General features: G+C 35.8%; 11 protein-coding genes, 2 long non-coding RNA genes and 1 pseudogene across 14 annotated transcripts; 5 read left to right on the top strand and 9 right to left on the bottom strand.

Moving 5' to 3' along the window:
- The first annotated feature begins 2,698 nt into the window (after positions 1-2,698).
- On the top strand, positions 2,699-26,812 carry LOC100377089 (apolipophorins-like). Its single transcript, XM_006820839.2, has 38 exons — positions 2,699-2,802; positions 3,364-3,408; positions 4,418-4,578; positions 4,798-5,037; positions 5,775-5,927; positions 6,128-6,317; positions 6,816-7,080; positions 7,274-7,439; positions 7,728-7,913; positions 8,119-8,271; positions 8,405-8,549; positions 8,716-8,874; positions 9,006-9,298; positions 9,416-9,765; positions 9,926-10,108; positions 10,385-10,541; positions 10,664-10,777; positions 10,887-12,582; positions 12,871-13,079; positions 13,433-13,594; positions 13,903-15,480; positions 15,665-16,024; positions 16,706-16,828; positions 16,983-17,188; positions 17,460-17,586; positions 18,091-18,271; positions 18,580-18,764; positions 18,888-19,109; positions 20,188-20,752; positions 21,059-21,363; positions 22,003-22,324; positions 22,695-22,909; positions 23,355-23,759; positions 24,134-24,287; positions 24,438-24,626; positions 24,775-25,146; positions 25,263-25,567; positions 26,397-26,812. The coding sequence occupies exons 1-38, from the start codon at positions 2,751-2,753 to the stop codon at positions 26,478-26,480; spliced, it is 10,977 nt and encodes a 3,658-aa protein (XP_006820902.1). The 5' UTR covers positions 2,699-2,750; the 3' UTR covers positions 26,481-26,812.
- A 1,456-nt stretch (positions 26,813-28,268) lies between these two features.
- Positions 28,269-31,101, bottom strand: LOC100376938 (peroxisome assembly protein 10-B-like). Its single transcript, XM_085503196.1, has 2 exons — positions 31,040-31,101; positions 28,269-29,791 (listed from the first exon to the last, which is right to left on the bottom strand). The coding sequence occupies exon 2, from the start codon at positions 29,681-29,683 to the stop codon at positions 28,766-28,768; it is 918 nt and encodes a 305-aa protein (XP_085359322.1). The 5' UTR covers positions 29,684-29,791; positions 31,040-31,101; the 3' UTR covers positions 28,269-28,765.
- Positions 31,102-31,728: 627 nt separating this feature from the next.
- On the top strand, positions 31,729-32,757 carry LOC100376787 (coelenterazine h 2-monooxygenase pseudogene; annotated as a pseudogene).
- An 8,768-nt stretch (positions 32,758-41,525) lies between these two features.
- Positions 41,526-49,503, bottom strand: LOC100376638 (pre-mRNA-splicing factor 38A-like). The gene is made up of 9 exons (XM_002738274.3): positions 49,358-49,503; positions 47,831-47,990; positions 46,795-46,916; positions 46,187-46,314; positions 45,179-45,241; positions 44,238-44,344; positions 43,212-43,315; positions 42,850-42,937; positions 41,526-41,799 (listed from the first exon to the last, which is right to left on the bottom strand). The coding sequence occupies exons 1-9, from the start codon at positions 49,485-49,487 to the stop codon at positions 41,661-41,663; spliced, it is 1,041 nt and encodes a 346-aa protein (XP_002738320.1). The 5' UTR covers positions 49,488-49,503; the 3' UTR covers positions 41,526-41,660.
- A 229-nt stretch (positions 49,504-49,732) lies between these two features.
- Positions 49,733-76,867, top strand: LOC100376485 (uncharacterized). Its single transcript, XM_002738273.3, has 14 exons — positions 49,733-49,897; positions 56,333-56,475; positions 59,793-59,965; positions 61,790-62,180; positions 66,583-67,430; positions 67,586-67,806; positions 68,807-68,978; positions 69,497-69,607; positions 70,290-70,439; positions 70,595-70,714; positions 74,337-74,500; positions 75,481-75,568; positions 76,216-76,252; positions 76,466-76,867. The coding sequence occupies exons 1-14, from the start codon at positions 49,794-49,796 to the stop codon at positions 76,630-76,632; spliced, it is 2,889 nt and encodes a 962-aa protein (XP_002738319.1). The 5' UTR covers positions 49,733-49,793; the 3' UTR covers positions 76,633-76,867.
- A 1,560-nt stretch (positions 76,868-78,427) lies between these two features.
- Positions 78,428-145,067, bottom strand: LOC100376333 (uncharacterized). 2 transcript variants are annotated; one of them, XM_085503186.1, is made up of 25 exons: positions 144,954-145,067; positions 123,330-123,411; positions 117,405-117,481; positions 110,608-110,838; positions 108,290-108,389; positions 107,583-107,683; positions 106,948-107,027; positions 104,953-105,085; positions 103,939-103,991; positions 103,277-103,342; positions 98,440-98,530; positions 97,412-97,492; positions 92,004-92,064; positions 90,991-91,490; positions 90,588-90,635; positions 89,711-89,747; positions 87,839-87,927; positions 86,409-86,614; positions 84,224-84,350; positions 83,705-83,839; positions 83,244-83,324; positions 82,746-82,786; positions 81,242-81,379; positions 80,516-80,718; positions 78,428-79,532 (listed from the first exon to the last, which is right to left on the bottom strand). In XM_085503186.1, exons 1-25 carry the CDS (start codon positions 145,050-145,052, stop codon positions 79,276-79,278), a joined length of 3,117 nt encoding a protein of 1,038 aa, XP_085359312.1. In that variant the 5' UTR covers positions 145,053-145,067; the 3' UTR covers positions 78,428-79,275. The 2 variants fall into 2 exon arrangements, with proteins under 2 accessions (XP_085359312.1, XP_077868393.1); XM_078012267.2 differs by having other exon boundaries at positions 97,337-97,492.
- A 2,501-nt stretch (positions 145,068-147,568) lies between these two features.
- LOC100376181 (spindle assembly abnormal protein 6 homolog) lies at positions 147,569-175,925 on the bottom strand. Its single transcript, XM_085503187.1, has 18 exons — positions 175,686-175,925; positions 173,036-173,099; positions 172,298-172,377; positions 168,309-168,413; positions 166,136-166,304; positions 165,304-165,381; positions 163,959-164,078; positions 162,351-162,467; positions 160,982-161,056; positions 160,252-160,446; positions 159,429-159,518; positions 157,376-157,429; positions 155,061-155,186; positions 153,657-153,738; positions 153,416-153,537; positions 152,325-152,465; positions 150,793-150,935; positions 147,569-149,647 (listed from the first exon to the last, which is right to left on the bottom strand). The coding sequence occupies exons 1-18, from the start codon at positions 175,748-175,750 to the stop codon at positions 149,386-149,388; spliced, it is 2,088 nt and encodes a 695-aa protein (XP_085359313.1). The 5' UTR covers positions 175,751-175,925; the 3' UTR covers positions 147,569-149,385.
- On the top strand, positions 170,046-171,964 carry LOC146738364 (uncharacterized). Its single transcript, XR_014930550.1, has 2 exons — positions 170,046-170,439; positions 171,652-171,964. It is a non-coding gene; the product is annotated as an uncharacterized LOC146738364 (long non-coding RNA).
- A 2,096-nt stretch (positions 175,926-178,021) lies between the features above and the next one.
- Positions 178,022-194,810, bottom strand: LOC102805287 (uncharacterized). The gene is made up of 10 exons (XM_085503953.1): positions 194,699-194,810; positions 193,546-193,651; positions 192,590-192,815; positions 192,287-192,419; positions 191,021-191,256; positions 184,418-184,472; positions 181,505-181,610; positions 180,018-180,243; positions 179,170-179,293; positions 178,022-178,773 (listed from the first exon to the last, which is right to left on the bottom strand). The coding sequence occupies exons 1-10, from the start codon at positions 194,721-194,723 to the stop codon at positions 178,535-178,537; spliced, it is 1,476 nt and encodes a 491-aa protein (XP_085360079.1). The 5' UTR covers positions 194,724-194,810; the 3' UTR covers positions 178,022-178,534.
- Positions 183,970-188,593, top strand: LOC102805394 (glutathione S-transferase omega-1-like). Its single transcript, XM_085503188.1, has 6 exons — positions 183,970-184,107; positions 185,546-185,684; positions 186,802-186,907; positions 187,429-187,654; positions 187,851-187,977; positions 188,274-188,593. Exons 2-6 carry the CDS (start codon positions 185,573-185,575, stop codon positions 188,525-188,527), a joined length of 825 nt encoding a protein of 274 aa, XP_085359314.1. The 5' UTR covers positions 183,970-184,107; positions 185,546-185,572; the 3' UTR covers positions 188,528-188,593.
- Positions 194,811-195,824: 1,014 nt separating the features above from the next.
- Positions 195,825-196,234, bottom strand: LOC144358856 (uncharacterized). Its single transcript, XR_013421905.1, has 2 exons — positions 196,123-196,234; positions 195,825-195,924 (listed from the first exon to the last, which is right to left on the bottom strand). It is a non-coding gene; the product is annotated as an uncharacterized LOC144358856 (long non-coding RNA).
- A 7,366-nt stretch (positions 196,235-203,600) lies between these two features.
- On the bottom strand, positions 203,601-204,728 carry LOC102805062 (heparan sulfate glucosamine 3-O-sulfotransferase 2-like). Its single transcript, XM_006820841.1, has one exon. The coding sequence runs from the start codon at positions 204,726-204,728 to the stop codon at positions 203,601-203,603; it is 1,128 nt and encodes a 375-aa protein (XP_006820904.1).
- A 4,495-nt stretch (positions 204,729-209,223) lies between these two features.
- Positions 209,224-211,382, bottom strand: LOC100375884 (heparan sulfate glucosamine 3-O-sulfotransferase 1-like). Its single transcript, XM_002738269.3, has 2 exons — positions 211,342-211,382; positions 209,224-210,310 (listed from the first exon to the last, which is right to left on the bottom strand). Exons 1-2 carry the CDS (start codon positions 211,380-211,382, stop codon positions 209,224-209,226), a joined length of 1,128 nt encoding a protein of 375 aa, XP_002738315.1.
- Positions 211,383-229,740: 18,358 nt separating this feature from the next.
- On the bottom strand, positions 229,741-234,008 carry LOC100375590 (uncharacterized). The gene is made up of 8 exons (XM_085503954.1): positions 233,925-234,008; positions 233,619-233,670; positions 233,236-233,339; positions 232,914-232,991; positions 232,518-232,662; positions 230,845-231,104; positions 230,357-230,643; positions 229,741-229,920 (listed from the first exon to the last, which is right to left on the bottom strand). The coding sequence occupies exons 1-8, from the start codon at positions 234,006-234,008 to the stop codon at positions 229,911-229,913; spliced, it is 1,020 nt and encodes a 339-aa protein (XP_085360080.1). The 3' UTR covers positions 229,741-229,910.
- Between the last annotated feature and the right edge of the window lie 54,350 nt (positions 234,009-288,358).

The raw sequence follows: 288,358 nt of genomic DNA on the forward strand, positions 1-288,358 counted from the left end.
CATAGTAGGGTTGCTGATCACTGTCAAACAGTGATGACGGAATAGGGGATTTGAACAAACATGTTCAAATGTAACGATTGGACATTCGTATGACTCTAGTATGAGAGTTTGTATATACAATACAGACCTCGCACTTCTCACCTGCATGCACGTTTACATACATTACTAGTACAGTGTCATACTAGCTCGGAAGACACTTAGGTTACGAGCATAGCAGTTTTAGAGAAATATTTCTCAGCCTATATCTTGTATCATTCATTTGATATCTTGCAATAAAGTTGTAAATATTTTTTGTTTTATTCAATGGCATACAATGGCATACAAATATTCGGAACGTTGCGCGAGACTAGTCAGGGGTGACGTCGTGATTAACTTCCAATGAATTGGTCAAACACAGCTTAACAGTTAAATTAAATGAGATTAAAAATCGAAAAAAACGGGCAATGATCGATATTGATAGAAAATTCCAGTACTAGCAGTTAATCGGCAATCTACATATGTCACGTAATGTCAACAGTTTGTGTTGGGTGTAATCTCTTATCAAACCTGCTGTCACCGGATAATGTCGATATGTGCGTCAAAAACATTGCACCCTTCGTTCAACTTTGCCCGTTTTTATCTATGTAGCGATAACATGAAATCACATCCACATCGGTGGAATGTCTGTAGCTGACTTTACCATGTCACACGTGTACATCATTGATTAGCTATGGTCATTAGTAATGTTTATTTAATTTTGGTTTTCGTATAATGGTTATGGTTTATTTCAAGTTGTTTAATGGGAAAAGTATGAATGTCAACAATAACGCCTCTCAATTAACACCGATAACACACTGACGACCAAATCATACTTAGTATTTAATCTAATTATTGGTGCGTCTCGGCAAAGGCAATTTTATGGAAATGTCGGAAATTTCATAAAATAATAACTCATAACTAACTTAAACTAACTATACTTATAGTTTTACCATAATACGTTTGTCTTTTATTTTCTGTGTCACGTAAGTTTGAAATTTAACAAAACAACGACGGGTCACAGTACTTGTTTCTGTGACTTTTTTTCTGTCTCCCCTTTATACGCGCAAAAAAATGGCGGCCATTATAGTATATCTGCGAACTCCAAACTTGAAAACATATCAGTGATGCCCACGTTGTTTAGTTATTCAAAGTATCATGGTGTGAACACTATACTAACTCTTGTTAAATTCAATACAAATCTGACAACTAGAGAAATCTGGGCAGTATACAACATGTTCGGGACACTGCCGTGGAAGAGTCAGAAAAAGTTCAAGTTCTACTTTTTCGCAGATGCCAGTCCCGCCGGGTGGGAGTACTAGTATCTGATTTAGCGTCGAATTTGGTTTTATAATTGGCATACTAACAAGATAAAATACATGTATACAATCAGTTAAACTATTGAGACAAAAATAGGCACTGTCTTACAACCAGCAATCCAATGTATATAAGGGCAATATCACCCGGGCCGTTACCCGTTTTATAAGTTACAAATGTGGCAGTTTGCCGGATACATTTATTTATTGACTTTGGCCCGATCAAATAATCGGTATATGGTTAAACTACGATATTGAATTAATATAATAAGGACAACTATACTTTATTATTCAGTGAATTATCTTTACGGTTTTATTTTTCACTTATATTTTTATGTAATGGTCATACAATTCATCGTGTGGGAATAATAGAAGTATGCCACTGAAGGAAAAAAACAATAATTGCGTAAGCATTGGAGGTAGTGGCTTATCTGGAATCGAAATGCGATTCTAATGTATTTGTTTTGACTAACTGTATTAAATTTATTTTAATCATTGTGTTTAATTGATCGCTGTACTGGATGCATTGTACGATGTACTGTGCTGTTGACAGCGTGCGATAACATACTTTTTCCGTTACTTTTGCATAATCTCCTATATTCGTTAGTTCATGGCTGTAGATGAGACATTAATGATATGTGACGTCTTTTTCCCGTGTCTTAAGTTATCCAAATCAAGAAAGACATCCGCCAAATGGAAATGACAAGATCAAGTTGCCCCCACACAACATCTGAACGACTATCCGAACATGAAGCACTGCGTAGGGTATGACCGCGGCATGATCACCAGAGTTCGAGTTGTAGTGATGTCTTATATCGACGGCTCTTTTCAAAGTTATATTATAGTTTAGGAGTCAGTAGATTTGGGAAGAAGTAATAGTATTTCTGATTTCAGTAAGAGGGTTGAATTTATCACAGCTAGGAAGCTCGTAGCTTAGAAAAGTGTGTATTTTCATATATATTCATCAATGGTAGCCATTGTTGTAAACTGCGCCTCAAATTACCATCCCAGCAAAACAACCCTCAAGGTCGGAGCGTCAAGTTTCCTTGGTAACCCGGGAGTACACTTCAAATTGATGAAGGCTGCATTCTGTCGATAATGCACATTTTCCCACACGTGCTCGTAATGGTGAAACTTATTGTGAAATTACTTAAATTTGCAAGACTGTCTATTTATTTCGACGAAGATAACACGAATATGCTAATGAATCGATTCGAGCTAACCGCGGCGTTGTGATTCGCTGATATTTCCGAAATGTCAGCACAAAATTTACATCAGGTCTATCAAAGGCACTGATTATTCCGACGACTTTTGACCTTCTATTGTCCTCCTTTGTATATAAGCAATCAATTGTATGTAGAGGAAAGCAGTTGGTAGTTTTCTCTTTGGCCGATCTGAAGTTCTGAGGCCTGAATTATCATGGAGCTTAGAACAGTCGTGATTTTAGCGGTCATCGCCGGTACCTTCGCAGGTAAGGAAATGTGCAGCTGTCTACGTATTTAAAAAATACGCATTTAGCTTTTATCCCATTTTTATCCTCACTCAACTTCGGAAGAATAGTTGACTATATTGATCATCTACGAAGGATAGCTTCCCTTTTATCCATTCTTTTGTTGCATTGTAATTCTGTTCCTCTTTAATCTTTAGTTTTTTAATGTCGACGTGTGTGAGCTGCATCGTAATTTTTTTCGAAGTGCATTTTTTCTGTTTGGTTTGTTTTGGATTTTTTGTGCTGTAAGACGATCTACTCTGCAGGTCATCAACTCCGCTGTCTGTGCGCATTAATTACCAGTGTCGATTATCAAAACAACCTCCTTGTGCATATGCTCACTGGGAACTCGCATATCTGCTGTCTTTAAGTGTCTTGCATGATTTTTTTTTATAAATGATTTTTAAACACGACCCTACTTACGGCCTTGTAATAATCTGTCAAAACACTTGTACATGTCATTTTTTATCATAAATAACCGATAATCTACTGCAAAAGAAACATTATTCTAATAATAATACAGGTAATCGTTCAATCTTTCAGGTCCGCTGCGATCAGGAACAGAGAAATGCGCAAGAGAATGCACCGGTAAGTGTATTTTGGTTGAGATTGACCATTTTCCCCCCAGGGCAATGACGGGATAGTAGCGGACTGTCAACCGAGTGGGCACTGCCAATTTATCTCAAGAACTATCTACTTCGAGCAGCTGTTTTTTAATCGCCCAGCGGGACGTTGGAGATTTGACGATGAAAGCCGTAAACAAGACGAGTTCAAAGTGTAATTTCAATCTCATTTGCATTGAATCGGTTTAACTCAAAACACTCCCATTTTACCAAAGCGCAATCACTTTATTTATAATTGAGTTGACAAAAGCCTAGCTTTTGATTGACATATCTCTTTCCTATTTGCATTGAAGTCTGTCATGTCTTTCTTTTATCGGCACTTTTATCATCAAGCATATTCTTCTCATTTGCATACAATGGGTCCATCAACAAATGGCCATCGAGCAAAGTTTGACCAAGTTATAGTCACGTGACTTGAATTGGGTCGTGCAGAGGATCTCGGGTAAATTATTCATTCAAGATGGCGGGTGTTTCAATTCGTCCCTTTGTTTTACTTGGACTAGTGTAAAAACTTATGGAAAGTTTTTCTTCTATGAAGACCGTGATAAGACTCCGCATGGACATGAAATATATAACATCCCTATACTGTTTTTTTCATCACAAACGATTTTCTCGTCGTTTGATCACATCGTTTCGTGTTGGGTTGACTGTTCTGTTGTTGGCCGTCGATGCCACTCTCGCCGGCATTTGCCATTGAATTTGTCGTCCGCTTCGCTCCGAAAATGATGAGCACCAGTTACTGCAAAAATGCGAGACGTTGGTTTAGGACAATGGCTTGTTATAATCATTGCCTTTCACTCAAACTTGAAAGAACGAGGCATTGAATAATACAAATAAAATTGACTACATGCAAAAAAATACTGGGAAAATTGCAGAAAAAAATAACATCTCATCGTGAAAACAGTAGTTTACCCACCCACGGATCTAATATTCAATCTCTTAAGGTATGTTATTTTTGTTTTTTTTCTCTCTAGAGCGTAACAATCTCAGGTATGTGCAAGACAGGACATACAAGTACAAATACAATTCCGTGACGTCAAGCTACATCAATGGCACTACTCCAGACAAGTCTGGTCTTAGAGTCAGCTGTGATGTTGAAATTGATGTTCTCAACAAATGTGAACTGAGTCTAAATGTAAGTTAATCTAATTATCAATGTGATGTAATGAAATATAGAAATAAAATCAGAAAAATGTTGACTGTGTGTACCACAATTTGATATTATTAAACTTGTTTAAGCTTCTTTGGTAATTTTGTTGAAAATGTATTTTTTGGATTCATCTGAATTTACTACCTTATAACTTAGTGAAAACTATAATTCATTTGATTAAAACTATTTTTGTTTTCTTAACAGCTTAAAAATGTTAGACTTGACCAGGACTCTCCAAGCAATGAAATGCTTCATCGTGAGAAAGTGGAACATTTTAGAGACACTCTTGAAGAGCGCCCTCTCATGTTCTCTTTCCAAGATGGTGAGATCCCAGAGTTGTGCTCGGATGTGGAAGAGCCAACATGGTCCTTGAACATCAAGCGTGCTATTCTGTCACACTTCCAAGCATCTTACTTGAAAGAAGAAAAGGAGTCTGCTTTTGAGGTAAAATAATATTAGTGTTATTTAATATGCTAAAAATAATTTTCTACATTGCTGTAGTATGAACCTCCCTACAGTACTGATAACCATTCTAGTTTCAACAGTACATTACTGTCAAAAATTACATCATTTTTTTCCCCCAAAAATTGTCTTTTATATATTTATCTTGAATTTAACGTTTTCACTCGCAGAATTTCTCGCCCTAATTTTTCTGGACTTTTTTTCTTGTATTCTTCATTAATTCTGGAAATGAACCTTAATTTTGGAGCCAACAGACAAAATTTAGGTCATTGTTCAGTTTTTACTCCAAAAATTTGGCTATTTTTTTCCCCAATCTTCTGAAGGAAAGTGCAGGCTGTAAATAGGAGTATTTTGTGAATTTGTTATGAAAATTGGAAACTGTTGGTGAAAAAGTTAAAAACAGTTATTATCATTCTTGCGATAATTAAGAATTAGCTAAGGTAGCTAATATTTTATGGATTTCCATTACTAATTATCAACTTGTTTAATCCCCAGGGTATAACAGGAAATGTTCTTTAGAGCTAATTTTGTATTTAGAATGTATCTATTAGAGATTATGTAGATTGATATCCTAGTTCTTGGGAAACAAAAGACAATCAATAACTGTAAACAACATAAACAATGGCATCTAACGATTTCCTGGTACGATCTCTAGGATTGACAGCTTCCCTCATTTTTTTTTTTTTCCAACTAATAATTTCTGACTTTTTTTTTGCCAGACTGATGTGACTGGTTCATGCCCAACTAAATATGAGGCAGAACACGATTACTACGGTAAGCTGACCATCCAGAAGACCAAGGACTTCATGGGATGTAGTGAACGTCATTATATTGAATCTTCCATCCAGAGTGACATTTATGATCCACGTGCTGTAAGTATTTAGTAATTTGCTCAGCTAGCAATTTTTCACGATTTGATCAAGCGCTGTTACTCTGTGTCTTTGAGCTCCCTGTGAATTTTTCATTGTTACAAAATTTCATGATTTTTGTACATTTTAATGCATTTGTTTCACGGAATTAAAATTGAGATTCCCAAATTACTGATTTAATTTGTATATTTTTTTTTTTACAGCCCACCGAGTCTCTCATCAATAGTGGTCAGTCATGCACACAAGAAATTCAGGATGATCTTGTCAAGCGTGTCGTTTGCAAAGAAAGACATATCAGCCGTCCATTTGCCAACCATACCAGTGGTGCTATCACTAAAGTTAGAACTTCCCTGGAGTTTGTTGATGTATCTTACAGGAGTGGTTCCTCATACAGTAAGTATGCACTTTTAAAATCACACAATTAATCACTATAGCCGTTGTATTTTTATCCCCTGAGATAAAACAAGTACAATGACACTACTCCGACGTGCATTGATTCATCAACTGTGTTTTATTAGTCTCTCAGCATACTGTGCTTATAAAATCCATGTTTGTGTCTAATGTCTAATTTTTCAGAGTGCAAAATATGTACTTTACTTGCCTCATTAGAAACAAATCTCTAATAGAACCGAATCTCTAATAGAAGCATACATAAACCGGCAATTTGCATTTAGTGTATGATATATCATATAAATATGACCTATTTTGACTGTAATGCTATAATAATAAAGCAAATACAGTACAGTTTGACAATGATGGCACTTACCCCGGTACCCATGCTGTCCATAAGTTAAGAAGTGAAATTTATGTAACCACAAATGTATGCTTTTGGAGTTTAACAGATTTTCTTTTATGAAACTTCAGTTCAATTTATCTATCTTGTTTTTTCAGAACTGGAAAGACAGGTGCGTGAAAAGAAGACTCTTGTTTTTGAGCACAAACCTAAACCACACACTGATGACATTGATCAGAGCCAAGTAAGAGATGTCTTGACTGAAATCTGCCAGAAAGTTGATAGAGACACCCGCCCAGAAGTTGCTGAGCTTTTTACCAAGCTTGTCTTCAGAATGCGTAAACTGAACTTCAATGGCCTGCGCAATGTCCACAATGACATCAAAGACAGAAAAATATGTCCAAGGAATCAAAAAAAGATTGAGTGAGTTTAATTCTGCCTTTTTGTGGATTTCTATATCTCACCTACTCTCGTCTACTGTGCTGTCATTTTGATATCTTGTGAATATAAGATTAGACAAGTTTAAGAAATTTCGTCTGTGTTGGCAAGTGGGAGATTACAGAGTCTGTTGTCCGAATATCGCTCATTATTTTATCCTCAAACTTTCTTTCTGTAGAAAATTTTTCATGGATGCCATTCCAATGATGAGTACCACCGGTGCTGTAAGCTTTATGAAGGAGAAGATCCGCTCCGAGGAGGTTAAAGACATTGATGCCGATATGTGGATGACTTCACTTTCATTCATTTCTCATCCAACAAAAGAAATGATCGGTGAAATTAAAGTGAGTATATTAAATTGAAACCCTCAAATTACCATTGAATACTGGTATCTTAGTTTTGGCATCTTTAACCAAAATTAACCTGTATAAACTTATCAATATTTTTTACAAATTCTGAAGTAGACTTATATTTGTTTGAAAATTAATAATGTAAGTATACAAAAGTACCTAAAACTGGGCAAAATATGACAGACAGCATTGGCAATAACTTTGTGGAAAAATTGAGAAATTAATGTAGCGAAAAGAGTGAATAATACTTATACTAATGTTTGATATTTTTATCCTGAATAGGAATTGGTTCAGTACAGCAAAGCTCGCCGTAGCACCTACCTATCTCTGTCTACATTGATTCACAAATACTGCAAGACTGAGAACAGAGAGTGTATTAGAGAAAGTGAAGTTGTTGAGGCTCTGAGACTGTTTGAAAACAACTTGGGATACAAGTGTTCTCCAAGTGATGAAGATGAACATAACAAGGTGACTAAAATATTTTTACTGACATTCTGTATTATGTTATAGCATGGTATATGGGTCAATATTGCCATTAAGCATATGCAGTACAGCCAACTAGGTGTAGATCTCTATCGCTGCCAGCACTTCAGAGTTTCAAATGATTACATACTAACATAGCAACTTGCAATAAAGAGACAACTGAATGCCTACTTTTTTTTTCACTCTTCAGATCATCCTGTCTCTGAAAGCACTTGCAAACAGTGGCAAAATCAGCAGTGCCACTAACACCTTGACACGCTGCTTCCAGGAAGAAGAAAACCCAATTGAGATTCGTCTCGCTGCTGTTGAGGCTTTCCGTCGCATGCCATGTGAGAAGAAAGGTGTAAGTAATCTCACGACTTATCATAATCTGTTAGTATGTATGATTTAGTAGGGATGATTAACTTGTGTGGATTGAAAATGAATCTCATCGCCATCTCTTAAAGTGTAAATTTCATGAATTTCTTATCTCACAGCGTGAAGAGCTGATCAAAACTTTCGAGAAGACAGAAGTTGACACTGAAGTACGCATTGCTACCTACCTTTCCATTGTCAAATGCCCAACTCCAGAACTGTTCGAAAGAATCTATAATGTTCTTGAGAAGGAAGACAGCAACCAGGGTAGGTACTGCTTAGAATTTGCAGGATTGGATAGCTGTACAAATATGTGCTACTTATTCAATTGTCTACTGTAATCTTTTATTATTTTATTTTCCTTACCCCAAAATAATAATAATGAAGAGATGGTGGTTGTAGTCATTTACAATTTCCATGTGTCTCTCCGTAGTTGGATCCTTTGTATGGAGCCATCTGACAAACCTGAATGAAACTGATGACCCAATGAAACAAGAACTCCGCAAGATGGTCAGAGATACAAAACTCATGAAGCATTTCAATAAGGATCCAAGGAAGTTCTCACGCGCTTTAGAGGGAACTCTCTTTTCTGGTGAGGATTTTGTTGGATAAGATTTCTCATGAAGTTTTTACGATGCTTACAGATATATCATTGGGTGGTGTGTAATTCGTACAAACTGGAAAACAGGTTCTATAAAATACTCTTGTATATTTGATTCACAGAAAAACTGAATGTTGGAGGTACCATTGAGAGCCACGTTGTCTTCTCACCAAAATCTTACGTTCCACGTTCCGGTATGCTGAACATGACCACTGATCTTTTTGGATATTCCATCAATCTGTTTGAGTTTGGTGGCCGTGTTGAAGGTCTTGATTATCTTCTGGAGAAATTCTTTGGACCCAATGGTTACTTCCCAGATAACAGCCTGTTGGATATGGTTAAACCAGCAAAGGAGAATCGCGTTGTTAAGCGTTCTGCCATCAAACCAAGCAAACTAGACAACCTGAATGATAGAGTAAGTTATCTTTATCTTCTGTGAAAACTTTGTGACATTATTGTAAACTGTGATCAATACTCAAGTTTTGTTATTATGACAATTTATGTAAATGTCATCTGATATTTTTTTTTACAGTTTAATGCTAAACGCGAGGATCAACCAAAGGGAAGTATGTATCTGAAAATGTTCGGCAATGAAATGTCCTTCATTGACTTCCAAGATATCGACTGGATGCAACCAGAGAAAGAATCCATCAATCTGTTAGAGCTTCTCATCAAGTTGTCCAATGAACAAACCAGAGAATTCACTAAGAATATGATCCTTATGGAGAGTTCTTTTGTCACTCCAACTATTTGTGGATTCCCCTTGAGTATAGCTGTCAACAGCACTGCCTCCGTCAATCTGAAACTCAGTGGTAAGGTCGATCTCCGTAAAATTGCAGTGGCGCCAAGAAGTCTGAATGTCACTGGTATGATCCGCCCAAGGTTTGTACTTTCCTTTGAAACAAACTATTTGCCATTATGCATTTTATGGTGAAATAATTATGTACATGGTTTTCTCTAATGTACGGATAAATACTCTGCAAAAACGATGAATGTTGGTGCGACTTTTGTTTCATATCTGTTGTTTATCTTTCATTCACAGTGGAGTAATTGAAGTCAGCAGCGAAATGAGCATCAACGCTTTTGTTGCACGTACTGGTCTGAGAATGCGCACTCGCATGCACTCTTCCACCGTCTTAGATGGCAGCATTTCATTGGATAGCGGTGAAAGTTTCAAGGTCAAGTTTAATGTTCCTGACAACCGTATTGATATCATTGATGTTAGGTAAGCTTAATTTAATTTTCTCTTCAAGGAATTATCACTATTCAATTAGTTAAGGGAATTAGTCAGGACAATATTTTGAGAAAGCCTCTCACTATCTGGCTCAAGATTCCAGTGGAATTCAGATCACTACTGCATAATTGCCTGATTTTTAGGTAGTTTGAAGCAGTAATACAGTTTTCACAAAATATTGTATGAATTAAATTTTGATATCATCACAAACTCATTTCAGTATGTAATAATATAAATAATTTAATATCATATTTTTTCACTGTCCAGCAACACCTTGTACTTACTGAACAGTGAGTACCCAATGGAACTGTCAGGTATCAGAGAAAACTACCGTGAACATAACAAATGCTCTGGACAGATTGTAGAGAAATGGGCTGGTGTCAAATTGTGTGGTGAACTGAGATACCCAAATGCTTCTCACAAGGTATGCATTCATTTTCCCAAGAAAACTTATTGAAAATTACTGAGCTATACAACATGTATGAAGTAGGAAAAGTTTATACGTGTATTTTTGATATTTTGGTTATAATTTTTCATTCCATACAGGTTGAAGCTCCATTCTTCCCACTGACTGGACCATTCGGTGCTAAAGTCACTCTTGAGAAGGTCGACAGAACCCTGATGTCTTACGAGATGGAAGCCAAATATCAAGTACAGAAGGTAACAGTCAAGTGTTTCTTATCATCCTGTAATTGTCTAGATTATTATCTTTGTGATTATTGATCTATTTCTCTAATTTCACTCTTTGTGTATGTGTTTTGATCTTCAGAAACGTGTCAACTTCAAGACTGAAGTAAGTGATATTATTCGCTTCATGATTGGTACCCCAGGAACTCGCATCCCACGCACTCACTCTGTAGATGTTGTGTTGAACCGTGCACAAAAGGCTGTCAACATTGATCTGGTGTCTCTCAGTAAGAAGTTAACCTTCCAAAGCAAGATTGTCAATGAGACCGACTTGAAGAGAGTTGAACTAAAACTCAACTACAATGACGAGAAAGAATACACCACTAATGCCGAGATCTCAATTGATAGAGACTCTGAGCAGACACGCTACATGCCAAGCATCGAGATCCGTATACCCTCCAGAAACGACGTCACTTTAACTGGCTCCATTACCCATAATAAGGGACGTAGTCTAGAAGCTGATCTGACTGTGGATGGATTTGGTAAGAAGACGTACATTCAAAGTAAAGTCTCCAACGAGACAAACCTGAAGAGAGTTGAAATGAACATCAATTACAACAATGAGAAACAGCTGTTCACCAATGCTGAGGTTTCTATTGAGAAGTACTATGACGAGATCCGCTACAGACCATCTGTACAGATTCGCCTCCCAAAAATGAAAGAGATAACTCTGACTGGCACCGTCACTCACCAGAAGGGTCGCAGCATAGACATTGACGTAACTGCAGAAGGTATGGAGAAGAAGATTACTCTGAAAAACAAGTTTGTCAACGAAGATGATCTGAAGAGAGTGGAGTTCAATGTCAACTATGACAAAAAAGAATACATTACAAACGCCGAAGTCAAAATTGATAAAATTGACAATCGTCTCATTTTGAAACCTACCGTTGAGATCATCTGTCCAGAGCTGAAGGACATAAAACTAACTGGTACCATCGATCACCAGAAGGACCTTAGATTAGACATTGATGCAAACATCGAAGGTATGGGCAAGTCAGTCAATCTGAAGAACAAATTGACCTATGAAAAGAGTTTGAAGAAACTTGAATTGGATCTCAACTATAACAACGAAAAACGCTACAGCACTGAAGCCGAAATTAGCTTCGAAGAACAACGAGATCAACTACGTATGAGACCATCTGTAGTGGTTCGCCTCCCAGAAAGTAAAGAAATTACTCTGAGTGGTACCATCACCCACCAAAAACAACGCAGCTTGGATATGGATCTGACCGCAGTTGGTTTCGGTAAAAGAATTACTCTGCAGAACACACTTCTCAACCGAGAGTCCTCAAAGAAGTTTGAACTAGATTTCAACTATAATAACGAGAAACGTGTCACCGGCAATGCTGAAGTTGGTATTGAAAAGGAGGAAAACTACCTTAAATTAACTCCAGATTTCTCAGTCCAGATCACAGACTTTAAGAAGATGACCCTGAGCGGTACAATCGCTCATCAAAAGCTCAAGAGCTTTGTTGTTGATATGTCCATGGAAGCTCTTGATAAGACCGCCTCTCTTCACCATAAGATTCTTAATGAGGATGCTCTGAAGAGAGCAGAATTCACTCTCAACTATAACAATGAGAAGGAATTTGTCACCAATGCTGAAGTGGCCATTGATAGCACCAGATATGAAACCAGGTACCAGCCAACCGTTGAGATCCGCGTACCCATGATGAAATATACCACCTTGAGAGGAACCGTCACACACCAACCAGAACAGATGGTAGATGTGGATATGAGTTTCGAAAGAACTGATGAACCTAAGATCACTTTGGTTGGTAAGTACAGTACAGGTCATTTTGGTCTCAATTATTTTTGTTGTTCTTATGTGAATGCACCATTTATTTAACAATATTGACATTTGTTATCCTGTGTTATCCTAGCAAAATTGTAAATGCCTTAAAAACAGAGGTGTTTCTATTGTCAAAATAAATAATATTTGAATGATTCAGTAAACAAGTATATAGGTTATATGGACTAATGGAGAAAATTCTGTGATAAATCATCACGAGATATGAATGTTGTTGATGGATAAATGGAGCTATATATGTCTTTTCTCTTTTAAGGTCGCACATCATTATCTAAAGAAGATGACAAGAAAAAGATCACTACTGATGCAACATTCAGCCATCCCAAGATTAATCTTGAAATGAGCCATGTCTTTAAGTATAACTCTCGTTACAACTCAAACGATTTTGAATTGAGATATACCCCTAGAAGTGAGAGAACTGAAACTCTGGTCTGGTCTAGTATCTTCCGTGACAGAACTGATGAGGTAAAATAACTCTGCTGCTGTGTCTCCTGACTTAATCCTAGTTTAATTTAACCTTTTCCCCATCAGCTCCCCCTTTTCATCACAAAATAGTCCTGTTTATAGTCTACACTTTGCTTCAGACGATTGGGACAAAAATATGAAAGAATACAAAAAAAAGTGCTGAAAAATTTGGGCAAGAAAGTCTGTTAGTGAAAAGGTTAAACATGAACTATCAACTCTAAAACGACAAACATCAAAGTAAATGGAAGGGTGTTCTGGGCAACGTCTGTTACATGTCATTTGTTCAAATTTTACATCCAAGTTCTTTATGTTAATGCTTTTAATTTATGAAGATTGTTTATTTTATTTAACAGCAAGTGAACCATTATGAGTACACCACAAGTATGTCCATGTCTCAATATCCAAATAACAACTACGAAGGTGAAGCAATCATCAAGGGAGCTCAACGCAAACTTGGAAGCTTGGATTTGACTTGGTGCTATGGTCCCAGAACCTGCAATGATGAATCTAAAACGGTAATTATGCAAACACTATTACAAATGCACATGAATTGGTGCTCCTGGGTAGTTGATGGTATTTGATATATTGCCAAATCTACTTAAGCCTCAAATTTTCATTTTATCGGAATATGTGTGGAACTGGATTGAGAGGGAGAGAGGTGAGGGAGAGAGAAAGGTGAGGGAAGGATGTACTAGAACTAACAAAATTGGTGATGTTAATGTCTCCATTTCTGCTAAAGCTATTGTGGCGGCATATATGTCTGCTTTTATTGTACATTTGTATAATTTACATGAAATTCACAGTTTAATTCTCATTTTTACAGATCACTTTGAACTTTGAAATGAAGAATGAAAGCAATGTTTATGTAACCAAAGGCGATTTGAATGCAGAACTTAAACATCCAGCTTACGACTTTGACGTCAAAATTACCCAGAAACATGAACATACCAAACAGTACTTGGAGTCTGAATTCAATGTTGAATACAGACAAGAAAAGAAGTTGGGCATGCTCCTTGAATTGAGAGATGAGTCCAGTTCACTGAAGAAGAAGAACGGCAAATTTGAAGTGACTATCCCATCCCGTAAAGTATCTTTGCGCCACGAGTACGAGGAGGTGAGACCACTCAACCATGTCTGCTTGACTACATTTGAATGGGAACAAAACAAGAGAGTTACTCTCCGAGGTGAATACAACAACAACTCAAACAGCAACGAGTTGAAGCATGACAGTAGAATTACGCTCAGTTATCCAGGACGTGATATTATTCTCGAAGGCAATGTGAACAAGAACAGTCGCCACGCCGATGCCAAAACAAGCTTTACCTATGCCCCCAATAGAGTCATCACATTTGAAACAGAATACAACAACCAAGGCAATAACAGAAAGTCCCAGCATGAAGGAATCGTTAAGTTCAACACACCATTCCGTCTCTTCCGTGACATGCAGCTGACTGTGAACCTTGAAAACACCACCAAGCTGTATCAGAGTGAAGTTACTGTCCAATATTCCACAGAGAAATCTTTCACAGTTGAAAGCCGTTATGAAGATGCCGGTGAAGAGAGAAATGCTCGTCATGAAGTGGAGTTTAACTTCCGCCATCCAAAACGCCAACTTCATCTGTTTAGCTTTGTTCAGAGAAAAGACAGAGAATATTCTTTTGCGACTGAATACAAATACACACCACTGATCGGAGAAAAGAAAGAGATGACTGTCGCCTTAGGCTATGGAAATTACACCACCGATGACAGCTTCCACCACGAGATCTCCATGGATATCACTACTCCAAGACGTACCATCACATCTGAATTCACAGTGGAGAAGACCAAGCAAGATTTATCATCCGAGATGTCTTTCCAGTGGAACAATGGTAAGAAGTTGAGAATGAATCTGAACCTTAACAACAAGAGCCAAAGGTATCACACCGAGATAGAAGGTACTTTCAGACTGGAGCACCCAAGTCGTCAGATGTCTGTCTTTGTACATCATGATAATACAACCAGTCGCTACAACACCAGATTTGATCTGACATGGGAGCCAACGAAGACCATGCGAACTGAAGTAGTATACGAGAAGACACCAGTTAATGCTGACAAGAACCACCATGAGATCACTTTCACTATCACTCACCCACAGAAGACTGTTGTTGTTTCCTTGAACGGTGAGAAAGGAAAACGCGACCTCAGCAGCAAGTTGGAAATTAAGCTTGATGGACATAGCGAATTCAGTGTTGATGTTGACTATGTCAACGGAACCAGTGAGCGTAGACTGCAACATGATGCCACCTTCCATCTTAACTGTGACCGACATCTGACCAGACCAGTAGACTACAAGTTCCACCTTGAACATGCTGAAAAGAACTTCAACTTAGAAAGCAAGCTTTCGTACTCTTTGGATAAGAAGGTAAACTTTGTTAATCTTGAAAATATTGCTTATATTTTTTATTTTATACCAATTTATTCTCTAAATTGTATGAGGATGTGTTGTTTTAAAGGCTTTATTTAATTAGATATTCTCAAGACCATGTGTATAATTCACAGTTTTGCTATCAATATTACAACTAATATGTGTTTATTGTACATTTCAGATTGAAATGGAAATTGTCCACACAATCCCACGTTTATCCGAGCATCACTTCCGCCGTGAACTGATCGTCAAATTGGAAAGCCCCCTGAGATCTGAACATCCTCTGAAATCTATCACGATTGATGGTAATTTGGAACGCAACAATGACGAATATAGCGGTGATGTTGAACTGCAATGGGGACGTAAAGAACGAGACCAGCGAGTATCCCTGGAAGGAAGTTGCAAACATATTACCAGCACTGATGAAAAAGAATTTGATATCACCCTGAAGCTGAAGCACCCAGTTGAACTACCTTTAATCCCACGTGAGCCAGAAATTACATTGAACTTGTTCAGATCGTCAGAAAAGAAACAAGGAAAGGTAAATATCGTGGCAGTCAATTTGTGATATTAATATAATGCAATAAACATTGTTTTTGAGAATCTGGTAGTAGCCATCAGACACCTTGCATCTTTAAGTTCCATTTTCCTATCATTAGCTGAATTAATTAAACCTATAGGAGAAGCTACTTCTTTGTATCTCCATTTCTAGTGTGTTTCTCACCAAATAATACACAAAATATGAAAAAAACTGAACTTATAATAATTACATACCATCTATTAGTAATGCATGTGTATGAATAAGGATTGAAATTTATCTATAATCAAAATAAGTCACAATAAAACAAATAAGTTCACAACAAATTCAATTTGGGGGTTTTATGCACTTCAAATAGAGCAAGTACAGTAATTTAAAAATCTGAACAGTGATATTTGACAATTGCTGTTTTAAATTTCTTACTACTGTCAGCCCCATTGACTTCATCACATAATAGTCCTGTTTATAGTATGCACTTCTTTTTGGGAATAAAAATAGTCAATTTTTTTTTAGTAAAAACTGAAAATTGACTCGCATTTTGTCTAGAGTTTATTTCCAAAAATATTGAAGAATATAATAAAAGAGTGCAAACAAATTTAGGTGAGAAAGTCCGATGGTGAAAAAGTTAAAGGTTATCGTCTGCTGTTCATATTGTGTTAATGATGTCAGTGTTTCTGTTGCTAGGTTACTTACAAATGGGATGATAAGAAGGAAACTAGCTTTGAGACTGTCTATCACAACTTCACTACTACTATCAAGAAACATCATTTGATTGACATTATCTTCAAGCATCCAAAACTGGAAGAGGTTAGTAAAATTCAAACTTATTTTTTTATTTATAAAAAAAAAAATATTTTTTTTAAAGGTATTTGTAGAAGTGTTCAATTAATCTTAATCTTATAAATGAAAAAAGAAAAAGAAAAAAATGTGTTTTTCTCAACTGTTATGGTTTTGTTAATAGGATCTCCATCTGACCACTGAAGCCAAATTCATGGATGGTGCTGACATCTTCAACATTGCTACATCTGTTGTATACAGCCCAAAGAAGGAAAAGGAAATCTATTTCCTGACCAAACTTCAAAACAAATCTTCTCTCAAAGAAATGCGCTTTGCTCTGATCACTGAGGCTCGTCATCTGTACAACAACGTTGATATTGAATTGAATAAGTGAGTAAAATCTAATCTACTGATTTATTAATGAATGCAACTCACAATCTTATTTTGTACAAACTTACCCAATCATTAAATGATTATGGAAATGATGCCTAATTTTGGAGCTAACAGACAAAATTTGTATCAGTATTCAGTTTTTACTCCAAACATTTGGCTATTTTTTCACAATGGGACTATTTTGTGAATTTGTGGTGAAAATAGGGAACTGGTAGTGAAAAGGTTACATTGAGTGCATTGAATGACTATTTTGTTAATTTGCCAACAGTGAGGTTTCCAAGTCTGAAGACATCTATGGTGCTTCCATCAATCTGGCTTACAAACAAGAGGACAAGTACAACAATGTTAAACTCAACAGCCAAGTCAACAAGAAAGACAAGACTTTCATTCTTGAGGTATGTACTGTAATGAGAATATTTAATACTGTAGAGGCACCAATGCTTCACTGGAATTTAACCCTTGGTAACGTCATTGTGAACTTTTTACACCATCTGCAAAATAATTGTGTACATTCTGTTCCTTTTCCCACATGAAACGTTGATAAAAATTTAACGTTTTGGTAAAAAAATTAAAAGCAATATCTGAAAATGTCTGTATGGACCAAAATGATGATAAAATTAACTAACAGTTTCACAAAATTTTAAAATATTCACACCTTGAATTTTGGATGGGAAGATCAAGAATCACATTGAATGGCAAATTTAATTTCAGCTAAATTTTTATAAAATTGAAACTTCATTTGTAATTTCTCTTTGAGAGGTGTACTTAGCAGCTTCATTTTGTGATCTTTTTGTTAACAAATTAACCAGGGACAGCATTCAAAAGTGATGAAAATACTGATATTTTAACAACTATTGATATTAACCAACATGTAACTTGATTGTTCACCACCCCCACAGACTGAAAATCCACTGAAGAACTTAAAAATGGAAGGAAGATTTGAAAACAGATCTACTTCTGAGCATTCCATCTATTTTATGACATTGAAAAATACCATTGATAAGACCAAGGAAATGATTAATACCATTGATATCAATACCAGAGATCGTCTTTTTGAAATTACCCTTCACCACAACCCAGGTTTGTATTTCTATTTGTATTTCTATTTTTGGTTCTCAATTGCTTCTGATACAGATTTTACAGGACTGTAAATGCATTAATTATTCACTGGGTTTTAATTTCGCTATTTTCGCTGAATTAAATCTATGTGAACTTGTTAAATAACAATAAAAAATCATTGTTTCATTGACAAATTCGTGAAATTTAAACACAGTGAATAAAAAACATTAAAATTTAATGTCAGTGAAAATAAATGATTTTACAGTACTCATTTTTAGATCCTTACAAGTTTTGTATTTCATATCTGCTATTTTCTGAATGTTCTGTAGAGAGAACCGAAGACTATGCTCGTTTCACTGCCCAGTTCTTGAACAAAACTGCTATTGAAGTGAGAGCTCACCGCAAGATTAACGGTGAAAGAATCACCGATGGCCTGATTTACACTCGCCTCAACACATCCGAATTGCTGCACACCCGTCTCTACTGGCGCCCATCAATGCCATATGAAATCAAGGTATGTTTTTATTTTAAAATAGATAAGCATAAATGCCATAATGTAGTCTCGCTCGAGAGTGAGTGTGTCTTGTGTTGAAGGTTTTCCAGCCTGATGACTGTACTTTTACCATTTATGTTTTAGGAGAGAGTCCAACGCATGGCTGAGTCTGTAAAACGTACTGTGAATGAAGAAATCGTCCAAGTCTTGAAAGAGAAATACTGGGACGTATATTTCAAGGTTAACGATGAAGTGCGTAGAATAACCTACGAGAATCAAGATAATATTGAAGAGGTGAAGCGACTGTATAGTGAAATTAACAGGAAACTCAAGGAGCTGTATGAGGAGAACAAACCAGAATACAGAGTAAGTGTTGGGCATTTAAATAGAACCAGTGTGCCAGATGTAATGTGCCAACGCCACGCAAAAGGTTCCTGTAATGCAAGTAGTTGTGCTGGCACATCATTGATGTAACAGAAAATTATACAGTGTTATGATGTTCTTAAAAAAATATCTTACTTTTGTCATGGAATTTGGCAATATGAAATTCACACTTACTTTTGTCATGGAATTTGGCAATATAAAATTCACACTTACTTTTGTCATGGAATTTGGCAATATGAAATTCACACTTACTTTTGTCATGGAATTTGGCAATATGAAATTCACACTTACTTTTGTCATGGAATTTGGCAATATGAAATTCACACTTACTTTTGTCATGGAATTTGGCAATATGAAATTCACACTTACTTTTGTCATGGAATTTGGCAATATGAAATTCACACTTACTTTTGTCATGGAATTTGGCAATATGAAATTCACACTTACTTTTGTCATGGAATTTGGCAATATGAAATTCACACTTACTTTTGTCATGGAATTTGGCGAAATGAAATTCACATTTTATATACAAAATAAATGTAATTACCCCAAAAAATCAAGGGCCACAACATTTTGTGCCTCAAGTCACCAATACAGTCGCATACAATTTCTTTTTTTGTACTTTAAGACCAACCTCCTCGGCAGTCATCAAGCTGACTCAACTTAGCATGTAGGAATTATCTACATTTTTCTAAGGCCACGAAGGCTGTTTCGGCACCAAGGCAGTTGTCTTGAATATCTCCATAGAGTTCCAGGCCTGCTTTCTGTATGGGTTTATTATCTGAATTATTCTTAAAAAGTTTAAAATTCAATATGTTATCTGGGATTTCAATTTTCAGTAACACAATGCATATGGACTACCTATTCTTTCCGCAAACCTATGTAATACCATATGTTTATAATGTTCTGTACAAATATTTATGGCTCCATGCATCAGAAAATTGATAGATTTCAAAATATTATTATGTGACTATCAACTTTTCAAATTCTTGGCATAATAAGAAGTTTTTATTACATTTTGAGTACGGCTTTATTTAAAAACTGTTTTTGCTTACTGCAGGAAGAGTTTGAGAAGATGCAGAAGACTGTCAAAGACAAGTACAACGATATCCTCTACAAAATGGAACAAAAATACGAGGATTTCCGCAGGGAATACGCAGAGGAGTTGAAAGAAACACTCAAGAAGACCTGGAGTGACATCAAGGACAATTCTGAGGAGTACTACTACGATGAAATTAGACCAGTGGTTGGGGAAGTGAAAGAGGCATGGGAAGATGTTTCCTACCTGGCTAAGAAAGACTTGGAAGACATCAGGGAGTACTGGCAAGAACAGTTGGATGAGTTGAAGGAATACTTGGATGATGTGAAGAGAGATCTGATGGAGAGATACTACAGTGATGTTAAACCAATGGTTGAGAAGATGAGACGTCAATACGAAGAAACCAAGATGGACATGAAAATCAGATACATCGAATATAAACAGAAATTGGGAGATAAATGGGACGAGCTTAGAGAAAAGATTGAAAGAAAGTGGGAAGATGTCAGACGTACACTCAAGGAGAAATACGAGGGGCTGGACAGAACCAAGTTTTATCAGATTAAAGATAAATACAATAGAATGACTAGTAAGTGCATAATCATTCTTGATATACCAGTTTAGACCAGTTTGTACCCATACAAATTTCAAGTATGTTCCCACTGTTCTTCACTGTGTAGAAGACTATAAGTGGGGCTGAAAATCATATGCATATACATGTTCCATTAGAAGCACATCTCCAACAGAGTGTAAAAGCTAAATCCCGAACGATCTGTCTTTGGGGGATTTTAATCACCCCATCCACACGAATGCATCTGTGCTACCTTTTTTAACAGTTCATTTTAGGCCTCTTTTTACCAGTGCAAACTGTCAAACTGTTGCTATGTCTTCACAGTTCGTATTGAAGAGCTCAAGCAGGAAGCCAGAGAGATTTTTGAAGAGTACAAGAGAAGCGCAAAGGTGACCTACCAATTATATAAACAGAAATGGAACTACTATATTGAGGATGCAAGAAACTCTATCGAACGTCGCTGGGAAGAAAGCACCATCAAGAGCTGGGTGGATGAATCCAAAGAAAAGTATGACGAAATCTACTACAGTGCCCTCAGAAAAATTGAGGAGATCAAGAGAATGCCAGAATATGAAGAAATTGTTTCTCTTCTGGAACTGAAGGAGGTGCCTTATATTGTTCTTGAGGAGGTATGTAAATCGTAATGAATTTGTTATATATTTGCTCACAGAAATCTTGCGTGAAACTTAGACTTCTGTACGTAAATATTTATATAGGAGCTTTCGTGTAACTGCTTAATATGCCTTTGAATATTATTATATTGGCTGTCAAAATTTGCCTTATGCATAACCCCTAAAGGTCACACATCCTGGTACTTTCAGGGGGTATTTTGTTCCTTCACAGCAACAATTTCCAATAATTTACATCAATTTTTACGATGTTTAACTGTTTTTGAATTTCAAAGATAACTGCTTGCATTTTTGTGAGAAAATAATAATTAAATTTGAACTGATAGTGAATTTGTACCCCTAGAAAGTACCAGGATGTGTGACCTTTTGGAGGTCATGCATATGGCCTATTTCAGTGCCAGATTCTTTTGTGTATTTATGAATTTTTCTAATGGCTACAAGTCCTCATCTAAATTTTGTAAAAAAAAATGATAAAAAAATGATACGCATTTATTTTGTGAATAGAATTAAAGTAAAATTTGTTGGTTCTGAGTTGAATCGTGATCTTGACATGTTGGTTATCTATCGATAACATAGATTTGATTTTTTTTTGAGAAAGAGAGCTTTGAATGAAGATTACTTTGTTTATTATTGTGGCAGGCTAAATGGGCCGTGAAATACTGGAATGTTGAGGAGAATATCAAGAGAGCAATGAATGAAACCTTGACTAAAGGTCTGGGAATGTTGACTGACATCAAGCAGTACAGACAAAAATACATCAAGTTTGAGCCAGAGAATGGTAACCTGTTTGTCACCATCCCACTGCCAGTAGAAATCCGTTCATTCGAAACCTTGCCAGAAGATTTATCCGATGCAGTCTCCTCTTGCTATTTATCTGGTCTGGGTGACATTGACTTGTATCAATTTTTCTACACTTTCAAGCCAACTTTAGATGTCTTCAACTGGATCCCACCCTTCAAAAGTAAGTTGTAATGTAAATTTTATTATAATGGCAGACCTCCCAGGCTTATAATCAAATTGTGAGTTAAATACATTCACAAAGTACACCTCAAAATTGACAACTTTATTTGCTCAATCAGAAGCACATATCTGGTAGATGCTCACATATAAAAACAAACGTAGCATTTTTTGAATACTGGTCATGAAAAAATGACTTGTTGCGATCATATATGTATTGTGTGAGCACAGGTTCTATAGCACCGTACTAATAAAATTTGGTATTTGCAGTGCAAACTTGTGTATAATTTCTTTTATATACATGCCAACTTGCCTGTCTGCGTTTGCTGTTTTAAAGTATCGTGCCTAACCAGATTATTTAATCGTTGTTACAGCTCATGCCATGATCGTTGGAAAACAACACTACATGACTTTCGACAAGAAGTTCTATGAATATGCTGGTGCTTGTAGCTACGTTTTAGCCCGTGATTTCATTGATGGTAACTTCACCGTTATTGTCAACTATGACCGCGATAGTCCAAAAGTAGTGAAGAAATCCATAACAGTCATCACCCAAGGCAAGGAAATTGAAATCTTCCCAGACTTCTCTGTAAGTATTCACAAATAATACTACATTTTCTGTTTTTTTGTATGGATGTTTCATGATAATTCAGTGGCTTTTATCAACTTAGAGACTTTTCAGAGTTGGTTCTCAGTTTGCTTGGTCATCATCCCAAGCACCAAATAACTAGCAATTTTTCTGAAATTAGCCATACTTGAAAATGGACATTACCTGTGATTTCTTGAGGTTTACAGCAGATAGATATTTGAATGATTATTTCAGTGCATTGGAGCACACATTAACTCTTTGTCCGATGATTAAATTACTTATTTTAACCATGAAAACCATATTTGATATCTACATTTACACTACACATAGAGATTATATCAATTGCTTCAAGTCCTGCTCTGTAAACTTTTTCTAAATTTTTTTGCGACACTAATTTGCTGAATCATTTCTCTTAACGAAGTCTCTGTTTTCATTCTCGTGGCAGGTGAATGTGGCAGATACCCCAGTTGAGTTGCCAATCCAACACAAGAACACAACCATCACCCGTGAAGGAAGTACCGTCCGTGTACACAACGAACATGGAGTCACTGTTGTATGCAATCTTCCCCGTGACTTCTGCACTGTGACCACCTCTGGATGGTACTACGGAAAGACAGCAGGTCTTTTCGGAACCTACAACAACGAGAAAGTGGACGACTTCCTTACCTCTTACCGCAGTATTACTGATACCGCTGAAGATCTGGCTCGTAGCTGGGAAGTCGGCAGGCAGTGCAGCAGCCACAGAAATAGGGCCAGTAAATGTGAGAACATGAGTCGTAATCCAAAGAAAGAACTGTGTGAGAATCTGTTCAAGAACCTTACCTCTCCCCTGAGATTGTGCTTCGGAATTGTAAGTATATATATATTCCACTGTACTGCCCTTACTGTAAATACAATATTCATTCATTGATCTAATTTTCATAATTTTCAATGAAAATGTAATATTACAATAAAACTCGCAAAACCGTCAAAGTAAAACATGATGAATATGCAAGAAATATCAAAATAGTGAAATTACATGAAAATTTATATCATTATTTGTAAAATATATACTAAGCCTGTCGCCCATTTTTTCAGACAATTTTCATCCTGTCATCTTTAAACTTAGATATCAAATTAGTGATTATGAAATTATCACTTTATCTCTAGATCTCTCGGTCTGTTGCTCTAGAATTTGTCTGTATTTGAAAGTATCACGTTTACCGGTAATTCAATTCTTTGCAGGTTAACCCAGAACCATTTATGGAAATGTGCATGAATGACTTGTGCGACTCTAAGAACGTTGCTGATATTGAATCTGTTCCATGTACTTCTGCTGCTGCCTACATCCACGAATGCAAGATGAACAATGTGCCTGTCTACATGCCAAAGAACTGCGGTAGGTAAACTCGCTGATCAATTGGAAAATGTAGATTTGTTACTGCATCTAACTTGAGCTCAGTTTGTTATGATCATACAGCTCCTCTTAAATTTGCAGTTGGTCCATCAATGTAGTGTGTCACTGGGTATCATTTGATTTATATTCCAGTTAGCTGCGAGAAACCTCTTGGTGATGTCTTCCACAAGAACGAAAAGATTAAGCTGACTGAGGGTGAAATGAATGTACCCAAATCTGCCGATGTCGTTTTCGTAGTTGAAGAGAAATCTTGCAACAAAGACAGCGCTGAAAATCTTCACGAGTTGGTTCGTAAGATTGAAGCTGAATTTAAGAGCCAAGGTAAGTCATGCTTGGACAAATGATATATTTAGTTTGTAATAGACTATATAGCAAAGGTCAATACATGTCTACTTGCTAGAATGTAGAAATAAATCCTCAGAGCATGATACAAATGTCAATATCATGTTATTGTTTGTTTCTATCATAGGTCTTCAAGACAACCGTTTTGGTTTAGTTGGTTATGGCGGTGATCACGTTCACTCCAAGGAACACTCTCACACCATCGATTCCAAGCTCTTCAATAAGGGACGCAAGTTCATCCTTGGAAGTGACAGTCTGGTCTTCTCCGAAAACTCCAAGAACAATGATACATTCCTTGCTCTGCGTAAAGCTGCAAGTTATCCATTCCGTACCGGCGTTGCCAAGAGTATCATCCTCCTGACTTGCTCCGACTGTAGATCATCTGCCATATCTTACGATGAGATTTCTAGCATACTCAAAAAACAAGGCATCAGTCTCCACATTTTGTCCGACAATGGCTTCAGTATCAAGAAAGCTAGCATGACCGCTATGGTTTACGGTAAGTTTGTGAATCATGTCTGCTTCAGTGTACTTAATTTACTTTCTTATACATCAAGTAATACAGGATATATTTACTGAGATTAACGTAAACTAATTTCCGGTTTTGTAATTCAGGTTATGACGTTAGAGCTGTTTTCAGCAGCAAGGACATCAACAACCCATATGGCTCCAAGGAGTTCCGCGACTTCATCCATGGCGATGAAAACCAGTGTACCAGATTGGCACAGGAAACCAATGGCACTGTCTTTGATAGCAACATGATGAAAGAGAAATCCTTCTCAGATGTTTTCTGTCCACGTATGGTGTTCACCAGCAAACCATCTCCATGCCAGATCTGTGAATGCGTTGTAGACGAACACGATATGGGTACCTCTGTATGTCGTCCATGTGAAGAACCAACACCAATCAGAATAACCAATGTAAGTCCAACTCATCAGCACACTTGAGTTTCATATCCATTCATGTCCAGTTTTGCATACTTCTACCTTTTCAATATTTCTGAAAATGAACCCTAATTTTGGAGTCAACAGACAAAATTTGAGTCAATTTTCAGTTTTTAGTCAAAAAATGTGGCTTTTTTTCCCAGTCTTCTAAAGGAAAGTGCAGACTATAAACAGGACAATTGTATGAATTTGTGATGAAAAGAGGGAACTAAGGGTGAAAAGGTTAAACTTGAAGATAGACAATAAAAATTTAAAAGCATTATTGTATTTTGCTGATTAAAAAGTTCTGTCAAATAAATTACCAGAACTTGTTGCCCTGGAAACAATAATTTTGTGATTTCCCGATAGCATTGAGTCCTACTTGTGGTAGCCATTTTGATTTTAAAATGTGTTACCATATTTGCTCTATTAGTAGCGCATACGCTTACACAAAAGTGTGTCTATGATCAAAAGATGTAATGATCCAGTTTACTGTTATATGCATTGATTATTTACGTGTGTTTTTATTGGAGATGAGCTTCTAATAGAATAAAGGTGGTAATTGTATTATTAAAAAAATCATAATTATTGTCCAAGATTGTAAATTTGTAGGTACATTTTTCAATACTAATTAGATAAATTTAATATCACTGCTATAAATGTAATGCAAAAAAATAATACTGTGGAATACTTTATTTTCGCTGGAAAGGCATTTTGAGCGTTTTGTATGGAATTTATTTTCACTGATTTTTGATGAATTTAACGTGAATTCCATAGTGATTTTCTACAGGTTATAACAGAGCTTCTATTTATTTTATTTTTTTAGTTGGGACCAAGTGAAAGGGGACCAGCCTACCAGTACGTTGGACCAGTCAAGAAATTGGACGGTATCATCAAGCAGCGTCTATAATTTCACTATAAATTAAAGAACAATACTTGGGTTTAATATCATCGCACAATGTTATACACACAAATTGAAAAAAAAAAAAATAGTTTTGAACTGAAAAAAATTTACACTGAAACTTGTTTCAGGAATTTAGTTTCTTCTGTTTAATTGGAAAAGGGTATTTTAGAGAACTTTTTTTATTCCCCCTACCCCTAAACATTAAAAAAAAAAAAAATTAGTTTAGGATTTCCTTGTACTTTCTATTCTGACAAAAGTTCTATTTCTACCTTTTGTTGATATTTGGGTGTTATGATTAAAAGCAATGCAATTATGCAACAACTATAGCATTATACTAACTGGAATTTGTGTTGTCTTCTTTAGTCTTATAAGCTTACAAGCAGGATTTTTGAACACTGTGAAAGTCATGTCTAAGTCTTACTATTTAACTTATATATTAGTTTACCTTATGTTGGAAGATCCATACAAAAAAACAACAACTTGATCTTACTTATTTATTGAAATAACAATAAATAGAATTCTGAATGTAAAATATGTCCCATTTCTAGTGCTTGTCTTTCCTTGTTGTTTAAAAGTCCTGCCATAGTTGTCAATCGTTATTATTAATTTGAAATTTGAACATGAGCATATGTGATAGCTGATGTTTGAAATCGACACTTGCTGTTGTATTGTGCATTACATTGTACATTTACATAATTTTCGAACATGCGCTGCACCAAAACAACGACACGTTAAACTAATGAATGCCAGTGAAATATCACCTGACATTGAATAAACATGTTTTTTTTCTGTTTTTTTTTTTTAATTTGACCAAGACCTGCAGCCAAAGAGATTATTTGGTTCAAAATTACCAAATAAATTATTGGAAAATACATAAAAATGCGCAATACATTGCAACAAACTTTATGCATGAAAAATTACGTCTCTCAAAAGGTTAGGCATTTTTAACAGGAATAGTTAACAATTCTATGGTAAACAGTATAATAATTCTTGTTTCCATGGAAACAAGAGTGACTCGCAACACCCTACTTTGTTGACTGAGCTATTCCCTCGCAACACCCCACTGTCATTTATACATACAGTGTATATGTACCCCACTCATATTTCCATTTGAAATGAATCGGTCAGAATACAACAAATTAATAAAAGTCATGACTTCAGTGACAAAGTATGAAAGTTCTGTCATTCGAAACAAATCTTTTCTTATTGTTATTCATTTGAATAATTTCATCAGGGGTTAAGTAAATTGTGATCAGTTTGGATTAAATATTCACCCGAAATACAAAACTACAGATATTGTTACAAAATGAAGAAATCTGATTTTGGAAGGTTTTAGAAAAGACGACAAAATAAAAATCATTGAAAGCAATATGAAAGAAGACATTTTTCATCATTTTTGGGATGTATATTTTCAGAACAGCAATACATGTATATACAGTATTATAACTGATCACGTGTAACTCTGACCTCGATCCCCAGGACAGTGTGGTGAGACCAACAAATGTATTACAAACAAATAGAATCAAACCCCCTAGGACAGTGAAAATTGAGACCGATTGGTAGCTTATTTTCATTACAGTGTGGTGAGACCAACAAATGTATTACAAACAAATAGAATCAAACCCCCTAGGACAGTGAAAATTGAGACCGATTGGTAGCTTATAGTATTCTCATTACAGTGTGGTGAGACCAACAAATGTATTACAAACAAATAGAATCAAACCCCCTAGGACAGTGAAAATTGAGACCGATTGGTAGCTTATTCTCATTACAGGAAAACAAAACCCCAGAAAGTTGAATATAAAATTGATATTTATTCATAAAAAGTACAGCGCCGAGAACTGTAGAAAATATTATATCATCATTTGTAGCTTGAGAAATTGCATAAAGTTTGATCAATACTCATTAATTTTATTTGTCTATGTAAATAAATTTCAAAAACATAATGTACTTTAAATTCTGAAATACAAAAATCTCGAATAAATCACTATCAAAAATTATAATATGATAACCACCATGCATTGTGTGTTATTACTGTTATAATAATGACCATGATTTTAAGAATTTAGTATCCCGGTTTTTAAAATACAGACTTGCCTCTCATAAGTTGACAATTTGGGCAACACAGTGACACAATATTTGCTGAGCATATTCTTACCCACAATGCTTTGCAATGCTCCCTGATCCTAATTGGAGTAAATAAATACAACTTTTTTTACTCTCAGAAATAATAACTATTTTTATGCTGGAGATCTTATGGAAAAATGTTAGCATTCTTATGTGCCTCGTAGTCATTCAAAATGTTGTAGACATACTAGTCTTGAGAGTTGGAAAGTTTCCCTACATAGTGGACATTCAGGTTTTGCCAGGCACCACTCAGTTATGCAAGTCCAACAAAACATGTGTCCACACGGCGTTGCAGTGGAACTCTTTCTGCTCTCTAGACACAAAGAACATCGTTTTGTTGGATCCAAATACACTTCCTCAGTTTCCGAGTTATCTGATGATGGGATGTTCAAATCACTGACTTTGCTTCGAAATAATACCCCTGGTTTTACGAAGTTTGTATACAGCTGCCATAGTAAAGTTAATGTTAACTGCGTTAAGGTGAGCATGCCAAGAAGGCTGTAACTGGACCTGTAGACATCGGGGGATATACCTGCACGTACTAACAGGTATCGAACAGACACAACTCTTTTTGCCACATGATAAAATAGTCCTTGCAAATAAAATAACGCTAAATGAAAGCGATGAACATATGTCACGCTGGTACGCAAGACAGGTATGCACTGTAATATCATGTTGGTGACTTTGTCTGAGAGTCCCAGCATGGTACGCACTGTATTGATGTGGTTGTGCACAAATTTCAGTGCTTGGTCAATGACATAAGGCACTCCAATTTGCAGCAGTACGTGAGCAAGTCTTCGGGAACGTGAAGGGATCGCTCTTCCGGTGTGGTCCACTTGAACGATATTACAGTACTCCTCCCCAAGAGTTTGGTACCCAGCTACTGTTGTCAGTAAGAAATAGGCCAAGTCAGCTGATACATCTATTTCTTTGCGCCACTGCATCCAGGCACGAGCACCAGCAAAAGTTTGGAAAATATTGGCCAGACTACCACGCATGTAACTGATATAAAACCCATCCTTCTGGTTAGATCGCACAATCTCAGCAGGTCCTGATGGCCTGAAGATTCTAGATTGGGCCATAGCAATGCTTTATCTATAGCAGACTAGTTACAGTTGGTGCTGACCGATAGCTTCACAATAGACCAGTTAAATCCAGTTTCATCCAGTTATATTCTCACTTATGAGCTGCTGCAAATAAAGAGAAAAATTTAGAAATAGTAAACAAATTATTATTCCTTGACAGAAATTAAAGTTACAGATTTTTTTAAAAATGAGATACATTAGAGATATGAATAATTTTGAGTAAAACATTTTATGTTGGTGCAAACAATATGATACGACTTATCATATTTAACAAAATGAAATTCTGATGGCTGTAGTCAATCTCCCAGGCAGAGTTCTATTATGAATATATCTCTGCCACCACGCGATCTTATGCTTGTCGATGCGTCACAGTGGTACTACTTTCAAAGACGCCCACCAAAACATTGCCATGCAGGTGTTTGATTTTCGAACCTGACGAATGCGTACACGTTGTTTGCATATACTGACCGTTTTCAAAGTTAGGTTTTTTTTTTCCTTTCTGTAACACAAACGATGTGACAGTGCAATCGTTTTTTTATATTTCTTTGTCTGGCAAACGACAGGACGGTCAGTTTGATGAACCGAGTAACACCTTAGTAACCGTTATTCCGAGATGAAATTATTTTCTTTTGTAAATTATAACTATTTCACCCGTGACAGTACATTTACGAAAAAATCGTTATCAGCTATTGATAAAATATTTTAAATCTTGTTTTCCAGTAGGAGTAAATCAACATGAGAGCCCTCTAAAAACAAAAATACGCAAATGACACGCTTGGTAAAAGTCTTGTGGTATTTCACCACAAAATGACGGTGTGTGGTGGCAGAGATACTTTCGGTGATTTAATCGCAAGGAACTCTGGGAATGAGAATGGGCTGTAGTATCACTAAAATAATGAAATCAAAAGATTTTGGTCAATTTGATTTCCCAAATCAATACACACATGTTTTTATTTATTTTTAAATGGTTGTTAAATATTCATATTTTTTTTAGCAGTCGACCGCAAGAGGGCGTGGTAAACGACAATGCTCAATGCACACTGAAAAGGATTGAACAGGTACCATGTTTTTCTTCTAATATCGAGATCAGATGAATATACGAATATTCCTTGCCACTGGACCATCTAAACTCAACTAACATCTGCTCCTGATATTTATTTCGCCTATCGGGGAGTCATCGGTCAGTTTTCTACATAGCTATGTACACGCACGCTGTGACATCACACAGCTGATCGGACGACGGTGTTGCAAATTGTGGCGCATTTCTCATTTCAGTCGACAATGCTGTAAATATAGTAAATTCAAGAAGAAATTTCACTGGAACAACATTAGGACGTAAAAAACCATACTTACATAATTCAACTGTGGCGATCTCAGGCGACGATGCACGAACTCGTAATACTAGTGCGCATGCGTAATGCAGTTACTCATTGGCTCACTAGTATTAGGGAGTACTCAAGTTTATATTGATAGGGGGCTGGAGCGTTCGAATGTAAAGGGGACTGTCAGTTCCAACGTCACAGAACGGAAAGAGTCAGCCCTTTCCTTTGGAGCGCCGAGTAATGTAGAATACTTTATTTTCGCTTGGAAATAATTTTCGCTATTTTCCCTGAAGGAATAGTTCAGTGAAAATAAAATCCAGCGAATATACCGTTTTTACTATATTCAACTCTTCAAAAATCAGTGAAAATAAACACCATACAAAACACCCAAAAAGTCTATTACGTCAGCGAAAATAATTTCAGCTAAAATAAAGTATTTTGCTACACTTTCTAGACCTCATTACAGTTATTATCATCGCCATCAATATCACCAAGAAACTAAAAAAATATCGGCTTATTTTTGTAACTCAGATTGCTTTTAATAATTACAAGATAATTATCGAAAAGCAACAAAACCTGTGCACAGACCTTGACTAGAACCGTATTCAACACTCAGTTTATTTCTGTTGGAGAGCTCCTTAGATGAGGGTCATGACCTAATTTTATTTTGTCACGTGACTGAGTAACCTTTTCTCCTAAGCCAGTTATACATTAATCAACATGGCTTCCATTGCGTTCAGAATCATGCATCGAGTAACAGTGCTCGCGTCCCACTTCCCGAGACCACAAGTAAATTCAGCAAAATATGTCTCGCCAGCGATGTATACGGTATCTTCGAGAAGTACGTCTTCGGCTGCTTGGGACGACTGGGTGTCCAAATGCCGTCAAGTCCAAGTGTTGGACTCGAAAATGAGCTATTATGATTCGTCTGCACATAATGGGTTCAAAACCAACACAGTCTTGTTTCTGCACGGAAACCCGACATCTTCTTTTCTGTGGCGAAATATTATTCCACACGTGCAGAAGAAAGCATGGTGTTTGGCGCCTGATCTGATTGGCATGGGGAATTCTGCAAAGCTTCCTAATCACGATTATAGCTATAAAAACCAGTACCGATATTTGAAGGCTTGGATTGAAGCTATGAATCTCCCAGAAAAACTTGTTATTGTATGCCATGACTGGGGATCCGGACTGGGGCTCCATTGGTGCAACGAACATCGCTCTAGAGTTAAAGCCATCGTTCATATGGAGAGTCTGGTGTCTGTGGCAGAATGGAAAGGATTTCCAGAAATTGCCAGGAGCTATTTTCAAGCAATGCGTTCAGACGCTGGTGAAGATATGATTTTGAAAAAAAATCTCTTCATTGAGAGGCTTCTTCCCAGTTCAATCATACGAACCTTGTCCGAAGACGAGATGAACGCTTACCGCATGCCATACGTCGAAGAGGGAGAGTCAAGGAGACCGACCCTGACTTGGCCAAGGGAGATTCCAGTACGGGAAGATGGCCCCCAAGACGTGATTGACATAACTGACGCATATGTGAAGTATCTTTCTGATTCGAAAGACATTCCAAAATTGTACATCAATGGGGACCCTGGATTTTTCAGCGATGCTATAAGACACGTGACGAAAAATTGGCCGAACCATCGTCAAGTTACTGTGAAGGGACTTCATTTCTTGCAGGAAGATTCCCCAAATGAAATCGGAAAAGCTATTGCAGACTTTCTAGACAACACGCTGAGTAACTGATAAACTTACAAAACACATACAAGATACAGTGTATTTTTCTAAAACATTGACTTGTCAAACATTAAAAAATATTTTGAGTTCGGAATTATTGATTTTATTGGCCAATTCAGATGAAGTTGTATTTTCTTCTGGACTCGAATACAGTTTGTCGAAATGCAACGCATGGGCCACGAAATAACTGTTTGTAGTTATATATTAGAGTTATATATGTTATATATATATGACAATATTCCTGATAAAAGAAATAAATGAAGTTAAAAATGGTACAGAACTCGCATATATCAGATCAACATTTACACTGGAGTAAACAACTTAAAAATCATTTTACCCGGCCTTAGTACAGAACAGCATCGTGACATTGGGAAAGTGTCAAAAATCGGCCGGCCATATGATTGATGCGCGGTCACTTCGTCGACTGGTGGGGGCAGTATGGGATTGGCCAATGAATGCAATCACAATCGTCTCGTTTGAATATGAAAACGATTGATTTCAAATAAAATATTTATGGATTTATGAATATTTTGAAATCTAAACAGGGGTTTGTTGACTCTGGTATATTCTTGATAAACTACACTTGTTAGCGTGCACGTTTGCCAAAGGTCGTGTGATCTTTTTGCTGGCCCCGATTGTGCATTTTGCTTTGGTATTTGCGCAGTGGGACGTTTTATGTAGTATGATATAAGTCCGTATAACGTGGACTGAACATTTATGACTTGAAACCGGTCGTAGGGTCGGAGCAAATCGTAGTTTCCGGCCAATCTAAAATCACAAGTTGATTACACTGCTTTACATGTAAGTTTAGAGATGTTTGTTTAGGTTGCCTTCAGTCGCGAGGAACAAATAACAATTGCTATACGATTTCCGTGAGAACGGGCACTACTATATACGTGAGTAGTATGTGAAAAAACCACGTGATGCACGAACAAGTTGATGTTAGAAAAATTAAAAACTGGTGCCTAGATATACAGCATACAACACATGTGCATAATTAGTATAGTATCAAATGTCATCTAGACATATTGAGGTCATTTAATCATTTGCAAACAAACAATTATGTCAATTTTGGACACATTTATTGTTATCATGCGTGCTTGTTAGATAACCTTACGCTGTAGAGATACCAGGTTCGACACAAAATAATACAAATAATCACAGATAGGCAACTCTCTTACTAGCCGCGATGCCGGACACCAAAGTGCCCAGCTTCCAATTCATAACTCCAAATTACAATTGCTAAGACTAGTAGCTCTGGTAAATATCTAGTCGTATGTTATATACTATCCACCAATAGCTGCAAGCCATTGATGAATAATATAGTTTTCAGGTCCCGACTCTCACGGGTATATAGCCTTGCAAACGCTTGCTGCAGTATATTTATAGACATAATGTACGTGTTTACCGTTCGCCAGCCTGAGGATATACGCTCATAATATACTTTCTGTTGACGATTCATTGCATCGTGGGAAACGGTGTGGAAAAGCAACCTGTGCGTGATTTTCTATACGGTGACAATGTCCTCTTAGCAAATCGGCCGTGACTGGCCACGTTTCCTATTTTCATTTATTTGGAAAAAAATGAACAACTGTACATTGAAATTCCTTTAACTAAGAACTTGGAAATCTGACCACGTGCTTGTAAAACCAATAAACTACCTATAAATACTGATAAAACAAATTATGGGTTTCAAAACGGTTCCGAGGAAAATAAGTATGGAGAGAGTCGTAATTATTCGTAGTTTACAATGTCATATATAGACTATCTCAGGCACACTTAACCCCCAAGCACGTGGGTATGTCAAAGAATAAGCTAGACAACTTTTATGTATTACATCACGATTTGGCTACGTCAGCCATTTATGTATTACATCACGATTTGACTACGTCAGCCATTCTTGTATTGTCTTACTAACCCATCCTTCCATGTTATGTATTGTATTCGGAGGGGGGACGTATTACACACGTACGACGCACTCCTGGACCCAATCTCAAGCTAAAGACAAAACACATATGCTGTATTGTTACTTTCACAAAACCGAAATACCGTCTTAAACATAGTGTTTAGATTAATAATTATATTTTACATTGCCTATGGTTTAATGTTGTAATTGATAATTACATGTAAAATACAGAGCCAGACAGAGACTAGATTAGTTTTTCGAGAACTGCTTCTTCGGTCATTTTCTATTTTTTTCCCGGTGAAATAATCAAATTTGTATATCTATTGAAGTACTGTGTTACCATAACGACACCACGTGTGCACATTTGATTCACACAACATTGCAGTATTATTTAGGATCAACAACGTTCATGTTTAAAGGAAACATTATTATTGCAGGTATTTTATAAATAAGTTGTTTACTAATTGTATTCAGTAGTGGCAATTTTCGCAATGCTTTTAACCGTGAAACAAATCCCTGGTAATCACGCGATCATGCCAACGGCTGCAGCGATTGGCTTATCGCATGTGTACTCAGCCACGCCTTTGAGTTTTATGGAGGAGTTTGTAAGAGAAGGGGAGACGGAGACAGCGAGGGGTTACTAGTATCACAGCTGACCGTTTGGATGATTAAAGCTGGACTATCTGTAATAAACTAATGTGTATTCATTTGGGTCGAATCTGGTATCTCTACGTCTGAATGTTAACTTCCAAGTCAAAGTTCCCTACACACTACGTTAGTTCGTATCATGGGTATTACAAATGTCCATATTATTTATAAACTAATATTAATCATATTATTATCTGTATTATACACTGTATCACCATGAATTACAGAATATTTTGCGTTATGATACACGAGGTATTTGCGTCTACCTTAATATAGCAATAATACTAATAGTAATTGGTTGACTCGAGATTTATCTGGGATTGGATCAAATATAAAATCAAGCAAACATCCATTAAATACAGCAAAGAAAAAGCTAAAAACCATTAGTCTAAAATGATTGCTAAATGAGAAAAAGAATTAAAAACTTTGTGTGAAATTAACAACCTGTTTCCAACAGATGTAGACCAGACAAAAAGAGTAAAACAACAGTTGAAGAGTATACTATAGACACAGATGACAGTATAGTGAACTATCACGATGCAATTGGTACGAGCTAGCAGAGATATGAGGTGTACTACCAAAACGTGATAGACGGTCAAAGTATATTAATAAATAAATAAAAGACCATTTATGAGCTATATTCATCCAAATTGAATGAAATAAACAATGCACAAAACAGTTTTCTTTAAAATCCTAATATACTCAAAACTACTTAGTGAATTTTCAGATATATGTGAAGGCCTCATTACACTAGAAGAATCGTATAATGTGGTAAAGTCCTTTCCTGTGAATAAACAGCAAAGAAATGATGGCTTGTCAACAAAATTCTATTGACAGTTTTGGCCTCAAATAGGTAAACTTGTAGTGAACTCTCTCATTTCTGCTTATGAAAATGAGAATTCTCTCCTTTACAAGGGATGATTACTTTATTAGAAAAAAAGACAAGGACAGGACAACTGGAGACCGATTACTTTGTTAAACGTAGACTACAAAATTGCTACAAAAACCCATAGACGAATAGAAAAAGTACTGCCAAAATAATTCATGAGTCAGCATTTGTAAAAAACAGAAATATAGGAGATGTTGTTAGGCTCAAAGAAAATATCATGGATTACAATGATGAAACAAATTTGCCTGGGGTGGTTATTAAAATTAACTTTCAAAAAGCATTTGATTTCTTGGAATGGGGGCTCCTACTCGATTCAGTGAGTGTTTTTAATTTTGGCAGCAGTTTTATTAAATGGGTTAAACTTTTCTATACAAATGTGCCATGAATAAAGGTTTCAGCACTGGATAATTTGAGTTGCATAGAGGTTTACAACAAGGAGAGTGTATGTCACTGATACATTTTGTATTAGCCTTAGCAATTCTGCTGATCACATTGCGGTCAAAATCAAGGGCATACACTTTGGGAGAATAGAAATAGGTGATTTCCCGTACAATTGCGAGATCTCGCGAGATGCATAAAAGACGCGCGTCGAACGTCTGCCGCAAAAATCGAACGATTTGATTTTGAACTAGAATTTCTTTATTTCGCAGCTTCGACAGAGGAATATTGCTTCCGAATACCCTTACTTAATCGAAATTGCCTATCATCAAATGTGGACAGCACATTATTAAGCATGGAAATGTCCCCCAGAATACTTTCGCGTTTGTCGAATCCCACGCGATGTTTGACGCGACTACGACGCTATGACCTTTGTTTGTCCTGTTTTTACGTTCGATTTCACGCATAACGCGTGATTCTCGCAGTGAACGGAAAATGGTCTATTAAATATGCAGGATTTACAAATGACCAAATACCTGCTTTGTAGAGGATGTTGAGCCAGGAGCAAATGTGTTTGTATTGATCCCAAAACCACTTAATATTAGTTAGCCTCAAAAAACAATGAACATTTTCAGAGTTTACTTTTCTTACCAACATCAGGCAGCATTGAACCTTAATGTTGGTAATGTAATGGATGCTCTGAGGAGAAATCTAAATTTTGGGAAAAAAGCCATTTACTTGACCAGAAATGGAGATATTAATTCTATATTTTGATTAAAAAAGTTTTAACTTCTGAATTGTATGAAATGTAGGATAAAATCACTATATTTAATTTTCCAATTCCATAGCAAATTGTGTATTCGTGTCCTGAAAAAAAAACATCATCTCCGAAACGTTTTCGACACAATTGTCGCAAATGAGATGATACTAAATGTCGCCTGGTGGAAAAGAAGAGTACTTGTTTCTGAGGAGTCATCGCCATTGTAGCATTCGACATGGCTGCCGAGTTTGATACAAACACCGAGAGATAAATTTTAAGATAGTATGATAAATCGGAGCCAGATAGCTCACATGATACAATGCGTTTTATTCGGACTTAAACATGTGATACAACCAAATTCACTGGGATTACACTCAGAAAATTTTGTTTTTAACTACAACTTCTAAACTTATTTAAAATTTATTTAAAATTTGTATAACGTAAGTGCAAAGTAAAAACACACTCGTGACCAATTCCATTGACATGTACATGTTATTTGTTATTTTCACACTTCCGAATGACTGATAGACACAGCACTGAAACAAAGTTTTTCCAGTCTCTCACCGCAATTTAATTGTTCAATGTTCTAATCGAGACATCTTAAGCATATGCAATAAATTTAAGCTGTTACGGGAATCGACTGACAACTGAAGGCAGAATTAAACACTTGGATTTGCATTCATATTATCACAGTCCCTCTATCATAGAGCAGGACGGTCATATTGCACACGAAATTGAAAAAAAGTGTTTCAATCAAATCTCTTTCACAGAAAGTTTTAGCTCTGCTTTGCTGGTTCTCTAAAAAAAATCAATTGCATTACAACGACCCCGTTAGACTTGCACTTTATTTATACACTCCTATAATGTTATTTTATTGAAAAGGCGCCAACAAATAAAAAAAAAAGAGACTATATGCAAGTCTAAGTCCCATGAGTCACCATGATAAATCTCTTTGAAATGTGGATATCTCGCTAGTTTTATAGACATCTCATCACTCAAAGTCGGGAGGTTATTGTCTTCCGAAAAAACACTCGACCCCACCCGCCGAAGAGAAATGTAAACAACACTAATGCAAACTTTCAAACCACTATAGTCAATCAAAACCCAAAGAATATCACTAGAGGGCTCACTTTCAGAATTTACTTGGAATTTTCCTCGCATCTGGATGACGTGCATGTTCACTGCGAATTGTAGTTTTAAAACTATTTAGTGTAAGTATCAGAAATACCCCTATTTGCTACAGGATCATTTTACCATTCCATAAAAAAAAGTTTTGTTAAAGTCTCGGCTGACATTGTTGCATACACTCATTTTGACTGCAAAAACATTGAGGATACAACTTTGGTTATTAGAAATTTATGTGCATAACTGCTATACAAACAGTCAAGTGTAGGTGTGAAAAAGGTTATTTTTCATTGCGACAACATTGTATAACAGAGAATAGACCGTTAAAGGTAGGCACAACAACGCTATAGATGCAATACTATAAAACAGTAGACTACTGCCCAGTTTGAAAATGACTAGTATGGTTCAATTAACCCTTGTATTTCCAAAAAGTTTATTTATCACTGCAGTAATTTATGCACTTGGACCAGTAGCCTATTGTGCATATCATAATTGTATATATCACTACATTATTGTAACACATTCAGTGTCAATCATGCATGATCACACACAAGAGAACCTTAAAGGACGGCAGTCGTCGTGCCGCGTCCTGTTCGATATGGGACTCATAGCGACGTATACAACGCGTGTAATATACATTGTTTATTTACATGAAATTCGAACACGTGCTGCGCAACAACCACCGCACTTTAACCAAAGTTTGTATTTATTAGTGTATTTACTTTCATCGGTGGCTTTGGCCTCTCCATAGAGTCTGGCATACTCGCCTGTTGAACTCAGGTCCCCCTGATTAGGAGACCAACAACAACCACTAATACCAAGACTAAAAAATAAAATCTCGTCCAATTACACTAGAAGTTGACCGGCTAGTCTAATTCTGAATAGCCTACTTCATCAGATACGAGAGAGCAGATTAATTAACATGTTCTGGATAAAGGTGATGACAGATAGCTCTTACAATAACAAATCGCATTTATACCAATCATACAGTCTCACCAACCAAGTTTATTTGAATTGTTTAATTGTAAAAAGGAAATAATGATCTACATCTCATAACAAAGTACTCATTGGCACATGATATCAGAAATAAATACAGTTTTGAACACCATGTGTTAGCATTCAGGCGGTAGGAATTAAGGAGTAGCAAGCAACTTACCCCCACAAAAATCAGAATTGTTCCCTATCTTGGATGTAATTATTCAAAATAAAGTTCCAATATGATGTGGAGTGTCTTTAATTCAGACAAGCCAATGTTTACTCTCCCAATGTTTCAAGAGGTGCACAAAAAAACACCATCTGTTTTACATGGTATCGGCGCAATGACTGCCAGCATATTCATTTTGGTGCCAAAAAAAGGGTAAAAATCGCATTGCATGCGTTCAGATCAAGATATAGAGTCTTTAACCTCATTTATAATTAAAAAAATCTCAATTGTGAATTAACGATGTTAAAAACAAACCTACCATGATGTTTATCACATGAATATTCTTTTCATACGTCAACAGTTTGGGAGGAATTTGAATGTGCAAATAATGCATTTCCCTCATACATTGTTGAGCTATATGTTTTTTTTTTAACAAATCTCATATTCATCAATAAATAGAATTGATGAATATGATTTTGTCTGATTTTGACCTGGTAAACAAACAGTTACAGTACGCACCAATGTGGTCGTGGTATCAAAGGACTGGCAGTGGGACAAATATACAGAAGGAGCTAATAAACAGGAATAATATCGCTTCAAATTAACATGGTTGTAGTCTGGGAGATGATAGCTTTTGAGAGGTGATAATGTAACACAAGCAAAGAAGGGATCAATCTACATTGATACACTTTTTGTCATCAGAAATATGTAATTTTTTTATCCGTAGATATTTTAGTAAATGAGCCTCAGTTTTATACTGAACATTGATTTTGTGGTGTAGGCATCCATGTTGAAAGTTTACTGTGTTTTTTTCATCCATACAAGAGGGGGGGCAAGGGTTATTTTCGTTCAACGTAATTGCAATATTTTTTTGTTCGTACAACGTAAATAGAAAAAATAAATTCCGTAATTCTGTAATCACAGGCTAGACGTACAACGCAATCAATCAAATATTTTGTTCGTACACTGTAAAAATGTGTCATTTTTCTCGTACGTACAAAAATTCACATCCAAATAAAAAATCGTAAAGAATAATCCAGGGAAATTACATTTTAGAAACTGTAAAACGACTAGATGACACAATTCACTACAAAATTGAATGTCAAGACGTAAAAGGCCCTCTAGCCGAATGAAGAGCATTACGAGGGTAATATGCGCATGCGTCTCTTCACACGGCGCAGCAATGGCGGAGAATTTGAGTCGGAGAGCTTTTCGAACCATTCAATGTTCCATTTGTTAACACTGTAAACTGTAAAAAAACGTCTTTTTTTTCTTCGTACATTGTGAAAAGCCCTTTTTATTTCCCGTAAAACCGTACCAGCTACCCCCCTTGCCTCCCCTCATACAAGTACACAGTGATAAAGTAGAACAAAATATAATATATGATTTATCTTGGTACCTACAGGAACATAGCAATACATCTCTAGGGGACAACAGATGTATATTCAACTTGATAAAAACTGACAAATCATCTTACAAACGACTGGCTCATGTTCAGTAATATAGAAACCAAGAGTGCATTCGCATCGCCACCTAGGGTGCCCCGAGTGATGTGGTCATAGTGATCCGTGGCAATGAAAAGGCTCCCCAATGACGTAGTTTACACAAACGTAATCTGGGGGAGTAGTGTCATGTGATCGTATTGGTTTCATTGCTATGCAAGCTAAACTCATGTAAAATGTATTTTAAAAATACACCCAATTGCATTTTATATGTTTGAAAAAATTACCTAAACACCTTTTTACCTATCAATTTTGTTGTTCGCTATTTGTCCCCAAACTTCCCCAGCACTGCGAGCAGTGGCAGTAAAAACTGTTTTGGAATGCCCCACTTGTGACACCACATATCAGTCAAACAAAAACTGGCACCCTGGTGAGACAACGTGGTCACAATCCTGGGAACTCAAAGTATGATGACAGATGACAGGTTGCTATACAATGTATCTTTTATATGGATGTGAGAAACAAAACATGGAGTGATTTCTACTCTTTGTAAACTGTAAAAAATAGCATTGATTGACATCCCAAAAATAAAACTGACATTCAAAGCAGTATGCATCTTTCTACTTCAGTGGCGGTAGTCCAAGAGAAGCTCTCAAAGCATTAGCCTCTGCAACATCAGGATCTTTATCGGATAGTCTTCGACTGTCTCGCTCTCTATCACGGTCTCTCTCCTTTTTCTTTTTCTTGTGTTTTCGAGGTCTGTCAAGAGAGAAAATAATTCAGAATCTGGGACAGCAGTTAAATAGATTGACATTCATTCCTTGAGAATTTGCAGCAAAAGAATAATTTGGTTCATTATTAGTATTTGGACAAAATTAAAAAACAGGTGTTCCCCTCACTTCTTGAATCTTGAAAAAAATAAATTCAAATATGAAGAAATTTTACTAACTACCTTTTATCTAAACCTCTGACACTAAAGTAGTGTCCTGAATTTTAATTTCTGTTTTAGTCGCATTGCCCCCAACTCAAACCACAACACATTGGTAAATAATCCATGAAATAGTTTGTCTGGACACATTCAAGTTCCTCTCATTGTCACCTTAAAGCTGTGAAAATTTGGTGTTAATCCGACGACAATAAGTATACGTTATTTTTTGTTAAAGACCTTGTATTTTGAAAAAAATAAACTCTTAGAAAACGTCGATGAAGTGACAGCAAAGATTTTCAAGCTTGTTTATCTGCATAAGCGACTTGTTTTCCCATCAAAGTCTGTTTTAACATGTGTAGGGGCATCCAAATGTGTAAGGCTATTGGAAACCAACAAAATAAAAGAATAGGATAGCTATAGTTCAATAAAATCAACAGATGAAAACACCAAAATCAATGATTTTTTTCAGTGGCTGTGTGACCTTGTGTCTGACACATTCATATGCAAATGACTAATCTGTGAAATAAACAGGGGCGGAGACAAACCACTCAAATGTTTGGAAACACTAATTGTGTGTCAGATAGCTACTGATAACACATCCTAACATTGCTTTGTCTTGAGTTTATCTTTGAAACTTATAGGCACACAGATTAAACCTGTGTTGTTGATTTTGGAAAACATGACTGAAGCTACATTGCTTCCCTTCAGAAAATCTATATTTTAACCAACTTACATGACATTCTAGGTTACGTTGACTTTATCAGATGAAAGTTTATAGTGCATTTCACCAAATAATAAATAAATGTGAAAATCGTAACACAAATAATAGTCTCGCTACCTTAAAAGAGTTTTGTGAGAAGTTGCGAAGTTGATAAGCATACCTGTCTTCTGGTGATGGAGAGTGGTGATGACGACTACGTTGATGACGGTCATCATCTCTATGGCGGTCTTCATCTCTATGTCTGTGGCCTGCAAGATCATAAGATACAATAACAAAATAGTTTTATATAAAAACTACAGTATTCAGTGACTTGTTAACAACTGTTGAGAACTGGCTGCAGACACATTCATGTATTAATGCAAATTTAACGAAACCTCTAGGTATCCATTTAATTAGATAACAAAGCAAAACAGTTTTCCGTTACTGCTCCTGATATTTTTGCACGGATAATGGATTTGAAATTTTGTTTGTGTTTTCGACTCGTTAAATAGGAATGAGCTGAGAAGAAGAAGAATCCGCTACCAGGTGATCTGTGTCTTCTTTCCCTTGATCTACTACGTCGTCTTCGAGGACTTCGACTACGACGACGATGACTATCTCTTCTCGGTGATAAGCTTCTGCTCTTCCTGTGATGTTACAAACATACTCAATAGTATTATTTCAGTTTCATATGATAACCCTTCAACTTCAACTTGATTAATACATACACTTGGCTACGCAAACAATTCAATTTAGCAATCCATGAAAAGCCTATAAAGACGTGTTTACAACAGTCAAGAATGGCAATGATCGTATTGACCGATGTGTAGCTTTGCTAATGTTTGGTTCAGTGACGAATTCTATTTTCATCACGCTACAGCCTTTGCGCTCCATGTGAACAAACGAAAGTGGTCGAAAGTGATGTCAATACCCCTGAGAGTGTCAATGATGGTGATGTGGATTATCTTATATAAAAGAAAATTTTAATAATTTTGAACGAAACGGCACATTTTTTCGGTACTGGATGTATAGCAGTAACTTTATAGTATGAAATTATTCACATTTAAATAATGAAACTCCAGTTAATATTAAAAAAATTATAAATTACCCTAAGACCAATGTTTCCATGAATTTTAAACAACAGATGCCACATTTGCATAACAACAGAAACAAATTTACATAATATAGTTTGGAACAATTATTACCATAATAATAACTTCTGAATATTTTCTGAAAGCTTGAGCACAGTAAAACTTCCATGTTAATAGATGTCTAGGACGAACACTGCCAGGTGATGCAGAGTTTTTACTGTCAGTAACAGAAATACTGGAAAAACTGTAGAATACTTTATTTTCGCTTGGAATTTATTTTCGCTATTTTTGCTGAAGGGATGATTCAGTGAAAATAAAATCCAGCGAATATACTTTTTTTTTCCTATGTTTCTCATCAAACCTATCAAAAATTAGTGAAAATAAATTCCATACAAAACGCCCTAAAAGCCTTTTCAGTGAAAATTAATTCCAGCGAAAATAAAGTATTCTACAGTACCACAACTATAAGAAAACAAACCTCCTGTGTGGTGATCTACTTCTTCTGTATTTAGGAGACGGACTTCTCTTCGGTTTATCTAAGTCACGATAGCTATGATGGATTTCTGGTGACGGACTTCGTTTTTCCTGCAAGTAGAAAATAGTAATGGAGGTAGAAGTTCATAACAGTGATCCAGGCCATGTCTGTTGAAAATGACCTTGGAGCTGGGAATGGCTCCTCTGAATGCAGTAAAATAAGTACCGGTAATGAGGGAAGAGCTTTTCTATTAAAATCTCTTCAAACTGATATGGATTGAGACATATTAGCTCCCCTGTGAGTTAATTTTGGCAAGTGAGAGAGTTGAATGATTAACTGCTTTACAAACTAAGGTCTTGAGATCAAGTATACATGTACAAGCAAGTTAATTAAAAAAAGATGCGTGTTTTCTTTTTTAAAATTAAAATGCTCGTTAAACTAAACCAAAATTTTATTTTAATTAGATTTGTATACAGGTAAACAATACCTGATTAATTTAATTAGTTTTGATATTTAAATGGTTTCAGTATCAGTTTTCCACTCTTAATTAGCAACTATCATCTTTATTTTTTTTTTACAACAATGGACGAGTTAACACTTAACCTAGATGGCTAGCCACACTGGAGTTGTTATAAAAATTAGTAAACTGTTTTCAAAATTATGATTTTCAATAATAAATTTACAAATAGTAGCATGAGCATTGAATCAAAACATTAAAGCAAACAACTAAGCATAAGCAGATTGTATCACATGTAAATTATGAGTGGTTCTGTGGTAAAAATTAAGTCATATTTCAATGATTTGCATTTCAGTATACAACAAATTTTATTTTTGGTCTATTTGCACTTCTAATGGAGCAAATACAGTACACATAAAGAGTTGATTTAATGCAATGCCATGGTGATGATGTGTTAGTGATGAATATAGCAAGTTGCAACACTTACATCTGCTTCTATTTCATCTTCACTTTCTTCAATGTCATCTAAGTCATCTTCCAATGCACTAATCTAAAAATTGAGTTGGATTAGGATTTATTTGGCATCACAAAATATAAACGATATTCAATTTTTATCGTGTAATAATAATATGAGTTTATTTTGAGAAAACTCAACATATACACGAACACAATACAGTGACCGCATTGACGGACGTTTGACATGATTGCATTACCATCATGCAGTAACAGTGCTTCAGTGTCTTGTGTAAAAAAAGGAAAATGTTTGAATGTAGCGTAATTGTGATGTATAATAATCAAATAAAGAAGACATTCAGACACGCACATTCAGTACTTTACAAAAGGGTTAATTTTTTTGTTTTTAATGTCCTATGTATAATAATCGGCTTTATAAGATACGGATATACAACTTAATATCCATGTAATCAAATGATTATGCAAGTTGTATTTGAAAATAAAAAAAAAATGCGCATGTGAATAAGCAACTAACTAGTTGAACAGATCCACCCATTAGCACTAGTATTTCTAGAAATCTACATTTGTCTCACGATTTTGTGGTTGTATTTTGCCATTTGCATTGACTTCTTCAGTTTGCGAGATATTTATTGTATATTACACCACTCCTATCCTTGAAAATACCTATTTCACTGCCCTATGGAATATTGTCAACATACACATGTGTAGATCATTTTATGATAAGGTCTGGTTCAATTTTAACTTGATTAGCGCTCTCACCTGCCCCGTTCAACTATTATTATATATATGATGCTTTTTGAAAGAACAAATTAATGAGCATTTGAATGACATTTTTACATATTTTTTTGTAATTTGTTAATTTTAAACCCAAAAGGTATAATTTTTATTTGGCAACAGGTCACAGTCAGAACAAAATAAATATGCAGGTTTTAATTTGTGAAAAATGACAGGAGTTGACTTCATTCAAAGAAAGAAGTCTTAGTCTCTAGCATGGCCATGTTATTGTTTCCTAAACACTTACCCTTGGTTCCAGCTGATTGGTATCTTCAAGCACGTATCTCTTTTGAATTCTTGGCAAAATGATATCACAGAGTCTTTCCTCATGAAGTAATTCATCAATAAACTCATCAACATGGGATAATTCATATTCTATTAAACAACATCAACAAATTTTTTTTTAAAATAGCATCAAACTGACCCACAAACAAAACATTATGAAGCCCTGTTTTTTTAGCAGCTACTCAGCAACCAAACAACTCCTAAGTCTACTCAAAACATTTTAATACAGCCACTACATACACTGTCACCCCTTGGTTGGCTTGAGCTTTGGGGATTAGAGAGCATCCATTTTCAGGAACAAAAATTAAAAAAATTGTCTTGGCATAATATAGGAATAATATAGGAAATATCAAGACAAACTTATTGGGCATCAAGGTTGATAACACTATGAAGTTCAAGCTCTGCCTTAGAACACACAACTGAAGGTAACTTCTGTGGAGTAATAATTATAATAGTGTATTCATAAAACAATAGATCCTCTTGCTGCTATTGACAACGTTTTATGTGTTACTAAACCAGTTCCATTCCATGTTAACATAGTGGTTGTTATGACGTTGTACATGTACTTACTTCCAGAACGATTCATGATTTTAATTTTTCTGTAGTCATTGTAAAGTGGTTCAAGATACTTAAAACAGTCTAATGCATTGCCGACTAGTCTCATGTAAAGTGCTCCAAGACATCTGACATATCTATAATGAATGAACAAACATGTAAAAAAAGTCTATTAGGGTGGCAAAAAGACACAGTTATTGTCCAGTACAAAAGTTTATGTGCAATTTGACACAAATCAGTTAATGATGAATTCCTGATGTTTAAATAGCCAAGAATGAAATCCAGTTTCTAGAGAAAATGGCCACCAAGCAGCCATACTGGAATAAATTGCCAAAAATTTGACCACCAACTGGTATATGTACATGTAGTACCAGACAACTTTAAAAGGCAGTTGGCTAAATATTTATTGTTGCAACTATCCTGTACATGTACTAACTGGAAGCATTTTTTTTTCAGAAATACGACAGTACATGCAACAAAATTTCACTTTTTTGGGTGGGGTGAGAAAACAATAGGATGTCCAATCCTACCTTTCACAAGAATTCACATTGTTTCATGCTGTATTTAGAAATAGAATTACAGTTCAATGAACCACATTCTATCGTTGATCCAAATTGAACACCTCATTTATAAGAGAATATGGCTTCCAGGTAATTAGTGTATAGACAATATTTCATTGTCAATGTCATTGATTACCTCTGGGTGTCATTCATGTGTCACACAAATAGATACAGTTTTAAATACCTGAAAGAAAATATGCTGACCACAACAGCAAAGTAGCTGCCTGGCAAATATAGTCTGTACTCTCAATTGCTCTCTTGCGGCAAAACACTTTCGTGATGTAAATGAATTCATGGGATGATGTTCACAGCATCTACTACGCATATTGTTTGTGCCAGTGAACGTCCATCAATGTTAGTTTTTTTTTTCTGTTTTCTGTATGGTGAGCTTTTCCTCAGACTAGTAAGGCCATTGAAAAACAAAAATGATGTAGGTGTTATTTTTATTTTTTACATTTATATTGAAAATAGTAATTTTAACATAAACTTACTTAAAGTCTTCATTTCTAATAAATTCTACGATAATATCTTTTTCTGGCTGAATCTGCAGCATTTTAAGAGTTAAACACAGGAATGGCGTTGGTTTGACATTGCCTCCATAAATTCCTCCAACAAAAGTGAGCGCCATCGCCTTGTCCACAAGAAGTTCGGCTGAGAACAGAATGTAGTAATACAAATCAATACAAAATGAAAATAAAAAAAATGTGATTTGTAAATATAAATATTTGTTCAATACAATGTAGCGTGGAAAAGGCATGGAAAAAATTCAACTTTCCATACTTGAACGTTAGAGTACCATTGGTCTTTCTACATTTCACAGTGTTTTTGACATGTCAAATGATATAAAATAGCTGTCTCTTTCCAGTAATATATCTAATCAATAACGCACATACTAGGTATCGTAAGTACATTAGCGACTGGCAACAGAAACATATTGCTCGTCTTTCACAGTTTTGAGGTTTTTAGCGATGGGGTGGGTGTTGGTTGCGTTGGAAAACCACCGTCAATGGCAGAAAAACAAGTGTTCACAGTGCTCAAACAGTCGCATCAGAAGCTTCAAAGTCCCTGAGTCAGAAGCCAGGCACATTTGAATAACATATATGCAAGAAAAAATTACTCCAGCGGGTGCTGGACATCTCAACCCATTTTTCATTGGACAACTCGACCCAGGACCCCTAGACATCTCGACCCACCTATTTCAGACGACCCGCCGCCTTGACCCAATCACAATAGCGTCGTACTTTTCCCAGTGCGCGTGGACCACAGTGTTTGTTTCACTGATTTATTATTTTTTGCTGCTTTTGCTGTTCATTTCACAGCATGCGACCCCTGAAAGTGACGTAATTTTTGGATTGATCCATTGCGCTTAATGGGTGATAAGTTATTCTTCAAGGAGGTGACACCGAAATGTGTTGCCACTAATATTGACACGTAACAAAGATGTCGTTCATTCAAACACAGCATTCATATACAGCATGATACACAGGATCGCGAGAATTTTATATTTTTTCGAAGGGCAACATTATCAACGTTGAACTAGATAGAGGTTCGCGCCGCCACACTTAGATAGGGTCGGGTCGATGCGGTGGGTCAAGCTGCCCAGGGTGTCTGGGTCGAGATGTCCAATTTGGGTCGAAGTGTCTTGGGTCGAGAAATTGTTGGGTCGAGATGTCTAGAAATCACTCCAGCCAAGCACCCTCTTCCTAACGTTGCATGTACGTATACAACTCCAGGTCACTGTTACTGTAATAAATTATAATTATAATTGGACATCAACTCGCTGTGATATTGAAAGGCAAACAACAATATATTTTTAGTCAGTGAAAGTTGATACAATTTCCATATCCGTATTTTTGTGACCCGGCGAAGCAGCGATACAGGCCATCATCCTCAAAACTTCAAAGCCGAGCACAACAATACAATGTAATTTATTGTAATGTTTGTGTGTATATCTTGTCCCAACCATAATAACGATAAGTGAAGTCACTTTCTGATAAACGACGGTAATATAAACTCACCACTTAGAGCAAAACATTCTTCCTTCCAGTATCTACACTCATATATTCGTGATCTGATTATCTTTTCCACTAAATATTGTGGATTCGTCCCCTTCACACTATGAGCATCTTTCACCGTGCGATTCGCCATTTTCTGACACGCCGGATATGAAACCTTTAACCCCAGCCACCGTCCTCGTACACAGCAATTTAATTGTTTGTATTCAAATGTTTGCTGCTATATACTTGTTCTACTGATTAGCCTCATTCATATGATTTTATTAACTATCATGAAATAGTAGCATTATAATCCCAATTACTCCGATAATATAAATTAATCAGACACCAATTCTTTAAAGAAGTCAGGGAATCCTTTTGTCCCACAATGCATTGTAAGAACCGCGACTCGTCAAAACTTTGTCATTCGCTCGGTTTGCACATGTGAGCCATCTGCAAGATGGTTAAAAAAGTTTACTTTCAAAAGGAGGAAACCTTCCGTGCAAAATGGATTGGTGAAGGGAAATCTTCGAAAGACCGCCGGTGTGGCAACCGTTATTATGAGTAAGTTTTGTGTGTGTTTCTAAGACAATCGAGCCTCTAGACCACTGACATTCAAATTATCATTGAATTCTATTGTGGTCACTTCAACAAGTGTGTGTGCATAGTATGAAAATAATATAATTTGCTTGAATTTAAACAAGCATGCAACAAAACTAGGATATTAAAAATAAAATATATGACATTAGCCATTTTCTTTGGCTTTGTGATTTGGCTTCATGATTGTATTTTCAGACGATGCTTGCTTGCTGAATACAAGTTTCATGAAAGTCTTTAGACATGTTTGGATATTTTGCGAATAGAATTGCGGAAAGAGTTCCTTAAGGCCTCCTCACCCTAACCTAAACCCTAACCGTAACTCCCCAGCCTGCAAAGGAGTACATACAATTAAATTGGGGGGGGGCAAGGTTAGGATTAAAGTTATGGGTGAGGGGGTCTTAAGGAACTCTTACCAGAATTGTTAATTGCTATGCATGGTTATATAAGGAAACAAGGCAGAGCTCCAGAAGGAGTACCTACACTTTATGCAAATTTTTTTAAAATTATGCTAATTTATTCATGACGTAGCAGTTTCTGTGCTCATGAATATTCATTAATTTGTGGGTCAATACATTTTAAAAGGGGCGATATATTATTTTTGGGGGAAGAGTTAGAAAGGAGGATTAGCAATCCTTAGGGGGTCAATACAAAAGAAGGGACCCATTTGGAGAGCAGCCATGCTCCTCGTGTCTGTTGTTGCACGTGACCTACAGCTGTCAACTGTGTTCGTTCTTCGACGACATCGACTGGCTTCGATGTGGGGTAGTATTCTTGTGTTCTGTTTTCCTGACTTGAGTTTTTGAATCCGCTGTTTATGTTTTTAACGTCATTCATGTCTTTTGTAGGAGTGTCCAATCCATGATTCAAACTTGCGATCTTTGAGTTCCCAGCGCACTGTCTTGTCCACTGTACCACGAGTGTCTTCACACAGGAGTTAGGATTTAAGTCCTATTTATAGGAGCACTGTCTTCACTAGCATTCAAAAATCTAACTAAACATACTGGATTTGAACCAGCGATCGCTCACATTGCTGACATAGTACAAATCAACTGAGCTATGTGGGTAGTCATACAAATTAAACAATTTGTTGTCATATTTAGCTTTATTGCCAAATGGTGTTTGCGAGAAAAAGATGGGCAGGCAAGGGAATTGAACCCAGGTCCTCCTGATCACTATGTAGAGAACTGACCCACAAGACCACAATGGATTGACTGGATGTGTTTGCATTTGATAAGACTATATAGTGTGTATATATATAGAAATACAACATATTTCTATTATTGAGTTACAATTGTCCAAAAAATTGCCAATTTTGTGTTTTTACTTGTGTAAACTATATGCATGCCATAACCCGTTAGTGTACATCTTGCCAATTGGGTGTTTGCCATTTGCGTTGCCCATACCTGACCCGACCCTAACCCTAATGCCAAGACACGTTCCTGTTAATAATTCCGTTGCCCATACCTGACCCGACCCTAACCCTAATGCCAAGACACGTTCCTGTTTATAATTGCTCAATAATGATACTCTGTTGTGCACTGTCTGCGGGTAAGTTGCATTGATGTAGAAAAGTCGCATTTAAATTACTTCCACAAATTACAAATTGTTAAATTGAGAGAATAATGTGTGTACAAATATTTTAGACTTATTTTGGTGTAGACAACTCTCATTTAATAATTTTACACCATTACAAGTTGTTAAATTGAGAGAATGAATGTATGGACAAGTATTTGAAACTTATTTTGGTGTAGACATCTCTCATTTGATTAATTCTAACAATTACAAGTTCTTAAATTGACAGAATGAATATATGGACAAATATTGACCATTATATTTGTGAGTAAATACCTGTTGTTTAATTAATTTCCACCTCTACAAGGTTGAGAGAATAAATGTGTCGACAAATATTTGATACTTATTTAGGTGTAAGAACTCGTGTTTGACCAACTTCCGCCATTGCAAGTTGTTAAAATAATGAAATAAATATACTGGTATCATTGGATATTTGATTTAATTGTGAAACTTTCTAACAAAATGTTAACTGCTGGCTTCGAACCCTCAATCAACAATTCCGCAGACACAGTATAAATTCAACAACACCACAGAAGATATTCGTCTGTTGCCTGAATTTAACAAAACTTACCTTGACTTGGGTCTTGTTTATCTCTTGTCACAATCTGGAAATTGTTGAACAAATTGCGCGTCGTCCAGTTTAAGACGTTAGTTATTTTATTATTTATTCATTCAGTTTTGTATGGTGGAGTTTTGTGAGGTTTATTATTTTTTTGCGACGTTCTTTGTTTACTTGTTTACGGTTTGAGAGATTTCAGTTTATTTGATTTACGTTTTTACGGTAGCTCTGAGCGGGACTCGACCCCACTGTCTTTTCAAGCCAATTTTGTTTTATTTTGATGGCACGCTTGTGTACCACGCCACGACGTTGGTCGTTAAGTGGTGTTCATTTTTCTAACTACTCCAGTGTTCCGATGAGTTGAACGGAAAAGCCAAAACAATTGCTGGTTTCTGATTGCTTCGGTTCTGGTGAGTGTGTATCTAGTGTGATTCGAACCCATGTCGTTTGTATTGGGCGTTTTTTTATTTCCCATGTTGGCTACGCCGTAATATGCAACCACTTCCCTGTTTTATTGTGATTTTGAGTGTTTAATGATGTCTTCCTCACCCGTCACGCCATGACCCAGTTTCAACCGCACGGCCATTTTGCAACACAGTTCGTGACCCTCGGCGTCACCCGACTGACTATATGAGCGTTCTGTTCAACTGTTAAGCTAGGATTTATTACCGTTATTATCATTATATTGTCACGTGATTTGTTTTACCTTATGTGTAATGTCTTAAGTATCTTTATTGTAATTTGTATATACCAATTCGTATATACCGAGGAAACGACCCCGATTGAAGGTCATGTATTTTATGACGTCACCAATTCGTGTGTAGGTACTGCTTCTAGATCTGTGCCGAAAACAAAAATTGTTGTCACATCACAGACCAAAACGCAGTATTATACAAATGTTTGCCCCAATTACAGACATTCTGAGAATTATTCAGCAATCAGTTAGCAATATATCTTGGGTCTTTTCCAATCTAGACTTGATGGCGCCGTTGTATCACCCACAATTGGGATCATTCCAATATTTTGCTAGATGTTATTATGTCTAGTCCATTTTTGTAATGGTTACAACTGACTAAAATGAGCGAGGGGTTGACATGTTTCAACAAATTTAAGCAACACCCAACTTGGATACTTAAAATTACGGAAAATCATTACAATATAAATATAAAAAATAAAGAATGGTTGTTTTATACGCATGCTAGATAATACTTGCAATTCACCATGCTGACAACCCCTATGAAATAGTACTGTAAAATGACTAATTTTCACTGGGTTTAAATTTCACTGATTTACCATTTCAGGCATATTCAGTGGGTTTTAAATTCACGGTTTCGTCATTAAGATAATGTGTTCTATGCTAAATTTTACATATTCACTGTGTTTTAATTTAGCGCATTTTTCCAGTCAGCGAAATAAGCTAAATTAAAACCCAGTGAATAATTACCCTCTTTACAGTAATCGAAAACCACGCACCTGTCAATCAAGTGGCACTGACAAGTCTAGATATGACAAAGACCAAAGTGTTTTGCAAAGTTGCAAGTCATTTTGCTAACTGACTGTCCAAATAATTCTCCGAACGGCTGTAATGTCAATAAAAATCCTAATGTTTGAAAATAACAAATTTAATGACTAAAATACCATCACAAAAACTAAAAACTGAAACAAGACAAGCTATGGACCCATAGCTATTCATTTCATAGATATATAGATGTACAGTACAGTTCTCGCGGAAACTTTGGCTTTTGTGGCATCATTGTCGCATACGTATGGCTTCATTGTCGCCTCAGCATCGCATCATTGTGGCATCAGCTTTGCGTCATTGAAAATTGAAGCTGTGTTCGCCTCTCTTATTTGTGGCATCATCGTGGCCTCAGCTTCGCAGTCTCATGGCATCAACATGGCATCAGCTTCAAAGTATTGTGACACGAGTATGACCTCATTATTTTCACTTGGAAAGGCAGTAGAGAAAAACATGTACAGAAGTTCGATATGTAATCGATTTGAAATTCAAAGCGGTAAGGGGAATAAAATAATATGACCAAGAGTAAAATGACATTTTAAAAAGATATCTTGTTTAATTATTTAATGTTGCGAGTATTGGGTACCAAAAACTATGTGAAGTATATTGCAATCTGCAAGGTGACGAGTGTCATATTGACTGCAAGGAAAATCGTGATAAATTTAAATCACACAATGCAATCGTCGTTCGGAAACAACACAATTTGCTATACGAAATGAAGCTGTTCTTGTTATAAAATTACCTTATTTTCGTTCATTTTATTTGCTGGTAAGAGAACAGATTCAGATTCCTCATTTTGGTGGTATTTTTCTGTGTTTTGTTTAGTTTTAGCCGAGTCCGATCCCATGCCCGGACTACTAATACATGCAAAACATGCGAACGCCACCTGGTGCGTCGGCGTTGTCGCCATCTTGATACAAAGTTCCAAAACAAGTACGTACATTTCCAACTATGATTGGATGGTTGTGGTGGCATCGGTCTGGTAAAATTTTACATCTAATTTTCAAAATTAAGTCACGATCAGTGACCTGAGCTCGATCTATATACGTACTTTAAAAGTATTCTCACAAAAAAATATTTTCGAATAAAAACGAGCCACAGGCCTGGTAAAAAATCGAATAGCACTTGACATGCAGAAATAATTTATTGGGCTTCAGAAAAAAAGTGTTCATGTAGTAAATATTTGGTGACCAGTCGATGAACAATTTGAAACTCATTATACACACGAAGTCCTTCAATACTGAATATCATTGACCCCAATGTGGTTTACCTTATTTCCAAACTTGCAAAACTGATTTGTATCTCAGCCCAGTTTTTCTTTTTTCTTTTTTTGAATTGAGGTCAAATCCCAGCCGTTTGTCAAAATATACCAAAATATGTTTTTCAGTGAATGATTGTGAAGCCTGTCACAACACAGTGAATTGACGCCGGAGATTGACAGTACGACGACCCTTCAATTAGCGTCAAATATGCTTTGTTACAACATCATTGATTTGCATGACCTGGGCCACAGAACCATATTTGTCCGTATTGTCAACGGGACTTTGCGAGAGAACCACACCCACATTTTCAACCATTTTTAGTGCGGAAGTTGCCAACAAATGTCAAAAAACTCGTGAATTTTATGGATTTGAATATAATAAAGCTAGCGATTGGTAAGACTGGTTACTAATATATCCCCCGATGCTCTTCGAATTTTTTTAATTATATTTCAAGGCGAGAAATGGATAATTGAAGTTCCAGCGATTTCAAGGCGACTGTTTCACCGCAACAACTCTACGCTGTGTTGTAGTTTCACGAGGTAAAAAAATATATTTAATAAATAGTACTTGTTTAATTATTTGGTTTTACAGCCCACAAATTACGGGACATGATCCCCATGAATTACGATAAATAAATGCTGATTGTGTTGAATAATGGACGTCGGGACCGTTTGGAGAAACCAACGGGCATCAATATTCCAAACAAATTATTGGGACACGGTCGGTAGACATTTCAATCAAATGAAATTATTAACGAAAGATGAGATTTTTCCAGGTATTTATGAACATACTGTCATACCAAATATATGCAAAATTGACAAATACACAAAGAGATATTAGGTTTTATTTTAGCCTTAGAAATATTTTCTTTCACTCAGTCCATGCGTGAGACTTCTATTTAGCTTCATGGTCCTTCGGCTTGTGTTCTCCTTGATGCCACATTGTCGCCATAATGAGGCCACAATGAAGCGAAGCGATAACCGCCTAACTTTTTAATGTCGGGACATTGATGCGATGCTGAAGCGAAGCTGAAGTGAAGCCAAAGCTTCCGCGAGAACTGTACTGTATTGGTTCAACGATCTGATTCAAAATGGCCGACCAGTGGCCATTTTGTTATAATTAATGCTGTTCCAAAGCAATATCTCTCAATATGGACAAGTACTTGTTTGACGATCAGATACAAGATGACTGAATGTCAATCATTTTAATGTTAAAAAATCGTCATAATCAAGCATCAGCTTCTGGAGCTTTGACATGTTTATGTTCCAACTATATCACTATAAACAAAACTATATATCTTAAATTTGATAACTGAGAATGTGCCATGCATGGCTTACATTAACATATCTGTTAATTAAAACAAATTTTGAGAGGATGAATTATTTGAAAAAATAAAATTTAATGAATGGTAATATTAAAAATTAATTTCAATTTAAAATTATATAGTATTCATTCATAGTCGTATTTTTTTTTACATTTATCTGCAGGAGTTTTAATTTAATTGGTAGTTATGGTACTGAACTGCGCATCAATATTGGTGACTACGTGTGTATTAGCAATATTGATGACAATGGTCTGTCGGGTAAAGATACAAGTTTTATTGCTCAAATTGAGAACCTCTATGACACAGGTAAATTGTATAGTTAAATTATTTTTATTACAAAGTAGTGTTTAATAAATTCAATTGATATACAATGATACAGATCTCATTCAATACCGGCTAGCTGTATGGATTGTTAGGTTATTGTAGACAGCTGTTAAAGTGATCATTGGTACTGCCTTTGTGCATACATGTACATGCGTTTTTCTTGTGATGACTTTATTAATTATACATTTTTTTCTGCTCATAATTATTCTCTAGTTTGGATAAGTACAAAATCAGGGACTTGTATAGATTGATCTGTGTGTGTGTGTGTGTGTGTGTGTCTGTTCGTCCGTTCGTCTTTCTGTATCTTGCCACATCTTACACATACATCTGACATTAGATTGGACATATGCACGTGCATTTGTTTCATGATCCGATTCAAGATGGCTGAAAGGCCGCCATTTTAATACCAAAAATGCATCAATATCACACATTTTCACTAATCCGGAACCAAATCTCAGTTGTGTGTAGACGGATTTTGTTTAAACTTGGTACAGAAATTACACACAAAGGAACTGTGTCAGCCATGTTTCAAAGAATGCAGTTCCAGATCCGTATATTGACGTGCCTGAACCAATCAAGTTCCAACTTCACACACAAATCAGAGATTACATGTATATTGCACATATGCATGAACTGATTCATATGCATGAAAATTTCTCAAAATCGCCATCCGCCCAATCTCAGTCGAGCATGTACAGATTTTTTTCTAGCTTGGTACATACATGTACCTTGAATATAGTAGGGCCTTGGTGTACTCCATTTAATTTTGGTGGCCATTTTGTTTCAAGAATGCAGTTCCTGATCCTTATATATGGCATACCTGGGCCGAGCAAGTTCAAACTTGACACACACATCATATTTACCAAACAAACATACATTTTTGTCACCATCAAATCCAAAATGGTTGACTGGCGGTCATCTTCTTTAAACAAATGCAGTTCTACATAGCCATATCTCATACATGCTTGGACCAATCAAGTTTAAACTTCACACATATATATTTCTGTGTCTACAAAAAGGGACTATGTCATTGACAGTGACTTGTTTAGTAAAAGATAATAACCTGAAATTCTGGTGACATTTTTTTTTTGATTCATGTTGGTGCAGTTCTTTACATTCAGTGCATAGATCGGATGTTATAGACCGGTAGTCACTGTTTAAAAAAAAAAAAATTTTCTGGTATTTTTTGTGTTGAAAGCGCCATTTTTGTTATCCCTGTATATCCCAGGTCATTGCCACAGAAAACTAGACTTAAATTATCTCGCAGTAAGTAATTGGTCTATTTGTGTCTTAAAAAAACTATTGCACAAAAATCTAATTTTAAATTAATTGGCACAAAATATATTTTTTCCAATATTAATGTAATTTGTTACACCTTGTAGAGCAGTGCAGGGTATAATTATTATTATAATTATTATTAATATAAATAATAAAAGTAATATTTTTTGTAATCTTGTATTTGTTCACTCAATTGTTTTATGGAAAATAAATTGAAGATTCACTGACTGTTGTCCATGAGCAATCAATTTGTGCAGTTAAGATAACCCTACTAAATTTTGAGCAGTGTTTATCAGGGGCTGTCCAAAATGGCAATTAGCATCATGGGACATTTCTAATTATCTGCCATATTTTGGATGTAAAACAGTAAATTGAACAGAAAACAGAGAGACTTTTTGTCTAAAATAATTGAGCAAAATTAATTGTGGGCTTTTTGAAAATCTATCAGCAAACTTCTGATATACAGTGAATGTGATTCACTGCTTATAAACAGTTCACAGAAGAAACCTACAAGTATAGGCATTGTCTCGGGATCCACCAGACTTTTGAAATTTAGTATTTTGAGGGCACCCAATTTTGAGACCAAATTTGTAAAAATGTCTTCAACTCATTGAAATTGTATAGTAAATATTGAGGGGCATTAAGGTATTCAGGTTAACCAATGAAATTGTCCTCATGACCTTTGGGAATTTTGAGTACTGTAACCGTAACGATGGCCCGTTTAGCTTTTGGCCATGCCATAATGTTTCCAACCAATCAATCCACGTCATTAGTGTTAGCTGGCTGTATTAACATCTATTGACCAGTGTAATTTATGCATTTATCGTAGCCTGTGTTTGACAAACTTCTAAAAGTTCTTCAATAGATCTCAAAATGCAAATGGCCGCAAAAGATCTCATTGACAGTGAGAGAGCTGCAAGACTTTTTTTTGCCCCTCAAATAGTGTTCCATTCCCCCCGTCATCAAATGGACTGTTCCTCTGACCTATATATCTATGGTATTTGGAACAGTGTACGAGATGACTCACTGTCGACAAAATCTTACTGGCCATTTACATCTAAAATTTTTATAGACATTCTGAAAATTTGCAAAAGTGAACACTTTTAGGATAAAGCACAGCAAAATTAATTCTTTCAAAATGTCTGCAAGTCATTGTAATATTGTCTAGATTTGATAATTATTAAAAAAAACACTTAAATTTATCAATTAATTGGACTCAATATGTAAAATATTCCCGCTTTTCAAATTTGTTTATTGTCATCTATGAATAGTTTAACCTTTGACATCTGAAAATCACCACTGTTACCTTTCACAAAATATACCTGTATGATTTTTTTAGTCCCCGTTCGGACGAAGTCCGAAAACGGGGACTTTTAATTCGGTCTCTGTCCGTGCGTCCGTCCGTCCGTCCGGAGTCATATTTCAGAATCCTGTGGACTGATTCCGTTCATTCTTTGCATGTGCCTAGTACCTTATGTGGGACATGTGCACATGCAGTGGTTTAGCGATTTGATTCAAAATGGTCGACTGGCAGCCATCTTGTTTTTTGAAGATGTTGTATTTTGGTCATGCTTTGTCAGTTGTCATTCAAACTTGGTACATAGATTATACATGTTAGGATACATGTCCATGACGATTTATTTCGCAATTGGATCAAAGATGGTCGACTGGCAGGCATCTTGTTTTTTTATATGCGGTATCTTAGACGTGCTCTGTCAGTTTTCATTCAAATTTGGCACATACATGTACTTTATACATGTTAGGATGCATGTGCATGACAATTTGTTTCAAAATCGGATCAAGGATGGCCGATTGACAGCCATCTGACGTTTTGGCCTCAACACTATATTTCCACAATTTATGTACCATTTTCATTCGTATTTGGCACATACATCATACATATCAGTGTGTTTCATAATCAGATCAAAGATGGCAGAATAACGACTGTTTTTATTTTTGGCCATATTACTACTACACAAAACACGTGTTTTGACTTAATTTAGCAATTTATTTTTCCTAAGGGGAGTCTGATGACTGTAAGAAGGCATCACTCAAGTGGTATATTAGACATCAGGAGTTACCAAAGTACAAGAAATTCCAGCAGACTGATAACAGAGAAATATACCTTTACACTCAAAAGTTGAATTCTGAAGATAAGGAAATTGACATTGAAACTATTTGCGGCAAATGTGAGGTAATTACTTATAACTTTTTCCCCCACCAGACTTTCTCACCCTAATTTTTCTGCACTTTTTTCTTGTATTCTTCAATATTTCTGGAAAAGAACCCCAATTTTGGAGCCAACAGGCAAAATTTGAGTTGAGTTTCAGTTTTTACTCAAAAAATTTGGCTATTTTTGTACCGATCTTGATTAAGGAAAGTGTATGCAGACTATAAACGGGACAATTATGTGAATTTGTGATGAAAAAGGGGGTACTGGTGGAGAAAAACTTAGTGATGCAGTTGCTGCATCGCATCCTGTTTGATATCAGACCTGTAGTGACATATACCGTTAAAGTCCTAATATAAACCGCATACGTAATAGTAACCGCACCCCCAATTCCGGCTTCGGGGTAAAAGAGTTCTTAACAAAAATTGAAAACTTGAATAGTACCTATTACTAACCGCACCCCCAATTCAACAAGACCGTGACTGACTTCATTGTTTCAACCAGCTGTTCCAAAACGGCATTGTTCCTAATCCTATTCATTTGTTTCGACAACATGGCTAAAAATATTCACACCTATTTATTGTTCAGCGATGATAAGATGTCAGACAGGCAATCAGGCAATGAAACTGCTTTTGTTCTGGCGGCGACCTCTGTCAATACTCTTTCTGAATACGTCTGTGTTTCGTAAGTTTTAGACAATGAGCTTTTATCACCGTAAAAGTGTTAAACTGAGCATTGAAGAATAATTTATCTTTCGAAAACAAATAATTTCTTGATTTAAAAAAAAATCATGCCGTTTTCCCATGGAAATCAAAGGCAAAAGATCGCACTGCATTATCGGTAAATCTCTTCCGTGTTCACCATGAGGTTGCTGAACTGTCATTAACATATTTAAATGAGCTATGTAATTTAGACACGTGGGCACCAACCAGCATTTTGATTGGTTAATTAGCGACTTGACCTATCCGATCAATAATACGTCCCGTGAGCATTCAAAAACATGGCGGATATCGTATCGGCTGTTTACATGTGACTGAAATCATTCGCTTACGGGGAAACTAAGTTGAATTTTACTTGCATTTTATAACAATTCAACGAATTTATTTTTCGTGCGTTATTGTAATCACTACTAAATAATAATCACGAATATCAACACTTCGAAAACAAGTAAGTTATTCACTTGTGACCCGCAGCATGGCCGGATCGAGCTACCGTTATGTGATCATTTGCTACTAAGCAGTGCATTCGTGTTTTTATTTGAAACTTCTGTTAGAATATACTTTTCGTTACCAAGAAAATTAAAAAAATAAATGCATATTACATTAAAAATACCGAGTATTTTTTGTATCATGTTGAATTTTTTTTTGATTGACTGTAATTTTTCAACATTTCGTAACGCCTATTTTAGAACCAAAATAAGGCCTTTCACTCTTCCCCGACGCCTATTCAAGAGATTGTACGGTGTATTGTTTGTTTTGTGCATGTGTTGTGGACAAAAAATGACCACGCCCATTTAGTGATTGCAATATGTACGTAATAGAAACCGCACCCCGAACTTGAGCTTTTGATCCTAATTTTTAAATTGATACATTGTAATATAAACCGCGGTTTATAATAGGACTTTAACGGTAGAGCACGTGTAATATACATTGTTTACTTAAATGAAATTCTAACATCCGCATTAACATTATGGCAGCTAGGAATTTGAATATTGTATGGCATGGCATTCTTGAAGTCAAAATTTTGCAAAAGTTTTTTGACACTTCAATTTTCACTGACTCACAGAATTTGGGTCATTGCTTTAGCAAAATTATAAAGTGGTTTTCAATGGAATATTTTGTTTTTCAGGTTGTCCATTTACCAAATATGGAAGATGTATTACCCAAGTATGTTGTCAGTAATGGTATGAAAACATATTATGTGCGAAAGGCATTTAATGGTATCAAGTTTGTGCCACTATATGATAAATCCACTGCTAAAACTCCATCAAAAGCGACAGCGAAGACACCATCCAAAACATCCACCAAGACACCATCAAAGTCATCTTCTAAAACGCCATCAAAGTCATCTTCTAAAACGCCGTCAAAGTCATCTTCTAAAACGCCGTCAAAGTCGTCAACTAAAACACCATCAAAATCATCTAAAACACCATCAAAGTCATCTACCAAGACCTCGGCAAAAATATCTGGTAAAACACCATCAAAAACATCTTCATTGGCTTCATCAAAAGACGAAACAGGTGTGTATGACAGTTCTCATTGTCATATTTTACTTGATCAGTTTTACAAGTCAATGTCCTCTAACATCAACTGTTGACTGCTGAAGGCTTAAATGTTATGGTTTTTGTTTTTTTTGCTTTCACATTTATTTTGTTTATATGATGTGAATTTTCTTTTACAAAATCCAAATATTTTTTCAAATATTGTAAGATGCATTTCAGGGTAAGTTTTTTTACTCCCATGTGCGAAGCACAAAATGGGAGTCTTTGCAGTTAGTGTGTCTGTATGTGTGTATGTGTGTGTGTGTGTGTGTGTATGTGTGTCCGACTGTTCCACTGCTGTCTCAAGAACCATACATCGGTTTTTGATGAAACTTGGTGCATAGATGCTCTGGGCCAATGCGCAGATTTGATTAGGTTTTGGTAAAAATCCATGCTTGTTAATTACCTAATTTGCATGATAATTAGCTAATTTTTAGCTGTTCTATGACTGTTCCACTGATATCTAAAGAACCACTCATTGGATTTTGATGAAACTTGGTACATAGATGCTCTGAACATGTGCGCAGATTTGATTAATTTTTGGTAAAAATCCGTGCATATTAATTACCTAATTTGCATGATAATTAGCTATTTTTTAGTGGTTCCATGACTGTTCCACTGATATCTAAACAACCACTCATTGGATTTTGATGAAACTTGGTACATAGATGCTCTAAACTATTGCTAGGTTTTGATTAGTTTTTAGTAATAATCCGTGGATACTAATTACCTAATTTGCATAATGATTAGTAAATTTTCGGTTTTTCCACTGATATCTCAAGTACTAATCATCGCATTTCAATGAAACTTGGTACATAGATGTCATACAACACTGCACAGACCTGATAGTTTTTATGGTAATATCAGTACATATTAATTACCTAATTTGCATAATTAATTAATTTTCAGCATTTGATATAAGTAGTTAGCATTACATTTCAATGAAACTTGGTACTTACCTACTCAAGGACTATGCAGAGATTGATTGTTTTCGATAAATATTTGTGCATATTAATCACCTAATTTGCATAATTAGTTAATTTTCAGCTTTTCCACAGGTATCTCAAGTACTAATCATCGCATTTCAATGAAACTTGGTACATAGATCCTTTAGGACTATGCAGAGACCTGATTAGTTTTAGGGTAAATAATTGTGAATATTAATTACCTAATTTGCATAATTAATTTTCAGCTTTTCTACTGATATCTAAAGTACTAATCATCACATTTCAATGAATCTAGAATTATGCAGACCCAATTAGTTTCCGGTAAATATTTGTGCGAATTAATCACCTAATTTGCATAATTAACCAACTTTCACACTGATATCTCGGGTACTATACATCACATATCAATGAATGTACATGGATGCTGTAGGACAATAGACAGACCTGAATAATTGTGGGTTAAAATCTGTACATATTAATTACCTAATTTGCATAATTAACCAATTTTAAGCTTTCGCACTGATATCTAAAGTACCGTAAAAACTCCAAAATTTCGACCGGTTTTAAATAATTGGTGTTAGAAATGTGACGTGTTTTTAGAGTCAAAATTAAGGTGCATTTTCGGACGGTCGAATTTTTCAGAATAGAAATCAGCAAAAAAAAAATGGGGATGATAGACAGTGTGCTTCATTAGTTTTTAAAAAATGCAATGTCCGTCAATTGACGTAAACTTCCTCATGTTTCACGGTAAAAGCAAAGGTCGTGGCCGAGTTGTAAATCAAAATCTAAACAAAGTCATCAATCAGTGAGTATTATGACAAGCAAAACAAAACATCAAGACGCGGAGAAGAGGTCAGCACAAAACTAATAGGTCAAAAGACAAAGCTGTCTCGCACTATCTAGGAAAACTTGCGAATGTTCGAAGTACAGGTACCCATTGGACAAAAGATACATGGAAGTTTAGCAAACGATCTCCCCGACCCAGTGCAATGTATCCGGTTAGAATCAAAGCTCACGTGTCCCTTATTTGAGGGACCAAATTCTGCCGTAAATTCGCCCTTGGATTAAAAAATAAAATGGGATTTAAGAAAATAAAATGGGACTTTTAAGGTGTATTTTGGCGTCATTTTTCGGACATTTCAATCAATCCTGCCGGCTAAAATAGAGTCTAAGTTTTACCGTAGTCATTGACGTCTGTCTATTCAAGAGTACACGTGTATGATTTTTATCGTGACTAGCGTGAGCGGGTAAGCTTCCTTTCGAGAATGAGCTGTTATCACTGTGAACAATGTTAAATTATTCTTCAGATGACCAGTTTATTTTTTAAAAACAACTAATTTTTTTATTTAAAAAAAATCGTGCCGTTTTCGCATCAAAATCCAAGCCAAAATATCGTACTACAACATCAATCTCTTCCGCATTGCGTTCAATAACATTAACATATTTAAATAAGCTATGGTAATTTGAACACGTTGGCATCATCCAGCTTTTTGATTGGTTAATTAGCGATTTGACCTAAGAGAACATGGCGGATATCCTACAGCATCAAACGTTTATACGAGACCAGAATCATTCGCTTACGATGAAACTAAGTTGACTTTTATTTGTATTTCATAACCATTCAACAAATTTATTTTGTGTACATTATTATAATCACTACTGAGTACAGTAATAATCAACAATTCAGAAACGCAGCATGCCGAGATTTTTGTGTTCGTTTTTATTTGAAACTTCGTTTATTTAGAATATATTTTCGTTACCAATAAAATAAAAATCTCTCAGTCAATCAGAAACCCGGATTCATGCCTTTGAGGAAGGTCCCGTTTGAACGCTCACATCGTTGTTTTTTTTCGTTTGGGGGAAAACTAAAACTGGTCGCAATTTTCGAATAAGAATGAGTCGGCAATTTTTAGTGGAGTCGAAAATTTGGAGGTAAATAAAACACCGAAACCCGGCAAATAAATAGGCGACCGAATTTTTAGAGGGGTCGAAATTTTGGAGTTTTCACGGTACTAATTATTCCATTTCAATGAAACTTAGTACAAAGATGCTCTAGGACAATGTACAAACCTAATTAGTTTGGGGTAAAAATCTGTTCATATTAATTCCCTAATAAGCATAATAATTCATAATTTTTTGGTTCTAATCACATTTCAATTAAACTTGGAGACATAGATTTTCTGTTACATTGCGCAGACCTCGTTAGTTTTACACTCAAATCTGGTCATATTAATTTTCTGATTTGCATAATTAGTTTTCAGCTAAGTAATTTCGAATTATATTTAATGTGTCTCCAATACTCTCAGCACATGGGAGTTCTTTCTAAGCTTTCTTTGATTTAATATATTATTTTCTATTGAGTCAACAATACAATAAGTGAAACCAGTGGCATCATGGGAAATCTTTACTTCTGTGGAGCACATGAGGCAGTGTGCATTCATTATACATGTTCTTGAAATTGTATGATCTTTACTCTAAATTTGCTTGAAAGCAACAGTGTAAGTGTAAAACAACAACTTATGTTGCCCTCAAGTCGGAAAGTTGAAAAATTGGGTCGGTCGGTAAGTCGGCCTGATATTTTTTTTTTTTTAAACTTGTGAAAACTAAGGGTATCGTAAATAGCTGAGGTATATGGGAATCAATCAAACGCATGCTAGATATTAAACACAAAAATCAAAGTGTTTCTTTCAGTCTTTTGTATTTAAACACAGATCAACCTGAGGTTCAAGGTCGCCACTTATCCTCCCGGGACCCTGGGGATCAAACAACGGTCCGGGATCGTTAAATTTTAGAGGAAACACTTTTTTACTGCTTAAAATAGTAAGTTTTTAATATTTGGGCCTAGTAAAAAAAAAACCACGACCTGGTATTTCATATTTTTCGGTCGGTCGCTGAGGGCAACAAAAACATTTTTTTTTGGCCTAATGTATCCAGGAGAGGCATTAAACAATCTAAGAATGTCCTTGTCGTTATTTGTTGGTATTTTCTGGAAATTATGATGGCTCAAATTATTGCTGCAAGGAATTTTAGGCATTTGATGGTTTAATGAAATTCAAAAAACAAAAGACAAAATTTGGTGTGAAACATTGTTTTCCTTGCACAAAACAGTTCTCATCATCTTGTGAAATATATGCAAATTTGTCCTGCAAATTGAAAGTAATTTACAGTACTTGTATAATGAAATTATGCCTGAAAAAAAAGGTTTTCCTCAACATCCTAGGAAGAATTTACATTTGTTTTGCTCTCAAATACATGCATTCAAGGTTTATTTTTCCTATTCTACAATTCGATCATGCTAACAAAATTGCTAAAAAAATGAGTTTGGTGCAGGTTTCAAACGTGACATGCACAATGACGAGAAGAAAATCTTTTTGGCCTTAGTTGGACATATTATTTTAATCAAATTGTTTTTTTGATTATTTTGTCCAAATTAGAATGTCTGATATCTCCATCCAGAAGAGGTATGTACAAAGATAAAGATGTTTTGAACTTAATTTCTGATGACGAGGATGATGTTATCTCTTTCGCGCCTTCAGTGAGTAGTAGCAAATCATCTCGCAGTTCAAGGGCCACCAAATCAAACAGTAAACGAAAGGCGAGTAGAAGTGAAATTGGTGAACTTTCGGTAAAACCCAAGAAACACTGCGGTGATGGTAGTGAGACGTCGTCATTGAGTGGATCAGAGTCTAGTTTGAAGTGCCCATCCACAGCTCCACCAAAGGAAAATCGAAGAGTTTCCAATATAAAATCTATGTCTGAAAAAAAAGTGATCAGACGTTCTACAAGGAAATCCCTGTGCTATGACATAGACATCAATAATACTACTAGAAGACGATCTACAAGACAATCCTTAAACTTTGGAGAAAAGGTTTCAAAAACTGATGCCACGTTTGATGATCTGAGTCCAGTATCGGTTGTTTTGGAAACGATTCAAACTGAGAAAAAAATTAAACTAAGTAAAAAAATGTGTATTGAACTAAATGATGATTTAGATGTGAAACCACTTACAAATAAACACTCAGGTAAAAACAAAAAATCTAAACGTGAAGCAAACAATCATAGTATATCTGTGAAAAGAACTCCATCACGATCAGCAAAGAAAAAAGTTGAAATCCCTTCATCTGAAAGCAGTGATTATGATGATAGTGATGATGATGATACTTTCAATGTTGAGAATGAAGTGGAGAGCAGTGACGATGAGAATTACGAACCTGTCAAAACTCCAAAATCTAAAAAGACTGTTGTGGCAACTCCCAAAAGTAATCAAAGGCAGAGAAGAAAGGTACAGTACATAAATATGAAATTTAATTTTTCAAATAATATTTATTTGATATTTTGAAAGTCTATCTATGTTATGTATTCATTATTTTTTCACTCATCGCAAATGTATCGTCAGTACATATAATTGTTTCATAGTCCATTTGTCCGTTTTCGCAGAGTACGATGGTAACACCGAAAAATAAAACTCCGAAACGAGGCTATTTGACACCTAGTATACCACAGCGTTATCAACCGTGTAACTTTCCAAGGAGTCCCTTGGAGGCTGCTCGAGCTAAACTACATGTGTCAGCGGTTCCTGATACACTGCCTTGCAGGGAAATGGAATTTGAGGATATCTATGCTTTTGTAGAAAGTAAAGTCCTGGATGGAAATGGAGGGTGAGTAAAACTAAAGTCATCTTACTGGTGTACATACATACGTTTAATGGTGTGATGGCCAACACTGAAAAATTATTTGTTGGTGTTAAAGTTCTTGTGCAGAACTTTATTTTATCTTTTTTTCTGGTGCTCGTGTTGAATCATGCAAGGTAACCAATGTTTGTGGATATAATGTTAATGTATATGTCTTAAAACAGGGGTGTGTCATCTGTCTTTGTTTGCGACCGAACCTATATCTTAGACATGCCTGGACCCATTACATTCAAACTTCACACATACATCATACATAATAATATTATACTTATGCACATCAATTTGTTTCACGATCTGATACAAGATGGCTGAATGACAGCCATTTTTGTACTGAAAAATCATTTCTCGGCTGTTTACAGATGGGTTTTATTCAAACTTGGTACTTACATCAGACATTGATGCACATCATTTTGTTTTTCAGAACGGATTCAAAATGACCGACTGGTGGCCATTTTGTTTTAATGAATGTGGTTCCAGAGCCATATCTCTGACATGCTTTGACTGACTATGTTCAAATTTTATATATTCGTTATACATTATAGATATTCAGATATTAAATAACAAATTTAATGACACCTAATCTATCAGAAATGACTAAAATACCATCACAAAGACTAAAAACTGACACAACAAAAGCTATGGACTCACAGCTAATCATTTCATAGATGTACAGATGTATTGGTTCAACGATTTGATTCAAAATGGCTGACCAGTGGCCATTTTGTTAAAATTATTGCTCTTCTAGAGCAATATCTCATTATGGGGCAAGTACTGTTTGACGATCAGATACAAGATTACCGAATGTCAAACATTTTAATGTTAAAAAATCATCATAATCAAGCATCAGCTTCTGGATTCATATCTCCGACATGTTTATGTTCCAACTATAATACTATAAACAAAACTATACATCTTAAATGTAATAACTAACGGGGACTGTGCCATGCATGGCTTGTTTTTGTTATAGTTGTATGTACATATCTGGTGTCCCTGGTACTGGTAAAACGGCTACTGTACATGAAGTATTGAGAACTTTAGAACAGGCTACAGAGGAAGGAATGGTGCCGTCATTTGAATTTATTGAAATAAATGGAATGAAGTTAACAGAACCACATCAGGCCTATGTACAGATATTGAAGGTGGGTAAAATTAGTTTGGCCAGGCCTATACAGATATTCAAGTAGGGCACATTTTGTGATAATGTAAGGCTACGCCTTTTTCACATATCAAATTTTGTCATTTAATCTTTGTAATTGTCATCGCTAAAAAGTTTTACAGGCATGGTTTTCTGCAAAAGTTGCGGTGACTGACCGGTCACTGGTAGCATAGTGGTTGTCGCATCAAACTTGTGATCGATAGACCCAAGTTCAAATGCCCACACAACCCTGTCATGTAGTCCCAAACATGAATATGACTTCTGTGGCAAAATGCACTATGCACATAAAAAAAAAAAAAAAAAAAAATCACCCTGCTTCACACCTTCTGTCAGTGTTCAGCATGTGTTCTAAATCTAAGGATATTGAAGCTGACAGCAGTTAGTGCCAGGTCTTTTGAAAAAAAATTATGATTTGTGCTTTGAGTTTTTCATTCAAACATATAATTTTTTCAACACTTGGTCATTCATCCATGGAGTAATGGTATTGCTGTATTCTTTTAGCAACTGACGGGCCAGAAAGCAACTCCAGAGCATGCTGGGAATTTATTGGAGAAAAGATTTAACAGACAATCGGCACCAAGACAAAAAACAGTTATACTGTTGGTGGATGAGGTAAAGTTTGCTTACCAAAAATGTGTGTTTGTGTGGTGACATTGACCATTGTCTATAAGAATACTTACTTACATACATACTTTGAGGTATTTTCGTAATAACCTTATTATTATACATCTTTTCCTTCCAAGGATACATCATAGGAATGCCGAAATCCAAAAAATTTAGAACAGAATCAGCGAACGTCTTTGTGTGGAGTCCGGTCAAACTCCGATGGCAGCCATGTTTGTTTTTATTATTAGAGGACGCTTATACATGTAATCATTCCATATTTGGAATTCGCATTTCCCTATATGGTAGGATGAAAATGTAAAATACCGCAAAATTACGCCAGCTGTAATGACGTTACGGTGACAGATGTATGGCAGTGGTGAAAAATTCTAATCAACCTAATCAATCGTTCTTTGATTTAAGAGAAACCCTAAAATATCATGGAAATTCTTCCACAATATCTTAGCTCTGTTATTGGGGATCAGCGCAGAGCTGTTCATATAGGAGATTGTCTGCCTGTTAACTATTAGTTTTTTGATTTATTCATGAAAATTGCCAGCCTGATTACGTATGGTTGACCTCTGCCTGATTTGTTCATTTCATTAGTTTTGTATTTAAAAAAAAAAAAATTGTTTTTTTGAAATTGAAAAAAATGATTCCACAACTTAGAACTTTTTTTTCTTTTCTCCAGTTGGATCTACTGTGGACACGAAAACAGAACGTCATGTATAACTTGTTTGATTGGCCGACTAGACCTCATGCCAAGTTAATTGTACTAGCGATCGCTAATACTATGGATCTACCTGAGAGAATTATGATGAACAGGGTATCCAGTAGATTGGTAAGAGTATATAGTTATCACCCCCATATATAATGGTATATTCTCATTGTATGTAGTAGTGTTTCTGATTGACATGCCGAGTTAACACATCTCTGTGGATGTATGTTGTTAGTCTTTGAGTACTTTTTCAAAAATCAAATGATTTCTATCTTTAGGGTTTGACTCGTATGACCTTCCAACCGTATACACATACACAACTACAGCAGATAGTGCTCTCACGAATTAGAGACATTGATGCGTTTGATGATGACGCTGTACAGTTCGCTGCTAGAAAGGTTAGTTCGGTTTGATTTTTGTGTTTACAAAATTACCGTATTTATCCGGGTATAAGCCTAGGGTCCTGAACATGGAAAATTGCCAAAAAATAGGGGTGGGCGTTTGCCAGGAGATCCCCGGCAAAAAAACTCGGAAATTCGCGAAAATTGACAACACACGGATCGAACTGCGGTAGGGAATAGAACTGCAAATGAAAACATGCAATGGAAATAAATGAACAATATTCAACATTAGAAGTAAAAAACATAGTTGAACTCTGGTGACCTTGTATTTTGTTATATAATATAATTCTCTTTATCATAGTTTGTTTCAATATAAATATGCATTGTCATAATTAATTTTGAATACAAACAAGTTTTGGGGTTGAACCAACAGTGGGGAATCAGTCTACCGAATGTCCTTAAAAGATGTAAATATCTTACAAAAACATTGGTTCCTTATTTGTTTAATCATTTTAAGGGACATAATTTCCAGCTTTATTCAAAGTAATTCAGATATTTTAGTATAAAAACAAATACCTCATTGCAAAAAAAAGTGCTGCATTTAGACGTGAATAGATTCATAAAACATTCAAGATAACAAAAAATCTTAGCTGGCTTTTGTCCAAGTATTTTGTACAGGTGTCTGTCAAAAATTAATGATTCTCTGAGACAAATATGAACTGCCTCATTGTGTGACTATTGTATTATATGAAAAGTAAAAAAAAACACCCTTTATGAATAGCTATCATGTTGCAAGCTCTGCTTTGTATGCAAATCAACTTAAATAGTTAGTTGGTGTACAGTGGAGGGAGAAGTCAACAGTACTGTTGCCTCCTGAGAATCTACATCTTCAAACACTGCAATCTTTGAAGTGCGTTTTTAAACCAGTATTATAAAAACTATATCATTCTGTTCTAATAGCTGAAACATATTTCTGCGAGTTTTCATTTGTCGAATGAACTGTTTGTCAAATACAGAATACATATATTTTAGAACAATTTTCTTTTTAAAATGTGGATGAAATGTTTTGCTTTTTATGTATTTTTTATGTATTGTTTTTGATTTGATACCTTTGAACTAAACAGATTTTCTATTAGCTTCAGATCTTGACCCAGTTCATAGGAGTGTTTATATTGATTTTCTGACATCTTGTTTTCTGTAAAGAATTTATTGGTAGGTTTGCAAATGTGTATCAGACTGTGCAATCTCTCCATGAGTTGGTTTTGAAACCCAGTATGGGATTCTGAGATGCATTACCAAGGATATTATTACAAGATAAATGATTTGCTTCATTGAACACATACAACAATGCATATTTCCACTGAGATCAGTGACCTTTGATGTGTATCACCAGTGATCAGTCAAGTAGAAACAGTCAAAATATTTTATCAGATTTTCTCAATTTTTGCATGATATTTTCATACAGGACATCTGTTGTTCAAACTCAGGGAAGACTTTATACTGATGAATAAGGTGACCAAGTTTGATGAAGTTTGGAATAGAATTAGTAAAGTTATTATGCACACAATAACAATTATTAACGACGATGACAACAACAACGACAACGCCGGACAAAATTTTTCCCTTAATATACCTTTCCCTTCCATCTTTGATGGTACGGGCAAGGTAACAAAATTAATGTATTGCTTATAATGTGACAAATAAACCAGAAATAATAAAAGTCGACAGGGAGGAATCATTTGAATTAGGATTTTCCCGCCGACAAACGCGCCCAATACGCGTGAACTCAAAATGAATTAAAATGTCAGGAGTTAAACTGCGTAAAATGATTTCCAGTCTCGACAAATTACGAATCAACTGTCATACAAGATCAATAATAATTTACAAATTTACACTGTAAAAATTATAAAAATTCATAGCTGTTTGAAAAAAACTTCTCAGATCTTTATTTGTACATTCATTGCCATCTTTGTCAAACTCAAAATCCTCAAATTCCAAGTCGTCGTCACTGTAGCCGTCGAACAAAATCCCTACGACTTCTTCCTGAAGTTTGTCGATATTGTCCCACACAATTTGGACTTAGCGCTTTTAATCCACGGATTTCACAGTCTGTCAGCTTGGCACTTTTCATTCATGTCTAATCACAATAAAGAGACGAGAAAAATGGGATCGCTCTGCTGCGATGGCACACGATGCTTTTGTTTACAGTCTGGCAATCATCTTTGACCTTTATGCATCTGCTTTACTGATTGGATAAGAATGACATCACGACTAGTTTTTCATCATAAAGGTCAAATCGTGACATTGCATTTTTATCAGACTCGACGCTTATTAATCGCGGTGAAAGTTATCATTCAGCAAGTTTCGGCGGTTGGAATGTCTCACTATATGGATATCGTGGTGGACTTGAAATAGGAAGTTTTTTTTATTCAACGACAGAAGAATGGTTTTCATGACAGAAATGCAATAGCGGTGATGAAAGATGGTAAAAATGTTGGCAGTCTTCGGCGTGACATTGCAAAATTGCTGGCCCCAGTTATGGATTTGCAAGCCGCTACCAAATAGTTTATAAAGCCAAAATAACATGATTTCAACCACTCTAACAGGTACGGGTTGCTACAATATTGCAACATTGGTTTCATTGTCGACGACGCTAAAGCTGAATGAGTGCGACACTTGCTTAGCGGCTCTCCTTATACGATTTGCTTGAATCGTTTCTAAGGAAGCACAAACCAATCGGCCGGCTCTTTTTAGGGCCACGACATATTTCAAAAAGAGAACTAACAATGCTGCTTTAATATATATTTTATAGACTTGCTGACTGTTATGATTCTGAAAAAAATCAGTGGTGAATGCGCTGCCCTGAAGGCAGAAAGCTGGTACAGCTATTTCGCGTTCACCCCTTGTTTTACGCAATTATCAATTACATTTAAAGAATTTTTGTAAGCATCACGACAAACTTCAAGAAAGTCAACTGTTAATACAACCACAGTCAATGAATAAAAAATATTTTTTTGTTATTTTTTGTGTAGAAAAAAGACCCCTTGGCGTGTGCCTGGATATGACCTCAACTTCTTTATTGTGTCAAAAGTGGGGGGTGGGCGTTTGCCCAGGCATGGGCTCTTACCTGGATAAGTACGGTATAGGCAGAAACAAGTAGTAGAATTTCCAACAGTTAAAAGATGGCTATGATGATGGACGCTAATAGTAGTTAACAGCCTGTTTAGAGTTGAGGTTTTAGTAAACATCAAGTATTTGCCCTAAACTCTTTTTGCAATGGGATAATTTGAGCGGATGAAATTTTGCAAAATTTTTCACTGCTACAGAATATCATGTGTCCTGAAATTCATCAAAATTTGTCCTCTGTTAAATTGCAACCGTTTATTGTATTTTTGAATTTCTTTAGTGCAATGAAAACAAAATTAACCCTTTAAGCACTGTATATTCCACACCAAAATTTTTATGAAATTGTCTATAATATATTTTCATTACTTTGAACCAAATTAGCATAACTGCTTATAAGCTACAGGTCACAATGACAATTTTTGAAAAAAATACAACAAATTTATCTGGTTGATCCATGTTTTACGTTTGTGTGAATTATAGGTGTTTCAACTGGAGTATCAATCGCACATGAATCGAACTGTACACTGTCTTCACACTCGTGTCTGTCTTACAGGTTGCTGCCGTGTCTGGAGACGCTAGACGTGCACTTGATATATGTAGAAGAGCTACCGAGATCGCTGAGTTGCAATCTAAGGATTTGAATCAATTGGTTGATATCAGTCACGTAGAGAAAGCAATTCAAGAAATGTTCTCATCACCAAAGATAGTAGCTATAAGGTAAAATATCTCAATGCCATTGGCTCAAATGCATCATGTGATCAATTTGTATCATGTCACAGTAGAGATGTAAAAATCATTTTACTAATATGGCAGAAGCCTATGGCCTTGTCGTTTGTAGAATATCAAAGTTATTTTCAAGAGTGATGAGGTGTATCCGGTGGCCATATTTTTTCGAGTGAAGCGCCACACCACATCACAAGTGAAAATAACCTTATACACACAAACGTCAGGCCAATACCATTGGAGTTAAGTTATTATTTCATGCGTTCCCAGGAATGTTGTAATCATGGCACATACAATGTTTGTGACCTACTTTAAATTTTGTGCAGTGATTGGTCAACCTGACGTTCCATCATGTTCATATTTAATAATTGCACAAGTGCGCTCACTAACAGTGTTGGCGATTAAAAAAAACAAAAACGATACGCTATAGTCCGCCATCATGTGTGCGAGACAGTGACTTTATTTAAACATGTTTTAACATTGACATTCAAAAATAAACATGTATTTCAAATACATTGAGCCCCACATCCGGAGTTTCGGCTTGTAATATTTGCATAACAGTCATTAAATAACACACTAATTTGCATATCGCCAGTGAAAATACCGGTCGGCCTGTACGTTACAGCTATCACAAACATAATCATTCACTGTTCTATAAAATTCATTATGAAGTATTTTCAATGCACATATGAAAGGTATCTCGTGGAATAGTACGTAAACGGCAAATACACAGAAGATACTGTTTTTTTGCACATTTGCATATCGACAGTGGAAATACATATATTTTCAAGAATGCAACAAAATAAACAATACAAATATGATGAGAAATCTATTAACTATTGGTATTTTTAATTGTAGTGATCAACATCTACACTGAATGGAATTGTGCAGATACCAAGTTTCCTGTGTTATGTGGCTATAATATTAACTTTTGATTATGTTATTAAAAAGTAAAATTTTTGTCTTATCAACAGAGAATGTTCACTTCAAGAACAGTTGTTTCTGCGGGCTGTAGTATCAGAATTCCGAGAGTCAGGCCTGGAAGAAGCTCCATTCTCAAAAGTATGTACAAGATTTGATCCTACCATGCTTCTTAATTGTATTTTGAAAATTAACTTGCATGTCTATGGGTAACACTTCCTTCTAGTGACGAGATGTATCTGTGATGTTCATACATGCAAGTTATGCCATTCATCGATATTTTAATCTGTTGACAGCATTGATAACACCAAACTATGTTATTTTGGGGGTTGATCTTTACTCTGGGTTAACTTGGCCTGATTGGCACTGGGATAGTGTGTTGAATTCCCATAATGCCATTTTGATAGGCTGATGGTCACATAGCCCTGTCGCATAATCCCAAATATGGAATATGTCATGTACATGAAGTTGTACAATGGTTGTACAATGCACAATATGTCAGCAATCACATTTGCAAATTGTCTTGCATGAAACGTATTATAAAATGTTTATAATTTGATTCACTGCTTCACAATAGAATATTTTTTTCCTGGTGGCAATCATGTCCCACAAGGCATCTTGTTTTGTTTTCTGCTTGGGTGAATTTTGTTTTTACCAAACCTCAACCAATTGCTTTTTAACTTAATTAGAAGAATTAAGTTCATTCTCAAGGGTGTATTGTTGATGATTTCACTCAGATAAGGATATGTTATCATTCATTATTATTGTGTCATTTATTTACTCAACAGATTTTGAAGCAGCATTCTTCCATCTGCAGACTTGAAGGTAAGTTTATGGATCTACTATCATCTGCTGTTCATTTCTCCATTGCAACCACCACTTCACTACTGTAGTTGTGAAATCCCCCCCCTCCCCACAAGTACCAGGATGGACGCCCTTTTGAGGGAGCATTGATCATGATTGTGATGATGTGACCTATAGTTGTTAAAAAGTAACTGAATGTGAAATTGATAATGTGTTCTGAACCTTAATATACAGGTGTACAGCCTCCAACAACATCAGAAGTATCTGCAGTTTGTTGTCGTCTTGGAAGTTCACGGCTGGTTTTAGTGGAAGGTGGACGTAATGATATGCACCAGAGGGTTAGATTAAACGTCAGTCAAGATGATGTCTTTTATGCATTGAAACCGAAAGGAAAAATGTAAAAATAACAGCATTGAATGCCTGCCAAAAGACAACTGCCAATATTTTATTGAAGGGAGCTCTCTATAGTTCTGGGCAACACACTTCATTTTTCTCGTGTAGATAAGGTGAATTGTAAACTTTGAGCGTTTGTTTTTTTAATTCTGAAACTGATTTTAAAGTTTCCTTACTATTTATGGCAAATCAATTTACTCTTTTAATGTATTTTTGTATTGGAATAAATATTTGTTTTTCATATACATCTCGCTTGATTTTGTAATAGCTGTGATTTTGAACATTTTTTTAGCTCCGTTGTCAATTTTGACATGTGTACCTAACTGGGGATAGAGTAGTTTGTTTGAATCTGTTGCATGAAAGGAACCATAGAACATTGTGATGCATTATGGGAAATTACACAAATGTAATATTTTGTATACCGGTACTTCCATAAATAGAACAAAACACGTACCATATTTCTAGTGAACATCACTTATACTTTGAAATTAGCTTTTGGGTAACCTTAGCAAATTTTGTGTACAGGCAGACTGAAGTTTGCTCTGTTAGAAGCGCATATTTACCAACAAATTTGTTGTATATCATTACAATTACCTAATTTTACCATAATAGAGCAAACGTGGTAGGTTGGCATTCTCCAAGCAATGACAGATTGTGTTGAGCATTGGAAATATGGCCTGACCAGTTGGTTGCTAGGTAAATCTGCAAGAATATTCTTGTATACACATATGGTGAAAAATTGAATCTCTTCAATGCTGCTCAAAACAGATTTGAAGGACCAACAAGTCATTGCTCTTAACCAGAATTGTTTATTCTGTTTGATTTATTAAGATCAGTTTGACAGAATAACATTCACACCATTCTACAGGAAGCCCCAATATGGCTCCTTCACGCCATTGTACTAAAGAGCTAATTTTTGCTTGGCATTGTTCCCGTTGCTCGTTACTAATCAAAACCAACCTACTGTACATTGCAGGACTTAGTATCCACTAAATGTTGTTTCCAAATCTATTTAGTTTTATACAGACCACATGGCGTTGATCATTACACAGATCTTCTGTTCGGGGTCCACAAATTTCAATAGAGTTGAACACGTTTACAACATTCAGGCTTTATGCAATAAATTTTGTATAGCATATTCCATTTGAAAATAAGAACCCGCTGACATCACAAAGTGCCTTCAAAAGGGTAATTTCTTTGAACAAGCAGCCTCTCAGCAATGCACATTTCAATTAGAGAAGTGAAAATATCACAGCCATCAAACTTGCAGTTTTCAAAAAGAATTAAAAAATATAATTTCACCAAAATGACACAAATATCTGAGAGAGGTCCACCTGTAATGCCTATATGTATAATATAAATTTAAAGCAATCGGACTTGAGGTTTTTAACAAGAAGTCGAAAATATCACTTTTTACCAAAAATGATAGATATGAAATAAACAAATCTGAGAGAAGTCAACCTGTAGTAACTATATGTATAATATCAAAGCAATCAGACTATCACTTTTTACCAAAAATTAGAGATATGAAATGAACAAATCTAAGTGAGGTCCACGCGAGGTACATATACACCAAGTATCAAAGCAATCAGATTTGTAGTTTTCAAGAAGAAGTTTACAATAAATCCATCGATAGTTTGGGGTGGTGGGTTTTACGTCAAATAATTCCCTCTGATTCCACTAGTCCTCCTCTGTGTGCCGCTTTGAATTTTATCCTGGACCAGACAAGTCCTAGTAAATAAGCTACATCCTTGAGATTCATGGACGACGGCAGGAATGATTGATGCATACTATTAAACAATCTTTCAGGTTTAAACAAGTAAATATTTTATTCACATTTTCAATACGTGGTACAACATAAATCATGCAATAAAAAAATTTATATTTCAACCAGTTAACTCTAGAGAGCTATTGTAGTGTAAACTCGCAAAGATCTCTTGCATTAAGTAACTTTAACTGATTTCTTAGTAGGGCATGCACTTTTGTAAATGTCACAAGAGTGTTTATGGTCAGAATACCGGTAAGTCTCATTGGAAAGATTCAGTATACAAAATCAACAATTTTTGATTTCAGTGACCTCTGAATAAATCACAGATTTATTGCAATTTACTGTACGTGTGTTATGTGTGATATTCCTTGTTTCCAAAATGAGGAGGCTTGGGGACTCTTGCAACCAATCGCAGATATAGTCCCAGTACATGGTTACATTCATTGGGTTTTTACACTTTGTGATAGGTAATAAATCCACTTTGATCTAGTGAATAGAAACGACCGACCGACATTTAATCGGAAAACAATACAACATGCAACAACAAAAATGTACAAATAATAGAAATACAATTTTTACACAATTCAGGAAGATTTTAAACAAAGAAGACGTCTTATTTTGTTGTCTTGCATCGCAGGGGAATCAAATGTATTGCACATAAATTATAGCCTGTTACCCCTTTACTTAAATGAACTGTCCTGGTTATTCCATTCCATTATCAGTAGGGGTGGGCAGGTCTTAACTGAACAAGAGTGACTATTCATTTGCTCCTCTTGAGAAAGTCAAATCAGCAGAGAGTGTTTCCTTTTCAGTTTAATGGTATGGTCTTGGTTTAACAGTGAAATTCCATGATAGCAACCACATTAGGGGTGGTAGCTAGTCACTATGCAGTACTCTGGTCAGTACTACTTTTTCTCTTGAGTGCTTCCGGTATTTGTAATTTACCTAGTTCTGCTTTCAAACAATCAACTTGTTTCTTCATTTTGGTGTCTTTGGGCGATTCTTTCACCCAACCATCTACCTCTTGGATTATTTTTTCTCGTTTCAGATAGAAATGAGTGTTGATGACTTCTTCAAAACCGGGGCAGGGTTTCTGTAGTTGTCCTATCATAGCGTACTTAATATTGTTAATCTTCACCTCTGTTGAGTAACAATACAATTATTAAAATCAGAAAGTTGTAATATTTATATTAAGATCATCGAAAATCAGAGATTTTGTTGCATTGAACATTAAATCAGGGTCCTAACGACACTGTCAACAACTTTTGCAAAATTAGTTTTTCACAAATATTATAAAAATTCAGCTGTTCACAGTATTTGCTTGATGGACAAAAGCATGTGCATATATCAGTGACCCATTACGTATGAAGGAATGACAAGCATGTAAACCAAATTGGCCAGAGTGCTTCAGAGAAATGGATCAGGATAATTAAAAAAACAATTGTCACCAGTCAGCAATTTGATTTAAAATAGAACATGTGTTTTTTGTGACAAAAAAGGCAGTTTGTCTAGTGAACTTTACTTTATCTACAAGATGCAAATAAAAGTCACGGACAACAGGCCATTCAGGATGGAATTTAATGGCATGATTAAAAAGCTGAAGATATCTTGTCACATCCTATTGGAATCATATATCTATAAACTTTATTGAAACACATAAAATGGTTACATAATGGTGATGTAACATAGTTAAATTACACATGGCTTGCAGATCATAGTATAAGATGAAAAGATGGACTACAAAAGGTAGATAAGATGACAGCATTTGGTCGAAAAAGGTCACCTAAGTTTCTAGCATGGGATTTGAATGAATAAATTTAAATTTTTTTGTTTATTTTACTGATTTCTTGGTTTAGGATTATATTCATTAAATTAAATTCTTTAAATGTGTTTGGCTTATATTAACTAGTTGTCTAGTAATAGTGTTGTATAACTTTCATGATAGTTGATCTTTCACTAGTGAGCTTATAATATAATATAATAAATGTTGTATACAATGCATGTGAAAAAAATGTTTATTTACACGAAAATGTAATGGCAACTGCAGATCTATTGGTGATGACATTAAAATGGTTCTCAATCTCAATTTTCTCACAATGCACCTCAACTTCAACAAGAATTACCTTGGTTGTATTCTTTACTGTGCTTTTTACCGGATTCAGTTCCAATTTCCTGTTCGTATCCCGGCTCATTGAAGTAAGGTTCTGGTACCAATATCAGAGACTGAATAGAGATCAACGCTTGTAACACCGTTGACGTTTCGTTCCACTGTTCTCCACCCTGACCTTCCCACGTACCAAGTAATGACAAACAGACTTTACCCGAACTAGAAACAAAAAAGACAAAATTCTTACATTCTGCAAAACTGAACTGGTTGCAAATATACCAGCTTATTTAAATATGTATTAATAATTATTCAAAGTTAAATTCTTGAAGCGTCTGAGATTGAAAAGCCTCATGCAGATTTAAAAACAAAGTAATTCGTCTGGTTTTCATCCTAGTTAAAGGATTTATCACATTTCATCCATATTTTATTCAATTTAACTGTGTATAAAGATGTATTTCAGAAAACAGACAAATCAGAGAACAGTAGATTGTGCATATGCACAGTTTAACAAAATGTCTCATTAGGGCTGCAAATTTTTAAATATATTTAAAAAAAAAAATTTTCAGTATATTTTAATTCATGTAATAACCAACCAAATTCTGTGTTATAAACTCAGTGTTAAAATAGCGTAATAGACAAAATTATGAAAACACTGATTTACCAGTTGTTGTGATGGTTTTTCACAAAGATAGAAAAAGATGAATAATAACTAATCATACTGTCATATTGAAAGAAGACTTACTTGTAGAGATTGGGATTGAATCTGACCGATCCATTACCGGTTGTTTGTAAATTGAACTGTGGAGCAATCTTAGGATAGTTATTAGGGAAGAAGATATCAAAGAGGAAACAGCCACCAGAATACGGAGTACCTTCAGGTCTGAAAAGATAATAATAACATTTTAACATCTCATGCTATATACATTTACTAATAGCTTCCTTGATGCAATACACTGGGCTTCAGAAATACATGTACTGTATTTTCTCTATTAGTAGCTCAAGTTAATACAGGTTTTAATGAGTAATATTTTAATGATTCAGTATACAAGAATTCCAATTTTTGGTTTTATTTTCACCTCTATTAGAGATGTGTTTCTAATAGAGCAAATACTGTATTTAGGGATTGTTTGTGGACTGGCCAGAAATGCTGATAATTCCAATTTTTGGTTTTATTTCACCTCTAATAGAGATGCATTTCTAATAGAGCAAACACTGTATTTAGGGATGTTTGTGGACTGGCCAGAAATACTGATAATTACTAATTTTAATATTAATGGGTAGCATAATGTTTGGAAAGCACCTACCAAAGAATAGTATTATCATGGATTTGCGCATACTAGGGTAGTCTATGTCAATTTATTTTGAGTGAAAGTAGAATACTAACCATATCAATCACAATGATTGAGTTGGGTATAATGCATCAGATTGTGGCTATACAGCCAAATACTCACTTTGGAAGGACTCAATTTTCATCAGGAAAAAAGACACACATTATTTCCCTCACAGCTAATTAATATGCGTTCACTATGTTATTATTGCCCTCACAGCAAATTAATATGCGTTCACTATGACATTATTTCCCTCACAGCTAATTATTGCCCTCACAGCTAATTAATATGCGTTCACTATGACATTATTGCCCTCACAGCTAATTAATATGCATTCACTATGACATTATTGCCCTCACAGCTAATTAATATGCATTCACTATGACATTATTTCCCTCACAGCTAATTAATATGCGTTCACTATGACATTATTGCCCTCACAGCTAATTAATATGCATTCACTATGACATTATTGCCCTCACAGCTAATTAATATGCGTTCACTATGACATTATTTCCCTCACAGCTAATTAATATGCGTTCACTATGACATTATTGCCCTCACAGCTAATTAATATGCGTTCACTATGACATTATTGCCCTCACAGCTAATTAATATGCGTTCACTATGACATTATTTCCCTCACAGCTAATTAATATGCGTTCACTATGACATTATTTCCCTCACAGCTAATTAATATGCGTTCACTATGACATTATTGCCCTCACAGCTAATTAATATGCGTTCACTATGACATTATTGCCCTCACAGCTAATTAATATGCGTTCACTATGACATTATTGCCCTCACAGCTAATTAATATGCATTCACTATGACATTATTTCCTTCACAGCTAATTAATACACGTTCACTATGACATTATTTCCTATACAAAAGGTATACTAGTAGTTAACTTACCCAGCTATCAAAGCTTGCATAAGGTTCATCTTTTCATCATCCTGGATAAAAAAATAAGAAAAATTATTCCCTCTGATTCCCTGTATTATGTTTCCATGATGTCTATCTGTTTTATTCAATTATATTTCTTTTATTATTAGTAATTTTTGCCTTTTGTTGTGCAATCTTAATCAGTTTGCAACTGAAAAAAGCACAATATACTAGGTAAATGAAATAATTCTTAAAATTTTCAAACTTTTTTTTACCAGAATACAACATTCCAAAATAGTTTTCCCGAACATCACTACCCAGGATGCATTGCATTGACCATCTGGACATGATATAACTGACTTGTGGTCTACATCACCTGATGCTCAGAAATGACAATCACATTCCTCCCACAATGCACCATAATGTCATTTCCCACTTGCAATACATCAGTCTCCTATTTATACTTTCCCAGAATGCACAACCCGACCCATAATGCATCATTGTAAAAAATAGAAAACAAAAACTTACTGTTCTTAAAAATATTGCTGAAGACAAGTCTAATGGAAGAGAGGTTGCTAAAGAGGTGAATTCTTGTGCCAGTCTGAAAACCTGTAAAATCACAATTATGCATGAATGTTAGTATATTAAGGTAAGAAATCAGACAGACGGACGGACAGACAGAGACTAACAGACAGACAGACAGAGAGGGACAGACAGACAGACAGACAGAGAGGGTCAGACAGAGAGGGAGGGACAGACAGAGACAGACATACAGTAACAGACAGAGAGGGAGGGACAGACAGAGACAGACATACAGTAACAGACAGAGAGGGAGGGACAGACAGAGACAGACATACAGTAACAGACAGAGACAGACATACAGAGACAAATAGAAAGAGACAGACATACAGTAACAGACAGAGACGGACAGACAGACAGAGGGACAGACAGACAGAGAGGGACAGACAGACAGAGAGGGACAGACATACCTGACTTGGTTGAGGTTTTGCAGCTTTATCAAATTGAGCAGTATAGTGGTGGGAATGAGCACCGGATAAATGGATACTGTAACTGTCAAACTGTAAATCTTTCAAGGCTCTTTTATACCTCACATCCAATGGTTCCTTCAAATGAAAACATGTTTACATGGTACATTAGTCAAAATATGCAAGCAGAGGAGTTCAGATAATTGAGTGCTATTAAATATTTAACACATCAGCTGTTGAAAACCTCAAGGAATATGCAAAATAAATACAGCATCAACACATGAGTTGAAAGCTGAGGGTCAGAGATGATACATGCAGGCATGAATAAAAATACTGAAAAATAATCATGAATCCTAGTAGGATTGGAGCAAAGATGATAAAGATGAGGCATCAGCTTACAAAGATGAAGAAAAAGGAGGATAATGAAGGAAAATGGAAAACAACAATAACAATGATGGACAAGGAAGGAGGAGGAGAAGAAGGAGAAGGAGGAGAATGACAATGGATTCTATGTGAACTTACCTCATCAGTGGATAACGTTATATCCATGGAGACGACCTCAGCCCCTGTAGGACTGTTATTGACCTTAGCAAGTTTACTGTGACGGGTTACAGCATCTGACACTAATTCAAATAGTGTAACAAACCCTCTACAAAATGACAAACAAAATAATAAATGAGATGACCTTGACCTTGACTGCAATACATGTTGCTAGGCAATACGGCTATGTAGTTTGATGATGCTACATAACCTGGGAAGCAGCGGTATTTCGATATTGTAGAAGAGATCGGAATAATGCGTGGTATTTTTCAGAATTCATTAGGAAGTTACAATACCGCCAGTTACTACAGTCAAACCTGTCTATAGCGGCCACCCAAGGGACTTTGAAATTTTGGCCTTTATAGACAGGTGGCCTTTCTATACAGGTTCACTAATTTATTCATGAATATTAATTAGTCACTGAATGTATTAAAACGGATCTCGCAACCCCATTTGACACACTATTACACTACTGTACACAGTATCCAAACACTTTATTACAAATAAAAATGTTGATTTTAAATTGTATTATGTAAACTAAAATCATTTCACAAAAAATCGATCATTGCACAATAATGAGTAGTATGAAAATTAAATATTTGAAGATTTGTACAGTAAAGTTGATGTTCAGCAGCAGTTTGAGTCTCATTTCCTACTAAAGAAATCACTCAGCTTGCTTTGCTTAGCTATTCTGAATTTCTTTGTTTCTTTAAATATCTATTGTGTCTGGTAACTGTTCTAATAAATCGGAATGTTTCTGGGCTATAGCAAATTCTTTCAAGGAGAAGGGAGAAGGGAGAAGGACAGTTAGCAGTGCTTTATTGATCCCTACAAAGTTACGTATACGGAAAGAACACTTATCTGTTGTAGTAATGGATCTCCTTCCAGTTACATGTACGTGACAACTTGAAAGTTTCCTCCCAAATCACAATTCCCTTAACATTTTGTTCATTTTTTTTCAAAAATCTTCTCTACCTACCTCACTTACGAAATGGTTGATCCCTAATCAAAATATTACTTTGCGCAATCAAAATCTGTGCGACTTCCATGTTATTGTACTGGTGCAACAATAGAAACATGTGAAATATGCCTGGCGGCTTTGGCCGGCGAACTGAGGTCAATTTAACATCATTGTTAAAAGCATCTATTGTTACATGTACCATGGCAGTAGCGACCGAAAAAAAAATTTTTGAACGAATTTAGTTTAGACAACGAGACGATACTGCACACACATTCCCTCGCAGTGATCAATACACACTAACGCAGGGCTAACGGAAACGACTCTACTTTTTGACCCGAGTTATCATAACCCCGGAAGAACAAGAACGCACATGCGCAAGGCTAATTAGCATAATTTATTTGGATGGATAAACAGGCATGGTCGTTGCGTTGATTTTTTCCTTTTTGCTATCAGTTCCAGTTACATGCGTATTTATCGATATTTATAGGAGTTCAAAGTGAATAAATATCGATACTAAATAACAAGTGAGCTGTTATGTTTTTTTTGTTGGTAATCAATTCGATCGAGGATTTACCGTCGGCATTCCAATTCACCCCAGCCACATGCATAGGGACCGTGACTGTGTTCCGACGACTCACACAACTTTTGTGGGTCGTCATCGTTGTGATTGCTCGATTCATTCATTGAACAAAATTGTAAGTTATTCCCATGGTATACATATTTCAACAAAACATTAATGACAGCATGTTTTTTTATCAAGACACTATCAAATTCTTTATGTTTTTGGCGTTCCATAGACATCAGTACAGTTTGCTTGCCGTGGTAAACTGAATTATAAACAAGAATAAAACATAATTGTCGAAGCCATCGGTTGAATGAAAGGTGTGAAAACGCGCTAACTTTGTCCTTTGTGAGCTTATTAGTTGTCTGAGATGGAAGGCAGTAGTCTGCAAGACGTCTGAGATGGAAGGCAGTAGTCTGCAAGACATCTGAGAACTATGTCCGTTATATGCAGTTCAACTGATCACTGCGACCGCTGAAGCGTGGCCGTTGGCCGCGTTAGGCAGGTGGCCGCTGTAAACAGGGTACTTTACATGTAAAATTCGTAGGGACTGTACGGTTGTGACCGCTATAGGCAGGTGGCCGCTATATCCAGGTGGCCGTTAACACAGGTTTGACTGTAGTATAATCCCATGTTGGACTCACCTTGCAAGTTTTTCTTCTGCTGTTTTCTCAACAACAGAACTCTTTGGTGGATCAGTCGGTACTGTTTGCACAATGTGCTCCACTGGTCCAAATAGATCATGTATCACCCATGTTTCTATCTTCTGCTCTTTGGGATGGTCTTTTTTAGGTGCCTTTGGTATGCTACCATTGGCTGCTTTACCCATGCGTTCTAGTAACATTGCGGCCTAGTGGATTTATAATAATATGGTTGAATAGTTTTTAAATGGAATTTTGTTTTGCTAAAAACATTTCAAAAACATCCATCTAAACTTTGTACAAATCTCCAGTGAACAATTGAACAAACTAACAAGCCATGCATGGCACAGTCCCTGTTAGTTATCAAATTTGAGATATATAGTTTTGTTTATAGTAATACAGTTGGAATATAAACATGTCAGAAGTATGGATCCAGAAGATGATGCTTGATTATGATGATTTTTTAACATTAAAATGATTGACATTGTATCTGATCGTCAAATGAGAAATACTATATTGCTCTGGAACAGCATTAATTAAAACAAAATGGAAATCAGTCGGCCATTTTGTAAAACGAATATATAAAATTTGAACATAATCAGTCAAAGCACATCAGAAATGTGGCTCTAGAAGCACATTCATTTAAACAAAAATAAAATGATGTGCATCAGGAATCGCTAATCTTTAATGTATGTACCAATCCATCCATAAACGCAAAGATCAAGTTCTGGAATGTCAAACCAATATATCTATGTCATGATGTACATTGTATAATGAATATATCAAATTTGATCATAATCAGTCAAAGCATGGCTGAGATATGGCACTAGAACTGCATTCATTAAAACAAAATGGTTGCCAGTCGGCTATTTTAAATTGGATCTGAAAAATATAATGATGTGCATCAAGGTCCCATAATTTCCAACTTATGTACCAAGTTTGAAAAAAATCCATCCATAAACGCCAAGATTCAGTTCTGGAATGTCAGAAATGCTTGATTTTGAAGATTTTTTATCACAAAATGGCAGCCATTCGGCCATCTTGAATCACATCTTGAAACAAATTGATGTGCATATGTATAATATTATGTATGATGTATGTGTGAAGTTTGATTGTGATTGGTCCAGGAATGTCTAAGATACAGGTCTGGACGCACACACACACAAAGGTCAAAACATATTAAGTCCCTGTTTTCGGACTGCAACCGAACGAGGACTAAAAACTAGTCTTCTAAAATGGGTAAGTCTGCGGACTAAATGGGCAAGTCTGCGGACTAAATGGGCAAGTCTGCGGACTAAATGGGCAAGTCTGCGGACTAAATGGGCAAGTCTGCGGACTAAATGGGCAAGTCTGCGGACTAAAGTCTGCGGACTAAATGGGCAAGTGTACAGCACCCTAATGCACTGCAACATAATATGTACAAGGAGACTCACCTTCATTTGTAATGTCTGTAATAATTCATATACGGATTCCCTTTGATGTGGTAAGGCACAAAGTAAAGCTACTAACTTAGGCTGAACAGCTGTGAAAAAGTGAACAAATTTAGTTAAAATCAACCCAAACACATGTCAGTTATAATCAATTACATTCAATTCAGTAGAGGAAACAAATCACTGTGGTTTCAATTGAGTTGATTTTTCCTGAGGTTTCGATATTGCTCACATTCAAAGAGACAGTTGTCTACAAAATATTTACCGGGGTAATGTGGTATTCTAAAATATCATGAATTTACATGTGACAGTTTACATACACCTCAGAATAAATTCAAATTACAGACCATTGCACTGATAACATTCCTGGGTATTTTAGTCATGATTTATAAGTCAGTGCAAAGGAAATGCCAATAAAAGTTTCACCTGAATCAATGTCAACATTTGTTTCACCTGAATCAATGTCAACATTTGTTTCACCTGAATCAATGTCAACATTTGTTTCAATAAAAGTTTCACCTGAATCAATGTCAACATTTGTTTCACCTGAATCAATGTCAACATTTGTTTCACCTGAATCAATGTCAACATTTGTTTCACCTGAATCAATGTCAATATTTGTTTCACCTGAATCAATGTCAACATTTGTTTCACCTGAATCAATGTCAACATTTGTTTCACCTGAATCAATGTCAACATTTGTTTCACCTGAATCAATGTCAACATATGTTTCACCTGAATCAATGTCAATATTTGTTTCACCTGAATCAATGTCAACATTTGTTTCACCTGAATCAATGTCAACATTTGTTTCACCTGAATTAATGTCAGCATTTGTTTCACCTGAATCAATGTCAACATTTGTTTCACCTGAATCAATGTCAACATTTGTTTCACCTGAATCAATGTCAACATTTGTTTCACCTGAATCAATGTCAACATTTGTTTCACCTGAATCAATGTCAACATTTGTTTCACCTGAATCAATGTCAACATTTGTTTCAATAAAGGTTTCACCTGAATCAATGTCAACATTTGTTTCACCTGAATCAATGTCAACATTTGTTTCACTGAATCAATGTCAACATTTGTTTCATCTGAATCAATGTCAACATTTGTTTCACCTGAATCAATGTCAACATTTGTTTCAATAAAAGTTTCACCTGAATCAATGTCAACATTTGTTTCACCTGAATCAATGTCAACATTTGTTTCACCTGAATCAATGTCAACATTTGTTTCACCTGAATCAATGTCAACATTTGTTTCACCTGAATCAATCAATGTCAACATTTGTTTCACCTGAATCAATGTCAACATTTGTTTCACCTGAATCAATGTCAACATTTGTTTCACCTGAATCAATGTCAACATTTGTTTCACCTGAATCAAAAGACAGGAACAAAAAAGAAGAGGGTTTTTAAGAAAGTGGTGGAATTTCATAATTTTCCCAGATTTCTTTTTTTTGAAAGGTTTTTCAAGGGCTGGGAAATGTGATTCTTTTGGAATTCCCATACATGTACATTCCAGGAATTTTAGGCTGCACACAGACCTTGTGTGAAGCTTAACAAAGAATATGTTGAAGTGCTTAGTTATTATAAGTGGGATAAATAATCACAAATAAAATACAATAAATTCATGGATACCGTTACCAGTCATTTTAAAATGTTTAGGATATAAACCCAGATTCATAATGATAATTCTTTCTTCCACAATTCAAAAAAAAAAAACCCAGAAGAACAAAATTTTGGAAAGTCAAAAAAACTCACAATTCTATGATTTGTTTTTCAGACAATAAATTCTGCCAAATAATTACGTGCAATACATATTACTTGATTCATTTTCACACAGAAAAGTATTATAAAAATTACTTACCTATTTCTCTAATAGTATCTAACATAACTTTATATAACTGTTTTAAAAAAAAAATAAAACATTACCAACACTGCAAGTGATCACAATTTCAAGGTATGATGTAACTATGTATATTAGCCCCCCCAAAAAGGATGTTGTCTTACTATGAACAAGTGATGAGACAGTGATGTTTTTTTATTTGTTTTCAAGTTCAAAACATAAATGAGATATTAATGATGTAACTAAAATCAACATTTAGAAGCTGCCATCAGAACAAGGACGGAGATGATATCACTATCTGACAGATTCATCAACCATGAAATATGTCATCGTCGGCAGAAGTACAGCTTCATATATTTACATTGTAAATAAAACTAAACTAAAGTTACGTCAAAAAATATATTTACATAGTGAAGGTTCAGGAATATAATTGACTGCAGAATGTGAATTTAATTGAGCCTTTTAAATTAAACTAGATTTGTAAATAAAAGACACTCACTGATTGTTAAGGCTTTGTTTATCATTGAATGCAAAAATGAGCTGTCTTCATGATTTCTGTTTTACGAAGCCAGTAATCAAGCATACTGTGGAATATTTTATTTTCGCTGGAATTAATTTTCGCTGAAAAGGTTTTTTGGGCGTTTTGTATGGAATTTATTTTCACTGATTTTTTGATGAGTTCAATGTGAAATACAGGAAAAAAAGAATATTCGCTGGATTTTATTTTCACGGAATCATCCCTTCAGCGAAAATAGCAAAAATAAATTCCAAGCGAAAATAAAGTATTCTACAGTATGTTAAAAAATACTTCACCATTTATTTGAGATCTTGCTATCAAGCGAGAATTAAAAATGATATCAACATGACAAAGCCAATGAAATCACTGGATGGAACTTACTGAAGTATGGCGGCAGATTTCTAGAAATGAAACATCTTTTAAATAAGACTGTGAAAGAAAAAAAGAAACCCATTATGAGTTATTTTAATTGAATACAAATATTAAACAACCTACTGTACTTTTTGACTGTATTATTATTTGTTATAATCACAGATTGTAAATAATTAATCAACGAGAGATTAGGGTAGCAAGGGGACCACCTCTGAGGGACATTTGAATAGTACATGTTGATCACTGCACTGCATCATACTTTTATGTGTTCCATGCAGTATACAAGATGCATAAACTACAATATTCGTTGACATGAAATTCAAACGCACATTGTTTGAATGACTGTTAGCAATTTAACTTTTGAAATCAACATTCGATTTTTTTGTGATCAAATCACAAGATCTAATCTTACCTCTAAAAAAGGCACTAAAGATGATCCTTCCAATATACTATAGACATCGGCAACAGGATCCACCGGTTCGATAACCACCTCGTCCCCACTACTATTCCCACTACTACTGCCACTACTGCTACTGCTCGTACTGGCCGTGGCACTGTTATAACCGCTGCTACACGCACTAGTCACAAACACGCATTGTGAGGTACTCGCAACACCCGCCGCAGACGATGACGCCATTGCCGTTGAGTTCAAAGTGACTTTTGTATTGTTACTTGTACATTTTGTACAAGAAGAGTCAGTATTACTTGCATAAGTTGTCGATGCCATAGAGGAATTCCGTGAGCTACTGCTGCTGTTACAACTAGTTTTGGAGCTGCTGTTAGATTTGTTTAAGTTCATTGCGCCATAGGTTTGAAATAAACATCTGAGTTCAGATAATATGCTATTCAGGACGGACTCTATTTGCTTGTCTTTCTCTTTTTGTGCTGCGATATATGCTGAGATATCCCAACCTAAAAATGAATATCAAAAAGCAAAGTTAGTGTACAATGCACTTAAAAATATTATAAAGACCATGTTGATAATCCCTGGTCTGTGTTAAACCTGGCGTAGAATCAATATCCAATGAGAAGCGTGATTAACAATTAGAGTTGTCATTATTTGGAATTGGCAGTGGTCACACGACTTGGCAGTTGTCACACGACTTGGCTGTGGTCACACGACTTGGCTGTGGTCACACGACTTGGCAGCTGGCAGCTGTGTATCAGATTTTTTGTTGATGAAACATGACATGAATTACATATTGGAATTTTGTTTTTGTTTAGTAAATTAAATTCTTTGCTGAATATTTCCCATGATGCAATTCACAGAAGGCAGAGAAAATAGTATAACACCTTGAAATCCAGTATTTACATCCCCATTTCCTGCTTCCCTTTAAATTACTTTAACTGAAGTATGCTACTTTAGATTTGAAGAAGGCTACCTGCAAAGAATTAATATGTATGAAGAGTAAAACCAAACATTACCTGGTCTATTTCGGTGTCCATATCCGACTCCTTTCTGCCAGTATTCTTTCTTTTTACCGTCCTTGACAAAGAGGAAGAAGAAAAAAGTTTTCTGAATAAATGTAATCCGTTATTATTGAGAAACTCATGCATGAGTACTATTCTTACAAATTTGAGTAACCAAAGATAAATAAAACAAGCCATGCATGGCACAGTCCTCGTTAGTTATTAAATTTAAGATATATAGTTTTGTTTATAGTAATATAGCTGGAATATAACCATGTCAGGAGTATGATTTTTTAACATTAAAATGATTGACATTTGTATCTGATCGTCAAACAAGTACTTCCATATTGAGAGATATTGCTCTGGAACAGCAATTGAAAATCAGCCATTTTGAATACATGTATATATATATAACATGATGTATAACGAATATATAAAATTTGAATATAATCAGTCAAAGCATTCAAGAGATATGGCTCTAGAAGCCCAATCATTAAAACAAAATGACCGCCAGTCAGTCATTTTGAATCCAATCTGAAAAAAAAATGCTGTGCATCAGGAACCCGTAATGTCTAATGTATGTACTAAGTTTGAATGAAACCCATCCATAAATGTTTGATATTTGATGTTTTTTTAGCACAAAAATGGCCAGCATTTGGCCATTTTGAATAGGATCGTCAAACCAATATATCTGTTTATCTATGACATGATGTATAATAATGAATATTTAAAATTTGAACATATTCAGTGAAAGCAAGTCAGAGATACGATATGACACGTCCCCGTTCCGTTCATATTTGAATGACATATACATTCAAAGCAGATCATGATCGAAAAGCACCTGCATATGTACAACACATTGTTCTAAATCTGAACAAAATCCATCCATGCATGACTGAGATCAGGTTCCGGAATTGTGAAAATACGTGATTTTGATGCATTTTCGGCCTTAAAATGGCCATCATTCAGCTATTGTTAAGCGGATCATGAAACAAATGCACATATCTATTTGTGACATGATGTACCATGTATGTGTGAAGTTTGAACTTGATCAATCCAGACATGTCTTGGATACGGATCCAGAACTGAATTTATTAAAACAAAATGGCCGCCAGTCGGCTATTTCAAACTTGATCCGGAAAAAAAAAGACGTGCATCAAGGTCCTATTATGTTTAATGTATGTACCAAATTTGAACAAAATCCGTCCATGCATAACTGAGATCCGGGTCCGGAATGGTGAAAATGTGTGATTTCAATGCATTTTCGACCTTAAAGAGGCCGCCATTTGGCTATCGTTAATGAAATCATGAAACAAATGCACATACATATTTGTGACATGATGTACCTTGTGTGTGTGAAGTTTGAACTTGATCAATCCAGACATGTCTCGGATACGGATCCAGAACTGAATTCTTTAAAACAAAATGACCGCCAGTCGGCCATTTCGAACTTGATCCGAAAAAAAAAATAACGTGCATCAAGGTCCTATTATGTTTAATGTATGTACCAAATTTGACTGAAATCCGTCCATGCATAACTGAGATCCGGTTCCGGAATGGTGAAAATGTGCGATTTCAATGCATTCTCGGCCTTAAAGCGGCCGCCATTTGGCTATCGTTAATGAGATCATGAAACAAATGCACATACATATTTGTGACATGATGTACCTTGTGTGTGTGAAGTTTGAACTCGATCAATCCAAGCATGTCTCAGATACGGATCCAGAACTGAATTCTTTAAAACAAAATGGCCGCCAGTCGGCCATTTCAAACCCGATCCCCCCCAAGAAAAATGATGTGCATCAAGGTCACATTATGTTTAATGTATGTACCAAATTTGAACGAAATCCGTCCATGCATAACTGAGATCCGGGTCCGGAATGGTGAAAATGTGTGATTTTGATGCATTTTCGGCCTTAAAATGGTCGCTATTCGGCTATCGTTAATCGGATCATGAAAAAAATGCATGTGCATATGTCCCATATAATGTGTGATGTATGAGTGAAGTTTGAACTTAATCAGTCCATGCATGTTTGAGATACAGGTGATCACGGACGCACGGACGCACGCACACACACAGGGCAAAACATAAGTCCCCGTTTTCGGACTACGTCCGAACGGGGACTAAATATTCAGTAAACATTACATACTAAGTAACATTAGATTAAATGATATACACCAGCTGTACAATGAGTAGTCAATACCAGACATGGTGTCAACTATGATTGGTCAATACCAGACACTGTGTCAATTATGATTAGCCAATACCAGACATGGTGTCCACAATGATTGACCAATACCAGACACTGTGTCCACAATGATTGGCCAATACCAGACACTGTCAGTCCACAATGATTGGCCAATACCAAACATGGTGTCCACAATGATTGGCCAATACCAGACATGGTGTCCACAATGATTGGCCAATACCAGACTTGGTGTCCACACTGATTGGCTAATACCAGATGTCAACAATTAATGGTCAATACAAGCTGACAACAATTATTGGCCAATACCAGTTTTTCGACAATGATTGGTCAATACTAGAGGTTGACAATGATTGGTCAATACCAGCTGTCGACAATGATTGGTCAATACCAGCTGTCGACAATGATTGGTCAATACCAGCTGTCGACAATGATTGGTCAATACCAGCTGTCGACAATGATTGGTCAATACCAGCTGTCGACAATGATTGGCCAATACCAGCTGTCGACAATGATTGGTCAATACTAGAGGTTGACAATGATTGGTCAATACCAGCTGTCGACAATGATTGGTCAATACCAGCTGTCGACAATGATTGGTCAATACCAGCTGTCGACAATGATTGGTCAATACCAGCTGTCGACAATGATTGGTCAATACCAGCTGTCGACAATGATTGGTCAATACCAGCTGTCAAAGTTGATTGGTCAATACCAGCTGACAACGATTTTGTAACTTTTGTGATATGAGCTACATCCTACTGATTGCAAGAAATCACATTTCGATTAAAAAAACGCAAGTGAGTTGGGGAAAGAAATGGCTTTGATTGATCTCCATTCATGTATATTTGTAGCACATATTTTTGTTATCTCGAAAAGAATCACATATCACTCATTTCTTATTTTCAAACCTTACCAATGGCTGTGGGAAAGCATCCATGGTATTCTGTGATTCTATTAGTTAGAACCAGTTTAGATAACTGCTTGGAACTATGAAATCCATATTTGAAGTGAACAATTTCAATAGGATCTTCATTTCATTATCTAACCTTGGCATATTCTTCTTAATCCATAAATGCACAGCACATACTTTAACAAGCAGCCTGTCAGCTGAGATAGCTCCGCTATTAGCAATGCACATTTCAATTAAGAACTGAAAATATCATTAAAAATTCACAATATGTATACATGTAGTATCAAAGCAATCGGACCTGTGGTTTTTAACAAGAAGTCGAAAATATCACTTTTTACCAAAAATGACAAAAATATTCATCAAAATTAGAGAATTAAAGATATCATCACAAAATGAACAAACCTGAGAGAGGTCCACATGTAGTACCTATATATGTAATATCAAAGCAATCAGACTTGCTGTTTTTAATATTACTTTTTACCAAAAATGACAAAAATATTCATCGAAACTAGAGAATTAAAGATATTGTCACGAAATGAACAAATCTGAGAGAGGTCCACATGTAGTACCTATATATACAATATCAAAGCAATCGAACTTGCCGTTTTTTTTCAAGAAGTCGAAAATATCACTTTTTACTAAAAATGACAAAAATATTCACCAAAAATAGAGAATTTGAGATTTTGACATGAAATGAACAAATCCGAGAAAGAACCATCCAAGGTACATGCATATCAAATTTGAAAACATTCGGACTTGCGGTTTTGAAGCAGAAGTTGAAATTGTAAAGTTGACGGCGACGGACGACGACGACGGACAATCAGTAATATGAACAGCTCCGCTGTGTCGACAGCGGAGCTAAAAAGCCAGATATTGTTTGCATCCGGTATTGCTTCCCTTTTTGGGGAAGATTGACCCACAATGCAATGCCAGCAATAAATATAAATGTAGCGATTAAATCACTAAGTGACGATGGTTTCTTCTGGATGTACGACAGAACATCCCAATGGCTGTATGTGATGTGATATGACCTGAGAAGCATGAATTGCGTATGAAATAGAGATTCAACATCTAAGTTCCACCACCTCTTAGTGAGAATGTTAACGTGCTGGATGATAGAGACACCCTTTGTTACTTGGAGCAAATGCATATTTCAACATAAAACACCTCAACTTTGTTGGAGAAAAAATGATTGCTTAATTTCTCGAATCGACAGAGGGCAAGTAATTGTGCATTGATTTCAAATTTCTTTTGACAGGCAATCATTTATCAAACCTTAGATGAGATGTTTAATATTCAGCAAAACACACTTGTACTACTGCTTAAATGATGAAGTAATTGTTAAATAAGAGTTAAGTCTTGATAGAAGCTTTAGGGACTGTAACCCGCAAATAACAAGATTTTCCTGTTAATCCAATCCCATTTAAAATAAGGTTTCATTCATTTTTTAAGTGCCAAAGTAAAATTTTGTTGCCGTTCACAAAAAATTCACGCTTAATTTTTTGCATATTTCTCAGAAAAAATTAACAAGACCTGTAGTCAATGCGAAATATTAGGTGTATTTGGTCAAAAATTGATAAAAAAAAACAATACTTATAAAAAAAAATGCAGAAAAATAATACAAAATGATATCAAAACGTTGGCGGGATAATTATACACTTATACAATGTTCTACCGTAAAATCTCTATTAGAAGCCGCATCCCTAATAGAAGCCGCACCCATTATTTTTGAACAATTGAGAACCAAAAATTTACCATTTCTCATATGTGTAGATGCTCTAATAAAAGCCGCATCCCCTCTGTTGCATTGTACCATTTTAATAGAAGCTGCGGCTTCTAATACAGATTTTACAGTACTCCAAAAGTCTGAATTAGAGTCATGATGATTTAATTGACTTTTCAGGGCAGGAAATTGTGTCAATCAGAAAACAATTTACACTTATTACTCTCCATGATGAAAACTAGGAAACTCTGTGTTAAGAAATCCAAATCCTAAAAAAAAAATCTGTATCTATGCATAGTCTAGAAAGGTCTTTTTAGCACAAGTGAATGTAAAATGAGTACATCACCCACTTTAACCAAGCATGCATCCCTGATAGCAAAATAGAATCACCCAATGAGAGAAGAGTGAAACCTAAATAATGATGCTTGAGAGAAAAAGAGAGAGAAAGAGAAATGGATTAATAAGCAGAGAGTAAAGATAGTGAGAGTGATTGTTATGATCTTACTGGTTTAGTGTTTTTGAGTTGTTGGAAATGCTTCTCCCAGGGCAAGCTGATAAGACTGAGGGGTTTATTACCAACCTCAGCTGCGAGTCTGATCTCTGGCGGCTTCTCAACTTCAATAGAATACTTCAAGTTAGCTCTGGGGGAAATCTCACTCACCTGTAGTGAAAAAAACAAAAACATTTTGTACATATTGTGGTGTGCTTGTTCTACACACTGGTTTGAATGGACAGGTGTGAATCTAAAGAAAACAAACTATAGATTGCTTGCAAAGTAAAATGTTTTTTCACATAAATATAAAAGACTATTGTAAAAAAGAAACTATGACTTTGTGATTTCACCATAGTGCTAAGGTTTTCACACCTGTATCTAAATTTGTGTCTGAGCATATTAAAAAAATGTATTTTCCTTTGTGAATTAATTTCTGGGGTAGCAATAATTTGTATTTTTTTTTTTTTTGCGCGCGTCCCAAAATAGATAGAGGGACAACCATATTTTGAAGTAACGATGAATTGAAACTTGACACTTTTTTTTGACCCAGTGTTGTAAATTTTACTTCATTTGTGTCAGGCTGTCAATAAAGATCCCCCCCCCCATTCCTGATATGCTCATAATTGACTAATTGTTATTGTAAAACAACTGGCTTGTACCTGATCTAATGTGGAAATCAAAAACTCTGACTATCGTTCTAGTGAGTTAATATAGCGTCAGTAATTCTTAGACATAAGATATCTAAATTATGGAATTTGTTTCGAGTAATTCATTATTTTGTGTTTCAATGAAAGCTTCAATTCAGGTGTGAGATCTGTACCCCCACTTCAGCTACCCTTTTGAATGGAAAACTGAGGTTCATATTTCTAAACTAGTTTGGGTTTTTCCTTCGACTTTAAAATAGGCAGTCATAGGAAACAACATAGCAATATCTGAGAAAATAACATGAAAATTCTACCAATTATCTCTCTCAGTAAAACATCTGGATTTGGTTCCAATTCTATGTACCTTCGCAGTTCATGAGATTACCCGGTACTCCATAGTGCAGTATTCATGCACTGTCATCCACAGAAATTTGACTTTATTGTTGTAGAAATCACTGAAATGCAACTTACCAATGCTAGTCTTAGTAAATGGTGTTCAATATCCACATAGGAGCCTTTCGGGTATCTTTTGGGGTCATTTCGACAACTGTCACATTCCAATCTATAAAATAAATGTATCCACGGTTGGTACAAATGTGTTTCACAACAAAATTTATGCACAACATACAACAGAAATTTAACAAGACATGAATGTCACAGTTATTTAATTAAAATAATACATGGAACATCTGCAAACAATTGAATTAATATGTACTCTATGTGGGTACAACTCATCATAAAGTAATTTCCCTTTAATAATCTGATAACTGAAAACTTTCATTGACCCGGGTCCAAAATCTCAGAGTACACAAGTGCAACCAAACTATGTCTCATACATGTTCAAGAAACTGCATTCATAAATCTGAGTAAACCTTGATGTACCTTTAATGACAACTTGACTTCTTTGTCAATTCAGGTCTTTGTATATTACCAGGACCTGGGTTTGTTTCATTATCACCACTATAATTAAAAATCTAGCCCTGACACCCCTCTACATTTTCCACTCAGATTGGTAATGGTACAACCCATCTGTCACTGATTCAGATCAAGGTCATGACATCACTAATCAAAGAAAGCTTAGAAAGAACTCCAGTGTGCTGAGAGTATTGAAGACACATTAAAAATTAATTCAAAATTACTTGAACTTGAGATGTTGATGGAAACGCAGAAAACTAATTATGCAAATAAGGTAACTAATATGAACAGATTTAAGTGTAAAACTAATAAGGTCTGCACAATGTACCAAGTTTCATTGAAATGTGATTAGAACCAAAAAAATATTAATTATTATGCTAATTAGAGAATTAATATGAACAGATTTTAACCCAAAATTAATAAGGCTGTCTATTGTCCTAGAGCATTTATGTACCAAGTTTTATTCAAATGTGATGATCAATACTTGAGATATCAGTATTAATTAAATATGTTAATTAGGTGATTAAGAAGCATAAATATTTATCAAAAACTAATATGGTGTATAGTCCTAGGTTCATTGAAATGTGATGATGAGTACTCTTTAAAAGTGTCATTAAAATCCAATGAGTGGTTCTTTAGACATCAGTGCAACAGCCATGGAACAGCAAAAAGTTAACTAATTATGCAAATTAAGTAATTAATAGACACAATTATTTATCCCAAAATTAATCAGGTCTCTGCATAGTCCTAAAAAATCTATGTCGCAAGTCTCATTGAAATGTGATGATTAGTACTTGAGATATCAGGTGAAAAGCTGAAAATTAACTAATTATGCTAATAAGGTGATTAATATGCACAAATATTTACCCAAAAACTAATTAGGTCTCTGCACAGTCCTCAAGTAACTATGTACCATGTTTCATTGAAATGTGATCATTACTACTCGAAATATCAAAAGCTGAAAATTAATTAATTATACAAATTAGGTAATTAATATGTACTGATATTACCCTAAAAACTATCAGGTCTGTGCAGTGTCATATGACATCTATGTACCAAGTTTTATTGAAATGTTATGATTAGTACTTGAGATATCAGTGGAAAAGCCGAAAATTGATTAATCATTATGTAAATTAGGTAAATAATAATATTAACAGATTTTTACCCAAAACTAATCAAATCTGTGCACTAGATCAGAGCATCCATGTGCCAAGTTTCATCAAAATCCAATGAGTGGTTCTTCAGGTAGCAGTGGAACAGTCTTGGAACAGCTAAAAATCAGCTAATTATTATGCAAATTAGGTAATTAACATTCATAGATTTTTACCAAAACCTAATCAACTCTGCGGATTATCCCAGAGCATCTATGTACCAAGTGTCACCAAAATCTGATTAGTGGTTTTTGAGATAACGATGGAACAAAAAAAGTGACATACATACATACATACATACATACATACATACATACATACAGACATACAGACAGGGTAACTGCAAAGACTCCCTTTTGTGCTTCGCACACGGGAGTCAAAAACCCTAGCATTACAATCTGAGCTAATTATTTATTCTGAGCACGCTCAGTTGCTCTGTCAGTGCAGTAGGGAGAGGTAATGTGATGAGGTAATGTGATGATCAATACTTGAGATATCAGTATTAATTAAATATGTTAATTAGGTGATTAAGAAGCATAAATATTTATCAAAAACTAATATGGTGTATAGTCCTAGGTTCATTGAAATGTGATGATGAGTACTCTTTAAAAGTGTCATTAAAATCCAATGAGTGGTTCTTTAGACATCAGTGCAACAGCCATGGAACAGCAAAAAGTTAACTAATTATGCAAATTAAGTAATTAATAGACACAATTATTTATCCCAAAATTAATCAGGTCTCTGCATAGTCCTAAAAAATCTATGTCGCAAGTCTCATTGAAATGTGATGATTAGTACTTGAGATATCAGGTGAAAAGCTGAAAATTAACTAATTATGCTAATAAGGTGATTAATATGCACAAATATTTACCCAAAAACTAATTAGGTCTCTGCACAGTCCTCAAGTAACTATGTACCATGTTTCATTGAAATGTGATCATTACTACTCGAAATATCAAAAGCTGAAAATTAATTAATTATACAAATTAGGTAATTAATATGTACTGATATTACCCTAAAAACTATCAGGTCTGTGCAGTGTCATATGACATCTATGTACCAAGTTTTATTGAAATGTTATGATTAGTACTTGAGATATCAGTGGAAAAGCCGAAAATTGATTAATCATTATGTAAATTAGGTAAATAATAATATTAACAGATTTTTACCCAAAACTAATCAAATCTGTGCACTAGATCAGAGCATCCATGTGCCAAGTTTCATCAAAATCCAATGAGTGGTTCTTCAGGTAGCAGTGGAACAGTCTTGGAACAGCTAAAAATCAGCTAATTATTATGCAAATTAGGTAATTAACATTCATAGATTTTTACCAAAACCTAATCAACTCTGCGGATTATCCCAGAGCATCTATGTACCAAGTGTCACCAAAATCTGATTAGTGGTTTTTGAGATAACGATGGAACAAAAAAAGTGACATACATACATACATACATACATACATACATACATACATACATACATACAGACATACAGACAGGGTAACTGCAAAGACTCCCTTTTGTGCTTCGCACACGGGAGTCAAAAACCCTAGCATTACAATCTGAGCTAATTATTTATTCTGAGCACGCTCAGTTGCTCTGTCAGTGCAGTAGGGAGAGGTAATGTGATGAGGTAATGTGATGATCAATACTTGAGATATCAGTATTAATTAAATATGTTAATTAGGTGATTAAGAAGCATAAATATTTATCAAAAACTAATATGGTGTATAGTCCTAGGTTCATTGAAATGTGATGATGAGTACTCTTTAAAAGTGTCATTAAAATCCAATGAGTGGTTCTTTAGACATCAGTGCAACAGCCATGGAACAGCAAAAAGTTAACTAATTATGCAAATTAAGTAATTAATAGACACAATTATTTATCCCAAAATTAATCAGGTCTCTGCATAGTCCTAAAAAATCTATGTCGCAAGTCTCATTGAAATGTGATGATTAGTACTTGAGATATCAGGTGAAAAGCTGAAAATTAACTAATTATGCTAATAAGGTGATTAATATGCACAAATATTTACCCAAAAACTAATTAGGTCTCTGCACAGTCCTCAAGTAACTATGTACCATGTTTCATTGAAATGTGATCATTACTACTCGAAATATCAAAAGCTGAAAATTAATTAATTATACAAATTAGGTAATTAATATGTACTGATATTACCCTAAAAACTATCAGGTCTGTGCAGTGTCATATGACATCTATGTACCAAGTTTTATTGAAATGTTATGATTAGTACTTGAGATATCAGTGGAAAAGCCGAAAATTGATTAATCATTATGTAAATTAGGTAAATAATAATATTAACAGATTTTTACCCAAAACTAATCAAATCTGTGCACTAGATCAGAGCATCCATGTGCCAAGTTTCATCAAAATCCAATGAGTGGTTCTTCAGGTAGCAGTGGAACAGTCTTGGAACAGCTAAAAATCAGCTAATTATTATGCAAATTAGGTAATTAACATTCATAGATTTTTACCAAAACCTAATCAACTCTGCGGATTATCCCAGAGCATCTATGTACCAAGTGTCACCAAAATCTGATTAGTGGTTTTTGAGATAACGATGGAACAAAAAAAGTGACATACATACATACATACATACATACATACATACATACATACAGACATACAGACAGGGTAACTGCAAAGACTCCCTTTTGTGCTTCGCACACGGGAGTCAAAAACCCTAGCATTACAATCTGAGCTAATTATTTATTCTGAGCACGCTCAGTTGCTCTGTCAGTGCAGTAGGGAGAGGTAATTTTGGATGAAAATCTTCAGTGCATATCATGTACATATTCAACAGAGACTTGTTCATCAACCTACCAAGTTTCATCGATATCTGCTGCAGAATTTCCGAGAAAATGTTAGAGATGTCACAGATGGAAAATTTAAATAAGAATTAATAGTCTGCCATTCAGGCTGCGCCTGAAACGGGGACTAACAAGTAGTGAGTTGATAATAAGTTATGGCGACAGTACAGTGATTGTATTGACTGGAGTGTAATCAAAGCAAATAAACTTCAGTGTAGTATTAGGTTCACCATAAGAAGTGCTTGGAGGGGAAACATAACTGCAAAATGATTCCCTGTTGATTACTTTTGAGCTGGATTTGAATTTTTTCTCTTTTTTTTGTTGATAATCTCAGTAGAGTTTTGTTTTCCAGACCTCCTTCCCAGAATTTCTGAAGGTCACCCCCTTAAACGAGCAAATAGTTTGAACATACCTTGCCCAATTCTGTAAATAACCCTTGATTTCTGACAATACAGACTTCATATCTTTCGTAGGATTCCTGCAATGGGTTGAAGTATTATAGTGTCAAGGCTTTTTCATTTGGTTCTGTTTTGTGGAGTGACTGCAGGCAAGAACTAGTCGTGCACATCCAAAGATGGCATTAGTCACTGCCGTTGTTATAAAATATACATGTATGTGTTTGGGTTAATCGTTTCACCACCAGTTTCCTCTTTTTATCACAAATTCACAGTTTATAGTGATAGTCCTGTTTATAGTCTGCACTTTCCTGCAGAAGATTGGGACAAAAAGAGTAAAATCTTTTGAGTAAAAACTGATTCATTCAAATTTATTCAAATAGTGCCTGTTGGCTCCAAAATTAAAGTTCATTTCCAGGAATATTGAAGAATATTGGAACAAAATGCAGAAAAATTTAGCCGAAAATGTCTGGTGGTGAAAAGGTTAATAGAAGGGTAGTGCTGATACATGTAAGTGAGTAACATTGTTGTCTGCCAAATTGGTCAGCAAGCTAACTATTTTGCTGTCTGAATAATATAAAAGATAATTTCCAATTGTTCATTTGCTGTCCGTTTTGTTGTGTATTGCTGCTTCTTCTATACAGCCCCCAAATTAATGTAAATAAAAAAAATTATTTACCAAAATGACAATTTCAACATCTCCATATTAGTTACTCTTTGCATCATGGAATCCTGCAGAGAAAATAATAATACATTTCTAAACAAGCAGCCAGTCGGCTGAGATAGCTCCGCTGTTAGCAATGCACATTTCAATTAAAGAACAGAAGATATCATTAGAAAATGAACAATATGTATAGTATCAAAGCAATGGGACTTGCTGTTTTCAACAAGAATTCAAAAATATCACTTTTTACCAAAAATTATAAAAATATTCACCAAAATTAGAGAATTGAAGATATCATTAGAAAATGAAAAATATGTATAGTATCAAAGCAATGGGACTTGCTGTTTTCAACAAGAATTCAAAAATATCACTTTTTACCAAAAATTATAAAAATATTCACCAAAATTAGAGAATTGAAGATATCATTACAAAATGAACAAATCTGAGAGAGGTCCACATGTAGTACCTATACATGTAATATCAAAGCAATTGGACTTGCAGGTTTTAACAAGAAGTTGAAAATATCACATTTTACCAAAAATTACAAAAATATTCACCAAAATCAGAGAATTGAAGATATCATCACAAAATGAACAAATCTGAGAGAGGTCCACATTTAGTACCTATATATGTAATATCAAAGCAATTGGACTTGCGGTTTTCAACAAGAAGTCGAAAATATCACTTTTTACCAAAAATGACAAAAATATTCACCAAAATTAGAGAATTAAAGATATCATCATGAAATGAACAAATCTGAGAGAAGTCTACCCAAGGTACATATACACCAAGTATCAAAGCATTCAGGCTTGTAGTTTTCAAGAAGAAGTCGAAAAAGTAAAACATTGACACGGACGACGGCGATGATGGACAATCACTCATATGATAAGCTCCGCTCGACAAAGTCGACAGCGGAGCTAATAAAAGAGTACAAACTGATTTATCAACATTTTTACAGCAGTTAAACGGATAAATACCAGTCCGAATATAAATATAATTTGATGGTACTCTTTCAAAGTGACGTCTTACCTGCAGTCGTGGCCTAATCACTTTAACTAGTGGTGGATAAAATGGAAATAAATCTATAGCAAAGTCCATCTCCAGTTGGATATAATTGTATCCAAACTTAGAATGTACAGCCTCTAGATCCTTTGAAATATTACTGGATAAATAAACATAAGAAGTTGCTAAATCAGTCTTGTTGCTTAATTATGAATATGAATAAATTATGAAATACTGCATAAGATGGTGAGATTTAATGTAATTTTGGACACCCACTTAATGTTGAACTAATTCACCTCAATCCAAGGAAGGACACATGACAACTGTTGTGAAAAAAATGGCATATTGATTCATGTAACAATTTGCCTTGGTTTTTTACAACATAAACTAATGTCATTTATGGAGGCCTATTTCATGGTCCTAGGCAGTATCTAATTGCAACAATGTATCAATAACATGTATATATGAAATGTATCAATTATTATGAAATGTATCATTTATATGAAATGTATCAATTATTATGAAATGTATCATTTATATGAAATGTATCAATTATATGAAATGTATCAATTATATGAAATGTATCAATTATATGAAATGTATCAATTATATGAAATGTATCAATTACCGTATTTATCCAGGTAAGAGCCCACGTCAGGGCAAACACACACCCCCCACTTTTGATACAATAAACAAATGTCCTGGCATATGCCCAGGGGTCTTTTACTACACTTGAAATAAAAAAATAACAAAAACCTATTTTTGTTCGTTGTATTAAGAGTTGACTTCCTTGCAGTCTGTTGTGATCCTGATAAAAATTCTTGAAAAATAATTGTCAATTGCGTAAAACGAGGGGTGAACTCAAAATAGCTGTGACAGCAAAATAGGTAATTTCGCATTCTGCATACAGAGCAGCGCGTTCGCCACTGTTCACATAATTTACATTTATTTTTCAAGAATTTTTATCTGAATCATATTAGACAGCAAGTCTACAAAAATGTATATTAAAGCAGAAACGGTAGTTCTCTTTTTAAAATTTGTCGTGCTTCCTTATAAACGATTCAAGCAAATCTTACAGTATAGATGGAGACCCGCAATGGAAGTATCACACTCGTTCGGCTTTAGCGTCATCGACAATGAAACCAATGTTGCAATATTGTAGCAACCTATACCTGGGAGAGTGGTTGAAATCACGTTATTTTGGCTTTATAAAATATTTGATAGCAGCTTGCGAATCCATAACTAGGGACAACAATTTTGCAATGTCACACCGAAGACTGTCAACTTTTTTACCATCTTTCATAACAGCTATTGCATTTCTGTCTTTTTATTGTGATTAGATGTGAATTAAAAGTGCCAAGCTGATAGACAGCGAAATCATTTGACTAAAAGTGCTAAGGCCAAATTGTGTGCGACAACATTTACGAACTTTAAGACGAAGCTGTAGGGATTTTGTTTGACGATGACAGTGACGCAGACTTGGACTTTAAGGGTTCTGACATTGAAGAAGATGGCGATTAACGTACAAATAGAGATCTGAGAATTTTTTTCTATGAACTTTCGTAATTTTTACTGTGTTTGTAAATTATTATTGTTCTTGTATGACTGTTGATCCGGTATTTAACAAAACTGGAAAAAAGTTTACGCAGTTTAACCTGACATTTTAGTTCATTTTGAGTTCACACGTATTGGACACCTATTTTTCGGAGGGGAAATCCTAAATTCGATTGAATCTTCACTGTTGATTTTTATTACTTCTGGTTTACTTGTCACATTATAAGCAATACATTAATTTTTTTTTACTTCTAATGTTGCATATTGTTCATTTATTTCTGTTGCATGTTTTTATTCGCTGTTCTATCTGCGTGTTGTCAATTTTCATGACTTTTCGTTTTTTTTTGTAAGGGATGTCCAGGCTTAGGACCACCCCTATTTTTTGGCAATTTTCCATGTTCAGGACCCTGGGCTTTTACCCGGATAAATACGGTATATGAAATGTATCAATTATATGAAATGAGATACCTGTCAGCTTCAAAATCAAATAATTTCACACTCCATTTGTAAATATTATCGTCTACAGGTTCCGCTGTCAGCCCCAGCTCCTGAAAGAATAAATAAAACACAATTCAGACTATTTCTTGTCGGATGCAATAAGCAAATCTGGCTACAAGCAACTTACATAGCACTGTGCCACACACCAACTGGCCAACAGAATTCTCCAAGCATTATTCAACTTCCAAAGCACTGTGCAAGATAATGTGTGAGATAAAGCGAAACGGAGGTTCAAATCATGAAGTGATAAAATAAAGTGGTGATGTCATAAAAAACTTCTATAGTGGCGATTTATAATATACAATGCATTTCCACAATCAGATTAAAATCCATTGTATGGCATGTATATATTTATTTTTTTAAATTCATATAATTTATATCATTTTTTTTAATATTTCAAAATTTCAGAAGTTTTTAATACACAAATTTTATTTAAATAGCAGGTTTTGCATCATTGATTTTTGATAATGCTTATCGACTTTTAAAAAATGACAAGTAACGGTATTTAGCCAATCAAATTGATTGTACATTTAACACCAGATGTGTTGTCGACTATCTCAAGCTTATTTTCATACAGCCAATTACATCTCTTCATAAGCCATTACCTGTTCAGACTCCAATATCCTAACAAGGTCATTTGTGAGGACACCTGACGCCGCTGTATTACTGAAGATCTGTTGAGCTTGTTCTTGTTCCTGGTCGGACGCTGAAAATGAAAAACCAGAGAGCATTTAAGAGATTCAAAATAGCATCCAAATGAAGTACCGGGTACAGAGCAAAGTATATAAAAAATCTGAAAACTATCCAACTTATGTGCCAGAGACCAGTTACACGAGTGTAGAGAATTTGGTAGAATAAATACAGATGGTAATTTGTTTGAGTTGCCGACATCAAGTTACAAAAATGACCACACCCATATTTTAGAAACCACGCCCAAATTGTAACTCACTGTTCAATTAGCAGTTAACAGAACCTTGAGTTACGGGTAATATATATTTTTGTTTTTGTTAAACATTGCCATTTAGTAACTTGAACTTTAAATAACAGCTAACCGAACTTCGAGTTACGAGCAACATAAATTTGTTATTTTGTTTAATGTTTCCCGTAACTCAAAGTGTGGTTAACAGTTAATTAATTAAAACTTGATGTTTGTAACTTGATGTCAATTTACAATTTAGAATCTTTGGTAGATTTTATTTTCAATTCCAATACTAACAATTGTTTATGGTTTATTCAAGACTAATTTCCCTGATCTATCTCAACTGAGGTCAAAGTGTAACAAATATTATGGAATATCAACTGTCAGACCTACCTTGCCGTACCTCCAACTCCATGGGTTCTGAACAGGCTACAATGTGTTTTCTCTTTTTCATTTCATCTCTGATTTCTGCTTCTTTCAAAGCCCATAGTTTCTGTTAAAAGCACAAATGAGCATGATAACACACATATTTAAATACTGTAAAATACTTTATTTTCGCTTGGAATTAATTTTAGCTATTTTCGCTGAAGGAATGGTTAAGTGAAAATAAAATCAAGCGAATATACTTTTTTTCCTATATTTTACATTTAACTCGTCAAAAATCAGTGAAAATAAAATCCATACAAAACCCAAAAGGTCTTTTCAGCGAAACTTAATTTCAGCTAAAATAAAGTATTTCACAGTAGTGGTTTATACACAAACAACCAGCTGCAGAATTAAAACAATTTTGTAGAGAAACTGAGTCCCACTTGAATTCTAAAATTCAAGTTAGGTCAGCTTGATGACTGCTGGGAAGAAAATGATTCAAGAATGGGAATGTCTGTACATGTACCAAAAAATGTATATGGCTGTAGGAATCTTCTGAAGGCAGAAACTAAACTGTTGTGGCACCTGATTTTCTTTCTTTGTTTATTTTGTTTCAATATACAAGGCATAAATGTCACAGTCCCCGTCATTTAATTATAAAATACTCATGTTAAAATAATACATGGAAAATCTGCAAACAGGTAAATTAATATGTACTCTATGTGGGTAAAACTCATCATAAAGTGACTTCCCTTAATCTATAGTATTGTACTGATAACTGAAAACTTCCATTGACACGAGTCCAAAATCTCAGAGTACAGAAGTGCAACTAAACTCTAGAAACTGCATTCATAAATCTGCGCAAACCTTGATGTACCTTTAATAACAAATGGACTTCTTTGTTAATTCAAGTCTTTGTATATCACCAGGACCTGGGTTTGTTTCACTATCACCATTATAATTCCCATCAAAATGTAGCCCTGACACCCCTCTACAGTTTCCACTGAGATTCGTAATGGTATGACCCACTAGCCCTGACAACTGAAGCTATATTTAGACCACATGTGTCAATGTGCCTGGCCAAGATTTATAAACAGTAACTGCAAAGTGATTTCACTGATCTTCAACTTTGTGACCAGGTATTTCAGTGATGACTCTTTAATGGAATGCAATTTTTACAGTTTAAAGATATAATATACAACAACATTCCTGACCACTTTTTTCAAGATTTCAGCGTTAATTTTTCACAAAAAACAGACTGTGGTTCATTTCTGTCACTGATTTAGATCAAGGCCATGATATCACTGAAAACTCTAGCATTACCATCTAAACCTAATTATTTATTCTGAGCATGTTCAGTTGTTTTCTCAGTGTTGTTGGGAGAGGTAATTTTGGATGAAAATCATGAAAAAGACCCACTTTTGACTTTCAGATTTAGAAAAAAATTATGTGCATGTTCAACAGAGACTTGTTCATCAACCTGCCAAAAGTTCATCGATATCTGCTGCAGAATTTCGGAAAAAATGTTAGAGACGTCACAAACGGAAACCGGAAATAAGAAACTGCGCCTGATTTTTGAATCATTTTTGAATCAATAAATCTGTATATAATCTGATGTTTAGTGAAAATATAAAATTTGAACATAATCAGTCAAAGCATTCATAAAAATAAAATGGCCTTTGTTTAACTGCAACAAGTGTGATCAGTTTACTGCCCATGTCAGTTCATAAAGTCAGCGAGAACATTTTTTGGTTAAATTTGTTAAGTCTGTGAGACTGAGTTATCAAAATACAATGAAATTAATAAATTGATAATGACAACATTGTTTTCTGTGAAAGCATCTCAAAAATAAAGTCAGCAGTAATGCTCAGACCACCATAACATTGTCAGCTGACAAAACAATTGATTTATTCAGCACTGTTTTCACTGGTATTTCGAAGAGGGGTTTATTTCGATGAGACGCACTGTAAAATGAAGCTTGCACACCAAGTCAACACATTTTAGGGACAACCACCTGGTCTTGACAAATCTACGTAAAAAAAAATCAATCCTAAAAATAAACAACAGTTTGGCGGGTGTGAATGAGAGCGTTTGAATCGGGTTTTTTATGCAAATTCATGCAGTTGTCCTGGGACACTCTATTGTCTAGACTTTGAAAATCAGGAAATTGGGTTTCATCTTCGGGCAGTTTGAGTTAACCCAGGTTTGAATATTCGAATACGTGAATATGAGATCGTCCCTTAAAACTACTTGTCGTCTCATCCTGTCTGCCAGCATTATTGAGAAGCATTGGATCAAAATTCAATTAAAGTTTGACAGACGCACAAACTAAATATATTATTAACCTTTTTCCTGGCTATATCTAATTCCCACTTGGTTGTAAATGTATTATCATCGTCGTCATCAGACATCATCATTGCCTCATGGTCTTCCTCTTCAATCTCATCTTCTTCCATTCCATCTTCTTCATCAGTTCCTTCTGGCGATGTGCCATCTCTTTTTCCGTTACCATGGAGCATAACAGCTTTATTAAGGACTTCCTTCAGAGTAAGAATCGATGGGGCATCTAAGAGATACTGGATGAAAATAAAAAAAAGAAAAAAATTATAAAATACGTTTTTGTTTCATTTCACCAATGTTATGCAAATTTCAAGTGAAAATCAGTTATTTTTTAGAATAAATAGAAGTAAGAACATTTGTTTGAGATAATGTATTAAATGTACAGAGGGAGCATCAGGTGAAATATGGGAGAACTCTGTCTGTGATCCCCTAGTTGCCAATATTTAGTCATTACAAAAAAAATCGTCTCAAATGTTCATTAAGTTCTTTAATTGGGCTCCAACTCACTTGTAAATTGTCACAAGTTTGGCAAAACAGCATATAAGCATGTTTCGTCTCCAGAAATGATGCAGATGTTTTTTCTGTTACTAGGATACCAACAAAGATGTCTGCAAATAAGACACTTCAATACAGTAATTCTCTCAAAATGCAAGACTGATCTTTATGATTGACTTTCTAAGAGACCAATTAGTATCGATTATGACCCCCTTTAAACCCACAATGGTCGTCACAAAGGTACATGTATTAACACTTGGACAAGGTATGTTTCCATAGAAACAAGCATGATGTGGAGCTCATACCTTACCTTGCTGAGCGTTTTTAGCTTTAACTCTTAATTTTTGCAAATTTTAAATTAAAATGGAAACTGACGCAATCCAGAGGCCAAAATGGCCGCATCTGTCTTAAATTACGCATTTTGATGAATTGTGTTTTAGTGTAATGTACAGCCATCATTCACACAATCTAATTTACTGTACTTGACAAACAACTAAAGAATTTATATACATTTCTTCGAGGATGACGAAGCACATACCTCATATATGCTTTTTAGGACCATGGTAAAGTATACAACAAGAGTCTGGTCGATTTACTTTGCAAAACTCAGAGTGCATTTTTTTATTTATTAGTTTATAAAATAGTGTTTTTATTTTAAATTTTCATGAAAATTGGATTCTTTTTTTTATATAATTGTGACAACAAAATAACCTACCTATAATGCATAAAAGTAACTGTGCTAGGCGTTTTCAAAAAGAAAATGAAAATATCACAAAAATATTCACTAATATTCCAAAAATCAAACAACAATCAAACACAATAGTAGTTCACCATTGATTGTACGGTATGTATATGTCAAATATCAAAGCAAAGGGAATAGCAGTATTCAGAAAAATGTTGAAAATAACATTTTTTTTTCACCAAAAATTATGACAACTTTCACTAAAATTAAGAATGGAATGTTATTGTCATGGAAAGCACAAATCTGAAGGAAAACTATCAAAGATACCTTTTTGGAATCATCTTTTTAAGAATGAGTTCAAAATGTAAAGTTTACAACAAAAGGGCTTAACTTCAGGCTAATTTCTAACTAACAGGGATGGACGAACGAGATAAGAATACTTTTTTTGGTGCACAATGGCCAACAACAAATAACTGTGTAAAAGTCAAGTAATGTGTATTCTTAATATTATCATGTGCATTTCAGCATCAGAGATACCATAATGTTGACATTGGTAAATTTATTGGAATTTTTATTTGCAAGTAACAAATTTAATGCTTGTCGATTTTTTTCTTTGAATTGATTAATTTATACAACAAAAATTGGCAAATCAAGATAATATAAAATAATAACCAAGGAATCTCATTTACTATTTACCTCGGCGATAGCTACAATAATTGTGACCCAATCAATATTGGCAAGTGAAGCCCAATATGACACAAACCTTTATAAATTTGAATGAAAGATATGAATTCAGTTTTATTTGAGACACCAGGGAAACAAATAGTCGTGATGTTATTCTCGCTGGTGAAGGAATAGTCAAGGATAAATAAACATGGCGACAATAATAAACATTTATTTCCCGTCTTTGCTAGTTTTCGGGCCCATAGGTTTTTTTTAAATTCATGCCATTGAAATTGTTTTTAATTTTTCCTTATCTACGGTATATAATTCTATCATTGAAAACATCCATAGAGAACATATTAAATAAATGTTTCGTAAATATTACAGTTAAAGTTACAGCGAAAATAAATGCATTTCAAAATTTGGATAGTGACACAGTTTGTATTATTTAATTACTGATTACTCTGGTGGGGGATTAGGATACGAATATCAAACACGAATTTGAGGGAAAACGCAATTTACGGCACTTGATTTAAAAAACACAATTTACGGTACGCGACTTAAAAAACGCAATTTATGGCAAGTGACTTAAAAAACACAATTTACGGTACATGTACGCGACTTAAAAAACAATATTTATGGTATGTGACTTAAAAAAACGCAATTTAATACATGTGAATTTCACAATGACTGTTTCAATGTTATAGTTATCTCTGGTGCAACTGCAGTTTTTGAAACAATCTTGGGAAACTCTAAAAAACGCAATTTAATGCACGTGAATTTCGATCACAACGCCCATTCAAATGTTTTAGTTACATGCATCTGTGATGTGGAAATAGTCAAAGATAGATGAAAATGGCGACAAAGGTCAAAAACATTGTTATGCTAATTACATGTCTGCCATGTTAAAAGTTGAAAACATTATAGACTTTTTGAATTTTCTCTGTGACAGCTACGGAATTGGGACGAAACATTATCAGCAAGATTCCAGGAGCGGCAGTGCCAACCACCGAAACGTAATTGAAGGCAAATAAACACGTGAAGCAACATATAGATCTCAAACATATTTTAGTGCAAAGTCTTTTTTTGTTTGATTACCTAATGCTGCAACTAAATTTGTACCTAAACAGCCATCTCTCAGCAAATGGTTCAGCAAAGGTATTTTACGTGACAAAATCGCGAAACTATCCGTTTTTACGCAATCTCGGAAGTCCGAATAACTAAACAAAGTATAGGACGACGAAGCTGAAATATCCAAGAACCAATACGCATCAACAATTATATCTCAAAAGTAAATATTTGTGGTGTATTTTAAGTTTAACTGGACCGGAAATGAGAATGTGTTACTACTCTAAGTACCCAAACATAATTTAGTTTAAGGTAGTAAAAACTAGTGTTTGTAAGATGTCTGAGAAATGATAGCAGATGCATCCATGTGTATGTACAAATCAAAGAGGTTTACACATAACATTGCCATCATTTTTGTAGATAAATGGAACATTACCCTGGCCTATACCCACTAAGCAATTATTTGCAATTACATTAACCATGATCCTGTGAAGATTATCTCCGACAAATGTGTTGTATTTTCACAAGCCTACTTAACCTGGAAATTTTCATATTACATTTATGCAAAATTAATAAAACGCTCACGATCTCAATTTGTGAGGCTCAATAGACTTAAATAATTAAAAATATAGTACACTTAAGATACACAGCTCAGTCTTTCCATTTTAATTTGCAATCAGAAAAGGTAGAACAGCTGTACACAGTAGACTGATCACATCGGCTTAGGATAATACACGTAAATGCATGTACTAACACATCATGAGGACATAGGAAACTTATACTTCCTTTCATTTTAAATGATTAGGATCATGTTTGCCGTGGAAAATCCGGTCACAATGTTGCACAAAGTGCACTTTTCTTTCAAAAGAGATTTGTTTTAAGTCATGTACTGTTTTTACAATTGTCTGGATCAGTATGCAAACAAGCATCTGTCTGACGAATTATTGACGCAAGGGATAAACATTTCAGCTCAATTGGGAGCGTCAGCGGATTATTATGCATAACCCCGACTGACAACAGCAATTTCCCTGCATTACATGCATATGATGATAAATAGGAGATGACTATGGGAATATACAACCAATGGTATGGAGGGTTTTTCTAGAAAAAAACTACAAGAGGGAGCACTGCAATTCAGAGGCACCACCAAGTGGGGGATACAGGGTTCCCTCTACCAGGGTGTGGAGTTTTTGGTAATTCTAAGTTAAAATGGAGCATTCTGTGGCTTCCTTGGGACCAAAATTACTGTCAGACAGGTCACAGTTGAAGACTGTGGCCACATGTGATCCCCGGTCAATCACAATTTTATGGTTGCCAGAGGATCTGCTCCCCAGGGTAAGAAAGCACTTGGCCATGGCATGAGGGCGCTGTGCCCCTGTTTAAAAAAATCTCTTGTATGGTGTGAAGTTCTCATGATAAAGGTTATTGTAATTTACTGAGATATTTAAAATTCCAAAAATGACAGTGAAATGCATTTTATGAGATTTGTGTCTGTGCGTTTTTCATAATTTTTTTTTTATACCGTAAAGTTGGACTAAACGAACCTAATAATAATGTCTTAACCAACATTTTAGATTCAAAGAAAGCTAAGAAAGAACAGTCATGTACTGAGAGAATTGAAATAGGGAATAAACCAAATTAGTCTTTTAAACAAGATATCATAAAATTGATCAATTTATGCAAATTTAGTTAATCATATTCATGGATTCCGACCTCAAACTAATCACATCTGTGAATTATACTAGACCACATACGTGTTAGGTTTCATTGAAATCTGATGAGTGGTTTTTGAGATATCTGTGGAAATAGGCGAATTTATGTAAATTTATGTATATTATATCTGTATGGCAACAATGACCGTAAATGACCGTGAAAAAGTGACAGTTTTTCGCATCTATCGTATCTACAGCTATTTTCTGTGAATTTGTAAAGCTAGCAAGATTAATTAGGTCACATGACAATATATATTCTTCTGATAAATGAGTTATGTTACTTATATGATAAACTTAATAAAGCATTGGCTCAGCTGCATAACTCCATCTGTAATACATGTAGTTCTCTAGATACTGTGAAATACTTTATTTTCGCTGGAATTTATTTTCGCTGAAAAGACTTTTTGGGTGTTTTGTATAGAATTTATTTTCACTGATTTTTGATGGGTTTAATGTAAAATATAGGAAAAAAGGTATATTCGCTGGATTATATTTTCACTGAATCATTCCTTCAGCGAAAATAGTGAAAATTAATTCCAAGCGAAAATAAAGTATTCTACAGTATTAAAATTATCAATACAATCAGGATGTTTTCATGTGAAATATTATTATAACATTTGTAGGGGCTTTGAAAAATACAAAACTATTGGAATTTTGGGTCAGCATGTTTTGCATCAAAAAAAACATCTGTTGTTCAAATTATCATAATTTTTACTTGTATCATACTATTTACAAGAACATTGGTGTGTTTTTAGTTTGGCTAATACAAGAATTTTCGAACTGTCTGGAGATCACCAAGACCGGAAATGGTTGACCAGACTTTCAGACTGACCAGACTGTCATTTTTTTTGCCTAATTTAGAAACTATTGTATTTTTTAGTTGAATTATGCTATTTTCAAGAAGGTTGGCAAATCACTTTTCGATAGTCATTATTCGAAATTGTCTGAAAATTCTTTTATTGTATAACCCAAGTGCCTCTGTAGGGTCAAACTGATGTCATATGTTAAAGCGCAGTGGTTGTCACGTGTGACATTTGCACGGAAATCACAAGTATGAGGTTTGACCTGGGCGCGACTTGCACTGAATAACCATTGGTGACTCCTTCGATACCTTTCAAACACCTAAAAATTACCTAATTAAGCTTGGAAACGTCTCAGTTTGTATTCGTTGATCTGCGAATCTTTGTTTATACGAGACCCATAAATCTCGCGCGTGCGTGGCGCGACGACCACCGCCCTTTAATCATTTCATCGCAGCGTTAATTATGATTTTTGATTCTCCAAATGCCGTTGTGTTTGTCACATCTCTTGTCCAATGCCTTCATTATAACATGTCCATGTCCCTGAGATAATACAGGTATGCATATTAAAGATCAAGTGATATGTTGCGTTGCGATTGCGATTCATTGCGATTTCACTGGGATATTCATTGCGATTTCACTGGGATATTCATTGCGATTTCCCTGGGATATTCATTGCGATTTTACATGGATATTCATTGCGATTTCACTGGGATATTCATTGCGATTTCACTGGGATATTCATTGCGATTTCACTGGGATATTCATTGCGATTTCATTGGGGTATTCATTGCAATTTCACTGGGATATTCATTGCGATTTGACTGAGATATTCATTGCGATTTGACCGAGATATTTATTGCGATTTGACTGAGATATTTATTGCGATTTGACTGGGATATTCATTGCGATTTCACTGGGATATTCATTGCGTTGTCCCTGGGATATTCATTGCGATTTCCCTGGGATATTCATTGCAATTTTACAGGGATATTCATTGCGATTTCACTGGGATATTCATTGCGATTTCACTGGCATATTCATTTCGATTTTACAGGGATATTCATTGTGATTTCACTGGGATATTCATTGAGATTTCACTGGGATATTCATTGCGATTTCACTGGGATATTCATTGTGAATAGGGGAGGATTTCTCAGCAGAAAGTGAGGTTTTGTTAAACGTTAAAGGGGCACCTTCCAGTTAAGCCTAATCTCACAACAAATTTACTTTCTGGATTAAAATAACAATGGATAACAAAAGATAAATTAACATTGTAAACAACATAAACAATAGTGTCCCATGATTCTTTGGTGCAATCCATGGGATTGAGTAGTTCCCCTTTAAATAGTTAGTTGATCATGATAAGGCTTGCTACCCACCTCATTGAGTGCATTGCACCACAATCTAACAGCTGGGCCTGCCTCTACAAAAAAGTTATCTTCGTGGTTTGGATAACCTGCAATAGAGGGAAAAAATATGAATTTTCAAATCTATCTATCTTAACAGCCATTGCCATCAAATTTTATAAACAAAATGAGTGTATATACATTGTATGAAGTAAATCAAGGGCCACAACACTTTGTGCCTCAAGTCACCAATACAGTTGCATACAATTTTATATAAAATTTAATTCTTTTTATATTTTCTTTCCAGCAGTCAACAAGCTGACTGAACTTGATTTTGGGGGATTCAATTTCCCTACAAAATCAGTTCTGTCAGAGTGCACAATAAAGTACAATAGATTACTATAAAAATACTTTATTTTCGCTGGAATTAATTTTCGCTGAAAAAGCTTTTTGGGTGTTTTGTATGGAATTTATTTTCATTGATTTTTGACGAGTTAAATGTGAGACATAGGAAAAAAAAGTATATTCACTGGATTTCATTTTCACTGAAGCATCCCTTCAATGAAAATAGCGAGAATAAATTCTAAGTGAAAATAAAGTATTCTACAGTACTGTAAAATCATAGTGTAGACCACTGTAGCAACTTTAAAACTATGTTTTTAAAACTGTGAACAAGTTTACTTTGATGGTTGGGCCTTTGTTAATACAAATTTGCAGCTGTTGATACATTGTAGTTGTACATACATTGTATAAGCTGTCAGAGTAGTACCATCAAATCTGTATTAGAAGCCGCATTCCTGATAGAAGACGCACCCATTCTTTTTGAATAATTGAGAACCAAAATCATAATTTCTCATATGTGTAGATGCTCTAATGGAAGCCGCATCCTTTTTGTTGTATTGTAACATTTTAATAGAAGCCGTGGTTTCTAATACAGATTTCACAGTACACTGTATAGCTGATTCATTCTTATAAATACAATATGGATGTAAACATATTTTTTTAATAATATTGATTTATCATAAAGCTAATCAAAGAAAGCTTAGAAAGAACTCTCGTGTGCTGAGAGTATTGAAGATACATTAAAAATTAATTCAAAATTACTTGTACATGAGATATTGATGGAAAAGCTGAAAACTAATTATGTAAATCAGGTAACTAATATGAACAGAACAGAACAAAAAAATTATGAATTATTATGCTAATTAAAGAATTAATATGAACAAATGTTAACCCAAAATTAATCAGGCCTGTATATTGTCCTAGAGCATTTTTGTACCAAATTTTATTCAAATGTGATGATCAGTAATTGAGATATCAGTGTTAATTAATTATGTTAATTAGGTGTTTAATAAGCATAAATATTTACCTAAAACTAATTGAGTTTCTGCATAGTTCTCTTTAAAAGTTTCATTAAAATCCAATTTGTGGTTCTTTATATATCAGTGGAACATTATGCAAATTAGGTAATTAATATCCAATTAATACTAATCAGGTAATTAATATGTACTGATATTACCCTAAAAACTATCAGGTCTGTGCAGTGTCCTGTGACATCTATGTACCAAGTGTCATTGAAATGTGATGATTACTACTTGAAATATCAAAGGCTGAAAATTAATTAATTATGCAAATTAGGTAATTAATATATACTGATATTACCCTAAAACCTATCAGGTCTGTGCAGTGTCCTATGACATCTATGTACCAAATTGCATTGAAATGTGATGATTACTACTTGAAATATCAAAAGCTGAAAATTAATTAATTATGCAAATTAGGTAATTAATATGCACTCATATTACCCTAAAAACTATCAGGTCTGTGCAGTGTCCTATGACATATATGTACCAAGTGTCATTGAAATGTGACAATTACTACTTGAAATATCAAAAGCTGAAAATTAAATAATTATGCAAATTAGGTAATTAATATCTACTGATATTACTCTAAAAACTATCAGGTCTGTGCAGTGTCCTATGACATCTATGTACCAAATTTCATTGAAATGTGATGATTAGTACTTGAGACATCAGTGGAAAAGCCGAAAATTGATTAATCATTATGCAAATTAGTTAATTAAAATTACAAAGATTTTTACCCAAAACTAATCAAATCTGCGCATTAGTTTGAAGCATCTATGTGCCAAGTTTCATCAAAATCCAATGAGTGGTTCTTTAGATATCAGTAGAACAGTCATGGAACAGCTAAAAATTAATTAGGTAATTAATATGCATGGATTTTTACCAAAACCTAATCAAATCTGCGCATTGGCCCAGAGCATCTATGCACCAAGTTTCATCAAAAATCAATGTATGGTTCTTGAGATATCAGTGGAACAGGCGGACACACACACAGACACCCCCCCCCCCCCACACACACACACAGACAGACAGACAGACACACTAACTGCAAAAACTCCCTTTTTGTGCTTCGCACACGGGAGTCAAAAATGATGTATTTGCGGCACACACATTATTCAGTAGCTAAAAAATCAAAACCAGTCATACACACGTGCATGTACTAAACAAACCAGTGCACATGTGTAATACAGAATGTCATTGTACATAGTATCATCAATGAAATACACACATGTGTGCTACAATGATAAATCACAGTCTAATAATAAATCTATAAATAATACACTATCAAACAACAATACTACAAATTACATGTTCTCATCCATAATGCATCTTTTAAGATTTTCAATTTTATTTTTACTAGTCTGATGCAAGACTACGAAATACAATATTTTTCGAAATTGTGCCACACGCAAAATTATGCAATTTCATGATTTTTATTTACTTAGAGAGCATAATTATTACAAATAAAATATATAAATTTATACTAAATATACAATTTCAAGTTTCAAGTCGGCAAAAATAAATTCCGGCTGAAACAAAATATTCCCAGTACACACACACACTTCAAGGCAACAAGGACGGAGGTTTTCCCGATTATAAAACCATTGTATAAGCAATTCCAATTTGATTTCATGATTGAAAATGGCAATTTTAAAAGTGCAGTGCATTGTAAATTACATGTATATCAAGGGATTATAAGTCAAACTAGAAGTAGACCATATTAGTTACATATCAGATCATCAGACAGCACGTTTGAATGATGTTTCAGCTCATCTGTAAAACATGGTGTCAATTATTTATTTCTATAAACAAGACTAGTCACGAATACACAAAGAATGGCCTTTCCTAGCTTAAGAACATCTGATGAATATAAAGAAGCCCCCACAAAGTCTGTGACACTGTAAAAGGCATCAGCATTCAAACTCAAGGTAAATTTTATATATGTTTGCAGTTCCATAGGCCTTGTATACATGAACCCTAAAGGTCATACATCCTGGTATTTCTGGGGGTATTATTTCCCAAAAGTAGATAATGATTTTTGCCATGTTGAACTGTTTATAGAACAAGTCATTGTCAATGACACGTCCCCGTTCCGTTCATATTTGAGTGACATATACATTCAAAGCAGATCATGACCGAAATGCACCTGCATATGTACAACACATTGTTCTAAATCTGAACAAAATCCATCCATGCATGACCGAGATCAGGTTCCGGAATTGTGAAAATACGTGATTTTGATGCATTTTCGGCCTTAAAATGGCCATCATTCAGCTATTGTTAAGCGGATCATGAAACAAATGCACATATCTATTTGTGACATGATGTACCATGTGTGTGTGAAGTTTGAACTCGATCAATCCAAGCATGTCTCAGATACGGATCCAGAACTGAATTCATTAAAACAAAATGGCCACCAGTCGGCCATTTCAAACCCGATCCAAAAAAAAAAAATGACGTGCATCAAGGTCATATTATGTTTAATGTATGTATCAAATTTGAACGAAATCCGCCCATGCATAACTGAGATCCGGGTCCGGAATGGTGAAAATGTGTGATTTTGATGCATTTTCGGCCTTAAAATGGTCGCTATTTGGCTATCGTTAATCAGATCATGAAAAAAATGCATGTGCATATGTCCCATATAATGTGTGATGTATGAGTGAAGTTTGAACTTAATCGGTCCATGCATGTTCGAGATACAGGTGATCACGGACGCACGCACGCACGGACGCACACAGGGCAAAACATAAGTCCCCGTTTTCGGACTACGTCCGAACGGGGACTAATAACTGGTTGCATTTTGTGCAGAAAATAATTGAAAACTTGTCATTGATAGTAAATTTAAAAAGAAACTGCCTCTACTCTTCTATTATTGCTCTTCTGTTTGTTTTTTTATTTCGTCTGCACCTATATTACACCCACTACACACTATGCATAGTCATTACAAATATAGAATGATTCAAAATAAAAAAAAAATAAACAAATATATAACTATAACCAGAGGTACATTACTTGGGGTTTGTAACTACGGTGACATGATACCAAGATCCCGTCACAATCTCGCTCTCGCATAAGCGTTCCAACTCAGAAAAATGCGAATGCGCATGCCCGAGGTAACTAGGATACTGGGATGTCCAGGTGGATCAAAATAGCTGCCCACGATATGATGGATTACGAGAACTATATTTTCTGTACATTTTCGATGTATTACATTTTTCACTATGATAGTGACAAGAAAAGTTTTATTTTTTCATTACAAACCTTGAACATTGATATATGTCATGTCAGAAGGACGTAGCCTCAGTCTCGCTATCTACGAGAAGAGACTTGAATGGGATCTTGACATGATGTCACCATACAGTACTATGCGAGTTGCAAACCCCAAGTAATGTACCTCTGCTATAACCAAGAATGACACATAATTTAGAATTAACTAGCTTGTCTATAAATGTACTACTGTCTTTTAGCAGATCCCTATCAATATTACTTCTTTGAATGCCATATTTTTTTTCCCGCCAAAATTTCAGAGCAACATTTTACACATTTTTGAGCATTTTCTGTAATTTCTTTGTTAGTTTTGGAACAAATGGACATAATTTTCTATTGGCTGCAGTTTTTTATCAAAATTGTTGAAAAAATTTTGATTTTCTGAAAATACAAAGTTGATTTTGGCATTCAAAGAGTAAATAAACATTTAGAGATTATAAACGGTAAGCAAGGCTGTTTGGTAGTGGATGTAAGACCTCTCTGGGAAAAATTAGCATATTTGGCGGGAGATAATAACCGAGCACATTCCAGTATTAAAATGCACTCCATAGAACGAACGTACACATAGATGAACAAGGCACATGACAAAATCAACAATAATTTAAGGATATAATCATACAAAATTTCTGCACATAAATGAAGCAAAAAAAGGAGCAAGAAATACAATGCTTTATAGTCGTGATTTGATTTACGACGGACGGGACAATGATCTCACATGTTCGATCTGAACACGAGAATGCAATGAACTCGCATGTTTTTCGCAAAATGCACAATGCATTAACATTTTTGGCAATAAAAATTTGTATTAATACTTTTACTAGGTTTCCCTGTTTTGATCAGTTGATCACACAGCGCAATCACAATACTATGTCGTGTCATCTCAATTGATCTCAATCTCTGTTTATTCAGTTTCAGGGGCAGGATTCACAGGTCTTCTTGTGCCAGATACAAGATGTTGAACAGTTGGATAGTTTCAGACTAACCATGTTATAATAGTTGCTGTATGAGCCTTCCCAATAAATATTTGAACAAGGTACTGTAGAATACTTTATTTTCGCTTGGAATTTATTTTCGCTATTTTCGCTGATGGGAGGATTCCGTGAAAATAAAATCTAGCGAATATACTTTTTTTCATATATTTCACATTAAACTCATCAAAAATCAGTGAAAATAAATTCCATACAAAACGCTCAAAATGCCTTTTCAGCGAAAATTAATTCCAGCGAAAATAAACTATTCCACAGTATATACATGATATTGGAGAACTGACATAAAGAATTATCTATTTATAAATGCGAATAAATTTAAATGACGATATTCCTACCTGAGGGGCAGAGTAATCGGAATTCATGTTCCGCGGCCAGTAACAGCTGCAATAGTACACATCCATCTTGTTGGCTACCGCTCTGATGCAGAAAAAAACAAAAACAGTAATGAACACATGATAGTGAATAAAGAACTTTTAGTAGATTTCCTTCTAAGGGAAAACTCAAACACTGTATTTGCTCTATTACAGGGGACAAGGGTTCCAGGAAATAAAAAAGGCATTTTATGTTTTTATAGGAAATAAAATAAAAGTTTACAGTGAAAAAAAAAAGGTTTTTACACTTTACAGATAAAGCAAATTCCTTTTAATGTGGAAAATGCTTTATACGCTTACAAAAAATAAGATCTTTGTACAAATTACGGGCGAATAAAATAACTGATTACATTTTACACCTTGCCCCTGTCTATGATTTTATGTTTTATATTTATTTAAATTACATTATTACGAAAATAAGAACAATTGATTACAGCTTACGAAAATACCCCTTGCCGACCCTCATTACATGTACACCTCCATTAGGCACCAAATTAATATTACATTTAGTGTGTACATAATCATTAAAATTAATAGTCCATAATTATACCAATATCATTTATATAAGTTACAATGAGTTACTAGAACAAATATGGTACTGTATTTGCTTTATAAGTAGCACTTCTGTAATAGAAGCACTATCATGTAAGCCACCAATTGCGCTCATTTTAAAACTGGATCATTAAATATGCCTTATGTCGCACACCAATATGATTTCTAAAATATACTGTGGAGTACTTTATTTTCTCTTGGAATTAATTTTCGCTATTTTCGCTGAAGGAATGATTCAGTGAAAACAAAATCCAGCGAATATACCTTTTTTCCTATCATTTACATTCATTACTAAAAATCAGTAAAAATAAATTCCATACAACACACCTAAAAAGTCTTTTCAGCGAAAATTAATTCCAGTGAAAATAAAGTATTTTACAGCAGCATAAATTGCAAATGCACTACTAATAGAACAAATATGGTATTACCCGGCACCTGCCAGCCCACTCACACATAACATTACATCTAACTCACAGTTACTGTATTTGTTCCATTAGTAGCACATGCAGTTTAATACGTAAATGCAATACACCTGTAAGTACATGTATCTCTATGCTAAAATTCACCAGGCAGTATACAATAAACGCAGTTTTTTTAGTTTATGTGCAATTCTATTGAAAATACACTTCTATTAGAGCAAATACATGTACAGTATATATAATTTCATGTAGGATAAATTTATTTACTATTAAATTAACTATAACTAAAATTATTATACATCTGTCATCTTAACGCTACAAGTTACAGCGTGGCGTAATTTTACGGGTATTTACTTCATACCATATAAGGAAATGTAAATTCCAAATATGGAATGACTATGCGCGTAAGCGTTCTCTAATAATAAAAACAAACATGGCTGCCACCATGGTTTGGCCGGACTCCACACAAAGAAGTTTGCTGATTCTGTTCAAATTTTTTTTTGAATTTAGGCATTCCAATGATGTATCCTTGGAAGGAAAATATGTACGCTATTGCATCGACCTCCTCTGCGCATCGGTCGATACTTCCGCTGTACTGTCATTGTGCATATTTTGAGGTACATGTATCTTTGTAATAACCTCATATTATTATATATCTATGCTCTTTGAGATTTTTGAGATTTCAAAGTGAATTAATAGAAATTTTATAATGGTGTATGATGCTGGATGCCATTTTTGTTTACTGTTCCCACTTATCATACATGTATTTACTAAAACTCAAAGCAATCCAGAAAGCCCCCAGTAATACAACACTTGTTTTAACAAGCAGCCTCTCGGCTGAGATAGCTTCGCTGTTAGCAATGCACATTTCAATTATAGAACTGAAAATATGATTAGAAAATGAACAATATGTATAGTATGTATAGCAATCGGACTTGCTGTTTTTTAACAAGAATTCAAAAATATCACTTTTTACCAAAAATGACATAAATATTCATCAAAATTAGATAATTGAAGATATCATCACAAAATGAACAAATCTGAGAAAGGTCCACATGTAGTATCTATATATGTAATATCAAAGCAATTGGACTTGCTGTTTTGAACAAGAATTCAAAAATATCACTTTTTACCAACAATGACATAAATATTCATCAAAATTAGATAATTAAAGATATCATCACGAAATGAACAAATCTGAGAAAGGTTCACACGTAGTATCTATATATGTAATATCAAAGCAATTGGACTTACGGTTTTTAACAAGAAGTCGAAAATATCACTTTTTACCAAAAATTACAAAAATATGCACCAAAATTAGAGAATTGAAGATATCATCATGAAATGAACAAATCTAAGAGAGATCTACCCCAGGTACATACACACCAAGTTTCAAAGCATTCAGGCTTGTAGTTTTCAAGAAGAAGTCGAAAAAGTAAAACATTGACACGGACGACGACGGACGCCGACAAACAATCACTCATATGATAAGCTCCGCTCGACAAAGTCGACAGCGGAGCTCATAAAAAAAATATCACAAAATACATGCATTCGCCCTCAGTGTGCCCTCCAATAAGACTGACTGTGTAGTAATCCTGAATCAAAATGGTAGTATAAATTCCATAACTATGTTTTTTTCAAGATCACTATATCAATGTATGATTTCCTGTTCGTAAATTAGCACAACTAGTTGCCTCACAGCAAAACCTCGAATGTCAGTGATGCGTTGTATCGACACACTGCTCCCCTCTGTATATGACTCTATTGCGACGCTAAATGTAATTCCAAGAATGCAATGCAGAAAACAACGCATACATGAAATATCAAACAATGATGCAAGAATATGAAATATTCATATACTGCATCACGACGTACAACACGAACAACCGATTGCTTCCAGCAAAACAGTGTTTTTGAGATCAGTTTACAGGATTGCAGGGGCTGCTTTGCAGCTGTACTCATAGTATGCAATTGATACCATGGATTGTGTTGAAAAATGACCAAAGTGTGAAGCAGATGACAGAATAATCTTTTAAACAAAAACAAAAACAAGCAGCCTGTCGGCTGAGATAGCTCCGCTGTTAGCAATGCACATGGCAATTAAAGAACAGAAGATATCATTAGAAAATGAACAAATCTGAGAGAGGTCCACATGTAGTACCTATATGTATAATATATCAAAGCAATTGGATTTGCGGTTTTCAACAAGAAGTCGAAAATATCACTTTTTACCAAAAATTACAAAAATATTCATCAAAATTAGAGAATTAAAGATATCATTATGAAATGAACAAATCTGAGAGAGGTCCACATGTAGTACCTATATATGTAATATCAAAGCAATTGGACTTGCGGTTTTCAACAAGAAGTCGAAAATATCACTTTTTACCAAAAATTACAAAAATATTCACCGAAATTAGAGAATTAAAGATATCATTACAAAATGAACAAATCTGAGAGAGGTCCACATGTAGTACCTATATATGTAATATCAAAGCAATTGGACTTGCGGTTTTCAACAAGAAGTCGAAAATATCACTTTTTACCAAAAATTACAAAAATATTCACCAAAATTAGAGAATTAAAGATATCATTACAAAATGAACAAATCTGAGAGTGGTCGACATGTAGTACCTATATACGTAATATCAAAGCAATTGGACTTGCGGTTTTCAACAAGAAGTCGAAAATATCACTTTTTACCAAAAATTACAAAAATATTCACCAAAATTAGAGAATTAAAGATATCATTACAAAATGAACAAATCTGAGAGAGGTCCACCTATAGTACCTATATATGTAATATCAAAGCAATTGGACTTGCAGTTTTCAACAAGAAGTCGAAAATATCACTTTTTACCAAAAATTACAAAAATATTCACCAAAATTAGAGAATTGAAGATATCATTACAAAATGAACAAATCTGAGAGAGGTCGACATGTAGTACCTATATATGTGATATCAAAGCAATTGGACTTGCGGTTTTCAACAAGAAGTCGATAATATCACTTTTTACCAAAAATGACAAAAATATTCACCAAAATTAGAGAATTAAAGATATCATTACAAAATGAACAAATCTGAGAGAGGTCCACATGTAGTACCTATATATGTAATATCAAAGCAATTGCACTTGCGGTTTTCAACAAGAAGTCGAAAATATCACTTTTTACTAAAAATGACAAAAATATTCACCAAAATTAGAGAATTGAAGATATCATCATGAAATGAACAAATCTGAGAGAGGTTTACCCAAGGTACATATACACCAAGTATCAAAGCATTCAGGCTTGTAGTTTTCAAGAAGAAGTCGAAAAAGTAAAACATTGACACGGACGACGGACGACGACGACGACGACGGACGACGACGGACAATCACTCATATGATAAGCTCCGCTCGACAAAGTCGACAGCGGAGCTAAAAACAGAGAAACTATCTAAGCCTTGCCTAAATAAGGGATTCAGATATGTGAGATGGACTATATGTTCAAATTCTTTGGTTTAACTTATTTCCTGCAAGTCCAATGTACATTCACATGACCAGACTAATTAAAAACATTTTGACCTGTATATAATGACCACCTGCCCATAGTGACCACCTCTGGGCAGTCCCAATGCAAACTACATGTAAAGTGACCTGTGTATAATGACCACCTGCCCATAGTGACCACCTCTGGGCAGTCCCAATGCAAATTACAAGTAAAGTGACCTGTATATAGTGACCACCTCTGGGCAGTCCCAATGCAAACTACATGTAAAGTGACCTGTGTATAAAGACCACTTGTCCATAGTGACCACCTCTGGGCAGTCCCAATGCAATTTACAAGTAAAGTGACCTGTGTATAAAGACCACCTGTCCATAGTGACCACCTCTGGGCAGTCCCAATGCAATTTACAAGTAAAGTGACCTGTGTATAAAGACCACCTGTCCATAGTGACCACCTCTGGGCAGTCCCAATGCAATTTACAAATAAAGTGACCTGTGTATAATGACCACCTGTCCATAGTGACCACCTCAGGGTAGTCCCAATGCAATTTACAAGTAAAGTGACCTGTGTATAAAGACCACCTGTCCATAGTAACCACCTCTGGGCAGCCCCAATGCAATTTACAAGTAAAGTAGCCTGTATATAAAGACCACCTGTCCATAGTGACCACCTCAGGGTAGTCCCAATGCAATTTACAAGTAAAGTGACCTGTGTATAAAGAGCACCTGTCCATAGTGACCACCTCTGGGCAGTCCCAATGCAATTTACAAATAAAGTGACCTGTGTATAAAAGACCACCTGTCCACAGTGACCACCTCTGGGCAGTCCCAATACAATTTACAAGTAAAGTGACCTGTGTATAAAGACCACCTGGCCATAGTGACCACCTCTGGGCAGTCGCAATGCAATTTACAAGTAAAGTGACCTGTGTATAATGACCACCTGTCCACAGTGACCACCTCTGGGCAGTCCCAATGCTATTTACAAGTAAAGTGACCTCTGTATAAAGACCAACTGTCCATAGTGACCACCTTTGTGTCGTCCCAATGCAATTTACAAGTAAAGTGGCCTGTATATAAAGACCACCTGTCCACAGTGACCACCTCTGGGCAGTCGCAATGCAATTTACAAGTAAAGTGACCTGTGTATAATGACCACCTGTCCACAGTGACCACCTATGGGCAGTCCCAATGCTATTTACAAGTAAAGTGACCTGTGTATAAAGACCACCTGCCCATAGTGACCACCTCTGGGCAGTCCCAATGCAATTTACAAGTAAAGTGACCTGTGTATAAAAGACCACCTGTCCATAGTAACCACCTCTGGGCAGCCCCAATGCAATTTACAAGTAAAGTGACCTGTGTATAAAGACCACCTGTCCATAGTGACCACCTCTGGGCAGTCCCAATGCTATTTACAAGTAAAGTGACCTGTGTATAAAGACCACCTGTCCATAGTGACCACCTCTGGGCAGTCCCAATGCAATTTACAAGTAAAGTGACCTGTGTATAAAGACCACCTGTCCATAGTGACCACCTCTGGGCAGTCCCAATGCTATTTACAAGTAAAGTGACCTGTGTATAATGACCACCTGTCCATAGTGACCACCTCTGGGCAGTCCCAATGCAATTTACAAGTAAAGTGACTTGTGTATAATGACCACCTGTCCACAGTGACCACCTCTGGGCAGTCCCAATGCAATTTACAAGTAAAGTGACCTGTGTATAAAGACCACCTGTCCATAGTGACCACCTCTGGGCAGTCCCAATGCTATTTACAAGTAAAGTGACCTGTGTATAAAGACCACCTGTCCATAGTGACCACCTCTGGGCAGTCCCAATGCAATTTACAAGTAAAGTGACCTGTGTATAAAGACCACCTGTCCATAGTGACCACCTTTGTGTTGGCACATATGCATTTCATTATACTTGATTGTTTTAGTAAATCAAGTGATAAACCAGGCAGTTTGCAGCGGAATAATGTATTTGAAAGTGTTTCTGTACAGTTCATTATATACATGTATTTGTAAAACATAATAAATTCTGGCGACAAACAATTTTCTACTTGACGCCAAAATTTGGGTCCGACATTTTGCACATTTCCATGTACTTTTCTACTTTTTTTGTATTAATTTTGAACAAAACAAATATAATAACTCATTTACAACATGACTTGAACAAAAATACGCAAAAACGTTATGCGGGTTTATTATTTTAAAAAGGTGACAAAATTTTACTTTTTCGCTCAAGGGGATCGATGATAACACTTTGTTTAATAATTAAGTGCAAATTATTTATAAACTTTTATTGTGTTTCTGCCACAAAATGCTGACTGAATCGGTGCAGACTATTAGAGTAGATTTGGCAGAATTGGAAAGTAGACTAGCTTTTAACCTGGCAAAGTGTTATAGCTCAATTTTTGTAACAAGCTTTGTGATCAAATCATGATTTCCAGTTGTTCAGCAACTTAATCCCTTGAGCAAATAAAGACATAAAATATGTAATCACATCATAATCCCAGTTCCCTGAGAACAACTTAAAGATGGAGAATTTTCCTGAAATGCAGCTAAACTATTCCCTATAACAGTGATATCTGAAAAACAAATTGTGGGTACAAGGACCACAACCAAGGCTACCACACTAAAATCATTGTTTCCATGGAACCAAGTTTAATTGATGAAACATTTGATTTCACAAGCTGTAGGCAACAACTTTAATTGCGAGCTAAACATTAATTTTGATAGCATTTTCCCCTTTAGAAATTTCCATTGAACTAACGTGCACGTGTAAGGAAAAAACAATCAGCATAAATTTTCAGAAACAAATTTTAAATTGCAAATATTAAGACAGGGACAGGGTTTACACCTCAACATAATGGTATCTTGCATGAAACATCCAACTCTGCTGATGGGAAGAACTCGCGTGGTGGTGTTCCAATTTTGAAAAGCCGGCGATGGACGCTAGTCTGAAAGCAACAGTGCTAACTGACTAGTAAATTTGCTCGCTTAACGCACTGCACTGGTATTTGAATGTTACCGGTACATGCGAAGGTTGTATAAACTGATACATGTATCCATCCTATCTACCTCTCTTGAAAGAGGGTACCACCATAATATAGCCATAACAATCTAAAACATGTACCATTAAATTTAATGATCAAGTGTATTTATGCGCGAGTAATTGCATCATACAATTCGTCTTTTACAGAATCCCTTGGCATCTACACTGTCTGGCAACCTTTAATATGACCTATTTCTTCGTTTACGATAAGAATTAAGGTTATATCCTCAAAATGCAATTTTTGGATTAAATGGCTTGTTGTATTCAGTGTAACTGACGGAAATGATAAAAACTGGGATAACGTTGGGAAATGTGTTTATTGTTTCAGAGAAGTGGTTGCTTTGTATACCTGCTCCATAATACTTCATCAACTGATGAAGGTGGTCGCACATGGTTACAAAAATAATTTCTTTATACTTTTTTCGGGAAATACTATAAACCACTTAAATTTCATGATTTGATGATTTCACGCCTTCCGTGAAGACAAAATTTTTGCGAATGCCGCTGACCATAGAGAAATTATCACTGACTCACGAGAGTGTACCTGTATATAAATTGTTCCCCCACGTACACTATTAAAATGAGTTTACGCATGGTACAACGATAACATGTTCGCCTACAGAGGTTGTGGGTTCAATTTCTAGAGCCAACTGCTTGCTTAGCAGTATAGATCAGAGTAGAGTCGTAGAGTCTGTCCTGCATTTCAAACACACTGTGTTAATAGGTTTGAAAGACTTGTTTGTACACATATGCACTTGCAATTCTCAGTACCTTGATTACAACACATCTTTTAAACTTCCAGGGGTTGATACACTTTTTGTTCTATAGTACAAACCACCCACAGTGCACAATGTGTAGTATGGCAAAAGAAAATACAATGAACTGTCTGTTCAGTTATCATAGAAGTAGAGACATAACTGCCATTCATTGTGTTGTGTATTTTCACTGACTAAAATTACAGAAATGCAGTTTTCAACATCTTTTTTGTTGCTAAATTTGTCATCTCTATTTGAATTTATTTTTTTGTTCAATTTTACACTTCACTGGAACACATCAACTCATCAAAATGTATTGAATATTGGTTGACCAATATATTTTAACTCAAAACATGTAACTAATGTTAGAAATACATCTCTTATTAGCCTCTTTTGACTGAGAATCTGAAAAGTGAACTATTTGCTCATATAATATTTATCTTTATTCAGCATCTTTTTTTATAACATGTCAAGTTCAGATATAGAACCAAGTTAAGATCATGCCCATTTATTTTTTTGTTTACTTACCCTCCGTTAAAATAATACACGAATTTTATTGTATTTTTATTAATACTAAGTGAGCTTATTTATGTTTTTTTAGCGGTTAAACCAAGACAAACTCTATCTAATTTATAACAAGATTAATATTTGCACATACTTAAAGAGGGGGAGTCGTCACATGCGCATGCGTCAGATTGGAAATAGATTTCGTTTTTTCTATGTATAACAAAAACACGTACAAATATGACATTGTTTGTTATAAATGATTTTTCAAAAAGCTGTAGTGGTTTACACCTCAAAATAATGGTATCTTCCATGAAGCATCCAACTCTGATGGGAAGAACTCGCATGATAATACACAATTTTTATTGTATTTTTATTAATACTAAGTGAGCTTATTTATGTCTTTTTAGCGGTTAAACCAAGACAAGCTCTATCTAATTTATAACAAGATCAATATTTGCACATACTTAAAGCGAGGGAGTCGTCACCTGCGCATGCGTCAGATGGCCATAGCATGTCATTATTTACAAACAAGTGTCCACCCATGAGCCTTTACGTTTTTTAGCATGTGTTGTTATCGTCGCTTGGGACTCAATTCCCACGTGTGCGTAGGTGACGACCCTTTCGCTTTAAATATTTCAACATTTTTTGGACAACAAGTTGATACGTGATAAAGCACAGTCAGTAGAACGTCAATCAGTTCACAGATTGTGAAGCAAATGTCTACTTCATTTATATCAGCCTTTTCCAGTGATACAATGTACAAAACACAGTGAAAACATGTTTGTGTTCAAGGTACTGAAAATTAGTATCTTATAGAAAAATATGAAAAGTCGGGCACGACAGCAGTGACAGTAATGTCTGTAAATGTCACCTGACAGAAAAATACTAAAAGATGACCATTTCTCAATATAGTTTGCAAAACATTGAAAGTCATATTTGTCGCTTTTTTAATGAGCAAATTGAGTTACCCAGGGTAGGCTTGACCACTTTTTTTTTGGCTGTTCGAGTACGATTTGATTTTGGGTCTACGGTTCATTTTCACAAATATATTATACTGGTTATTGCAAAAGGGTTTAAAGTTAAGCGCGAGTCTAGCTCAAGGCCTGTACAGTATAGATTATTGATAACTCCTATAAATATATAATGTATAACATTATTTTTCACTAAAATTTATCTAATCTTGAATTGGCGGTTATTTCATGCCTGTAGGACTACAGTCAAAATTCACAACTCACAAGATTATTAAAGATATGCTCCGAGAAGTTGTCATCTCAATTTTTAGACAGCTTTTGGGTTTTTTGGAGGGGTGGGGGAGGGGGGCAGGTTACCCCCAAACTAAATTTGATTGATGTGCAAGCCATGAAGCGTTCTGTGATGAGAAAACCTAATATTGTATCACTAGGTCTCAGACACGTATACTAACAAAAAGGTTAATTAGTATGGCTTGAACTGCTTCACAAATCATTATGGTTTGTAAGCAATGGAATCAGCTCAATTTTTCTTTTAATTGAAGGGCAGGGTTTGTCAGTCAATCATATCAAAGTGATTTAATATCAATTTTATTTCATTCCTAAACACAGTAAAGTAAAATTTATTTTAGCTGGAATTAATTTTCGCTGAAAAGACTTTAAAGGCCCAGGTATACTATAAATACGCTCCTAAACAATAGGGATTACTTCCTTGCTTGTCATGCTGTAGTAAACAGCTCCAGCCAAGCTCCGGTAAAAACACGTTTTCTCAAACTTACAGGTGGATTATGTCATGCCAAAGTGGATGTATGTGAATATGAATATAACAGCAGTGACTGTGAGTAGTATTTATGACAATAAATAGTGTACGAGCTGAGATTTTGGCGGATAAAAGTCAAAAACACGAACCGGGGAAAGGGACGCACTACTAATCTTGAATAATTAACTACTGTCAATCAAAGTCACATAATGATGGACTGCTGAAACAGGATGCGTCATAGGCTATGTAAGTGATTAACAACACTCATTAGCATAGCCACACCTCCAATTCACACTTGCCGGGGGCAAGTAAATTGGGCCTTTAAGTGTTTTGTATGGAATTTATTTTCACTGATTTTTGTCAAGTTGAATGTAAAATATAGGAAAAAAGGTATATTCACTGGATTTTATTCTCACTGAATCATTCCTTCAGCGAAAATAGCAAAAATTAATTTTAAGCGAAAATAAAGTATTTTACAGTATACTGTAAATGCATTAATTATTCACTAGATTTTAATTTTGCTATTTTCACTGATGAGTAAAATTTGCTAAATTAAATCTGTGTGAACAAATTCATAAAATTAAAACACAGTGAATATGCTCAAAACATCAAAATAGTGACATTATATTTAATGGTTTGACTGTAGTTTAACCAGACTATTTAAACACAATCATCCTATCGGCTGAGATAGCTTCGCTGTTAGCAATGCACATTTCAATTAAAGAACAGAAGATATCATTAGAAAATGAACAATATGCATAGTATCAAAGCAATTGGACTTGTCGTTTTTAACAAGAAGTCGAAAATATCACTTTTTACCAAAAATGACAAAAATATTCACCAAAATTAGAGAATTAAAGATATCATTACAAAATGAACAAATTTGAGAGAGATACACATGTAGTACCTATATATGTAATATCAAAGCAATTGGACTTGCGGTTTTTAACAAGAAGTTGAAAATATCACTTTTTACCAAAAATGACAAAAATATTCACCAAAATTAGAAAATTAAAGATATCATCATGAAATGAACAAATTTGAGAGTGGTCCACATGTAGTACCTATATATGTAATATCAAAGCAATCGGACTTACAGTTTTTAACAAGAAGTCGAAAATATCACTTTTTACCAAAAATGACAAAAATATTCACCAAAATTAGAGAATTAAAGATATCATTACAAAATGAACAAATCTGAGAGAGATTCACATGTAGTACCTATATATGTAATATCAAAGCAATTGGACTTGCGGTTTTTAACAAGAAGTCAAAAATATCACTTTTTACCAAAAATGACAAAAATATTCACCAAAGTTAGAGAATTGAAGATATCATTACAAAATGAACAAATCTGAGAGAGATACACATGTAGTATCTATATATGTAATATCAAAGCAATTGGACTTCGGTTTTTAACAAGAAGTCGAAATATCACTTTTTACCAAAAATGACAAAAATATTCACCAAAATTAGAGAATTGAAGATATCATTACAAAATGAACAAATTTGAGAGAGATACACATGTAGTACCTATATATGTAATATCAAAGCAATTGGACTTGCGGTTTTTAACAATAAGTCGAAAATATCACTTTTTACCAAAAATTACAAAAATATTCACCAAAATTAGAGAATTGAAGATATGATGAAATGAACAAATCTGAGAGAGGTCTACCCAAGGTACATATACACTAAGTATCAAAGCATTCAGGCTTGTAGTTTTCAAGAAGAAGTCGAAAAAGTAAAAAATTGGCACGAACACCGGACGACGCCGGACGACGCAGGACAATCACTCATATGATAAGCTCCGCTCGACAAAGTCAACAGCGGAGCTAACAAGTGTAGCACCCTCTATTGGTTTTTCGACATCCCCTAGTGGTCAAAATTATTTCTGACCTTATACATCTACCCATATGCACTTGTTCACCATCAACAGGGGAACACAATGTAGCGCCATCAATTAGTTGCTGAGCGCCCCCTAGTGGTAAAAATTAGTTCTGACCTGATACATCTCCCCACATGCACTTGTTCACCATCAACAGGGGAATACAAGTGTAGCGCCATCTATTGGTTGCTGAGCGCCCCCTAGTGGTGAAAATTATTTCTGACCTGATAATCTACCACATGCACTAGTTCACCAGCAAGTGTTGTACCATTTGATCATTTTATTTACCACATACACAAGTTAACTGAAGTGTAACATCCCTTAGTTATTGTAGAACATCTGTGCTCAACATTTATTTTTATCTGCATTCTGATTTTACAGATTCATGTATTTTCCTTGAAAATCCTACCACAGCACTGAAAACCCCAAAACAAATACAACGGACAATCAATTAATTCACACTTCAAAGCCTGTATTCAGATACAGATAGACTACCTGTCATATCGCACACTTCTACAAAGCAAGAAAGTACATGTGAACCAATGTACATGTAAAATTATGTCGTGCAGCCAAGATTAATAAAAGAAGAATAAATTGAATTAAGGTCTACACATAATCTCATTGAATTATTTTCAAATTTTTACACTGCCCCCTCAAGATTACCACCACCGGGAAAATAACTGACACTGTTATTCTGGAAAGGCTGCAAAATAATTTATCATGAAAACTGAAAATGTGGTTTAAAATAAATATATTTATTAAATGCAAAAAATAATGTGGACAGAAAAGAATGTAAAAGTTAAAGAAGTATACATAAATAAACTGTCATGCCTTTGTATTAATTACTACTCTCCCTTTAAGAAACTCTCCTCTAAGCATTTAACTTATCTCTTCGGTGATTATGTTAACTGCAAACAAACCACGCAATTCTTTTCTAGCAACTTGGACATACATACAGAATATTTTATTCAAGATGAAACGGATCATGAACAAAAAGTAAATTATTTTATTTTCAACATGAATCTGAAAAGAAAAATTAGAGTCATCGCAATGTAAAACCGTAAAATGTCAAACTAGTATATTGAAGTCCAACTAATTCCAGTCCAAAAATTATAATCATTGTAGATCTGCATACCTTATTAGCCACAAAGGTCTACAACATCTAACGCACTATTCTCTACTTTCACAGCAGAAAACACAATCAACACAAAGTAATCAATTTCCATGGTGATGGGGGACATTCAATTTCCAGCCAATTTACCCATGTTTGTAACCAATATAATCAGCTACTATTAACAATTTATTGTGAGAAATAGACAATATCAGCACATTCTAATAGTTAGGAAAATAATTTGATATGACAATCATGTAATCATTTATTCAAAATGCTTCCCAAATGTGCTGACTCATCGCTATTTGCATATGCCATGTGTATATTCTCTAATTATGCTGTCGTTGAAAAGATACAAACCCCCTACAAATCATTAAAACTAGATTTATGCCTTTCCACTCCGCTCCGCTCCACCAGTTGTGTATTTCCATTTTAATTAACACAGTATGAGTATGTGACATCAACCACAAAAGTCATTGCTTAATGTTTAATAAAATTTCCATTTTTTTTTCAACTCTTGCTCATTATAAAGGTAATTTAAACTTAATGGATTTGGGACAAACATTTCAAACCTGACCTTCAGCCATTTTATATTGAGTTTTTAATCATTTAGTGAAGTTGCTTACATTTTTAGAAGTGCTCAGCCCTCTAAATTTTTCCAAGCAACATTTTTTTAACAATTTTTTTTTTCATGTATTTTTTAATAAATTCTTTGTTGATTTGCAAATCAAATGTGTATAACTAAACACTATTCAGGGCACTTTGTGTTCAGCTCACACAGTTTCATCGTATGAACAACATCTTGATAAGTGCTATCATCTTTCCCGCTAAAATTTTGAAGCAACATTTTACACATTTGTAAGCATTTTCTGTAATTTCTTTGTTAATTTTGAACCAAATGAACATAATATCCTATTGGCTGCAGTTTTTGATCAAAATTGTTGAAAAATTATGAAAAAAAATTATGCAGGTTAAAAATTTGTGAATGGAATTAAAACTTTCGCACTTAACGAGTTAAATAAAATTACTACAAGGACAAAAGAAAACACCTAGTGAGTTTGTTTTCCCAAATAAATATAGACAAGTTTTCTTTAAACCTTATTTTAAAATTTACATATAAATTATTCATTTATTTAAATTTTTAAGGAAAATTGACCTTTTCTAAAATTCTGACAAAACGTACATTTTTCGACATGGACACCAAGTTCTCCCTTTTAGTAGCACATGTAGAGGTGTGTCTATGATCCAAAATATGTTAATAAGCCATTATATAAAATGTACGACTGATGGTTTACAATAGAGATGTACATCTAATGGAGCAAATATGGTATGCATTCTTCTGGGCTTATTATTAACCTTTTTACCACCAGACTTTCTCGCCCAAGTTTGTCTGCACTTTTTTCTTGTGTTCATCAATATTTATGGAAATGAACCCTAATTTTAGAGCCAACAGACAAAATTGAGTAAACTTTCACAGTATTTTATGGATAACTAATACTAATATTCAAAATTTTCCAATTTTTTGTAAATGCTATTAAACTACACAGCATTTTTTTAGCAGAGGTCACTGCATTTTAAGATATGGTGGAACCAGTTGTAAACTACTCAAAACTTATTTTAGAATTTTAAACATTATTTGTAACCCTATTGCTGGATTCTGAGGATTTCTTGTTAATGATCACGAACTAACTACCTTAATACCAAACCATCGTCACCGACTGTATAATGTTCATGTCTGTATTCATTTAGAACCACATGACGAATGAAACCATTATTAAATAGACAGGTACATTTCAATTTTATGTATTTACAATTATTTGCCGTATGCCACTAATACATTCTTCGGCTTTATTAAAAATCATCGTCTGCTGCCCAATTACAGGTCCGTCTGCAGGAAATCAATAAACCAGTCAGGCAGTACCCTCACAATGATGTGACTGAATATTAAACACGCTCTGATGGAAATAAATAGATGACAAGCAGCTGACAAAGTGAATGACAAGTAATCGAGACAAAACAGATACCCATCTTGATAACTTGTCAAATCACGTTTCACTTCCCAGCTTTAGAAACATCATTCGATATGTAGTTACATTCAATCTGCGACTGTTATTCATGTCTAGTACATTAAGCCATTAAAAGCCGAAGGAAGAAATTATTCAGAGAATTTATAGTAAAGGTCGGAATGACAGCGAGACATTGAAGACATTTGCCGTGATGATGTCCATGCGAGTTTGTCTTGATGGCCTACTGATATTTTAGATATACAAACGTATGCTAATGGCGATTTTATCAAATTTGGCTGTGAAACAGAGTCCTGAAGCTGTCATTTCTGAATGTTAATTCCCATAATAAGGGTTAATGATTGTACAGTTTTGCAGTACGGCCACTTTTGTCAAGAGGCATCTAAATATGAAAAAAAAAATCACCATAGAAACCAGTGCAAAAAGGCAAAAACATTTTTGACCATTTTTAAAAATTGTATAAAGCTGCGATTTCCCATTTTTGGAATGCTCTTGGCATTACCTCATATTAATGAAATCAAAAAGACTTGTAATTTTTAATTCAGTCGGAACCTCCTTGAGTCATGATCTGATTAAATTTCTTCAGTGTCATTACTCACCTACTCTACTATGTTTAGTGGTTGTTTCCAGGAAGAGGGGAGAGAGGGATATCCCACAGTTCCCAGCTTATAACATTTTCTTATAGACTTTTTATGACTTAGGATTTACGAGTTCAAAATCTGTGTCAGTGATTATCTCAAACAATAATAATATTTATCATTAACTTATTTTTTGAACAGTATTTTCCGACCTACAGTAATTTTCAATTCAATGTATAAAAATGATAAAAAATTGCTGAAAAAAAAAACCACGAAAAAATCTTTCAGTGGTGAGGTTTTTATTTTATTTTTGTATAAGGAACATTCAATATCATAAAAAAATATATAGGTTCTACAATTGTATTAAATATTGCTTTCACGTAAATATATTAAAGGTGATTTAGATTTACCATGTGACATACTTCACCGTGATACGAAATTGTGAAGGTGGGGTGGGATAGGGTAGGGTAGGGTAGGGTAGGGTAGGGTAGGGTGGGGTAGGGTAGGGTGGGGTGGCCTCAACACGAAATCATCTCCTCTGTGCTGTTGCTTCTGACAGCACTGATGAAGCCCAAAATGTATAGGACAGTGTTACCTATCTCACAGTGGACAGAAGGAGGATATATACACTTTATTTCAGTATAATGGTATTTTCAATCTACATAAAAGTAAATTAAAATTGCATTTTTTATTATTACTAGATAATTAAGACAGAAGCGAAAGTGACAGCTTTCTTATAACCTGTTACTCATAGCAACAAGAATGCCAAGATTTTGTATGTGCACTGAGAAACAGGAACTGCACACAAGGTCGACATTTTTACATACCCCCTCCGACTGAACATTATTCTCTCAAATAATGCCACATGCAAAGCATGCAGGCAAAAGAGACTTTTTCACTACTGAGTGGGCAGTTGTATGTTTTTGAAATTCTGCCTCAAGAACAGCCATCAAGAAGAAGTCAGTTAACCTTGTTTACCCGATATCATGTTCTCAAGAAAACAGACTACTCTCAGTACAACAAAGGCATTCCCTTCATCTTTATAAATATTTATGAATTTCAATGGCAGTTGAATCCACCAGCCAATCAGAGAGCAAAGTGTGCTGAAATATTTAACTGACTAACAGCCAGCAAAAAATAATAAGCTAAACACGCACACATGCATGCGAGTCTAATTCGGCGACAGTATGTCTGGTTTTGATACATTGTTATGTTGCATGTTTTACTGACTTCATACGCTTAAATTGCTGTACAATTTGCTGATTGGCAATAATAACAAGCCGGTAGGCTGGTTGGCGATCCGCTCCGCTCAAAAACAAGCACCATGTTTTTGGCTGTTTCCATGGTGTGACATAAACGTGAAGCTAACGTCGGTTTATAACTAATACGAAGTTCGCAAACACCATTCAGTTTTTGGAAGTCACTTAGTTTATTACTAGGACCACAATCACTCTCCTAGTCGAGTGACTGTGCTAGGACGTATTCTGCTGTTACATTTATTATTTCCAACCGTTTTGCGATAGCATTTTCTAGAATGAAGCGTTTCCTGTAAATGCTGGAAAGCGAAATAATGAAATAACGAGATGGTAAATATTTACCTAGAGTACAGTATGTTGACCTTCATAATAATATACTTCATAATGCAAAACATTAGTCACGGTGAGTTATTTAAATATACGACTCCTAATCGAAAAATATGACCACAGTCCAGAATTTCAGACGGATATTAAGAAACCTAAGAGCATATCAAAAGCATTTACTCTAAAATATAAAAAAGAACTGCAGTCAAAAGTCAAGAATGCCAGCAAATAAAGGACTCTGCCCCAAAATCCTTTGTGCGCCTTATTACGGACACGCGCAAAAAACTGTACCACGCTTGTCAAATCTGGGTCAAATATACAGTACGCTACTATCTTGCCACAGTGGAGTGTTAGGTGACCATTGAATTAGCCCGTGATTCATATTTTATGTGTATTAATTTATTCATCAATTTTCGTGACTGACAGTACTGCCCAAATTTTAGTCAATTTTAGAGCATTGCCAGGCGATGGACGCGGGGCTCTTTGGCGACGACCGCATAGAGGTCAAAATACGCGTTCTATTTTTACGCGTTAAATATGGCTCTTCCATTTCGCCCCCTCCGGAATGTTCTACTTTCACAGCCTAATCGCAGGTTTTTCGAAAAACGTCAAAAAAACACAAGAATTAGTAGAAATGTTCCTGTTTTGGGTGGATTATTGATGGAGAATAATGTCTTTATTACAAAAATGCTGAAAAACCGTGAGTTGTTGCCTTAGTTATTTTTTTATTGGCGAAAAACTGCGAACTTGGCAAATTTGGTTGCACAACTTCCCTTTATCATATACACTCAGCGACACCGATAAAACTGGTAGGAGGTAATACATTTGGGGCGAAAGTATTCAAAAATCAGTTTTTGGATGTTGCAATGGCAATGGTGGGCCAGGATTGTTTTCCAATTAGTGACGGCACGACCTACCTGTGAAGTATGAACAAAACCGGCCGAGCGGAAACAATCACAGAGGAGTTAAAAGCCGTTGCTGGTGAAAAGTTACCCCAACTTTAGGGTCAAATTTCTCGGTAATGAAAACAGATATAAAAAATTCAAATGGTAGCTTTGTGCCCACACTCAAGCTGAGTAGAATGAGCTATGTCTGAAGTGTTTTATCCCAAATTTGTAGGAGGAGATACATTTGGCGCGAAGCTATCCAAAAATCAGTTTTTTGGCTGTTGCTATGGCAACGGTGGGCCAAAATTTTTTGCAGATTTTTCCTAATAACTAGGGTGAAGGTGTGACCTACCTGCCAAGTTTGAACGAAATCGGCCAAGCCAAAAAAATCACAGAAGAAATCATACGTGAAAACACTGGAAATGTACACACACAGACACACACACACACACACAAAACGACAAAAGTGATTATAAGGGCAATCCTAGCGGAGCGGATCGCCAACAAATACACGTGTTCCAACATGGTAATGACAATAAGCCACACATCAATGACCATGACACCCAAAATTTCATGAAATACTCAAGTCGGAATATCTTTGAGTTTTGCCACATTTTTTTGAAGTTAAAACCTATCATTAAAACTTTTCTTGACTTGTTCGGGCTCAAATTTGGCTAATTCCAACACATTTCTAACGCATTTGAAGAAGTACTTTAAAGCTCTAATATTACACCAGGCGTCTTAATGTTTCGTAAACCTACATTGCAAAACAGTTGACGGTAAACCGTTCAGCTGTATAAATCTTCAAATTTTCATACCATTATAAACGAGGTGCAAGTTGGAATACAAACAGGAATACATGAAAAGTTTTGTGAATACGTATACAAATCATTTTAACAATGCAACTTGTGCTTATTAATGATTGTTTTATTATTTTTTAAAGTACATGAATGTTTAAAGGAGACTCTGTTGACACATTGCATTGATGAATGATTCGCAAATTCCCCTGCCATCTTATATTCTAAATCATACAACCCACAGAAATGAAAGGGATGACAAGACGTATTAGTTTCAAGTAATCTATCGTGGTAAACGATGATCGGGTAACATTATCAAATTCTGAATTTGACACGAGTCACCTGTATTGCTGTTGCTCAGCAGTTCCTGAAGCGGAATACAGATAGAGATGCTTGAAGGTGCCTCCCACGCGGACTATGAAGAATTTAAACGACCCAGGGGAAAGCACCTGTGAAAAGGGCTGGAAAGCGGAACATACCATTTCACTTGGGGGATGTGCAAGACAGCGGACATATTAATTTTGTTCACTACATACTTCAGCATTATAATTAAAAACACTGTATAACAAAAAACAATATTACAATAAGGACATAATATTTTTACAGTCTTTTGCTACAAAAAAAGACCCTTTGCTAAATCTCCAATGAGTAGTCGATGGCCCCAATGATAATGGTATGACCCGGCATATTGAATTCTGCTACAAAATTTAAAAGTACATTCAATTAGATGGTTTATAGTCGGTTTGCTTACTGTTATGCAATGTACATTTACAAAACAAAATGGCGTCTGGTGTTAGAAGTGCTCTGACGACAACATTCAATTCCACAGCATAACCCCTACAAACATGATTCTACCAAAATGTCCCGTATTTGACCTTGGTAAAAAGAGATAAATCTGATTGGACACATGCTGTAAAACATCCATCCAATCAGAGATGCCCTATCATACAGCAATAATCATCAAACAAAACTGAGGGCGCACTTTAATACACACTCGCTGAATGAAAAAGAATCTACCAAGCACTGATGTTGAGGTGATGGCGGAATAAGTTGACCTTGGTTTTAATACGGAAGATGCTGGTGCTGTACTCAACAATCAAAATTCTAACAAGAAATCATAACCTTGTCATCAGAAATGTTACCTCCCTCAGCTGATGCAGGACGTTATGAATTTTGATAGACGCATTTTAAAAATTAAACTTCAGTCACAAGTATTTAATTCACTGGACAGAAAGTGGTCAGCAAGGTCAGTAAATTTAGTTCACATTCAAAGTCAGAATCACTACTGCGAGTATATGTCAGTATTTATATTTAAAGAGTGTTGTATAAGCGGATATTACGCATACCCAGAATACTTGATAAATAGGGAAGTCTAATATTTTATATGCAGATCAATTTGTACATAGTAGATTGTATTCAACTACTAATGACTTTAAAAAACGATAAGTATGTATAAAACTCCATCCAGGACACTTTTTTTTTTTTAATAACTGGGTAACATTCAGAATTCCAACGTAAATTTGTCAACAAAATCACAACATAATCAGTATTATGTCTTGATTACCTTCTTTTATGCAAATTGAAAACACCCGTGTCCAGAAATTGGACAGAAAAGAGGATATTTGTACCAAAGGGCACTTCAGCAATTTTTAAGGACATCATCTAAGATGGCGAGTGACCTACCGTAGTGTGTTTCTGAGTGACATTAATACATGTACATGACAGACACCTTTACTTATCGTTCATATAATCAACAACAATTTACAATTCGAGGAACGATAAAAAGAATTTTGCACAAAATAATTAACGGTAGGAAAGCAAACGGCGTACAAGACACGACGTTGCGACTCAACGAAATATTAATGTGATTGAAATGACGACATGATACAAACAACTAATTTTCCATGATGCACCCGTGCACGATCACGTCTTAACAGGGAAAATTGTTCCATACGTAACTGTGGAGACGTTGCTCTAATCAGAACTGCCTCCGTTCAATACAACGTCAAAGATGCTGATCTTGGTCACAGAAAACAAAGCCAGGAAGAATTAAACATCAGCTACATGCATCTAACATCATCAGTTATTTTTTTCCCTGGCATCCGCACAGCAAAACAATGTAATGGATGGCCAACTTAAGCCACGCGCCTGGAAACGTCAACACATGGGCCTGTCAAATATGCGACGACACACGCACACAAAGCATTTACTAACCTCCAACAAGAATATGGTTTCACTATCCGTCTCATTTAACCATATTTCGAATTCTTCCAAAAGCAAAGCGCAAGAAGTCATTTCCTTGCACGCCGCCATTTTGTATGTAAATAGATCGGCGCATGAGCAGAAACGCGCACCTGGTTATGATTATTTCATTGGAGTCACTCTCAGACTTTAGCCAGATATTACACTTTTCCTATAACTTTTTTTCAGACAATTTGTATTAGACAATTTTATTTATACTTTAGAAGTTCTGTAAAAAAACAAACCGATTTTCACTTGGAATTTATTTTTGCTGAAGGGAGGATTCAGTGAGTGAAAAAAAAAAATCCAGCAAATATACCTTTTTTTGTACATTTTACACTCAACTAATTAAAATCAGTGAAGATGAATTCCATACAAAACACCAAAAAGTATTTTCAGCGAAAATTAATTCAAGGTAAAATAAAGTATTTTTCAGTATATTTTTATTAATTTATAAAGCTGAAGTAATAAATTCATATAAGAGTTGAAAGCATTATCCTTTGAATATTTTTAAATATTTTCTTTTAATAGAATAATAAGTGTTCTCTAAATGTTGAAGTTTGTATAATTGTCGTGTGGGGTTGGGGAGCAACAAAGGGCCATTTCATCAAGGTTGTGACCATTGATTTGTAATTTGTATAGATAAAAAAACGGTTTCAGCTGATCTTAAATTATCCTACTTTTATGTACACGTAGAACCTTTTATTTTTTTGCAAACTTTGCCTATTTGAGAACATCCCCCAAAGCATTGTAAATTATTAAAACAACTGTTAATTGATGCATTTAGACATACTGAAAGTCACACATTATTAAGTTAACAGGTTGCAAGTGTACAGTAAAATAAATAGGCATGAACTGAACTTTGTCCTATATCTGATATACAGGATGTTGAATAAAAAAATATTTACCCGGAAAAAACAGATTAAATGACTAAATAGTTCTCATTTCGAATTCTCATTCGAATGAGGGTAGTTAGAATTGTATTTCTACTATTATTGGTATGTTTTGGGGTTTAATATATTGGACAACCAATATTCTGTCAATTTTGAGGAGTTGATGTGTAAAAATAGAAGACATAATCAAACATCGCGTGGGATTCAACAACCGTATTTCGGGGACATTTCCATGCTTAATAATGTGCTGTCCACATTTGATGATAGGCAATTTTGATTAAGTAAGGGTATTCGGAAGCAATATTCCTCTCAGTCTGTCGAAGATCGGCCGGTCGGTGTGAGCTACGAAATAAGGAAATTCGAGTTCAAAATCAAATCGTTCGATTTTTGCGGCAGACGTTCGACGCGCGTCTTTCATGCATCTCGCGAGATCTCGCAATTGTACGGAAAATCACCTATTGTATTCCATGAAAGATACACAACACAACAGACAAGACTACTTCTTTGATGGCTGAACTGACAGTTCATTGCATTTTCTTTTGCTATTCCGCACAAAACACTGAAGATTCTACTGTAGAACGCAAACCTGTTGACCTCGGAAAATCCAGAGTCACATGGTTCGAATCGAACAGACATGCTTTATTCAAGGTACAGAGAATTAACAGTATTTAGTCAAATGTTAACAAAGAAATTATATAAAAGTGCAAAATGTGAAACCAAAGTTTTGGCAAAAAGAAATTAACATCCAGAAGGATGAAAATTAGTCTACCACACTAAGAAAAAAATCAAGGAATGTTTACACTGAACTGCTGTGTGTCGAGAAATAAAAAATTTAAGTTTAGCCTTGAGTCTGTCAGATAATATAATTCTGTCTTTGAGATTCACAATGCGAAGGTAATCTGATAGTGTATTGAAATTTATATTATCAACAGAAAACTCAAAGAAATATTAAAAACAAAATGGATTTAATTGTACCGTAAAATCTGTATTAGAAGCCGCATCCCTAATAGAAGTCACACCCATTCATTTTGAATATTTGAGAACCCAAAATTCATCATTTCTCATATGTGTAGATGCTGTAATAGAAGCCCCATTCCCTGTGTTGCATTGTATCATTTTAATAGAAGCCGCAGCTTCTAATACAGATTTTACAGTACTATGATTTCTGGTGATTTTTATGTAAATTAGATATCTACTGTAAATATGCAGTGACCCTAAAAAAATAATCACATCTTGGTTCTTGAAATGACTATGAGCTGGTTGAATAGTGGCTTATTTATGTAAATTAGGTCATTCAATATGCAAAGAAATTCAACCCAAAACTGATCATGCATGTTGAAGAGCATCTATGTACCAAGTTTCAGTGTTGGGTAGCTCTTGAAATATCATTGGAAAAAGCTGAAAATTGATTAATTGTACGGCACAAATTATATGAATTTCAACTAAAAACTAACTAGGCGTGTGCTTTATACCAGTACATGTATGTCAGGGGGTTCACAAATGCACTTAATGGCAGGCCATCATCCTGTAACAGACCAAAAAAAATAATAAAAAGGCTCTCAGCAGTGCGAAGAGCTGCAAGCGAGGCCGACGTAGTCGGTCAAGAGGGCAGAGAGTAAACGGACAATAAGGGCTTATAGCAGGCCATATGGCAGACTCCCAGTTTCAGAGAAATAATAAATTGTAAACTCAATGTTAGTTAAATGGTATATTTATTGCGTCCAAAATAAAATGATACATCAACGAAAGACAACAATTTCACAGAACAAAGATGACAGATTGATATAAGAAGAAGACTAAAAAAAAAAGTATCACATTCATACAAATATAGTTATATACATTTTTTTTTTTTTTTTAACAAATGGATTTGCCACGTGCATAATGGGAATACAAATTACTTTTATAAACAGGATGAATTAATGTGTACTTTCTGTGGAGTTCAACAAAATGACACAAAAAACCTATTTACAGAGACAGGATAGTCAGCATACTCAAAGCATATTTGTGATGTTGCACTCCAAAATAGATGCTGTCACTAGGCAACACTATTTTTCTTTTTTGATTCAGTAACCACTTTTTTCAGTAGCAATGCGTTTGAAGGTTATGGAATCACTGAAATTAATCCATAAAACTAAATGTTTGATTAGAAACCTACTTCAACATGCAGAAATAAAGTAATGCATGTGTTAAGAATACAGTTGATTTCACGCTGTACAGATATCAATCAAACAACACCACTTCTCAACACAATATAGAAATTGTTTTTTCACGGACTTTATGGTTGACCAGGTGAAGAAATGCGGGTGGAGGAAGGGTGCAGAGTTTGAAAAACAAAACAATAAAAGAACTGCAGAGAAAATTTTGAAAAAAATATGACAATAAAAAAAAAAACACATTCACATTCCTCAAACAATAAATTCATCTCAAAACTAAGAGAAGGGAAAGTACGACTGCAGCAAGAGTTGTTGTATTGGCAGCTTAAAACAGTGATACCGGTAAAACAAAAAATAAATGACAAAGAAAAGGGACAAACAATATAAAAAAATTATATTGAATAGAAACCACATATAAGTACCAAATATGAATGAGAGTAAGTTATGGCAGTAGAACATTTCAATGAGTTATTTTTCCTAACACAATATGTAAGTTAATATTATTTAAAAATTCATATATCATACAATTTACCGATATTTTGGATAGATTACTGGTAAAATATACATCACAGTGAAAAATGAAAAAAAAAAAAAAAACATCCATAAAAAAATTGTAAGAATTCTATCACCTATATAAAATAATATCCAAATACCTGAATAAGAACGTTTGCTAGTATCACCATCAAAACACACACATTATCACCCCTTAAATAGAAACGATATGTCATAGTTCATGATACTGTAGAATACTTTATTTTCGCTTGGAATTTATTTTCGCTGAAGGAATGATTCCGTGAAAATAAAATCCAGCGAATATACTGTTTTCCCTATATTTCACATTAAACTCATGAAAAATCAGTGAAAATAAATTCCAAGCAAAACACCCAAAAAGCCTTTTCAGCGAAAATTAATTCCCGCGAAAGTAAAGTATTCCACAGTATTCTAGTTATGATCGGTATTATACTCAAGTCACTTCAATTCTGTTGAATCCAGCTAAATAGAATGTTGAAAATGATAATGCTAGTAGTACTTTTGATCCGAGGTGATTGTGTAAAATAAAATACATTTTATAGTGAAATAAATATGTGAAAACAAAAAAAGATCACAACTTGAGATATCTTAGACTCATGGTGTATCACATTTATGATGGTTATATTAGTATCAAATATTTAAAAATCAATATTATACCCAAAGGCGTAGGAAACCTTACACAGCAAAGACAGGTATATATTATCACTGCCTGTGACATTTATCCAAAAACATGTCAGAGAAAACTCAATTCAACATATATCCACCATTCCAGTCATTATATATATATATAATATATGTGTATTCTATAGGAATACTCATTTTATAACATTACGACTGGGCTTGTATCTGTTGACTTGAACTACCAGGAAAATAGGCACTTGACAGAGGAGGTTGCGTTGGCATTGGTTTGTTACTTCCAAGTTTTGGTACAATACCAGCTTGACTGAGTCTTAGAGAATTATGTTGCGGCGGTGTAATGGTATGGCCAGTTGCAGCTGAGGATTGCATCTGTGTTGTGGCTTTGCTCAATCCTTTTATCGATATCACATCGTCTCTTTTCTGCAGATATTTAGCATCAATTAGGGGTTCACTGTAGAAACAAATTCAAAATATTAAGACAGTGCCAAGTACAGGATTTGTTGCATGGAGGTTGATTAATACAGATTTGTTTTTCACTTCCTCAACAGTTAGGTGCTTCAAGTAATTCACCATTTTCTATTTTAGTGTTGGAATAAAAATGAAGTATGCTTAACAGTGTCCAGGCCAATTTTCGAAATATCCATTGATGTTCAGAAACATGTAATTTTTTTATGTTAGTGTGTAAGGAATATATATCTTTATTTCTCTGGGCAATGAAAAAAAAACATTTCAAATTTTTTTTGGAGAAAAAAATACCCGAATTCGTTTTTTTTTGGCTCAAAGTTGTTTTTTTAATTTATAATTAGGTCCATGATGCCCCTTTTTCTCTTTTTTAAAAACGTAGTCCTGACATATTGTAATCTCATAATTTAACAGGTACCCACGGTAGTAATATTTTTTTCTCCATTAGTGCCATGTGTTAATTCTGTAACCAGCGTAAATTATTATAACTTTTATCTCAAAAATAGGTCCATGATCCCATTCCCCATGACCTTTGTTTTTATGTCCCTTTATGACATGTGTAAAGGGGGCTTAAATACCGTCCCGGGGAGCAATATCACCAGCAAACTTTTTTTGTAATAATTACGACAGCTTAAAAGCAGTTGTGAACACATGCTGGTGTGAGAAGACTTAAATATAGCTTACCCTTTGAAGGGGTATCACAGGCAACCATTCATAATGAACATGTATTGGTGTCTGAATTTGAATGCCTCAGTCAATTTGTATTTGTGTTTATCTTATTTCAACGTAGAAATTTAATGCAGTTTAAAGTTATTATATATTGATTTGTTTCATGGTTTCAGCTAATTTATATGTATGTACATTACTATTGCATTTTACATTAACTATTATTGCTTGATTGAAAAAGTATACAACAGACAGAAACATAAGGTCAATCAAAGCATTGCCTCATTTACAAATCAGCGCAGTTTTGCACTTTATCCAGTGACCTTCATATTTACGCATCTTGTGAGAAACGCTGATGGCAATATTTAAGATTATTAGCTTTTTCAATTATTGAAACTAGAACTGACATAACCATAAAATAGAACGATCAAATGTGGACGTGTGCAGACAAAACTCTGAGTGACTTACCTTGGTTTGCTGGACTTTGCATCAACTGGCGGAGTAGATGACTTAAATAGTCTCGGCGAGATTTCTTCAGGTATTGCGGGTACATTTGCATGTGTTGATATTTGTAGATTGCTTTTCCGCACTGCCAGTGGATTATAATGTACCTAGAGAAGTTAATACATGTTGAAGTTTAGAGACGCAGATAATAACCATTCATACAACAGCTGACAATCCAATCGTTGTTCTAGCATTTTTGAAAGAAAGACCCAAGTATAGGAGCTTGTAGGATTTGCGCAATGATTCTTTATCACATCATGAGACCTGGACTAATTCCAAGCATACTGCACCCAGTAAATTTTGCCACTCCGAGAAGCAGAATCCAGGGTTTAAATTAACCCCTGCAAAGACTGTAAAAGTGTGTAATAGAAGCCATGGATTCAAATAAAATGATACAATACAACAGGGGGGATGCAGCTTCTATTAGCACATGGAAAATGAATCTCAATTGTTCAAAAAGAATGGGTGTGACTTCTATTAGAGCATCTACAGATATGAAAGATGAGAATATTTGGTTTTCAATTGTTCAAAAAGAATGGGCGTGGCTTCCATTAGGGGCGTATAAACAAAATCTTGGCGAGGGAAATAAGTGTTCAGTAGGTTAATAAAATCAAAAACGTATGAGAATCATGAATATATAAATAAGCAGCAATTAATTTGCAATAAATAGTTTACAGTTCTAAAACAATTTCCTATAGGTAACCATACTTGTCCGACTTGACTAAGTGCCCATGCTCAACTACCCCACCCCCCCAATATTTGGGGCGTTTCTATTTTCAGGGTCCATTCCATATTTAGTTCACCTTTCAAAAATTGCTAATTACCAGTTTGTTTGTTTTTAAATCATGCCAATTTTCTGTTGAAATCAATTCCAACAGATCAATATTTTACTTCCACATTGCGTTACCAGAATGCCTTCAGGGATTTGCGGAAAGCGGAAATTGTTTTGCATCGCTAGTTCTCATATGATCAAACAAATTTGACAATGAAGAAAATGAGATCTTCATTTTGACTATTTTTACACATGCCTTAATTACGTCATAAATTCTGATTATACATAATCAATATTGTAATTAAATGTGCTCTTTTTTTATGACCATCTCTGTTTCTTCATTGTAGTAGTATTGTGAAATCAATGACGGCAAACTATATTATATTATTTTTCCCAAAGAGAAGTAATATTCCTCCTAGTCTGGAGATGTAAAATTGTCATTTGCGTAATGTTTTGACTGGGGTAAATAAAGCAAAAAAAAACAAAACAGGATTTCTGGAGCTGAGTACCTTGGGCGCTAAGTCGGACGAGTAAGATACTTAGGATACAGTAGCTTCAGAGCTTGAACTTCGTAGTTTTGAAAGCACCCATATATAATGAACATTTTTTGAAATGAATTGGACTCATCACAATTGTGAAAATTTCCAAATTTCATTGGGCATCAACCTTACGTGAAGTTCGAGCCACATAGCCAATGAGAAAGCATGTTACAAGGCACCATTACCTGTAACTGGGTTGGTTTAGATGGTACATTAGCTCTGTGATAGTGATGTGGATTATTTACACTACCAATGCTACTACATGTGAGGTGGCTAGCTGTACTATAGTTCATACTGCTAGGAGTACTATAGTTGTGGTGCTGTGGCTGCATGAGACACCAAGGAAGGAAGAAACAAGGATAGAATGTGGTTATTTACCCATATATATGGAAGCAATAAAGTAGTGCGCAACTGTCAGTGATTAAAAGGTGTTGATTGTCACGCAGAGCATATTTGAATTACGTGTAAACATACAGTGTTTTTTCACATGTATCAGATTCCATAGCACCAAGAGCCAAATGATTCCCAAACTTTCTTGCATTTTTTCGAGACATTTTGACCCTTAATTCAGGCCAACATCATCACCAAAACTCATCAAAGTTCTGAGGATATGGTAGTTCCCTGGAGAAAACAAGCCTTTCTAAAATGAGTTAATAACTATGAAGAAATTTAAAGACTTTTCAATGAATTTTGCCAACACTATGGACCCTGTGTATTGTAAACACCGCTATGCGATCCAAACCGAACACAATACGGCGACCATTGTCCTTTAACAAACTAGGTGTTTAGTCATTCATTCAAAAAGCTAATTATCTAATTATTTAGACAGTTGCAGTAAACTGAGGAATTTACCCATATGTGAAATACAAGAAGACACACTTGTTTATGTTTTGCTCACATCTTAGTAGAGCAAAACTGAGCACAGCATTGAAGAAGTACAAGATTAAAAAAAAAATATCGGTATAGTCTTTTTTTTCACAAAAAAAAAAGTTTGGTTGTAAAACAGAAAATCTGATGTCTGATTCTATTTTTTAAAAATGTGACATGTTAAATTTCACCAGATTTATATATAATAGTTTGATCAGATAAATTGTGTAGACACTTATTTTCCTGTCTGATAATGCAGATTGGTGCGCTAAATCTGATTACGTAATCCAGATTTAGAAACATGATAGCAATATGGACATTGTGTATACATAGACATTAAAAACAATAACACCAAAAATTAAATTTAGTTTTGGTCTAGTGAGTCAGTTTTATTTATTACAAAACTTACCATTGATGGATTAACGATGGGTTTAAAAGAACTAGTTGTGGTGGTACTTGGAGGCATCTCAAATGTACCATGACGCTGCGTTAACTGTGCTTCATTCACTTGTTTATTCAGCCAGTTGATGACTGTGGTAGAACAGAAATAATATCATGTAATTATTCTTTGACACATGAATGCTCTAAGAATTCTTCAATTTCAATGAATTAATGGTAAAGCTTAGCAGATTCTAAAGAAATATTATTACCATTTTCATTTGTCTTCAGTAGTTGTTTACTCTCTTCTAGTTTCTGCATGGTGTTTTCTAAAGATTCGGTTAATTTCTTGTTCTGTTGAAATTACAAATAAAACTATAGATATTATAATAATCATATGGCAATATGGTAGTGGATGTAGCACCCATAGTCAATAGACCAGATTCCTATCAAAGTTTCAACACTAAACAGAGGTCATCTACACCTACCCTGGATAAGTGTGCCACTGGGTGAGATTCTTAAAGGGCGGTGGTCATCGCGCAGCGTGTTTAAATTTCATGCAAACGAACAATGTATTTTACATGCGTTGTGTACGTCGCTATGAGTCCTATATTGAACAGGATAGGGCATTATGATCACCGACCTTTTTATGGTTTTTTCAAGTGTGTGAATTACAATTATTCCAAATAAAAACATTAGACCAATCTACCAAAAAATAATGAAATGCCATCCAGGACACATCAAAAACGTTCAGAAAAGTATGTATTCTTGTTTCTCAAAAATCTATGCTGCAAGTTCATTGTTTACAATAATTTAGATGGAAACAAAAAAATATGACACAGGGTCAAGTAGTTAGCCAATTATATATTTGAATTCATGCATCAGGACATTCATGGCATCCATATATGGTGGCCATGAACTCAAAGATTCATTTTACATTTATCACTGGTACGATGAGTTTTGATTTCTGACTATGGACCAGTACATGGTGATTAAATGGCGAATATAATTTAATGAACACAACACGTAATCAATGTACATCAAAATTTACAACTCTTAAGGAACACTTCCCTAACTGATTTCCATGTAGTGTTATGCATAAAAAATTAATTAAATTAAAGGGAAACAATTTTAAATTATTTAAATTATAAGATGAATTAATAGGTTACATTTAAAAGTGGGAGGGATGTCACCTGCGTACACATGGGAATTGAGTCCCAAGCGACGATAACAACATACACTAAAAATGCAAAGGCTCGTGGGTTGACGCTCGTTTGTAAACAATGAAGCGCTATGGCCAACTGACGCATGAGCAGATGGCAACTCCCCCGCTTTAATAATTAATTTTGTTTTTTAAAGAACTTGGTGTGCGAATTCACAATTTTCACTGTAGTTAGCAGCGTCAACCTTTAACTGGTACATAATGACAGTCGTTCCCAATGCATAAAGTGTACAGACCGCTGTCTATAACCTTTTGAGGACCAAAGTCACTATTTACAAGAAAAACTATTGTTCATAAATGTTTTCAATAACTTTGATCAAGAAGTGTATCTGATAGAAAATCTGTCCATTTTATCCGTAATTATCAAAAAAAGGCAAAATGTTGCACAAAATTTAGGCGAGTAAAATTATGCCATTTGAAGGGTAAATATACAAGTTACAAAATAAAAACACACCTCTTCTTCTTTGGTTTTAAAATCCACTTTCAATGCAGATAATTCTTCACTGTGTTTGCGTACTTGTTGTTCCTTCTCATTAAGTAACTTCTCTTGTTGAGTGGTCACTGAATTCTTCAACTTCATCTGAAATAATAATAAAATAAAAAAATTATATTTGAAATTATCTGTCAAGTTTCATTTTTCCTGTATTAGAAATACACACAACCCTGACACAGATATCTCAATATCCACTCATCCGATGTCAATGAAACTTGATACATTGGTGCTCTGGGGTAATCCATTGTGCATATTAATAAACCAACTATATAAATTTGCCAATTTTAGTTGTCTGATATCTCGAGTAACAGATTGCAACGAAACTTTGTACATAGATGCTCTTGGGTAATCTACAGATGTGATTAAGTTTTGGGTTGAAATAAATTAGGCAATTTTCTAATATCTCAAAAACACTCACTTGGGTTTGGAGATTATTATCAAATTATGGAATTATTTTCACACCAAATTTATGTGCATACATATATTGATACAATAAATGACTTAGTAAATATAAAAAAAAAGGTTCTCAATTATTACGGACATTTATTCTGACTTGAAATCGTGAATGCTTGGATAATGCTTACAAGCAACAAGAAGATAAATGTAAGACCAGGGTTGATTAATTTTGCTGCATTGTACCCGAGTTCTGCACATAAACTAATTTACAGCAACCTCGCATGCAACATAGCTACTTACTGCAAAATACCTTATTTTGACTGAAGTGATAATTTAGTGAAAATAAAATCCAGCGAATAGACCTTTTTTTCTTTCTTATATTTTATATTCAACTCGTCAAGAAATAGGTGAAAATAAATTTCATACAAAAAAGGCAAAATGTCTTTTCAGCTAAAATTAATTCCAGCTGAAACAAATTATTTGACAGTACATTGTATAAAGCCCAGAAAACAAATATTCATGTATATCACTCGCATCAATTAAAAATTTGCAAATTTTATTTTCAAATATTTTTAGTACGAATTTCTGAAAAATCAGGAAAATGTACTGGGTAGTTTTCATGAAAAATCATTAAAAAAATAAAAAGGCCTTCCACGTTTAATGATTTTAGAAATACAATTGACCAGAATTTAAAAAAAAAATTCTCTGGTAATTATACATAATTTACCAAAGAAACTTGAGCAATGTTTTCGCTAATCACCATAGGTAAAGTGAAGTAATGTTTACTGTGCAGACAGCAATATACATCATACAAATTCCATCTCAGAGGTTGGTGAACCCAACTCCCACATCTCCCAGTCAATTACCATGCACAATACGGTTATACAAAGGTAAGACTTGAGAAATCTAAATGATTAATTGTTTGATTTGAATAGTAAATCACTCTGCCAGTCTAATGTAACTATGACAATGTACTGTATACAGACTCTTGAAAGCTTGGATTTTAGGAGAATTTACGTGTACAATTACTCGACAGTTGCACAGTTCTTCAGTAATTAGTTCAGGGAAGGTGGGAGTTTCTGATTGAGCAGGTGCATGTTACGTTTGTGCTATGTGCGTAAGTACATGTAACTATACAATGAGAATGTGGTAATGTATATTGCTATCAGCAATAAATATTAGGCTTGGGAAAAGAAATATTTTCTAGTTAATTTTTATTTCAGAATTTTAATTAAATTTGTGCTTTTATTTCAATTTTGTAGTTTTCTCCAAAATTCTGACATGCATATTTTTCAACTGACGTGTACAATAATCAGAAACATGAATATTCAGGTGGAGGGGGGTGGCTAACAATACTCTCCCAGTACTATTGAAAACACTGCTGCTAGTAGTGTCTAGATAGATGCAGGACAACCTTGGGGAAAACAAGATAATATTTACTGCCTAGACAGCACTATACATTACCGATACAAATGCCAACGCAGGGTTCTGTAAACCCAAATCCTAATCAACTACATGTACAAAGCACAATACAATTAAAGAGACACAAAGGTAAGAGTTTAAGACATCACCCAAAGAAATCTAAACTAGCAAGGCATGCTTACAATACTAATAAAAATTTGTGAAATGACAGCAATTTACAATACTGTAAAATACTTTATTTTACCTGGAATTTGTTTTCGTGGACAATTTTTGAGTGTTCTCCCCTGATTTTTGACAAGTTGGAGGCAAATAGAGGGAAAAAAAGTATATTCACTGGATTTTATTTTCACTGAATCATTCCTTCAGCGAAAATGAAGTATTTCACAGTATTAAAAATGCTGCTAGGATGCAGCAAACTTTTGTAAACCAGGTCAGCCACATGATAGCACACCTCTTACCTTAGCCATTGATGCTTTCAGTTCACCTTGTAAACGTTTAATAATTTCATTACCCTAAAAACAGAACACAGAATATCACTTTAGTAATCACAAAGCAATCATTGCTCTAATCAACACACCACACTGTAGTTTGACCTTTCAAGAGCAACACATACTATACATGAACGAGCCATATGTTTTCAAATTAGCTTAAGACATTTGGAAAATTTGGCAACAAGAGTTAGGGTACATTTCTAATTATTTGCCATATTGTAGGTGTAAAACAAAACCGGTCACTGGTAGCATAGTGGTTGGCGCATCAGACTCATGATTGGTAGACCCAAGTTCAAACCCACTTTAGGCTGAACATCAAAAGGGTCGACCCCTACCCTGGGTGAGTGCGCCACAGACTCAATGGGAAGGCCAATTCCACTGGCCGAGATTCATTCACTAACGAATGCGACTTTGGGGGAACCTTGGTTAAGGTCCGCAGGTGCTTGTGTTCGACCGGGCCTGGTTGACGCCAGGATAGCGCATAACAAATTGCCATTTGACAGAGAGATGGCCACACAGCCCAGTCATGCAGTCCCAAACATGAATATGACTTCTGTGGCAAAATGCACTAGGTGTCGTCACTAGCACTTGCAATTTGCACATAAAAAAAAAGTTAGGAGAGACAACAGTGACACTGAATGTCCGGAACTGTCGCCTGGCACAAAAAATATTTAAAAAAAAAAAAGGTGTAAAACAGTAAATTTAACAAAAAACACTTGGACCCTTTGGCTGAAAAAAAATTAAGACATTTTTTTAATAAATACCAGCTGATGACCGATGAGCATCTGAATCACAAACATACCTTAGTCACCTTACACAAAAGAAACATGCAAACATTTTTTCTTCTTCAAATTTTAAAGATCAAGCTAGTCTAAAATTAACAAAATTATAGAAAATAGTGGGGATGACATTCAAATGGTTACATTGATATACCAGTGTCTGTGGTTTACTTGTAAGAATCAACACTTAAAAATAAAAGTGGGTTATTCAAAAATAAAGAGGAAAGTGGGTCACTCAGAAAAAAGGGGAAGGTGAACCTAAAAAAATGAAGGAGAGGGTAGGTGTTCAGAAATGAAGGAGAGGGTAGGTGTTCAGAAATGAAGGAGAGGGTAGGTGTTCAGAAATGAAGGAGAGGGTAGGTGTTCAGAAATGAAGGAGAGGGTAGGTGTTCAGAAATGAAGCAGATGGTAGGTGTTCAGAAATGAAGCAGATGGTAGGTGTTCAGAAATGAAGAAGAGGGTAGGTGTTCAGAAATGAAGAAGAGGGTAGGTGTTCAGAAATGAAGAAGAGGGTAGGTGTTCAGAAATGAAGGAGAGGGTAGGTGTTCAGAAATGAAGGAGAGGGTAGGTGTTCAGAAATGAAGGAGAGGGTAGGTGTTCAGAAATGAAGGAAAAGGTAGGTGTTCAGAAATGAAGGAAAAGGTAGGTGTTCAGAAATGAAGGAGATGGTAGTCTTCAGAAATGAAGGAGAGGGTGAGTCTCAAGAAATAAAGAAGGTATGATGCGTCTCAAGAAATGAAGGGAAGGGTGGGACCCTTAGAAATTAAGAACTAAGAAGAAGAGGGTGGTTTCTTCAGAAATAAAGAAAAGAATGGGTCTCAAGAAATAAAGAAGGCAGGGTGGGGTCTCAAGAAATGAAGGGAAGGGTGGGTGCCTCAGAAATAATGAAGATGGGTCCCAAGAAATAAAAGAGAAAGGGTGGGGTCTCAAGAAATGAAGAAGAAAGGGTGGGGTCTTATGAAATGAAGGAAAAGGGAAGGGTCTCAAGAAATAAAGAAAAGGATGGAGGAGTCTAAAAAAATTAAGGAAAGGGTGGGGTCTCAAGAAATGAAGGAGAGGGTGGGGTCTCAAGAAATGAAGGGAAGGGTGGGGTCTCAAGAAATGAAGGGAAGGGTGGGGTCTCAAGAAATGAAGGGAAGGGTGGGTCCCTCAGAAATGAAGGGAAGGGTGGGTCCCTCAGAAATGAAGGGAAGGGTGGGTACGCCAACAATCACAGTGGTCATTAATGGTGCAACCCTTACCTTTCTGACTTCTTCTGAGGATGCTTTGACTGTTTTTTCCATTTTATGAAGATGTGATTCCCTTTGGTTAATGGTTTCTTCTAATTTTCTCTATTGAAAAAAATAACAATGTGTTAATTAACTTATTCACTGTATCCTGCAGTGTTGGACCATTCAAATTATTTTACTTCAACTTGTTCTTATTTTCTTTTGATATATTGTAAAATATTTTATTTCAGCAGGAATTAATTTATTTTCACTGATTTTCATTAGATTTTATTTTCACAGATTCATCCCTTCAGCGATAATAACGAAAATAAAGTACAATTTTGGATTAAATTATTGCCATGATTCTGTGTGTATGTTATGATGTGGGGAAAAAATATTTCATTCTAGTCTGACTGAAGTGATGAAACAATATTGTTTTCATTTGCACACTATTTATACTTTACACAATTGTCTGGGAAAAAAATACTCTGTCGTTAAAACGCAGCTACACTATGAAGCGAACCACCAAAAAACAGCTTTTATTATATTATTTTCTCCTCATTTCTGATTTTTTAAATTAAAGACATGCCTAATTCAAAAAGTGCAGGCTGATCTGCAACAATTTTTTTTTTTTTTATCTAACACAAGCAGCGTAATTCAAAGCACTATGACATGTACACCGTAAAACGCAAAATTTTTGCTACTAGGAAGTTTTGAATAATTTGATGACATTTATGAAAACAATTTTTTTTTAAATTGCTGACACTTAGTGCTACAAAATTTCCAGATATTTTATTGATTCACAAAATTTGACAAAAAATCTATCACTCGTGAAAATTAAAGACATTTACAGTACCTTCTGTTCCTGTATTGATTCCATGACATCATTTGTCCGGGTTATAACCTGGTCCTTATCTTTTGTCTCTTGCTCCAAAACAGCAACTCGCATACGTAACTGATTCATAGTTTTATCTCTGTCATGGCATTCGCTATCTAGGTTGGTGTTCTGACGCCGTATATTCTGCAGATCTGTCTTCACACTATTCAGTTCCTATTATAACAGGAAACAACACATGTACATTTTATGATATAAAGATCTGATCAATGTTTATGATGAATTTCTTCAGGGGTTGGCAGAAACAAACTAAGGAAGGTAATTCTTTTTTTCTACATAGACAGTATTGCACATGTCGGCACATCAGAGTTTGAGAAGTATTTCTGTATTACATTAACTATGTTATGATTGTAGAAATTATTTCACTAAAGCAGGGATAAAGATTGAGAGAAATGCAGGGTCCTACATGTAGATAGAAACATTTTGACAGTCAACAACACATGGAGCCCTGACAGATACAAAATAAGGTACATGTATAGGGCAGTATAGATTTATTCTTTGTAAAAAAAAAGATTTTGTAAAGCTTGAGCATTCAGACAAAAATGCATGTGATAGTGGATATGTAGACAGGAAAGTTGGCTCTTTGGCAAGTAAAACTAAGAGACTGGGGCATACTCTAGGTGGGCCATGCTTTCCCTATTTCGTTTCGTGACAGTGAAATCAGCAAATGAACAAATTGTTTATTTCTTACCTCATCCAATCCACAATTCTTAGCTTGTAGTTCTCTAATTGTTGCTTCTGACCTGTACTTTATGTCAGTCAATTCCTGAAATTTGATATAAATAATAATTGCAATGAAACGCTATATAAATACATCATAGATTTGTTGTATACAAATGTAACATAAGAATTATTATTATACATCTGTCACCGTAATGCCATAAGTTACAGCGTACTGTAATTTTACGGGGTATTTTCATCCCACCATATAAAGAAATGCGAATTTCAAAAACGGAATGATTACGTGTGTATTCCACACAAAGAAGTTCGCAAATTCTGTTGTAAACTTTTTGGATTTCGGCATTCCCATGATGTATCCTTGGAAGGAAAAGATGTATAATAATAAGGTTATTACGAGAATACCTTAAAGCATGCACTCAGACAGTAATGCAGCACGTCGGTCAATACTCCAGCTGTACTGTCTTTGTGCATACTTTGAGGTTTTCTCGTAATAACCTCATAATATAGCATGTTTGGTAAGTACATTGTACATGCAAATAAAAGTACACTTTTCATGACAATTTCAAAATAAGAATAACAAAAATTGGGGGAAAAAAATTGTTTTCTGTACCTTAGAGAGCATTGATGATCAAACATGCTTAATAGATTAATGGAAAGGTAGGGAGGGGGGTCGAAGATGATTTCAATTACTGTGTGTAATAATCACACAGTAACAGTTTAACCCTTTAGGTATCAAAGTCAACCTCAGGAACCATCCATAAAATAAGTTCTACTTATAGTCTGCTCTTTTCTACACAAATTGATGCGAAATTTTTACATCAAAACTAGTAGCCATGTCACATTTTGTCTGTTTGGTCCAAAATTAATTGAAAATTTATTGAAAATGGGAATGAATTTACGCAAATTGAAGCAAAAAAAATTAGGTGCTCAAGGGATTACCATATTTCATTACATTTATTATGTGCTTGCATATTTTAATTTACGAGGCAAGGGGAATGGGTTAATGTCCAACAAAGTGATGATGTTTGTGTGTTTGTGTTTTATTTATCCACTGCCCTTTAAAGGCAGACATTGTAGTTAACACTTGTGTTTCCACTTACAAATTATTAGAAGGACCAGGAAAACCATTGTCATCACCAGTTCCCTCTTTTTATCACAAATTCACAAAATAGTCCAATTTATAGTCTGCACTTTCCTGCAGAAGATTGGGACAAAAAATAGCCAATCTTTTGTGGTAAAAACTGAAAATTGACTCAAATTTTGACTGTTTGCTCTAAAATTAGGGTTCATTTCCAGAAATATTGAAGAATATGAGCAAAAAGTGCAGAAAAATTTGGGCAAAAAATTCTGATGGTGAAAAAGTTAATAGTTAATAATACCTTATTTGTAGACTCTAGGACTGCAAGTCTTCCTTCCAACTGTTCTAATATCCTTTGATGTTTCTCACTGGTATTTTTTCTTTCTTGCTCATATTTATTCTGAAGTTCTGTTTGGATCTGAAGGTTGACGCATGTTTTATTATTCATGTTAATATTGATCAATGAAGGGAGGGGTTTCAAAGTTGTGATGCAGTTTTCATGTGAGAATGTATTCTATTGACAATGAATTAGTACAGTGCAAACTACTCAAACCAACGTATTTCAATAAATGTGTGGTTAAGCGTACACTTTTTTTTTTTAAATGTAATTCTGGGCACATTGTTTTGCTGTGACTGCAAGAAAGAACAGGGTTCATAGCACCAAGAGCCAAATGATTTCCAAGCCTTTTCCAGACCTTTTCTCAATGATTTTCCAAGACATTTTGAACCTTAATTCAGGCCAACACAACTAGAAGGGCAGAACTTGGAAAGAAAACACTCTATGCAGAGAAAACGGGCCTTTCTAAAATGAATTACCGGTAATAACTATGAAGAAATTTAAAGACTTTTTTTTATTTTTTCTGTAATTTAACTCAAAGACTTTCCAGACCTCAAAAAATCCAAAAACTTTCAAAGGATTTTCCCAACGATACGGACCCTGAAAAATGGCACGGCACTGTTGCAGTATGAGACACTATTTTGCTAACAAAATAGTCACATTACACAAAGTGTTGCCACAGGAAGCAATGGCCACATTGTGAGCAATATAGCTATATCATTAGCAAACCGATGTCTCATACTACAATTATGCTGTTCCATTCTTTCTTGCAGTCACAGAAAAAATCGCAAAGGAATTTTCTAATTGAACGGGTAATGTTTTACTTTTCCTCATGGAATGCTATGTATTAACTGCGTAATGCACACACAGTAATATTACATCATCTAAACAAAATTTGATTCATGACCCTAATCATTCTTTTTTTACATACATGTATGTTGCCTTGTTTAGCAATGAACAATCTAATCGCAAAATGTTAAACAAATCTAAAGACATTCATGCAATTGTTTTTTGCAATTTGAAAAAAACTAACATCAGTTTTTGTTCACACTGTAAATGAGAATGAACGCAACTTGCTATATCATGTAAAGTGCATGTTCACTGAACGACAATCCTGTTTTGGCTAATCTCCCTCTGAGTTTACTAAGTTTCCTGTATTAATGCTAAAATATGCATGTCCCAGCAATGCATGAATGTATATCATAGAGGAAACGGCTTTCTACGATACGCACCGGATCAGTTAACAGCGAACGAAACCACGCTGTTGATTAGTTACTGTCCTTCCCTGATCACATCCCACAACCAACGTAATGACAAAGATCTTGCCTTCAACTGTTTTCCCACAGACCCTAATCATTGTACACCATAAATTCAGACTCAAATTCATGTCAATATTATTGTAGTAAAATGTCTGTTATGTTACTTTCCGCGATTTAACATTTGAGACCCTGGGCTCATGATCGGGAAAGTACAGTATTATCGTAACAAAGACAAAGCAAACTCTCAAGAAGAGTTCTGCAGTTTGACAAACCTGACAGAAATAAAGATATTTTGATGTGATATCAATCTTACTTGTAATGTTTTCTCTCTATGAGCAGTCACTTCCTGGGTATGTCTTGCAGTTAAATTACTGGCTTTAGAAGTCCACTCCGCTCGCATATTATCCAATTCAACAGTTCTTTCAGACAATGCCTGGTAAATACAAGTACATAACGCTATATGTAAGCTTCCAGATGTAGACATCATGGGTTTATCAACAAAATTCAGGGTGTGTAAATGAATGTATTTCGAGCACATCATTTCATTTTTGAGTACTTGTAATCTACAATCTACACACTATCAGAGGTTAAGAAGACCTCTACAACAAATAAATACATGTACTGTATGCAGGGATTTTTTTTAAACAAGGGAACAGAGGCACTGAGCCCTCATGCCTCTGGCAACCATAAAATTCTGAATGACCAGGGATCACATGAGGCCACAGTTGATGAGGCCACAGTCTTCAACTGTGGCCTATCTGATAGTAATTTTGGCCAAGGAAGCCATAGAATGCTCCATTTTAATTTAGAATTATCAAAAACTCCACACCCTGGTAGGGAGAACTCTATCTCCCACACTTGGTGGCACCGCTGAATTGCAGTGCTCCCTCTTGCATTTTTTTTCTGGAAAAACCCCTGCTGTATGTGTAAAATTAGAAGCAGTGGCTTCTATTAAAATGGGACAACGCAACAGAGGGGATGTTGCTTGTATTAGAACATCTACACATATGAGAAATTATGATTTTTTGGTTCTCAATTGTTCAAAAAGAATGGGTGCGACTTCTATTAGGGATGCAGCTTCTAATATAGATTTTACGGTAGTAGCAAATCACTATACGTAAATGACAAATACAATACACTCAACTGTTGGTTCACATTCACTTCTAACAGAGCAAATACGGTAAGTGTGGTTGGTTCTGCTTAAGAGCAGTATGCCGAGAGTTTCTCTTATGTCCAGATGACTGACAGTGCTTACAATATCATTTTCAATAAAATTTACTGTTAACATGTTAATATTGAGGCAAATGTTTATTAAAATGATTGCCACTGGTTGATTTTCGCTGCTAGAAATTTTCACTATTTGTAGATCTTATGGGCCTTTGTAAAAACAAAAATTCTGCAGTTCAAGTAAAGGAGTTGAATGACAAGCTGATGTTAAAGCGAGAGGGTCGTCACCTGCGCGCACACGGGAGGGAATTCAGTCCCAATTGATGATAACACACGCTAAAAACGCCAAGGCTCATGGGTAGACGCTTGTTTGTAAAGAATGACATGATATGGCCATCTGATGCATGGGCAGGTGACGCTTTAAGCAGTTATTTGCTTTTGGTACAGTTCAGAATGAGTGATCTTATGGAAAAAAAAAAGAATATATGCACCTCTTGTGTTTGCTTCAATCGATGATTGAGTTCGCTCTCAGTTGCAGCTAATCTGTTTTGAAGAGCAGATTTTTCATCCTGTGAAGAAAAAATCAAATTGGATGTAATTTCAACTTAAAAATCACTTTGAAACATTAGAATGCAACTTGCATGAATCAAAGTTAGCACACCTGAAATAAAATAAAATAAAATAAAATTCAAGGACTTTTCAAGACTTTTTGCAGACATTTTCCAGGAGAATTGGTCATTTCTTGGTAATTTTGTCGGAATATTTGTTTTCAATTTATCAGTGATTTCAATAAACCATTTTGCGACAGAAATGGCTTTTTATGCGGATTATTCATTTTCCAGGACACCTTTCAATTCCCAGAACTTTCCAAGTATATCCCAGGACCACAATAACCATGACAAATGCACCTCAGATTGTCCAATTTCACTAAGAAACATGGGATCCTCACAAAGTTTCACAATATTAAGGTTCTAAAGAAACACTGCCCACGTCTTATTGCAGTCACATAAATACTGTAAAACATGTCTTTTTCGCGAGCATGTCTTTTTCGCGAATTTAGCGAGAGAACTGAATCGCTAATTCAAGATGTAGTTAATGACTTTATTAACAATTCAAAATGGCCGCCAAACAAAGAAATCAACAATGACAAGAGAGATTCGCTAAATCAACATTTCACTATTACGACATTTTACCACAATTTGCTAAAATTGCATGCCCCTTTTTTAACATGTTTTTACAGTAATCAAGACAACACTAAGAACTAAGATTAAACATTTTATTGAAGGAATATATTATATTACTAAGAGAATATAGCTTCCATACCTTGAGTTGTTTGAGACAAGCAGCTAAGTATTTCTTGACATCAGCGTCATTACCAGGTACAAATTTCAATGAAAGATGGGTTAGATGTTTGAATGGATTAGTCTCTATAACATTTAAATGGGATAATCCTCTCTCTATTCCACCAGATGTTATCAGTTGAAGAAGAAATCTGAAACGAGAACATTTTCAACGCATAATTCTGCATATTATAATAATTGTAGTTATTCTACATCAGACGCCGGAAACAATAGTAATCATTAGTCCGAGAAATGTAGAATTGAAGTATTGAATGTTTTCCTTATTAGTGATGTAGCGTGTGACGGAAATAGAATCCGGTGACTGAACAGGAATGTTTTTTGTTGTTGTTCTCTCATTAAATTATTATAATATATAAGGTTATCACAATAATATGGCAAAGTATGCATGAATGCAGTATGACAATTGTATCAACCAACGTGTAGCAAAGGTTCGTGTGGTTTCCGTACTGGCAGAGTAATAACCTCATGATATTCAAGTGATGTATAACCTACAATATGAGGCAAACTTCGTGTTAATTGAAACATTACATTATTCTTTGTTGTTTTCAATTTTGCTTTCAATCATCGGAAAGCAAGAACACACATTGAATATCCCATTATATTCGACAAATAAACAATGGAATGTACATTTGTGATCAAATGATTCACTGTGTTCAATAACGCATGTAAACTACAAAAAAACCCACTATTTTCATGTTCCACGCAATTGCTTTGCTCACAATCAAACTTAATTTTAAGTTAAAAATCTAAATCCATAGATGCCATTTAAAAATGGTTTTGTTTCTCCATTGTATTTGAATCTTAGAATATGAGCAGTTTTTACCGTAGTCTAGTTACAAGTTTGTCTACAAATTCGTTACAAAAGTTTTCTACAGTTGTAATATTACGATGTCCAGACAATGTTCATTTCTATGGCCACAATGGGATATTCCTTTTCAACATACCGTACTCGACCGCGTAAACGCCCAGGGGCCTCAACTCAGAAAATCACGATTTTTTAGGGGTGGGCGCTTACCTGAGCATCCCCCTCGAAAAAGAGTGCAAATGAAAAATTTGATTCATCAAGTGACAGATTACGTCTTTGGGGGAAAATCGAATTACGAAATTAGTTAAATCGTCATTGATTTTCACAATGAAATGAACAGAAATGATCAAAAAAAATATGCACATTTACAATATTAATTACGTACCATCAGAATTTACGAAATTAAAAACATTTGAGTCTGTTGGAACACAGTCAAAATTGTCATATTATCTCCACTGACGAAGGTGTTGGATCGTACGCAAACTCTCGATGAAAATCACTTTCCGCCATGATGCATTTGCAGATTTGACCTGCAGCAGCATACTTTGATCTAATGGGTCAAGTTGGTTATTAACCAATCAGAATGCTGTGTTGTACTGGCGCAATTCTTCGTAAAAATTTCCGAAGACTTTCCGGTAACGCAATGCGGAAGTGAATTATCGATGTCGAAGTACGATCTGTTGGAATTGATTTCAGCGAATAAACGACATGGTTTTTCTAAAAAACTAATAACTAGCCATTTTTGAGAAGTAAACTGAATATGGCATGAAATATTTACCGCATTTTATTTGCATTAACAGGTCATTGTCGAGGCGTAGTTTACGCACGGTTACTGTGTTCTACACATTCACAACATGTTCACAGCGGTCGATATCCACGCTGTATCATATAAAAACGATTACTAAGATTCGTTACGCAAGACCAAGTTTTAAATTACCGGTAGTTGCATTTTGAAGGGGTGGGCGCTCTGCCGAATGTGACCCCAAATATAAAAATTGCGCAAAAGTGGGGGGTGGGCGCTTGCCCGGGCATGGGCGCTAACACGGTCGATTACGGTATATTTGTAATGTGTCACCGTTACGTGGGTATACAAAATGTATTGGAAATACCCAATATACAAAAGAAACTGACAGGAAAAACGATTTTTCATGAATACCGGTTAATTTTGGCACCCACTGACCAGGCAGCATACAATACAAAGGTGGATGAAAGGTAGTGAACCACGGGGAAACATCACACATGCCTCATTCCCTTCACCCATTTCCATAGCCACAACAGAATAATTTTGCCGCCCACTGCCAAGAATTATAAAACCAATTTTGGTACCTACTTTGGTGACTCTTTGGACTCCTCTTCAAGACACAACTGAAGGAGATCGATAAATTTTTGTGGAAATGCACTGAAATCTACCAGTAAACCCTGCTGTGCTTTTAAACTACAAAAAAAAAACATTACATCATGATTGAACAATAAGTTGCTAATAATTTGTAAAAGTATTTGAGGATTTGTCCGAAAATCATGAATTACTCCTGCCTATTAGAAACAGAGAACATGTGAGAATCCTTGTGTATAGTAACATTTCAAAAGTGTTAGCAAATGAAATTCTAACGGACAATCAAACAGAAATCAAGTTTCATGTGAATTGACATCATCAAATATTTCCCAGAAAAACGAATTTACTATAAAGTTTTATGAATGATCTTTAAGCAGCATGCTTCTCAAAGGTCAAAGCCAAACTACTAGTACATATAATAGAGAAAATAGCAAAGATAACACATTTTCTGCAGCAATGTAGAAATTTGTCAGTAGTCTGACAAAACCATGTTTAATTTAATGTACAATATAAGAAAAACAAGCAGCCTGTCGGCTGAGATAGCTCCGCTGTTAGCAATGCACATGGCAATTAAAGAACAGAAGATATCATTAGAAAATGAACAAATCTGAGAGGTCCACATGTAGTACCCATATGTATAATATATCAAAGCAATTGGACTTGCGGTTTTCAACAAGAAGTCGAAAATATCACTTTTTACCAAAAATTACAAAAATATTCACCAAAATTAGAGAATTAAAGATATCATTACAAAATAAACAAATCAGAGAGAATTCCACATGTAGTACCTATATATGCAATATCAAGGCAATTGGACTTGCGGTTTTCAACAAGAAGTCGAAAATATCACTTTTTACCAAAAATTACAAAAATATTCACCAAAATTAGAGAATTAAAGATCTCATTACAAAATGAACAAATCTGAGAGAGGTCCACATGTAGTACCTATATATGTAATATCAAAGCAATTGGACTTGCGGTTTTCAACAAGAAGTCGAAAATATCACTTTTTACCAAAAATGACAAAAATATTCACCAAAATTAGAGAATTAAAGATATCATTACAAAATGAACAAATCTGAGAGAGGTCCACCTATAGTACCTATATATGTAATATCAAAGCAATTGGACTTGCGGTTTTTAACAAGAAGTCGAAAATATCACTTTTTACTAAAAATGACAAAAATATTCACCAAAATTAGAGAATTGAAGATATCATCATGAAATGAACAAATCTGAGAGAGGTCTACCCAAGGTACATATACACCAAGTATCAAAGCATTCAGGCTTGTAGTTTTCAAGAAGAAGTCGAAAAAATAAAACATTGACACGGACGACGACGGACAATCACTCATATGATAAGCTCCGCTCGACAAAGTCGACAGCGGAGCTAAAAAGTATATTCACTGGATTTTATTTTCACTGAATCATTTCTTCAGCGAAAATTGATTCCACGCTAAAATAAATTATTTTACAGTATGTAGGTTTCTTTATTTTTCATAGATATATATATATATTCTTCGTTATAACTGTGGTTAACTTTGTTTTCCTTACATGTACATACACAAGAACAACAGTGTTCTCCCCAAAGCGTTTTAGCGTAGCGGGGCCGCTACTCCATTATTTATGCCGCTACTCTGAGAGATTGCCCGCTACTCTGTGGCATTTCCTGTTACTCTTTCTTTTAGCTTGTTAATACACGTGCGAATCTGTTAGTCAGCGTCATCAGCGTCCGGTACTGTGAGCCAAATCAGGTGTGAATGGAAACATGTCAGTGATTACGCAAAGACAATGGACTAATACAGCTTCGTACTTCGACAATAAACACTTTCGCCCTATTTAATTGGGGTAATAGCGAGTATTTTCTCAGTAGCATATTTGGCTGGAAGAAGCAACGATGTCAAACAGCAGAAATATTACGTTGTGGTTCCGCGTAGAACGCCCTGCTGGGCCCCTGGTTGCGAGCGATAAACCCACCAGCAACGCGGTCACCGGTACCCCTGTCGGCAGTGGTACTAAACGTGTCCAAGATGATGTTACAACGAAAAGTGCAAAAAAATAAACTCTAGATTTGATGCACAATGGACAACAAAATATACGTGGCTGAGAGAAACATCCGATGGCAAAGGTAAACAAGCAGCCTGTCGGCTGAGATAGCTCCGCTGTTAGCAATGCACATGGCATTTAAAGAACAGAAGATATCATTAGAAAATGAACAAATCTGAGAGAGGTCCACATGTAGTACCTATATATGTAATATCAAAGCAATTGGACTTGCGGTTTTCAACAAGAAGTCGAAAATATCACTTTTTACCAAAAATTACAAAAATATTCACCAAAATTAGAAAATTAAAGATATCATTACAAAAAGAACAAATCTGAGAGAGGTCCACATGTAGTACCTATATATGTAATATCAAAGCAATTGGACTTGCGGTTTTCAACAAGAAGTCGAAAATATCACTTTTTACCAAAAATTACAAAAATATTCACCAAAATTAGAGAATTGAAGATATCATTACAAAATGAACAAATCTGAGAGAGGTCCACATGTAGTACCTATATATGTAATATCAAAGCAATTGGACTTGCGGTTTTCAACAAGAAGTCCAAAATATCACTTTTTACCAAAAATGACAAAAATATTCACCAAAATTAGAGAATTAAAGATATCATTACAAAATGAACAAATCTGAGAGAGGTCCACATGTAGTACCTATATATGTAATATCAAAGCAATTGCGGTTTTCAACAAGAAGTCGAAAATATCACTTTTTACTAAAAATGACAAAAATATTCACCAAAATTAGAGAATTGAAGATATCATCATGAAATGAACAAATCTGAGAGAGGTCTACCCAAGGTACATATACACCAAGTATCAAAACATTCAGGCTTGTAGTTTTCAAGAAGAAGTCGAAAAAGTAAAACATTGACACGGACGACGACGACGGACGACGACGACGGACAATCACTCATATGATAAGCTCCGCTCGACAAAGTCGACAGCGGAGCTAAAAAAGTATTTATTTGTAGCGTTTTACTTGGAAGCGAGTTTTGACCTAGTTTAGTAAATTTTTGTATGGCTTCATTTTTTGCCGATCGTCGAAACATTTTTTTGGAAACGACCTTCTTTCTGGAAGTTCAAAAATTGTTGGCTACGATTTATCAAAGTAACTAATACTAGTATTGTGTTTTGAAATAGTTGGGTAAAGTTTATCGTGGCAATTTTTAAGTTTAGCGACTTTTCAAAATGGCGGCAATTTGTTTATTTTCGTGTTGATCGTGACGATATTTTTTAAATACAAGTATTGATTCGCTCCTATTTCTTATCTTTTAGGAATGCTGTGACACATATGTGGAAAATTCAACTTAAAAACATCCAGAAATAGTTCTTTGGTATGGAATTCTATGCCATGTATAACTATTACGAAATATGCTATCGATAAACACGCACACTCGGAGATGCACAAGAAGGCCATGTCATTTAATAGAAGTGGGAAGCAAAGAAAATCACGGCGTTCTCAAAAGCTGCAGATCACTGGGCTTCCATGAAAGTCTGAAGAATCAACATTACATAGAAATCACACAGCAGCAGATTCATTTAATCTTCTACATAAATTTGTTAAAAAATAAAGACACATTTTCATCCATGCAAGCCTGTCATTATTGTTTTCTTTATCTTCAGACAAATGCTAATGATATGTAAATTATATGCAAATTAGCCGCCACTCTGATACATTTTTCTGGGGAGAACACTGAACAATTTTTGCTGATATGAGTGTCATAAACCATGCTTAAAGTTGTTTACATTACCCAGATTTGTAAAGCTTTGAATTTCTGTAAAATCACATTCAAAGTCCAGCACAATTTTATATCAATAAAATTAAAAAAATAGTGTAGTTCGGGTTATAGAAATCACAACATTTTTTTATCTTGGCCTTACTTGAAAACAAAAATACTTATAATTCTGAGTGAGGAATTACCTTTGAAAATCTTCATCACCAATTGTTAATGAATACAGAAAAAAAGGATCAGTATCATCAGTAAGGCGAACTACTAGTTCCTATCGTATACAAGAGAACAAACATTATGATTGAGAATCAGGATTAGCATTTGAACTTGACAAAGTCAATTTCATCGATAGTTGCCATCTTAGGAAACATCTAAACATTAAAACTGACACACAGGAAATGCAAGTTGTTCGTAACTGACGCCAGCCGCCCAGTTTACTTTTGCCAACCAGCGTGCGAATGTCACAAATGCGACTCACTGACCGGCACTCGCCTGTGATCTGCTGCGATAACATTACCAACAGTTGTTTCATTAACAGGAACACATATTGTACATTTACTGTATTTTTAATAACAACTGCAGTGAACGTGGTTATTTTATCTTTGAGTGTGAATGACCAGTTCATTTTCACAAGCGCAAAAGACTACAGTTCAGTGTCTGATCTACATAATGTCAGTTTTTGTAGGTTTTGTACAATGTTTTACAAGCATAAAAGTTATCGTTTAACCCATTCCGAATTGAACCACTTGTGTTTCCTGAGCATTAGTTTCACATGTAATGAGCAACATCCTACTAGAGCCCAATTAAGTTTTCCTTTGGATATTAAGCAAGGAAGGGGCAATATGGAATTTTATAATGATGTACATTTTTCTAGCCCCCCTCCATACTTTCAAATGGCTAACCCCTTAAACTACAAATAAACCACCTACCTTTTTATGCAATGGCGTTGTTATGGAGTGCAGTTCAACTGTTATCTTAATGTGAACTCTTTTCCTGCAAAATAAAATATAAGATTTCATTGCAAATGATAAGTTGAAATAAATGAACAATTTGCATTTTTAAAGCTGCACTGAGATAAATGCAAGGCCCAAAAAAAACTTATGTTGCCCTCAAGTCAGAAAATTGAAAAAATAGGTCTTTCGGTCGGATTTTTTTTTTAAACTTGTGAAAACTAAGGGTATCGTAATAGCCAAGGTATATGGTAATCAATCAAACGCATGCTAGATATTAAACACAAAAATCGAAGTGTTTCTTTCAGTCGTTTGTATTTAAACACAGCAGATCAACCTGAGGTTCAAAGTCGCCACTTATCCCCCTGGGGACCAAACAACGGTCCGGGATCGTTAATTTTTAGAGGAAACACTTTTTTACTGATTAAAATGGTGAGTTTTTAATATTTGGGCCAGCACAAACTCCATGGCAAGATTCACTGCTGAACAATTCACCTCTTCTGCAGGCGAGACATTCATTTAAAAAAAAAGACACTTCAAAGATGTTCTGTATTCAGTAATTGTATTAATGAGAAGTATTTGTCCGAGCGACATGGGACGTAGGTATCACTCCAAGATCATTAGCATTTATTGGGGTATTTTGACAACTACGTGATGTATTTGAAGGTCTGAATTTGTATGAATTGTGGAGAAATTATCGTTTGAATTACGAAAAAAGAAGCAAATTTTTATGGACGCATGCACATTGGAACACTTTTTTTCTCTTGTTTTGTTTGTCTTGGTGTCTCTGTATTGTGGTTTTTATTTCTTATTCATTTTGCATCTTCTGTAGTTGTTGTAACCTTTTCCATTCCCTCAGGGGGATGCGTGTGTGAGAATAAATAAGTAAATAAAATACAAAAGCATTAGCAAGGAATTTTCAAGCACAATTGAATAGAAAACCAAAGTATCACCATTGTTAGAAGGTGCTGATACATTTCCAACAATTTGTACAGGTAAATTCAGACCATCAAAAACCACAAATGATTACCGGTAGTCACTAAACCCCAATAAAACACTATGGATGCTCTCAGAGTGCCTTTCGCAGCACTCCAAGTTCCCCCTCTCCCATTTAAATAGGTGATTTTCCGTACAATTGCGAGATCTCGCGAGATGCATGAAAGACGCGCGTCGAACGTCTGCCGCAAAAATCAAACGATTTGATTTTGAACTCGAATTTCCTTATTTCGTAGCTCACACCGACCGGCCGATCTCATCTTCGACAGAGGAATATTGCTTCCGAATACCCTTACTTAATCGAAATTGCCTATCATCAAATGTGGACAGCACATTATTAAGCATGGAAATGTCCCCAAAATACTTTCGCATTTGTCGAATCCCACGCGATGTTTGACGCCACTACGACCTTTGTTTGTCCTGTTTTTACGTTCGATTTCATGCATAACGCGTGATTCTCGCAGTGAACGGAAAATGGTCTATTGTAAATACCCATCTAGATAACTAGAGGTACTGGTATCTCTCATGGTCCGCCATATAATAATAAATTGGGGAGGGCTGGAGGGTAAGAGTTGGGTGATAGTGGTGTAAAAGGAACGCTTTTCAATGTGAAAATTCTATACAGGTTAGGCAACAACTGTCACTGTATACAAATTATTAAAAAGTGTGTATTGCGAACAAAAAACAGTGCAGTAAAAAATTTAAATTAACATTTAATAATGGGAAACACATAGTTTTTCCAAACATTTTGGTTCCTTTGTGTGAATTTTAATGTTGGAAGAAGATTGTAGTTGAAGGACCACATGTGGCATCTGTTTACTAACTCTGAAGTCATGTACAGACACATAAATATAAACAATAAAGAATCCATGCTTCTGTGCATTCAAATCATTGGATGCAACAGTTAGTGCAAAATATAACGTAATTTCGAGAATGTGTAATAATTGCAAAGAAAACATAGACAAATGCTTGTTCTTAAGAATGACAAGCTTCAAGTTTGACACGTTCGAATCACATGGGTAGTGTACTGTAAATTGACACCATACAACAATCCGAACGTTTACTAGAATCATGTAGAAACAGTTGTGTTAATACACGTGCAGTTTGTATTACAACGTACACCATTGCAATATCAAACGTTTCTATTAAATAGGTGTCAAAATAATATAGCCAAAAGTTGTCGAGGGGCATTGTTTAAATGAAGTTACGAGTTGAGCCACGGTTTCGAGGATGAAATGCAGTGAAGTATGGGCTTGAATGGTCATTTGAATCAACGCGACTACCCAATAAAATACATGAAATCAACAGTCTCAGTGACTAGATAAAAAGTCAATCATTAATTAAAACTTCAAAGGTCAGAAGACATTCTCTTTCGAAATAACAGTTTACAGTGTACAATGAAGTTAGACAGATAACCGGAACATGGGACTGGATGAGCAAACACGATCTGGACATGTTTTGCTGTTTTGCAATGGACGGGTCACTGAAAAACCACTGTTGAGCGTTTTTGTTCAAATAACGGTACACTGTCAGTTGTAAAATTCTTCGCAACGGATGAAACCTGAGACCGTGATTTAGGTAACATCAGCCTGAAAGTAAATTTTGAACGCTAATTATCAAAAATATCACTTACGTGTCATCTCGATCGGACGATCTCACGGTCACAGCCAAAGTCCTGTTAAACAGCTGTTCAGCCATTATTATTTCCGTCGACACAACGACACTGTAAACACTCAACTTTCGAATTATGTCAGGGTTCTGTGACGCTAAATTATCACACGAGAACGGCAACCGACCCTCGAGGTTTGCAAATTAATCCACAACTACTCACAAACACGGGAAATACGTTTCAACTCACTCAGCGAATTTCAACAGTTTGAGTTTGGCGCTTGTTAAGACATGTAACGGCGCATATAATAGGTTGAATTAAACCACGTGATCACGAACCACGACCCTCTAAGCTATTACATTTTAAACGTATTGGAGTTTCCGCACTCCCTATGTTGCTGAATAAGTGGTAATTGTGGCGATGTGACGGCTACATCGGAATTTGATTGTGACTAACCGAAATCTAGATTAATCTAGGTTAAATTAGGTTAATTTACTCGAGTGTAATATTGTTTCCAAATGGCAATTTTTCGCCGGAAGTTTTTTTTTAATTTTTACAAATACTCTACCAACGACACCCGACGAACGATACATTTATTGTATTTATTTCACTATGAATAATGTATCATTATTAGTGGCACAATTGTAATTTATATTACAACATTTTTTTTGATTTCCGCGTGTACATCGTCATTTTATTTTATAGCAACCAAGTCATTTATTTATTATTGAGTTTAAAAAAATGAGGTAAGTATACCCATAACCCCTAGGGTATATGGTCTACCGCTCATAATTTCTAATGATTAAAAGGCGGCAGTCGTCGTGCCGCGTCCTGTTCGATATGGGATATCGATATACAACGCGTGTAAAATACATTGTTTGTTTACATGAAATTCGTACACGCGCTGCGCGACGACCACCGCGCTTTAACTTTCAATAGACTGGGTATCAACTCTCTCAATCTCAATGGCAGGCGATGGTTACATAAATTTTTTTTATGATCACAAATGAACCATATCGGTCATCGTCCGAATCGCACGGTTTCGCTAAAGCCGGCCGGCTTTCATAACCGGTCAACGGTTAGTTTAGGAGGGGGGGGGGGTAACCCGAAACAAACGTTCCTTGGCTGGCGAAGATGCATATGGAGGTACCTCTACATGTGTTCATACGCACCGTATTAATTTACAAATTTGTATTTTAGGTGGGATTTCAAATTCAATTCAATTCAGAACGAACATCTTCACGTTCTAACGATCCATCAACACTACGTAATGTGGGAAAAATAAGATAAATAAAATTAAAATAAATCCCGCCCTCTATTGCTGAAACGTTTTTGTAATGTCAAAATAGCGTAGGTGGCTGTAAGTATGAACTATATTTAGCTGTAAGCAACGTCGTCCAAAGAAACAATTTACCTTGGTTGTGAAGTTGTAAGAATCAGTAAATATCTCTTAAAACAGACTACGGATAAAAACAATATTGACGTTATGAACTGCGCCCCTGCGCCCCATTTACGTTAAAGATACGCTTTGTCGCAAGAGGGCGCACCACTTATAGAAGCCTGAATACAAGTACGTGTTCGCATAGTAATTAACATTAAAGTCAATATGCTTACTTGTGCTAATAAAGTCCTAATTGGATTTCATGATCTTTGCTGACTAACCTTCTATTTATTGAAAACCTTCATCAGGTAAACACATATGTCCAATATGGAAAAAATCTTAACAAAGGACCTCATACAGATTGTAACTCTTTTGAGGATAACAGTTTTAAGTTTTCTGAAAACGGGGCACGAAATGTGCAATTTTGACAAGACTAATAAATGACTAACTCATGAAAATCGCCATGTGACAATTTTTGTAGACTTATTAGGACCTGTATAACACTGTTAGTGAGATAATTGATAATTTAGGATCGCTGTTTTTTCAAACTATTTAAAAAAAACATGCACGGTATCACTAATCTGAACACATCACACATATTTAGTATCATAAAATCATTAAAATTGTATTCTGATTTTGTTACATTGGTTTGTTTATTTATGCTACAAATTTTGAAGGTATAAAATGCTGTGTAGATTAATGTAACTCTCCCTAACACGCCGGCCTCCTATAATATGCCTAGTCCTTTATTTAAACATTATAATAATAATTATCTTTATTGCGTTCGTATCCCTATTAGAATTTTGACTAAAATATAATACAGATGTGAATAAAGACAAACATACAATGATATAACGACACTGAAACAAAACATATGCAGACGTAATTTTCTCGGAATGTTCAGACCTGCAAAGGGTATCGATCTACACCGACTGCAACGGAAGCATGTTACAAAAGTAAAACACCGGAGAGTCTGCACTACTTCAATACACATATTTTATTGCCTGAAATGATGTCAGTGTTATATAATTACAAATAATTATCCATAGTATAAGTTTATGAAGATTACTATTCTGGCACACTATGAGGGGGCGTCCCAGTCGTAGCGCTGTGGCATGTTTTGCATGGGAGGGGTGGGGGCGAGATCTGCTCACCAACCTTGCGCCAAAGGCGCGACCTTACTAGGGGTCCGGGGGTATTCTCCCCCTTAGAAATTTTGAAATATAGACTGCCTGAAACGCTATTTTCTGCATTTTGAGGGGGTAATTTTGCTGTCACATAGGGGTTTCAACTTGATTTTGAATCACGCCCCTAAAATATTTTTTTTCCGAGGAAGCGATCGCCCGCTCAGTCCTCCTCCATCTCGTGCCGCCGCCACTGCAACGCGTCTGCTTACACGGAACATGGAAGGTGCACGGAATTTAACGAACTCTGCGCATGCGCGGCGACTGTAACGCCCTGAGTACAGTGGACAGGCATTTCACGAGCACATTTACAGTTCCAATCCATCGTACTGAGAGTTACCAGATAACATGGAATTTAGATAACGCATATATATCTCTGGCGAGATGTAGGTGGATTTTACTGCTTCATCGGTCATCATATCCCTTATGTACCCGTTCAAGAATGGTATCTTTTCATTTAAGTAGTTTTCATTATACGATATTTCCAAGTTTTTCAGGATCTCTAAAAACGGCCACAAATTATAGTCCACCATTCCCGGCTCTGCACCTGTATATAAAAATGATATCAGACAGTTAATAGAAATTGAAAAAAAATCATTGACTAAGAGCCTTTTATGTCACTCCACTAATGTCTACGTATATCATGATTGCTCGCGATATCAACTTGAAAAGAATTATTGGTTAAACGAATATCATAGCATAGCAATAATAATAATAATAATAATAATAATAATAATAATAATAATAATAATAATAATAATAATAATAATAATAATAATAATAATAATAATAATAATAATAATAATAAAAAGATGTTGGAACATTCAAAAAATAGAAAATAGAAAAGAGAACGACAAAAAAATGCATCGATCACACTCTTTCAGCACCCTCACACCCCCACCCAATAATATTAAATCTATTCTTTATATTGCATTATATTAACCTGCAAAATAAGTAGAGCCTTTTTTCTTCAAGTCGTGCTCAAGTCTTTCAAGTGCAGTCGTTATGATAAAAAGGGATTCCTTGTCTTCACCTTTCGACTTATAGTAATTACGAATGGATGATGCCTGATTTAACATAACAACGAGAAAGCATGATTCATTACTCATAGATGCTGAATTGTTCAAGTTATGGACAGTTACAAAATGACCATGGTCATATAAAACCACGCCCGATTGTAACTCGATGTTCAAACAGAACTTAGTAATACAAACTTTAATTAACGGGCTAACCGAAGTCCAAGCTATAGGTTACATACAACGCAGACTGGCACAGTCGTGGCAAACACAAGTTAAAATCTCTCGAGTTGATGCGAAATTTCTGTTGTAATTTCGCATCGAACCAAGATTTGAAAAAAAAAAATTAGAAAACTGCGACGACCGTTTCAGTCTACACACAACGTTCATCAAAAAACAATATAGTTTTTCACACATTGACAGATAATTTGAACACAATCCACTTCGAAATTATTTACGGGTTTCAAGGAATATTATGTCCGGTCACGTCATCGAGCTATAGATTCGTTCTCAATTTATCTACAATGTCATCAGCTCGTCCATATCACCCCTGACATCGAACAATTTTATTTTTTCAATATTGCGTTTTTATAATCTAAATTTTACTCGCCAAGTCTTAGTGTGGTAAATATAAACACTGACGACTATTTTTGTGACGTTGACACAACTAGCTGCGAGAGAGGATGAACAAAAATGGTGGGTTTGAAAACTAGTCGGACGATATGATCTATTGTTAGTCATTATGTAAATTATATAGTCGATCTACATGATTTACCTTGCTCATGAAATTAGCCAATGTCATTCTGTCCAATACTTTTTGATAGGGATCTTTAGGGTGGAGCTGACGTTTACCTGGAAATACTTCATCCAAATAATCATTGATTAACAGTGAATCATAGACGATCTTTCCATCATGTTCCAGCACTGGTACCAAACCGTTTGGGTTCTTTTCAAACAACCAATCGGGTTTGGTTTTAAGGTTACAATTCACTGTTTCAAACCTTCAAAACAAGATAATGATATTACTTACACTAGGCAGTATTTAAAGTTACGCTCTGGGATTATTCATAGAGCTTTATTGAAGTCATATGACTATTATGTGAAACATTTGATTGTCTGAATGTGAGCGACTTGCGGGGAATATACTATAATTGTACTAAATGTTCTACTATCAAAGATTTCCAATCCGTCCGATTGTTGATGATTTTTTTCAGTACCCCATTTTATTGTTTGAAAAATTCCACTCGCCAACGCTGTTTCAATAAGCATGGATTCAAAAGATTCGCATCTATTCTGAATTAATTACTGTGGTCTGCGGAGAATCTGGGTGGAAAATTCGAATATTATTGCGCATATATTAATACCATAAATTATCTCACATAATAGTCCTAATTATCTTTCTTGTTGCGTCATCTGGGCTGGGAACTTTAACACAGACTTGAAATTATGAAATTGTTTCTAGAAAAACAATATCGACACTCACATTTTTCATTTCCACTTGTTTCACAGAAACAATGAACTTTTAATTCAGCGTAATATCAAGTAAATTGTTCACATTTTATTATAACCGCTTTCAAAATTACTGTATAATAGAGTTTTTTTTTAATAATTTTTGTTTGGCTCTGGTGAGTGCAAATAACAAGTCGTGTCAAGAACCAATGGCATGATTGAAATGAAACTAGGCACAATCCTCGGGGGCGGAGCTACGTCACAGACGTTCTACGTTGCTAAGACGCGCATCACTGTACCACGTATTTCTATGAGCGTTGTGCGCGCTGCTGTGGAACGCCGGTGGAGCCGGTGAAAATTCGAGAAAACAACACAAACTCAACTTTGAAGTAATCCTGAACAACCAAATTCATATATGTTACACACGTAGGGCTAATCTTGTTACACTGTTCAGGAGACTCTCAACAACCATCGCAAAGTACCGTTTTCTGCGAGTTTTTGATCTTTGTTTTCACCGCGAGGGTTGCCAGGCGGTAGAAAATGCCCGGATGTCCGCCCGAGGATAGCTACAATATCATTAACACCAGACATGATTAATGACAGGTAATTTGCTTAAAACTTCAATTTTGATATTGTATTAGTTTTAAAAATAATCTGCTCAATTAGTGTGCAAAATTAGCAATAAATTACCACTCGGGAGCACTACAAATATATGTTTGTACACTCAAAGCTGCAGAAATATTAAATAGTTACTTACACATACAAGCATAAAAAACTATGCTAATTTAATTCGGCTAGTTACTAACTACTTACTCTAACCCCTTCGCAAGTAACGCCAATCTTGACCTCTGTGCATACGGACAATATCTCATACTATATAATCGAATTGTACCATCTTTTAGAGGCGGTAGAGGGTCACCTACAGATATAACAGACAACACAATACCATAAGTTTATGATAAAACTTTTTTGATTATTGTTCAGATGATTGCATCATAATGTGTTGTGGGGAAATTAAAAAGGCAGTCATTAATGTGATTAACTTTGCAATGACCGATAAGGGAACGATAAACCCTTTTGCATAGGGCATTCAAGAATGTGGACTTTCAAAGTGCCAATTAGCAAGAACATGTTATGATTTTAACAAATACGCACGTTGGATTATGATGTCTCTTGCCCTACACTGAAAACATGCGCGTCTCTTGTTTATCGTACGTACCAACAAAACAGTACACATGCGCAATAGAGTTTGTCACTGTCGTATTGTAAACATAATACGATAAATACAAATACACGTAGATAAAGACTGCTGATAAGATATTCTCATTAAATTAAAGACAGTTAAAGGGTGGCAGTCGTCGTGCCGCGTTCTGTTCGATATGGGACTCATAGCGACGTATACAACGCGTGTAAAATACATTGTTTATTTACTTGAAATTCGAACACGCGCTGCGCGATGACCACCGCGCTTTAAAATGGGTGGGTATAACCACACTGAGATCAACACTGTCGAGAGTCGGCTGACAACTAGGTAACTCGATATTCGGCTATTCCATGTGCGGTATACGCATGATTAAGTTGACTGAAATCCACCAACGTATCTATTTCCTCCCGTATATATAGGCTACCTAAACAAAATAGTCCTTAAAGCGGGAGGGTTGTCACCTGCGCACGCACGGGGATTGGGTCCCAAGCGACAATAACAACACACGCTAAAACGCAAATGCTCAAGGGTAAACAATGACACGCTATGGCAATCTGACGCATGCGTAGGTGACGGCTCCTCCTCCTAGAATTTGGATACTACAATGTTCTTTAGCTGACATGAAGGTAAAAGCCAAGTTCTTATCGGTTTAGTATCTACATTTATGAAGCTCCGTTGTAACAAAACAACATTCTTTTGTGTGTTACACTACTGCATTTTTCAGAAAACCTGAATAATATTTTTCCAAAATTGACATTTTATTAAGAACAATTCTATTGAACAATGTTTTTTTTAAGTGCTTACAGTCATCGCAGCGCGTGTTCGAATTTCATGTAAACAAACATTGCATATGGGGGGGGGTGTATCGAATACGACGCAGGCGCTGTAACCCCCGGACTGTTGACGTAATTCATGTTAACTAGAAGTACCCCATCATTTCAGTCAACAGCCTTGAATTTGAGACATGACATAATATATCTGCCATAGGAACCATTCATGGTACAAACACTCCTACCAATACTAACAAAAATGGCTGCCATTCACTAAAATACAACCATCATTTTCTCAACTTATTTTACGTTAATATTTTTATATTGACCAAGGGCACACTTCATTAATTTATACGTCTGTCTTAAACCCATGCTGCGTTTCATGGCAATAATGTCATGACAATGATCCACATACACTTCCGTCGTTGTACGCGCCGCAAAGCTGCAGTGGCCACGCGCCAGATGATCATGAAAACCTGACACGAATAATTGACTGGACGATTTCAGGCTGCATATTAGTGTCGTTATATATCTGAAATTATATTTGAAAATTAGCTCCAGTTTGATAAAAAAAAATGTAACATGATGTTTTTTTTTTTAAATTTTTACATGAAAGGTGATCATCTTAAATTCGCTGATGTAAAAGTCTATATCACGTGACTCTATTGATATTATCGTTAAGAATGTTTTATCAATGATTTGCATGGACATCGGGTCAGATAACACTCGTTTACATAACCCTGGGTAAGGTCTATTGCAAATAAAACAGCATCATACACGACCCTGGGTAAAGTCCATTGCATATACTGTAAAATACTTTATTTTAGCTGGAATTAATTTTCGCTGAAAAGACTATTTGGGTACTTTGTATGGAATTTGTTTTCACAGATTGTTGACGAATTGAATGTAAAATATAGGAAAAAAAGTATATTTGCTGGATTTTAGTCTCACTGAATCATTCCTTCGGCAAAAATAGCAAAAATAAGTATTTTACAGTAAGACATAGCCCTGTTCCATTGCACATGAGACAACATAAGGCAAATTCCTAAATAGCAACACACAAGCTTGAATTTGTCATCAGTTATTCAATTGATCAGCGGCTTGTTTTGGATTATTTAATTGTTTTTGTCAATCGTAGTAAATGGGTAAACAGTAGCCCTGAGGACAATCCTATAGGTTGGCCTTCTTCCGCTGATCATTCCGCCCCCTGAAACTCTACCGTTTACAGAAAACATAGGCCGACATCTTGTTCTTGACGTATTTATAAACGTTGCGTAAAACTAGCTTCCGTCAACGTTCAAGTGCTGTAGGTTTATTTTTCGGCCACAAGAAAGGTATTTATGATCGCTGGATTGTACTCAGGGTTAAATGGCCAGCGGAAGGAGGTTAACCTACAGGACTGTACCCAGGGTTAAATTACCAGCGGCTGTACTCAGGGCAAGGTAAACAGTGGAGATTACCCGCCTTCAACTGTTCGTATTGGTATTTAAGTTTGATGTTGTGTTGTTGAGAGTTGTAGTGACTTTAAGCAGGTGTGGTAATGGTGGTGGAAATTAGAGAATGATTTGTTTGTAGGAATATTACAGTGGAAAATATGTCAGTGTATAATGTGTTGACGTCACAGGACGTCGGTATGTTACTCCAGCCTCCGCCCTCACAACACCCCTCTGACCCTCTGACCAGCCCTAAAGATGACCACGTGACAACAATGGTTACATTACTCTATAAATCCAGAGAAAAAGATAATCTTACCGGTAGCCAAGTGTTTGCTGCTCATGTCGACAGTTAGCAGTGGCTGGTCAGTAACCTTTAAGTTGTAGTGGGCACGTCAATGTGACCCCTTTGTTTTTCTCACCACGTCACGACTTTGAGCATGTGTTCGAATAGGACTGCTTTCTCGTTAGAAGTCGCAATCATACTCGTCCAATCATACTCCAATCATGAACAAAATAAAACCGACCAGCAGGAAAATGGTAAAATACTACAAGAGATAAAAAAGACAGACGTTTCGAGTTCAACTCTTCGTCAGTGTGACAGGACAGGAAACGGGAATACAATACTAAACATTTTTATTTTGTTCATTCTGCATTTTTATACTGCTGGCAACATCACACTTTATTGTGTGTTTTCTGCCTAGTTATAGTACAATCATACTCGTCCAATCATACTCGTCCATTCATGCTCGTCCAATCATACTCGTCCAAGTAACACGTCCAATCATACTCGTCCAATCATGCTCGTCCAATCATACTCGTCCAAGCAACATGTCCAATCATACTCAAGTCGTCTACACTGCCTCTTAATCATGAGGCTGAGGGATATCTGACTCGAGAGCTGAAGCTTTGGCGTAGATAGTTTTTTTTCTATTTATTTACCCACTTCTAAACACAAGTGTTTTCAGCGAAAAAACAACAACACCCAGCTCACAACTTTCGCAACCAGCGAGCGCATCCGGGCAATGCATTATATTAAGCCTTTTTCAGTATTTGGCTTTGTGAAAAGTAAATAAATGCTACACACTTCTAAACCAAACCATTGATAAATGGCTACCCACTTCTAAACAAAATAACGTGAAATGACACCCCAGTCGGGCGGCACATACCCGTATTGCACTTCTATGCAAGTAGCCCCCCCCCCCCCCGGGGGGGGGGTTAATGATACCCCAATGATTTTCCTATCTTTATTTGGAAATTCCTAAAACAGTGCATTTCGTGTATATTTGGTTTTAGTCTAAAACATACATTGACAATTGAAACTTATAGCTGTACGTCTCATGCAAGGCGTTGAAACATGACGCAACAGTGAGTCCCATATATGCAATTGTGTACCCGTACTGTTTTGGTATACGCAGTTGAATGAACTTTCAATTCTCACAACTAGGTCAAAGGTTAGAGTAATGGCACCGTCATGAGCGCTATACGACCAGTTACTCGTATTTTGTTTTGTACACGACGTCATCTGCATAATCTATTATCCACCAATATCTCGACTGTGATGTCCGAGGAACATTTGGCCTCAGGTATGTATCGATATGAGCCGAGTACATAAGTATTGTATGCCCGGATTGTATGTGAAGCTTGCCATACCCGGAAGTGTTGCATTGGCTGCCGGATACCGGGAAATGGCTGCTGGAGCCAGGACCACATTAGACCTGTTAGCCCTGTGCACAATGTTTCGGACGTGCCCCTGGCAGAAACACAGAAATACTATACTAGTCTCACGTAATGCAGTATATTTCTATCGGTTATATGTTAATTTCAGTAATACACACGCCTGCTTAACACTTCCCCCTACGTCGAACAGATTTTGTTCAAATCTGGTTAGAAATGTTATTAGTAGATGTATTTCCTGTAGTTTTAAAAATGTACGTGTCACAACAAAATGCATTATGTCACATGCATTTTATTTCCACTCATTAGTGCCACTTTATTGTCACCCTTGGGCAAGGTGTAGTACTTGTCAGCCATGGGTGCCAACTTCCCACATAATAAGTTTGGTTGACGTCAGTAAGGGTACACGGTCATAAAAACCTTGCACCAACTCAACCTCACATGTGAGGTATTACCTGATAAAGGCAACGTTTAAGTTTATTTAAATTTGTATATATTTGTCCTGGGTAAGATTTTAAACTACATCCGGACTATGGACTCGGGAGAATGAGGTTACCCTTTGCCACAACTACCTCCAGGTCACCCTTGGGTGACAACTTCCCACGTAATAAATTTGGTTGACGTCAGTAAGGGCATACGGTCGTAAAATTCCTGCACAAACAGATCCGCATAGGTGGACAATATTTCATGTAAATATGTATATATATGTTTCAGTTTTCCTTAGCATTTGGCAGGGGGGGGGGGGTCGTAACCTCTTGTAGTGAGAACCAGTTTGACTGGCCTGCCCACGTGATGCTAAGGTTTTCATAGTAAAAGTTATCAGTCACATCCGTTAATGTAATTTCGTTTTATTTATTCGTAAATCAAAAATCACATTACATTACATTACATTACATTACACACAATTTACCTGCATCAGTAGCGAGTGTACATATTCCATGAACAATGTTTAATACTTATTCTCGTAGACGTAGTATATTACAGAAATTGTTATGTTTTAATTTTTTTTTAATTTTATTCTTTCAGGTGACCCTCTACCGCCTCTAGAAGATGGTACAATTCGATTATATAGTATGAGATATTGTCCGTATGCACAGAGGTCAAGATTGGCGTTACTTGCTAAAGGAATACAGTAAGTACTGAGTTACGTAACTAAAAGATAAATATTGATACATGACAGTGATAATGGCCTTGTGAACGCTTTCCCGGATGAGATAATTTTGTAGTATGTTCATAACAACAACGGAGTTATAAATGTAATGATGTGCAATATTTCAAGATTTCGTTGGGTGATATATGACGAAGTCCCCATTTCAAACTGGTTCCACTTGTCAACTCACAAAACGTCATGGACACATGTTTGAAAATAGTTTGATTATGAAAAAAATAAAGATTTGATTAAGGAAACAGAAACAAAAGAGATTATGATGAAAATTCTGTCCAGATACCTTATGGCACATCTAATTTTTACAGACTCACACATTTGCATTAAGTTTCTAGGAGTGTGCATTTGTCACGACATTGGCATGGTGCGGTGTTATGATCTATTGTACATCATTTGAATAACAGGTGTGTATATATCTGCAATGTAAACAAATATAAAGACAATAAAACAAACATCCGTATTATCATCGTCTATACTTCCTTTTCTAGGTATGAAACAGTTAATTGTAATCTAAAGTACAAACCTAAATGGTTATTTGAAAAGAATCCTAAAGGACTCGTACCTGTGTTGGAACACAATGGTAAAGTCGTATTTGAATCTTTGATAGTAAATGACTATTTGGACCAGGAGTATGTTGGTAAAAGACGACTGAATAATCAAGACATTTACCTGAAAGCCGTGGATGATATGGTTATGAATGTGTTCAATGGAAGGGTGAGACACAAGTTATTGTTTTATTTTGTGTTTTAGTTTGTTATTAGCTTCAACAGACCTGATTTGTCATAAAAGAAATGTTACACTAATGCACTAATTACAATGTAATGCAATGAATTCCTCACATTTTTTTTATATATCTTTAAATCCTAAAACCATTTATCACATTTTAATTTCATTGTGTCCTCGTCACTAGGTTGTACACCCCTTCTTCAGAATGTTTGCTGCGGCGAAGAAGGACAAAGCTAATGAAACAAAAATGATAAAAGGACTTATCTTTATTGACACGGAACTTAAGAAACGGGGAACACAGTTTTATGGAGGTATTTATTGTTTGTCTGCAGGTAAACGTTTCTGGAATTATCATTCTTTATTTATTTATCTTCATATTAAAATATATATAAACATTTCTGATAATAATGGTTTTTGTTATGGACACTTTATGTTCAAGTCTCTACGGACTTTCCTGTGTAGTGATGGATGTTTTGGCTCTAGTGTGTACAGCACAAAGAGAGGCGAATGTCATACTGATGTCTGTCAGTTGGTTTTATCGCGGTATATCATAAGTTTTGAATCAATCCATAACGAAAGTTCATTATAATATTGTCATTCTCACTAGGTTCTCAGCCTGGTATGTTGGATTACAATATGTGGCCTTTCTTGGAAAGATTGAAGAACAAGGAAATCATAACGGGGGAAACAATCTTCAGCGATAAAGTACCATTATTGGATAAATACATAAATGATATGATGGAGGATGGTCCAGTGAAAGAAACGTATACCTTACCTGAAGTGCAGTTGAAATGGACAACAGGTTACGTGTCTGGTAATCTACAATATGACGGATTGGAAGAAGCGAAACCCAAATTATAGAAATTCAAATTACAAATGTATTATCATTGATCGTACTATAATTAATAAAATTCAAATTGTGATTAATTGCTGCTTCTCTAGCTGATTATGTTAATCCAAAATCCAAGTGAGATGCTATCTAGTTAGATACATCGCCAGTGATATTATTTATGCTGGAGCTGACCCAGGCATATCCTGGAATCTGATTACTGAATTCTCAAATCATACACCTAAGTTATCATGTATGATAAAACAGCGGTATAATATGGTAGTGTCGAGCATGGTTTCCACTGTGAACGTAAATTTCCATATTTAATTTATCGTTATATCACATATTCAACCTATGAAATATATGTATGACTACACTTCGAATGTTAGAAGTATTGATTCAAAATTGCTCTCTATGATTTACTGTATTAATTAGTGAAAATCTTACACAATTTGGTATTATATTCCACATGATCCGATCATTGCGATATCTATTCGAACATAAAAACAGGGTGATGTCATTGTCGTTGCGTCAAAACATCGCGAGAACTCAAAAGTATTTTGTAGGTATTCCCATGCATAATAATATAATATACACATTTGATGACGGAATAAAACGTCACACTTCCTTCTGAAAAATTGTCATTTTGACACTGAACTATAAAATATAATTTCAAAGGTTCAAAATCAAATCACTAGATTTCTGCGGCAGACGTTCGATCCGTGGCGTTCAAGCATTACGCAAGATCTCGCAGAGAACGGAAAATCACCTATTATGTAACTGTGTCTTCTTAGTTCTGCACGGGTTAACTTTGAATGTCATTTACTTATACAATCCGTACCCAAACCTTCGAATATGTCAATACAATACATGTAAGTTCGCCTACAATATTATTGTTTTCAACTTTTGATCTGAAGACTACATCAGGGTACTCGTTTGTGACATCATTATGGGGAGGTGAAAATTTGTCCTTTCAACCCAAATAATTTCCATAGAAGTTCAAGGTTTAGTACACCTCTGTGAGAGAGATTCGCAAAACAACGCATTACCAAAGTTCATTTTACATAGGGTATCCTGTTCACCCTGATTCATTTAGTTACTTATGTTCACAAGTATGTCTCTGGCGAATATTGGAGTTTAATAGTCAATATCTTAGCGTATTGGTAGCGTATCTATAGTCCAGGAAATGGTTCACATTTGTTTGATGAAACTTGGCACGCTATGAAATTGCTGGAAGATGAACACCCCCCCCCCCCATGTTGCAAGTGATATGAAATGTGAGCATAATAGTATAATGCATGACGATTATAGAGACAATTTATAGTGTTGAATGTGTGGATTACAAAGCAAAGGAGGTATTAGCCCGGAGCTATCAGAATTCCATTGTTGTGCTATTGAAGGTACAATTAGTTTACATAATACAACATAATTTTGAGATATGTTATAACATTAAGCTTTGGCCTCGAGTATGCTTGGAACGAGGCTGGATGACATCCTACGAGAGAAGGAATATTTACAATACAGAATTAAACAATGGCATTAAATACTCATATGCAACATGGGTATTATTTCGTGTGTAAGTTATTCATGCAAAGTATACAAGGACAAATAATTTATTGAAACAAAGCAAAGACTACTTTACATTTGTATATGAATTTTATTAAATATATACATCTTTTAAAATTCCAGTTTCTGAGATTTCTTGATATTACAATAAGCTTTGAGCTCTAGTATGCTTGTCATGGTATGGTATGCATTAGTAATAAATACGTATATGCAATGAAACATTATATTTTAATCTATGGCCATTATTTTGTATGCAAATCATTATGACAAATTGTCAACAAGAAAAAAAAAGTTATTGAAAAGGGACAGTCCCGTAGTTGAAGTATACGAGTATGCACCGATATTCTGACTCCTTTTTTCAAATTTAGCAAAATTTAGAGCATTTGTTGGCCAAGAGGACAAATTGTTGAGCCAAGAAGCGCTGCCAACGTCGATACTTTCGGGTCCAGTTTTCAGTTTCCTGCGGAGCACACTATCTAGGTGAGTACTCCTGGGATACATTTGCTCTCTGTACTTCAACTGTCCGTGCCATAATTATGTGAATAATTTTGATCTTCCAAATTATATAACTATAACTTTAAAATCATTGTATTTCTACATTGTATTGATTACACTATAAACTACACTGTGTTATGTAGGAATATTTAAACTCACAATGAACTGTAACGTACTTGTACATCACTTTTTGTCTATGGAGATTGCACACACCTTCAAATATGATGCTGAGTTATCAGATTATGATTCAAATCTCCGCATATTCGACGTCTTACTTACAGGTTTGTGAAACATATTGTTTTAAAATTGTACTCTTTCAGTGTCAGATGCAGGTCTCAAATCACTATGTGCTCTGTTCATAAACAGACTCAATAGAAGCAAATAATTCTGGGTGGAAATTTAAAACAGAATTTTTATAATTTGGTTTGCAAATTACTGTAGATGCTCTACAGTTTGGATTTAACTTCTTCCAATCCGTCATACTGTAATTTACCAGACTTGTAACCCATTATCCATTTCAACTGCACTTCAGGTGAAGTATACGTTTCTTTCACTGGTCCATCTTTCATCATATCATCTATGTATTTATCCAATAATGGGACTTTATCGCTGAAGATTGTTTCACCCGTTATGATTTCTGTATTCTTCAATCTTTCCAAGAAAGGCCACATATTGTAATCCAACATACCAGGCTGAGAACCTAGTGAGAACGACAATATTATGAGGAAATTTATAGTTACAATTCATCTTACTTCATCATGCGCTGAGACATTTTTACAGCAATATCAGAATACAATAAAATATATTCGAAAAATGGCTACCAGCAAATTTCATTCAGGATTAAATCCCACACAAATGTGATGTCTTTGTATATCAGCTAATGTCACTGTCATTGTACCTACGAGTGGCAGTAGAATGATATTCAATAGATGTACTTCAACATACACATACAGCCGTAAAGTGCAAAACAAACATATTCATGTGATTTTGCTGTTTGCAAAGAAACTGGATTGATGAAATAAGCATTTCTTAAGGCATCACTATTCAGTATTGTGTTTATATTATAATGTCACATTGCGTTTGTAAAAAAAAGTTAAAAAACAACATTAAAAGCACAAAACCAGCACCATGTGTTATTATTTCCTCGCATTGTGTTTCTACGATGACCTAATCAAGAGTGGTAACTCAATTGAATTTAGATGAGGTGTTAATCATACCTTGTTTTTGAATGTTTTCTCCAGATATATCATAAAATGCGCAAAGAAGTTCATTAGACAAGACAATGTGAAATACATGAACACTATTACAGCACAGTTATATCAGCTCCCGGGACAATATATACTAGAAACTAGACTACTTGTACCGAGTAAAGACGTGCTTCAGATCAATGGGTACCTTTCATGGTCTGATTCTAGAATCATTGGGTATGCCTAATAAAATGATAGCAACTTACTAATATAGTGCAACGTTATGGGGATTACTTTATTTCACGCGTGATCTGTCACCTGATCACCCTAGTGTATTGATATGTGAAAAGTAGAGCGGATGGTGTAGGTCAAAATGGCGCAATAATCAATGTATTAACTATAAAAACTCCCTGGTTTTGTTGATCTTTTGTGTGAAACATACTCAAACACAAGATTCATGCACAGAAACATATTATCAAAACAAGAAGGAAACTAATGTAGCATAATAAATAAACTTGGTGTAATTTTCAGAAAAGGTTCTACCTCCAAAATACTGTGTTCCTCGTCTCTTAAGTTCTGTTTCTACAATCCGGAGCCCTTTCATTAACTGAGCCATCGTTTTTTCACGTGTGTCAGTCCTTGCCGCCAAATTCAGTCTGAAAAAGGGGCGTATAACCTAATAAAGACAAAAGATAATACAAAAATGTTTTGACAGATATCATCGATAAAGAACAAATTGTAGCTATATCCGAGCCAATGGCTCACATATTAGCCCCCCCCCTCTTAGACAAATATTCGCCTAATTGCGAAGAAACATTTGACAACTGATTTCAACTATTTGATTACCTTGTCATTATATATACTCATAACCATATCATCCACGGCTTTCAGGTAAATGTCTCGATTATTCAGTCGTCTTTTACCAACATACTCCTGGTCCAAATAGTCATTTACTATCAAAGATTCAAATACGACTTTACCATTGTGTTCCAACACAGGTACGAGTCCTTTAGGATTCTTTTCAAATAACCATTTAGGTTTGTACTTTAAATTGCAATTAACTGTTTCATACCTAGAAAAGGAAGTATAGACGATGATAATACGGATGTTTGTTTTATTGTCTTTATATATGTTTAGAATAGTTAATATACTAGTATGCAGATATATACACAACTGTTCATCAAGTGCCCATATTAACAGTTGCGTATGTATGATAGATCGAAAATCAATATAACAGTGGTAAACTGCTTAAAATTAGTACAAAGTTGTTTAATCGAATCACTACCTCAACCTAGATGTCGACCAAAATCTGACTTTGATTTTAAAACGCCAGGCTGACGTCAACAACTAATTTTAGTACACATTTGCACGAGACAGACAACATTACATTCTATCTTGTAGAATAAAAAGAATTCACTCTGTAATGACTTTTCCACAATAATTTGTATATCAATTGCTTTATATCCTAATATGTTACTACATATATAAACTACAAACAAAATGAAGAGCAGAGAATCAAAGTTTGCGTATACCACTAATAATTGGTTATATGATTCATTGTATTGACCATAACATTAATTTATTAAACAAGAACCAACACTTGAAGACTGCAAAATTCATTTACTGATTTTAACTTGCTATTATTTTTGCAAACCCCTATAATTGTTTTTATGTAAATTGACGAGATCTTGACCTTGGTTAATACTGAATTCCCTAGCCAAAGTTTACAAGAGTGATAGTTTACAAGATTCCTCACACAGCAGTGGGGTAGTAAATCCAATTCAAAGCGTACAACTACATACTGTATTCCTTTAGCAAGTAACGCCAATCTTGACCTCTGTGCATATGGACAATATCTCATACTATATAATCGAATTGTACCATCTTTTAGAAGCGGTAGAGGGTCACCTATATAAAAAAAAAATGTATTACATGTGAGTGGACATTTATGTGCCCATAGCTCTTCTTGTGTCGGTGTTTAATGATTGCGATGGTATTTTAGTCATTTATATGTATTTTGTGTCATTAAATTTGTGATTTTCAGATATTAGAATTTTCATCGACACAGAAGAGCTATTGTTCCTGCTAAAGACTTGCGTAACACAAACGTGCAACGCCAAATGGCATCGTAAATAAAAGTCGACAGCTAGGTGGACATGCAAAAATTAAAAGTGTCTTGCACAGTGTCTTGTTGAATAGAGGTAAGTGGTTTGTGAGATATCTGTGAATACGGACATTTAATTATAAAAAAAATATTAAAAACGTAAATAATGTACAAAATAGAAACTATACATAAATGCTGTAGTATGCATACTACTGCTTTCAAATGTTTTTAGAACCTGGAGAAGTGTGTGCATTTTAATGTAAATTTGCATGTAATCCCTTATAGTATTCGATGTTAATTATACCCAAATGAACAAACATCTTATATTACAATTGTACAATGAATCGTTTAGTCGTGATGTTATGTTCGTTGTTTTTATTGTTTATGTGTTTTTCGCCCAAAAGCCAACAATTCCCGGGGCAAAAAGAACAATGAGCTAAAAGGGGAATTCACACTGAGATGGCGCCCTCTCGACAGGGCGGTTCTGTACAACACTCTTTGCAATATGTTTTGTATTGTGGATATACTCTCAAAATTTGCGAGTGATTCCCTGTCTGGGGCTGGGTGGGGCAGCGCTTGCTTCACACAACCTTATGGCATTTCGTCATCTCCCGCCGCTTCTGTTTCGTAGCGGGCCTCATTTACCGCCGTGTTCTAAAATGAGTACTAAAGAAATTGTACCATCACCAACAACACCACCACCACCAACAGTCAGAATCTTATCAGTAACAAGACTAATGGGCGATATCCCAGTTGTCGATCACGAGGCCAACCTATTAAAATCGGACCGTCTGGGGTCGGAATCACACACGCATGAAAGATAATTAGATCGCGACTTTCGTGACACTTACCTGTAGCTAAATGTTTTTCAGACATAGTTAAAATATTGGTGTACAGCAAACAATGTACATTTCAAACTATCGCTGCTTTCCACAACATGTACGACTAGACATTGAGTTTTGACCTCTCAACAAAATAGTTCGTTTACATGATCAGGTCAAAGGTTATATTCTTTTTAAACTAGTATGACTGGAAATCAGGTCAAATAAATGACACGTTTTTTGCAATAGATCAAGTGACATTTCAAAGAAGTATTTTACCCCGTTCAGATGATAAGTCGCTTCACACCTAAAACAATAACCATTGCCAGACCGGTGATAGAGGGAGTGTGCCCGGATCAATAGAATTACATGTACTCCATCATGCGATTATATAGCGCTTTACAAATTCGCGTGAAATTGGGTTTTTACCGTGAAAATTAATCCTTTATAGCAGACGCAACTTTGTGGAATAAGCATATTTCATTCAGATATCGTTCCTGTATGCTATGGTGTTTTTTTTATATATATTTATAAACTTCACTGTACTGTTTTGGAGAGCAGAATATGTAAACCGTCACAAGGCCGAACTCAACCTTGGGCAATTGTTTAATACAATAATCGAAGAAGAAAATATCTCCTGTCAAAACCAAATTTTGCACCGTAGCGAAAGCTGTACAACAACCAAGCTGGTTGTATGAACTGGTCTGTACAAAAACAGTGTAAGTCTACGATATAGTATCTGAACTAATACAATGCCGGTTTACAAGTTATGTAAAAATTGTATCAGCTTACAATCTGCATATGAATACAACCCTAGCGGTTAACATTTAGCATGCTAAATCAATGACAATATAACAAGTATGGGTTTAATGGAATATATAGACGACCAGAACAATGGGTCAAAGGTTGTATAAATAAAATAAAAAGAACTCGTGTCTAAAGTGAAACGCGTTCTTGAGCAATTTTGTCAATTTCAAATTAGGAATGTGATAAACTTATTAAAGCCTCAATACTAAGTAGGTCATTTGGTCCAATCCACAATATAAGACGCTATCTAGTGTGTCATATGATTTTCAGACATAATCTACTTCAAGCATCTCGATGCCTAATAAGGAACGTGACCATTAACTAACTTCCGGTTATGATCTTCTTCCGCTTTTCTTTTTAAAAAAACAACCATGGGTTTTATATTCTTATGACATTTCGTCATTTCCCACCGCTTCTGTTTCGTAGCTGACCGTTTTTACTTCCTTGTTCTAAAATTAGGACAACAAAAACACACCATCAACAAAAACAACAGTCAGAACATTATCAGTAACAAGACTAATGGCGATTCGTGCATGTGCGATATCCCAGTTGTCGATCACGAGGCCAACCTATTAAAATCGAACCGTCTGGGGTCGGAATCACACACGCATGAAAGATAATTATTTCGCGACTTTCGTGACACTTACCTGTCGCTAAATGTTTTTCAGACATAGTTAAAATATTGGTGTACAGCAAACAATGTACATTTCAAACTATCGCTGCTTTCCACAACATGTACGACTAGACATTGAGTTTTGACCTCTCAACAAAATACTTCGTTTACATAATCAGGTCAAAGATTATATTCTTTTTAAACTAGTATGACTGGAAATCAGGTCAAATAAATGACGAATTTTTTGCAATAGATCAAGTGACATTCCAAAGAAACATTTCACCCCGTTCAGATGATAAGCCTTTTCACACCTAAAACAATAGCCATTGTCAGACCGTCGATAGAGGGAGTGTGCCAGGATCAATAGAATTTCTGCATCATGCGATTATACAAATTCGCGTGACTTTGGGATTTTACCATGACAATTAAACCTTTATAGCTGGTTGTATGAACTAGTCTGCACAAAAACAGTGTAGGTCTACGAAATATCTGAGCTAATACAATGCCGGTTTACAAGTTATGTAAAAATTATATCAGCTTACAATCTGCATATGAATACAACCCTAGCGGTTAACATTGTGCATGCTAAATCAATGGCAAAATAACAAGTACATGTATGTGTTTAATGGGGAACCGCTCAATCCCATGGATTGCACCATAGACCTTAGAAAACAGGGACATGCAACTTCTGTCTAAGACAAAAGAAAATCCAGTTTCCTGTGTGCAACGTGGGTTATAATCCCCTGTATAGATAATCCCATTAATACATATACCTATACATCTGAAACAGTTTTAGTTCTTACCTTTCTACGCTTTTTTATATGTTTGATAAGTTATGCTGTGCCAATATTCACATTTGTCAATGTATAACGGGTACACTATGCTATATCTGTTCTAAATATGATGAAAAATTTTGACAGGCCATTGTTTATGTTTAGGCAGTTTTGTTTTCTTGTAGAGAAAACTGACCATTTTTATTTCCCTTTCCTGTTTTCATTGTGGAATAAAAACTGTTAACTTTGCAATTTTTAGTTTCACTCGTATCAATAGAATGGGCTTGGCTATTCAGTTTTAATCAAATGTAATTTTTCTGATTATATTCTAACCACAAAGTTGGCTCATTTTGTGTAGCTACACCCTGGCAGCCATGTTTGGCTTATGAAACAGGAGAGGATGTAACAGTGGTGTTGACATAGATTTATTATCAGTTTCTCTAAGGTGTTAATTTGGTAGAGGATTATAACTAAGGTTACATGAAAGGGATACCTACAGTAGTATGTCCCTGTTTTCTAAGGTCTATGATTGCACCAAAGAATCTTGGGACACTATTGTTTATGTTGTTTACAATGTTAATCTATCTTTTGGTATCCATTGTTATTTTAATCCAGAATATGTTGTGAAATTAGGCTTAACTAACTAAGGTATCCCTTTAATGGGAATATATAGACGACCAGAACAATGGGTCAAAGGTTGTATCAATAAAATAAAAAGAACCCGTGTCTAAGTGAGCAATTTTGTAAATTTCAAATTAATATGATAAAATAATTGAAGCCTCAGGATTCACTAGGTCATTTGGTCGAATCCACAATATAAGACGCTATCGAGTGTGCCATATGATTTTCAGACATAACCTGAAAAAAATATTTTGAGAAGATAATACAAAAATTTGTATTAAAAATAATTCATAACGAAATGTAATTCCCTATGCTCCATATATAATTTTCATAATTATCGATTACACAAAGATATTACAGATATTACAGAAAAAAGATAATTTTTGCCTTTTATTTGGCTGAATGAAATTATAAACTATGTAGTGTGTTCAACGACACATGTATGAACAATAACTTTAATAAATATGATTTTACTGTATTTTTCTGCATAAAAACGAAAGAATTTCACAATGTCGAAAACGGAAAATCTTTATCGTAGTGTTCAAGTTAAACATTTCAGACGGAATGTGCTGTAAAACATTACATATCATGATCATTTGAAAATTCCTGCCTACAACCCGTTTTTGAAACGCGCCGTTGTGCCCATCCTGTGTACGTTCTGTTCTCATTCATCAATAGAATAAGCAGTCAATGTCAGTCGTGTAGCCTGGTGTTAATAATGGATTGAGTACTAGCAAATCAAATCCCGCATAGGTATGTCAGTTACACACGCTATTTGGTTCATTTGGTTGTACTTTTTTGGACTCAGCAGCTCTCAAAACCTAACATTACATGTAACAACATAAATAAAAGCGTGTTAGCTGTTGGTTCTCTAGATACCAATATGTGTTTTACCTAACAAACGAGCGCAGCACTTATAATCCAAATCCTTTGGAAAAGTTGTGAGCAGAAATTTGGGTATATAATTATAGTGGTTGCATTATGAAAGTCCTGGATATCATCTTTACTACAGGTGGCTCCCGGCATAAGACACTGAACATAATTTCCAACCATAGTAGAGTTTTAATGGAAAGTGTAAACTTTATGGGGGGATGAGTTTCTATGGTGATAGGTATTTCTTCATATCTCGATTTTGTGTTTGATGACATGGAATGAGAAAGTGTTTTGATATTAATATGTTTTCAATTCAATTGACATTTAATTAAGCGAAAATTTAGTGGGAGATATTTCCCATAATACATTGTACATACAATATTTTGTACCATGAGACTGTCAAATATATGAGATGCTGAATTGTTCGAGTTACGGACATCGAGTTACGGACATCGAGTTACAGACATCGAGTTACAGACATCGAGTTACGGACATCGAGTTACAGACATCGAGTTACGGACATCGAGTTACGAACATCGAGTTACGTCTGCCTTTGCAAAACCACGCCCAAATTATAACTCGATGTTCAATTAACATTTAACCAAACTTCAAGTTACTGCAACATAAGTTGCTAATGTTGTTTAATTTCCACATTTGGTAACTTGAACTTTAATTAACAGTTAACGGACTTACGGGCATCATAATTTTTTGTTTTGCTTAACGTGTTATGTTTCCCGTAACTCGAAGTTCGGTTAACAGTTAATTAAAATTTGAGTTATTAAACTTGAACGTTAAACTAACCAACAAATTTATATTACACGTATTAAATGTGGACGTTCCACAAAAACAAAAATGTATATTGCCCCTAACTCGAAGTTCTGCTAACTATTAATTGAACATCGAGTTACAATTAGGACGTGGTTCATCAAAAGTGGGTGTGGTTTCTGAAACATGGGCGTAGTCATTTGTGTAACTCGATGTTTTCGTAACTCGATATATATATGGATAGTTTTGATACCATCAGCACTCAAAAAGCACCATAGTCGACATGTGTTCGATATGAGTCCCATGCAACGCATGCATCGGTTGTTAATCGAAACGCAATCAAAGGAAATCGGGCGCGCCTTGAACTGAAGTTAAATGGTCAATGTGCAAACACAAGCAATTGTTAAACAGTTCAAATATTCAAAAAATCTTTGGATGTGTATGTGTGACGTACACTAGCGCAACAAAGGTGAACCGTGTAGTTTGGCATGAAGAAAGGAAATCGGTCATAAATCATAAATCGATTTGCCAGGTTTCATATGGGCAATCTATACTCATTTTATGGTACAATCCACTACAGCATGGTAACTGATTTGTGTTTACAAGGCGTCGCCATTCTCTATCAACGTTTTTTCGGTGATGCATTAATATTTGGATAAACAATCTGTCAACCATGTCTCTGAATTCCGCTATGTTCACACTATTACACTGAAATCAACAAAAGCATGTTTGAAATATCTTTACGTTAGCACAGCCATTGTACCTCATGAAATATGTAAATGAGTTTATAATTCTTAGGGTCTATAATAATTTATAGCGAGCACGATTTAGCTGACCTCAGCACAGCACAACAAATGCATTCCCTTCATCTTTATAAATATTTATAATTTTCAATGACATTTGAATCAAGCGACGTCATTTTGAAAACGTTCCAATGCCATTCAATCGGCCAATAGAAACCCCTCGTTTTAGTTTGAATTATGAAATTGATAAATATTTATAAAGATGAAGGAATGCCTTTGTTGTGCCGAGAGTTTGTAAATTTACATTATGAATATCTTAATATAATATAAATTTTATATATTTGTTTTTTAAATGTTTTTTCCTTCTAATAATTCTACTGCTATGTGGTAAAAATGCAATCTTTTTTTACTAAACTGTGCAAAATGGTAATCACAAGCTAAAAAGCATCATTCATTATGACATCACACATAACGTGAGATTCTGAGAACTGAATCTCCCATATTCTTTGATTGCATTTTCCAATCAGGAAACGTTCGCCTCACGTCGGATATCGATGCATCATGAGAAATACAAAGTTATTCGAGTTTGGTTTGTTGGCTAGTACATGTACAACGCAATACATTACGTTCGTACCGCTTATATCTTCGTTTCAATTGATGTACAGCACAAGTTATTGCCCAGTTGCACCACTTCTTATCTCATCCATGAAAATTTCCTGTTTAGTAAATTTTGAAGTTCATTGTCATATGGCTGATAGAAAGCATAAAGTTGGTCCGTAACCTCGGTTGGAATTTGGGGGTGTCTTCTTCCTTTTGTTTTATTAGGGCAACGAATTTTAGGGAAGACAATGCAATAAAATTTGGTGTCGCTGTTGAAGTCAAGATGTTCCTTTTGCAAATATGACGGTAATCCAAGGAATTTTTCAATCTTCTGTATTTCTGATACAGGGTCTACTTTAAAATCGTTGCCATCAATTACGTATATTTGCGTCTTGGGGAAATATTCCAACCACCTCTTCATGTGTTTCGAGTACATGCCCATTTTTATGAGTTCGTTATCAAAATCTATCATACCTGATTCGTTAAAAACGGACTTTTCGAAGGATTTGTTATCAATGCGATAATACGGAGGACGGAATCGTTGATACGCCTTCACTTTCCGTTCATGAACGTAATCGGAAATTGCCCTGACAACGGGATCACAGAGAATTACGATTATTTTTGTTTTGGGGTTGGCCTCCGTTGCTATTTTCCTGGGTGCATCTTCCGGAAAAGAAAAGGTCTGCGGCGTCTTTTCAAGAACCAGTTGTCCCTTTTTAACAAACGGAAGTTGCTTCCTGTACCATCCATAGCCATCGTTGTAATGTCGGTCATAAAAATGGATTTCCTGTAGGTTTGTACTAGGTGACCGTCTGAACATAACGGACGGGTGTACCACAAGCAGATTTCGAACGGCGTCCGTGGCACACTTTTTTACGCCAACAATAAAAACATCGGACAGGGTTTGACGGCAGCCATCTTCATTCGGTACGCGATGTTTGTCTGGTAATTCGTAGCTTTTCCACCATCGTGTAAATGCATCTTCCGGGTAACACGAATTTTCAAATTTTGCCCGGATGTATGCACTTAGATCGGTTGTAACATCTGACGACAGCGTCGTGTGATGACGATTGTCCGTTTCCAAAATGGCGTCCGCTGCTTTCCTAGCTTCCGTTGGCGACAGTGGCTCGTAGCGACCGTAGTAATGACTGAATATTAAAACCGTACAAATGAACGGAATACCGAGAGCAAATAGTAGAGTAAATTGTTTGAACAAACCCCTCATACTGTCTTTCCACATCCAGCTTATGCCGGATTTCATCATGTGCGCCCGGTGTATCATCGTCACAGCTGGGACCATGGTAACATATTAGCATAATCTTCTTTTCAGGGTTAATTTGCGATCCCGTATTTTACCAGTGATTTGCAGTAAGCTTCAATTATAAAAATGTTAAAGTCTACTCCCTGGAGTAGACCCGGGGAGTAGACATTCATGACGACTGGTACGATTCCGTATAGATATTATTATTATTATTATTATTATTATTATTATTATTATTATTATTATTATTATTATTATTATTACACTCCGAATGCGAAAATGGAAACCGCTTGTGCAACATTTCGCTGAACATGTAGACCACTTCATTGACTATCGTGTTTTTTTGGCATGGGTATATGAGTCGCTGAACTGAACTGAATACATTCAATATATCCATAGCTTCTTTCAAAATGTGCCTTCTGTCATTTTAATTACTGTTCTGTAATGCAAACTTGATGTTTACATGTATGTGTGTGTTTACCCTTGCCACTTGACGAACTAAGCATTCAAACTTGAACGCAATTGTTTTCTCCACCAAAATTATTGTGCACGTTTTTTGTATTTTTTCTCCAATTTCTTCGTACAAAGCCTTACACCCGGAATGAGGATATGTTGTTACATTAAAAATAAAATTAAAAATAATTCTATTAAAAAATGCTTTTTCACCAAATACTGATAGACTTCAGAAGAAAATGGCCGCCGAGATCTCGTTGAGAGCGAGATAGCCGCGAGACTTGTTTTCGTTTCTCAAATTGCGTTCCACCCCATCCCCACCCCCCACCCCCGTTACCGCGCTCACTGTTCACGTCTACCTTAGTTATATAAGAGAATAATGGACGCGATGACGATAGAAAATGACGGTGGCAAAACAAGTCTCGTGGTCCACTCAAACTCAAAGAGATCTCGGCGACTCTTTGCGTTTGAGATATATTCATATATTGAAGGGCGGTGGTCGTCGCGCTGCGCATGTACGACATTTATGTTTATAAACATTGATTTTCCCACAATCCAATGCGCTCTTCTAATGAAAATCACAAGTATGAGGTTTGACCTAGGCGTGACTTGCACTAAGTACCACCGGTGACTCCTTCGATACCTTCCAATCACCTAAACAATACCCAAATAAAGCATGGTGACGTCTCAGTTTTTGCTCGTTGATCTGCGCAACAGTCAAAGTCGCCATCTTTGTTTATACGATACCCATATATCTCTCGCATGCGTTGCACGACGACTACCGCCCTTTAAAGATATTCGTACAAATAATGAGAATGATTCAATGACAAAGACATTGATTTGTACACTAACATGTTTTAAGAGTAATATTGAATAAATTGTTGCAAGTTATAGACATAATTGAACATACGAAAATGCTAGATTATGGCTGCATTGTATTTAAAGGGCGGTGGACGTCGCGCAGCGCGTGCGTAGAATTTCGCGTGAACAAACATTGTATTTTACGTGCGTTGTGTACGTCGTCATGAGCCCCATATCAAACAAGACTCACCGCCCTTTATTTTTTGTTTACTGATGACGGTATGGAGACTATTGATATGATCGTGAACGCTGGGTTCAAATGTTGATTCGTCTGATACGGATTCGTGAAATGATGACACTGGAAATATGGGAAATATCATCATGTTATCATCGGAGAAACGAGTGTTTCTTGAGTTCATATTAAAACATTAAACTAGAGCTATCAAGACCAATTTGAAAATATACACAGTGGGAAAAGTACTAAAAATGTAGGAGTCTTGATTAACAGTGTATGTTTTTTTTTATGACGGCAAATGTCGCAGACAGCTGGTTTGGAAGTACCTAGTTGCGTAGATTGTAATTGTAATAGGTACATCTACTAGGACTAACACCAACGCCATGTTCATTCATTACTGATCCATGAAAACGTTCTGTTAAATAACTGTTGAAGTTCAATGTCATACGGTCGGTAGAAATCATATAGTTTTGCTAGATCTTCGTCCGGCAATGTGGGATGTTCTCGACCTTTTATTCGCAATTGTGGACATCTAAGTCTTGGAAAAATTATGCAGTAAAATTTGGAACGTGTGAAATCAAGGTGTTTCTGTTGTACAAAGTTTGGCAATCCAAGGAATGTTTCAATCTTCTGTATTTCTGATACAGGATCAAGTTTAAAATCGTTCCCATCAGCCAGATGAATTTGTGTCTTCGGGAAATATTCCAACCACCTCTTCATGTGTTTCGAGTACATGCCCATATTGATGAGCTCGTTGCCAGCGTCTACCAGCCCTGATTCGTTAAAGACCGACAATTTGAATGATTTGCGTATGATTCTATAATAAGGAGGGTTAAATATTTTATACCATTTCACTTTCAATTCGTGCTCATAATCGGACATTGCCCTGACAACGGGGTCGCACAAAATGGCAACAATCTTTGTGTTTTGATTTGCTTCTGTTGCCATCTTCCTTGGAGCATCCTCTGGAAAGGAGATGGTCTGTGGTGTCTTTTCCAGAATGAGTTGCCATTCTCTAGCATAGGAAAATTGATTTCGATACCAGTCAACACCCTGTTTGTAGTGTCTATCGTAAAAATGAATTTCCGCACTCCTGGTACGACTGAACATAACGTAAGGGTGAATGGCTAACAGATCTCTGACGGCGTCAGAGGCACACTTTTTTGCACCAATGATAAATACGTCTGACAGCCTTTTCCCGCAACCTGCTTGATCTGCGACAAGCAGCTCGTCATCCAGGTAGTAACGTTCCCACCACATATCGAATGCTTCTTCTCTATAACACGAGTGTCCAAACTTAGTTCTTATATACGTGGTGAGATTAGTTCCAACATCGGACGCAATTTCCGGACGTTCTCCGCGCGAACTTGATTCCTCTTTCACTGTGTCACTGTCATCGTTACGGGACAGAGTGTGCGCACGGTGGTCGTGGTAGTGACTGTAGTTCAAGAACATGACCACGAAAGGAAGACTCCCAGTGAACAGTAAAGCGAAATAAAAGAACACGTCCTTCATCGTGTTTGTGCATGCCTACCGCAACAGAGATTTACCTCATGACCGGTTACCAGCTGTCGCAAAGTTTGACTAAGCTAAGCAGTGACAGTTATCCATGCCTCGACAAAGGCATTTCATCAGTTTTATAAATATTTATTAATTTCAATCAAATTGAATCAAACCGGCCAACGAACGAGCACAGTGCGCAACAACGTCATTCAAAAACGTTCCAATGACATTCAATCGGCCAATAGAAACCCCTACATTTCTGTTTGAATTGTGAAATTGATGTATTTATAAAGATGAGAGGAACGCCTTTGTTGCGCCGAGAGTAAAAAGGCAATAAAAGCAATTAAGTAATATAAATGAGAAATAAATAATCGTCTCTTTAAATATTAGTAGATTTATACTTTCAGTATCAATGAACAAGTGTTTTCGCCCAATTTGGATCTGTTCTTTATTTTTAGTGATTTTGTTTGAAATTGAGCATATTGTTGTATTTTGATCAACATTAGATTTCACCGCTATAGCAATGTATGTTTGTTGGAGTACTCTTTACTCAGTCAATACAAACTAATTAGTTGCCTCAATTAATAATACTACACTCGGCCTGAATTTATCTCCTGAATTGTTGCGCACAAAACACTAATACATGTTCAAATGTTTAATCCTCGTTCTGGCAGAATGAACATAAAGGCTAGTTTATAATTTTACATAAGCAGGCAAGTTTTTGTACAGTTTTTAATAATACTGCTAAACCTACTTGGGGCGTAATGCATAATTAGCTGCGAATTTTTTTCGAATATTTTTGCGTGTCACTATAGAATTCAAGATCTGAAAGATTGCGAATTTCAAGATCCTAAAGACCCAATGAGCGGCCGGGTATGTCCCTGTTCCAGTCCTATTAAATAGCATCCATCAATATCCCTCACGCCATTTTGCAATTCTAAAATTGGACAATCAGTGTATTTTTACTTCATCCCACCCGTTCCAGATATAATTACAATTTTGTTATGTCTTTAAGAGTATACCGGTATTTTCAGGTTGGAATCACATTAGCTTTGTAAACGAACTGTAAGGTCGATAACTTGAACATAACAATTGCAGTTGAAAGTAAAATATGACAAATTGGTACCATTTCTAGTAAAATTTTGAACAAATTGTAAACACAATTTCCATCTAATATATCATTGCTTTAAAGCGGGAGAGTCGCCACCTACGCATGCGTCAGGTGGCCATAGCGCCGTGTCATTGTTTACAAACAAGCGTCTACCCATAAGCCTTTGCGTTTTTAGCGTGTGTTGTTATCGTCGCTTGGGACTCAATTCCCGCGCGTGCGCAGGTGACGACCCTCTAGCTTTAATAAAGAATACATTGTTTGTACACTGTAAATCTGTGGAGCAATTTCATGTTTTTCATGAAAACACACTGTTTTTTTTCTAATTGAAAGCACACTGTTTAAATAGAAATTAGTGTTTTAGTTACGTACGTCACCATCGGTGGTTGTCGAGTTAGGTCAATGACATGAATACCATAATGTTTAATTACAAGTCCCCAACTAGAGTCCTAGATTATAGTTTAATTTTTCACTAAATTTTGTTAGTATTGTTGATTGCATCATTAAACACTTTAATGACACATTTATGTCCCCGTAAAACCCTCAGAGTTTTATTTTGAAAAATTTGCTTACTTTTCATCTAAACGTGTTTTAAATTACTCAGACAAACACTTTTCAAAAAATACCAAAACTCTACAGTTTTGATAGAAAATAAATGCAACAGTGTATAGTGTATATAAAATACGGAACAAATTAATATATCCGCGACTAATCTGCATAGTCTCTTAATGACTCATGATGCCTAATTTGGACAAGAGTGTACATTTGAACGTCGCTGGGATTGTACACATTTAACAATATAAATAAATCGTGGTTATTGAAGTTATCTGAGCAATTCAATAGCAAATACAGAGCTGGTTATTGAACGATATTTAATAGTACATACTAATAACAGTCCATTAAATATTTATCACTTTTATTGAAAACAATCAGTATTTTTAATTATGCGTTAGTATGTAGGTTACGGAGAGAACATCAATCATGTTAAGATTATTTATTCAGATTTGAAAATTAACATTTTGTTACCATTCACACGATATCATAATACTCCAAAAAAAGTAACCAATGACGCTAGTTTCAGTATCCAATATAATCCATAGAAACATTCCGTTGTATATTTCTAGTTATATAGCGAAAATCTTTGCAGTTCGACAATTGGATAGTGTCACAATTTGTATTTTAATTAGATGACCCAAAATAAATTAGTGTCTGGACATTTACACACTGACTCAAAGTAAGTCGGAGATAGTGATGATTACTATAAACATATTTGACGTTAATTACTCTAAATGCCACACTAGTCGTCGCAATGTGTTGATAAACACGCGTCGCCAATTTGGCGCCATATCTTTATTGATAGAATATTGATTATCGAATTATTGATTTTGATTATTGTTTCAGTAAATAACTAAACAAAACAAAATGTCGCACCTTGTTTATTTGCCGAACTAAACCCATTTCCGCTCTAAATGTCGTAGCGTTTTAATCCAATTGTCATTACGTAATAACCAAAGTTTCCCGCTTGTACATACTTACTAGCACAACATTGTTCTCATATTTGCCAATTATGACATCACGTTTGCTGAATATGGCATCATATTTGCTAGTTATGACATCACGTTTGCTGAATATGACATCATAGTTGCTAGTTATGACATCATATTTGCTGAATATGACATCATAGTTGCTAGTTATGACATCACGTTTGCTGAATATGGCATCATATTTGCCAATTATGACATCACGTTTGCTGAATATAACATCATAGTTGCTAGTTATGACATCACGTTTGCTAAATATGACATCATAGTTGCTAGTTATGACATCATATTTGCTGAATATGACATCATGGTTGCTGATTGTGAAATGTTCGCTGATAACTCGTAACGACAGTGGCGTTTCAATTATTGTGGTGCTTTGCAAACACACGAAATTTATATTGACCTTGACTGTAAACATACAATGACAATTTTCACGATTTCATCTTTGGTAACACATTTCCACTGAACAAAATGTTAATTCCCCAGACTTTTCATTGGTTTCCATTGGTTACTTTTCATGGGTGAATGATTATATTACACACACTGTACCTACAACCACTATATGTCATAGTGTACTCTTTAGCACCCTAGTACCTACCCTTAGTAGTCTGCAACCTGTGCTCTGTTGCTAAGGGTAACAACATTCAATACGGCAGAGCTCATTTGTAATATAGAAACCAACAGCTGTGGCAGATTATTCGGTTACCTTAACAATAGTTCTTTCTAGCTATACGATGGAGTTGATTAAAAGCAAAATCAAGCATAGTTTTCATATAGATATTATGTTATCAAAGATGTTTAAAATACGGTTATTCAATTATGTATGGTGATATATATAATCTCGCGAGATCCATGCGCTCGTCAATGGAACGTATTTTATCCAATGGCATCATAAAACATGGATGTTTAGATATGTTGGATTGCGCCGGCAAAGAGAAATGAGCGAGATTATTGTCGTATTCATTAAAAAAACAAACAATTCACGTAATACACGCTTTGTGAATGTGCAAAGATACAACTATTGCGTTTTTGTGCCCATCTCGCAATTTGCGTTACTTCCTTAATTCTCGCGAGATCTTCACCGCATATCACACCACTCGTATACACTAATCTTATAAGTCCTTGGTCTTATATGTTAATACTACTCTAAAGTGTGTGCTTGACTGGGTTCAATTTAGTCAGTGTATACCGACAGTTCCTCTTACAAACAGCATTTCACTCTGCCGAGGTACGATGCTAGTAATATCTCAATGCTATCAGTTTTTGACTGCAAATTTCAGTGGTTGGATGAAAATATCGTTAGTGTAATAATAACTCTTATGTATATGAATATTTAGTGAGATATTACTAGCGTCTTAGCTAGGCATCTTTATTGAATTCGCTGATATTGAGTCAAGCAGCGCATAAATTTGGGGCCGCACATTACATCATGACAACACGTCATCATCATGGCAACACGAAAAATTATGCTGGGCAGTTAAAAATCTAGTATGTAGACAAAAATTAAGTTTTGTTTTTATTATTAAACTCATCATCTATTTTAGTCTGATCCCGGCATTTAAGAACCTTTTAAAATCATTATCGGTTTGGTCATATTCAATGATGTACAGTACAAGGCTAATTGATATTAATTAATAGTTATTTAATTGATTTTGAAATTCAGTTGTTACAAGATACAAATAATAGATGAAGAATAAGCGTCACGATGATATAAGAAACATTCTAAGAATCTGGGAGGTTGCCAATCGTAACCGTGTGTGTATGGTGTTAGGATAAAAAATGAACGAATGAATGAATGAATGAAAATGACCTTTGATTCTATGTCTATATGGTGATTTAATGTATTTTTTAATTATCTCTATCGCATCCATGAGAAGGTTTTATTCAACAAATGCTGCAGTTCATTGTCATATGGTCGATAGAACTCGTAGAGTTTGTTTAGAACCTCGTAGGGTACTTCAGGATGTTCTCTTCCCTTTTTCTTCGTTCTTGGACACCGACTATTAGGGAAGGTGACGCAGAACAATTTTGGAGGTCTAAATTCTAAATGTGACTTCTGTAGAAAGTTTGGTAACCCCAGGAATATCTCGATCTTTTGTATTTCTGATACAGGGTCTAGTTTAAAATCGTTGCCATCAACCACGTGTATTTGCGTCTTTGGGAAATATTCCAACCACCTCTTCATGTGTTTCGAGTACATGCCCATATTGATGAGCTCGTTATCAACATCTACCTTGCCAGGTTCTTTGAATACTGAAAGTTCAAAAGATTGTCGGTTGATTCGATAGTAAGGAGGGTTAATTTTCTTATAGGATTTTACTTTAAGCTCGTGTACATAGTCTGAAATCGCCCTGACAACAGGATCGCAAAGTATCATAATAATCTTCGTCTGCGGATTAAGTTCAGCCATCTTTCTTGGAGCATCTTCCGGAAAGGAGAATGTCTGAGGAGTCTTTTCCAAAACCACCTGCCATTCTTTAGAAAAGCCAAATTGTCTCCGATACCATCCATATCCTTCATCAAAATGTCTATCATAAAAATGGATTTCCTGCGTCCTTGTCCGACTGTACATTATATATGGGTGAATAGCCATTAAATCTCTAATGGCGTCGGTGGCGCACTTTTTAACGCCAACAATGTAAACATCGGATATAGATCTACTACAACCTGTATTATTATCCATTAACATTTCGTCCTCTAGGGAGAAGTAACTTCTCCACCACCGAGAGAAAGATTCTTCCTTATAGCAAGAGTTTCCAAACTTCGCCTTGATGTATGCAGTAAGGTTTGAGCCAGCATTCGATGGCAATTTAGGCGGTGGAGCAGCTTTCAATGGTTTGATGTTCACAGTACGGTTCTGGCTGACATCAGGTTGCCGTCTGAGCAAATACGGTGAAACAGCGTCCAAGCTCATTTGATCACCATCTGCAATATTGTGAACTTGACTGTGAAGAATGGTAAAATTCACTAAATAACACAGCAACGTTAAACTACACGCATATAATACAATGAAATAAGTAACAACACGACTCATATCCGATCATGTGACTTGAGTGCAATGGACATCCAACGTTACGTGCTGACATCTGTTTCAGTGCGCCAGCTTGGTCATTTTACATTGAGATTCAGACCTATGGACCCGGTACTAATTACAGTGTCAATTGAAATATATAAATATACGCTAGCAAGCAAGGAATATTATTATTCCAGGAGTATCTCCTAATACAACATACAACAAACAGAGCTGAATTATTGTCAATATCATGACATACCCTGACTAGGACGACGCTGTGTCATTGTTGGCCATAACGAGGCGCACAATTTTACGATCACTCGCGCATAATGAATTATTTCCGCTTTTGGAAAGGTTCAGCAGACTATTACTGAAGTGACGTCACTGGAAATATACAAACAGATTATTCACATCTGTGCATGCGTACACGTATTTTTTTCTCTCTACAACTGGCGGCATTGGATACGTATATTGAAAGCGAAGCAGACTATGAAATTCACGTTTTGTGAAATCAAAGCCGTTGCACTTGATGTCAAACGTAATTTTTAAAATGTTTCGCCGAGATCTCGACCTTCATGGATGTGTACATCATGTGTATCTTCAAAATAAACCAAAGTCATTCTAAACAACATGTATTGTTCATAACATCTTTTAGTAGGGTATCGGAATCTAGACGCGAGGCGTTATAAACCACACACTGAACTGATTGCATTCGGCGAAATAACATATGTTTCCTGTTGCCCACAAAATGTTGCTTTTTTATACTTTTTTGTTTTCAAATTTAGAGCGTTAACATACAAATCGAGAAACGATTGTTATTTCAGACGGAGATACGCAACTTACACTGGCACACAGGGACAATACTGTACTCGAGTAATATATTCTTCTGAATATACCCTTTTCAAATTTTCTTCCCCGAACGAGGCAAAATAACACGATATCCGTGAAATGCTATTTCCTTACCTTTCCCATTGGACTTGATTTCCCATACGCTTTCCTGGCATGACGTTCATCAGTTTTTACCAACTGCACTTAGTACAGGAGCATGAACAGTGCATATGTAGTTGGGCTAAGCGTCTGCTTAGGTGAGCCGAGAATACTTTTAGCTGGTGTTTAAATTTTTATTATTATACTTTTATTCAAGAACTAGTTGTAGTACATTGTCACAAGACGTAAATTTAAAAAAATAAAATTTTCAATAATTGGAAATGTATACATTCCCACCGCTCTCCTTCAATCGTGGATCATGAGTAGATCCTGGGTGCCGCTTTGACTTGTGCGCCCTCTAGCGGCCATACTCACATAAACCGATATATTGAGCACTATTGCAGATCGCTGCATTCAACTAATAACCAGTGCTTTGTTGAAGACATTGATCACACGATCTGATCAAAACATTCAAGAACCATATATGGTCATGTGACCTTATTAAAAATGCATAACTATCATATTGCAGATATGTATATATGTTTGTTTAACCAGTACTTGTAATAAACATGACGGGAAATCTGTAATCTCTGATGATTAATGTAAATTGTAAGTTGTATATAAGTAGATTCCGGTTGTGTATATATTTAGCAAACCCTTTAACAAAGTGATTGTCAAAATTGTGTGTGTTTTATGAGCGGGTTCATCAAAATTTGACGTTTTTTGTGAATTTGTCGTTTTTCTTGTACATAATTCTCTCTGTAAAGTCATTAAACTGCAATGCGTTCATAATTATCGTGGGAACCATGCGTGTTTTTCTTCTCAAAATCAAGTAATTACGAATACGTTTCTGTCCAGGTCTATTATGCTTGTTAATGAGATGGTAAACCTTCGATTGCAGATGATTTAGTTAAAAAAAATAATGTTACCAATCTATTAAAAATATAGACTTGGCACAGAAAACAACATGTATCCCTCTTTTAGAATCTAACACCCACCCCCACATTATGAGATAGTTCCGTCAAATGGATCACAAACTCCATAGCCGTTGTTATATAAGACGGGCTTCCACAATTGCAGAAATGGGTGCTCTATTTATACACATACTGATTTATATCGATATGTTCACGCCCTCTAGTGGTTGGATATTACTTTATTATGATTGTTTGTTTGTGCAATACATGTATTGTAAGGAAACCACATCAATTGGATTTTTGAGGGATGACGCAGTGTTTTATGATCAGAGGTGGTCCGACCAAATCCAAGGCCGGTCGTCATGTTTTACTTAGCCACTGGAAGGTGGCTGGGTAATGGTAGCGGTAGTTAGTCTGTCATGTTTATCTAAAATAATAATAGTGTTCCCAAAATAGAATATTTGGGTACATCAGTATTTACTGTAGTCTGGTCCCCTGCCTCAATTTCAACGCTGAGGGCGGTTAGCAAACCCTATTTTCTTAACCGCCCTCAGCGTTGAAATTGCGGCAGGGGACCAGACTATTTTCTTCACCACCCTCAGCGTTGAAATTGGGGCAGGGGACCAGACTATATTTACTGTCACCGCCATATTGTTCCGAAAACAGCCACATCACCGCCATATTGTTCCAAAACAGCACTGGTTTGCTATTATAAAGTGCGGTTGGAGATCGTTACGCGATTACAACGAGTTGGGTTATTCCAACCTGAACAGGAGACGACAAACTAATAATGGGGGACTCAGACAAGATCACAGTGCGATTGCTTTTCAAAATATTTTATTTAATCTTGTACATTTCTATACAATAAATAGCAAAGTTAAAGGGCGGCAGTCATCGTGCCGCGTCCTGTTCGATATGGGACTCATAGCAACGTATACAACGCGTGTAAAATACATTGTTTATTTACATGAAATTCGAACACGCGCTGCACGACGACCACCGCTCTTTAACTATTTACACAGTATGAAATGTCTTGACACAGGCGATGGTGTATCTGATGGAAGTCATTTCAGCCGAACGGCGCGCCCTCGTAAAAGTGGGTTGAAATAACCAGTTCTAATCATGCAACAATCTCGAGACGCGCTTAGCAAAAAAAAAACAGTCAGCAACTTAGCTGGCAATGTTGATGTTTGGGTGTTTGGCCAATATGGCGGTGACAGTAATCGGAGTGGTTCACAACTGTTATTGTACATATGTAAACGAGTTGTTTCTTTCAGATATGTAAGACTCGGACACTCAGATGATGATGAATAGATGGCCCGTCTCTGAATAAGTTTCCGTATGAGTACGCACAAATATTTGTATGATAATATGTGCAACGTATAAAGAGCTGCTAACTTTTCACCATTTTCAATGAATAAAGTCACTCCTTCATGGTGCCGCGTGTCCATTCTTTTGTGCAAAATATTCTAATGTACACGATATTAAAGTTTAATTCCCACTTTGCAAATATGAAATATTAAAAATTAATCTCCATTTCATTTTGAGAGTAATGGAGGTGCGAACCCCTTATACAAAAAAGTTCCTACAAGGTAAACATCCCCCTTACCCAGTGCATGGTTTAATATTGTTAACCGCGTTTCGCAGTATAGCGGGTAACTATTGTCTGTGCGAGATGGCAAACAGACGGGTATGGTATGTGGGGTCATGTGACAAGGGGTATTTAAGTGGAAGACAGAAGATTGAATGTCAATCTAGGCCAGTCTCGCTACAGTGCAGTTTTCGGCGGTTTCCTTTTTTAGTCACACTTTGTTCATTATTCCTGTGCTTCTCGTGTGAATCATCATGAATCAGGCAGTGCGGCACTATTAGCCCAGCAGTAAACCTTTAACATCACGACTATGTTTTTTCAAGTGCAAGTAGAAAAGACGGTTGATAGAACTAGCAGATCCAGTAGTGTCGGGAATGCACGACAACGTTCACTTCGGTTAGTCGATTTGGAAGACTTTGGACGAGATGTCAAAACATATAAGACGTACATTTCGGTCTATGTTTTGGGCGGCTAAAAAGCAGGCAAGAAACATTCTGAAGCCGAGAAGAAACAGACTGCAATATTAATTTTATTTACTATGCAGCCTCGTTGGCATCATATCCGGCACCACAGCAAGATTGCTTACAAATGGCATCGAGTACTGTTTCGAGAGCGGAGAATTCAAAGAAACCATGAGCATCTTTCACGTGCCGTATACGTTACGTGTTCTTCAATCCAATGATGTCGAACATTAAGTTAAGTAACTCTTTATGTAACTATTTTAACACTTATGTCGATCTTGATTGTTCGTTTTTTGTGAGGTAGCATCCCGAATTTATGGGGTGTCAATTGTCCTGTATGCCTTGAGTTGTACGATGTGAGTGGTATTACAGTCACTCCACTATTTGGCTGACTTACTATTTTGAGATTTGCCTCCCTTTGCCAGGGACTCTTGTGAGCAGGTTTACAGTTTGGTAATTTGGTTGTAAAGTGACAACCACTTGGTCTAAAGTGTTGGACGTGTATGCCGGTTATGGCTACTTCTCCACGGTACGTATTTGCGTCAACCGAAATTGATAATTCGATCTTGGAGTACTGAAGAAATATGTATTCTCCCACGTTATTAGTTGATTGTCGATATAATAAGGCAGGTAAACGTTGACTGGTGTTAGATTGTAGGAACGTTTTTTTTTTGTTCTTGTTCAAATTCAACGTTCGTTGTTAAGACGCGTCTCTCGCTTGACAATTATTCGTTCGTGTGGAAAAATCAGGGCTATTTTGGATTCTTCCAAGATTCTAGTTATGGTCGTAGGTATTGTGTATCCAAGGCGTTTTACTTTGGAATTTGGCATTTCCATCGCGCCATGTTTATTCACAAAAATACCAAAGCGAAGGTAAGTTGTTGGTCAGTTGCGTGTGTGTGACTTGGTTTTTGGTGAGCTTGCATCAACGTAACGATTTATTTAAATCTAGAGCTATTTCAAACCGTGCATGTTTGAAGGAATCAGTAAAACACTGTAATTCCACAATAGGTATATTTGTGCCTGTTTTCAGCATGTTAGATAAGCGAGTTAGGAATTTAATGCGCATGAATGGGACTACGCCATGCTTCCGTACATGACGGCCATGACGGCCATGGTGGTTTATAATGTTAAACAAGAAGGTAAGAGTGTATGTGGTAAGCGTTCTGTATAGCATTGTTGAAAGTTCAACCTGGCGAGCACTCGTTGAAGCTCACTGTTTGTTATTAGGAAAGATTTGAGCGGATAACCAGTGGTGAGGATTGCATGTAACAGTAAATACTTAGAAGGTCATACACCGTGTGTGTTTTTATACTGACACGTCCTCAACTGGCTATGGCAGATGTGTTGATCAAGAAGGTAAGTGGTCTCTATAAGGACACGTTGGAAGTTCAACCTAGAAGAAACTCGTTGCATTTCACCGTATATTATTATGAAACAGTCAAGTTTTGAAGGCGCACAAATAACTAGATCGTGGCGAAGATGGCGAGAGTCTAACGTAGAGTACCTGAGTTACAGGATATAGCCTCTGGGGCAGAATGCTCTAGCCAATGGGCTTAGTAAACATGTTGTTTACAACGATTGTAGTATTTGGTTTTGATGCTTTCAATGAGCTTGATGCCCTGTGGGATCCACATTTCAGTGGATATGTTTGCTTTTTGACAGCAACAGTAAATTACGGAAGGAGTATCAGTAACGATGCTTTAAAGGAGCTTTGGTGCCCTGTGGGATCCACATTTCGGTGGATATGCGGATAACCAGGAAGTAGTGAGGATTGTATGTAACAGTAAATACTTTGAAGGTGTTTTTCATACACCGTGTGTGTTTTTTATACTGGCACGTCCTCAATTGGCTATGGCAGGTATATTGACCAAGAAGGTAAGTGGTCTCTATAAGGCCACATTGGAAGTTCAACCTGGAAGGAACTCTTTGCAGTTCACCATATGTTATTATGAAACAGTGAAAGTTTTGAAGGCTTAAACGTGCAAGTGTGCACAAATAACTAGATCGTGGCGAAGATTGCGAGAGTCGAAAGTAGAGTGCCCGAGTTACGGGATATAGTGTTATGCAATTTGATTTATGCAATAGCATATACGCTGGTATGCCCAAGGTGTGCGCCCCTGGGGCAGAATGTTCTAGCCGATGGGCTTAGTAAACATGTTGTTTACAACGATTGTAGTATTCAGTTTTGATGCCTTCCAGGAGCTTGATGCCCTGTGGGATCCACATTTCAGTGGATATGTTTGCTTTTTTGACAGCAACAGTAAATTGCGACTGGAGCAACAGTAGTGATGCTGTCCAGGAGCTTGATCCTCTGTGAGTTCTACATTTCAGTGGATGGGGTTGCTTTTGACAGCAACAGTCAACGACGACAAGATCATCAATATTTATGCTTTTCCAGGAGCTTAAAGCTATGTGAGATCTACATTTCAGTGAATGGGGTCGCGTTTGACAGCAACAGTAAATTACGACTGGAGCATCAGTAGTGATGCTGCCCAGAAGCTGGATGCTCCGAGATCTACATTTCAGTGGATAAGGATGCTTTTGACAGCATTGGTACATTATGCGAGGTTCAACCCTAGCTGAAAATGTCCCAATACTGAGACAATTGATGTTCTTTCCCAAAGTTGGGATGGGAAACAAGCACTCAAAAATGGCTTTACAAAATTAATGAACAAGGTATGTGGTATTCCCACCGCTCTCCTTCAATCGTGGATCATGAGTAGATCCTGGGTGCCGCTTTGACTTGTGCGCCCTCTAGCGGCCATACTCACATAAACCGATATATTGAGCACTATTGCAGATCGCTGCATTCAACTAATAACCAGTGCTTTGTTGAAGACATTGATCACACGATCTGATCAAAACATTCAAGAACCATATATGGTCATGTGACCTTATTAAAAATGCATAACTATCATATTGCAGATATGTATATATGTTTGTTTAACCAGTACTTGTAATAAACATGACGGGAAATCTGTAATCTCTGATGATTAATGTAAATTGTAAGTTGTATATAAGTAGATTCCGGTTGTGTATATATTTAGCAAACCCTTTAACAAAGTGATTGTCAAAATTGTGTGTGTTTTATGAGCGGGTTCATCAAAATTTGACGTTTTTTGTGAATTTGTCGTTTTTCTTGTACATAATTCTCTCTGTAAAGTCATTAAACTGCAATGCGTTCATAATTATCGTGGGAACCATGCGTGTTTTTCTTCTCAAAATCAAGTAATTACGAATACGTTTCTGTCCAGGTCTATTATGCTTGTTAATGAGATGGTAAACCTTCGATTGCAGATGATTTAGTTAAAAAAAATAATGTTACCAATCTATTAAAAATATAGACTTGGCACAGAAAACAACATGTATCCCTCTTTTAGAATCTAACACCCACCCCCACATTATGAGATAGTTCCGTCAAATGGATCACAAACTCCATAGCCGTTGTTATATAAGACGGGCTTCCACAATTGCAGAAATGGGTGCTCTATTTATACACATACTGATTTATATCGATATGTTCACGCCCTCTAGTGGTTGGATATTACTTTATTCTGATTGTTTGTTTGTGCAATACATGTATTGTAAGGAAACCACATCAATTGGATTTTTGAGGGATGACGCAGTGTTTTATGATCAGAGGTGGTCCGACCAAATCCAAGGCCGGTCGTCATGTTTTACTTAGCCACTGGAAGGTGGCTGGGTAATGGTAGCGGTAGTTAGTCTGTCATGTTTATCTAAAATAATAATAGTGTTCCCAAAATAGAATATTTGGGTACATCAGTATTTACTGTAGTCTGGTCCCCTGCCTCAATTTCAACGCTGAGGGCGGTTAGCAAACCCTATTTTCTTAACCGCCCTCAGCGTTGAAATTGCGGCAGGGGACCAGACTATTTTCTTCACCACCCTCAGCGTTGAAATTGGGGCAGGGGACCAGACTATATTTACTGTCACCGCCATATTGTTCCGAAAACAGCCACATCACCGCCATATTGTTCCAAAACAGCACTGGTTTGCTATTATAAAGTGCGGTTGGAGATCGTTACGCGATTACAACGAGTTGGGTTATTCCAACCTGAACAGGAGACGGCAAACTAATAATGGGGGACTCAGACAAGATCACAGTGCGATTGCTTTTCAAAATATTTTATTTAATCTTGTACATTTCTATACAATAAATAGCAAAGTTAAAGGGCGGCAGTCATCGTGCCGCGTCCTGTTCGATATGGGACTCATAGCGACGTATACAACGCGTGTAAAATACATTGTTTATTTACATGAAATTCGAACACGCGCTGCACGACGACCACCGCTCTTTAACTATTTACACAGTATGAAATGTCTTGACACAGGCGATGGTGTATCTGATGGAAGTCATTTCAGCCGAACGGCGCGCCCTCGTAAAAGTGGGTTGAAATAACCAGTTCTAATCATGCAACAATCTCGAGACGCGCTTAGCAAAAAAAAAACAGTCAGCAACTTAGCTGGCAATGTTGATGTTTGGGTGTTTGGCCAATATGGCGGTGACAGTAATCGGAGTGGTTCACAACTGTTATTGTACATATGTAAACGAGTTGTTTCTTTCAGATATGTAAGACTCGGACACTCAGATGATGATGAATAGATGGCCCGTCTCTGAATAAGTTTCCGTATGAGTACGCACAAATATTTGTATGATAATATGTGCAACGTATAAAGAGCTGCTAACTTTTCACCATTTTCAATGAATAAAGTCACTCCTTCATGGTGCCGCGTGTCCATTCTTTTGTGCAAAATATTCTAATGTACACGATATTAAAGTTTAATTCCCACTTTGCAAATATGAAATATTAAAAATTAATCTCCATTTCATTTTGAGAGTAATGGAGGTGCGAACCCCTTATACAAAAAAGTTCCTACAAGGTAAACATCCCCCTTACCCAGTGCATGGTTTAATATTGTTAACCGCGTTTCGCAGTATAGCGGGTAACTATTGTCTGTGCGAGATGGCAAACAGACGGGTATGGTATGTGGGGTCATGTGACAAGGGGTATTTAAGTGGAAGACAGAAGATTGAATGTCAATCTAGGCCAGTCTCGCTACAGTGCAGTTTTCGGCGGTTTCCTTTTTTAGTCACACTTTGTTCATTATTCCTGTGCTTCTCGTGTGAATCATCATGAATCAGGCAGTGCGGCACTATTAGCCCAGCAGTAAACCTTTAACATCACGACTATGTTTTTTCAAGTGCAAGTAGAAAAGACGGTTGATAGAACTAGCAGATCCAGTAGTGTCGGGAATGCACGACAACGTTCACTTCGGTTAGTCGATTTAGAAGACTTTGGACGAGATGTCAAAACATATAAGACGTACATTTCGGTCTATGTTTTGGGCGGCTAAAAAGCAGGCAAGAAACATTCTGAAGCCGAGAAGAAACAGACTGCAATATTAATTTTATTTACTATGCAGCCTCGTTGGCATCATATCCGGCACCACAGCAAGATTGCTTACAAATGGCATCGAGTACTGTTTCGAGAGCGGAGAATTCAAAGAAACCATGAGCATCTTTCACGTGCCGTATACGTTACGTGTTCTTCAATCCAATGATGTCGAACATTAAGTTAAGTAACTCTTTATGTAACTATTTTAACACTTATGTCGATCTTGATTGTTCGTTTTTTGTGAGGTAGCATCCCGAATTTATGGGGTGTCAATTGTCCTGTATGCCTTGAGTTGTACGATGTGAGTGGTATTACAGTCACTCCACTATTTGGCTGACTTACTATTTTGAGATTTGCCTCCCTTTGCCAGGGACTCTTGTGAGCAGGTTTACAGTTTGGTAATTTGGTTGTAAAGTGACAACCACTTGGTCTAAAGTGTTGGACGTGTATGCCGGTTATGGCTACTTCTCCACGGTACGTATTTGCGTCAACCAAAATTGATAATTCGATCTTGGAGTACTGAAGAAATATGTATTCTCCCACGTTATTAGTTGATTGTCGATATAATAAGGCAGGTAAACGTTGACTGGTGTTAGATTGTAGGAACGTTTTTTTTTTGTTCTTGTTCAAATTCAACGTTCGTTGTTAAGACGCGTCTCTCGCTTGACAATTATTCGTTCGTGTGGAAAAATCAGGGCTATTTTGGATTCTTCCAAGATTCTAGTTATGGTCGTAGGTATTGTGTATCCAAGGCGTTTTACTTTGGAATTTGGCATTTCCATCGCGCCATGTTTATTCACAAAAATACCAAAGCGAAGGTAAGTTGTTGGTCAGTTGCGTGTGTGTGACTTGGTTTTTGGTGAGCTTGCATCAACGTAACGATTTATTTAAATCTAGAGCTATTTCAAACCGTGCATGTTTGAAGGAATCAGTAAAACACTGTAATTCCACAATAGGTATATTTGTGCCTGTTTTCAGCATGTTAGATAAGCGAGTTAGGAATTTAATGCGCATGAATGGGACTACGCCATGCTTCCGTACATGACGGCCATGACGGCCATGGTGGTTTATAATGTTAAACAAGAAGGTAAGAGTGTATGTGGTAAGCGTTCTGTATAGCATTGTTGAAAGTTCAACCTGGCGAGCACTCGTTGAAGCTCACTGTTTGTTATTAGGAAAGATTTGAGCGGATAACCAGTGGTGAGGATTGCATGTAACAGTAAATACTTAGAAGGTCATACACCGTGTGTGTTTTTATACTGACACGTCCTCAACTGGCTATGGCAGATGTGTTGATCAAGAAGGTAAGTGGTCTCTATAAGGACACGTTGGAAGTTCAACCTAGAAGAAACTCGTTGCATTTCACCGTATATTATTATGAAACAGTCAAGTTTTGAAGGCGCACAAATAACTAGATCGTGGCGAAGATGGCGAGAGTCTAACGTAGAGTACCTGAGTTACAGGATATAGCCTCTGGGGCAGAATGCTCTAGCCAATGGGCTTAGTAAACATGTTGTTTACAACGATTGTAGTATTTGGTTTTGATGCTTTCAATGAGCTTGATGCCCTGTGGGATCCACATTTCAGTGGATATGTTTGCTTTTTGACAGCAACAGTAAATTACGGAAGGAGTATCAGTAACGATGCTTTAAAGGAGCTTTGGTGCCCTGTGGGATCCACATTTCGGTGGATATGCGGATAACCAGGAAGTAGTGAGGATTGTATGTAACAGTAAATACTTTGAAGGTGTTTTTCATACACCGTGTGTGTTTTTTATACTGGCACGTCCTCAATTGGCTATGGCAGGTATATTGACCAAGAAGGTAAGTGGTCTCTATAAGGCCACATTGGAAGTTCAACCTGGAAGGAACTCTTTGCAGTTCACCATATGTTATTATGAAACAGTGAAAGTTTTGAAGGCTTAAACGTGCAAGTGTGCACAAATAACTAGATCGTGGCGAAGATTGCGAGAGTCGAAAGTAGAGTGCCCGAGTTACGGGATATAGTGTTATGCAATTTGATTTATGCAATAGCATATACGCTGGTATGCCCAAGGTGTGCGCCCCTGGGGCAGAATGTTCTAGCCGATGGGCTTAGTAAACATGTTGTTTACAACGATTGTAGTATTCAGTTTTGATGCCTTCCAGGAGCTTGATGCCCTGTGGGATCCACATTTCAGTGGATATGTTTGCTTTTTTGACAGCAACAGTAAATTGCGACTGGAGCAACAGTAGTGATGCTGTCCAGGAGCTTGATCCTCTGTGAGTTCTACATTTCAGTGGATGGGGTTGCTTTTGACAGCAACAGTCAACGACGACAAGATCATCAATATTTATGCTTTTCCAGGAGCTTAAAGCTATGTGAGATCTACATTTCAGTGAATGGGGTCGCGTTTGACAGCAACAGTAAATTACGACTGGAGCATCAGTAGTGATGCTGCCCAGAAGCTGGATGCTCCGAGATCTACATTTCAGTGGATAAGGATGCTTTTGACAGCATTGGTACATTATGCGAGGTTCAACCCTAGCTGAAAATGTCCCAATACTGAGACAATTGATGTTCTTTCCCAAAGTTGGGATGGGAAACAAGCACTCAAAAATGGCTTTACAAAATTAATGAACAAGGTATGTGGTATTCCCACCGCTCTCCTTCAATCGTGGATCATGAGTAGATCCTGGGTGCCGCTTTGACTTGTGCGCCCTCTAGCGGCCATACTCACATAAACCGATATATTGAGCACTATTGCAGATCGCTGCATTCAACTAATAACCAGTGCTTTGTTGAAGACATTGATCACACGATCTGATCAAAACATTCAAGAACCATATATGGTCATGTGACCTTATTAAAAATGCATAACTATCATATTGCAGATATGTATATATGTTTGTTTAACCAGTACTTGTAATAAACATGACGGGAAATCTGTAATCTCTGATGATTAATGTAAATTGTAAGTTGTATATAAGTAGATTCCGGTTGTGTATATATTTAGCAAACCCTTTAACAAAGTGATTGTCAAAATTGTGTGTGTTTTATGAGCGGGTTCATCAAAATTTGACGTTTTTTGTGAATTTGTCGTTTTTCTTGTACATAATTCTCTCTGTAAAGTCATTAAACTGCAATGCGTTCATAATTATCGTGGGAACCATGCGTGTTTTTCTTCTCAAAATCAAGTAATTACGAATACGTTTCTGTCCAGGTCTATTATGCTTGTTAATGAGATGGTAAACCTTCGATTGCAGATGATTTAGTTAAAAAAAATAATGTTACCAATCTATTAAAAATATAGACTTGGCACAGAAAACAACATGTATCCCTCTTTTAGAATCTAACACCCACCCCCACATTATGAGATAGTTCCGTCAAATGGATCACAAACTCCATAGCCGTTGTTATATAAGACGGGCTTCCACAATTGCAGAAATGGGTGCTCTATTTATACACATACTGATTTATATCGATATGTTCACGCCCTCTAGTGGTTGGATATTACTTTATTCTGATTGTTTGTTTGTGCAATACATGTATTGTAAGGAAACCACATCAATTGGATTTTTGAGGGATGACGCAGTGTTTTATGATCAGAGGTGGTCCGACCAAATCCAAGGCCGGTCGTCATGTTTTACTTAGCCACTGGAAGGTGGCTGGGTAATGGTAGCGGTAGTTAGTCTGTCATGTTTATCTAAAATAATAATAGTGTTCCCAAAATAGAATATTTGGGTACATCAGTATTTACTGTAGTCTGGTCCCCTGCCTCAATTTCAACGCTGAGGGCGGTTAGCAAACCCTATTTTCTTAACCGCCCTCAGCGTTGAAATTGCGGCAGGGGACCAGACTATTTTCTTCACCACCCTCAGCGTTGAAATTGGGGCAGGGGACCAGACTATATTTACTGTCACCGCCATATTGTTCCGAAAACAGCCACATCACCGCCATATTGTTCCAAAACAGCACTGGTTTGCTATTATAAAGTGCGGTTGGAGATCGTTACGCGATTACAACGAGTTGGGTTATTCCAACCTGAACAGGAGACGGCAAACTAATAATGGGGGACTCAGACAAGATCACAGTGCGATTGCTTTTCAAAATATTTTATTTAATCTTGTACATTTCTATACAATAAATAGCAAAGTTAAAGGGCGGCAGTCATCGTGCCGCGTCCTGTTCGATATGGGACTCATAGCGACGTATACAACGCGTGTAAAATACATTGTTTATTTACATGAAATTCGAACACGCGCTGCACGACGACCACCGCTCTTTAACTATTTACACAGTATGAAATGTCTTGACACAGGCGATGGTGTATCTGATGGAAGTCATTTCAGCCGAACGGCGCGCCCTCGTAAAAGTGGGTTGAAATAACCAGTTCTAATCATGCAACAATCTCGAGACGCGCTTAGCAAAAAAAAAACAGTCAGCAACTTAGCTGGCAATGTTGATGTTTGGGTGTTTGGCCAATATGGCGGTGACAGTAATCGGAGTGGTTCACAACTGTTATTGTACATATGTAAACGAGTTGTTTCTTTCAGATATGTAAGACTCGGACACTCAGATGATGATGAATAGATGGCCCGTCTCTGAATAAGTTTCCGTATGAGTACGCACAAATATTTGTATGATAATATGTGCAACGTATAAAGAGCTGCTAACTTTTCACCATTTTCAATGAATAAAGTCACTCCTTCATGGTGCCGCGTGTCCATTCTTTTGTGCAAAATATTCTAATGTACACGATATTAAAGTTTAATTCCCACTTTGCAAATATGAAATATTAAAAATTAATCTCCATTTCATTTTGAGAGTAATGGAGGTGCGAACCCCTTATACAAAAAAGTTCCTACAAGGTAAACATCCCCCTTACCCAGTGCATGGTTTAATATTGTTAACCGCGTTTCGCAGTATAGCGGGTAACTATTGTCTGTGCGAGATGGCAAACAGACGGGTATGGTATGTGGGGTCATGTGACAAGGGGTATTTAAGTGGAAGACAGAAGATTGAATGTCAATCTAGGCCAGTCTCGCTACAGTGCAGTTTTCGGCGGTTTCCTTTTTTAGTCACACTTTGTTCATTATTCCTGTGCTTCTCGTGTGAATCATCATGAATCAGGCAGTGCGGCACTATTAGCCCAGCAGTAAACCTTTAACATCACGACTATGTTTTTTCAAGTGCAAGTAGAAAAGACGGTTGATAGAACTAGCAGATCCAGTAGTGTCGGGAATGCACGACAACGTTCACTTCGGTTAGTCGATTTAGAAGACTTTGGACGAGATGTCAAAACATATAAGACGTACATTTCGGTCTATGTTTTGGGCGGCTAAAAAGCAGGCAAGAAACATTCTGAAGCCGAGAAGAAACAGACTGCAATATTAATTTTATTTACTATGCAGCCTCGTTGGCATCATATCCGGCACCACAGCAAGATTGCTTACAAATGGCATCGAGTACTGTTTCGAGAGCGGAGAATTCAAAGAAACCATGAGCATCTTTCACGTGCCGTATACGTTACGTGTTCTTCAATCCAATGATGTCGAACATTAAGTTAAGTAACTCTTTATGTAACTATTTTAACACTTATGTCGATCTTGATTGTTCGTTTTTTGTGAGGTAGCATCCCGAATTTATGGGGTGTCAATTGTCCTGTATGCCTTGAGTTGTACGATGTGAGTGGTATTACAGTCACTCCACTATTTGGCTGACTTACTATTTTGAGATTTGCCTCCCTTTGCCAGGGACTCTTGTGAGCAGGTTTACAGTTTGGTAATTTGGTTGTAAAGTGACAACCACTTGGTCTAAAGTGTTGGACGTGTATGCCGGTTATGGCTACTTCTCCACGGTACGTATTTGCGTCAACCAAAATTGATAATTCGATCTTGGAGTACTGAAGAAATATGTATTCTCCCACGTTATTAGTTGATTGTCGATATAATAAGGCAGGTAAACGTTGACTGGTGTTAGATTGTAGGAACGTTTTTTTTTTGTTCTTGTTCAAATTCAACGTTCGTTGTTAAGACGCGTCTCTCGCTTGACAATTATTCGTTCGTGTGGAAAAATCAGGGCTATTTTGGATTCTTCCAAGATTCTAGTTATGGTCGTAGGTATTGTGTATCCAAGGCGTTTTACTTTGGAATTTGGCATTTCCATCGCGCCATGTTTATTCACAAAAATACCAAAGCGAAGGTAAGTTGTTGGTCAGTTGCGTGTGTGTGACTTGGTTTTTGGTGAGCTTGCATCAACGTAACGATTTATTTAAATCTAGAGCTATTTCAAACCGTGCATGTTTGAAGGAATCAGTAAAACACTGTAATTCCACAATAGGTATATTTGTGCCTGTTTTCAGCATGTTAGATAAGCGAGTTAGGAATTTAATGCGCATGAATGGGACTACGCCATGCTTCCGTACATGACGGCCATGACGGCCATGGTGGTTTATAATGTTAAACAAGAAGGTAAGAGTGTATGTGGTAAGCGTTCTGTATAGCATTGTTGAAAGTTCAACCTGGCGAGCACTCGTTGAAGCTCACTGTTTGTTATTAGGAAAGATTTGAGCGGATAACCAGTGGTGAGGATTGCATGTAACAGTAAATACTTAGAAGGTCATACACCGTGTGTGTTTTTATACTGACACGTCCTCAACTGGCTATGGCAGATGTGTTGATCAAGAAGGTAAGTGGTCTCTATAAGGACACGTTGGAAGTTCAACCTAGAAGAAACTCGTTGCATTTCACCGTATATTATTATGAAACAGTCAAGTTTTGAAGGCTTAAACGTGCAATTGCGCACAAATAACTAGATCGTGGCGAAGATGGCGAGAGTCTAACGTAGAGTACCTGAGTTACAGGATATAGCCTCTGGGGCAGAATGCTCTAGCCAATGGGCTTAGTAAACATGTTGTTTACAACGATTGTAGTATTTGGTTTTGATGCTTTCAATGAGCTTGATGCCCTGTGGGATCCACATTTCAGTGGATATGTTTGCTTTTTAACAGCAACAGTAAATTACGGAAGGAGTATCAGTAACGATGCTTTAAAGGAGCTTTGGTGCCCTGTGGGATCCACATTTCGGTGGATATGCGGATAACCAGGAAGTAGTGAGGATTGTATGTAACAGTAAATACTTTGAAGGTGTTTTTCATACACCGTGTGTGTTTTTTATACTGGCACGTCCTCAATTGGCTATGGCAGGTATATTGACCAAGAAGGTAAGTGGTCTCTATAAGGCCACATTGGAAGTTCAACCTGGAAGGAACTCTTTGCAGTTCACCATATGTTATTATGAAACAGTGAAAGTTTTGAAGGCTTAAACGTGCAAGTGTGCACAAATAACTAGATCGTGGCGAAGATTGCGAGAGTCGAAAGTAGAGTGCCCGAGTTACGGGATATAGTGTTATGCAATTTGATTTATGCAATAGCATATACGCTGGTATGCCCAAGGTGTGCGCCCCTGGGGCAGAATGTTCTAGCCGATGGGCTTAGTAAACATGTTGTTTACAACGATTGTAGTATTCAGTTTTGATGCCTTCCAGGAGCTTGATGCCCTGTGGGATCCACATTTCAGTGGATATGTTTGCTTTTTTGACAGCAACAGTAAATTGCGACTGGAGCAACAGTAGTGATGCTGTCCAGGAGCTTGATCCTCTGTGAGTTCTACATTTCAGTGGATGGGGTTGCTTTTGACAGCAACAGTCAACGACGACAAGATCATCAATATTTATGCTTTTCCAGGAGCTTAAAGCTATGTGAGATCTACATTTCAGTGAATGGGGTCGCGTTTGACAGCAACAGTAAATTACGACTGGAGCATCAGTAGTGATGCTGCCCAGAAGCTGGATGCTCCGAGATCTACATTTCAGTGGATAAGGATGCTTTTGACAGCATTGGTACATTATGCGAGGTTCAACCCTAGCTGAAAATGTCCCTATACTGAGACAATTGATGTTCTTTCCCAAAGTTGGGATGGGAAACAAGCACTCAAAAATGGCTTTAAAAAATTAATGAACAAGGTATGTGCGAAGTTGAGATGAGACCAAGCTCGTGGCACATTATTCATTCCCATGTGGCAGTCGGCCTCTTTCGGGCAGTGATATGCCCGGCTGACAATATATATGCAATTAAAGTGGAACGAATGGTAAGATTAATACTTGTATGCCACCATGGCGTATTTAATGAAACTTTCAATTTCTATCTGGTGGCGTTACACATTTGTTTTGTTGAAAACGTTTTGGCATGAGAAGCCATGATGTAAGAGTTATTAACAGAGTGTTTTTTGTTTCAGGTCTGAGCCTGGACGACGTCCTATTAGGCTGACGAAGTATTACTTTGTGAATCGCGCAGCGAAAATACTACAGTAACAATCAAGAACTTCGCGTACATCAATAATGGAAACACTATTATCGGCAAGGAAGGGTCACTTTTGTATTTTTTTCTTATTTGTTTGAATGTTTGCTTAGTCTCCAACAGTCATGTTTACACAATTACCTATTACAGCTGGTTACGGTTATCCAACCATCCATCTTTTCACTGATAGTCTATCCCAGCATATATAGCATATGACTCTGTATCTGCGGAAATATTTTGAAGTCGCTTTGTATGAAATACTCATTATGTACAGTTTTGTTAATTTGAAGTTAATTTGAGTTTTTATTTTGCTATGTTATTTACGAAAACCACAAGTCATTTTTTATTTTCTCAGTTAAAGCTGAGCAGTGCAAACAGGGATAATACAGTCGTTATTTCTAGACTCGATTGAGTTGTGTGCCGTTATGTTACACCAGAGCGAAGGAGACGATTGTCAAACGTCTTGGGCAGTGCATGGTGATGATGCTTTAGATTTGGCATTCATTCTTTGCGGGCAGGAGGTGCAACTGCCGCATCTAATGCACGTTTACGGCCAGGGCCAATCAGATACCGCCAAGATGGCGACGCTGTTGACTCGCTGGCTAGTCATTTGTCAATTTCGCAAACTTTGTAGGTGTACGTACGGGCCCGTTCTTTTTTTAATCTACGTGGCCGAACCTGGCATGAACCTTACCTTATGCAAGTGTGTGTTGTACATTGTCGGATGTGACGAGTCTAGTAAAGACATATTGTTAACCGCGTTTCGCAGTATAGCGGGTAACTATTGTCTGTGCGAGATGGCAAACAGACGGGTATGATATGTGGGGTCATGTGACAAGGGGTATTTAAGTGGAGGACAGAAGGTTGAATGTCAATCTAGGACAGTCTCGCTACAGTGCAGTTTTCAACTTGTTGTTTTGTAAGTTTGTTGTATAATACAGGGCGACACCCGCCACCTTCCCCTGGGCACGATAGACAGTGCGACGGGTACAGGTTTCCAGGTATTTTTTCCTCAAAGGGTTTTTTATTCCTGGTTTTTCCTGGGCGGTCGGCGTGCCAGTAACGGGGGTTACTATTTTGTCGATGTTTTTTGTCAGTTATTTTAAATGTTTCTTTAACCGAGTAATGTTGATTTCGAGCATCAATAGTCGATCTTTTTTGCAGTTCATGTAGGTTATTTTTTCTCTCATTTAGTTTATTTCAATTTGAACACTACATGCAATGTAATGACAGCCGTTTTTAGTCGGCTTTATTAGTATGTTTTGTTAAATAAATGGTTCGCCGGACCGACTGCACATACGTGGCCGAACCTGGCATGAACCTTACCTTATGTAAGTGTGTGTTGTACATTGTCGGATGTGACAAGTCTAGTAAAGACCATTGACACGCAGATCGCCGCAAACCAACCGCTGAATAGCGCCACCTGTGTTGACACAATTCAAATTTGTCTACGTCATTCTCTGCATGCATAATTAATATCAAGGCGAGTCATGCAAGCTGTAACAGTCTCTCGGGCCTTACGGCCCTCTCGGCATTTCGTTAAAACGCCTACGGCGTTTGAAAATAAGTGACTCTTCATTGGGCCCAAGAACTGTCGACAGTCTGTCGGAAACCCAACATATGTGTTTATGATATAGAATGCGTATTGCGTATCACCACTTGGAAGAATATTTATAAGAAATTTATATAGTTCTATACAAACACTTGATATGCGTTTTTATATTCATATTTTATTACTTCTCGGCAATATAGTTATTTGAACACTGACTAGAATAATACCATTCTACTTGCATACGTCCGATTATTAAAACTCACTAACAAACAAACAAACAAACAATAACTTGTTGTATATGTCTATTGATGTAACTGAAGTGTAGTGGTTAATAACATCTGAAATAAAAAGTAAAAACAAAATTAGAAACCAAAATTTTGATGTCATTGATATCAAATTTATGTAGTCGAAACCACCATTATATATCATACTCGTATTATTTGTATTCGATCTGTAGTTCAGCAGCCTTTTGAATGCCATAATTTTTCCCGCCAAATTTTTTTTTCAACCAAATGAACATCATTTTCTAATGGCTACAGGATTTAAACACAATTTTAGACAAAAAATATCTTTGAAAAATGTGACATATTTTATTTTGTTGAAATTAACGAAAGTTGATTTTGGCGCCCAAATGGTTTCACAACACTGGCATACGAGTCAATGGCATCACTGAGCTGGTACACGGTTACATTGGCAGATTCCAAACCTCAGAACCATATACCATAACACACAATACTGTCAAAAGTGCATTGACCGAATGTTCTTACTACTTACCGCTGGAATTGTTCGGCAAATTTCTGGGCATTATCAGGGAAATCGTCTGGGTTGTCATCCGGGTTACCACATATGCCTTCTATTTCCAATTTGTTGTGAAAGTCTCTCTTTAGCATAACCTGAACAATGCGATGTGGAAGCCATAGGACAACAAAATTGTATTCCCTGTCACTGTCACGTCTTTTCATCGATATTTCAACTACGTGGTCAGCATTCATATTCAATAGAAATACGCCTTCAAGTTCAATGGTGTCAGGAAAAATCGGAACGATTTCGACACCATTTAGCTACGTAAAAAAAAACAATGAATGAAAACAATGAATGAAAACAATGAGAAACTCGCAAAATGATAACTATTTATTGTTGCTAGTACTTAGAAGTTAAAACAGCGCCGTGTCAGTAACCATCAGTAGTAAATAGATACACGCTATTCGGACCAATAAATATGAATGAATGAATGAATGAACGAATGAATGAACTACACCTACCTCAATGATACACGGATTAATGCCATCATTCGGACCAACGGTTAGGATCACCTCTGGTCTATTTTTGTCCGCTACTTCGATTCGCAACGTTTTTATGTGGAACTGCGATCCATGTTCGGTATAGTCCACCTCTACGGAGATTCTCCTCGTTCCATGGTATGTTTTGGAGAGTGCATAAAAACATTCCCCACCGATTGTGAACCTTCGTCCGGTAAACGATCGACAATGTGGATCGCCCCAGCAGCTACAAAGCTCCCAAGCTAAAAAAAGAAATCCAATATGACACGCATAATGTGATTGGCTCTCAGGTGATAGGGTTATAGCATACTTTATGTTTTACCATTGCATCATGGGAGCTTGACATGCAAACTGACGTTTTTCATTTCATGTGACTAGCAACTTATTTCACCCAGTCAAATTCAACCAGAAAGAACTATTAATCGCAGCATGATTAACCTGTATGTATTATATATATATATATATATATTTATTCAGTACCATTGGCCATAGGCCATAATGTACACACTTAAATGTAACACAAATAAATAAATCGTTTGACAAGAATAATCACTGCTACTGCTTGTCTGAATATTACAAATTTATACTTCACCTATGAATACCAAATTAAATTTATATTTCAGTTAAATTTCCCTCCAACAAACTATGACGTTTTTGTAAAGAGTAGAATACGTATTTTGCAAGATTTTGTATTATATGTGTATTTTCAGATTGCAGTAGCAAAATAAATTTCCATTCAAGCGCTGGGCAATAGTAAAACTTGTGTATAAAACGAGTTCTAATTTCCTCAAATTTGGGGCATTGTAATAGAAAGTGGAACTCGTTTTCAATGAGATTACAACCAAGAGGACACAATCTTTGGTCAAGTGGTATTCCCAATGCCCTACCCTTTTCAATCATGAGCTCATGAGCAGATATTCTAAAACAAGCGAGAGATTTTCTAAAAACACTTATAGTAATAGAATCCAGATATTTTTCCCCGGCTAATAATTTTTTAAATTTGTATGTATTAATAATATGTAATTTTTTAAACCTGTATGTATTAATAATACCAGAGGTACATTACTTGGGGTTTGCAACGCACATAGTACTGTACGGTGACACCATGTCGAGATTCCATTCAAGTCTCATCTCGTAGATAGCGAGACTGATTCTACGACCTTCTGACATGACATAGGCGGTTTGTAATAAAACATGTATTACCACATTCATAGTGAAAAAATATAATACATCGGAAATGTACAGAAAATATAGTTATCCGTCATATCGTGAGCAGCTATTTTGATCCACCTGGACATCCCAGTATCCTAGTTACCTTGCCGGGCATGCGCATTCGCATTTTTCTGAGTTGGAACGCTTATGCGAGAGCGAGATTGAAACGGGGTCTTGGTATCATGTCACCATAGTTGCAAACCCCAAGTAATGTACCTCTGATAATACATATAACTTTAATTACGTTAGTTACATGAAACGACCATAACATTGTGTGAAATATTAAATAAACAAGTAACTACCAATTATAACGATATTCCACATACAAATCATTACAATTAATTCTAGTAAATGTAGTGGCAATATTCGTGAAGATTTAAACAAGACTCGTCAAATTCAAATTCAATGAAATTTAATGATAGTAAATATTTCCATATACTAACCATCGGGTAGTTCGGGAGGGGGGCAGAAATGTTCTACGGTGACATTCTGCTCGTTGCAACAGTAACGGCACTTTGTCGCGACATGAATAGGAGGATCGTCACAGTTATTTGATTTAGGTTCATTCTTGCTTTCCTGGAAGCATGCCTACAATATAAGTACATGGTACGTACAGTGAGGTTAGGGCGTGTTGTGCATGTGTTGAAGATATAATTATATTCCATATTTTCATGGGAATGGTTGTCATTGCAAAGGTATAATAGATTTAGTTAAGGTGTTCGGTTTGTGGGTATACTTCACGTACTCTAAAATTTGACTACTTTGGAAATACAAGTACGTGTATTCACAAAACATTAAAATATATTTTCCGCAATAAATTATATCGTCTGAACGCTCACCTCTATTTCTTGGCACTCTGAAGCGAATACAAGTTTATTCCCTCCTTTCCAATTCCATAACTGGGACATGCATTCCGGCTGTGAGATAATAAAAGAGCAAAGTTATCATTACATATACTGAAACACAAACATAGAGAAAGCATCGATCAATCAATGTATATCCGTGGTCAGCATTGAATAATCTATCCGAAGCTCCGTCATACCGAGAAATATGCTCTAAATGCCCTAGGTGTACTGTTTCATCGTTCACTCACCCCGCCCTTTCAAATCATGTATGGTTAGTGGGAGCAATTAAAATGTCGTCACTCTACTTGATACTTACCCTCGCTGGTTGGCATATTTCATACTTGTCCGGTCCTTCAGGCTTGGATAAACATTCCTGGAAGCTCAGTTTTTCGTTTAAATGGCATTTGAGACATTTCTCAGCTGTGGAATCAGAATAATAGTAGTTTTATGCAAATATACACATACGGTTCCTCTCCGCTCGATAACTGACAATCTGTTGAATGATTGACTGGGCGCAAAATTGCTGGGGACACGTATCTGTACTTCATTGATGTAGACAAGTATGCCGTTTATTTTACGATTTATAATGTCAGTATACTTGCAGTGACTATATGCATTTGGTTTGTTTGGGTAATCACAGTGTAACAAATAATACTGGTACACATAATGCAAGAGCAATCGTGTCTGTAAAGTACGCACCTTCACCAAGACCTTCTAACTGTGTTCTAAACGACTTGGATTGGCATGGTACCTAGCGGTAAAAAGCACAGTGAATTTGTTTAGAGTCGTAATAATTTGTGTATTTCTATTAAAATAGAAGCAAATAACAAATTACAAGCAAACAATATACAAATTAAAACACGCAACATTGGATACGAGCTTGTAAACCTTGCAAGCGCCTCGTTACTGCAAGTAAACTGAATCCCGGAAATTATAAACGACAGGTATAAAATATATTACTATACACATATGAATCCATGTAATTGTAGTTTATTGCAAACCAACGCATTTAGAATTCTCCTCGGAGACAATTCTGCCAACAACTAGTGACACCCATCCAAGTAGATATACACTAGCTTCAAGTAGCATTGCGAATGTGGCCAGCTCTATGACAGTGTCTGTAACTGTGACATCAAAAGGCAAAACAGTTTGCGGGTTATGTTTTTAGTTATGTTTTTTTAGTAATTTAATGAATCGTGGGAGGCATATAACAAAAATTATAGAGAGAAACACCCTGACCGTCAGTTTATTATTTTGGAATAGATTTCCAAAGAAAACCATGCATGTGACGTCAACACTAAGCATGCGTATTAAGGAATCGTTAACATGTTCAAAATTGTCTATTTGAGTGTTTTTGACAAAAAAATGACATTTCATCAAAACCACAAACCAACTGTAAATTATATTTACATATAATAATAGCTCGTAAAATGAATGCACAATTCTTGTTTCATCACCAAATTCATTCAAAACCACTGGGCAGCCACCAATGACACATCATCTACAATAGTTTATAGAAATGCATATACTATATACACTCATCATATAAGAACCCAAAACACCAAACCCAAACTCTCAGGCTCACGTCTGTATAGAATGTGAAATACTTATGATACCTAGAAATATTCACAAATACAATCAACCAGAGATTGAAGCGGCCGCGCACTTTCATGGTGCATACTTTTTGCAATGGTTACGGAAATCGGGCAGTTACATTTTACTTTCTTACAGTCACTTTTACAATATGAAATTTTCAACCGAGAGATTTCACAACATATTGCCACTTATTAATAACATCATCAACATTTTAAACCGAGACGAAATATATGTAGCGCCCCGAGACGGTAGAATCATAATTCCTAGTTTTCCCATGACGTTAAATGAAATTGAAATTCGAGGATCGAAGGATTACATTATTGAGGTAAAACTATGCCTCGTATGAAATAAACCAACCAATCATAGAGCACAAAAACACTCTTCGAAGAAAGCTTAGAAAACGAGCGATTTCACACATGAAAATTACACTAATACCAGACTGTTCACTAATTTAAAACTTGTTATACAACAGATATATGTGGTCCTTTGTAACTCTTTACGATTAATCCCTGACATTATACATTTGTTAAACACTATTATTCATCCAGTTACGGCACAGTTTTTAAGATGTCTCGTCTTTGTTGTCTTACTTGCATTTATAATAATTACACAATTTCATATTATTAACTTATTTGCTGAACCACTGTAAAAGCTAATTAGTTTTACGTATCCTGGATAATTAAGTATAATTATACAGATGTATTAGGGAGCGTGTTACTTACCGCCAAGAAGACAACTAACGTAACTATCAGTGGCGACATGGCCCAGGTTTGGAACATCTCAACAACGATAACGGAGGAAATCACCTCTATACTGATGACAGTGTCCTGTTAATGGGTCCTTATATGCCACAGGTCAACGTTGTTAGGGAAGTTTGAATAGAATAATGAAACACTGATTTTTCAATAAAAAAAAGATTATACACAGAGACATAAATTCATAAGCTCAATTCAAACGAATAAGTACAAAACATGAGAGCTAAGCTACCCCAAAGTTTTAAATTATATTATCGTCAATATGGCAGCACAGGGATTCAATACTTTTGAAAAATTAATATGACCAAAGAAAAATCAAGCAATATATTACATATATAATTATGTCAAGTCTTCTAACTTCGTCTGATCAAGTTATTTTACCGCTCGCGTCTCTTAAAATTCAGAGATGACGCTCAATCATAATTCACCAATTCTAGCACATTTAGCAAAAACGCGCGAAAATTCTCTCTGCGACTTCATTCGCGCATCTCACAGTGTAACATCATCATGTGTTTTTTTTTATTCAATAGTTAACTGGTCGTTATCATTGTATGGTATAATTGAAAAATCGCAATTTGGTCACCTTTATTATCACTTATATATTAAAACCACTGGAGCGACTAAACCCTATTTCGTTAATAGCTTTGCAATAACATTTTTTGGTCTATACAAATTTTAGGGTCTTTGTCTGTGAGTCACCATGTGTGTCTGACATGCGATGATACATCTGACGTCACGAGCTTAGGCAATTACGTTACTACCGGTGTACCCACACAAGCAATATACATAGAATCTAACTTTCTCATAATTTGTTCCAATTCTTTTCGCGTGTTCCAGCTCAGACTCACTTAGTCTTTTGTGATTACCTATTTCACATCATATATTTGTTATATGTTCCGATGTCGATATATAGCTTTATCTCATTGATTATTGTAACATGATTTACGTTTATTTTATTCATGCCAAAACATACATTATTAGAAACAAAATGAAAAAAAAAATCTATTTGTTAAAATAACAAAATAGTATATTAATAAATACAGCTAACCTATTTTCAACCATTCAGTTATATTTTAACTTTGGGATTTTACACAGACTTTATCGTGCATAAATTTACTAAATAAACCTAAACTATAACCTATTTGAAATATACAAAATAAAGGGAAAGGTAAATGTATATGAAATGGCAAATATCTGTCCCCGTTGTTGTCGATGTTGACTACGCAGTGAAACGTTTTCGTGTAGTTACAATAACTCAAACAGTTATTTGTCAATGTCTTTTAAACATGAATATTTTATCAAGCAGTCTGGAGGCTTGGTCAAGTCATACTTATGTTAATTGATTTGAGTGACAGCGTGCGTGTAGTCAGTGTTTGGTTTCAGTAAACTAAGTAAATAATATTTATGCTACTGGTTATTTGTTTTTACCGAGAACGTAATTTCGCAGTTTCTACTGACTGTGACAACTCGTTTTGCATTTGCTGATTTGGGAATCACAGTACCTACTAGCAGTGTTCTCAACGCATGTTTTGTAATCACTATTAACATGATTGTTTTTTTGCTTAACAATGCATGAACAGGCATAGACATATGGAATATACCGAACATCATTGGTTAAAGCGGGGGAGTCGTCACCTGCGCATGCGTCAGATGGCCATAGCGTGTCATTGTTTACAAACAAGCGTCTACTAATGAGCCTTTGCGTTTTTAGCGTGTGTTGTTATCGTCGCTTGGGACTCAATTCCCGCGCGTGCGCAGGTGAAAATCCTCCCGCTTTAACTACTATACGCTGATATTAAGGATGTAGTAGAGGTTTTTTTCTTCAAAAATATCAAATTTTCTTTTTTTCCATATTCTCTTATACGAATATATAAAGCATGCATTCAACTAGAAAAAACATGTGTAGCGATGGTTTAAGAGGGTGATACATTTTGAGTAAATCTGAGATACAGTGTGTTTTATGTTTTTTTGTGATTTTTCGCGCTTAACTAAACATCGGTATTTGGGGTTAGTCTAGAGAGTTGATCTCGAATTCCAGCTGTTCCATGATGGTGATTTTTGGCATAGGTATTCTCTGATAGCTGCTAATGAAATCTAGCAAAAATAGTTTGTCTACCACTTTGACTTTAGAAAATACGACACAACTATCCCCTATGTGAACTATGACACAGGGTATCATATTTCAAAACAATGTGTTTTTAAAAAGCATTATGAGGTAAAAACCTAGGTCACGCAACAGTAGACGAACTGGGAAATTGAATTGAAATCTTTTATAGTATCTCTAAGTACCACGAACATCATTTCTGTGGCCTTATTTCGTTTTTTTCGAAAATAACACCTCTCTATTTGCACAGTGATTACTTGATTACACGATACCATTTTTGTTGTTAGCTTATTTTTCAAATAAATGAAATAAATATTCCTTCTAAAAAATATATAATTCAAAGAATATGTTACTTCAGAAATGTGCTATGCAATTGCAATATCAATAACCTCCACTACATCCTTAATGGCACAAAGAAACCGTTGAACTTGAACGAGGGGTCAGTCAGTGACCTTTGAAACAGGGAGACTCAGCGACCCTTGCATTATATTGAATCATCGTATAAACATACACGCGACTAATATAACGGAACGCTAAATTTCAGATTTTACATTCTTTGATATCGATGGCGTCATCGCATTCAATGTAATCTGATGAGATTCAACCTGTCAGATTAATCCGTCTGATTGATCCGACCTTTGTAAGTTTGAATGAGAGTTTATAATTCATATCCATGGTAATACATACCTATTCATTCCATTCACCGTGTAATTATTAAATCCAAACCACAATATTTTCACTCGCAACGGTTACATGCGTGTGGCGACGTGTAACTGGGAAACGTTTATCCACGCGAGAATGGAAAGGTGTTAATTGCGTATTAAGGCCCCGGAAAGACGGGTGACTTCGGTATTTTATGTTTTGAGGAAACAATAAAGGACACAAACAAACGTAAGAAGATTAAATGGGTTTAGAGCATTATATTATTTGAGGCTTGATTAATATTCTCTCACTTGGTCGTATTTTAATTAAAAGTTGTATTAACCTTCAACAAACATTTCTTGATATGAAATTGACAGTACTATGTCCCGATTAGAAGGTTCGTGTGCAAAAAGGCATATCAAATGGAACTAAGATATGTATTAGCAGTACTTATCTTTTTCTCTTTTTCGATCTGTCAATATTTCCTTTTTCCTATTACTAACAGGAACGTATTATAGAACGGTGGAACTATGGGGTTAGATGAAGATTAGGAAAAAAACACCCATATATGTTATCATATAGTTTGCAATGTAACTTTGAATTTTCCCTAATAATTGTCCCCGGCAGTAAAATTAATACGTTTAAGAAATACATAACTTGTCAAAACTCAGTTCTCAATGTCAATCACAAATATATACAGTGCAGACGTGCTATATAGTGGAACCTTCCAAGCCCAGGGATCGCACCAAAGAATCATGGGACACCATTGTTTATGTTGTTTACAATGTTAATCTATCTTTTGTTATCCATTGTAATTTTAATCCAGAAAGTAAATTTGTTGTGAAATTAGGCTTAACTGGAAGTGCTCCTACAGAGCAATGTTCACTTTCACCGCTTTGTATCATTCACACTATTCAGCTAGAATTACTCAGTGGTACAAATACGTGATATGTTAAAATACCACTGCGCGGTACTAATTATGCTGATATAATACGCCATTTATTTAATAATTAATACAAATCTATATTCTCCATTATTGTTATATTATAGTACTTACTTTTCTCATTAATTTACCGGTCTCATTTAGTAGACAGTTTTCCACACAAAACAATAACACAATGCTAAGTATGTAGTAGCAAATTCAATTGTATCTCGCACTCAGTTTTGGAGTTGTATGAATAATACGTGTTGGGACTCCGTACTGCAGCAAGTCTAGAAGTATTTGGGCAGCCTGACAAGTATTTGCAGGCCTGACAAGGTCGCGTGAGAGTGCCCCCTCCGCGGTACTCAAATCCCAACACAGAGAGGTAGAGAGGTATGATGCCGTTCGGCTGGCTGGCGAAGGCGCCACTCACGCCTACTTGTCAGTCTACCAATTTGCGAGATTTGCATGTAGTTATCCAATTCGCCAACGAGTATGCAAATTGGCTGCCCAAAAACCTCCGAGACTTGCTGAAATATTGTAGTCTATAATTAGATGTCACGTCACCTTGAAGTATAATGTCGTCGTTTGGTCCTGGCGGGGGGGGGGGGGGGGTGTGTTCTCTGAATAAAATGTGGTACCCAAGCTAAAGAAAAAAAAAAGCGTAAAAGGGGTATTTGGTATACTGTCAAAATTCAGCGTGAGTTAAAAAGACATTTGATCTTTGGGCGTATTTGGCATTGTGGTTTGGATATAATTACTCAATAATATATCTATACATCATCGTCCTGGATATATAAATTAACATTCCGGCTCCTATGTGCCGGATCACTCAGGCGGATTAATCTGATGAGACAGTTTTCATCGGATTACGTTAATGAAATACGACGACTCGGACGCCGCCAAATCGATGGACAATCTGAACTATTGTACCATATTGTTCTCCTCTATACAACTTCTTCTTCTTTATTGCCAGTCAAGGTATGTTTAATGCGCCGTACAATATCTTTCGCACAAACAATGGTACAAAGATACAAGTTTTCGCGTATTTAGACAACGCCTCCAGTCGGCAACTATATTGGCGGAAAAAAGGGCGTCTTTGGAATTATTGTCCACTAAAATACAAGGACCACTGGCGGATCCAGAAATTCGGTAGGGGGCTCCTATTGATGTGGGCTGGGTTTTTATTTTTTTTTTGCGGCTGAAGGGGGGGGGGGCTCCCCTTATATCCGCGCGTGAAGACGGGTAGATCAATGCAGGGCGGATCTTGGGTTTTTCCAAGAGGTGGTTCCAAAAATTTTAATTGGCCTATAGATGGCGCTCTTTATAAGTCAAATTCTGCAGAGTGAAACAAATATTTGAAATTGCTGTTAATTGTTTCATGATAAAACATACAATTTTATCCTGATGTAATCTCATATTTTATATCATGATAATTATCTTGTTTCTATCAAGATGCAGTTCTCAAGAATATTCGTTATCCATGTCACCTCTTTAAAATATATCTTTATAGAAACTATGAAATTATTTGCCCTTTAGCTATCATTTTCACCGAATTATCGTCACTGGCGTGACTTGTCTTCATAGTGTCCCAGCAATGCAGACAGCTGACAGTGTGGTCGCTTTCTTTAATACAGTAATACACCACATTACATCATATAATGATAAAACTGCATCATATAAATATAAATCTATGTCACTTAACGATATATCTATATCACATTACGATGAATCTACATCGCATAATGACGAATCCACATCGCATAACGATACATTTACTTTATATAAAGGTGTGCTCACATCGTGTAATGGTATGTTCACATCGTATAAAAGTGAATACGCATCCTATAAAAGTGTGTTAACACAGTATAAAGGCGTGTTCACATCGTATAATGGTGTATTCACATCGTATACAGATATGTTCACATCATATAAAGGTGTATTCACATTGTATAAAGGTATGTTTACATCGTATAAAGCTGTGTTCACATCGTATAATGGTGTATCCACATCGTATAAAGGTGTGTTCACATCATATAAATGTGTGTTCGCATCGTATAAAGGTGTATTCACATCGTATACAGATATGTTCACATCATATAAAGGTGTATTCACATCGTATAATGGTGTATTCACATCGTATACAAATATGTTCACATTATATAAAGGTGTATTCACATCGTATAATGGTGTATTCACATCGTATACAAATATGTTCACATCATATAAATGTGTGTTCGCATCGTATAAAGGTGTATTCACATCGTATACAGATATGTTCACATCATATAAAGGTGTATTCACATCGTATAATGGTGTATTCACATCGTATAGAAATATGTTCACATCGTATAATGGTGTATTCACATCGTATACAAATATGTTCACATCATATAAAGGTGTATTCACATTGTATAAAGGTATGTTTACATCGTATAAAGCTGTGTTCACATCGTATAATGGTGTATCCACATCGTATAAAGGTGTGTTCACATCATATAAATGTGTGTTCGCATCGTATAAAGGTGTATTCACATCGTATACAGATATGTTCACATCATATAAAGGTGTATTCACATCGTATAATGGTGTATTCACATCGTATACAAATATGTTCACATTATATAAAGGTGTATTCACATCGTATAATGGTGTATTCACATCGTATACAAATATGTTCACATCATATAAATGTGTGTTCGCATCGTATAAAGGTGTATTCACATCGTATACAGATATGTTCACATCATATAAAGGTGTATTCACATCGTATAATGGTGTATTCACATCGTATAGAAATATGTTCACATCGTATAATGGTGTATTCACATCGTATACAAATATGTTCACATCATATAAAGGTGTATTCACATTGTATAACGGTATGTTTACATCGTATAAAGCTGTGTTCACATCGTATAAGGTATGTTCACATCATATAAAGGTGTGTTCACATTGTATAAATGTGTGTTCACATTGTATAAATGTGTGTTCACATCATATAAATGTGTGTTCGCATCGTATAAAGGTGTGTTCACATTGTATAAAGGTGTGTTCACATATGAATGTGTGTTCGCTACGTATAAAGGTGTGTTCACATTGTATAAAGGTGTGCTCACATCGTATAATGGTGTATTCACATCGTATAATGGTGTATTCACATCGTATACAGGTATGTTCACATCGTTTAAAGGTATGTTCACATCGTATAAAGGTGTGTTCACATCGTATAAAGGTGTGTTCACATCGTATAAAGGCGTGTTCACATCGTATAAAGGCGTGTTCACATCGTATAAAGGCGTGTTCACATCGTATAAAGGCGTGTTCACATCGTATAAAGGCGTGTTCACATCGTATAAAGGTGTGTTCACATCGTATAAAGGTGTGTTCACATCGTATAAAGGTGTATTCACATCGTATAAAGGTGTATTCACATCGTATAAAGGTGTATTCACATCGTATAAAGGTGTGTTCACATCGTAAAGGTTTGTTCACATTGTATAAAGGCAAGTTGGCATGATATAATGGTATACTCTTTTCATATAACGGGAATAGTGGATCATCTATACACTTAGAACAGCTGTGGCTTTCCATATTGTTTTCTCTTGTGTTTCTAATACGTTGAGCTTAATTATTGTGCTTAAGATTGGATGAAAGTAGGTCGCTTTTTCTGTTTTGTCTTGCACAAGAAACCAGGGCGAATATTCGCTTGTGAAATAACTCCTTAAAGCTCGACAGCAAAACGATCGGAATGGCATGTATAAATAAAAGTAGACCCATGATTGTAACATGATCATGCAAAATATTGTTTATTAATTATAGAGGCCGTGTCACGAAATTTTGCATAGGTCGGGGTGTAGATCTGTTCACCATCCGCCGGAGGCGTGACCTCACCAGGGGATCCGAGGGCATGTACCCCCGTAAAAGACCCTCTGAAACGCTATTCCCTGCATTTTTTTGGGGGGGGGGAGCTGATTTTGCTGACACACCTTGATGATCACACAGCAGGCATGTACACATCAAATAGTAATAGCACATGTGAGGGTAATATCACGATTTGCCCAATGGTGGTTATGACCATAATACTGATGATGCCAGAGCCGAAGGCCACCCACCATGCACAATTACATCTACCATACATCACTCACACCCGCTCTCCCACGAAATAACAACACTTATATTTGAAGTATGCAATATTTTATTTCACTGACACATTACTCAATAACATACATACATTGTTAGCTGAAAAAACTAAATACACAGTAAATGTTACTTCCGGCCACGGTTACTCTTTTTAGTAACCGTGTTTCAGCAATGTGAATCACTAATCTTATCGAGTATAAATTTATTGAAATGAATTGAAAAAATTCTCAAACGCATGTTATTTCACCACTCGCCAGATAAAAATGTCAAAACTCAGAGGTTCAGAAATGTTTCGAAAATAAAATGAAAGTAAATTGTCACATACAAATATTATTGGCTGCAAACATAACAATTTCAAGGAAATAATACAAAGCTTTTTAATTAATTTATGTATAATAGTGCCTGGATGCAGACTTGTCAGTTCATCGTGATATAAATAAAGTCATATAATATTATTCCTGTCAAGATTCAATACATTAAAAGAGGATCACAAAATTCAAAATGGAGTGCATAATAGCCGCTTCAGAATTGAGGTCATATTCACAACATATTTGTGTGCAAGAATCTTTCGGACAAAAAAATGCAACAAAATACATATGTAGTTCGATCTAGTTTCTTGCTATTTAGACGACTAGGCATCCAATTATTCATGAGCTTGTTTGAGTAAATTTCTGAACATAATCTTCTCAAACTTTCATGCTACGACATATATTCTGCTTCATTTCAATCACAAATAAGACACAAGTTGTTAGTACTGTGAAGGAGAATGTGCTACAGACATGTGAACACCCATTAGTGGAAGCTGTGCATATATACAGAAAATATTGGTTAATAAATGAGCAGCGTGACCACACAGTACATATTGGTAGTTAGTGTTGTTGTTGTTATAAAGTTGGGTGTAAACAAGACTTGTTTAATTATTGGGCTAATTATTTGTGATAAGCTATTGCCTACTATATTTTTTGATTTCTTTTATTTTATATGAAAACAATCCAACACACATATGGGAAAAAAGAAGGAATTCAACCACACCATTTAATAAAAAAAAAAAAATACTTGCATCTGCATCCAGGCACTATTCATATAAAATAATTAAAAAAGTTTGAAATTGCTATGTTCGCAGCCAAAATTGTAATTATTTTTATTTAAAAAAATGCTCAACCGAATATTATCCATATTGACTGTGCAAATGTTATCACGCTCTTCGATATTACACATTTAAAATACATATTCTATGCAATAATAAAGAACTGCCAAATATTCTCTAAATAGTTTGTAGTCTTGATAATTAATTATCTTGAATATATTGTTTCATAAACAGTATATCTATTAGTTTTTATTCAATTAAACACATCTGACTGATTTATGTCTTTGCTTCATTTTGCCATATACATATTTTTATATTCTAGACGCCTCATTTGACAAGAACATAATGAATCTGTTTACTTCAATGTTTTCCATTGAGCTGAATAAAATATTCTTCAATATGCCATCCAGCTCATCAGCTGAGTATTCTACAATGCGTTTTTTCAAAGGACCCTTTCTCCTTTTCCCCTTGTGTCCTAGAACAGTTGGGTCTAAAGCAATGAAATTTTCTATAGAACCATCACTCCATGAATATATATGATGTTTCTCAAAAAAGTCAATCACATCTTTATCTGTTGTACAAGTTAGCTCTAGAGACTTCTTCTCCTTGTCATTCAGACTCGAAGCTGCTGCAGTTTTCGTCAGTTTTTCTCCTACATTTGATATAACAGCATCACGGTCACATACAACTGCTTTAGCAATCCCCAAGTCATCACACATCTGACTTCCCCGGCTAATATTGCCCTTGCCACCCAGAGGTAGAATAGTTGCTCGCTTTATCAAATCTAGAGCTCTCTCAAAGTGATGAAGCCTTATATTGCAATTCTTCAAAGCTTCCTCTAATACTATCCCCATGGATTCGAGAACACTGATGTCATCTGGACCTTCAACCCATAGGACAAATGAGGAAAAAAATATTTCCCGAACTCTTGGGTCTACGACAAATCGCATTTCTTTGGGTGCATATTTACGTACACGTTTGACTGAGCAGCTCCCAGACTGAGGGTCACGCTTGAACATAAAGACATTGGAGAAATTTCTTGTAGTAACCATACAAGGTGAATGGGTTATGGCTATTATGCACTTTTTAGATCCTGCTACTTCCATGGCCAGGAGTTCTGCGAATTTCTTTATTCTAATTGGGTGCATACACATGTCAGGGTCATCAAAAATAATGGTTTGCACATTGATTTGTGCTAACATTGCAGCAGCTTCATAAGTTGATGCATCACCAGATGGAAGTTGCTTTATGTTGAATGTCTTTCCCGTGTTCCCATCTTCGCACTTAGCACTATCTACTTCATTTTTTACACTTACAGTATTTGTTTTAGTATCTCTTGTTGCTGTTAATTTGGTGGTCTCCAATCTGTCTTCATTAGTAGCGATATTACTAGTATACTCTACTCTAAACTCACTGTTTGCAGATTCTGCAAAACTATCATTAATGTCAATATGTTCTAAATCCAGATATTTTAATAATCTTTCCAGCTTCTTACGCTTTATAGCTCCTCTTTTTATTTTCTGTTGGATGTACCGTAAACAATCTGTCCTGGTTCCAACATTAGGAGCTGTCATTCCAGATCCATCAGTGGATGTTCTGGATAGTACTTTGTCTTGTAGGAACTTCACAACCATTGGTATAAACTCTTTTTGACCTTCCACCTTAACTCCATGCGTTATACATTCTTTAACCATATTCAACCTGTTATATGGATAGTTTACATCTCTTTCATCACATTTCGTAGTACATTTCATTTCAGGAATTATAATGTTTTCTGGCACTCTTAATAAAGTACTCAGAGGCTCATTTGTAACTTCCGTTGCGGTTTTGTTATGTAGCACAGCAGGTAACAATGGATGTGCTTGAGTTGCCCTAGTTGGTGTTTCGATGAATGAAGCATTTTGGGGAACTTCAACATAAGTAACAGCATTTGTTCCTGCTATCAGAATTGAAAATTTCCCGGACTTGTTAGTTGACGATTGATAAATAAAACCTGTACACAAATTATATGATATGCCATCTTTTTTATGGCTCTGGTTGGCATTGCCAACACTTTTGCCATCTTTACTCTCTTCATGGTCACTGGCATTGTCGCCATCGTTACCATCATCTTCGTCAACATCACCATGGGTATCAACTCGCTGACAGTGTTCATAAAGTTTTCTCCACTCTTTTTGACTGATATCATAATCACAAAGCATATATGCATCACGTTGTCGATTACACACATTAATATTTTTTATTCTTTTTCTTGGTGAATAGTCTAGGGAAGCATATTCAATCAACTCAACAAGGCTACTCTTACCACTTCCATTTTCACCAACAAAAAGATGAATTCCATCTTGCTGCAAGCAGAACTTCAGATCTTGAGGGTTGTTGAAATTTACATAATTGTCAATTGCTACACGACTCAACATGTTCACTGGAACAACAACAAAAAAAATAATGTAAATCATTCTCCAATAGTATTAATATGATTTCTGATGCAAGGTTATAAATTCACAAAAACTTGTGTGATGGTGTAACATGAGAGGTATCATATGATTATAACCCATGCTCATCGTATGCGATTGTTATTGTTATGGCCAACCTACATGGAACAAGCAAGACATGAAAGAGGTTTAGCAGCAAGTATTTACGCAAACGGGAAGTGCTCATTCCTGTCACGTACGCGTACATAAATCAGTAAAGCATTCATCCATCAAAATTCGACCAGAGGAGGGGGGGGGGGGTAATATCACATTTCTGAGAGTTAGGGCTTTCAAATTTGTTACTGTAGTAATGCTTAAATGCCATAAATACAGCCAATAAAAACTTTATCGGTCACGTGACTTTTTCTGTTATGTTCATTTTAAAAAATGCTGACTCAGCATTGTTCTCATTGAAATCTCTTCTTCTCTTGAACAACATGGCCGGTCGCTATGAAACTTGTCCATTAATTTGGTCTCCATCTTCATTTAGTGAAAACCGAAAGCCGCCATTCTTACCATTTTGTGGCGGCCTAGAAGTTGTGTTGCACCTTTAGCTCATGCCTATTCTTAATGACGTAGAAGAACATTAGAGGTCACGTGACGTTTGCCGCTATTTTTTTGAAAACGAGGCTAAATCCTTCAAAAAACTTCTTCTCATAAAGTTCCAGGCAGAATGACATGAAATTTGGTTGCTATTTTGTATTTTTAACAAAAATGACCAAAAGTTTGCGCATTTCTTTCACATTGGTGCTTCAACCAATTAACTGCCGATTTTGTATATAACGTGTCTGGTCATAGATGCATATGAGAAAAATAATATATTTTCGATCAGTCACATGGTTTGGCCGCCATCTTGGAATTTAGGCAAAATTGACCAAAAGTTTAGGCATCTGTTTCTCCAATATGCATCCGCCCATCAACTAAATAAATATGTATACGACATGGCTGGTCATAGCTTCATATGAGTAATAATACAATTTCGATCGTTCACGTGGTGTGGCCGCCATCTTGGATTTTGTGAAAACAGGAAATGGGCAATTACATGTGTTGTATTGGTACGATTGGTCCGATTTCCATCTGAATGGCACATGGCTAGGTCCTGTGGCTGGGCGCCCATGGGGTGGGGGTTTCTAACCTCATTAATATGCATAACTATTATATCTCAAACACTGTTGCAGCTAGGGAGATGAATCCTGTGTTATTATGACAATGTTGACAAGTGATTTGATTGAAATAACCGATGACCATATATAGTCATGTGAGCTCATTAATATGCATAACTATCATATCTGTAACACTGTTGCAGAACGGAACATGCAACCAGTGCCATAATGAAGGCAACAAACAAAAGATGTAACTGACATAAGAAATCGCTATATATGATCCTGTAACCTCATAAATATGCATAAGCAATACACCCGAATTTTACCCACAGTATCAGTCACATGGTTATGCTGGTGTTGAATATAAAGAAATATTCAACATGTTTACACTTCATTATGCGGTGATATTGGTATCAACACCCCATTTCAATGATCGAAATCTCGATAAATCTCGAGCGTAGAAAACACACGGAAAAACAGGAACAAAGCAAATGCATTTCCCTCAAAAATTACCACACAGTAAAATAAAAAACATAGGAAAAAACATCCAACAAAGGTATATAGAGTTCTGGAAGTTGAGTGTAACAAATGATAATAGAGAACTGAGAACGTATATAAAGTTTAAAGACTCATACACTTTTGAACCATATTTGCTTTTATGTAATCTGAAACATAAAATCTTATTGACTCGTTTCGGAATAAACAGTCATGTATTATAAATTGAGAAGGGTATACATACCCAACCCAAAATACCTTTAGAAGACAGAATCTGTAAGCATTGTTCCCAGATCAAAATTGATAAGCATTGATAATGCATAGTCCCCGTTAAGTATTAGTAGTCGATGTAAATGTTCAGTGCAAGTGACATGTAGAAATGAAAGATCAGTGTTTTTTAACACTAACACAGATTATATATTGTGTTACTTTCAGTACCTACGTGGAAACTTTGAACTGAATTGAACTATATCTTACAGAGGAAATAGCATGAAAGAAAAACGCAGCCAGTCGGTTATTGTTGTTCAAGTATCTCCAAAAGAAATATGGCTTGCATTGTAACCTAATATGTAAGATCATCATACAAAGTTTGATTGAAAATTGCCCTATTCAACTTTGAACTGAATCAGGCCATATCGTCCTGTTCAGCTCCTGTTTTTTTGACAGAATGGCCACCATTTCAACAAATTTGATCAAGTCGCAACACAAAACATCTTGTTGTGCTACCTTGCAGTATACTACCTATGTGCAAACTTTCAAGTGAATCAAGCCATATCTTTCAGAGGAATCGGCACAAAAAAGGAAAAAACACAATGGCCGCCGGTCGGCCATTTTAGTCCAAGTTTTGACAAAAATATGACGTGCACGTGTAACACAATATACATGATCATCATACAAAGTTTGATTGAAATCGCCCTATTGAGCCATGGGAAACAGTTCCGGACATATCACAGACTGATTTTAAGACATTAAACAAAATGGCTGCCATTTCAACAAATTTAATCAAAAACATGGTGTTGTGTTATCTTGAAGTATAATACCTATGTACAAACTGAATAAGGCCATATCTTATGGAGGAATCAGCATGAAAACGGAAAAAAACTAGTGACGTGCACCTATAACCCAATATGCATGATCATCATACAAAGTTGGATTGAAATCATCCTGTTCAGCTCCGAGAAACAGTTCAAGACACGTTTAAATATCAGAATTTAGCAAATTTGAAGACAAAATGGCTGCCAGTCAGCCATATTTAATCGAATCATAACGAAAACCGGCGTGCATATGTAGGTCAGCATAAATTGTCTGTATGCCAAGTTTGAACGAGATCGGTCAAAGGGTGTCCGAGAAATTGCGCCGGACTGACGCACGGATACAAACATGAAGAACATTTCTTCATGGAATGTCTTAGGTACCAAACAGAAAGACAAAAGTTATTTACTAATATCAATGTTTCAAAAGAATTGAAAAGTGATGACCAGATATTTAAATATATTATAGAGGATTACTTATAAGACAAGTTGGTGAATACTTATACAAAATATTTGAAATCATAAATAACAATAACTGACATTTTACTTTTACATTAGTTTTATATGTATTGTACTTTATTACTAACATTTTATTGCTGTCGACCAATGGAAATTATTTCCAAGGATACAATAAATTCATTATTATTACTAATAATATTTACCAGAGGGAACGCCATTTTGTCGACTGACCTTCCATTTGTTTATTGGCCTTTCCATGATATGATTCGTTGAGGGCGCAAAACACCGGTGTTTTTGAATTGAGAACGCGAGCTGACCATTCAGCAGATCATTTAATATTTGCACAACAAAATGATGGTGAACACCGGCATTTTTTAGACTTGTGAGAATGTAACTGTAATGTATCCAATGGATTTGTCCAATCATGGCATAATCTCATATTATTTGCCAAAAGATTATATTCTCACAAGATATGTTACGAAAAGTAACTTAGTGGTCCTAATAATATTAAAGTCGCAAACGGCATCAGCGGAGCCCAAGCTATCAGACATCCACTCATTAATTATTGAAGTCACTGGATTGCCATTAGGGTAGTTTGAGGTCGAAATGCAGTTGGTTCAATGTTTTACCTGGTTTGGTAATTAAGATATGGTCTCCAGAATATATGAGCAACTTGCCTCTGCATATTAATGAGGTTACATAATCATATATGATAATACCTTTTGTCTTCATTATGGCACTGGTTGCATGTTCCATTCTGCAACAATCTTTCTGATATGATAGTATGCATATATTGTGGCGTAAAATACGGGCCTTTGTATTCAGGAGCTGGGAGCTTATCTTCAATACAGGTCTAATAATAGACATCTCTGGCAGCTTGCTTCTCCCTTCACCTCGTCCGCTGTCATGGGTGGGGATCATTTGGTGAAAGTATAATACTACAACTGAGGCAGTGCAGGGAAGAATACAATAAGCAAGGAATGGGCGTGGGGGTATGCAGTAAACAAATAAAATCAGGGACTTGATCGAGGCAGAAGGGAACACTCCATTCTATTGTAAACAGCAATGTACAATGATGCGTTCCTTCATAATAATAATAATAATAAGTTATTGACACAACAACGATATAGTACAATACGGCAGTATGGCCACTAAATACAACTATTAACTACATTTAAAATAGAAATAACATATTTGGCGAAAGGTATTATAAGATGAGTATCCAAAGCACTTAACAAATAAATGAATTTACATTCTTGATTTAGTTTTTCAAATTCTGAAAAGCTAATATTGTAAAAAATGTTTTCTCTATTAAATTTAATATCTGAGTTTGAACAGTTCATAACACAGTGTTTTTCGTCACCCACTTCAGATGAGTGCACAATTTGCATATTCTTTGATTTTGATGGATATTATTGTACCGTCCTTTCTCAATTGGCAAGTTATGGCTTGAAATTCTTAATTTTGTAATTGCTGATCTTATTTTATAATTCAAAATTACTTTTAGATAATTTTCAAATTTGTAATTTTTCTTTATCAGTAGGTATGTCTTTAATTTGTTGCCAACAAATTTATTTTATTTTATTTTTTAACTTCATATGTGGCACACTGTCAAAGCAGCTGTACTACAATTTAAGCTCATGCTCTGTGTCCAGGGAATATCGACAACTGCACTGCAATGGGAGTATTTCGGGCAGTGAGCTTCAGTGGTTCCCGTTGATCAGCCGGGATTACCGCACAGTATGTCTGCATATGTTCCTCAGTATAGGGTACAGCTCACTGGAGTCAGGAATCAGCGTCATATGATGTTACAGGATCAAGTCAGGTCACTTTCCTGACTAAATGTTTTCACACATGTTTCAACTTAAATACTACAATTAAATTATGGCCATGCAAACAATGATTGGTTATCTCGAATAGCCAGTTTTTATCCAAGCTCTACCATTTTACAAGTAACCTGTAGAATGATGTGTGGGTAATATTTTTATATTGATTTTTGTTGCATTTGCAGCAAATAGTTACCAAACAATGAGAAATCTATAGGATTGAATATACCTCTCAGCTGGCTTCACATGCATAGCTCAAGCCTGCCTAACCGGTGCTTATACAAGGATTTAATTACAGCACCAAGACGGTCTGTGGTTACAGCTTCATGTTCAGAGTAATCGCAAGAAATTGACATGACAATAGAAAATCATAAAAGACTGGCAGTCCCATGCAATTAATAGCAAGTGAAATTCCTGGGATTGAAACATGTATGTTGAAGTCACTGATGTAGGCAATGAATGATAACTTCAAGTTGGTATGGAGACGAGGTAGTTTATTTAATCAGTACTGAACTAGAGGCTGAAATTATAATTAAGTGCGTTGTCATTTAATTTGTTTATTTCAATTTTTTCTGAAGTCAAATAGAATACACTGGTGAAACACGGTAGTAACTGTGAGTGAAAGGATGTTTTAGGGGTATAGTCTACATTGTGTATGGAGTGGTAGGGTCGGGCGTCACATAATTTGTTCATTTCCAACTCTTATGAAGTCACATAGAATTTCACTTAATTTATTTTCGCTGAAACGTTTTCAAGCATTACATGTGAATCCGATTTTCCCTGTGCTGTGTCTCAGTGGAGTATGAGGTAAATGGCATTTTCACTGGAATTTATTTCAGGGGGAAAATGTTTTCAGTAAAAATGAAGTATACTAGTACCACATTATTACATATGTACTGCAGTTTATTTTGATTCGTCTATGAAATCGGCATTTCCACACCCCATATGCAAATAAAGTAGTCCTTTCAAGAGTAGCGTTTTCGAAACATTGCAGAAATAAACAATATTTAGAAGTGCGATATTTTACCCTTGGGGTACATGAATATACTTGCCGAGTGAAATGAAATTTGAACAACAGTAATGGCAGTCACTTATTTTGACTAAAACTAATTTGCATATCACCCATGCAATAATGTTTTCGGTATTTTCAAGGTCAATATGCTAATGCACATGGTATTGGCGATCCGCTCCACTAGGATTGCCCCTCAAATCATTTTTGTGTGATTTTCAGTGTTTTCACGTATTAGTTCTTCTGTGATTTTTTTAGCTTGGCCGATTTCGCTCAAACATGGCTAGTGGGTCACACCTTCACCTTAGTTATTAGGAAAAATCTGCATGTTGGTCCATCGTTGCCGAAGCAACAGTATGTATCTCCTACAAATTTAGGATACAACACCTCAGACATAGCTCACTGTACTCGGCTTGAGTGGGCACAATGATACTATTTGAATTTTTGATATCTTTTTTCATCAATGAGAAAGTTGACCCCAAATTTAGAGTAACTGTTCACCAGGTATGGCTTTTTAACTAACTCTTCTGTGATTTTTTTGTTGGCTTGGCTGATTTTGTTCATACTTGACAGGTAGGTAGTACCATCACTAATTGGAAAAACAATCCTGACCCACCACTACCATGGCAACAGCCAAAATCTGTTTTTTTTAATACTTTTGTCCCAAATTTATTACTTCCTACCAGTCTTGTAATAGCAGTGTTCAAATGATCATGCCTTTCATTTTGGCTACGTTGCGCACTGGTAAGATATCACCGGCGCTGACATTGTTACACTGTATCAATAGGGATTTCAGGGGGAAATTATACACATATCATAGAGTAGTTTACATGGTGGCATTGGATAGATCTCTACTAGAGCAATACAATGACCTTGTTTGATGAAAATTAGGGTAACCGTTCTCGAGATATGGTACTTTGTAGCTTCAATCAGCATTTCCTAATTTTGGACAAAGGATGTCAACAAAGCACTACTGAATAGTAAAGACAACGGCACCATTTTGGATGAATAAGCACTAATTATTTAATTGGAGCTGAATTTAAACTGCCATATCTTTCCCCTTGTTTATTGAATTTTCACCAAATTTTCAACAAATGAACTTTATATCAATGTTTATCTTATGTCATTAGAGGGCAATATATAGACCATCTGTTACCATGGAAACAGGCATATTCAAATTTCATTTTAAATCATCTGTCAGTGTCAATAAAGATAAACAAGTTTTACTTTCGTTTATGTTGCCTTCGTTTTTATTCCTATACAATTGCATTGAAAACGCCCTCATCGACCGGCTATGCGTTCTACCAATTCGCTTTACTTATTTTTACGCTATAATAATACTTATGAAACAAAAAGCATTGACACGAATAAACAAATTCAAGATATAACATTATAGCATAATGTACAGCTTATTTTTTGGCAACTTAGAAAAGAAGTATGCATGGAAAACATAACTGGGAGCTGCCCGGAAAATTTTAAAAATCTCTGTGCCTGATCGATCTATTTTTATGCCAAAATAACCAATGAGTCATCTCAATTCTACAGCTGTGAATGCTCTAACTTGTACAATTCGTTTTAATTTGCATTCACGCTGCATTTTCGACATGTTAAAAACAAAATAAACGTATTTTGCCGTATATAAAATTGAAGGAGTGAAACATTCTCTTCGTACATGAAAATGGAGTCCATGTAAACAAAGTACCGGGTTGGAGGTACCACTTTTAAAATGGGTTTGTCGCACTCTTTAAATTGATGTCACACTCACAAAACATAGATTTTTGTCTATTGAAATATATATTTTTTTCAAATTATGAGTGATAGATAAGCCAGAAAGTTGTAAGTCGATACGAAAATTGCCGTTTAACTTTTGTTTTTATTGCCGTTTCGTACGGTCCATTCCAACGCGGGGAAAACGCAGCAAACTTCTCTGGATTTAGAACACCGGGTTAAATTTGGAGGTCACGCTCGCGTTCACGGCGCTTGCCAGGATGTTCAAATGTTTCAATTTTTATTCTCCCGTGTTGTCAAAACGGCTACTCGCAATGGGTTGCAATTTTCAGAAAATTTCCAAAAGATATAGAGCTAGAATTCATGGTAATTTTATTTTTTTGGTTTTAGTTTTGCTCACGTATTTTGTAGTTTTTGAAAGGGTAGCTGCCCACACCCACTTCTTCCGTTGTCATTAACCAAGTGACTGAAATCCTCAATATTAGCTGTACACCACATGGAATACTACGATTGGGACAACTTGATGTATGTTGAATGAGCTTTATCATAGACCATCAACATGAAAGTACCAGGAGGTTTCTGCTGGCGAAGTTGCGGCGTTACGCAGTTCCAAATAAAGATACCAACGCCAAATGAGCGACATTTTTACCGGAAATCAAGATTCATTCAATCCACGGCTAACAAGCAACATCACAAGCGAAGTTGTAGCGTGCAGCTCATCAACGACCGCTGTCGACGAAAGTCATTCCGTCAGTAGAGTACTGCAGTTGTGACGGCATGTTTGCCAATGCACAATTCTGTGGAGGAACGTTTAACTTAATTTAAACTACGTATGACTGATTCGAAACATTCTATCTAGATCGGACGGTGCCCTATCGTGCCAACCCTTCACCATTGTATTCAAACGAACCACGTGATGTGCTGTTACATTCTCCTTCAAACCCGGGATTCAACCATTAGGGGCGTTTTAATAAAAAAAACATCGCAAATCATGCAAATATAGCATTTTTAAACAAGTATACTAAAAAAGTAATGCTCAGCGATGCAAAAGAAGGATAGATTTTACTTTTCAGTATACACATCTCTGTTTATACAATCCTTCACATATTCTACTCCCAATTATTCCTGCGTAAATTGGAATAGCCTCTTTCCATGTTGACATTCTGAGTAAAATCACGTGATAGGCTGTTACAATTGGCTGTTACATACTCTTTCGCCGGTCTGGAAAATGTGTTTAATTAGCTCTCATTCAAGCGACAAAGCATATTTCCCAGTGGGAGTGAACCTAGTTCGAATCTGCCATTAAAATATAGGGGTCTTTTCAGCAAAAAACGAATAACCCTTGAGTGCACACAATACACTGAATTTCGGAACAAATCTTGCATTAGTTACAGCAGCAGAATACCACAGAAATATCAGACGAAACATGGAAACACTATATATTCTATTTTGGCCTGAACCCTCTCTATTGCAATTCCAGGAATTACCCCCATATGTGCAACCATTTTCCACCTTGGTATCACCCAACCCTGAAAACAAATTCTTAATAACACGCTGAAGCGTTTGGTAAAAATAGAACTCGGGTCAATGATGTCATATCTATTTTCATTTCCAACAACACTGGGCTCAGCACATTCCAAGGTATTTTACAATCACCATGCCACTGTCTGGGACATACCATTATGCCACAGGGGAAATAGAATGTATGTATCTCAAATTCTGCTGACAACACAGTCCAGTGTATCAACAGTCTAAAGGTTTCATCTTCCTATCTGCAACAGTGCTTGATTCATAACGGCTATGCATATAATGAGAATATTATTTAATTAGAATGTGTGTCATCCGGGTGAAAGATTGTATCTCACAAGTAGAATGCACATACTAAATTTTAGCCAAATCGGACAAAAATAACACATGTAATCGCACAATTCACGTTTTCACGAAATCCAAGATGGCAGCCAAACCATGTGACTGATTAAATTTATAACATTGTTCTTACAACAAGCTGTGGCCATTCATGTTATATACAAAATCACCAGTTGTTTGGTTGAAGCACCAATGAGAAACAAATGCCCAAACTTTTGGTCATTTTGTTAATAATCGAAGATAGCGGCCAACCTTGTGACTCATAAATTTTTTTTAAAACAATTTCATATCAAGCTATGGTTAAACATGTTATAATCAAAATATCAAGTGCATTGGTTAGAGCATTCAAGGGAAACAAATGTCCAAACTTTTGGTCATTTTTACATTTAATTCAAGATGGCGGTCAAACCACGTGACTGATCACAATTATATTATTTTTCTCTAATGAAGCTATGACCAGACATGTTATATGCCAAATACCCAGTTGATCGGTTGAAGCACATTTAAGAAACAAAGGTCCAAACTTTTGGTAAATTTTGTCTAAAATCCAAGATGGCGACCAAACCACATGACTGATCTGAATTCTTTTTTAAATGTCCAAAAGAGTTCAATATAGAGATGCAATGTAGCACATTAGAAGATGATCACATAATTGTTGCTTAAGTAAAAACACTACTTCCTGTTTATAAGAAATCTAAAATGGCAACCAAACCATGTGACCAATCATAAACAAAAATTCAAACCTAATGTACTTCATATATAGAAGCTAAATACCATATATGAAAGCATTTTGCTTGGTGGTTCTGAAGAAGAAGATTTTCAAGCGATTTTATGAGTAAAAACATGGCGAAAAAAGTTCATGTGACCATTTAGCCATACAATGTGACCAATCATAACAAATTTTTCAAACTTGAATGTGCTGCATGTACAGATGCTAAATACCACACAGTATTTGAGAGAATTTTGCCTAGTGGTACTGTAGAAGATTTTCAAGTAGTTTTTGCCGTTTTGGAGGAAAAAAAACATGGCGGGAAAAGTCACGTGACCGCTAAAGCTTTTATTGCTGATATCTAATACACATGAGTTTTACCATGTGCCATAACAAAATCTGACTGCATATACCCTCAGAAAGTGGTCAAACAGCCACTTCCTTTCAATTTCAATTATATATGGCTGCTGAACCGATTGACCAATCACAATTGGTAAAAATCAAATGTTGATACAATAATATAAACTAGTACACAGGTGAATTAAACAATGTGTAGCATTAGCTCAAAACATTAATAACACATGTCACCCAAATTTATCAGCTTTATTCGGTTTATTACACCACTTCACATGTTTTAACTTTTTGTTCTCATAGACATTCTTGACCGACTGTTCCTGTATCCATGTGCATTTATGTAGCTAGGTATTGTCCGCCCACCATCTTGATATAAAATCAGACCGTGACTGTCTCGAGTTTCAACATTTGAATGATTGTAATTCACTCATATATCATTCTATACTTATAAATTAAAAGCAAATACCAATTGTTTATCATACCAAGGTGGGTGTTATCCAATAAAATGATGACAACTGATAACATTGTGATGCAATATGGACAATGATCCATAAATACACATCACAATATCAGACACACATACAATCAAGAAGTGGTATAAGACGTTTCAAAGTTCAGTTAATTTAACAATGACATGACATACATAAGCACATGGTCCATTATATATTCCGAAAAACCATATCTCGATAACCAAACTAGGTAAATACATTGAACCAACTGCATTTCGACCTCATGGTACAGGACATTCAAACTACCCCGATGGCAATCCAGTGACCTTATTATCCAGTGACCCTCTATCTGACTGTGACTGTGATTGAATGCAGGATTTACAGTTTATTCAAGTTGCGTTGGAATTACAATCATACATTTTAACAATGTGGGCACCAGTGATCTCTCGTCGGTGTGCAACTCAGCCAAAATAAAAAGCTTGACCATTTGAACACAGCTGTTACAAGACTTGTAGAAGGTAATATATTTGGAGCGAAAGTATTCAAAAATCAGTTTTTTGGCTGTTGCCATTGCAGCAGCGGGCCAGGAATTGTTTCCCCGATTAGTAATGGTATGATCTGCCTGTCAAGTATGTACAAAATCGGCCTCGCAAAATAAAACACAGAAGAGTTAAAAAGCCGTTACTGGTGAAAAGTTACTCCATCTTTGAGGCAAAATTTCTCTGTAATGAAAAAAGACCCCAACAAAATAGTAACTTTGTGCCCACATTCAAGCTGAGTAGAATTAGCTATGTCCAAGATTTTAAGTCCAAGAATTGTAGGGTGAGATACATTTGGCGCGTAGCTATTCAGTTTTTTGGCAATGGTGGGCCCGAAATTGTTTTTCTGTTTTTTGTCACCCAACTAGATTGACGGTATGACCTGCCTGCCAAGTTTGAGAGAAATCGCCCAAGCAAAAAAAATCACAGAAAAATTAATGCAGAAGACACTGGAAATCGCACACACACAGACAGACACACAAAAGTGATTTTAAGAGCCACCCTAGCAGAGCGGATCGCCAATAAATCTGAAAATATACACATTTTATTATATAACTATTAGCTACACGATGAGTGGCTATCGCGATGAGTGGCTTTTGGGGCGAGTGACAGAAACTTGCTTTTTCATCAGAATTGAGAATTTAATGTTGTGTCATTAACAACCGGTGTTAATCTGGGAATGGCATGTATAAATAAACGTAGACTCATGATTGTAACATGATCATGCAAAATATTGTTTATTAATTATAGAATGATCTGTATTTAAATATTAATACATTAACATGCATGATACAAAGTATATGAGTAATGTAATTATATGCATGTGATTCTGAGTCCCATGTTGACTATGTCCCCGACCATTTATTTATTTACTTGTCAGTGCCTAACTGGTATATACAAAATGCGACCAGGAAAACGTCAGAATAGTAAAATACTAAAGCTAAAAGTCAGTTGCCTATCACAATCTGCCGTCCATCGCCATCCACAGCAGTGATCACATAGAAATTGAGAATGGCGAGTGTGGACAGATTGCATCAAACTGAACACTAAATACAGCTATCCCGGCCAGTAATCGAAAATTCAATCTTTATGAGTGATGTAAATGGTATTTCCATCTATATGATTCTATTCCCGCTATCCTTAAAACATTCAAGTGTCTTTACGTGCAGTGACATGAACATTGCTACAATGTAAGACGCGCTGAACACCAAGTTCATTTCGAGTAGAGCACATCAAAATCCTTGAATAGAACATTTTCTATATTAACCAAAACAGTGGATTATATTCCTGGCTAACAATAAACTTGAAAAAAAAAAATGTTCGATTGAAATGACCTGCGTCCTTGAAAATCTAGTCTTATCGTCCTTGCGTTTCCAAGTGAAAAAAGGTTGAAGTCAAAAACAACAGATTTTCACCCAATCTGCTATGAATTTTTGGTTATGTCATTAATTCAGCCCAGCGGTTAGATTTATTAGAGACCGGAAAATTAAGATTTGGAAAGTGAATCGTGAAATAAACATGGCAACAAAGGTCAAAACTTTGTTAAGCTAATGGCGTTCGCAATTTGTTTTTTTGAATTTCCTCGGTTATAGCTACATGAATATGGACCAAAACGTTATTGGCTATTTTTATTTTTTGTTTGATTACCTAATGCTTTTACGTTCATGTGCTGCAAGTTACAGTGCACATACAAATGTACCTAAGCGGCTGCCCCTCAGCAAATGATTTAGCCCAGGCATTTTCCGTGTAAAAATCGCAAAACTCTCCATTTTTACGCTGTCTTGGAAGTCCGAATTACTAAACGAAGTACAGGCCAACGAAACTGAAATATCCTAGAACCAACACATACCATAAATCATATCTCAAAAGTGAATATTCATGGTGTATTTTAAGTCTAATCAGACCGGAAGTTGGAATTTTGTTAATACTCTAAATATCCAAATATATTTTAGTATAAGGTAGTAAAGATACAGTACACATTCGGTGTGGTTATTTTACAATAAAAGTACCAGAACCACAACCTTTTGGCTTTAATCAGTGCTTATTGTGCATTTATAGATACTCACAGTGATATGAAATTAAAATATGTTATAGATTGGTGTGCTTGGAGGCTATAATTATGAATATATAATAAAAACTCACCAATTACGCTAACTGCTGGAAAATCAGGAGGTGGGTCACAGAATCCATGATTGCTTCAAACAACCACTCGACAAGTGTGTCTTAGCCACCAAGCTGCTTGTGTACTTATAGTTTAAGTTAGTTAAAAATTAACCCATTGTTTGTATAACAATGTCATTTTGTGTGCCTGATATTGTGGTGTATATTTAGGGATCATTGTCCATATTGTATGACAATGTTATCAGTTAAATTGTCATAATTTTATTGGAAAACACCCACCTTGGTATGATAAACAATGGGTATTTGCTTTTTAATTTACAAAATAATCGATAAAACTGCCATTGTCATAGAAGCAATGAGACGTGTTTGTCTTTATTGTTTTCCCTTTCGTCTATTCCATCTAAGGTGACAAATCAGTAAATAGACAGCCTTTTCTTCCATTTACTCGTCGAATATTAGGATGCAGGTATAAAGTATCAAAATACAACAATACAGAATAATGTGTTGCTTGTCAATATTGAATAAAAATGAAAAAACACACCAGAAGTCTGTTTTGGTTGGAAAGGTGTTACCTCTTGTTTAAAGGGGAGCAGAGGTGTTGCTTTTGTCACTCTGTACATGAAATTTGAGATCTATGGATGAATTCTATCAATAAAAACAACGAGTATGTGCTGCGAAATGCCCCAAATATCTGGTATAAAACGGGCTGTGAAGCAGACGACAAACTTCCGCTTTGCCTGGCGTCATTTCGCCTCTAGAAGGCCAGTCAATGATGTCCTAAGTGAACACTGATAATTGAAACCATTCATTCTCGTACGTCAATCCCATAGAAATGTTACTATGAAAGGCCTTGTTAACTGACAACTCAAAAGTTGTAACATGGCGAGGTGTTGTGTTATGAATGCCATAACAATTCATGTTAAGTTTCTCGAAATCCCAAATAAAAAAATCATGTTGTTAGCTGCGAGAAATCGGCAGAAGAACTAACCTGAAAGGGAAGACACGTACAACGTTCTGGCTATAGTAATCAGTGAGTGAATTAATATTGTACTACATGTAGTTAGAAATATGCTTACATCACTTGAACTACAGTACTCTATTCGCCCAACTTCCTACTTTTTAATCGATCGCTTAATTTCCGACCGCACTGTATTTTACCGACCAAAAAACGACCGCATTTTTATTGTTTTTTGTCACTGGCACAGGAGTGGTCAAAATGTTTGAGGACACAACGAGTATTAACTATTATAAATTCTGAACGGCTCTTCAAATCTATACCACTCTGTATCGTTGGAAAGTGAATCGTGAAATAAACATGGCAACAAAGGTCAAAACTTTGTTAAGCTAATGGCGTTCGCAATTTGTTTTGTTTTTTGAATTTCCTCGGTGATAGCTACGTGAATATGGACCAAAACGTTATTGGCTAGATTCCAGGGACGACAGTGACGACCACCAAAAGGTACTTGAAAGCAAATAAATATGTGAAGCATGAAAAACTGTTTTGAGTCCTAGCGTAAAATAGGCAACTAAACCATCGTTGACTTTTGAGGGAATGGAAATCAGTCTATTTGAGGGTGTCAAAATAAGCGAGGGAGCAAATCGTTTTTATGCTAGAACGTACTTTAGTACAACATTATTTTTTGTTTGATTACCTAACGCTTTTAGGTTCATGTGCTGCAAGTTACAGTGTACATACAAGCGTACCTAAGCGGCTGCCCCTCAGCAAATGACTTAGCCCAGGCATTTTCCGTGTCAAAATCGCAAATCCCTCCATTTTTACGCTGTCTTGGAAGTCCGAATTACTAAACGAAGTACGGCCAACGAAACTGAAATATCCAAGAACCAGCACATACCATAAATAATATCTCAAAAGTGAATATTCGTGGTGTATTGTAAATCTAATCTGACCGGTAGTTGGAATTTTGTTAATACTCTAAATATCTAAATATATGTTAGTATTAGGTAGTAAAGATATAGTACACATTCGGTGTGGTTATTTTACAATAAAAGTACCAGAACCACAACCTTTTGGCTTTAATCAGTGCTTATTGTGCATTTATAGATACTCACAGTGATATGAAATTAAAATATGTTATAGATTGGTGTGCTTGAAGGCTATAATTATGAATATATTTATAATAAAAACTCACCAATTACGATAACTGCTGGAAAATCAGGAGGTGGGTCACAGAATCCTCACATCGTATAAAGGTGTGTTCACATCGTATAAAGGTATGTTCACATCATATAAAGGTTTGTTCACATTGTATAAAGAAAGGTATGTTCGCGTCGTATAAAGGCAAGTTGGCATGATATAATGGTATACTCTTTTCTTATAACGGGAATAGTGGATCATCTATACACTAAGGACAGCTGTGGCTTTCCATATTGTTTCCTCTTGTGTTTCTAATACGTTGAGCTTAATTATTGTGCTTAAGATTGGACGAAAGTAGGTCGCTTTTTCTGTTTTGTCTTGCACGGAAACCAGGGCGAATATTCGCTTGTGAAATAACTCCTTAAAGCTCGACAGCAAAACGATCTAAAAGCGCTCTTCTTTTTTCGATCACCCCTGACTGTAGTAATATTTACGTCACTGCACAAATACATGCATGCAAAGGGAGAAATATTCTAATGGTGAGAGAAAAAAAGGGTAAATAGGAATGAAAAAAAAAACTATTCGTATGAATCAATCACCAGAAAGCTTCTGATTTAATTAATTGGTGACAACTCGGGGTTCGTTGAAGTAAAATTACATGCATTGCAGAGGCCGTGTAGATCTGCTCACCATCCGCCGAAGGCGTGACCTCACCAGGGGATCCGAGGGCATGTACCCCCGTAAAAGACCCTCTGAAACGCTATTCCCTGCATTTTGGGGGGGGGGGGGCTGATTTTGCTGACACACCTTGATGATCACACAGCAGGCATGTACACATCAAATAGTAATAGCACATGTGAGGGTAATATCACGATTTGCCCAATGGTGGTTAATGTTTGTAGTGAATGCGTTATAAAAAAACAGAACGAAGACACTATCTGTATCTGCGCCTAGGTCATTGCCAGTGGAAGCATGTACTACCAATCCATTCTAGCCCTTTATCTTTGAAATAAATAGAACACCAGAATCACTACACCAAACAAAGACAGGAGTGGAAACCAGGCTCCTAGCCCTAATTAGTTGAACAGACGAACACACACACACACCGTGTCATACAGAAAAACTAACTGCAAAGACTCCCATTGTGTGCTTCGCACACACAGGAGTCAAAAACTTCAAACAACATATGCATATCCTTTTCTATTTATAAAATAAGTTACACACCTGACCTGAAATGGCTCCTTGATTATAATAAATTATCAGTACAGCTTGGTTGAAACCACTAAAGTAGTATACTACCTCCACAATAAGGACACACCAGATGGACAACCCATTGACACACTTATTCAATACATGTAAACTGTATGATAATAGATTTCTTTGAAAGATTTTAACACTCCAATCACAAAGTATTAAATGAAAAAGGAAATTATATATGCAAACCTAACTGTTTCTTAGGCTGGCAGCTATGGGGATGAGGTTGAAAAGACATAGACCCTATTGGTCCTGTATGCTGTTCATTTCTTCAGTGCACATATATCATGGCATCCTTGTTGCAATGAGTAATGAGGATGAGAATGTATACAAATGTTGCTCTGTGAAACTTTAATTAAGATGACCGCCAGACAGTCATTTTGAATTTGATGGTGACATAAATGTATGTGTATTTGCTCAATATAATATCTGATGTATGCGTGAAGTTTAAACTTAATTGATCGATCTAAGTATGTGGCATACTGGTGAACAGACAAATGAAGGTCAATCTGCAAGTCTCTGTTTTGGGACTGCATGCAAATGGGCACTAACAACTGTATTGTTTCAATTCCCATTTAACAAAATATGAAACACATACATACGACTTTCACACATTTCAATGAACATTAAAGAATATTCTTTTTGTTTTTGTTTATTTCACACAATTTGATGTACTCATAGCGGCAATAGTTAAGGGTATGCAACACGTGAAATAAACGCTCAGTTCCAGTGATACATTTTATTGACTTCTTTGAGACCAAGTCCAAGTATAACTGGTTCTAAGAAAATCGTTTGAGGCAAAATAATAAAGATTACAACTCAACTGCAGTGATAAAAGATGCACATTGAAACACTTTTACAGCCAGTGTTACAAATTGTGTTTAGTGTCTCAGGACAGTAGTGTACATGGTTTATTAACGCATCTTATTATGTTGCAAATGATTTAGCCCAAGCATTTTCCGTGTAAAAATCGCAAAACTCTCCATTTTTACGCTGTCTTGGAAGTCCGAATTACTAAACGAAGAACAGGCCAACGAAACTGAAATATCCTAGAACCAACACATACCATAAATCATATCTCAAAAGTGAATATTCATGGTGTATTTTAAGTCTAATCAGACCGGAAGTTGGAATTTTGTTAATACTCTAAATATCCAAATATATTTTAGTATAAGGTAGTAAAGATACAGTACACATTCGGTGTGGTTATTTTACAATAAAAGTACCAGAACCACAACCTTTTGGCTTTAATCAGTGCTTATTGTGCATTTATAGATACTCACAGTGATATGAAATTAAAATATGTTATAGATTGGTGTGCTTGAAGGCTATAATTATGAATATATTTATAATAAAAACTCACCAATTACGATAACTGCTGGAAAATCAGGAGGTGGGTCACAGAATCCTCACATCGTATAAAGGTGTGTTCACATCGTATAAAGGTATGTTCACATCATATAAAGGTTTGTTCACATTGTATAAAGAAAGGTATGTTCGCGTCGTATAAAGGCAAGTTGGCATGATATAATGGTATACTCTTTTCTCATAACGGGAATAGTGGATCATCTATACACTAAGGACAGCTGTGGCTTTCCATATTGTTTCCTCTTGTGTTTCTAATACGTTGAGCTTAATTATTGTGCTTAAGATTGGACGAAAGTAGGTCGCTTTTTCTGTTTTGTCTTGCACGGAAACCAGGGCGAATATTCGCTTGTGAAATAACTCCTTAAAGCTCGACAGCAAAACGATCTAAAAGCGCTCTTCTTTTTTCGATCACCCCTGACTGTAGTAATATTTACGTCACTGCACAAATACATGCATGCAAAGGGAGAAATATTCTAATGGTGAGAGAAAAAAAGGGTAAATAGGAATGAAAAAAAAAACTATTCGTATGAATCAATCACCAGAAAGCTTCTGATTTAATTAATTGGTGACAACTCGGGGTTCGTTGAAGTAAAATTACATGCATTGCAGAGGCCGTGTAGATCTGCTCACCATCCGCCGAAGGCGTGACCTCACCAGGGGATCCGAGGGCATGTACCCCCGTAAAAGACCCTCTGAAACGCTATTCCCTGCATTTGGGGGGGGGGCTGATTTTGCTGACACACCTTGATGATCACACAGCAGGCATGTACACATCAAATAGTAATAGCACATGTGAGGGTAATATCACGATTTGCCCAATGGTGGTTAATGTTTGTAGTGAATGCGTTATAAAAAAACAGAACGAAGACACTATCTGTATCTGCGCCTAGGTCATTGCCAGTGGAAGCATGTACTACCAATCCATTCTAGCCCTTTATCTTTGAAATAAATAGAACACCAGAATCACTACACCAAACAAAGACAGGAGTGGAAACCAGGCTCCTAGCCCTAATTAGTTGAACAGACGAACACACACACACACCGTGTCATACAGAAAAACTAACTGCAAAGACTCCCATTGTGTGCTTCGCACACACAGGAGTCAAAAACTTCAAACAACATATGCATATCCTTTTCTATTTATAAAATAAGTTACACACCTGACCTGAAATGGCTCCTTGATTACAATAAATTATCAGTACAGCTTGGTTGAAACCACTAAAGTAGTATACTACCTCCACAATAAGGACACACCAGATGGACAACCCATTGACACACTTATTCAATACATGTAAACTGTATGATAATAGATTTCTTTGAAAGATTTTAACACTCCAATCACAAAGTATTAAATGAAAAAGGAAATTATATATGCAAACCTAACTGTTTCTTAGGCTGGCAGCTATGGGGATGAGGTTGAAAAGACATAGACCCTATTGGTCCTGTATGCTGTTCATTTCTTCAGTGCACATATATCATGGCATCCTTGTTGCAATGAGTAATGAGGATGAGAATGTATACAAATGTTGCTCTGTGAAACTTTAATTAAGATGACCGCCAGACAGTCATTTTGAATTTGATGGTGACATAAATGTATGTGTATTTGCTCAATATAATATCTGATGTATGCGTGAAGTTTAAACTTAATTGATCGATCTAAGTATGTGGCATACTGGTGAACAGACAAATGAAGGTCAATCTGCAAGTCTCTGTTTTGGGACTGCATGCAAATGGGCACTAACAACTGTATTGTTTCAATTCCCATTTAACAAAATATGAAACACATACATACGACTTTCACACATTTCAATGAACATTAAAGAATATTCTTTTTGTTTTTGTTTATTTCACACAATTTGATGTACTCATAGCGGCAATAGTTAAGGGTATGCAACACGTGAAATAAACGCTCAGTTCCAGTGATACATTTTATTGACTTCTTTGAGACCAAGTCCAAGTATAACTGGTTCTCAGAAAATCGTTTGAGGCAAAATAATAAAGATTACAACTCAACTGCAGTGATAAAAGATGCACATTGAAACACTTTTACAGCCAGTGTTACAAATTGTGTTTAGTGTCTCAGGACAGTAGTGTACATGGTTTATTAACGCATCTTATTATGTTGCAAATGATTTAGCCCAGGCATTTTCCGTGTAACATTCGCAAAACTCTCCATTTTTACGCTGTCTTGGAAGTCCGAATTACTAAACGAAGTACAGGCCAACGAAACTGAAATATCCTAGAACCAACACATACCATAAATCATATCTCAAAAGTGAATATTCATGGTGTATTTTAAGTCTAATCAGACCGGAAGTTGGAATTTTGTTAATACTCTAAATATCCAAATATATTTTAGTATAAGGTAGTAAAGATATAGTACACATTCGGTGTGGTTATTTTACAATAAAAGTACCAGAACCACAACCTTTTGGCTTTAATCGGTGCTTATTGTGCATTTATAGATACTCACAGTGATATGAAATTAAAATATGTTATAGATTGGTGTGCTTGAAGGCTATAATTATGAATATATAATAAAAACTCACCAATTACGCTAACTGCTGGAAAATCAGGAGGTGGGTCGCAGAATCCATGATTGCTTCAAACAACCACTCGACAAGTGTGTCTTAGCCACCAAGCTGCTTGTGTACTTATAGTTTAAGTTAGTTAAAAATTAACCCATTGTTTGTATAACAATGTCATTTTGTGTGCCTGATATTGTGGTGTATATTTAGGGATCATTGTCCATATTGTATGACAATGTTATCAGTTAAATTGTCATAATTTTATTGGAAAACACCCACCTTGGTATGATAAACAATGGGCATTTGCTTTTTAATTTACAAAATAATCGATAAAACTGCCATTGTCATAGAAGCAATGAGACGTGTTTGTCTTTATTGTTTTCCCTTTCGTCTATTCCATCTAAGGTGACAAATCAGTAAATAGACAGCCTTTTCTTCCATTTACTCGTCGAATATTAGGATGCAGGTATAAAGTATCAAAATACAACAATACAGAATAATGTGTTGCTTGTCAATATTGAATAAAAATGAAAAAAACACACCAGAAGTCTGTTTTGGTTGGAAAGGTGTTACCTCTTGTTTAAAGGGGAGCAGAGGTGTTGCTTTTGTCGCTCTGTACATGAAATTTGAGATCTATGGATGAATTCTATCAATAAAAACAACGAGTATGTGCTGCGAAATGCCCCAAATATCTGGTATAAAACGGGCTGTGAAGCAGACGACAAACTTCCGCTTTGCCTGGCGTCATTTCGCCTCTAGAAGGCCAGTCAATGATGTCCTAAGTGAACACTGATAATTGAAACCATTCATTCTCGTACGTCAATCCCATAGAAATGTTACTATGAAAGGCCTTGTTAACTGACAACTCAAAAGTTGTAACATGGCGAGGTGTTGTGTTATGAATGCCATAACAATTCATGTTAAGTTTCTCGAAATCCCAAATAAAAAAATCATGTTGTTAGCTGCGAGAAATCGGCAGAAGAACTAACCTGAAAGGGAAGACACGTACAACGTTCTGGCTATAGTAATCAGTGAGTGAATTAATATTGTACTACATGTAGTTAGAAATATGCTTACATCACTTGAACTACAGTACTCTATTCGCCCAACTTCCTACTTTTTAATCGATCGCTTAATTTCCGACCGCACTGTATTTTACCGACCAAAAAACGACCGCATTTTTATTGTTTTTTGTCACTGGCACAGGAGTGGTCAAAATGTTTGAGGACACAACGAGTATTAACTATTATAAATTCTGAACGGCTCTTCAAATCTATACCACTCTGTATCGTTGGAAAGTGAATCGTGAAATAAACATGGCAACAAAGGTCAAAACTTTGTTAAGCTAATGGCGTTCGCAATTTGTTTTGTTTTTTGAATTTCCTCGGTGATAGCTACGTGAATATGGACCAAAACGTTATTGGCTAGATTCCAGGGACGACAGTGACGACCACCAAAAGGTACTTGAAAGCAAATAAATATGTGAAGCATGAAAAACTGTTTTGAGTCGTAGCGTAAAATAGGCAACTAAACCATCGTTGACTTTTGAGGGAATGGAAATCAGTCTATTTGAGGGTGTCAAAATAAGCGAGGGAGCAAATCGTTTTTATGCTAGAACGTACTTTAGTACAACATTATTTTTTGTTTGATTACCTAACGCTTTTAGGTTCATGTGCTGCAAGTTACAGTGTACATACAAGCGTACCTAAGCGGCTGCCCCTCAGCAAATGACTTAGCCCAGGCATTTTCTGTGTCAAAATCGCAAATCCCTCCATTTTTACGCTGTCTTGGAAGTCCGAATTACTAAACGAAGTACGGCCAACGAAACTGAAATATCCAAGAACCAGCACATACCATAAATAATATCTCAAAAGTGAATATTCGTGGTGTATTGTAAATCTAATCTGACCGGTAGTTGGAATTTTGTTAATACTCTAAATATCTAAATATATGTTAGTATAAGGTAGTAAAGATATAGTACACATTCGGTGTGGTTATTTTACAATAAAAGTACCAGAACCACAACCTTTTGGCTTTAATCAGTGCTTATTGTGCATTTATAGATACTCACAGTGATATGAAATTAAAATATGTTATAGATTGGTGTGCTTGAAGGCTATAATTATGAATATATTTATAATAAAAACTCACCAATTACGATAACTGCTGGAAAATCAGGAGGTGGGTCACAGAATCCTCACATCGTATAAAGGTGTGTTCACATCGTATAAAGGTATGTTCACATCATATAAAGGTTTGTTCACATTGTATAAAGAAAGGTATGTTCGCGTCGTATAAAGGCAAGTTGGCATGATATAATGGTATACTCTTTTCTTATAACGGGAATAGTGGATCATCTATACACTAAGGACAGCTGTGGCTTTCCATATTGTTTCCTCTTGTGTTTCTAATACGTTGAGCTTAATTATTGTGCTTAAGATTGGACGAAAGTAGGTCGCTTTTTCTGTTTTGTCTTGCACGGAAACCAGGGCGAATATTCGCTTGTGAAATAACTCCTTAAAGCTCGACAGCAAAACGATCTAAAAGCGCTCTTCTTTTTTCGATCACCCCTGACTGTAGTAATATTTACGTCACTGCACAAATACATGCATGCAAAGGGAGAAATATTCTAATGGTGAGAGAAAAAAAGGGTAAATAGGAATGAAAAAAAAAACTATTCGTATGAATCAATCACCAGAAAGCTTCTGATTTAATTAATTGGTGACAACTCGGGGTTCGTTGAAGTAAAATTACATGCATTGCAGAGGCCGTGTAGATCTGCTCACCATCCGCCGAAGGCGTGACCTCACCAGGGGATCCGAGGGCATGTACCCCCGTAAAAGACCCTCTGAAACGCTATTCCCTGCATTTTGGGGGGGGGCTGATTTTGCTGACACACCTTGATGATCACACAGCAGGCATGTACACATCAAATAGTAATAGCACATGTGAGGGTAATATCACGATTTGCCCAATGGTGGTTATGACCATAATACTGATGATGCCAGAGCCGAAGGCCACCCACCATGCACAATTACATCTACCATACATCACTCACACCCGCTCTCCCACGAAATAACAACACTTATATTTGAAGTATGCAATATTTTATTTCACTGACACATTACTCAATAACATACATACATTGTTAGCTGAAAAAACTAAATACACAGTAAATGTTACTTCCGGCCACGGTTACTCTTTTTAGTAACCGTGTTTCAGCAATGTGAATCACTAATCTTATCGAGTATAAATTTATTGAAATGAATTGAAAAAATTCTCAAACGCAAGTTATTTCACCACTCGCCAGATAAAAATGTCAAAACTCAGAGGTTCAGAAATGTTTCGAAAATAAAATGAAAGTAAATTGTCACATACAAATATTATTGGCTGCAAACATAACAATTTCAAGGAAATAATACAAAGCTTTTTAATTAATTTATGTATAATAGTGCCTGGATGCAGACTTGTCAGTTCATCGTGATATAAATAAAGTCATATAATATTATTCCTGTCAAGATTCAATACATTAAAAGAGGATCACAAAATTCAAAATGGAGTGCATAATAGCCGCTTCAGAATTGAGGTCATATTCACAACATATTTGTGTGCAAGAATCTTTCGGACAAAAAAATGCAACAAAATACATATGTAGTTCGATCTAGTTTCTTGCTATTTAGACGACTAGGCATCCAATTATTCATGAGCTTGTTTGAGTAAATTTCTGAACATTATCTTCTCAAACTTTCATGCTACGACATATATTCTGCTTCATTTCAATCACAAATAAGACACAAGTTGTTAGTACTGTGAAGGAGAATATGCTACAGACATGTGAACACCCATTAGTGGAAGCTGTGCATATATACAGAAAATATTGGTTAATAAATGAGCAGCGTGACCACACAGTACATATTGGTAGTTAGTGTTGTTGTTGTTATAAAGTTGGGTGTAAACAAGACTTGTTTAATTATTGGGCTAATTATTTGTGATAAGCTATTGCCTACTATATTGATTTGATTTCCTTTATTTTATATGAAAACAATCCAACACACATCTGGGAAAAAAAGAAGGAATTCAACCACACCATTTAATAACAAAAAAAAATACTTGCATCTGCATCCAGGCACTATTCATATAAAATAATTAAAAAAGTTTGAAATTGCTATGTTTGCAGCCAAAATTGTAATTATTTTTATTTAAAAAAATGCTCAACCGAATATTATCCATATTGACTGTGCAAATGTTATCACGCTCTTCGATATTACACATTTAAAATACATATTCTATGCAATAATAAAGAACTGCCAAATATTCTCTAAATAGTTTGTAGTCTTGATAATTAATTATCTTGAATATATTGTTTCATAAACAGTATATCTATTAGTTTTTATTCAATTAAACACATCTGACTGATTTATGTCTTTGCTTTATTTTGCCATATACATATTTTTATATTCTAGACGCCTCATTTGACAAGAACATAATGAATCTGTTTACTTCAATGTTTTCCATTGAGCTGGATAAAATATTCGTCAATATGCCATCCAGCTCATCAGCTGAGTATTCTACAATGCTTTTTTTCAAAGGACCCTTTCTCTTTTTCCCCTTGTGTTCTAGAACAGTTGGGTCTAAAACAAAGAAATTTTCTATAGAACCATCACTCCATGAATATATATGATGTTTCTCAAAAAAGTCAATCACATCTTTATCTGTTGTACAAGTTTGCTCTAGAGATTTCTTCTCAGTGGCATTCAGACTAGAAGCTGCTGCAGTTTTCGTCAGTTTTTCTCCTAATGTTGATATAACAGCATCACGGTCACATACAACTGCTTTAGCAATCCCCAAGTCATCACACATCTGACTTCCCCGGCTAATATTGAACTTGCCACCCAGAGGTAGAATAGTTGCTCGCTTCATCAAATCTAGAGCTCTCTCAAAGTGATGAAGCCCTATACTGCAATTCCCTATATGCAGTATATTTCGTTTCGTCAAACCTTCCTTTAATACTATCACCATGGATTCGAGAACACTGATGTCATCTGGACCTTCAACCCATAGGACAAATGAGGAAAAAAATAGTTCTCGAACTCTTGGGTCTACGACAAATCGCATTTCTTTGGGTGCGTATTCACGTACACGTTTGACTGAGCAGCTCCCAGACTGAGGGTCACGCTTGAACATAAAGACATTGGAGAAATTTCTTGTAGTAACCATACAAGGTGAATGGGTTATGGCTATTATGCACTTTTTAGATCCTGCTACTTCCATGGCCAGGAGTTCTGCGAATTTCTTTATTCTAATTGGGTGCATACACATGTCAGGGTCATCAAAAATAATGGTTTGCACATTGATTTGTGCTAACATTGCAGCAGCTTCATAAGTTGATGCATCACCAGATGGAAGTTGCTTTATGTTGAATGTCTTTCCCGTGTTCCCATCTTCGCACTTAGCACTATCTACTTCATTTTTTACACTTACAGTATTTGTTTTAGTATCTCTTGTTGCTGTTAATTTGGTGGTCTCCAATCTGTCTTCATTAGTAGCGATATTACTAGTATACTCTACTCTAAACTCACTGTTTGCAGATTCTGCAAAACTATCATTAATGTCAATATGTTCTAAATCCAGATATTTTAATAATCTTTCCAGCTTCTTACGCTTTATAGCTCCTCTTTTTATTTTCTGTTGGATGTACCGTAAACAATCTGTCCTGGTTCCAACATTAGGAGCTGTCATTCCAGATCCATCAGTGGATGTTCTGGATAGTACTTTGTCTTGTAGGAACTTCACAACCATTGGTATAAACTCTTTTTGACCTTCCACCTTAACTCCATGCGTTATACATTCTTTAACCATATTCAACCTGTTATATGGATAGTTTACATCTCTTTCATCACATTTCGTAGTACATTTCATTTCAGGAATTATAATGTTTTCTGGCACTCTTAATAAAGTACTCAGAGGCTCATTTGTAACTTCCGTTGCGGTTTTGTTATGTAGCACAGCAGGTAACAATGGATGTGCTTGAGTTGCCCTAGTTGGTGTTTCGATGAATGAAGCATTTTGGGGAACTTCAACATAAGTAACAGCATTTGTTCCTGCTATCAGAATTGAAAATTTCCCGGACTTGTTAGTTGACGATTGATAAATAAAACCTGTACACAAATTATATGATATGCCATCTTTTTTATGGCTCTGGTTGGCATTGCCAACACTTTTGCCATCTTTACTCTCTTCATGGTCACTGGCATTGTCGCCATCGTTACCATCATCTTCGTCAACATCACCATGGGTATCAACTCGCTGACAGTGTTCATAAAGTTTTCTCCACTCTTTTTGACTGATATCATAATCACAAAGCATATATGCATCACGTTGTCGATTACACACATTAATATTTTTTATTCTTTTTCTTGATGAATAGTCTAGGGAAGCATATTCAATCAACTCAACAAGGCTACTCTTACCACTTCCATTTTCACCAACAAAAATATGAATTCCATCTTGCTGCAAGCAGAACTTCAGATCTTGAGGGTTGTTGAAATTTACATAATTGTCAATTGCTACACGACTCAACATGTTCACTGGAACAACAACAAAAAAAATAATGTAAATCATTCTCCAATAGTATTAATATGATTTCTGATGCAAGGTTATAAATTCACAAAAACTTGTGTGATGGTGTAACATGAGAGGTATCATATGATTATAACCCATGCTCATCGTATGCGATTGTTATTGTTATGGCCAACCTACATGGAACAAGCAAGACATGAAAGAGGTTTAGCAGCAAGTATTTACGCAAACGGGAAGTGCTCATTCCTGTCACGTACGCGTACATAAATCAGTAAAGCATTCATCCATCAAAATTCGACCAGAGGAGGGGGGGGGGTAATATCACATTTCTGAGAGTTAGGGCTTTCAAATTTGTTACTGTAGTAATGCTTAAATGCCATAAATACAGCCAATAAAAACTTTATCGGTCACGTGACTTTTTCTGTTATGTTCATTTTAAAAAATGCTGACTCAGCATTGTTCTCATTGAAATCTCTTCTTCTCTTGAACAACATGGCCGGTCGCTATGAAACTTGTCCATTAATTTGGTCTCCATCTTCATTTAGTGAAAACCGAAAGCCGCCATTCTTACCATTTTGTGGCGGCCTAGAAGTTGTGTTGCACCTTTAGCTCATGCCTATTCTTAATGACGTAGAAGAACATTAGAGGTCACGTGACGTTTGCCGCTATTTTTTTGAAAACGAGGCTAAATCCTTCAAAAAACTTCTTCTCATAAAGTTCCAGGCAGAATGACATGAAATTTGGTTGCTATTTTGTATTTTTAACAAAAATGACCAAAAGTTTGCGCATTTCTTTCACATTGGTGCTTCAACCAATTAACTGCCGATTTTGTATATAACGTGTCTGGTCATAGATGCATATGAGAAAAATAATATATTTTCGATCAGTCACATGGTTTGGCCGCCATCTTGGAATTTAGGCAAAATTGACCAAAAGTTTAGGCATCTGTTTCTCCAATATGCATCCGCCCATCAACTAAATAAATATGTATACGACATGGCTGGTCATAGCTTCATATGAGTAATAATACAATTTCGATCGTTCACGTGGTGTGGCCGCCATCTTGGATTTTGTGAAAACAGGAAATGGGCAATTACATGTGTTGTATTGGTACGATTGGTCCGATTTCCATCTGAATGGCACATGGCTAGGTCCTGTGGCTGGGCGCCCATGGGGTGGGGGTTTCTAACCTCATTAATATGCATAACTATTATATCTCAAACACTGTTGCAGCTAGGGAGATGAATCCTGTGTTATTATGACAATGTTGACAAGTGATTTGATTGAAATAACCGATGACCATATATAGTCATGTGAGCTCATTAATATGCATAACTATCATATCTGTAACACTGTTGCAGAACGGAACATGCAACCAGTGCCATAATGAAGGCAACAAACAAAAGATGTAACTGACATAAGAAATCGCTATATATGATCCTGTAACCTCATAAATATGCATAAGCAATACACCCGAATTTTACCCACAGTATCAGTCACATGGTTATGCTGGTGTTGAATATAAAGAAATATTCAACATGTTTACACTTCATTATGCGGTGATATTGGTATCAACACCCCATTTCAATGATCGAAATCTCGATAAATCTCGAGCGTAGAAAACACACGGAAAAACAGGAACAAAGCAAATGCATTTCCCTCAAAAATTACCACACAGTAAAATAAAAAACATAGGAAAAAACATCCAACAAAGGTATATAGAGTTCTGGAAGTTGAGTGTAACAAATGATAATAGAGAACTGAGAACGTATATAAAGTTTAAAGACTCATACACTTTTGAACCATATTTGCTTTTATGTAATCTGAAACATAAAATCTTATTGACTCGTTTCGGAATAAACAGTCATGTATTATAAATTGAGAAGGGTATACATACCCAACCCAAAATACCTTTAGAAGACAGAATCTGTAAGCATTGTTCCCAGATCAAAATTGATAAGCATTGATAATGCATAGTCCCCGTTAAGTATTAGTAGTCGATGTAAATGTTCAGTGCAAGTGACATGTAGAAATGAAAGATCAGTGTTTTTTAACACTAACACAGATTATATATTGTGTTACTTTCAGTACCTACGTGGAAACTTTGAACTGAATTGAACTATATCTTACAGAGGAAATAGCATGAAAGAAAAACGCAGCCAGTCGGTTATTGTTGTTCAAGTATCTCCAAAAGAAATATGGCTTGCATTGTAACCTAATATGTAAGATCATCATACAAAGTTTGATTGAAAATTGCCCTATTCAACTTTGAACTGAATCAGGCCATATCGTCCTGTTCAGCTCCTGTTTTTTTGACAGAATGGCCACCATTTCAACAAATTTGATCAAGTCGCAACACAAAACATCTTGTTGTGCTACCTTGCAGTATACTACCTATGTGCAAACTTTCAAGTGAATCAAGCCATATCTTTCAGAGGAATCGGCACAAAAAAGGAAAAAACACAATGGCCGCCGGTCGGCCATTTTAGTCCAAGTTTTGACAAAAATATGACGTGCACGTGTAACACAATATACATGATCATCATACAAAGTTTGATTGAAATCGCCCTATTGAGCCCTGGGAAACAGTTCCGGACATATCACAGACTGATTTTAAGACATTAAACAAAATGGCTGCCATTTCAACAAATTTAATCAAAAACATGGTGTTGTGTTATCTTGAAGTATAATACCTATGTACAAACTGAATAAGGCCATATCTTATGGAGGAATCAGCATGAAAACGGAAAAAAACTAGTGACGTGCACCTATAACCCAATATGCATGATCATCATACAAAGTTGGATTGAAATCATCCTGTTCAGCTCCGAGAAACAGTTCAAGACACGTTTAAATATCAGAATTTAGCAAATTTGAAGACAAAATGGCTGCCAGTCAGCCATATTTAATCGAATCATAACGAAAACCGGCGTGCATATGTAGGTCAGCATAAATTGTCTGTATGCCAAGTTTGAACGAGATCGGTCAAAGGGTGTCCGAGAAATTGCGCCGGACTGACGCACGGATGCAAACATGAAGAACATTTCTTCATGGAATGTCTTAGGTACCAAACAGAAAGACAAAAGTTATTTACTAATATCAATGTTTCAAAAGAATTGAAAAGTGATGACCAGATATTTAAATATATTATAGAGGATTACTTATAAGACAAGTTGGTGAATACTTATACAAAATATTTGAAATCATAAATAACAATAACTGACATTTTACTTTTACATTAGTTTTATATGTATTGTACTTTATTACTAACATTTTATTGCTGTCGACCAATGGAAATTATTTCCAAGGATACAATAAATTCATTATTATTACTAATAATATTTACCAGAGGGAACGCCATTTTGTCGACTGACCTTCCATTTGTTTATTGGCCTTTCCATGATATGATTCGTTGAGGGCGCAAAACACCGGTGTTTTTGAATTGAGAACGCGAGCTGACCATTCAGCAGATCATTTAATATTTGCACAACAAAATGATGGTGAACACCGGCATTTTTTAGACTTGTGAGAATGTAACTGTAATGTAATCCAATGGATTTGTCCAATCATGGCATAATCTCATATTATTTGCCAAAAGATTATATTCTCACAAGATATGTTACGAAAAGTAACTTAGTGGTCCTAATAATATTAAAGTCGCAAACGGCATCAGCGGAGCCCAAGCTATCAGACATCCACTCATTAATTATTGAAGTCACTGGATTGCCATTAGGGTAGTTTGAGGTCGAAATGCAGTTGGTTCAATGTTTTACCTGGTTTGGTAATTAAGATATGGTCTCCAGAATATATGAGCCACGTGCCTCTGCATATTAATGAGGTTACATAATCATATATGATAATACCTTTTGTCTTCATTATGGCACTGGTTGCATGTTCCATTCTGCAACAATCTTTCTGATATGATAGTATGCATATATTGTGGCGTAAAATACGGGCCTTTGTATTCAGGAGCTGGGAGCTTATCTTCAATACAGGTCTAATAATAGACATCTCTGGCAGCTTGCTTCTCCCTTCACCTCGTCCGCTGTCATGGGTGGGGATCATTTGGTGAAAGTATAATACTACAACTGAGGCAGTGCAGGGAAGAATACAATAAGCAAGGAATGGGCGTGGGGGTATGCAGTAAACAAATAAAATCAGGGACTTGATCGAGGCAGAAGGGAACACTCCATTCTATGGTAAACAGCAATGTACAATGATGCGTTCCTTCATAATAATAATAATAATAAGTTATTGACACAACAACGATATAGTACAATACGGCAGTATGGCCACTAACTACAACTATTAACTACATTTAAAATAGAAATAACATATTTGGCGAAAGGTATTATAAGATGAGTATCCAAAGCACTTAACAAATAAATGAATTTACATTCTTGATTTAGTTTTTCAAATTCTGAAAAGCTAATATTGTAAAAAATGTTTTCTCTATTAAATTTAATATCTGAGTTTGAACAGTTCATAACACAGTGTTTTTCATCACCCACTTCAGATGAGTGCACAATTTGCATATTCTTTGATTTTGATGGATATTATTGTACCGTCCTTTCTCAATTGGCAAGTTATGGCTTGAAATTCTTAATTTTGTAATTGCTGATCTTATTTTATAATTCAAAATTACTTTTAGATAATTTTCAAATTTGTAATTTTTCTTTATCAGTAGGTATGTCTTTAATTTGTTGCCAACAAATTTATTTTATTTTATTTTTTAACTTCATATGTGGCACACTGTCAAAGCAGCTGTACTACAATTTAAGCTCATGCTCTGTGTCCAGGGAATATCGACAACTGCACTGCAATGGGAGTATTTCGGGCAGTGAGCTTCAGTGGTTCCCGTTGATCAGCCGGGATTACCGCACAGTATGTCTGCATATGTTCCTCAGTATAGGGTACAGCTCACTGGAGTCAGGAATCAGCGTCATATGATGTTACAGGATCAAGTCAGGTCACTTTCCTGACTAAATGTTTTCACACATGTTTCAACTTAAATACTACAATTAAATTATGGCCATGCAAACAATGATTGGTTATCTCGAATAGCCAGTTTTTATCCAAGCTCTACCATTTTACAAGTAACCTGTAGAATGATGTGTGGGTAATATTTTTATATTGATTTTTGTTGCATTTGCAGCAAATAGTTACCAAACAATGAGAAATCTATAGGATTGAATATACCTCTCAGCTGGCTTCACATGCATAGCTCAAGCCTGCCTAACCGGTGCTTATACAAGGATTTAATTACAGCACCAAGACGGTCTGTGGTTACAGCTTCATGTTCAGAGTAATCGCAAGAAATTGACATGACAATAGAAAATCATAAAAGACTGGCAGTCCCATGCAATTAATAGCAAGTGAAATTCCTGGGATTGAAACATGTATGTTGAAGTCACTGATGTAGGCAATGAATGATAACTTCAAGTTGGTATGGAGACGAGGTAGTTTATTTAATCAGTACTGAACTAGAGGCTGAAATTATAATTAAGTGCGTTGTCATATAATTTGTTTATTTCAATTTTTTCTGAAGTCAAATAGAATACACTGGTGAAACACGATAGTAACTGTGAGTGAAAGGATGTTTTAGGGGTATAGTCTACATTGTGTATGGAGTGGTAGGGTCGGGCGTCACATAATTTGTTCATTTCCAACTCTTATGAAGTCACATAGAATTTCACTTAAATTATTTTCGCTGAAACGTTTTCAAGCATTACATGTGAATCCGATTTTCCCTGTGCTGTGTCTCAGTGGAGTATGAGGTAAATGGCATTTTCACTGGAATTTATTTCAGGGGGAAAATGTTTTCAGTAAAAATGAAGTATACTAGTACCACATTATTACATATGTACTGCAGTTTATTTTGATTCGTCTATGAAATCGGCATTTCCACACCCCATATGCAAATAAAGTAGTCCTTTCAAGAGTAGCGTTTTCGAAACATTGCAGAAATAAACAATATTTAGAAGTGCGATATTTTACCCTTGGGGTACATGAATATACTTGCCGAGTGAAATGAAATTTGAACAACAGTAATGGCAGTCACTTATTTTGACTAAAACTAATTTGCATATCACCCATGCAATAATGTTTTCGGTATTTTCAAGGTCAATATGCTAATGCACATGGTATTGGCGATCCGCTCCACTAGGATTGCCCCTCAAATCATTTTTGTGTGATTTTCAGTGTTTTCACGTATTAGTTCTTCTGTGATTTTTTTAGCTTGGCCGATTTCGCTCAAACATGGCTAGTGGGTCACACCTTCACCCTAGTTATTAGGAAAAATCTGCATGTTGGTCCATCGTTGCCGAAGCAACAGTATGTATCTCCTACAAATTTAGGATACAACACCTCAGACATAGCTCACTGTACTCGGCTTGAGTGGGCACAATGATACTATTTGAATTTTTGATATCTTTTTTCATCAATGAGAAAGTTGACCCCAAATTTAGAGTAACTGTTCACCAGGTATGGCTTTTTAACTAACTCTTCTGTGATTTTTTTGTTGGCTTGGCTGATTTTGTTCATACTTGACAGGTAGGTAGTACCATCACTAATTGGAAAACAATCCTGACCCACCACTACCATGGCAACAGCCAAAATCTGTTTTTTTTAATACTTTTGTCCCAAATTTATTACTTCCTACCAGTCTTGTAATAGCAGTGTTCAAATGATCATGCCTTTTATTTTGGCTACGTTGCGCACTGGTAAGATATCACCGGCGCCGACATTGTTACACTGTATCAATAGGGATTTCAGGGGGAAATTATACACATATCATAGAGTAGTTTACATGGTGGCATTGGATAGATCTCTACTAGAGCAATACAATGACCTTGTTTGATGAAAATTAGGGTAACCGTTCTCGAGATATGGTACTTTGTAGCTTCAATCAGCATTTCCTAATTTTGGACAAAGGATGTCAACAAAGCACTACTGAATAGTAAAGACAACGGCACCATTTTGGATGAATAAGCACTAATTATTTAATTGGAGCTGAATTTAAACTGCCATATCTTTCCCCTTGTTTATTGAATTTTCACCAAATTGTCAACAAATGAACTTTATATCAATGTTTATCTTATGTCATTAGAGGGCAATATATAGACCATCTGTTACCATGGAAACAGGCATATTCAAATTTCATTTTAAATCATCTGTCAGTGTCAATAAAGATAAACAAGTTTTACTTTCGTTTATGTTGCCTTCGTTTTTATTCCTATACAATTGCATTGAAAACGCCCTCATCGACCGGCTATGCGTTCTACCAATTCGCTTTACTTATTTTTATGCTATAATAATACTTATGAAACAAAAAGCATTGACACGAATAAACAAATCTAAGATATAACATTATAGCATAATGTACAGCTTATTTTTTGGCAACTTAGAAAAGAAGTATGCATGGAAAACATAACTAGGAGCTGCCCGGAAAATTTTAAAAATCTCTGTGCCTGATCGATCTATTTTTATGCCAAAATAACCAATGAGTCATCTCAATTCTACAGCTGTGAATGCTCTAACTTGTACAATTCGTTTTAATTTGCATTCACGCTGCATTTTCGACATGTTAAAAACAAAATAAACGTATTTTGCCGTATATAAAATTGAAGGAGTGAAACATTCTCTTCGTACATGAAAATGGAGTCCATGTAAACAAAGTACCGGGTTGGAGGTACCACTTTTAAAATGGGCTTGTCGCACTTTTTAAATTGATGTCACACTCACAAAACATAGATTTTTGTCTATTGAAATATATATTTTTTTCAAATTATGAGTGATAGATAAGCCAGAAAGTTGTAAGTCGATACGAAAATTGCCGTTTAACTTTTGTTTTTATTGCCGTTTCGTACGGTCCATTCCAAGGCGGGGAAAACGCAGCAAACTTCTCTGGATTTAGAACACCGGGTTAAATTTGGAGGTCACGCTCGCGTTCACGGCGCTTGCCAGGATGTTCAAATGTTTCAATTTTTATTCTCCCGTGTTGTCAAAACGGCTACTCGCAATGGGTTGCAATTTTCAGAAAATTTCCATAAGATATAGAGCTAGAATTCATGGTAATTTTATTTTTTTGGTTTTAGTTTTGCTCATGTATTTTGTAGTTTTTGAAAGGGTAGCTGCCCACACCCACTTCTTCCGTTGTCATTAACCAAGTGACTGAAATCCTCAATATTAGCTGTACACCACATGGAATACTACGATTGGGAGAACTTGATGTATGTTGAATGAGTTTTATCATGGACCATCAACATGAAAGTACCAGGAGGTTTCTGCTGGCGAAGTTGCGGCATTACGCAGTTCCAAATAAAGATACCAACGTCAAATGAGCGACATTTTTACCGGAAATCAAGATTCATTCAATCCACGGCTAACAAGCAACATCACAAGCGAAGTTGTAGCGTGCAGCTCATCAACGACCGCTGTCGACGAAAGTCATTCCGTCAGTAGAGTACTGCAGTTGTGACGGCATGTTTGCCAATGCACAATTCTGTGGAGGAACGTTTAACTTAATTTAAACTACGTATGACTGATTCGAAACATTCTATCTAGATCGGACGGTGCCCTATCGTGCCAACCCTTCACCATTGTATTCAAACGAACCACGTGATGTGCTGTTACATTCTCCTTCAAACCCGGGATTCAACCATTAGGGGCGTTTTAATAAAAAAAAAACATCGCAAATCATGCAAATATAGCATTTTAAAACAAGTATACTAAAAAAGTAATGCTCAGCGATGCAAAAGAAGGATAGATTTTACTTTTCAGTATACACATCTCTGTTTATACAATCCTTCACATATTCTACTCCCAATTATTCCTGCGTAAATTGGAATAGCCTCTTTCCATGTTGACATTCTGAGTAAAATCACGTGATAGGCTGTTACAATTGGCTGTTACATACTCTTTCGCCGGTCTGGAAAATGTGTTTAATTAGCTCTCATTCAAGCGACAAAGCATATTTCCCAGTAGGAGTGAACCTAGTTCGAATCTGCCATTAAAATATAGGGGTCTTTTCAGCAAAAAACGAATAACCCTTGAGTGCACACAATACACTGAATTTCGGAACAAATCTTGCATTAGTTACAGCAGCAGAATACCACAGAAATATCAGACGAAACATGGAAACACTATATATTCTATTTTGGCCTGAACCCTCTCTATTGCAATTCCAGGAATTACCCCCATATGTGCAACCATTTTCCACCTTGGTATCACCCAACCCTGAAAACAAATTCTTAATACCACGCTGAAGCGTTTGGTAAAAATAGAACTCGGGTCAATGATGTCATATCTATTTTCATTTCCAACAACACTGGGCTCAGCACATTCCAAGGTATTTTACAATCACCATGCCACTGTCTGGGACATACCATTCTGCCACAGGGGAAATAGAATGTATGTATCTCAAATTCTGCTGACAACACAGTCCAGTGTATCAACAGTCTAAAGGTTTCATCTTCCTATCTGCAACAGTGCTTGATTCATAACGGCTATGCATATAATGAGAATATTATTTAATTAGAATGTGTGTCATCCGGGTGAAAGATTGTATCTCACAAGTAGAATGCACATACTAAATTTTAGCCAAATCGGACAAAAATAACACATGTAATCGCACAATTCACGTTTTCACGAAATCCAAGATGGCAGCCAAACCATGTGACTGATTAAATTTATAACATTGTTCTTACAACAAGCTGTGGCCATTCATGTTATATACAAAATCACCAGTTGTTTGGTTGAAGCACCAATGAGAAACAAATGCCCAAACTTTTGGTCATTTTGTTAATAATCGAAGATAGCGGCCAACCTTGTGACTCATAAATTTTTTTTTAAAACAATTTCATATCAAGCTATGGTTAAACATGTTATAATCAAAATATCAAGTGCATTGGTTAGAGCATTCAAGGGAAACAAATGTCCAAACTTTTGGTCATTTTTACATTTAATTCAAGATGGCGGTCAAACCACGTGACTGATCACAATTATATTATTTTTCTCATATGAAGCTATGACCAGACATGTTATATGCCAAATACCCAGTTGATCGGTTGAAGCACATTTAAGAAACAAAGGTCCAAACTTTTGGTAAATTTTGTCTAAAATCCAAGATGGCGACCAAACCACATACTGATCTGAATTCTTTTTTAAATGTCCAAAAGAGTTCAATATAGAGATGCAATGTAGCACATTAGAAGATGATCACATAATTGTTGCTTAAGTAAAAACACTACTTCCTGTTTATAAGAAATCTAAAATGGCAACCAAACCATGTGACCAATCATAAACAAAAATTCAAACCTAATGTGCTTCATATATAGGAGCTAAATATCATATATAAAAGCATTTTGCTTGGTGGTTCTGAAGAAGAAGATTTTCAAGCGATTTTATGAGTAAAACATGGCGAAAAAAGTTCATGTGACCATTTAGCCATACAATGTGACCAATCATAACAAATTTTTCAAACCTGAATGTGCTGCATGTACAGATGCTAAATACCATATTTGAGAGAATTTTGCCTAGTGGTACTGTAGAAGATTTTCAAGTAGTTTTTGCCGTTTTGGAGGAAAAAAACATGGCGGAAAAAGTCACGTGACCGCTAAAGCTTTTATTGCTGATATCTAATACACATGAGTTTTACTATGTGCCATAACAAAATCTGACTGCCTATACCCTCAGAAAGTGGTCAAACAGCCACTTCCTGTTCAATTTCAATTATATATGGCTGCTGAACCGATTGACCAATCACAATTGGTAAAAATCAAATGTTGATACAATAATATAAACTAGTACACAGGTGAATTAAACAATGTGTAGCATTAGCTCAAAACATTAATAACACATGTCACCCAAATTTATCAGCTTTATTCGGTTTATTACACCACTTCACATGTTTTAACTTTTTGTTCTCATAGACATTCTTGACCGACTGTTCCTGTATCCATGTGCATTTATGTAGCTAGGTATTGTCCGCCCACCATCTTGATATAAAATCAGACCGTGACTGTCTCGAGTTTCAACATTTGAATGATTGTAATTCACTCATATATCATTCTATACTTATAAATTAAAAGCAAATACCAATTGTTTATCATACCAAGGTGGGTGTTATCCAATAAAATGATGACAACTGATAACATTGTGATGCAATATGGACAATGATCCATAAATACACATCACAATATCAGACACACATACAATCAAGAAGTGGTATAAGACGTTTCAAAGTTCAGTTAATTTAACAATGACATGACATACATAAGCACATGGTCCATTATATATTCCGAAAAACCATATCTCGATAACCAAACTAGGTAAATACATTGAACCAACTGCATTTCGACCTCATCGTACAGGACATTCAAACTACCCCGATGGCAATCCAGTGACCTTATTATCCAGTGACCCTCTATCTGACTGTGACTGTGATTGAATGTAGGATTTACAGTTTATTCAAGTTGCGTTGGAATTACAATCATACATTTTAACAATGTGGGCACCAGTGATCTCTCGTCGGTGTGCAACTCAGCCAAAATAAAAAGCTTGATCATTTGAACACAGCTGTTACAAGACTGGTAGAAGGTAATATATTTGGGGCGAAAGTATTCAAAAATCAGTTTTTTGGCTGTTACCATTACAGCAGCGGGCCAGGAATTGTTTCCCCGATTAGTAATGATATGATCTGCATGCCAAGTATGTACAATATCGGCCTCGCAAAATAAAACACAGAAGAGTTAAAAAGGCGTTACTGGTGAAAAGTTACTCCATCTTTGAGGCCAAATTTCTCTGTAATGAAAAAAGACCGCCAAAAAATAATAACTTTGTGCCCACATTCAAGCTGAGTAGAATTAGCTATGTCCAAGATTTTAAGTCCAAGAATTGTAGGGTGAGATACATTTGGCGCGTAGCTATTCAGTTTTTTGGCAATGGTGGGCCCGAAATTGTTTTTCTGTTTTTGTCACCCAACTAGATTGACGGTATGACCTGCCTGCCAAGTATAAACAAAATCGGCTCTACCAAAAAAATCACGGAAGAGTTAAAATGTCGTTACTGGTGAAAATTTACCTCAACTTTGAGTTCAAAATCTCGGTAATGAAAAAAGATATCAGAAAATCAATAGTAACTTTGTGTCCACACCCAAGCTGAGTAAAATGAGCTATGTCTGGGGTGTTTAGCCCTAGAATTGTAGCAGAGGATACAATTGCCGCAAAGCTATGTTGTGTCTTTTTTCAGATTTTACAACCTTAACTAGAGCGAAAGTGTGACCTGCCTGCCAAGTTTGAGAGAAATCGCCCAAGCAAAAAAAATCACAGAAAAAATAATACAGAAGACACTGGAAATCGCACACACACAGACAGACACACAAAAGTGATTTTAAGAGCAACCCTAGCAGAGCGGATCGCCAATAAATCTGAAAATATACACATTTTATTATATAACTATTAGCTACACGATGAGTGGCTATCGCGATGAGTGGCTTTTGGGGCGAGTGACAGAAACTTGCTTTTTCATCAGAGTTGAGAATTTAATGTTGTGTCATTAACAACCGGTGTTAATCTGGGAATGGCATGTATAAATAAACGTAGACTCATGATTGTAACATGATCATGCAAAATATTGTTTATTAATTATAGAATGATCTGTATTTAAATATTAATACATTAACATGCATGATACAAAGTATATGAGTAATGTAATTATATGCATGTGATTCTGAGTCCCATGTTGACTATGTCCCCGACCATTTATTTATTTACTTGTCAGTGCCTAACTGGTATATACAAAATGCGACCAGGAAAATGTCAGAATAGTAAAATACTAAAGCTAAAAGTCAGTTGCCTATCACAATCTGCCGTCCATCGCCATCCACAGCAGTGATCACATAGAAATTGAGAATGGCGAGTGTGGACAGATTGCATCAAACTGAACACTAAATACAGCTATCCCGGCCAGTAATCGAAAATTCAATCTTTATGAGTGATGTAAATGGTATTTCCATCTATATGATTCTATTCCCGCTATTCTTAAAACATTCAAGTGTCTTTACGTGCAGTGACATGAACATTGCTACAATGTAAGACGCGCTGAACACCAAGTTCATTTCGAGTAGAGCACATCAAAATTCTTGAATAGAACATTTTCTATATTAACCAAAACAGTGGATTAGATTCCTGGCTAACAATAAACTCGAAACAAAAAAAAAATGTTCGATTGAAATGACCTGCGTTCTTGAAAATCTAGTCTTATCGTCCTTGCGTTTCCAAGTGAAAAAAGGTTGAAGTCAAAAACGACAGATTTTCACCCAATCTGCTATGAATTTTTGGTTATGTCATTAATTCAGCCCAGCGGTTAGATTTATTAGCGACCGGAAAATTAAGATTTGGAAAGTGAATCGTGAAATAAACATGGCAACAAAGGTCAAAACTTTGTTAAGCTAATGGCGTTCGCAATTTGGTTTTTTGAATTTCCTCGGTGATAGCTACATGAATATGGACCAAAACGTTATTGGCTATTTTTATTTTTTGTTTGATTACCTAATGCTTTTAGGTTCATGTGCTGTAAGTTACAGTGCACATACAAATGTACCTAAGCGGCTGCCCCTCAGCAAATGATTTAGCCCAGGCATTTTCCGTGTAAAAATCGCAAAACTCTCCATTTTTACGCTGTCTTGGAAGTCCGAATTACTAAACGAAGTACAGGCCAGCGAAACTGAAATATCCTAGAACCAACACATACCATAAATCATATCTCAAAAGTGAATATTCGTGGTGTATTTTAAGTCTAATCAGACCGGAAGTTGGAATTTTGTTAATACTCTAAATATCCAAATATATTTTAGTATAAGGTAGTAAAGATACAGTACACATTCGGTGTGGTTATTTTACAATAAAAGTACCAGAACCACAACCTTTTGGCTTTAATCAGTGCTTATTGTGCATTTATAGATACTCACAGTGATATGAAATTAAAATATGTTATAGATTGGTGTGCTTGAAGGCTATAATTATGAATATTTTTATAATAAAAACTCACCAATTATGCTAACTGCTGGAAAATCAGGAGGTGGGTCACAGAATCCATGATTGCTTCAAACAACCACTCGACAAGTGTGTCTTAGCTACCAAGCTGCTTGTGTACTTATAGTTTAAGTTAGTTAAAAATTAACCCATTGTTTGTATAACAATGGCAT

Source organism: Saccoglossus kowalevskii, chromosome 9, assembly GCF_978046115.1.
Source record: "Saccoglossus kowalevskii chromosome 9, keSacKowa6.1, whole genome shotgun sequence".
NCBI lineage: Eukaryota > Metazoa > Hemichordata > Enteropneusta > Harrimaniidae > Saccoglossus > Saccoglossus kowalevskii.

Excerpts from the sequence above, each read along its gene's own strand:
- LOC100376638 (XM_002738274.3), bottom strand. The coding sequence starts at position 49,487 with ATGGCGAATCGCACGGTGAAAGATGCTCATAGTGTGAAGGGGACGAAT. Across the intron at positions 47,991-49,357 it reads AGAATGTTTTGCTCTAAGTG|CCGAACTTCTTGTGGACAAG; the intron begins GTGAGTTTATAT and ends TTCTGTTCTCAG. Across the intron at positions 46,315-46,794 it reads AATCATGAATCGTTCTGGAA|AATATGAATTATCCCATGTT; the intron begins GTAAGTACATGT and ends GTTGTTTAATAG.
- LOC100375590 (XM_085503954.1), bottom strand. The coding sequence starts at position 234,008 with ATGCTACTTGAAGCTAGTGTATATCTACTTGGATGGGTGTCACTAGTT. Across the intron at positions 233,671-233,924 it reads CCGAGGAGAATTCTAAATGC|GTACCATGCCAATCCAAGTC; the intron begins GTTGGTTTGCAA and ends TTTTACCGCTAG. Across the intron at positions 232,663-232,913 it reads CAGAGTGCCAAGAAATAGAG|GCATGCTTCCAGGAAAGCAA; the intron begins GTGAGCGTTCAG and ends CTTATATTGTAG.
- LOC100376485 (XM_002738273.3), top strand. The coding sequence starts at position 49,794 with ATGGTTAAAAAAGTTTACTTTCAAAAGGAGGAAACCTTCCGTGCAAAA. Across the intron at positions 56,476-59,792 it reads TGAGAACCTCTATGACACAG|GGGAGTCTGATGACTGTAAG; the intron begins GTAAATTGTATA and ends ATTTTTCCTAAG. Across the intron at positions 76,253-76,465 it reads TTCCATCTGCAGACTTGAAG|GTGTACAGCCTCCAACAACA; the intron begins GTAAGTTTATGG and ends CTTAATATACAG.
- LOC100376333 (XM_078012267.2), bottom strand. The coding sequence starts at position 145,052 with ATGGCGGCGTGCAAGGAAATGACTTCTTGCGCTTTGCTTTTGGAAGAA. Across the intron at positions 98,531-103,276 it reads TATTTACAGAATTGGGCAAG|ATTGGAATGTGACAGTTGTC; the intron begins GTATGTTCAAAC and ends TTTATTTTATAG. Across the intron at positions 89,748-90,587 it reads AAATCTGCCGCCATACTTCA|TTATATAAAGTTATGTTAGA; the intron begins GTAAGTTCCATC and ends TTTTTAAAACAG.
- LOC102805287 (XM_085503953.1), bottom strand. The coding sequence starts at position 194,723 with ATGTCTGAAAAACATTTAGCTACAG. Across the intron at positions 191,257-192,286 it reads AGGAACACAGTATTTTGGAG|GTTCTCAGCCTGGTATGTTG; the intron begins GTAGAACCTTTT and ends CGTTCTCACTAG. Across the intron at positions 179,294-180,017 it reads TGGCTAATTTCATGAGCAAG|GCATCATCCATTCGTAATTA; the intron begins GTAAATCATGTA and ends ATGTTAAATCAG.
- LOC100376938 (XM_085503196.1), bottom strand. The coding sequence starts at position 29,683 with ATGGCCCAATCTAGAATCTTCAGGCCATCAGGACCTGCTGAGATTGTG.
- LOC100377089 (XM_006820839.2), top strand. The coding sequence starts at position 2,751 with ATGGAGCTTAGAACAGTCGTGATTTTAGCGGTCATCGCCGGTACCTTC. Across the intron at positions 7,914-8,118 it reads ATGAAGATGAACATAACAAG|ATCATCCTGTCTCTGAAAGC; the intron begins GTGACTAAAATA and ends TTCACTCTTCAG. Across the intron at positions 25,147-25,262 it reads CATGACCGCTATGGTTTACG|GTTATGACGTTAGAGCTGTT; the intron begins GTAAGTTTGTGA and ends TTTGTAATTCAG.
- LOC100375884 (XM_002738269.3), bottom strand. The coding sequence starts at position 211,382 with ATGCCAGGAAAGCGTATGGGAAATCAAGTCCAATGGGAAAG. Across the intron at positions 210,311-211,341 it reads AATCAAGTCCAATGGGAAAG|TCAAGTTCACAATATTGCAG; the intron begins GTAAGGAAATAG and ends CATTCTTCACAG.
- LOC102805394 (XM_085503188.1), top strand. The coding sequence starts at position 185,573 with ATGAGCGCTATACGACCAGTTACTCGTATTTTGTTTTGTACACGACGT. Across the intron at positions 187,655-187,850 it reads TGAATGTGTTCAATGGAAGG|GTTGTACACCCCTTCTTCAG; the intron begins GTGAGACACAAG and ends CCTCGTCACTAG. Across the intron at positions 187,978-188,273 it reads GGGAACACAGTTTTATGGAG|GTTCTCAGCCTGGTATGTTG; the intron begins GTATTTATTGTT and ends CATTCTCACTAG.
- LOC102805062 (XM_006820841.1), bottom strand. The coding sequence starts at position 204,728 with ATGAAGGACGTGTTCTTTTATTTCGCTTTACTGTTCACTGGGAGTCTT.
- LOC100376181 (XM_085503187.1), bottom strand. The coding sequence starts at position 175,750 with ATGGCTGAACAGCTGTTTAACAGGACTTTGGCTGTGACCGTGAGATCG. Across the intron at positions 168,414-172,297 it reads GGTGATGAAGATTTTCAAAG|TTTAAAAGCACAGCAGGGTT; the intron begins GTAATTCCTCAC and ends TTTTTTTTGTAG. Across the intron at positions 166,305-168,308 it reads GAGTCCAAAGAGTCACCAAA|ATTTCTTCTTCAACTGATAA; the intron begins GTAGGTACCAAA and ends TTCTCGTTTCAG.